Below are 232,652 nucleotides of genomic sequence, written 5' to 3'. Positions count from 1 at the left end.
TCATATCAATTAAAGCAGAAAAAGCATCTGACAAAATCCAACACACATTCACGCTAAACACTCTTAGAAAACAAGGACAAGAGGGGAATTTCCTCAACTTAGTAAGAAACAGGAACAAAAAACCCACAGTTAAGACAATTCGTAATGATTTCCCCCTAAGACTGGGCAGAAGGTAAGGACGTCCTCTCTCACCACAGCTGTTCAACATCACAGTGGAAGTCCTGGTCAGTGCAATAAGACAAGACAAAGAAATAAAAGGCATGTGTTGGGAAGGAAGAAACAAAGTTGCCTTTGCAGATGGCATGCATGTCTATGTAGAAAATCCCAAAGATGCAAAAACAAATCAAAACTCTTAGAACAAATAAACAAGAATAGCAAGGTAGAAAGCTGCCAGATCAATATGGTAAAGTCGAGTCTGTCACATAAACAAGCAAAAGGCACCTGGAAGTCACAACACTAAAACACCGTTTATAACAGCACCAAAAAATCACTCAGGTGCCAATCAAGGTCCACATTGGCAGTGATAGGTCGTGTAGATAGGATCTGATGAGAAGGGAACTTTGCTCTGCTGGTCTTCCTCCCAAAACCCACAACCCCAGTCTAATCACGAGGAAGAACATAAGACAAACTCAAATTGAGGGATATACTACACAATGCTTGACCACTGTTCTCAAAACTGTCAAGGTCACCAAAAATAAGGACATTCTGAGAAAACGTCACCGCCTCAAGGAGCCTAAGGAAACATGATAACTGAATATATTGTGATGTCCTGGATGGGATCCTGGAACTGAAAAGGGACACTAGGTAAAAACTGAGGAAATGTGACTAAAGCATGGACTTTAGTTAATGACCATGTACCGATATTGCCTCATTTGTTGTTACACTAACATATAACACTACCAATAGGGGAAACACGTGCGGCGTATATGGGAACTCTATGAACTACCTTCACATACCCTTTTTTCCATAAATCTAAAATTATTCTAAAACTAAAGTTTACTCAGAAATATTATTGAGACTTCTCTGTGGAAAGCACTGAAATGGGCAGTCAGAAAAATATGTAAAGAGAGGTTTATGGATGAGGGAAGATTTGAGATTTTTCTGCTCCGTTAGTTGCTTTTTTATTAAAAGATAAAATGTAAAAGCAATTTTCATGATAAAACTTCATACTTTCCTCATTTAAGTAAATACCACTTTTTATATATTTTAGCTAAAGGGCAATAATTATGCTTGGAAACTGCAAATTTCTTACTAGCCTAATATTTAGGTTTTAGAAATTATTAAGGTGACATAAAAGACACAAATTTAACTCAAAGTAAACTTCAGTTTAGACTAATGCACAAAGTCAGGAACAACCTCAGGCAAACATATTCAAATTACCTTTAATTTCTGTTCAAAAATAATAAATATTAAAATGCACACTTGAATATTAGAACTTTTCCTGCAAAATTTCTGGTCTTGGGTACTTAGGATAGAGCAGTGTCTGTGCTTACAGATTTGGTCTTTTCTTATTGAGAAACTCTCTGACAAAAGAAAGTAGAAGTTCTATTCTTTTCTTTGTTCTATTAACAGTGTTTTAAGTGTGCAATGTTGTGAAAGGTCGAGAAAATACAATTTGAGAGCAGGTTGTGGTTATTCTCCAGAAATGTCATCCCTGTAAATTCTTTTGAATAAATAAAATGTATCTTATATAAGCTACTCCACCTTATCTATGAGATGTAATTAAAATGTATAATTGTCTTGGTATAAACTGTTCCTTTCTAAATTATTAGTATTTAAGTGGGGCCCTGTTTTGCACTGTTCCCATCATATTGAAAAAGAATGAGTTCAGGTGAGTTCCTGCTGTTAAGAATGCAACTGGACATAACAGGGACTAATTACTTGCATTTTCTCTCTTTAAAAGAAAGGCAAAGGGACAGTTTCAGAGAAGAAATCAAAGGGTTTTTATTGTGTCGTATTGAGCATGGAGCGTTGCATCCTTCTATGGACCGAAACGGTGCCCCTGGGCCCTGAGTCTGTCGGGTTTCCAGGCCCCGGACAGCTGCTGCATGTGTGGAAAGGAAGGCTTCAGAACGCTTGCCAGGGAGCGGACACCTGAGTCACCAAACAAGTGGGGATCAGATCTTCTCTCGTTCACTGTGACAGCACAGACGGCACGTCCTCTGAGTTCTATTCTAGAACAGCAGGAGGACACTGGGAGAAAACTTCTAGTTGCTTCTGCCAGGTGCTTTCTGTTTCATGCCTGTGATGATTCCAGAAGGATGTATTTTCACGTCACCAAACAGGAGACGTGCAGCCCTTCAGAGGGTGGGGATTGGGTCCCTTTGCTTCCAGGAGAGAAGGGCCCCGATTCCCACGGCAGCAGACGCTCACAAGCATCTTCCCACGCAGAGATGAGAATTTAGCAAAATTATCCTTGACGGCATCGTGCCCCCATCCTCAGCGTGGCCGGTGCTCTGTCTCTAAGCTGACGTCCAGCTCTGTGACCCAGAGGGACCGACTAACCCAGCCGATGGGCTGCGCGGATCCGTGTCTCTCCCTCCCGCCCCGGCAGCGACCGCAGAATCTCCTCCTTCCCGGCCCACGTGCTCCAGGCTCCGCGGGGCCGGCCTCAGCCGGGGGCCGGGGGCCGAGGGCGGGCCGGGCCAGCTGAGGGCGCGGTCGGGCCCCGCGAGGAGGCGCCTGTGTCAGAAGCGGCAAGAGGCGGAAACAGGCGGGACCGACCAAGACGATCATCCAGAACGTTCCAGCGTGACCGCGACGCCACTTACTCTCCTCCCTGGAGAAACGGACTTTTGCAGTCAGTCCCTTAGAATTTTACTGCAATTACGACTTTATTTTCTGATATATTGTCGGGACCGTGGCGCATTTTTTATGTGAGTGAACATTGAAAAGCGTCAAACTGACAGGAGAAAACGAAACCCCTTAGCAACAGGATGGCAATTAAGAAATGTACATTTATTGACAGGCACATTGAATATGCATTTTCTATTTATTTATTTGGATATCTTATTTTTCATTTTCCTTTCATTTTTCATCTCCCTCAACTAAAAGCAAAAGCCCTGCTCCTCTCACTGACAAGCTTAGTGTGTAATTTTTCAACACATGAATGTGTATCTGAAGGGCATAGGGCGTATTCCCAGTCATTTTTCTTCCTTTTTCTTTGTTTTTCAAAAAATTTTTCTATGATGAATATAGAGTAATTGTACTGAAAATAACTTACGTTAAGGATAATTAGTAAGTGGAAATTTCAACGTGAAACAGCAGAAAGGATAAGCAGAATCTAGACAACGAAAGAACACATGAACCCTGGACTCTGGCTGAGATTTTCACTTGTTTTTTTTTTTTCACTATGATAAAGATCATTCAAATATTTTCTTAAACTTTAAAAAACCAAGTGAGGCAACTGTTTTGACGTGATAACTCAGCAGCTCCCATTTCCTGTGTATTTTTCTGGGAAAACGTTGCTTTATTTCTCCATGGCACCTTACCAGATATGCTGGATGCTGGGCGGTGGGTGCCCTGGGCCCCTGTCTCCTCACATCCGCAAAGCCCCCATACCCCCGCCCCTGCTGCCGGCCCCTCCCTCCCTGACTTCCCCCTGTGTCCAGGAGCCCCTGGGCTTACACTCTAACCCCAGCACACACCCTGCTGCCAGGGAAAATGGACTTGTTTTCACTTCCTTTTTGGATTCTCATGTTAATGTACAGAAATACAGATAATTTTGGTACATTGATCTTGTATCTGGCAACCTTGCTGAACCGTTTACTAGCTTTTATAGTTTTTGTGGATTCCTTAGGTTTTTCCATGTGCAAGAGGATGTCATCTGCAAATGGACATAGTTTACGTCTTTTTTCCCCAGTCCAGATGCCTTTTAGCTCCCTTGCAAGCTACCTGGCCTGGCCAGAACCCCAGCACGACGGAGAGAGATGCCCTTGCATTGTACCCGTTCTTCGTGGGAAAGCTTTCAGTCTCCCACCCACTGAGGTGTTTCCAGATGCCCTTTATCGGGTCGAGGGCTCCTCTTGCAGTTAATGAGGATTTTATCAAGAATGAGCTATGGATTTGTTAGGTGGTCCCGGAGCTGTGATTAGTATACAGGTAATGCTTCCCTGCATCTGAGGAAGACCCTTCTCAGAAGCCGAACTGAGGCCCCGATCTGTGACCTCTGCCAGCCCCGTGGGAGGTGTGACGTCACTCCTCAAACCCTCTCAGGTGGCTCTGTCTCCAGCCCCAGGGATCTCCAAGTGCACACGCTGATGCTGACGACCGCTGAGCTGACTACTCGTGGTCCTCTGGCCCTCGGAGAGCACCCTCGAGGGAGACCTCAGCTCCACCTGCAGCTCCAGCTCCTGTCTGGCTAGATGCCCAGCGCTGCCTCTTCCATCCAGGGTGACCACAGGGCCGTGCCTGGGTGTCCCCTCCCCGGGCAGTGGCTCCGAGACTTCCTCCAGGCAATAGACTGGGGTATCCCAGCGCCCACGTCTTTCATCTCCCATCTTTAAAGAATCACTGTCTTTGTTGCATGTCATCCAATGTCTTCAGTACCATTTTTTTCCACATATTTTGTCATTTTTTTTAGTTGTTTCAGCAAGAGGGAAAACCGGGTCCCTGGTATTCCATCTTGAATTTATTTATTTTTCAGGTAGAAAAGATGTGTTCATGTTTAATTGTTGGTGGGGGGGCTGGGGGAAAATCCAGCAGAAAGGAAGAAATAAAGATAAAGGCAGAGAGAGGGGATGAGCTCCTGCGGAGATGGAGGGACTGGGTCGGGCTCAGACAGGAGCTCCTCTCCCAGAGGATGCAGGGGAGGACGGAGGGGAGGGTTGAGGGGAAGATGGAGGGGAGGGTGGGGGGGAATGCAGGGTAGGATTCAGGGGAGAATGCAGGGGAGGATGGAGGGTGCAGGGTGGGTGGAGGAGAGGGTGGAGGGGAGGGTGGAGGGGGGATCAGGGGGCATGCAGGGGAGGATGGAGGGGAGGGGGGAGGGGGGATGCGGGGGGGATGCAGGGGAAGATGGAGGGGGGCACTGGGGCAGACGGAGTTCCTCAGTGCCGTGGGTTTGTGCCTCTGGAAGTTGGGTCCTTTCTGTCCTCTGTGTGAGGAGAGGTTGTGTCTGCACAGGTGACAATCGACCAGGCAGGCTCAGGTGTGAGGAGTGGGGTAAAGAGTGAAAGGTGGGAGGGAAGTGACTGGAGAAACATGGGAAGATTCCGGGTCACTTCCAGGCCCCACTGAGCCGGGCAGCTGTGAACCCATCCTCAGTGTAGTTAACACGATGCTCCCGGAGGCTCCTGCGTAGGCGTGGAGCAGGTAGACGAGTTGATCCGGGGGTGAGTCTTGTCGAGAGCTGCACCGTGGCAGGACTGGTCTGAGTGCTGCAATCTTGGTGCGGTTTGAAGGGGACTGAAGGCCACAGAGACAAAAACTTAAGGAGAAAGTAAAGGAATCTGGGAAATAGAGGCCCAGGAAAGTTGAAGAACAAGTGAGTGGGAGGAGTGATAGTAATACTCGCTGTTATTTATTAAAGACTTACCATATTCATATCTATTATCTGTGCTGTAAGTACCTTAGAGACATGGCCTGGTGTGTCCTTCACAACTGATTAGATAACGACTACTACTGTCCCTAGTTTACAGTTGAAGAAACGAGTCAGAGAATATTAACAAGACAGCTGAAGGTCAAATCATTAGTCAATAGAACGGTCAAGATGCAAACCCAGCTCTCTCACCCTCCAGTGTGTCAGGACCTGGACTCTCAGACCAGACACTTGGTCGTCAAGTTCTAACTCTGCACCTCCTGCCCCAGATCCCGTTTCTCATTTACTCTCAGGCAGCTTGCTGTCTCTAGCACCTAGTACACTGCCTGGAAAAATAGAACTCGATGTGTACTTTTTTTAAAAAAGGATGGATTTCGATGCGCTACTGTATACCGCTAGGCACCAAGATCTAAGGCTGCATCGTGTGGGCTAGGAAGCAAGGCGGCAGAACATTCCTAATAGATGCACCACTGGACTTTCTGAGTCAACTTCCATAAATGGAAGAAGAAATCGTTAGGAGCATATTCTCTCAAAAGGGAGGTTTTGCAGTTCTCGGAAATGCTGATCTGTACATTATTACGCTATTCCCCAGAGCGGGACGTGAGGGTTGCCCCTCTGTCCCAGATCTGGTTCCCACCAGATTAAGAGCAAAACGCTTTCCTTTCGTGGCCTTGCAGGGTGACCATGTAAAGCGTTACCTCCGTCATGACATTTTTGAGAGTGAATGGGGTTCTATTAGTAGTTGCACCAGAACAGCAGGTGTAAGGCTGGGCTCTGGGCGAGCAGGACATGAGATCCCCCTATTCACAGGTGTCCCGGCCATACTTCCAGGACTAGAAGGACTTGCAAGGGTCTCAGGCTATGGGACACTGGTGTCAGGGGTCGACAGGGGCTGAACTGGCACTGGGTTACTAGGAGCTGGAGGCGCTCAACATAACCATATCTGTGGTCCCATGCCCACCTGCTCTCTTCTCTAAAAAACAGCATCATTTCTTTGATGTGCAGGAGAGGAAACATTCTCCGTGGATATACGTCCAATTTGCTCTTCTTACACTTGGACCATGGCCCTTGATCTGGAGAACCAAGTGTCCAGGCCTTTTTCTGGTTCTACAGGGGCTGGTCTATGTCTTCCTGTCTGGGTGGGAGGGAGTAGACTCTCAGGGAGGGGGGACATTCTCTAGGCAGTAAAATAATTCAGTTTAATACTTCAAAACAGCACCATCTATCTAAAAGTACACCTTTATACAATTATACGATACCGACAACTTCATTATATTTGGATGATTCTTTAGAACTAGACCAACCCCATCCTCAGGATGAAAATAAATGTACGAGTCACATGACAGACAAATGAATAACATATTTAGGCATCATCTGTAAGCACGTAGGAGCACACGGGTCACCAAACACTCTGGTCCCCAACACCACTTTAATATCCAAGTGAACTTGGCCGGCGCCCCGTCTGATGTGCTCCAGCTTCTGGGAGGCTGGGCCCCAAGCAAATCCCTCTTCACATCCCATTCGTCCCCATCTCCATTCCAATACTTCTCCATCGATCCCTCATCTAAGCATCTCTGCCGCCCCACCTGTGTCCACGCCCTGCTGTCTCTCCACACCGACACGTCTCTGATTAATCTTCTACCTTCCAAGCTTGCCCCTCTTCAACCCAACTTCCCAAGAGACTCTGGCATAATTTTGACTTACATATAAATCTGGGCTTGTCGCTCTGAAGCTTTAAACCTTTCAAGGGTTCCCTGACCAGTTAAACCCCTCACTGTGACCACAAAGCCTTCGTGACCCTTTTCCCCAAACACCGCAGGCCACTATCCCGCCACACCCGGGGCCAGCCACCTCCTTGCCCTTCAGGTCTTTCTACCTGAGGCGCCTACACCACTTCCTGAACCCGTGGTCCCCCTGCTGGTCCTTCCCATCCTCCAAGTCTCCGAGAACATCCATCTGAAGTATTATTCTTCCTTATAAACGCTGGCTTGTAGAGCTCGTATCACAATTCATGGTTCCACATTCATGTGCCTGGTATGTGGTACCTGCATCCCCACAAGACAGCAAACTCTATGAGGGCAGGGAAGTGTCTGTTCTGTGCCCGACTGTATCTGACATCCTGCAGGGTCCCCGAACCTGCCTAGGCTGAGACCCCTGTAGACTTACATGCAGCTGTAATAACAGCACAGAGATTCTGAATATACTTTACACAGCTTCCCCTGTGGCGACTCCTTACAAAACCACAGACCAAATTCCCAAACAGCATGCAGACACGGTCCAGACACAGAGCATCCTTCCCACTCAGGGCTCCCTGGCCCCTCTCCATCCCTCCCCGGCCCACCCCCTGACCTGACCCAGCCACCGCTGGTCAGTCTCCGTCTCGGTACCCCTGTCATCCCAAGGACGGTGTGTAGACGGAATCACTCCCATGCATGTAACCTTTGGGAGATGCCTCTTCCACGCATCAGGTTCCCTGGGATCCGCCCAGGCTGACGCTGTGTCTGCCCCTCTTTACCGCCACGTAGTTTCGTGGTGAGGATGCCCCGAGGTCTGCCTAACTGTTCACCTGCAGGAGATAACCTAACCTCTCTGTCAGACTAGCAGGGCTGTTCATTACAGGCCCTGGGTGTGCTGGGTGACTTTTGATTGAACCCTGACAGATTTACAGTATTTGCAAATACTGGACCCTTACTGAGCCTGTGTTTCCAGCTGCCTCCCGGCCCGACTCAGCCTTCACATGGAGGGACCACATCAAGCCACGTGCAGGTCAAGCCCGGCCCCAGCCCCCCTGAAGAGCCCCCCTCTTCAGTAACAGAGCAACATACACAGGATAATCCGTGGCATCACAGCACATGAGTCATTAGGCCCTGCTCAGATCCATTGTGCGACAGATCACGTGTGCCCTGAATTTTAGGGTGTTATTATCTCTGTTGTGAAAATTCAAACCATACAGAGCAAAATACTTCTCCCTGTTTTCAAATTGGCTTCAGACACTCACAATGGTTTGTTCTGTAAAACCCGCACTCCAAAGGGATGCGAACCTAAACCCTGCGGGGGGCATTCTATCGCGACTCTTCCTAGATGTGTTTGCCCAACATGATGCAACCACACGTCTTGTCTAGTGAAATAGTCGCTGGACCCTCTTATAAGCCTCCATCCTTTCTGGATATGAGTCACTTCAGGTGGATTTTGCTTCCTATCATTGAGGGTGCATTTAAATTCCCATCATTTGTTTGTTTTCCAGTTTTGGCGAAAGGAACGGGAAACAGAAATAGAAGAGCTGCATGTGAATGCCATCCGATGACCTCTGAGAATGTTCCCCTTAGGTGCCAATGACCCAGACGTTCTTTGTAGTTAGAGAGACGGACACACGGAGACACGGAGACACAGAGATGCAGCCAGCGAGGGAGAAGCTCTGGGACCCCGCTCCCCTCCCCCACCCCCACCCCGCCCCCGCTCCTCTGCAGCCGCAGCGGTCGGGTGGCCAGCTTCTCCCTCCCAGCCGCGCGTGCGTGCACCAAGAAGCTGTGAAGGTTTTGGCTGCCCTTTCACGGCTTCTGTTGTTTTCTTGGGGGCTCAGTGGGGTAGATAGGCTGTGCTGGGGCAAGACATGCCAACAAATTGCATCACTTCTGCCTCGGTGACCGAGGACAATGGCATGCCATATGCCAGCGGCAGGAAATGAACGGGGCTCATTTCCACTGGCACCGGCCCGCCAGCACCGGTCTTCAGAGGCTGCCCTGGCAAACGGGGAGGTGGCAGAGACGGGGGACCCTCCAGACCGCCGGCACCACAGCGGCCAGGGCTCTGGGCAGGTGAGGGGACACGGAGGAGGGCACCCCTCCCAGCTGTGCTGTCAGCCTGGCAAGGTCAGAAAAGGAACCTGGAAGCATCACCATCCTCCGCTCCCCCTGCACCACACGGAGAGAGGAAGGAAAAATTGTGCACTGCGTTCCAGCTGCAAGGAGAAAACAAAAACCCAGTAGGTGTCACGCTGGTGCATTGAGAGCAGTTCGTGCACGAGCGGCGGCCACAAAGGCCTGGCCCCGTGGTGACCCCGGCGCATCCACCCACCCGCAGCCACACGGCTCATGTTTGACCTCCGACCTCGCTGGCAGCACCGAGACAGATGAGAAGGTGGACGCAAAGATGGCGGAGCCACGTCCCGCTGACCGGGGATGGAGCGAGTCAGGGTGCCCACGTGGCGCACGGGCCCCTGGTCCCTGCGATTGTGTGAGGACCCGTGCGGACAGGGAGGCAGCACACGCCCCTCTTCTTCAGAATCGCTGTGATTGGCACCCTAGTCAGAGCGGGGCGAGCTTGGGGCACCTTCTTGGCAGAAAGGCTCACTTTTTAAACAATAACGATAACGACTGGCATCTGAAGGGTCTTTTATCTGATTTTAGAGCACCCCAGGGAGAGTAATTAACTCAGTAATGCGACACACTGGACACGGCACCATGAGAGCCTCCGAGGAGAGGTGGCCAGGCGTCTGGTACAAGGTGACCTGTCCCAGGTCCTAGGGAGATGCATGGCTAGCTGTCCAGGGCAGCTTGACTCCAATTTAGTGAGCCCATGGCAAGCTGCGTGTCATCGACTGAGACCCAAAATATGATACAAGCGGTCCTGAAAAAAGATGGAGGTGTGCTCGTGGTCCCCAGATGTCTGGACAGCTCCTTGGCTGTCCACCTCCACCCTCAGTCCCTCCAGCCAATCAGCTGACGCCTCTTGGTCCAGGACCCCGACTTGGAAAGAAACAGAAACTTAAAAGAAGGATGGTCGCTGTCCGGGACCCAGGCTCCACTTCTCCTTTCCAATTGGTTTTATAATGATGATAAGTAACGATTTCCCTGGTTTTGCCCCCATAATAAATGCATTTTGAGCAAAATCACGTAATTTTCCTTCTAAGCCAACATCTGTACTCACTTAGAGGTGGGAGGAAACACATCCAAGGCCCCAAAGAGAGGTTGCACCCCGACAAGCTCGCATCTGGATTTAACATGATGAATTGCTTTCCCATCTCTTTCTCGAGCAGCTAGAATTGTCTCACCCTCAGGCTCTTGCTGGCCCAGAGGCCACGTGGCTTCCTCTCTGCTCCTCGGGAAGCATCGTCGCTGTTTCTGCTGCTTCCACGCTGTGGGGTTGACTCAGGGAAGAGCTGTTCCGCTCTTTGTTGGGAACACTTTGTCCTCATCCAAATCTCAGAAGAAGCCTGCTTCCTCGAGGAGCGGGGACCAGGGGAGACTGGACGCATAATGCGATCCCTGAATGGATGCCCAGAGGTCCAGGCATGTGTGCACTGCGTGAGTAACCCTCCCAGCCCCTCATTAAGCCCTGAACCGCAGGCTGTACTCCATGACTCATGGCCCTGAGCAGTCGTGCACACCTGTGTGCATGTGTACACAGGGCTGCACATGTACTAATGCATGTGTGTTCAGGAGGACTCGTTTATTTGCAGCAGAATGAGTTTCTGGATATAAATGGATTTTCCGGATAGCTTAAATTTATTCCTTTAAGGGTTTATTTCCCCAAAGGTGCTTTGTGGAAGAATATCTAAAATGAGGTGTGTGCTTTCCTGCCTTCCGAAATAGATGCTCCCAAACGTAATTTAATTGTGCTGTTACGAAGTGATAACGCCAGTAAGCCTAGCCTTTGCAATTTACAGTTTTTGTCTGCCAGCTTTCATTTTTCTTTTTTTTGGTGGGGGAGTGGGAGTGGTGTGGTGGAACAGGGGTTGGGGAGGCTATTGGTAATAACTAGTTCTCTAACACTAATACTTGCTGCTGTGCTCGTTCACTGCTTCCCCATCTCCTCTAGGCTGGTAAACAAGGTAACTAACCTGTTAAAAGACCACGAGAATTAACCTGCTTCTCCCAATGCGAGTCCTCCCTGTCTGTTGCCAGAAGGGTTTTTGTTTCATCTTCTTTCTGCATGATTTGCTGTGTCCTGGAGTTTTGCAAATGGAGGTGATGCACTGGTGTGAACGCCCCTCTCCTCTCCTGCTTGGTCGCACTGTCCTCACCTGCTCTGCAGCCTCCCTGGTCCTGCTTCCAGCCCTAGGACACCGACTATAAACCAATATATCTCATGAATATGGACATAAAAATCCTCATCATAATATTAGCAAATGGATTCAAATAATGCTTTAAAGAATTATTCACCATGATCTAATGGATATTATTGCAGATATTCCTGGCTTGTTTGAAATTTTAAAATCCACCATTTACGTTAGACACACTTACCCTCCTAGGGAATAGAGGGGAACTTCCCCAAGCTGATAAAGATCACCTAGAAAAACACCTACTGCTAACATCACACTGACAGTGACAGACTAAATTCTTCCCCTCAGACTGGGAACAAGACATGGATGTCCTGTGTCACCACTCCTAGTCAACATTGTATGATAAGTCCTGGCCAATGCAATAACACAAGAAAAAGGAAAAAGACATACGAATGGGAAAGAAAGAATTACACCTGTCTTCATTTTCAGGGACATGATTGTTTACACACAGAAAAAGTCTCAAAGACACTGCAAGAAAATTCTGAGAACTAGCATGTGAGTTCAGCAAGCTCACAGGACATAGAAACAAGGTGAGCACTCAAAAGTCAATTGTACATTTGTAAACCAAAAGTTAGAACACAGACACTGCAATTCAAATACAATTGCTCCAAAGAAAAGGAAATACTTAGGCTTAAATCTAACACAACAGCACAGTATTGATATCCTAATATTTACAAAATGTTGATGAAGTAAACCAGAGACCTACATAAAAAGACAGATGCTTTGTGTCCATGGGCTGAAAAAGTTAACACAGCAAAGATGTCAACTGCCCTAAGATTGATCTATATATTTAATGTCATCCCTTTAAAAATCCCTGTGAGGTATTCTTATAGATAAGACATAGACAAGTATATTCTAAAATTTATATGGAAAGGGATAGAACCTAGATAGACCAAACAATTTTTTAAAAAAGAAGCAAAGAGTGGGAAGAACACATTACCCATGTTCATCCTTGCTTTACGCTGAAGCAGAAGCAGAGACACATTGATTAGTGGAACAGAACAGAGAACCCAGATACTCCTGCATAAATAGGCCAAGTGATTTTTGACAAAGGTGCAAAATGGCTTGAAGCAATTGAACAGTATGGACAAAAGCAAGTGAACCCCAATCTAAACCTCACACGTTATACAAAAATTAACTCAAAGTTTATTGCAGACTTACATGTAAGATGTAAAACTATAAAACTTTTAGGAAAAAAATAGAAGAAAATATTCTGGATCTGTGGCTCGGCAAAGAGTTCTTTGACCCAACATCAAACACCATCTATCGAAGAGAAATTGAAGAATTGTGCATCATCAAAATGCGGAACCTAAAAAATGTCGAACTTGTAGAAACAGGAGAATGGTGGTTGTCAGGGCTGGGGGGTGGGAGAAACAGTTATTGGTCAAAGAATACAAACTTCCAGTTATAGGATAAATAAGTTCTGGGGACCTAATATACAACATGGAGATTACAGTTAACAATACTCTTTTATATACTTGAAAGTTGCTAAGAAAATACATCTTAAATGTTCTCACCACACACGCACACACAAAAGTAATTACATGAGGTGATTGAAGTGTTAACTAACCCTATTATGGTAATCATTTCACATTATATGCATGTATCAAATCATCACACTGTACACCTTAAACTTACAAAATATTTTATCAATTATATCTCAATAAAGCTGGAAAAAATTAATTCTATCAGGATGTAAAAATTGTAAACTTTTGCTCTTTGAAAGATCTTGTGAATAGGATGAAGACCAGCAGCAGACTGAGAGGAAATATTTGCAAACACTTGTCCGACAAATGTCCATACCTAGACTATTTTAAACTTCTCAAAGTGCAATAGTAAAAAATCAAACAACCCGATTAGAAAATGGGCAAAAGACATGAATAGCCATTTCACTGAAGAGGATATTCAGAGAGCAAATAAGCACGCGAAAAGATGTGCAATGTTGCTACCCATTAGGGAAACACAAATTAAAGCCACAATGCGACGTCCCTACAGACATGTTAAGAAAAAATAAAATAAAATCAATGACAGCATCAAATGCTGGTGGGATGTGAAAAAAACAGGATCACTATACATTGCTGGTGGGAATGTGAAATAGTGCAGCTACTCTTGAAAGCAATCTGGAAGTTCCTTAAAAATATGAAGCTGGACTTCCTCTATGCCCAGGAATTGCACTAACAGGTATTTACCACTGAGATATGAAAACTTATATTCACACAAAGTCTGTACGCGGGGCTTCCCTGGTGGTGTAGAGGTTAAGAATCCTCCTGCCAATGCAGGGGACACGGGTTTGATCCCTGGTCCGGGAAGATCCCACATGCCGTGGAGCAGCTAAGCCCATGCACGGCAACTTCTTAGCCTGTGCTCTACAGCCCATGAGTCACAACTACTGAAGCCCGAGTGCCTACAGCCCGTGCTCTGCAACAAGAGAAGCCACCACAGTGAGAACCCTACGCACCACAACAAAGATCCAATGCAGCCAAAAATAAATAAATAAATGAAATATATTTTTTTAAATCTGTACACGAATATTCATAGCAGCTTCATTTGTAATAAGCAACAACTGGAAACTACCTAGATGTCCTTCAAAGGGTGGATAGTTAAACAAATGGGGGTCCATCCATACCACGGAACACTACTGACTGTTGATACGCATGGCAACCTGGATGGCTCTCAAGGGAATCATGCTACACGGAAAAAGCCAATCTCAAGATAAGCATACGGTATAAGTCCACATATTCATCATTTTGAAATGACAAGATCATAAAGATGTGTGAAAGATCAGTGGTCAGCAGTGTGGAGTGAGCTGTGCTGTGAAAGGGGACAAGCAAGGACCCCTGTGCTGGAAACTTTCTGTCTGTCCATTGCAGCAGTGGTCACACACGTCCGCACATGTGACAAAATTGCATGGAACTCAATAAACACATGGTGTGTGTAAAAGTGGTGGAATCTAAGGTTGGTGGATTGCATCCACGACCGTTTCCTGGCTGTTACACTGCTCTGTAATCATGCAAGATGTGACCATGGGGGTAACTGGAGTGCAGGGTACACCGGGCCTCTCTGTAGTATTTCTTACAACTGCACAATTATCTCAAAATAACAAGTTTGCAAAGTAGTGCATTTTCTGTAAGTTGTGAATTAAAACCATCTTTAAGCTATAATTGATTAAATAATTATGTGTTATAGGCTTTTATTATAAAATTCCATTTGCTGGATGAATCACAAGGATTTTAACATAATGAAACCGAACAACTGTGTATTTCTATAAAACACAAAACAGAGTTTTGACTGGGTGAATTATTTGCTGGGATTGAAGAAAGAAATGTCACCATTAAAGATGAAAAGGTTGAAATATATGATTAAGTCTTTTTGTACAATGGACCCAGATTTTACATAGATATTTACCTTTTAATATATGAGTATAAAGAATTACTACCTTCTGCTTAAGGTTTGATATAATTTTGATAGGCATACAATTTCTATTTTTTGTTGAAAATAGAAGTTAGATAAGGTAATCGTTTTACCACGTCCAAAGACAGTCCTTCCTTGTTTGCAGGTTAAAGACTGGACACCCGTTCCCCTCTGGGGACAACACCTCAAGGCATGGTAGGACTAGAGAGGGCTGAAAGAAAGGAAAAAACTCTAAAAAAGTCAAAGGTGGGTTTTGAAGTTCTGAAATATAATTATAAAGTGATTATAAAAACTAAAAATTATAAAAATATCATTATAAAGTGAGGTCCAATTTCAATAATAATGTCATACCATAAAGCCTGGATTTTATTTCATGTTAGAAAACTCAAGAACTAGAACATAACCAGAAACTTTCAACCCCGCCTCATTGCCACTTCCTGCTCACTTCTCAGAATGTGGTGAATCACAGGGCGTTAGCAAGGTACCAAGCTTGAGAGAGTGACTTCTGTTTCTCCATGAAATATCTGTGGTGACGTGACCCTGGTCTAATCATTACCCAGCCTGAAAGCCTCCAGCAGCTTCAGTAGCTCTGACAGCTTCAACTATCATCATCAACATTTATCCCAGACAGAGATAATTCCAGGGACTCCAAGCTCAGTATTTGGTGACAAAGACAATACACCTCATTCAGATTTTTCAAAGCGCATCTGCCCGTGCAGGTACAACTTCTGAGTAACAGCAAAGTCCCTCCCGTAACCTGAGGCTAAGACTTTATCAGTACAGTGATATTCGGGACAAGACAGTCAGTGCAGGATGCAGCATATTCTAAGAAATCATCTTGAAATGGGTGAATAACTTTGGGAATTCCCAGATTCCCTGACCGGGGTAAGGTGTCTGGACAGCAGGCTGCATGTGCCTGTCAAAAGCAATTGATAGGTTTGCGATCTAATTGGTTTGCGATCAGTGCCCTGCTAAAGAAATGATGTGCTGACCACAGGCTCTCCCAAAACAAGATTTAGCTCCTTTTTGCTGTGTGTCCCTGACAGCCACGTGAGCCGTGCTGACTTTTATCAACAAATATGCATATGCAAACCCCTCAGAGATTACTCTTCTCCGTGCCTAGCTTCTCACGGCGGAAACGGTCCAGTAATGCTCCCACACTCAAAGTGTGGGATCGTCAGAGACACCTGTTCCACACAACACACTGCAGAGGAAGTGGCAGCTTAACTTGGACAACCAGGAACAGATAAACGTCAGAAGCACATAAAGCAAGTAACTGGCTTCTTTTCCGTGGCATAAGTCAACCCAATCCGCAAAGACCAGGTTCTGCAAGATATCGCATTCACATCTTTCCATCCAACCAGCGGCAAGGCCAGTAGTTAGTAAACCATGACAACCAAACAGAAAATTAAAGGGAGTTTGTGTTTCGTTCCACTCAAAACAGTAAGTAGTATCTGTTGAGAATGAACAGACTTTCCTTAAATGCTCCTGCCACTCAGTGAGGACTTTTTTCCTAATAAATGACTGATTTGCATCATGAAATCAGCTTGGAAGCAATGTTCCAGGGGACAGTGACTGGGGAACAGAGTCTGTCTTGGACTGTTGGTGCATATATGAGTCACCCGAGCAGGGCCAGCATGCTGGCCCAGCACAAAGTCGGGTGGTCTGTCTCCTTTGTGGGTGGCCTCGGAGAACATAACTTGTAGGTAGGTATCTAATGCAATACAAGTTCAACAAACCCCAATACTTTTTGCAATTAACTCAAATTGTGCATCTGAAATTAATGCTTCCGCTCTCTTTTTTTCTCCAGCCAGCACATAAAAAGTCAAGACCTACAACTTAATACATGCTTTAAAAAAAACTGTAACATCATTAAAATCAATTACTAGAAGAATCTATACACCATTTGAAAAACTGTTATTAACTTACAATTCTATTTTCACTTCAAAATGGTTTAATATGTAGTAAAACAATAATAGAAGTCATGACAATAATATGCGAAATAGAAATGTAATGAACTGAATGTTAGCTGTTGGGGAACACATGTATTATTTGTTAATTACCTACCCCCATACCTCCTTCCTGCTGCCCTTGATCTGTGGCCACCGTGAGGCCATGCTCGACCACAATGCTGTACATGAATGTGGACAGAGCACGGGGTGTAGAAGAAGCCCAAGTCCCCCCTGGCTGTGACCTGGGAGGTTGTGTGACGGAGAAGGTTGTAACTGTGGCAGAAAGGACATCTGCTGAACTCTTGAGATTTTCATTCCCAAGGTCTCCGTAACCATAACTAGCCTAGGTTACTAACGCGTGATGTTTATCTACCATAGATGAGAGCTCCATCATTTTCATGAGAACTTCTCCCAAAACTGAGCTGCAGCAGCTACTGGCAAGCATGCATTTTTTAGAACAAAGGATGCGTTTTCGGGTTGGGAAGAGATCACATGTATGTGCCGTAGGCTTCCTTGATAAGCAGTCCAGCAAGGGCATGCACCTGTTCAGGTGGTGCACCGCCAGGAAAATCCCCCAGCAAGTAACCGGCAGAGGCCCCACAAATGGGAGCCTGGTTCCAGGAACATCCCCTCCGCGGTCACTGACCGGCTCGGGCGGGTCACTCATCTCCCTGAGGCCAGTTCCCTCACCTGCAGGGAGGGGCTCACGCCCTTCCTTCCGGACTTTCAGGGGGCATTTAATGAGTTCCTGCATGTAGAGCACCCAGCAGACACCTGGTCTCAGTAATGTTAGCTGGGATTAGCCTTAAAATAATTTCCAACTAGATTTTTAATGACAGCCTCTAGGAAATGGGAAGGGAATTGGTAGTGAGAGCTGAGTGGTGGATCTCAACTGTTCCTTTCAACCCATAGATGCTGTGACTCCAAGCAGATCAGAGAAGGACCAGCCTCCACCCGGAAGTTATCACCAACGCCCCATCATCAAAGAAAGATTCATCTACTCTGCTCACTTCACAGTTTTAATTCCTGGTGAAATGTCGATGTTTCTTCAATGGGTATTGTGCAAAGTACAGGATTTGGGGTCAGAAACAGCTCTGCGTGGGTCCAGCTTCTTACCAGTCCTAACTGGGAGAGCACCAGCCAGTTGCTTAATCTCTACAAGCTACTTTCTTCCATTCCGAAATTTATAAAATGATGTACCTGAGTGTGAGTATCCTGGAATAACATACGCAAGGTACCAAGATTTAAGTGATAATTAGGTGCTCTATAAATGCACGATTCTTCACCCCCTGCTACAGCGCCCAGAAGGAGGAGAGAACTGGGAATGAATGAGCCACGCCCATCACACCACGGAAAGCCTGTCTGCTTTGAGCAAAGTTGCAGAATATTGGTCCCAAAGATGTCCATGTCTGAATCTGTGGAACCTGTGAATAGGTTAGGTTGCAGAACAAGGGGATTAAGGCTGCAGATGGAATTAAGCATCTCACCAGATGACCTTAAAATAGGGAGACAGCCTGGATTACCTGGGTGGCCCAACGTAATGGCAAAGGTCCCCCCTAATGTGGGAGGAGAGGAGAGAGAGTCATGGTCAGAGAGACGCCGGGTAACAAAGAGCCCCCCACCCACTGCTGGCTTCGCAGATGGAGGAGGGGCCACGCAGCAAGGAACGTGGGCGCCCACCAGGGCTGGAAAGGGGAAGAAGATGGGTTCTCCTCCAGAGAAACCAGCCTGCAGACACCTTGACCACAGGCTAGCAAATCTCACCGGACGCTAATAAATCTGTGCTGTTTTAAAGCCACAAAACGTGTGATATTGTTACAGTAGCACAGGGAACAGTCAACAAGTCAGGAGCCTGGGGAAAGACCCTTCCAGGCAGTGCTTTTGCTTTGGGGCAGCAGAGGAAACCTAAGCAGAGGAAAGAAGCCGGGACCAAAGCAAAACCGAGAGGGACAACAGCTGAACCCAGGAGAAGAAGGAAGGCGATGCATGGAGAAGCTGGGGGGAGGGGCACAGGGCGGAGCCTGGGCGGGGCCCCGCGACACCGTCTCCACGGCGACGACACCGCCAGGCTCCCTTCTTACCCTCCAAACCCACCAAGCTGCGTCCGGAAACTTGACGCTGGTCGTGAATCACTACCTCCGAAGTTGGAAACTTTACTTTGGAGGAAATTGTCCGCTGCCGTAGAAATGTGTATGTGCGTTATATCTTAGGCAGAAATGACACATTTCTAAATCACAACATTGCATGAAATTCTGCCGTGTTCATAGAAAGTTAAGCACTGGAAATGTAGGCATGCCCCTCTTTCCCTTGTGACGTTCTATGTGGCGATTCTACTTGTTGCAGAGCAGTTTTCAGCTTTCCACCACCACCTGCCCCTGCCCCCAGAACAGGCCTATGTGTGTTTATATGGTCTCTAAACTCTTTTCTTTTCTGCCTTTATGAACTGAGCAGGGGAAGAGGATGGGGGCTGTTAGAACAGGATACGGGCAGAGATACGGGCTCCTCTGTGGACCCCAGATCCGTGAGGGGCCAGGGAAGCAGACCGGTTCACCCCCAGCCGCCCGGCCCCTCCTCCTGGGGGCTCAGAGCTGGTGGGCTCAGCGTGGGCTTCAGGTGGGCAGTGGCCACCCGGCCTCGCACGGCTGTCTTACCAGCTCCTGGCCAGACGGTCAGTCCTCAGAGCTCCAGGAGCAAAAGGCCTTGGAGCACTTCACGGCATCTTCAGGCCTGAACCTGGCCAGGCTGGGCGTCCAAGGGAGGAGCCCTAATGGTGCGGAGCACGAAGATGACTCCATAGACGTCGGACCCGGCCTTCTGGCTAAGTGTCGATGACGGCCTCGTGATTCCCGTGGACACCAATGCTTCTAGTGGTGACCCAGCTGTGTCTGTGAGGCCTGGTCCAGTCAGTCAAGTAAGCAATCTGGTTGACTTTCTAGCTGCTCGTCACTGAATCACTTTTCAGAATGGCGCATGCGTAGCCACAGCCCCCACGGTCAGAAAGAACAGAGACAGTTCGAATAGGCGGTTCAGAAAGGGGAAGTGGGGAGTAGGGTCTGTGACTATCGCTGTCTCTGTTTGCTGAGACAGGCGCCGCCTCAGTAAAGTAAAATCAAGTGCTTTAAACACGTAAAGGCTTCTGTCTGACCATTTGAAAGCAGTACATCAAAGATCAAAGCAAGAAGCTGCACGTTCGGAAGCACCTGTATTACCAGTGGTAAAGGGGCGAGGACGCTGTGAGCCCTGCCTGGGGAGGATGCCGCGTCTCCGTACAGCGCTTCCTGGATGCCCTGAATTTTCTGTGCGTCACATTCAAAAACACGGCAGGAAGTGGGTGATCTTCTGTGATTGAAGGCGACAACCGCCGAGTGAAGCTATGCCGGTCTGCACAGCAGAGGGACCTTGTAAACACCGAGACCTCCACCCCGTCCTCCCCCGTGAGCCCAGGACCCAGGTCCCTTCCCAGGAAGACCAGTCCCCTGGTGACAGTTCAGGAGGAGACTTAACTCTGACCCCAGTTCTGCATGTGGGAAGTTTGCACGTTTCCAGTCACAGGCTTCAGACCCCAGCAGCCCCTGTAAACCGGCAGCATGGCCGAGGCGCGTTATAACAAGTCTGCGATGTACACGGCTGATTTTGGAGCCTTTGGAAGCAGTTCCGCTGGCTGGTGGTGGGTCAGAATCGGCGGCCTGGGTGAGTTTACGCTCCTCTGCAGCTTGAGGGTGGCTGGTTTGTAGTGAAAGCGCCCCGCGGAGAGGGGTGCCCCACGTGGCTGCCCCCCACCTCTAGCCAACCCGGCTGGCCATCCCGGGCTCTTCACAAGCCTGCCCTGTGCTGTCTACTTGCAAAGTTACAAAGAGAAGGGCTTCCTGGCTGTCAGGACCTGGGAGCATCAACTTCATCCCCGGGCGTGGACTCTGTCCCCACCTGGCAGAGAGTAACCAACACGCGATGCCCCGGGTACCTCCTCAGCGTTCCTTTCATCAGAACCAACCGTCATGCGTCCGGCGGGACAACTCCATCCTTTCCAGCAGGCTGATTTGTACAGACAGGAAATATTGTTAAAGAAGCTCTGAGAGACCAAACTTCCCTTTCCCTCAGTTGAAGCTGGGGTTGCCCTCCTGCGGAGTCTGGTCCAAATAGTATGTACAGAACCTTTGGTCCCGGGCACCCAGCTAGTGTTCAGTGTGGGTTGAATGAATAATTATGCACCCTCTGCACCTTTGTCAAATCAGACTTTTACTTATTTTCATTGCTGGGATATTACCCAGTGTCAGGAATATCATCTCTCCCTCCTTCTATTTCTCCAAGACTTTCAATGAACTTCTAAATCCCCATTATTTGCTGCAAGGGGATCTCTGTTTTGAAGTTTAAATAGCATATTGACTGAGATTCCAAATTGAGCTTAATCATGAGACAATGAAAAAGCATATTATCTTCAACCTAAGGAATCAACGTGGGCGCTCAGTCCTGTTTGGTATTGTTCCATAATACACACCATCTTAGTGTAAAACTTTCAAACGTCATCATCCACAAAACATCCGTTCCGTGTCACGGACTCGGGACGGTGCCAGGACGGGGTTGGCTCTGCCTGGCGTTGGTCTGCCGGGCACCTGCCTCTGCCCTGGCTCAGTGGCAAGAACCAGCCTGGGTGGAGAGAAATCATGCACCAGCTCTGGTCACTCGGAATCTCAGGTGCAGAGGAATATGGGAGCAGTGATCAGGCGATAATGTGACTGCAAAATATGGATTTGCTCTCTGTCCACAAACCCCCGTCCCTCTAACACGCAGTGTCCTCATCGGGGTGGAGTTCCTTGATGTTGACAGACGAGGGCTATAACTCTCAATTCATAAAGAAAAGAAAGGAGCAAAAATAATTAACTGGACTCCCATGTGAAATCAATAGTGTGGTGGCTCAGATGTCAACTTTGTTCCCTCAGAAACGCTCCTCCCATCAGGTCACCCATCACACACGGGAAATAGGCAAGAATAACGTGTGGGTCCTGAATCCTCCTCTTACTTACGGTGTGAACTCGGGGAAATCATCCCACCTTCCAGAGTCTTCTTCCTACTGTACAAATGGGGATAATGACCCCCAGATTGAAGTACTCCATGAAAGCCTGCTTTGTGAGTTCCAGGGAAGGCCCACCGAAGCCAGGGGGCCCTATGCATAGCTGCTGCTCAATAAACACCCCCGCCCCTCCTGGAATAGCCGCGGTGCAGAGTGACACTGCTGGGCTGGGCTGAGGGGGTGTGCATCGGGACTTACCCCCGCGTGATGAGCCAGGGCACCCACTCTTGCGCAACGCGCAGGAGACCGATTTAAAGGGAGCCCGTCCCCGCTGCCCGCCTGTGTGAGCATCTCTGGCCGCGCTGGTCATTTACCACCAGCTTAGCTCCCCACGGCCCGAGAGGCCCTGAGCGGCGCTGCCCTGGGAGAGAGGAGGGTGGAGGCGGCGAGGGTGGCTGGTCAAGGGGCCGCAGGGGGGGAGCTCGGTAGGGGGGCGCACAGAAGGGGGGCGCGCGGTAGGGGAGCACCCACGTTGGGCCCCAGGGGTGGCCGCTTATCTCCCAAGACCCTTTCTATTAAAGTCAGAGAGCTTTTCTAGGACAGTAGGCCCGTGATCCGGGTGTGGGCTCAGGTCCCAGCAAGGCGGGGGATGGGTGAGCCAAGGACGCTGGACTGAGAGGCCAGCCGAGGACACTGGGGATCTGGGGGTCTCAGCTGCTCAGCTGCAGGCAGAGAGTGCGTAGGAACAGGGGTGTACCCCTGAGGGAGGCCGGGAGGCAGAGGTAGGGGGTACCAGGCTGCTGAGAGAGATGGCCTCCTGCTATCTGCCCTCTTAAGTCAGGGTGCCAGCCAGTCGCTGGCGACAGAGACCAAGATTCAGTCCTGGGACGGGTGTTAATGAGGGCGCGCGGGCATGGAGTCTGGGTGCAGGTTGCGCTGCAGAAACCAGTGCGTCCGGGAGAACAGACCGGGCAGTGTGGAGACCACATGGATGCCCGAGGCTTCCGGAGCCAATCTCAGTCCCAGCCCAACTGATGGGGGGCGAGGGGGGCGGTGCCCAGGCCTTTGCAGGCCACGCCCACCACAGCTGGGAACCCACAGCTGAAGTCATCCTCAGACACTTGGTAACTATTCAGATACTCGTTCTAGCCCGGACCTACGATGACCTTTTCTCCCTGGTGTCTACCTAAGAATTGACACTTGGAACAAGACGCCGATGATCTCAGGCCCTCGGAGATGAAGACAAAGCCAGCGTGCAGTCTCCGTCTGGTTAGAGGAGGAGTCCCTGATGCTCCCTTCACACCCACACCCCCTTCCGAAGGGATCAGTGACATCGTAGCTGTGTGTCACTAAAGAGGAATTTAAAGGTGGCTCTTCAGGAACAAGGAGCAGTCTTCCCAGCTGCCTGACCTTTTCCTTCCCACAGTGGGGCCCCCAGCTCTCCTCTGCACGCTGGTAGGCTCAGCCCGATCCCGGTTTCTGGGTCATGCTCGGTCTTAAGGAGAATAAGTGCACTTGGTCAAGTGCAGTTCTGCGTCCCCTCAGGCGGGTCCAGTCTTCCACCCAGCTCTGATTGTTGGATGTTGCATCGGGCATGCGACACTGGAATTCTATTTCTCAAGGACTGTCCGTGTTGATAGACTCGTTTCTTGGTGGTTGAGAGTTCCAGCACTCTGGGAGGCCTGGTCGATGCGTCTCTGAAATCCCTCCCCGAAAGTAGCAAGTCCCCTCCTCTGTCTACACCTGTGTTCCCACCTGTAAAATGGAGACTGTGCCTGAGTGACGGTCTTGTGAGTAGAGAAGAATCAACAGGCAGAAGGGATGGGCGTCGTGCCCAGCAGACGGTTGCTGGTCCAGGGCATCCAGGTCAGAGAAGTCCTCATGTCTCGGTGGACCTGGAGCAGGGCCCAAACGGCTCAAATCCTAGGGTGACTCTGAAGGCTGGGAAACCTGTGGCACTTTTTCCTGTGCACTGTCCTTTCTAACGCGGCTTCTGAGCACAGTTTTACTGTAGCCTTAGCAATCTTCCAAATCAGACCCCAAAATAGCTATTTTGACTAAATACAGAGTTTTCAAATAAATGCTTAAAATGTAGGGTGCTTTATAAAGCTGTGCTTACAGTCACATAATTCTTGGTGAAAACTAATCCAAAACCTTTCCTAAGCCTATAATTTAAAAACTCACAATGAACTAAACTTCTACCCAAATGCCACGCGTCAAACAATAGACGACTGGGAACATGGAACATTCATACTCCGAGTATTCATGCAAGGCTCAGAGCTGTTTTGACAAATTGCACACACATTCAGAAAGTTGTTGGCGACAGTTCAAATCAGCTACAGCATAGCTTTATGTTAGTAAACCCAGTGTGTTCTAGTTACCTGCCCCTACGTGAGATGCATGATTGCATTGGAGACACTTGTGGCCTGGTTCAAAATTTCACCCTTCATAATTTTGTAAGCACACATTGCTTTGACCATAAAAGAACCAATGAGTGTCTACATCTAAAAAACAAAGATTTCAAGAGCAAGTTGACACTAATTTTTTCCCCATTAAAAAGACGGCCGTTCTGAAATGCTTCAAGACCTATCTAAAAATCCACAAATTCCACTTGGATTACTGTTCTTACAGTAGACAAAAGTACAATTTTAAAAAACGTAGTGAGTTCAGTCGCTGACAGGGCTTTTGAGGTGTCCGTCAATTCTTCTGCCAGCGTTTACAGCTGTAGTGAACAGTTTGCTGCAGCTCTAATTTCTAATTATGACTTCCTGGGAATGGAGGAGATTGTCAGTTTTACTCGGCCCGTGGTGAGAAACAAAATGATTCTATTTTCTCCTGCCAGCCAAGTCGTCCTATTCTTCAGCAAAGCTAAGAATAATCATCAAAATAACAAAAATCAACAGGAGGAATTAATGTTTTAGGACCGGCTGCTACTGACTTTTTCAAAGAGAGGCAGTCATGGAACTCGCATTCAGAGAAGGTTTTCAGAAAAGTCTTCTGAACTTCCCGTGGCAGGACTTTCCCTCAAGCTCTGAAATACACGCGGCCCAGAGAGGAAGCCAGTTACCCTCATATACACGCCCTAATCCAACAGCACACAGACGCTAAAAGGCTTCTCGCCCCTTCTCCCCCCAGGATGGCTGAAATAAGGAAACCTGAACAAATTAGACCCTCGTTGAGTTATCTTTATTTTAAGGCTGGAGATTCTTCTAGTGTGGTGAGCAGGTGACACGTGGGGCCGAAAGGCTGCAGCAGATTTGTAGAGAGCAGGACCAGGAAATGCTATTGGGACCAGCAAGGGCTTCTCATTCCTTCAAAGCAGAAGAAAGAAAGGCCGCAATGCAGAAAGAACACCCCCGAGGTAGACCAGCTGTCCGCCTCTGGAGCCAGCAGTTCTGGCTTCTTTCCTCATCTGTGCTGCCCTTAGCACTTGACTGGTGAGCTGGTTGGGTGCAAAGACCACCTGAGAGGTCTGGGACTATAGCAGCCTGGTCAGCTAACAATTGATCCCAGACACCAGGGATCAAATATCAGAGTGATATGCATTTCAATAACTCTGGGTTGATGCTTTAAAGAGGAAAGACATGTTCGCAGGAGGGTGACCAAAGCAGATTAAATATTTATGCTGAGAGCACCTGTGAGGGACTCTCCGTGACCTCGGTCACCAGCCTCTCGGGCAATTTCCCTTAGCCTAGCCTCTCACCTTTTTATCTCAGAAGGTTAAATACATATATTCTTCTCAAGAAGAGCGGTGGGAAGTCCTTTGTAGTAGCTGTGGAAGGATTTTCAGCCAGCATCTCTGAGGCCAGTGGGTACTGCTCACCACAGTCTGGTCCCACTGGGCTCCCATGGACTCTCCCCAGCCGGACACAGGACACAGAGCTCCCTGTGCCAGTGAATGAAGCAAACAATGACATTCCTGTGCTCCAATCAGACACACAAGCCAACACACTCCATTTCTTCTTTAAAGTGAAAAAAATCCAACATTTATGCGTGTTCTCAAATTAGCGACGTCCTATAAGAAAGATTTGGAAAGAATCTATAAGAATCTCATGAGAGAGATATGTAAAGATTTATTATGGTGCACATACGCCCGTTCTTTAGATGAAGATGCTTTGGGGTGATGTCTCTCCTATAACATTCCCTGAGTATGAATACGCAGAGTCGCTGTACCTATAAATACCTTTACCTTATTTTCACTGTCATAAGCGTTTACGAAGACCCCCGTGGTAAATTTGCAACGAGATCTAAAACATACGCTTCCTATTCATTAGTCACTTGTGTGCACCCTCGTCATGCCCAAGAAACCATTTGAAAATGGATTCCTTGCTTAGCTTTCAGGAATTTGTTAATTTGGGCGTTTTAACACAAGAGGATCAGGTTACGCTGAAGCATGACCTTACTTGGCAGGAAGCATCATAAAAGTTATACAAAAGGGCCCCATTCACAAGGATGCTGGTGGTGTCGCCAACCCGGATAATCAGAGTTTACTGAAAAGTAAGTGAACACAGAGCCAGTTCTTCTAGCCATTCATTCTAAAATTAGAGTCTTTCAACTGCTTTCTACGAGAGGCCACACAGTGTGGTCAGGTAATAAAAATAACAACCCAACATGGAAATAAACAAATAAAAGACGCATTAGGGAGGGAAGATTAATAGGATAATCTAAACAGTTACGTGGCTGTGGTGGCGTGTTATGAGAAATTATTTAAGTCATGATTTTCACCCGGGCTATGTTCCACCACAGTAAAAATTCTACATATGGTTAGAGCACAGGGATGCAGGTCTGTTATTCCTGCTATAAAGTTTACTTTCTTGTAAGAATGTAGTGACTCGCATTGGGGCTAGACCTCATGTGTGTAGACATCTGAAGTTAAGAAAAGCATTTCCCTTTCAGGTAATAAGATTCCAAAGTCCCAAACCATATGAAGATTAGTAAATGAAAGTACTAATATTTTTGTCATTTGTAATGGAAGCGATAAATGACCACTGCAGACTTTGATACGACGACATACAATCATTCTCACCAAATCCCTGTAGCATAAACCTGGGAGCACAGGAAGTGAAATGAGAAAGTGGACCCACTCGGGTTGAACTTGCTGGTTTGAATGGGAGCCAGACCAGCTCCAAAGGCTGTAAGGATGGTCCAGACCATCTCTCCCTTGTGGGTGGGGTCCCATGAAAGCAGACAGGAGTGCAAACTTCAAGCTTGTAGAAGTAAGTCGCAGGGAGCCGGACCTGCCACTCATCTCAGAAGAATTACGGTGCAGCTGTGGGTTCAGGCAGGAGATGGAAGCACAGGCACCGCTGGACCACGGCTCATGTCCTCAGGAGCTCCTCCTTCCACAAGCCTGGTCTCAGCCTTCTCTATGCTGCCTTCCTCCCAGACGGCATCTGCCCATTCCCTGTAAGCTTACATTTTTATCAGCTTAATGACTTAAGCAGAAAGAGCGTCTGTTTCCCAGGGGTTTTAACAAAGCCCGGGGCTAACTTGCTCCTTTAGGTTAAGTCGTGCTGTGTGGCCTCTTACTTCCTCTGAATGCATCGCTGTTAACCTGTGCCGTCTATGCCGGGTTCTGTGCTCCTTCCTGGAACTGGGGCGGCGGGGTCAGCCACACAAAAGCCACAAGGACCGGTGACATCAGGGAGGCTGGCAGATAAGGGCCCTTGAATCGCATTACAAAAGTGCTCGATCTCTTAGTCATCATTTTCTTATCCACAAGTGAAAACACTAATCACATCTTATGATATTCATGTGTATTAAATCAGACAACACAATGCACAGGCTTCTAGTAAATTCTCAATAAATGTTAGTTCTTCCGTGACCTCTGAAATAATAAAAGAGTGTTCAGTTAAGAAATGCAATGCAAACTATTATATACAGGATGGATAAACAACAAAGTCCTCCTGTATAGCACAGGGAACTATATTCAATACCCTGTGATAATGGAAAAGAATCTGAAAAAGAATGTATACCTATGTATAACTGAGTCACTTTGCTGTACAGCAGAAACTCACACAACATTGTAAATCAACTATACTTGAATTTTTGAAAATTTTTAAAAAGAAATGCAAACTAGAGGGCAGGTGTGGGGGCTAATGGGACAGCGCTTCTAACACACCATGTCTGCGTTTTGATATCAAATGAAAGTGTATAGATAGATGTGATCGGGAAAAATGTGACTAAAAAATGACAAATGTTTATTGAGTTACGTACTGAGTACTTTAGCTTATCTCTTTTCCTTCCACAACCCTAGGAGGTAGATTCTATTAATAGCCCCGATTTTCAGATGAGGGCATTGATGCTCAAAGGAGCAAGTTCCATTTGTAGGATGAGCTGGTAAGTGAGCCCAGAGCTCTGGCACGGAACATTCCCTCAACTAAAAGATTAGAAAACAAACATTGAACTAGACGTGTGCCTTAAACCAACATCTCACCGCGTATCCTGAATGCATTGCGCCAGGCACGGGGTGGAGACGCCCGAGCCACCACTCCTGCGGCAGGGGACCGTCAGTCACCCGCGGACCCGCTCAGACAGAGCCCGGAGAAAGGCGCCTTCTCGCGGGGGGGCGGGGGGGGGCATCTAAACAGCACATGTTGCTTCCTTGAGAATCCGGAAGGACACAAATTGAGGTCACCGCTGTTCGTTAGGAAGGGCGCTGGGAGGCATGCGCTGAGTCCTGACCCCTAATAAACACTCGGAAATCGTGGTCTGTGCCAAGTGACGACGGCCAAGGGATGACTTTCCGCGAATCTACACGTCATGGGCTTCCTTTAGCAATTGACTCCTAAGGGTCGCTATGCAAGTCCCCTCCACTACCTAGAAGACTCTTCACCTGTAAGGGATGGGAGTCTAAGGTTTTACCTCCAATGGAATTCCCATAATACTTTCAAAAATCCAGTCATCAGGGCTTCCCTGGTGGCGCAGTGGTTGAGAGTCTGCCTGCCAATGCAGGGGACACGGGTTCGAGCCCTGGTCTGGGAAGGTCCCACATGCCGCGGAGCAACTGGCCCCGTGAGCCACAATTACTGAGCCTGCGCATCTGGAGCCTGTGCTCCGCAACAGGAGAGGCCGCGATAGTGAGAGGCCAGCGCACCGTGATGAAGAGTGGACCCCGCTCGCCGCAACTAGAGAAAGCCCTCGCACAGAAACGAAGACCCAACACAGCCATAAATTAATTAATTAATTAATTAATAACAAAAAAAAAAAAATCCAGTCATCAGCTTCTTGCTGACCAGTGACGGCAGTCCGCATGGCGTGTGTTTCCGGTGGCCGAGCATCACGGCCACAGCCTGGATGAGTCCTACGGATCAGCTCAGCTGAGACCCGCTCCTGAGGAGCGCAGGCCGTCCCGTGCACGGCTCCACTGTGGAGCTGAGCTGGATTCCCAGGATGGGAGCGTGGCACCTGTCCATTCTCCCAAGGGTGTTGACCAGGGAGAGTGTCCCCTGGTTATGCGCACGTGGCAGGTGTTTCCACAGAGCTGATGAGGGGAACAAAGGAGAAAAGAGTGGCGTGGAAGAATGCTACTGTATATAGTCACTATCCCTCTTTCTTTAGACAAAGACAAAAAGACTTTGTATCGTTTCTAATGGGGACACACTCTCTAGTTAACCAAGCCGGAGGAGTTAGTGGTGATAAGCACCTGTACTGGTTGCCAGCTGTCGGTTAAGTGACTTAATCTCTCCAAACCTGTTTCCTCCTCTGGAAAATGGGCATTGAATGTCTGGCACTCACAGTGATTCTAGGAGCTAAAATTCAAAGCAATAAATATTTTTTATCTTCCAGTGGAGCTCATTTCATCATAATAAGTTGCATAATCAGATCTCTTGTTCAGACTGTGTCTCAGTTTTCAAATTTAGAAACATGGAGATAATGTCTTCCTACCCTGGTTTCACTGCAGAAGTTGACACTTTCCACAACGAAACTTTTTTTTAAACAGAAGCACCGTATAAATGCACAGAGTAACGATAACTCATCACTGTAGCTCTACGTATTTTTTCCATGAAATGTTTTAAGTTTTTATATTTATCGTTAGCTTTTTTCAAGGATAAATATAAAGACATCATGGCAAGTGCTATATTTAAAGAGCTCCATGAAACAAAATTAGGAGGTGTTCCATGAGAGGAGAGCGCGAGAGAAGAAAAAACGAGAGAGAGAAGGAACTTCCGGTGTCTGTCAGGATTGAAGCTACGGAATTTGACAAAGCCACTGAGAAGTGAGTCAGAATCTTGGCATTTCTGCAAGATGCTTTTGTGAACAGGAGTGTTTAAATAGTTTATGATGTGATCACAGTGAACGCAGAGAATCTTCTGGTCTCAAAAAGAGAAAGGAAATTAAAAACGCAAATACTGAGAAAGTGTCCATATGTGCAGAGCCCGTGATTTAGTGATGCTCTTTTTACATTAAATGAGCCAGGAGATCACAGACTTGAAACACTTAAATATGATTTTTCACTTAATTATGCTTCACTCATAATAGTATTTAAATTGCATTTAAATTGCTTATTCATTCATTGGATTTGTCAGATAGAAAATGTACTTTTACCCCGGGTTGTGCTGAGCCTGGCCGTGAAAGAGCTCAGTGCGATCTCTGGGTTCCAAGATGAGTTTGCAAAGATATGCAGGAGGAGACTTAAGTGTGCAGGGCAGCCTCCGTCATTGGCGTTCTGGGGTGCGTTTTGATTTTTTAAACAATCTTGCTAAAAGTAATCGCACCATCACTCTCTCACCTTTGTATTTTGCTAAATAAATATATTGTAAACCTTAAGGTATTAAAAAATGTTAGGATAAAACAACTTTAAATAGAATTAGAAAATAGAGTTCAATCTCAACTGCAAGTCATAACCACTAGACAATCTACAGAAAATGTTCCCAAAGTTTAAGTAGAAGTTCAGACCTAAGAATTTTTTTCTGTATACGTTTAAGGGAAAAATTATGAAAACTACTGAAAAGGAAAGAAAATGTCATGTTGATTTGATGAAACGCCTTAAATGTGGACCCATATGGGGGAGTCGTTTATGAAGAGCTGGGAAAAGCCCTTCACCTGCTGCCCTCAGCCAGGAGAAGATGAATATGGCCCAGATAAACTTGCTCATTGAGAAGGGTCCTTATGCCGATAGAAGCTGGTGGTGGGTCACATTCCTTCCCACATCCTTACAGGTGGGAGGGTGTGGCTGAGGTTCCCATGAACCTTGTGCCTTAAGGACAACCAGCCTGAGACTATGTCTTTCCAAGGCTTCGATCTACGTTGCTCCTGAGATGATAGGACTCCGTCACTCCGAGGACATCAGCGAGCCACCCCTTTTCTGAAGGTTTTCTTGTGGCCAAGGCCCTCCTTTTCCACTTCTGGAGTCCAGATCCCACGGGTGGGTCACACCTGCAGCGGTGGGGAAGTCAGAGAAGTCTCAGCTTCCCAGACACATGAAATGTCCCCAAATCCATACCAGCGCAGGTATGCGTCCACTGGAGGTATGCTGCCACCTGTAAACCATTTGTTATCTGCACAGCTACACACACACACACACACACACACACACACACACACACACACACACCCCTACCTGCCCTAGAAACCTCCCCTCTTATTAATGCAGATCGTAGCATCTTCGTCACTGGGTTTCTTCTTCGAGGAGACGGAGCCCGCTTGGAGAGTAAGGACCATGTTCTCTTTATTTAAATTCACAAGGCCTAGAACACAGCCTTGCTGACAGTTGGAATGTTGCAAATATTTACTAAACAAACCAATGAACTGGAAACCAGAGTCCCATCCCTCTGCTTCATTCCAACCCCCGGGTCCATCACCAGAGCAACACAGAAAACGGAAGCAATGATGTTCATCTTTAAAGCTGCTGACAACAAAATCAGGTGAGGAGCAAAGTCTCCAGCTGCATCACCAGCGACAAAGAGCAGGATATGGGGCGGGGCGGGGCCGAGACAGGATTCTCCCGAAACTCGGGGACCAGGCGCACGGCCCAGCGTTCATCTGTACTGTACGCATCTTCTGGGATAAGAGGATCATTTCTAACTCTAAACTTTGTGAGGAGGGGAAGAAAAGCATCAGCAAGTTGGACTGTGACCCCCTCAAGCTATGGTAGGACCACGTCTTCAGGGCAGGGGAAACACTGGAAAAGAACGTCTATCCAGGGAAGAGGGGAGACCAGAGAGGTTTCCTGCTCCCAGATCAGCCTGTGTTCTCCCCAGCATTTCCCCTTGGCCGCTTCTCCTCCCGACCTTCATCTGAAGTTAATTCCCCACGAGGAAGATGCTTTCCCGTGTCCTGGACCAGGGCACATGGGGGCTGCGTAAGGGTTTAATCACGCTGATCATAGCACAATAGCCGTGTCTGCGGTGGAGATGAAGTTACTATGCTTAAGTGTTTGAACAGCTTATATGAACCGCTCACCAAGAAATACAGGTCTCGGTACACTCAGTACAGGTTAAAATAACTTTCTTTTCCTTTGCCTTTTTTTTTCCAACCAGATTTGGGGCTTTAAGGTCTCATGATGTAACCTGAATATTTACAGAGCAGAAACTGAGAAAATGAGGAGGTGTATTCTTTCAAAACTCAGACTCCCGCCAACAGGAGGGAGCAGAGTGGAGAATGTCAAGGCAGCACAAACACTAGGAACATGGCTTTGTTCCCTTCTTTCTCTGGGTTGGATTCTTCACTTTTTGATTCACGGGCTCCAACAAATGGAAGCGGAGACTAACGGAGGCCCTCTGAATACTTCTGTGACTGAGAGAGTGAGAAAGTGAAAATAAAGCTTGAATCAAAATCTCCTCCCCTAAAACTCCAAGAAACCACTCATTGAGTATATTATCCTCAGCTTGGGATACTCACCCAGCAAACCTCGCCTCCTGAAGGGAGAACTCCGCTGGAGCTGTGTCAGTGCGTCTGTCCAGAGTGTCACCTCTGTGGACACGGGAACACCGATGCTGACACTTGCTAGGGATACCGCCTCCATCCAGCATCTCATCAGACCCCTGCCAGCTGAACCTCGGGCCAAAGCAGGGTCATAGATGCAAACATGTCTAATTCCAGACACCACGTGTCCCAGACTCACAGGAAGACTCCAAACATGGATTTCCCAGAGCCTGCAGAGCCCGCCTCTCCATCCTGGGCCCACCCCTGTGACCACCCGGTGAGCGGAACACAGATGCGTTACCTCCAGCTGGGGCTGCTCTTAGTGAGCCCACGTGAAACCTGCTGATAAATCTCACATCTGGTATTTAGGCGACTGGAACTGTTAGAGAAAACTCAGACCATCAGCACAGTTCATGCAGATGATGGCAGAGCCTGTGAGAGACCAGGGGTAGGTGTCGATCTCCTGGTCCATGCTGAGACAGTCTATCTCCAAAGTGCTTTGAGGCAATAATATTGATGAAGGTGGTGATGATGATGAAGATGGTGGAGATGATGACGATGGTGCTGATGGGTCATGACAGTCGTGGTGACGGTGATGCTGATGGTGATGAAGAAGATGGTGAAGGAGAAGGTCTCCCACAAGTCTGCTCAGAGCCTGCATCCCAGAGAGGGGTCAGTCTGCGAGTGAGAAGCACGGGGACTGAAGGAAGAGAACAGCTGTGTTCAGCTCTCCAGAGGCCCGGAAGAAAGAAGGGGAACCCTGCCTTCAACCCCGAGCGCTCGGGGACCCTGTTAAAGAGCAGACAGGTCATTCTGGTTCCCAACGTGGACCTGCCGCTCACAGTCACATGGCTGGACGTCACAGCTGCTGACCGTCCCATTAGCTGAAACCCCAACTCACCCAGAGGCTGAGCAGGACAAATGCAGCTCTGTGCCTAACAGGCTACAGAGAACCGAGCAGCTGGGCTCAGCAAAGGCCGGCTGACGACTCCGCCCACCCATGAGGCCGTGTCACGGTGGGATCCTCCAGACGCCACGTTCCCTCTTCCTGGTCACCCTGAGCCGTGGGCCCAGGCAATTGGAGCTGCCACGAGCATCTGTCAAGCAGGCCCTCGCTGTGCCGTCACTCTGGGTCCCCGGGCACTGGGCGCCTCTGCTCCCTCCTTTTCCCTGCTGGGGGGCCCCGGGCACTGGGCCCCTCTGCTCCCTCCTTTTCCCTGCTGGGACGGAGGACGGCTGCCCTGAGCTCCTCGGGCCCCTGATGCGCTTCCCCACGTTGGTGAGGGTGTACCCGCAGGAGGGACGTCTGAGCCACATGTCTGCCCAAGCTGCCCAGGCTCTGGGTCCCCTGTGCTCGCCCTGGCCCTCAGAGCCGGCACTCAGCTGCAGCACAGCTCTGCTGGGGCCGTTGCTTACAGAGGCCCCATCAGACGCAGGGAGCTGGCAAGGCTGCCGTCCTTGGCGGACAGAGAAACTCCCACTGCAAATCCCTGCTCAGGCGAATTCACGCCAGGACACTCCAACTAAAGCTCTGTCCGCCAAGTCAATCAGCCTCCTCCAAACACGAGGCCTGCCCCACTGGACACTTAAATCTTCCAGGCTCGTCGCTGAGGCCTGGGGTGAGGACAACGTGCATGCAGTCATGCACAGACACGCCACCACGCGTGCACAGAAATGCACCACAAGTGCGCACACCCACGTGCGCACACACACACACACACACATTCATAGCCATTCGGGCACACAGGCAGGGAATGATCCTGGATGTCCTCTAGTACCACCACTGTTTACACGTCCCTCTCGAACAATCACAGTAAATATTCGTGTTTCCTTTGGCTGGTGAACTGGGCAGACAGCAAAGTGACAAACGTCCCCCACACTGGGCGGCCTCACACTGCGCGCTCCCTTCTTCACACGCTCCCTTTGACACCTGCAAGGAGTCCTTACTGTCTTCCACAACCCAACCCTCGAGGCCAAATTTTAGGGCGCAAGCCCCTGGGGCTCCAGAGAACCCTTAGATCCGCGGGGATCGCTGTCCCTGTGGCCCGCGTGGTGTCGGGGAGTTCCTACAGCCTCCCAGGTCTTCCCAATGGAGAAAAACGCTCTCTGGGGACCCTGCTCTCTTTCTGAAGCTGGCTAATAAATTTCTTTACGGAAACAAAGCCTATTTCTTAATGAAAATAAATTTCTTTGGCACAAGATTCTGTTACGATTTCCTCTTTTCAGGCTTCCTCTGCTCCCCACGCCAACTTGTACCCTGGTCGGTCCTCACTCTCTGGTGAAAGGCATCTTCACCCACCACTGGTCGTTTCTTTCCTGCTTCCACTACTCTAAGACGCTTGAAAAGTCTATTCTTAAATTTTCTTTTTCCAGTTTCACTTAACACACTCTTACATGTATGAATGTAAACAGACCATGTTCTCATGACGTTGGTGTCACTGAATATTATTGTTTTCATTCTTTTCTTATTTCTCTTTCCTTTGCTTTTAATGACCTTCATCTGTCACTACACTTAGCATGTTCTGACTGACACACAAAAGGCAAGGTTTACACACACACACTCACAGGTACATGACATTACAGGCTTCTTTGTGAGGATTTGTCTCACATAATCATGACGTCTGCCATCACCGTTGACCTTCATAAAAATTTTATGTCAATATTGGACTCTATAGTCCCATATAGGAAGGACTCACATTACCAATCAATCCACAGGTATTTGAGGACAGTCCACTCTACCCCTTGAATTCTACAAGGCATTGTAAGTTTCCTGGACTCAAAGAATTCTCTAGCATAGTGGAGAATCCCAACCTAACGTTTGACCTAACAAACGAGTGACAGCAAACTGCATGATCTCTTCTATAGAAATTCTAAGGAGGGATATATACACAGGGCGGGGAGGGCAGCCTTCACGGAAGAAACAACTTCGGAGTTAGACCAGGAAGGATGAGAGGATGAGATTAATTTGGAGAGACGGACCCAGGCATCATGAGATTGAAGCAGGGCCAGGGGGTGGGGGAACAACCAGAGAAAAAGAGGAGATGGTGCTGGTTTGTACTGGGGGAAGAAAGGATGCAAGGACAGCAGCCGGACTCCAGCGATGGGGATGTGTTAGGATGGGGACCACTTGGTGTGAAGTTTCATCTTACCCAGATGTTTTCCCCGAGCCTTCGTGTAAAGCAAATTTCAGTTCGTACAGAGCCGACTGAACCTACAGGGATCGCAAAATACTTCCCTGCCACGACCCTTCCCGCCCAAACACACCAAAGCTGCTCTCCAGGAATGTCAGTGTTGACCATGATGAGATCAGACTCTGATTGCCCCACAGAGGGACTGAGTCCTGAAACCTACCGGCTTCTCTGACCGCACGTTGCCCCGTGGTCCTTCCCGCCGACATTTGCACACAGGAAGCTCATGCCCATGCTAATTGTGATTGATTTCTGAGCTCCGTGTCCATCACCCCAGCCCCAGCGAGCCCTGATGACCTTGCAAAGACCACTGCTCTGAGGACAGCCGTCTCCACGGCTCCGGAGGGCCGAACAGGGAAGAAGCAATTCTAGTCATCGTCACAGAAGTGTAAAGATGGCCAAGAAACCGATGAAAAGCGTAAAACCGCCTCCTAATTAAGTCACTTCCTAGAAGACTAGGCTTTACTCGCTGCAACCGTTCCTAAGGAGTGTTTCCGCGCTGAGAGGAACCAGGTGTGCCCATTTCCCAGGACATAGGGGAGGTCAGAGTTGCGGGAGGTTTGTGCTCCCCAACCTATCGAGAGCGCTGAAAGCACTTAGAGCGCTAATCAGTAAGTCGCATTACCCGGATCTAGAGTGTTACCGCCCCACAGGAAAAGCAAACGTTGTGCTGCAAGGGGGCTGCTTGGCAGACTGCGTTGAGGTTTTTCTCTGATGTTAAGCATGATGGTTCTATCTGGGGCTCTTTTAATTAGAAACAAGCTCTGCAGAGCAACATTCTAGCTCCGCCTGCCCCTGATTACACAACAAGATGCACAAGTATCTGTATTTGTTTGAGCTTGATGCTAATTTATGTTTTATGTTATACTGATGGCCCGATCTGACCAGTTAAACAAAACATACCATTACATCCTAAAGGATATTCAATGATGAGGTTGGCTACTATTCTTTTCGGTGTCGTCATTTATAAGGGGTATAATTTAAGGCATATAATTCATTCCACGATCTTTTATTTATAGCACACAGCGTGTCATGCTGGATGTTAAGATATACACAGAAGGAAATTGAAAATACATTTTGAGCACAACCAGTTTGCTGTGGATGTATCCAGTTCCTCATAACGTTCTCCTAGTGGTCGTAGCTTGTTCACCACGCTGCTGACATCCACCAGGAGGAAATATAAAAAGCCAGATACTGGTAACATGACCAATATTTCCAAAGTGTAGATGGATACGTAAGTATTCGTTACTGTCTACATATTTTAAAAGAAAGTTGAAATTAGATAAGCCCGAATGGAAAATTCAAAACATCCTGTTTTCATGGTTTTTGACTTAAAAAGGCCTTGCATATTGTACTTTGTATCTTCCGCACAGGGAAGCCACAAAGCACATCCCTGTGTGTTTCCTCTGGTCCACTAGGACCTCAGGCCAGTTAGTTACTCAACGAGGCTGGCTCTTCACGGACCACCTTTTTTTTTGGCGGTACGCGGGCCTCTCACTGCCGTGGCCTCTCCCGTTGCGGAGCACAGGCTCCGGATGCGCAGGCTCAGCGGCCATGGCTCACGGAAACACCCAGACAAACTAAAAACGATATTAAAAACTACACTCGGATGCGTTTGCTGCCGCTGCTGGGTGAATGGCTGCCATTCAATACCTAATAATTTAATTCATTTACAGCGACGGTAAATCCTACCACATGAGTCGGGTGGGGACTAGTTGTTTTTCCCTATACTGTTTGTTTGGTCTTAATAGGCAGGCCCTCTCTTGCATTAATAAGGAGATTGTACTCCAGTCCGAATCTCAAGGGAGAGCCGGGGCTGTGTTCAGTGACAGTGACGTTCTCCGCCACGTCCCCGTGCGTCCTCACGGTGTGTCCTCTTCTGTCCACACACACGTGGACACACACATGTGCACACACACATGGACACACACGGACACGCATCATGTGGACACACACAGGCACGCACATGTGGGCACACACACACACAATGGACACACACATGCGGACACACACACACCCGTCATGACTGCCTAGGTTGGACAGTGGTTCAAAGCTGAAACAGACCCCGTAAAGCTACCTGGAAATGTGAAGCGTTCACTGATCTGCTTTAAGATCACTGCTTCTCACAGTTCAGGGGTCCCAACCCCACCAGCAAGTCCCCGTCAGAATTTTGTTCCACGAAGCATCTGGGGGTGTCTCCATATCACTTAATCCCCTCTTTCCCGAGGACGAACAGTCAGGGAGCTTTGAAGGACGTCCTAATCTGTGTGTTTATCTGAGCTGCGTCTTAGACGAGTCTCAAGACATCCGACTTGCAGGTACAGCTTTTAGAAAACGTAACAGACAGAAGTGTCCCCATGGGCATAAGAGTTAGTGAAATATCATGGAGATGAGAGTTCACAGCTTTTGTAATTCAGTGACCCCTCTCCTCTCAGGCACAACTTCTATCAACTTTGGTACCAGGAAGAGCAGCACATCCTCCTAACTGGACAATTAATGTGGTTCAGGCTGTGAAAGATGATCCCATAGTTCCAGATGCTTACATGTGGTCATTATGTTTAGATCTTACCTCCTAGGGAGCTAAAAACTTAAACTTATCTTGGAATAACTGAGCATAACAAAAAAAAAGGAAATTAAAATGCATTTGACAGAATGAGCTTGAAGTATCTTCTATGCACATGTTTGCTCATTAAATTTTTAATTGTTAGGGGCTTAGGAGTGATTTTTCCTTTGTAATGAGCTATGTAAGGAAGAGTCAGTCTCCCAGGTCGGGAAGGGGGCTGAAGGGTGACTCCAGATACAGCCAAGTTCCTGGCATTTAATCTAGAGCTAATCTAATTTGCATTAGAGACTTCCTTTGTTCAGCCTGGGAGGGGGTAGTTTGTTTAAGCAGCACTTTTATACTCTCACTTCATAATAGAAGATTTACAGGTATTAATCCAAACTGCAGTCAGTTTGATGCAAAAGAAGGGGTGAATTCCTAGGAAGGAGGAATTCACCTTCCCTCTGAACGCTGACAGGTCCCCCAGCTAGAGGGAGTGTTTCTGAGATGAGGAAAAGCTAACCCAGCCCTACTCCTCCTGGACAAAGTTATTAAAGCAGATGAAAATCATGAACAGTAGCTTAGCACCACGGAGGGAACTGACCAGGAGGTGGGTGAGGCTCAGATCAGGGCTTTGCCCCAAGAGGTGCCCTCTCTCCACTGTCCAGAGGAGGGACAGAGAAACGGTGTGTTCTCCCGAAACCCGTTCAGAAACAGATGCTTAAGTTAATTTGTCTTTTTCACATTTTGTCCTGTCTGTAGTCTTACTTCATAACCTAGTTGGGAGAACAACTTTTCTCAAAATCCAAATTCAATGGTAGGTACGCCAAACTACTCAGCTCCGGGTTGCAGAATCATTTTGTATTTGCGGCACCAAATTTACCCTTTATATGGGGCGACATTTGCTGTTCAAGTGAAATTCTTCTCTGTCCATCGCAGTGTAAGCTTCCTATGGGAAGGGCCCCATTTTACATTTCTGAGCCCTAAAACAGGAGAGCAGTTTGCAACACATTAACTCCAATCGGCGTTTTTATAGGCATGTAGGTCCAATATTCATTCAGTCTCTCAGAAACAACTGTGACATGACCAGCAAAGGAATTACTACAGATCTTTTCTGTTGCAATAATATGTATTATTTCATTAAACCTTAGATTTAGAAATACCTTTAAGAAGGCATTCAACTCATTTCTCTACTTCTAAGTTGATATTGGAAAACATAAAATAATAGCTTCCGTATCTAGTAAGTCCTCTGTGCAGGCGTGGGCTAAGTGCCTTAGACTTTATTTCTAATCCCTAGACTAGCCCTACGGGTGGCTATTATAACCCCCACGTTACAGATCAGAAGACTGAGGCTGCGGAAGAAGTGAGAACACATAACCACACAGCTGGTGGACGCAGACGTGGATTTGAACTCGGTCAGTCAATCTATGCTGACGTCTACACTTTTAAAGCAAAATAACTTAACCTGTGACTTCACTGTTGGGCACACATAAAACCAAACATAGATGGTTCCCATTGCAGGAGTGTGTCACTTAAAATATATATAAGATGCATATTTATGTATACGTCATGCACGGACGCATGCGCACATATATTATATAAAATCATAGCTCTTGAAAACAGGCAAGCTTTCGAAGAGAATTCAGGATTTCTGCATGTAAGCAGTTTGCGCTGGATTTAGTCAAATATGATGAAGACGCGCAGAAGGCTGAATGACTTTCAGGGAAGCTGCGTCACATCTGAACGGTGCATAGTGAGCTTCTAATAAAAATGACTCATGTCACCTAAGCAGCAGTGAGCCTTGCACCAGACTTTCTACAGAGAAAAAGTCTCAACTAATACAGTCATTTTCTTGACGATAACATATCCTGTAAGTAAGAAGCTGCAGTATTTTCTGGTTGACATTCTCCCGTTCCAATAACTGGAAACAGGTCTGAGGACATCGGCAGAGGACACCCCCTCACACTCTCATGAATCCGAACCCCATGCCATGCAGGGCACGTCCCACCCGGGAAAGGTGCCCCTTCACTTGGTTTTCCGGATTCATCTGAACGTAGCCGGGTGTGTGGAGCCTTACTGTACACACTGTTTACGTATATGAACTGGACAGTCTATCCAGGCTCTGTATCTGCTGTGTAAAATGTGTTTTCCATAAAAACTCATTTCAGCCCTCATCAGGGCCCGTCCGCTGCCTCGGCCACCAGACGTGAGGATGCCTGCCTGTACCTGGTGAGGCCTGAGCAGGGTCGTGACCAGCTCCGTGGCCACAGGACTCGGGCATGCAGCCCCTCCCCCTCGGTCCACCGTCCCCTGCCCGTGGCCGCCGCTCGGCAGGGCCGGGCGCACGCTTGTGCTCCTGGCTTCAAGTCTGGCACCCTGTGCCGTGGCCTCCCCATCCTCTGTCCTAAACTCACCCTCCCCCCACCTCCCCACCCTTTCGGGACAGGCCAGTCAGAGCCCTCTGGGGACACAAGCCTCGAGCCCTGTGGGCTTCTGCCTGACCTCCAGAGGCGGCTGGGGTTTGATTTTCTTTTTCTGGCTCTCAGACCAAACGAATAGCAAGCCCTCCTATAACTTTCACAGCAGATCCTTCCTCTCCGAAATGCTCCTGTTTTCCTCCTGCTCTGTAGATGAGGAAACCGAAGCGGAATGATTTGCTCAAAACTTTCCAGCCCCTGAGGCGTAGACCCCAGGCATGTCCAGCTCCAGAGCTCACCCCCCAGAGCTCCCGTGGCCACAGCTGCACGTAAGGGCCTGAAGATGCATAACCCTGCCTCCCTCCCTGCCTCCCTCCCTCCCCAAAGCCTGTGCTTCTGACACATAAAGGGTGAAGACACTTATCACAGACAGAGGCGGTGCACGGGCAGCCCCTGCACAAGAGTCACCACCACTTTCCCTCATCCTCGAGTCCCCCAGACAAGAACAAAGAGGGAGGGGACTGCTGGTCACGTGAACGGGAAGGGGCAGGGGCACCCTGGAAACCAGCACGAGGACGCGGCCGCCTGCTCCCATGCCAAGCGTCAAGGCTCATTTCCACGGCATCATCTCTCACCGGAACTTTTATAGAAGTCTGAGAAACTCCCTTTAAGCATGTATGTAATGTATGCCTTTATGGGACTGTCTCAGTGAAATTGTATCTCAGCCACAAATCTCTGCATCTGTAAATGTCAGACAGCATCAGTCCCCCGATACTCGGTAATGCCGGCATCCCAGCTCCATCCCAGCTCCTCGAGGAGGACCGGCACCCGGAGCTTCCTGCTCCAAGCAAAAGCACGGACTTCCCAGGAACGGGCAGAGCTGCAACCATGGGGGCCGACCACCGCTGGGCCCCTGCACCCCCTCTCCAGAACCTTCCGTCTGCACGTGTGAGCTTATGCATCCCTATCCAGCTGGGTTTTGAAACGGCCGTGCTGCACCCATTCCGCCAGGGAGACCACACGGCGGGAGCCCTGCCAGGAAGCGGAGCTCACGCACCGCTGGCTGGAGAACGTCCTGGCTTCCAGTGAACCGCTTGTCCAACGAGACCCAGGACACAGAACTCGGGGAAAGGGAGCGGTCCCGAGAGGGGTTTTAGGGTGTCAAGGTTACCCTGCGGCCCCTCTAGGCCCTGCTCACTGCAGAGGCGCCCAGACTCTGGGCAGATGGCTTGTCCATCCCTGGAGGAATTTTCCAGAAGTCCTGCACAGCCTCCCACACTTGCTGCAGAATATTTCAAGTGGATGAAAGAGCCCAACAGACATCTTTTCTGGATACATAAATAGGCCCCCACCTCATATTACGGGCCTGAATTTAATTTGTTCACTATACCCAACACTAACGATGCCCATTTAAGACATCCTGTTAAAAGCTGATAACATTAATTTAATGGAAAAATGCCAATATCACTCCGAGAACTCTATTAGATTTTCTCCCTGCTAAATTAATGTTACTAACTTTTAATGGACGCTGTAATTAGATGTTATTATTAACGGGAATATTACCCAAATTAAAATCAGACCGTGCGAGAGACACAACGTACTTTTCTAAGGGCGTGAAGTGCGCTGTCTGGACGTCACACATGCCCCTGTGGGTCCCACGGCCCGGGCCCTGCTCCTCGGACCCACGGCAGGACCAGGCCCGGGGCTGGGCGCACAGGGCCTGAGTGGGGTCCGAGCCACTACCCTAGTTCCCACTTTGGAGAGGCAGCGATGGCCCGCACCCCCTGAGGGGGCCGGGGGGCCCTCCCCCAACTTCACACGCAATTTAAAGGGTCGCTCTCCATCCGGCCTGATTGGGTTCGGCAGTTTGAAATTGATTGTTTGGGTTGTAAAGCTCGCCTGCCTTCCCAGCCAATTTAAAAGAGGCAGCTAAGCTGCTGGCTTATTACGAGCTGGACGGCAGAGCCAGGAGTGCCGTGAATTCAGAGTTGCGGGGTCTGACCCCGCCAGGCCCTATTACTCTTCAGAGGTGTCTCCTCAGGACCACCACCCAGCCCGGGATACAGAGGAAAACCTCCCTCGACACCCCCTACTGGTAGAGGCCACCAAGGGGCAGCTAAAGCTAGGACGCGGGGCGGGCGGAGGGGGACAGAAAACCCACGTCTGCCAAAGCTTCTCTCCTATCAGCTCACCGTGAGGACCCGGGATCCCCCTGCAGAGCCAACCTGCGTCTGACAAAGCAGCCCTTGCCGCTCAAGGGCTTTGTCTCAGAGACCAAATAAGCACAGTTATCTGGGATACTGGCTCTCTGTCCCGCAGGTAATGTGAGGTCCCAGCGGAAAGCAAGGTCAAGACGAGGCTTGGGGTCCCTGGACGGAGACCACAGACCAATCAAGGCCACAGATTTTCTGAAAGCATCCAGCCAGCATTTTTTTTTTTTTTAGCGGTACGCTGGCCTCTCACTGCTGTGGCCTCTCCCGTTGCGGAGCACAGGCTCCGGACGCGCAGGCTCAGCGGCCATGTCTCACGGGCCCAGCCGCTCCGCGGCATGTGGGATCTTCCCGGACCGGGGCACGAACCTGTGTCCCCTGCATCGGCAGGCGGACTCGCAACCACTGTTCCACCAGGGAAGCCCCCGGCCAGCATTTTGACTCAGCGTCCAAGTGCTTCATTTGTATTTCAGCTTCTTGCATGCTTTCAGCCTATGTCTAGTAGGAATTTAATCATCAGGAAATAGAGAGCAGAGTAGGAGAATCAAAAGGATTTTAAAATCTGCAGATCGGGTGATGAGCCCAGAACAACTGCCCAGCTTTTCTCTCCTGGGAGACCTTTCCTCACCCCGGCTCTTCACCCAGAACTCCAGGCTGAGAAATCATCTTTACGTTTACATCACACTGTACCTGACGTTCGTGTATCTCCATTTCCCAGGTTAATTATTTTTCAGCAACGATGTGAGTGTACGCCCATCCACCGGCTAGGACAGAAGCTATCCATATCTTATTGAATTTTCCCATGCCTGGCATAATCCCTGGCATAGCGTGTGCATCTGATCACTTGAATACATGAACTTATACAAAATGAGTAAGAAAAGTTGATTTTTACTGTAATGACAAAGGAGAGCAAAGGAAGTTTCTCATATCGTCGTAAATCTGAAGAGGGTCGTTAGGAAATGGATGGCCGGATTGTGATACTTTAGGACGAGAGCGTGCATCTTCTAAATTAGAATTCACCTAGCTATCCAAGGACTTGAGCACACTGCCCGAAAAGAGCAATGGCAGCGTGAAGAGGACGCCACACCCCGCAGGCCTGATCCTGGCTGCTTTCGAGAGTAGGGATCGTGAGAGAGTCCTGCAGAGGTGGTGTGGTCGTCGGGGGTCTTCTTGCACTGACACGCCCCAGAGCACTGCACTTCCCTCCACTTGGATGTTCCAGCTCGGGGGGCTTCTGTTGAGGCCATTATGGGTTTGAGTGGGATCGACTTCATCGCATTCCCAGAGCTGGCCCTTAGCTGGGCCATCCCAGCCCCTTTGTCTCAGTGAGGGGTCAGTGACTCGGAAGGCCCGCCTGGGGAAGAAGCAAACATACACTGGGGGGGTTGAGAAAAGAGTGGTCAAGAGAGGCTGTTGGAGCCGTAAGAAACCACGTGTTAGACTGAGCACCACTGCGCTCAACACGTCCCACAAGCCAAGGACTTCCCTGCGTGTTTTGAACCAGTTAGAGCTGGGTTTTTCTATAACTTGCCATTAAAAACATTCTAATCATTCAGTCATATAAAATGAATAATGGGAAAATCATAAAATTCCCTATACGTTCTTTGGGGAAAAAGTCAAATCAACATTAAAATCATGATCTCAAAGTGACTGATTTCTTTAATGAATTAAAAACTTCCATAAATGTTTGAATGTTATTTTTTAAATTGCATTTTCATTCCTAATTCCATTTTGTGCAACCAGGAAGAATTTGCTTCTAAATCAGAAGGAGACTCTGGCTGACGTGAAATTTTTAATTAACCACGAGCAACTGAAATTCATAACCCATGTGGTAAATAGTAAGCCAAGAGTAAATTTTAATATAAATACTATCTTGTTATGGTAAAGTTTCTCAGACTTAGTTTCCTGGTCTGTAATGTGGGATGGTTAATAATAATGACTAACCCATCGGGTTTGATGAGAACAAATGAAGCTAAAGTACGTGTCCAATAAATACTGGCTATTACTATTGTCATTACCATTATTAATGTCCCTCAATTATTTTGTATGTACATTTGTGAACAAAGAATTAGTTAATGAAAACAAAAACAGAACCAGAACCTCAGTGGGAAGTTAGTATACTTCTCACGTACCTGCTTCCCGAGCTAGTATTAATCTATCCATGGGTAGTTTTCTCTGTTTTACTGACTGCATTTGACTAGTGTGTTAAATGGCGTGGGAGAGAGGGAGCTTACGACGGCAATGTCATAATATACTTACTGAAAAAGGACCCGTCCAGAATAGTGTTAGCAATGCAAGGATGGTTCAACATTCAAAAACTAATCAATGAATTATCAGGTTGACCAAAAAGTTCATTCGGGTTTTTCCATAAGATGTTATGGAAAACGCAAATGAACTTTTTGGCCAACCCAATATACCATATTTGTAGAATAAAAGTCAAAAAACACATGATCATCTTTTTTTTTTTTTTTCTTTTTCTTTTTTTTTCATGATCATCTTAATAGGCACAAAAAAGCATTTGACAAAATCTAACACCCTTTCATGATTTAAAAAAAAAATGCAACAAACTAGAGATTGAAGGGAATTTTCTCAATGTAATAAAGGCATCTGGAACAAACCCACAGATAACACTATCCTTAACAGTGAAAGAGTTTGTAACAAGACAAGGATGCCCACACTCACCACTTCTAATCAATATTGTACTAGTGGTTCTGGCCAGGGAAATAAGGCAGGAAAAAGAAATAAAAGCCATCCAGACTGGAAAGAAAAATAACTGTGAGAGTTAATAAGCAAGTTCAGCAAATTTCCAAGAAGCAATGGCAAAGTTTAGGTCTAGAAGTGGGGAGTGACAGCTAATGGAGCAGGGCTTCCTCGCGGGGTGATGAAAATATTCTGCCGTTAAACAGTGGCAATGGTTGCAAAACTCCGTAAATTCACTCAGATGTGTACCTTAAATGTGTGAATTTTATGTGTGTGAATTATATCTCAATCAAGAAAAATGTGCTAATAATATTCAGCATCTATGGAAGCGTGTCCATTTCCAGGCAGCAAACAACCAAGACAAAAAGCAAGGAAGACAGAAGGGGATTCACTCTGGGAGCCAACGTGTAACTTCTTCCCACAGACAAAATCTGATTCAAAACAAACCCTAGAAGCTCACCCTGGGCTAATGAGACCAAAAACTAACCCGCAAATTTTAACGAGTATTATTTGAATTTTCTTAATCAATCTCTGTCAAAGTAAGCTTTATAGAGGAGCATCCTCTTTTCCACCTTCTGTAACACGTGATTTTACAGAATAATAGTTATTTCTCACTCTTCAAACATTCTGATCAGTCCGTGCAAGACTTTCCACTCAGGAAAAATACGTTTCATCCTTAACAATCATTTCTCGTTACTATTTTAATCACAGAAACTAAACAAGCCCTCGGAAAATGCAAATCAAATAGTGCACTTGAACCGGCCCCAGGCAACAACAGACCTTACTCTGCATGTGCGTTTTTCTATTCCCTTTCAAGTGCAAACTCCCAACAGTAAAAGATGCCTTCTTTTAAGTATTCGAGTTTGAAATGCTAAGTAAGAGAGTTTATCAAACTTACCTTCCACGTTTACTGTTGTGGACTTCTGAGTTTTTCCAAAATCAAGGTTTAGTCTGCAAAAAAAGAAAAAGAGGTGAGTTAAAAAATAATATAAACGTGAGCGTGGTCTATGGGCTGTTTTCCTAATTCTTTTGCTCTTATCTAATTCCGTACAAACGCATTGGTTCGCTCTTTCACTCAGTCATGCTTCTCTGAGTGCACACAGTGACTGCAGGATCCATAGCCCTGCATTAAATAACTCTTGAATGAATGCAGGAAGGTACCCAAGCTCAGGATATGGGGACCCCTGAGGGGCATTTTAGGGGAGAAATAGGGGCCCCAATTTGGGCCCTCCATTCTGGTGCCCGTCACACAAGCTCTGGGGTGGCCAGGACAGGGGCTGGTCCTTCGGTCCACGTGTTGCTTAGAGCCCGTGGTGTGGGCGAGGCTTTCTGGTAGATGCTGACATGTGATACACACGTGTGCTGCACACAAGCTGACCCAGCTGTGTGCAGCGACACAGGCATCAGTTCCCTGCCCATGGAGCTCCCAGAGCCCCGCAGTCCTGTTCAATCCCATCCCATCTTGTGATGGGTTGCTGGACTGTCCAGGCCTTCCCTGCTGGTGGTGGGCAGTGTGGCGACCACCCCTCACCCCCAGGGCTCCCCAGCGCCCAGGGCTGGCACTCAGGCGGCAGGTAATCCTCTGCTGCAGGTCCCTACTCGAGCCCTGCCACCCCAGCACAGAGTCTGGCCCCAGCAGCAGGGACCTTCCCCCCCTTCCTTCCACACGTCCCAGAGCTGATACGTGGCGCAGGTCTGGACTTTCTGTTGGGTGGCCACACTCGGCCCCAACTCCTCCTGTTTACCTCTCACTGAGCACGCCAGCAGGACGCCTCACCCCCAGGCCACCCACCTCTTTGCTCCTGGGCCGTCATGTTCCATCATCTCCCGGCAGGCAGACCCCTTGGCTGCCCCGACTTTCTCGAAGGTCATGGAAACCTGGACCCCTGGCTGGTAGCTCAGCACCGTCTGCTCTTAAGGCAGCCAGCACCCCAAGCTCTTCATCGCCCGGCTCTGGCGCCAGCCCCGGCTGCAAGGACAGCGTCCATTGGCCACTCCGGCCGTGCGGGCTCCGTCCCCAGCTGTGCACGCTTGTGACTCAGGCTCGGCCTCGGGGAACGGGGGTCTCCGGCCCACCTATAGAGCGCAGTCCGGGGGGTCTTCTGAGACCCGCTTCTGAGCACGCCCACTTCGCGAGCATTATCCCTCCTCCCCCCTCTGCAGGAGCCCAGGGCTCTCCCTTTCTCAGCCTGGTGCCCCCGGCTCCAGGCTTCTCCGAGCGGGCCGGCTCCAGCCCAGGTTCTGCGCTACGTGTCACACCCGGGAGTGTTGAGAAACGCCTCGGGTCCCCCAACCCTCACTCATGCAGCCTGACATTCTCCCCGAGGCCGAGATTCCTACCTTTGTCTTATAGCCCATGTCTTCCCTGGTCACACGTGACCCTTTGTGCAAGTCCAAGTCCTCTCACTGCCTGAGGTATTTCTACCGCCCCTGCCCCAGGCTCAGGGCCGCCTGAGCCCCTGGTGCAGGTGTCCTCCGTGAGGGCCCGCGGCGCCCCTCCTCCCCCGACACGCATTCCAGCGGCCGCCTCGTCTGTCTGCCCGAAGCGAGCCATCTCAGTGGGTCGCTGCGGGAGTGGACAGCATCACTCAGGACTAGGTGACCAGGTGGGTCGGACGGGACAGCAGGGCCCAGGCAGGTGCTCGTCCCCTCCCAGCCTTGACCCCTGCTCGACCTTGGACCCGGTGCCGCTCCAGGGCCGGGACAGGAGCCGCGAGTCCTCTGGTATTTCGCTTGCGCCATCGGTGAAAGAGAAGAGCCTTCTTCAAACACTCACACCCTCCCCACAGAACAGCAAGCAGCCCAGGCTCGCCTGTCCTGCTTTTCTGTGACGGTGAACGAGGTGCCAGCCCTGCCCTCAGGGGCGTCACCTGCGGGTCACCGCGTCACCCCAAGCACGTGCTGTGCGTTCTTAGCGGGTGATTGATGGGCATGTCCGTGTTCGGTCATTGTATGTTCTTAAGTGAGTCTTCAGGAATTGCGTCCTCATCACCTCCGATAGCACGAATCAAAGGTCCGGATCCTCATACAAGTCTTGATGAAGGAAAGGAAGGAGAGGGGACTCTTGCCCGGAGGTCTCAGCTCCCAGGGGACCCATTCGAGGAGGTGTCAGGCAGCAGGGTCTGGAGGACAGGAAGAGGGACTCGGTTTCCACCTCGGGGTCACTTTCCCAAGCAGCTTGGGGTGGGAACACGCAGCCCTCCATCACAGCCTCTGACGCCCAAGGCCAACAGCCACAGGGCTTGAGAGAAAGACCTAAACAGAAGCCTGCTTCTCACCCTGGGAACCAGTCTCCAGGGACAGCGACGCGGACCAAAGCCGACGTTTAACCAGGAAGGAAGGAGCAGCTCAGTTCGACTCAGCCCCTTCTTTATTTTTTAATTTTTACTTTATATTGGAGTATATTGGAATAAAAACGTTGTGTTAGTTTCAGGGGCACAGCACAGCGATTCAGTTATACATACACACGTATCTATTCTTTTTCAAATTCTTTTCCCATTCAGGTTATTACAGAACATTGAGCAGCGTTCCCCGTGCTGTGCAGCAGGTCCTTGTTGGTTAGCTGTTTTATATATAGTAGTGTGTACATGTCACTGCAGGACGTTTGCAAAATACTAAAATCCAGCCTCAGAGAGAGAAACACGTGGCCCCTTGTTAGGGGCCAAAGCAATGACAACACGGTAACTCAGGGGCATTTCCTGTCCCCCCGCGCGTCGCGGTGCCCACGCCAATTAACACCTCCCCCCCCCCCCCCCCGCCACCGACGGGGCTTGTTTAGCCCAGGATGCGGCCATCACCTCTGAAGGAAGCCCTGGCCGGCAGTCAGCACCACGTCACGGGCCATTGGGCTGCCTGCTGACCCGCAGCACCTCGGCCTGCGCTCTGACGGCCACCAGGAGCCTCCCACCCTCAGCAACATCCCGTCCTCAGCAACATTTACAAGAGTACGACCCTTACCTAACGGGTCCTGGGAAAGGACCCAGCATGTGGACCGTGGGCCGGGAGGGACAGGCCTGGAGGCGGGGTCTGCAGCTGCCATGGCTGTCGTCTTTTTCTCAGACGCTGGACTTCTGTGGTCGCCTTTCAGGTGCTAAAGAAGGATTTACGTGGAGTTTGGAGTAAACCTCGAAAATCCACTTAAACACGTTGAAGGACTCGGTTAGTCAGGCCTCTGAGAGCTCTGTGACCCCCGTGAGCAGCTAAAGCGAGCTGCGAGCCCTGGGGCCGGTCGCCTGGAGAAGGACCCGCAGGAAGCAGTGGCCGCTCGGGCTGCCCCCCAGGGAGGAGGCGACCCTCGACTGGCTCCACGGCCAGCACCCTGGTCCTGGGCAAACAGGGCCCCTCGAGTGGCAGAGACGTGATTCTGAGGAACTGCAGGTAAACAGAGCTCGGGAAGCAGCCCATCCCCAGCTGCGGTTAAACGCCAGACACAGGGCCCCGGGGGGAGGGACACAGGATCTGTCAGCCAAACAGTGAAAACTCAGAGGATCCAAGTCTATTCCACGGGAGAGAAGGATGAGCGCAGGGCGTATCGTGGTGAGCAACGTTCCAGCAGCGAGACACGACCTCAGGGGTCAACGCTCTCATCAAATCTAAGGCACCTGGTGGACGCCCGGTGCTGGGACCACGACTTGAAAAGACTGGAGGACAGTGAGCCCCACCCCACACCCTGCTGCTTTAGAGACAATGAATTCCACAAGCCGCCCTGGGGATTCGGGGATCCACCCGCCCGACTCTTTCTGCTTTGATTTGCTCTCTTTTCTTGCAGTCTTTGCTAGGATTTCTTTCAGTTTCTTTGCTGGCTTCACTCTGGGATTCGTCCGTGTCACTGCCCCTGCGGGGCCGTCCCTGGAAACAGGGGACACGCGTGGACACAGATGACAGGATGACATGTGGGCGCAGGGGGTGTGACCTTCAGCCATTCCGCTCACTACAGGCCGCACCCACCGTGGCAACGGAGCAGGGTGTGCCCAGGACAGCCCGTACCCGGCCCAGGGGGAGAGGCAGTGTGGCCAAGTGAGGAAGGGCCGCCAAAGTGGCCTTTGGGGTGTGACCTTCGAGCTCAGGGTCCTCACGCCCATCGTGGTGACCTCTGTTTCCCTTGTGCCGCAATGAAACAGCTAAATTACCACCCCCGACTGCAGGAGGATTAGGCCAACCAGCTGAGGAGACGGGCTTCACGCAGAGGGTGCCCACTGCCCCGGATGGGGTGAGAAGGAAAGCAGAGCTCCCAGACTAAGCCCCTGGGAGCCATTCTTCACAGAGGGCCCCCCCGCAGAGGTCACCCGGGCTGACCTCACAGGAAAGAACTTTTGAGCGTGACTGTGTGTATTGGAAAAACATGCACTTGACAATATTGGTTCTTCCGATTACACAAGTATCTGGGCCCCCAGCGGGATGCGCAGCGAGGCACGCGAGAAGCAGGCCTTAGCTCTGCAGCTGGACGGAAACAAGCATGTGGGGAGAGCCCTGGAGGGGCCCGAGACCCCGCACCACGTGTGCCGAGCATATGTCTGGAAACCTATTAAACGAGAGTGCGGGCAACTTGTCAGAAAGTTTCAGATCAGCCGCTCACTCTTCCCGAATATTTTTTAATTGGTCGATTAGTTCTGTAAGTGTTTGGGGAAGGCATTTCTTCAAAGGGGCAGAGTGTATGGGTCTGTCTGAAATTATCTAAATTCTGAATGCCAATCCTGCCGGCTGGAGTCGGGCTGTGTCTACACACTCCGACTGATTCCACCGTTTGGACTAATTGGCTTGTCACCAGCCAGGTGTCTGACCAAAAAGGCCATCGATTCTGAGGAGGGCGTGGGTGGGGTCCGCCTGATCGTTAAACGACTAGCTAGTGATTGGTCCACGGGTTGAGAAATGGGAACCACAGCAAGTACGGTGAACCGCAATACGGATCTAGGCTAATACTTTTATTTGACTCTGTCCAGGGACACATTTTAAGCAGCTGTTTCTGTGATGAGGCCATGGCCACCCAGGCTGAGGACGGCCATTGAGACACCGGTGGTACAGATGCTTCTGGAAATTCTTCACCCAACAACGTCTGCATCTTTATGCTCATTATTCGTGAGCAGATACTCTATCTGAACCATTGCAAACTGCTTCCCCTCATCTTTAATTGGATTTTATTAACTCGCATCTATTGTTAAACTGAGACAATAGCGTGGAAGGAGCGGAAGGGATCAGTGTGAATGGCAACCCCATTGTGGGGAGTAATTTGAACAGGTGGGCAAATTGAAATATTTAGTGAGTTGCTTTGTTTTAGCTCGCATTGAAAAGTTTATAACGATCCAACACTTGTTCAAAAATACACCCGTAAATGGAGTTTATCTGTAGATTTTGCACAGCCAGGCCCAATGAAATAAGTAAACGCTACCGTCAGACAGAAGGCATTGAAGTGGCCGTATGTCTGTGGGCGAGGGAAGCAGAACTCCTGTTTCTGAAATGAGTGGGTGGGCAGCCCCGGCGGAGAGTCTGCTCTGACTGCTGATGTGTCCCTGGAGGTGAATGCGTCAGTGCAGGTGGAGTGGAAGGGCCAGGATGCGTGCGACTAACACTCCCAGTGTTACAGGAAGAAGGGCCGGTCAGTGTTAAAATCCTCCCCAAGGCCCGTCTGGAAGGTCCACGAGCTGTGTCCCAGGGATGGGGACTCCCTCGGTTGGCATTCGAGGCCGCACTCTGCGCGCTGCCAGCTGGGAGAATCCCCGCCTGGTTCCCGCCCTGGGCGGCCACGTGACAAGGGGCCTCGGGAGAGGAGAGGACCGTCTGATGGAAGATGCCCAGGGAAGCATTGCAGATAAAGGGTCCAGGCAGGGCTTAAGGAAAGTGTCCCAGCTCTCGGAACAGACCGTGGGGAGGGCGTCCATCAGGACAGGGAGCCTCCTGAGCTTCACGGTCGCTTCTGGTGAAAAGTGATCGTGATAATCACCCGCACCTGTGTCCACACCTGCAGCCAGACTGACGGCAAAGCTAGTATGGTGCTTCGTGTTTAACAGAGATTGGATCCAGCTGGGGACGCATCCTCGAGGACATGTGTCCTATTCCAGAACCATTGTGAACACCTACGTGCTATAAACACATTGGTTCGTGTGACTATCCACAAATTCTCCCCAAAGCTGCCACTCGCTCAAAGCTTACTTCTCCACTTTCTATTACCAAAAAAAAAAACCAAAAAGAAACAAAAAGCAACAGCTTTTCCTAAAAAAGCTTACTTTTCTTTAGAGGAGTTGCTCCAGTTTCACCCATAAAAATTTCTGAAACTTTCCTCATCCCTATTTTCCACTCTTCTGTCCACTACATGTCGATTCATCCTTCCCTTCTGCAGTGAACTTAGCCTCATCGTGGGACTGGTGTGTTTCCTCCTTCATCTAACTCAGTTTGGTCTACACGTTTGCAGCTCCACCACATAAACTTTCAGAGTTTTGTGCGTTACAGTCTGGTTAAATCCCAAGCGCCTAACACAGACCTTATGAAAGAGATGACAAGGGAGATGGTGACAAAGTGCTAGCACCCTCCTCTCCTCTGCAGGGTTCCCTAGGCCCTGAATTCCAGAGCGGCAAAGGTCACCTAAGCTGGTGAGAAACCCAACACAAGTGTAAACTACACTGTCAGGGTGCTCAGAGCATCTCTGCATACCCAGCAGATGCCCACAGTCCACACCAGACATTATTTTATTTTTATTTCTCCCTGAGATTATCAGGGTGCTCTGAGTTAGGAGCACGCTGACTTCCTCTTTTCAATCCTAGAAAGAATGCTTTGCATCTTGATCAATTACACATTAATTTAAGATACTGTTCAATAACAATTATTTTCTGCTGTTAAGACTATATAATTGCTTTGAATCTCCCCCAAAGATACAGGTTAATGAAAACCAAATGACAAGCAGGGAAAGAAATGAAATGAAATGATAATTTTGTAATTCGAAGTTTTAAAAGCTCTTAGAAGAAACTTGATCAGGGAAAATCACATGTATACACACAAATGATATTGTGTCAGAAATATATATATATTTTGGAACTTGTGTTTTATATATATTTATACATATGCAATAAAATAATACAACATATTATTATAGGTTATATAACATAGGTTATAAAACCAAAGACGCTACTACCCTGAATTTTTCTTAGAGCACACTAAATATATGTATTTTTTAATTTCCAAATTGCTCACCTCCTACATAAACAAATAATGTAAATCACTGTGAATTAAATGTGAACATTTTCAATGAAACCATAACGCTTCATGTTTAACAGTCACTGTCAACGATGCTAATTTTTATAATGAATTTTCCCCTCTGAAGATAAATCCACTTATCTTTAAGAAAAATAAAGACATCACATTCTCAAGTAACTGTTTGGAACAGAAGAAAAACCACACGGAAGCTTCAGGTCAATCCCTCACACCCGGATGGACCGCCACATGCAGTACATTTTCATTCTCACCATAAATCAATTGGATAGTTTGCACTGTAAGTGCAATATATGATTTTCCCTCTTTTTAAAAGAAGCAGTTTAAAATGCCATATTTCTATGTATCCCGAGCAGTTTGAGCGACTTGATTTCAAAGTTACAGAAACTGCTGTTCTCATGCTGTAATTTGAAAAAATGATTTTGACAAAAATAGCCATTGAAATGAGTCAATTTAGCAGCGACAAAGAACGCTTTCGACTATAAATGCAGTGTTTAAGCAGTTATTTTAACAGTAGACTTGTCAAGTTGACAGAGCTGGGCATCATAAAAACTGTTTAAAACTGTAAATTTAACTGTTAAAATTAGCAGTTACACGGTTGGCTGCTAAACATGGTGAAACTAAAGCAAAAATGAATCCAAGCAACAGCAAAAAGTGTTTTTTTCTAATGTCATTTTCTGGTCGTTTATTGTTACTTTTCTGAGGTTTGATATAGGATAATATTTTGAAAGGGGAAGGAAATATTCTGGGAAATTTGCTAGCAACAGATGCTCAGTTAGCACAGAGGAAGGAAAGCAGATGGGGGGTTAGCTCCCGGAGGGGGCGTCCTCCAGCCATGGCCCCTGGGACACGTGTGCCCTGGTCCATCAGGCCACTGAATCTTCAACGCCCCGTGGGCAGCTTCCCATCTGAGAGATGAGCTGGTCACCTTCCACCTTCCGCGTGAGGACTGTCCTTCATGAGTAACAAAGGCTCATATTCGCGTCAACGGCTCAACTCTGCAGCTGGGAAAACACACTTGGCGAGAAACGATATTCCAAGGAAACAGCAGAGTGTGACGCTGGAATTTGTACTGCTGGGGGTGGACACCCCGGAGGGTCTCCGGGAGCCTGGGATGAGGGGGGGAAAACTCAGTCACCCAGAGGTTCCCTCACCGGAACTTCTCCACATGCCTTCACCAGAGCTGGGACATCGTCAGTCAGGACCCTCTGACAGTGTCAAGCCCTGGTGTGCTGGTAACTGGTTAGAAACGAGTCCTCCACCTAGCGTGCCAGACTAGTTAGGACCTAATCCCCCAGAGTCACACGTGCACAGACAAACTTATGTGTACTGTTTGCTGGTTCCCATGGTGGGACTATTCCCACGGTGGCCGATTTGGGTACAAATATGATGTCAGGTAGGATGGAGGTGGGAGTTGCCTCCAGTCCCCCAGGGATCATGGCTGAGGCAGCAAGAAAAACATCACCAGTCCCGAGCTTCCCTCGGTGACGGTCCTTGAAGGGGTCCGACGGCCATCAAGAAACCGCGTCCTTCATGCTGCAGCTGCCAGGCGTCCCAGGCCGGGTCCCAGCGGCGTCCCAGGCCGGCTGCCAGCGTGGGTCCGCTCCACCTGGGGGCCCAGGAGCCCCTCTTGCTCACCTAGACCTGCCCTCATCCGAGGATCACGTGAGGCCGTCGCCGTGGACACCACGTCCTCTGGAAGCCCCCACCTCACACTCTCACACGGGGATGCGCACCCTGGCACGTGTCCCACTGTTAGCCCTTCTGCTACAGACTTCAGCTGTCCTCACGCCTCCTTCCGAGCTGGAAGCTCGGGGAACAGTAAGGCCAGCCCCATTACACAAACTAGTTTAATTGGAGAATAATGGGAGATCCGTGCTGGTGAGCACTGAGGCCGGCTGTGGACGTCCTCAGACACCAGGCCCACTTTTTGTAGCAGTAGGGAGCCACGGAAGGTTCTCGAGCTGGAGCCTGACATGATTCAAGGGTGTTTCGGGGAAGCCGTGACCACAGTGTACAGTCTAGAGTAGAAAACAAGCAGGTGGAAAGAAACTGAACTTTGGAGACGCCTAGACGAGGGGTGATGGGGACCAGGGCCGTGTCCTGAAGGTAAGAGGGAGGCGCCCACGCTGGACAGTTTGGAATTGACAAGGCAGCGGTGACGCTGGATTTTAACGCGGTCGTGGACCCAAGCCGGCACAGAGCTTCTGGGTTGTTGATTGAAGCTCTCGGACGGGAACAAGAGCCACAGCTGTCAAAGGGGAGCTGAGGACGGATGAGTCCAAGGGCATCCCAGGAAGCCTTCCGGAGACCCCAGACACTCTTAACAAGGAAGCAGTGAGAGGCAGCTCAAGGTCAGCAGGGTGTGAAGGGATCCTTCCATCGAGGACCGTGGTCCCTCAGGGGGCTGGAGCGCCTCTTGAGAAGATGTCCGGTGGGAGGGGTGCAGGGCACCAGCGCCAGGCATGAAGAGCCTCCAGGAGCTTGGGGACAGACATTGGGGGCACGCCGCGGCCACAGCACACGCCCCAAGGCAGGTGGAGCGGGCAGCCTGAGGCAGGGAGACCAGCTGTCCAGACTCGCAGTCATGCGGGTGGGCAGTGCCAGAGGTCGGGGCTCAGGCGAGAGCAGGCAGCAGACAGAGCAGGGGACAGAGGTGAAGCCGCACCGCGCAACGGAGGCGGCCCGGGGGCCAGGCTGCCCCACGGAAGGCCCGCCCGGGCTCCCGCCCACGCCCCTGGGATCCTGTGGAGGGGGGCATGGTCCGTATAGTTGTCTATAGTGTTAAAAAAAAACAGGCTCTCAGACTGATCCTGGGGGTTCCTGAAACAATAAGTAAAAATTGAAATCCTGTCTCCCTGGCGGAGGAAGACACTGACGGACACTGAGACGCAGACGCCACGTCGGCAGTTACAGGACTGATGACGCCCATTAGACGCTGATGAAGCTCGGGAAGTGTCGTGTCCGCCTGAACATTAGGAGCTGTTCCTGGCTCCACCCGTCACAGGACAGCCTCTTACGACAGCACTTCGTCCCCGCGGGCTCGGCCACAGGGCCCGCCTCTGAGCAGGAATCAACACTGGTCTAACAGGAGCTTGAAAAATCACATCTTTCTGGAAATAATGATACCACCACCTTGCCTCACATACCTCTTTGCTGTCAAAGACCTTACAGCATTTTCATGGGTATTTTTCCCCACATACACAAAAGTTTGTACCAAGGAGTCTGGCAAAGGGCATTTTTGCTATTTATTCGTAATCACAGCACGTCCATTTCCATAGTAACTAAAAGGAAAATGAAGAAGCTGGGCTCAGAAAGACCAGGAGGCTTCTCGAAGGCCACAGGCGTTTGGAGGAACCTAAGCCAGTTCACAGCACTGACCACCAGCTCACAGCCGCCAGCACTGCGGTCGTCACCAAATACACGGACGTCTACATTCTGCACCTTCCAGTAAAACAGAAATGCTGAGAAGTACAGGTATTTGCCGGTTTAATCGGGAGCCCATCAGATTAGGAAGCGGGAGGCCTGGAGGCCCGGTCCAAGCCTGTGTTTCCTGGGTCTGCGGGCCATCGGGGCCGCCCGTGAGATGGAGATCCAGGTCCACACCCCCAGGGACGGTGAGGGTCAAATCTGACCATGAATATTAAAGCCAGCAGCACTTTAAACAAACGTGTGTTATTAATCATCATCATATAGGAAACTATCGCATATGTTGGACTAAAATCAATGCAGGAAAAATGACCCTCCCTGGAAACGTCATTTGTCCTAATTCTTCCCTAAATATCAATGTGGCTATATATACATGCACAAGTGCGTTGACCATTTTGAACCCAATGAGTAATTACTAACCAATTATTAAGTAGTAAACATGTGGCCGCAGCTTGGAGATTCTTTCTAATAAGATGGATGGAAATTGAATCCGTTCCCTGTGAACGTTTTCGATTATTTTTGCTATAATTCTAAAGCATTAAATATGCCGTTTTATGTGCTGTGGAAATGCCAGTAAGTCAGACCTGCATGTCCTGGAAGTATTTCTGGTTTTAGCACTGGGCCATGAATAGAATGGAATAGAAGAGAACAGAATAGAACAGAATTATTTAGTTTAAAGGAACTAGGACGCTGATTTAGTGTCCAACTCCTTCTTGCTATACTTTAGGCAACTGAAGTCCACATAGCCTAACAGATTTTTCACAAATCATCCCATTATTTTATTCAAATGTATTGACCCAAACGTGTAATTTCTCTGTTGATGTGACGGAGTTTCTAGCAGCTCAAATTTGACATTTGCAACCATGATCAAACAGACTTACCTTTTTAGTGGTTATGCGAACCCTGGCCCCTCCTCAACCCAGGGGCAGGGCAGTGAAGTGGGAGCAGTAGGTGCCCACCCAGGTGAGGCTTAGGGGGTCTAGAGCCCCTCTTCCGGGGAAAGTCTGTATATGTACGTTTCTCCAGGGGCTGGAAGAGCTGTCCTCTCATCCCACCCTTCTTAACTCTCTCCCCAAAATCGACTTAAAATGCCAATAATAACATAAATGTCATTATTAAAATGCCCTAACTAAATGAGTGCATCCTTAAGTAAACCCTGGGACCTCGGAAGCACTGTTTTATTCTCTGGTCAGGTTAGGGAGTAAATTTCCACAGTTCAGTTTCTTGCCCTCACAAGTTCAGGCCGCGTCCCAGAATGTTTGTCGTGTTCCTTCCCCGCCCCTGAAGGGCGAGACACCGGCCTTATCAGATTGTAAGACAGCAGATGAACGTTTTGTACATTTTACTGTTATATAAAAAGGAGCATTAGCCCTTTCATAAAAGGCTGACGGGAATGCTTGTAAATAAATGTTGGTAAAATAAAAAGTATTTTCCTTCATGTTTCTGCATCATCATATTCTGTGATTCAGGCTCCGTCATCCCTTCAAACGCCCAGTCAGTGAACATTTGTGGGCACGGCCCGCACATCAGAGAGCTGGCTGGGAACGTGCGTCCCTCTCTGCAAAGGTCCCCACGGCAGGGACACGGGCGGCTCACAGGGAACCCGAGACGCAAACCAACCTTGGAGCGTCCAGTCAACACATAGCACTTACGGACGGGGGTCCGCACACTCCCCAGAGCCTCGAAAACCTGCCAACGAACCACACGGGGGTCCAGGAAGCCCCGAATCCGGGGTCTCGGTCTGCAGCTCTGGCTCTGGTGCCCCAGGCGCAGGAGGGCAAGGTTTGCTGAGTGAAGCAGAAACGTCTCAGCTGCTGAAGGACTCCTCCACGCACAGCTATGACCCAACCCGCAGAACCCAGGGCTGCCACGACTCACTGTCCCAAACGCAGTGGACGGGGCTGGCGTGGGGCTCTGATAAAGTCGACACCCGTGTCTGACCAAGCCGACCACGTGTGCCTTCCACACTGTTACTGATTAAATCCTAGGACTTATTTTGTGTCGCAGCGTCCTGAAGTGGCCCTTAATTTGAAATAAGAAGCTGCTTTGTCCACAGGGAGCAGAGCCCTCGGTGCCCTGTCCGGGGTGGACCATGCCCACGTCTTCCTCCCTCGGGCCCGGAGCTGACCCACTGCAGCAGTGCCTGCGTGGACCCCAGAGCCCCGTGGAGGCCACATCCGCCCATATCCACGGAATCCCCGGACATCCATAAAGGAAGGAATGGCAGTTCAATTATTTTTACAAACGTCATCTTTTTCCTGAACCGGAAGTGATGACTCTGTCCCTCCCGACGGTTTATCGACGTTCCAGGGAAGGTGAGGGCTTCCCTCCAAGCAGCAGCCTGTCCTTCCCAGTGATGGAGGCAACACTCCCAGCGGCGAGGGGGGGTGGGGGAACGGGAGGGGAGCTCTGTCCTCCCCGCTCCGCCCCGTCCACACCCGGCAAAGGCCAAGTGGCGGCAGAAAAATGCGCCCACCGCCCCCAGGCCCTGTGGTCCCCGGTGCCAGAGAAGCACTAAATCCTACGGGAATCCTGCGGCACTGACAGTCGGGGCCTCAGCACGGGGTGGAGTGGCCTCGCTCACTGGAAACCACAGAGCTGGCAGGCTTTGACACCTAAGGGAAACCCAGCTTAGGGTTAAGTACTTGGAACATTTTAAGGAAAAGCTGTCTATAAAAGAAGAAAGATTTTTTGAGGTCATAGCTTCTTTCTTGACATCACGATGCATCCTGGCTCTTTCCTCTGCATTCAGGGTTTCCTCCCTTTCACAGCTCAGACATCTCTGCTTGAGGCCCCCTAAGAAAGAGCCTGCTGGGCCGTGCTGAATGGACCAGGGGCTGAGCGCGGCCTCCGGAAACCCTCACTAAGGAGCATCCCCACCGGCTCAGCGCCTGCGCACCTGCCCTTGGAGCAGCCCGTCTGGAGCACGGGCTACCCCAGCTCGGCGTCATGTCAGCAAGGCCTGAAACTCACAGCTCCCAGCGTAAGTGACCTTGCCCTCTGACCTCGTTGCGTCAGAGGTTAGCCCTGAAGGGACATGGACGCTGCGGATTTTTGTGTGAGGAAGGAGGAAGCCTGGAAAGTCGAGGTTATAATTGCATCACTACTTTCAGGTCATCGTACAGTTCCTTGGTCCCAAAGCAGACAATAAAGACTTGCGTGGCTTTTGTTTTTCCTTAATCTCTGAATCAACACAGTTTCCCTCCCTCTTGCAGACCCCTGTTTCAGTTGTGGAATTTATGATTTCCTTCAAAACAACGACTTCTGCTGTTGGGTAAGCAAACCTCCTTCTGCTGGTTAAAGGTTCTGCTTAGGGCGACAGCTCACACCCCACCTTGCTTGGCGCTTTGCTCCATTTCTGGTGGTGTTGAAGCTTCGGCTCCTGGCAGGGAGCTCGTCCTGCAAGGGCCAGCCCGGGAGCTCCAGGGGCCAGGGGGTCCCTGCCGGCCCCTCTCGCCGGCCAGCTGCCCTACTGCCTGGACGGGCAAACTGAACAAGTAAGAGGGAACATTGGAGCTACCTGGACAGCGGAGAGAGCAGGCGATGGGGTAAGATGGGTGACTGGAATTTCCCACCAATCACCAGGCAGCGTGTTGGCCGCGGCAGGGATTGATGAAGTGTTTGGTTGCCCATCTCACATCACGGCCTTGCTGCAAACGCCCACAGAGGGGCTGACACAGCCACCATGTCAACAGAAACTGGTCTGGCTCCAAAACGTAAGGAGAGACCTCGAGTCCACAATTTGCCATCTTGCAAGGTGTTCAGTAATCACCCCGGATGGCCACTTTGCCCGCAAATGTTCCACGTCAAGTGTCAGTGCGCTTCTCCCCGACTTTGGGCCAGAGCTAAACCTACACGTCTTCACTGGGGGAAGTTTACCCTTTCCTTTAGGTTCAGTTGGTTTTTCCTAACTACCCTCAAATAGGAACTGCTACTTCAAGGGCTTTAAGAAAAGTCCCGTTGGGGTTCCTTTAAATGTATTTTAAGTGTCTACCGAGTGTCAGAAACGCGCTGTCTGTTAAAACATCACCTTTGGGCTTCCCTGGTGGCGCAGTGGTTGAGAGTCCGCCTGCCGATGCAGGGGACGCGGGTTCGTGCCCCGGTCCGGGAGGATCCCACATGCCGCGGAGCGGCTGGGCCCGTGGGCCATGGCCGCTGAGCCTGCGCGTCCGGAGCCTGTGCTCCACAACGGGAGAGGCCACAACAGTGAGAGGCCCGCGTACCGCAAAAAAAAAAAAAAAAAAAAAAAACACAAAAACATCACCTTAGGAGGACAGTTAGAGAGAGCGCGGTCAGGGCCCCGGAATCGGGAACACGCTACGTGCCAAGGAAGAGGCGGCACGTTCCCCGCGTGTGGCCTCACGGACGACAGCCGAGAGGGCACCTGAAGTGAGAGAGGTCTGGGATGAGGATGAAAGGAACGTTCCTGTTCACCTGTGATTTCTCCCGTCCCAACACCACGTGGGCACCAGACAAATAGCTGCTGAAAGAGCAGAGCGAAAGTGAACAAACTCATCTGCTCTGGAGGAGGCTGGACCCGAGGTGCTCGCGGGGGTCCCTCAACCGAGCGGGGGCTACAGGAAGGCCTCTGGGAATCCCGTCCGAGTATGAGACGCAAGATCTCGGCGTCCCCAGACACGCGCCCACTTCGCCCTGCGGGCGGATGGAAGCTCCCGGTGTCTGAGTCTCCGTCAGGAAACTGAAGGGCTTACTGAGCAGGAGAATTTTCCGAATCTGAGATGACGCCCAGCTACATTCTCTGCCCATCCTCTGCGGGGCGGGTCCCCTAGCTGAGTAACAGACCAGCTCTGGGCCCTCCGCCCCCGAGCACACGCGGCCAGCCCACTCTGAAATCTGAAAGCAGATCTCACAGCAAACACCGGCCCAGCCAGGCCCGAGCTTGCAAGGGTATTTTGATTTCGCATTTCCTTTCTGAATCCATTAATATTTTATGAGACCACACAGAGGGCTCTGGCACTGCACGTTCCTCCTCTCTTTTTAATCATGTGACGTGCTGTAAGGCATGAGATATTGACAGAAGGAGGGGGACGGAAGGTGGTTTGGCTCTGGGAGGGGGAGCAGACGTGTTCTGAAGGGCTAGAGGGCCGTGTCCCTGGCGCTGAGCTGGAGGGCCCTCCCTCCAGTCACTGGGCTGGTCTTGACCAATGAGCCGCTTCTCCTCCGGTTCAAGTCTTGGAGTCGTGGACAAGCTCCTAGCTAGGGACACAGGCCACTTTCCAGGACACACGGGTCCAAGCAGCAGCCCCCACAAGCCGCCAGGAATGCTTTCCCTGACCCCTGCGTTCTCTCCGCCCTCATTCCCACCAGTCACCCCCTCCTCCCTCCCCCGCTTCCGGCAGGCTTCCCAGGTTTGCTATGCAGACGCCCCTACAACTGTCACAGTCCACACTCCCTGCTTCAGTCCCCACTTTGCTGTGTCCGGAGGAAAATGGGAGGGATTACCTGCATGGTTCCAGAGAGTTCGACCCCCCCGGGAGCTAGTTTACAGGAACATCCCTGCCGTTGTCCTAGGTACCACCTCACCTGTGCGTCGGGGTGCATGGCTGCTGGGTAGTAAGGCAAGTCCTGCAGTGTAGACAGCTGACAAGGGTAATAGGGTGAGCCCTGCAGTGTAGACAGTTGACAAGAGTAATAGGGTGAGCTCTGCAGTGTAGACAGTTGAGAACATTCAGACTCTATTTAAAAGACAGACCAAATCTCACTTAAGCATTTTTATTTTAAAATGAAAAAATGCAGTAGTCTCGCAGCGTTCATGGGTAAAACTTGATGGTTTCCACTAGTCTTGAGTGATCCAAGCTTCTGGGTCGTGTAATTGTGGGTCACCCTGCGCATCAAATCTGGGGTGAGGTTGGCCTGTGAGAGGAAAGGCAGGCCGGGGCCACAGCAACTCAGCCTAAGAGGACTTCTCTTCTCTGCTCTTTGTCGCGGGATGTTTTCCCAGTGAATTTATAAGCTACGGTGACGGTCGCAAAGGAGAGAATTCCAAAATGCTAAGGATCAAAAGCAAGATGATAGGAAGAATCGTGCACACATGGTAACGGCAGAGCTCCAGGGCACAGGGACGGTGCGGGTCAGTTCCGACCTCCTCGAGGCCCGCAACAAGCTGACGTTCACGACGTTCTCATGTCGTCTTCAGCGGAAGTGAGTTGCGCTGAATTAGGCGCACCTCTCCTGGTCTTCGGAGGAGAGGAAGCCCTCTGATCTTCCAGGAGACGCGAGGGCCTCCTTTCACAGGGTCCTTTGTGATGGTCTCAATAAACTCACTTTGAAGAACCACACCAGCTCCTGCTCTGCGTAGGATGCCTCCCCCAGTCGTTACAAGCATTTGCAAATCCATTTGGTTGATGTGTCTGTCCTGGCAGAAAATGCTCCCAATATCCATCTCCCCTTTCTCGCCAGATTTCATGTGGAGTGGCAACATGCCCAGCCTTATATTTTATTTCCAGCCTCTCTTGCACCCAGGGAGGAATTTTCAATATGTAATTTGTGGTCATTGGGTAGAATTTCCAGAAAGGGAAACGACTCATGCCTCTTTTGCTTTTCTATACATCGTTCTTCTGAGCTAGGATATAAAAATAATGCCTAGAAATCAGCAGCCGTCTTGTGAGCATGAGGCAACTTGGAGAATGGAGGCACGCATGTGCTAAGAACAGCAGAACAGAAAGATAGATGGAGCATGGGACATCATGGACCTACCACGCCAGCCTCGAGCTGCTTATCCCCAGAAAAACAAACCCCTAATTTCTCTAAGCCGTGGTTATTAGGGTCTCTACTGCTCTGCTGTAGCCAAACACAGTTTCTAAATGACACACTGTAGTTTTTAATCTCAAGGAAGCAATGGATATAAACTTTCATATTCTGTCATCATCATCATAAAACTATAGCAGAACCTAAGCTGCAAAGTCTCATGATCTCGGGGCTGTTTCATGCTAATGTAATGATGGATACCAGCCGATTAATCTATCGCTTCTACTAATTAGTTGTTATGTTTTTCAATAGGGTCTTCAGGAGTAACGGCTTTACCTACAGCAGTGAAAGTTGATAACTTGGCAACCAATGAGAGAGTTGTGGGTCTGTAAATGATTAGGCCTCGTCCAACCACGGCGTGCAGGTGCCACCTTTGTTTTCTCTATGTTGTTCCAGCCTCCAAAGGGACAACCTTGCCCCAAAATGATATACCCTGATTGAGCCGGACACCCAGATGTGACCTGAAGCAGGGCGACTGGCAGAAGTGTGGACGAGGCGGATATCACTGGAATTTGAGGAACTATATCATTTCTCATATTACCACCCTCTGTCCGAGAGCTTTGACCACAAATAGAGTTTCGTTTTCTCTTTCTGTTGTGATTAACAAGCACCGGACAGATAGACAGTTAGTCTATCTGTAGATAATGTGTCCATTTCCATCAGGAAGACGGTACAGATGTGGAGGGGCTGGATTATAACAGGGTGACTAGTTGAGGAAGATGAACGCTAGAACAGAAGAGTAATTTTCTGCCATGCATGAAAAATGCATCTGGCGGAGACTCACGGGGACTTGCCAAACCTACTTTCAGAGTTTGGACCGACCCTAAGTGTCACACAGATCTGACATTCACATCAGCCACAGCAAGTGTTCCCAGTTCAGAATCCCTGAGAACCCTTCAAGTATCTGGCATCCATGTGTTAAACAAAATATGTCTCGTAGCTGAATTTGTTTATAAATTATGAGTGAGACATTAACAAAGTTTTCTGTTGACCACACAGCATTCATTAACCAATCACAAAGCTTTCAAAGGCGGTTTATGACCTTAGGAGCCATTGAAAAGTTGAAAGGGAAAACAGCGCTGATCTAAATGCTCAGCTTTCTTGCCCTTTGCAGAAACAGGTACTCTATCTCCTCTTAATCTGAATGTGATGCTGGTATAAACAACGTAGCATCACAATCAACGGAGCAAGGAAGCCCCCTGGGGGGGGCTGCCTTTGAGGAGCTGGTCTTCCCACCTGAAGAAATGCAGGTTATGGACATGGAGTGACCACCAGGCTACCACACAGCAACCTCTGCATCCACTGGACACCTTGGAAAGAAACAGCAGGTACACTTCCCATATCAAGAATCTGGCTCCCACCGCACTTGGCCACCTTCTTTCCATTAAATGACAAGATAACCAGTTTCATAAATCACTGGTTAAAAGAAAAGCTACCTTTCAGAGGTGTGTGAGCTGCAGAAATCATACTGGGTGTTCTAATGGAATTTGGAAATACCAGGGAAGTTAGAATAAGAGAAAGTAGACATTCCACTAGTGAGTTTCTAGTTTTCTACTTGTCTGAAAGCAGGGATGATAACGACGGTAAAAAAGCATTTGACCTTTTAGGACTGACAAAACAAGTGTGATGTTTGACAGTAATAGCTATTACATAATTCACTTTCCACTTAAGTTTTTAATAGCGCTCACAAGGTTAGTGCGAACTCGACGGCGTTGTGTATACACACGAAAGGAATGGAGGAAAGCAAACCCGCTTCTCAAATAGTTTACAGTGTTTTGATCGTTTAAGAAGACTTCAAGCATTATTTTCCTAGAAATTCTGACAAAATGATTCTATCAAATTAACTACTTGCTCCAAATTACATATTGTGTCATTAATCCCGAATACAGGTTATATTTACAGGCAATCACCTTAGCCATCCTGTCATGTCGGAATCTTCTATTTCCAAAATTCTCGGGTAAGACATCTTGCAGAGGATCAATATTATCTCTGCTTCTAAATTTCTATTATCTTCATCCAATAAGTGTGAATGAATTAGATGCCTAGTGCCACATGAATCTCACAAAATGAAAAATAATATCACCCTTTGTGTCCTAATTCAAGCTTCAAGTGTAAGAACTCATTGTTCCTCAAGGCAGTGCAGGCAAGGAAGAGCCAGGGGCAGGTGCCAGGACATGTGATGTCCCATCTCGGATGGGACAGATGCTGGGAAGTGGAGGGAGAGCCAAGGCTGATGATTAAGGAGAGATGGGCGGCGGGGACGCATCAGCTGGGGAGCACTGGGCTCTGGGAGGGCTCTAGCCAGAGCAGCACATCATCATCATCTCTGTCACACATGATGCCGTGGACGTGGCTGCAGCCCTGTGGGCCCCCGTCTGTACCTGTCGAAGGGATGATGGAACATCGAATGGAGAGAGACAGGTGCTGCCCATCCAGGCACCCAGGGGCGGAGGCCAGAGGACAGGACACGGGCATCCGGAGCCAGGAGCGCCGGCACCCTGACCCAGGCCTCGCAGGCTCGGCACGAAGCCTGCTGGACAGGGGATTCGGGCTGAAATAAGTATTGAGTCTTCGTAGACTTTGGCCGCAGTCGCGCAGGCTGGGGGTCTGGGAGAAGAAGCAAAGATACGGGGGAAGTCCAACTCCGGAGTCTGTACATGCGCTGGAAATATGCCTGGCTTCAAACACTTTATATCTTCCTTGATAGCTGCCCTCTTTCCTGACTTGTCTCCATGGGCAGCATCAGAAAAACAAGGAGAGTTTTTCCCATAACAACTCGCCAATTAGATGTGAAATCATAAAAACACAAAATACTTTCTGATCCAATCTAGAGACCCACACTCTGGTTTGAAAATAAGGATTCCCAGAATGGTCTTAGGTCTGGGTGGGTCCAGGCGGAGTCCGGTTTCCTTTCCTCAAACAGAGCCAAATCCCAGTGCCCGGAGGCCCTGGGGACGCTGAGTGCCCCTCCAGCCCCTGCCGCCACTCTGACCCCTCCTGAGGTCGGTCCAAGGCACGAGTTCTCCCCCTTCCTGCTCCCTCCTGAAGCCCCAACGCTCAGCCCCGCTTCCTGAACCTCCACTGAGAAAGCTGAATTCCTCGATCTATGTGCCGTCTTTCCCCACGTGCAAATTGAAACTTTGATCATAACTAGGAATGTTCTTTTGAAAGCTGTATGTTACATAACCCAGGAAAAACTCAGTCCAGAAGGAACTACTGTAAGTGAAGGTCAACGTCAACCTCAGTGGAAATAACTCATTTCAGCACCTGCAGCTGTGGAGTCATCAGGGAGTTGTCTGGCTACATGGTTTCTTCACATCTGTCAGTTAATTTAAAGAAATGAACGTACACTCTTTCATTAAAGCGAATCATGGAGATTTGCACCCCTCCCTTGAGTGCCTGGAGTCTATACATGATAATAATATGTTACGTGGGGTCTGGAATATCATATTTTCAACTCTAAACAATAGACTTTACATACGATATAATCTGCGTTACGTAAGAGTGTAGATGATTTTTCAAATCAACAGTCTGACATTTAGGGACATTCTGGATGAATGAATTTAAATCCATACCCAAATTAAGATAATTAGCTTCTTTTATTTTGAGGAATGATGTTACTGTACAGGTAATATTCTTCTATATCATGAGTTTTGGACCAATAGCCAGCAATGGAAGTTGCCCAATAAAATGTGACCTTGCAGCATTTTGTAAGGCAAGGCAATTTTGAAGGATGACCCTAAACATCTTTGCTGAAATATATTTTGAGTCACCGATTTGAATTTGCTGAAGAGAATGACTTAGCTCATTCATTTTTGCCATGTTTTTTCTGCCCAGCACTTTCTCCTCCCAAATGGCTCTAGAGTTTAAAAGACTGAGCAGATCCAGCTAAGAAGATAAGGAACATTGCAAGTATTAACCAGTTTCAGTAGCTACTGAGCGTCACGCACTCGAAACATGGCTGGAAGCCGGTGGTTCCCATCCCCGCAAAGCCTCAAGCTCCTTTCCGCTTGACATGTTGTTCTAATCAACCACTCCGACACCTGGAGGCTCAACAGGCTGGAACCCAGGACACGGACCCCAATTGCAGGGACCACCTCTGTCCTTCTAAGTTTCATATATGGGTTAGCAAGGGTCCCCATCCTTCCCCGCAGCCCCTGCACGGGCGGCAGCTCAGGCTGCTCTGTCGTCCTCCATCACCTTGGCAGACTCTCTGGTGTGGCCTTGACCCTGACTCATCCCGGGATCCCCCCCCCAGAACAAGGGGGACTGAAGATGCCAGCTCGGCACCCCGAGAACTTCCCGGCATCATCTGGAGAAACAGATGCACAGGACAGATAGTTTTCTTTTTAAAAATTTTTATTGGGGAAGGACACTTTTTATTTGCTTGATTGTTTGTTTCAAGAATGCTGAAATAAAAGAGCAGAGAATTCGACACCGGACGCCCAGCACTATGTCTCCATCTGTCCAGCCTGAACCAGGTTGGGGTCCCCAGGTGGAGGCAGAAGAGCTGGGGTCCAGGAGCTGTCACTCTGGAAAGGCTGAGAGCCCCGGCACATGGAACATTTCTGTGCCAACGGTGCTGAGCAGCTAACATCATCTCATGACGCCCCAGAGCTTGTTTCTCCCTTTAACCCCATCAGAGATAAGAAACACTTGAGGAAGGGGGTCGGCTAAGTTGCCAAAGCCAGACACGTGTGTCAGCAGAGCCAAGAGTTGAGGCCAAGCTGTTCAACTTCAAAGCAGGAGCCCTTAGTCGCCACGGAGCCACCTAGGCTGAGTCTAAGGCACCTGGATCTTCAGTCGTCTGATCCGAGGTCGGGTGTGTATTTACTGTGCTGTTGGGGGCCCAGGGACAGTGTGAGGTACACTGTTAAGGAAGGAGCCTTCTCTATTTAGGGGCTCAGCCACCACCCCGTTAGTTCCCTACAGATTGGCGGCTGGGGAGTTACTGGCCAACAGTACTTCTGGCGGGGGTGGGGAAAACAGTGGAAGGAAATATGTCTACACGAAGAAGGAAGAGGAGAATGTGGCTTCCTGGAGACCACAGCCACGGAGACCACAGTCCTGGAGACCACAGTCCCGAGGACCACAGCCCTGGAGACCACAGTCCCGAGGACCACAGCCCTGGAGAGCACAGCCCTGGAGACCATAGCCATGGAGAACACAGCCCTAGAGACCACAGCCCTGGAGAGCACAGCCCTGGAGACCACAGCCATGAAGACCACAGTCCTGGAGACCACAGCCCTGGAGAACACAGCCCTAGAGACAACAGCCCTGGAGAACACAGCCCTGGAGACCACAGCCCTGGAGAACACAGCCCTGAAGACCACAGCCATGGAGACCACAGCCATGAAGACCACAGTCCTGGAGACCACAGCCATGGAGACCACAGTCCTGGAGACCACAGCCATGGAGACCACAGTCCCGAGGACCACAGCCCTGGAGACCACAGTCCCGAGGACCACAGCCCTGGAGACCACAGTCCCGAGGACCACAGCCCTGGAAAACACAGCCCCTGAGGACCACAGTCCTGGAGAACACAGCCCTGGAGAACACAGCCCCTGAGGACCACAGTCCCGAGGACCACAGTCCCGAGGACCACAGCCCTGGAGACCACAGTCCCGAGGACCACAGTCCCTGAGGACCACAGTCCTGGAGAACACAGTCCTGAGGACCACAGCCCTGGAGACCACAGTCTCGAGGACCACAGCCCGGGAGACCACAGTCCCGAGGACCACAGCCCTGGAGACCACAGTCCCGAGGACCACAGCCCCTGAGGACCACAGTCCCGAGGACCACAGCCATGGGGACCACAAGTGTGGAGACGTCCCTTGGAAGCCCCAGTAGTAACTGGGAGAGAGACCTGGGGGTGGGGACTGAAGTCCTGGAATCACCAGGGATGTCTCAGGTGCCCCCCAAGCATTGTGCTCTTGTGACCACATTTATTCATGGACAGCAGGTAAGAGACACTTTTCACACCTGTCCTGTGTCACCTGGGCAATGAGGAAATTAAAAGACCCCATTGCTGGGCTTCCCTGGTGGCACAGTGGTTGAGAGTCCGCCTGCCGATGCAGGGGACACGGGTTCGTGCCCTGGTCTGGGAAGATCCCACATGCCGCGGAGCGGCTGGGGCGGGGGGCATGGCCGCTGAGCCTGCGCGTCCGGAGCCTGTGCTCCGCAACGGGAGAGGCCACAGCGGTGAGAGGCCCGCGCACCGCAAAAAAAAAAAAAAAAAAAAAAAAAAAAACCATTTCTGAGGTTAGGGAGAAAAAGGGACTTTCATTCCTTGCTGATGGGAATATCAAAGAGTACAACTTCTTTGGAAAAGAGCTTGGCAGTATCCTCAGAAGTTAAAGGTGCAGCTGCCACATGCCCCGTCCTCTGCACCTTAGGTATTCACCCGAGAGCAGTGGAAGCACGTACAGACGAAGACGTGTACACAAATGTTCTTTTCAGTTTTATCAGTAACAGCCAGCAAGTCCATCAGAAGGTGGAAAGATAAACTGGTGCATCCGCACGGTGGAAAGCCACTCCCAATGAAAGGCGTAAGTCTGGGTGCAGGTTACAGCACGACCAACCTAAATAACTCGCCAAATAAAGGGATCCAGGGCCAAAATGAAAAGTGCATACTTCCTGACTCCATTGATAGAAAATTCAAGGAAGTTAAAACTAGATTAGCAGCTGCCTGGGGACAGGAGTCGGGAACGTGGGGGGAGGTTCAGGGAAAAGGGATCGCAAAGAGACACAAGGAAACTCTGGGATGAATGAACACCTTCCCTGTCTTCACTGTGGTGATGACTTCACAGACAGATGATTAGATCAAATTGACTCAGTTGCACATTTAAAATATGTGTAGTTGATTAATGTCAGTTACACCCCAGTAAAGCTGTTTTGCAAAGTTGCTCATCTGGTAGGAAAAAGGGCTTCACGGGTAAAAGAGGAGATACCAGGAGACAGTGGACTCTGCCCAGCTCAGAGCCGTTTCATCAATAAGAGTGGAGTCTGTGCTCTGCATGCGGGTCCCCCTTCCGACGGCCCCCGGCCTGGCCACGCTGCTGCGGACTCCGGCCTCTTACGGCGACCGTTAACCCTGAGTGACATCTAGTTATTTTCTGCACCAGCCCCTGACCTGTGCTTCGTGACGACAGCACCAGCTCCCTGGTAACAGACGGAAGAGCCGCGGCATTTCCCCTGGTTTCCTTGTGCTGCTGGGAGAACGAGGTTCGAATGGCCGGCGTACACGGAACACCCTCCTCGCCCACAGCTTATATTCACAGAGCTGGCCTTCCTGAGCGGCTGAATATGTGGGAAATGCCAGCTTCCTTTGCAGAGGGTGGCAGCTGGGGGCGAGAAAGCAGGAGGAGGAAAGAGAAGAGGGAAGGGGCCAGGCAACCTGTGCGAAGCTGCGGCCTCGGGGGGGCAGGGGGCACCCGCCACACGCCCCGGGCACACCCAGGACCCCACTGTGCTCAGCGTCGCGGAAGCAGACGACCAGCAGGTGGGAAAAGCGAGGGGCCCTTATGCAGGCACGGCCTGGCCCCAGGGCACCAGCGCCGCAGCAAGAGCGTTTCCATCTGGGCCAGGGCCGGGCCGGGCAGACACACCCCAGGGAAGGGACTCGCAACGTCACACGTCGCCTAAGGGAGGCTGGACAGCAGGCTGAACGTTGAGGCTCAGCAGCTCGCCGTTCCTCAGCCTCAGAGCAAGCGTGTCCTCGTCCCACGCAGGCAGAGAGCATCGCCCGGCTCTGTAGAAACGGTACCAAAACCAACCGTGCCCGTCTGCTCAGTCACTGAGAGAACAGGAAGTGAGGGCCACGCTGTACTCTTCACCCACAGACAGCAAGTCCTGAAGCCTGAGCTCTCAGCGTGCGAAGGGAGGGGCTCCGGGCAGGGGGCAGCGCCCGGCGTTACAAGCATGGGGCCTGGCGGGCTCCTCTGGACGTCATGGGGAGGTCACTCTGTCCCTGTGGGTCTGTTGGCCTGGCTTCTCCAGCTCCCCCAGGCTGGAGGTTGGCCTGTGGACAGCTCATCATGTGTCCTGAGCCCGTTAGACTTTCTGAAGGGCATCGCCAGGACACCTGCACTCAGACTGCCCAGGGTGGACCACCCCCTCCCTCAGTGACCCTGGCAGACAGCCGCGGGCTCCCCTGCCCAAGAGCCTGCCCACTGCCGCCGTCTAGCACAGTCCTCACGTGTGCCACCCTCCCCGGGAGTGGGACTGGTCCCTGGTCACCTGACGCCCGCAGGACTGGTCTGAACAGCAGTGGTCAGTGGCTGGAGAATGGGCTTCCCTCCCCAAGGGGGCACGAGTGCCGGGTCCTCCTGGGGCCAGGTGGTGGCACTGCTGCCTTTAGGCATCTACGGCCACGTCCTCGGGCCTCCTCTCAGGGCCGCTCCAGAAGCCCGTCCTCGGAGCCCACCAGGCCATACACACCGTGGGGATGGAGCACCCGGAACCCACAGGACCTCTAGAGGTGAGGCTGTCTCCTGACTCCACAGGGCTCCCCGTTTTGAAAATCAAACAGAGTGACTGGCGGTGGCCCAGGGGCACCTCTCTCAGCCTTAGCCCTCCCTACTCAGCGCAGGACAAAAGTAACCTCTGCATCTCATCCACGTCCTGGGGAAATTTTGTGGCAATTTAAAATGGTGCCTATGCAATTTATTTTTCCACTTCTCTTATGAGGAAAGTTTCCAAAAACCGTAACAGTGCCAGAGCTGATTGGAGGTCGGCAGAAAGTTTCCAAAAACCGTAACAGTGCCAGAGCTGACTGGAGGCCAGCAGAAGGTTTCTCTGTATTCTTGTCCTGCTTGCCTTTATTTACAATGCACTCCGTTCACTTGCCTGTCTCACATCAGGAGCGCATCTGCTCACTTCTCTCTGTGAACGCCCACCCCGCTCCCAGAGAGGAGTCCCTTGGACCCAAGTCTTTCCCGTAGGTTTCCTTCTGCCCAGAGCAGCTCCGTCACCCTCCTTCACAGCCCCCAGCAGACACGTCTTCTGGAGCCAAATGAGTTTTCACCACGACCAAGAAGGACCCATGAGGGTCCTTTTTAAAATGTCCTGTGCTTCTGTCAGCGTCACATATCTAAGCAATAATCATTTCCATTTGATTCTCTAATGTTATTTCTCATCAATTAAGTACACTGTGAGGTCATGTTGATCTATTATCTGTAAATTTAGAGGCTGGGACCACTGACAAAGAAGACACAGAGAAGTACACTTTAGACAAGATTTTATCTTAGGAGATGCAGAGGACGGTGAGGGAAGTCAGCACGGGCACTTCCACCAACGCTGAGCTGAGAGCTCACAGCATCCACGTCATGGGTCTGTGTGGATAATGTCCAGGATGCTGGTCCATTCCGAGCACACGCTGAGTTCACCAGAGAAAACGGGAATGGCATATCCCTGCGAAAAATGCCCCACAGTCACAGCAAATGGTACAAACAGCCCCGAACGCCACATCACGCAAGTCAGGGAACATAGAGCCCAGAGAAAGAGGAACGAGGTCACAGCACCCTGTCCTCCAGCTCGAGACGGAAGATGCAGGCAGAGGCCTTCAGGGCTGCCCCTCCGCCTAAGCCCTGCCCAGCAGGGCCACAAGCAGAAGCTGCAGCATCCTTGCACAGAGAATATCAAAGTCAGGGACCATGGATGTTCAACTAGGGGGCGGTGCAGCCCATCCCGTTCCAGCGGGAGCTGATAAAGGCTCAGGATTCCACAGAACTGGCCCTGAGCTCCCACCCCTGACTCGCCAAACCGACCCTGAGGCTGTAAGGTAGGTCCCCGGGGCCAAGGTCTCCGGGAAGACACGCACCCTTGTCCCACCTAGGAGACCATGAAGCCCAGGCCCCGAGTGCCAGGTGTGTTGGCCCCCTGTCTGTTCTCTCCTGCCCCCAGTTCAAGTCCCATCTGAGAAGCTCGCGAGGGGGACAGAGGCTGAGGCAGGAGTCAGGGGTCCTGGGTTCCCGGCCAGCCTCTCGCTGACCTGTGATGTGGCCTCGGAAAACTCACAGCGCTTCTGGGCCTTGCTTCTGCATCTTCAGGGCCAGAGAAATTATGTGCACGCGCACGCACGCTCGTGCACACACAGCGCTTAGAGCCAAGGGGTTGATATGTGATGCTCCGGTTGGTGAGGACGGCCGAGGAGTGGGCGGGGCCTGCTGGGGTGGGCGGGGCCTGGAGAGGGGACGCGAGGGAAAACCAGGAGGAAAGTGTTTCAGGAAGGGCAGCAATCACCGCCTCTAGAGCTGCTGAAACACCAAGAGCATGAGGACAGACCTGGTGATGGCCCGGCAAGATGGGAACCTAGGGTTACGAACATCCAGAGCGAAAGGAATGTCACCTACCGTCGGGCGGAGGGGACGGCAGGTCCTTACCCGGCATCCGCAGTGAAGACCACACAGACAAGCCCCCGCACAGTGTCACTGGGCCACAGAGGCCGCCCAGCGGGAGAGAGAGAAAGGCCCTTCCAGGCAGGACGCACTTGCGGGGAGATGGGCTGGAGATGCCTTTCACCCAAAAAGTCAGAGATGTGATGAAGCTCCAATGGAGAGCCACTCGGGGCTGGGGAGGACTGAACCCCACCCCTCCACGAAAGCACCCCACTCCCACCCACCCCTCCACAAAGACCCCCTCCACGAAAGACCCCTCCCACCCTAGACTTCTCTGAGCAACCCACTGATTCATTTGCTCCCACAGTCTTTGCTGAGACTTTATTCCTACATTATTCTGCAAAAGCCACTGCAAGACTCAGATCACGGGAAAAACCCTACCTGAAAATAGCTTTCCCGAGGCGTGATTTTCTATCAGGAGGGTCTGGGGCACGTCCAGGGTTCCAGACACGAAACCGCTCCTGCGGTTCAGAGCCTCCTGACGCGCGACGGTGGAAGACCTTTTGTCCAAGTTTCCAAGACTCACTTTGCACATCTTGCCCCTTGTTCACCGAAGCCATATTTCTGGTGTCATTTTAAAAGATTCTGTGTGCATTTTCAATATCTGTTCAATTCACAGTTTGATTAAAGGTATAACGAATCGTTTTTCTGTCACATTCAAAAAGAAATGCATCCATGAACTCGCACACAATCTGACTTCCCATAAATTCTCTTCTTAGACATGCGTTTGGTCAGATTCACGAAAGCTTAATGTCAGATTATTATTTCTGGCACTCACTCATCGGTACCTCCCCAAAAATCCACCTCGGGATGTGAGTCCCGGATCCTGCACCAGAAGTAATTGATCCTGTGACGTTCCCTGGTTAATGGAGACTTTCCTGTTCTTTCAGCAGCACGTTCAGTCAGATCCGGGTACCAACTGTGTGATGACACGGCTGTGAGTGTTTCCACTGAGCTGGAAGTGTGTTCTCACCGAACAGGGGGAAGGAATTCTCACTTAAAGATATGAAGCTGACACCATCTTTTCCGCCTTCCAGTCTGTGCTCCGTAGATGCTTTTCCCAGTGTGCCACCCCCCCCGCCCCAATTCCAAACTGGTGCCTGTCCTCCTCACAGGGTCTATGCTGACCCCACCTGGAACGGCATCAGATTAAAGGGTCACGCACGACACAGCCCAGCATCCAGCACTTTTTCTCTCTGGGTTGTGTACTTTCCTGCAAGGCAGGAGTCGCCGTGCTCTGCAGGAAGGGCTATGACAACTTCCACATTAATCTCCTGGTTTTAAAGAATGCAGGCTTTTCAGACTCTGTATCTTTTCCACTTTTCGTTTGAATTTAAACGATTTGTGATCGTTTGATCACATAAATCATTGATTTATGGTCATCCGAATGCAAAGCAGATATAAAAGAGGAGGCTTCACCTTGCCTCCTGGTGACCTCATCCCAGCCACACGCCCATCCCACCTCCATATAAAATGAAGACACAGAGCAGAGCAAAACACCAACTTGTCCTGTGTTTTCCCTTAAAATGCAAACTTTTCTTCACGTGTAAATTCCAGGAAGCTCTAAGCTAAGTGTAAAATAAAGGTGAGAGTCCTTTGGTTCAAAACCGCAGCCATCCTTCCCACCCAAGCAGCAGGCTCTGGGGCCCAGGCAGAATTGAAAGCAGCAATGACAGTGCCATTTCCTGGAGGGGTCAGGAGCCCCCCAGGAGGCAGGGAGTTCCAAGATCCTCCCTGAGGGTGAAACGCAAACTCCGAAGGTTTTGTCAGCAGCCACCGGAGACCCCACCCCTCCTTCCCGCCCTTAATCCCCGGAAACAGGGAGCTTCTAATTCACAAAATCCACTGCAGCCTGGACACACACTTGCCCTGCCTCTGACTGTGGTCCGTTTATCAGCGCGGGACTTGGACATTAATTAGGGCTTTATTTGCTGCTGGGCCCCTTTTTCTACAAATATTTCCTCTGGGCCATGACAGCCATTTCCTGTCCTTTGATCTCGCCCCACAAGTAATTGAACCATTAGCCTCGTACCTGCAAGAAGCTGAATAGGGGCCCGTTCTGGGCAGGGCAGGACGGCTTCACACCAACACACATCCTGCTGGTTGGACGGAGCTCACGCCAGGAATCAAGGGTTGGACCCAGGTGAACATCGCTGAAAATAAAAGGAATAAAATATTAGAAAGTGTAAAAAATTAATTTTGTGTGCTGCCTGTTAGGGAAGCTTCAGGGTTTTCAGTTTGGAAGACCTGAGTACTTGTAGTTAAGTAATAATAGTAAATTAAAGCAATAAGTAACACTAATGAAGTGTTTACTGGGTACCAGACACCATTCTACACTCCGATCCAAGACTCTCTGGCTGGGCCGTCCCCTGAGGGGACAGGAGTAGGGCCCCCAAAGCCACGCTGCCCTCAGAGGGAAGCAGGACACACAAGCAACACACGGAAAACCTGCAGACCACGTGAATCGAACGTGCATCCAACAGGATGGAGTCAAGTGTACAGCGTGTGGGCAGCCACACCCAACACCGGGGACAGGCTCCATCCACACGGGCAAAACGCGGAAGGGCCCCTGTTCCACTGTGGACCTTAGGGCCCCAGTACAGACTCTGGAAAACTGAAGGAAAAGAAAAAAGGGGTTTCTAACTTTTAAGTTTAAAATTTAGTTTCTCAAGCTGTCAGTACTCTAGATGTTTCCAAGAACATTGGCCCAGGTTTCAGCCTCAACTCACACAAGTAAAGTCCATTTCAGATCAGATCAGATGTTCATTTCAGGTCAGTTAATTTATTAAACCGACCTTAAGAAGTGGAATAAAACTGGTGTCTCTAATTCTGAAGGCGCCCCACCCAGATGCAAGAAGAACGACTGAAATAGAGCAAGACGCACACCGTTTCTGTCTCTCGTTGTTCTTACCCTGCTGCCAAAAGGTGGAGGAATTTGAAGAGGAGATTGCTGATAATCGCTTTGCTCAAATGTTTGGGGTTGCAAAGACCGTCGCCTACCAAGAAAGAGCATGTTCTCACTCAATTATATTAACAATTATTATTTCAGTGTGGAAACTTCCACAGGAAAACATACAGAATTTATTCCATGTTTGAGGAGGTGAACCGTCTCTGTCTCCTCGGGTATGAGAATCTGTTTCTTTTCATCTTAGGAAGTAAAATCAGCCACATGTAGAGTCATGACGTTCAAGAACTTTCTTTCTGATACAATTCTGCCTGAGAAGCTGAATTTGTATATTTTTATTTTAAAAGCTCTTTTTAGTGCAAAAGGAGACGTAATCTGAACTCTTTTTCTTTCTCTATGTCCCATTTTTCCAGAAGCTGCTTTAAGTTGTAATGAACCAGACAGGCAGCAGTTCTTCGAAACCAAAGAAAGAGGGGAGCAGAGGATGCAACTGGGGCGAGGGGGTAGACACGATGTCCCCCAGCTGCAGCGCCCCTTGGAAGAGCCCACAGGTGCTCGGTGACAGGGAGGCTCATGACCCCGTCCCTGGCGCAGGCCCTGCTGTCTGCGCACCAGCCCTCAGTCTGCAAGAGAGGAGTGAGGACCCTTGCACAGAGGGCTGCCTGCCCCACCCTGCCTCCCCCTCCTTGGGGTCCCTGGCAGGTGGAGGAACAGGCTGGCAGAGGGCTGAGAGAAGAGTTCCTTTCCCTCCCTGATCCAGACACGGGCACCGTGGTCAGAAGGTAGGAGACGGCCGCTGAGGGGAGGCAGCAGCCCAGGGAGGATGGGGAAGCCCTGGGCCGAGCTGTCCTGCCGGGCTGGTCTCCAGCTGCGGTCAGAGCTCCCACCCGCCCCGTCCGGGGTCAGAAGCCAGGAAGGCCAAGGGGCAGGCTGACCGCTACGGGGTTGGCACTGCCACTCCCCGGAGGCAACCAACACGGCCAGAGAGGCCACGGGACGCCACTCGAAATAGCCCATGGCCCTTTTGCTCAGGTATCTTCAGACCAAAGTCTGCAGCCCGTGGACAGGCCAGCTGTGTGTCTCGTCCACCCTCAGCCCAGGCAGTGGCCTCACCTGGGCCGAGGCTGACCCAGGTGAGGCTCCCCGTCCCTCTCCGCAGGTGTGCAAGGAGCTCGGACGAGCCCAGGCCCCTCGTCTCAGTGTCTGAGGTCACCTTCCTGCGAGATGGGCTGACCTTCCCTGTCTCCTGTTGGTCTCCCAGGGCAACCTGACTAATTATCACAAACCTGGCAGCTCAGAGCAGCAGAATTTATCCTCTCTCAGCTCTGGAGACGGGAAGTCTGGGATCAAGGTGCTAGCAGGGCCGCACTCCCTCCAGAGCCTCCAGGGGAGGAACCTTCCTGCCTCTTCCAGCTGCTGTGGCCCTGGGCGCCCCATGGCTGTGGCCACATGCCTCCGGCCACACGGCCTTCTCCCTGTGTGTCTTCTTGTAAGACACCAGCCAGGAGAGTTATGGCCACGCTGCACACAGGACGACTGCGTCTCGGGATCCTTAACTTAACTAAATCTGCAAAGCCCTTAAATAAGGCCATATCCTGAAGTTCCAGGGGGACACAACTCGGGAGGGCTCGGCCCGCGGCAGGACACAAGGCAGGTTCTGTCCCCAGAGGAGAAGGAGCTGCGGGCCGTGTTCTCTCCACCCTCCAACGCCTGCAGCTACTGATGGCAGCTCCCGCAGCAGGAACGGTGGTAAACCCTCTAGATTTATCATTTCATTCAATCCTCATGATAACCCCAAAAGGAGACACATCAGTCTTGTTTCAGGAGCAAAAACCTGAGCTTTGGAGAAGTTAAGAAGAATAAGTAGCAGGCAGGGCTCCGACCAGGTCTTAAGCTTCCACTGCCCACAGCCCGCCTTGCATAGCAAGGAAGGTCCCCATCGGGGCCCCGTCCTGGCCCCTTGTGGGTCTCTGCGGGGACGCCAGTCACGGGGCGGAGCGGGACGGGCCCTGACGGGGGCCGAGGACGACACGGGGACCCCAGCCTGAAACTGTCCTGCCAGCAGCGAGTCTGGGCCTCCCGCTGCCTGGCGTGGCCGGTGAGGCTTGCAGTCAGAGGGAGGCGCACGTGAATTAGCTGTAGCAGATGTTTTTTCTCTGGGAACTACCAGACCTTTCTGGCCGCTCATTTATCCTTCAAGGGGATAAGACTCTAGCCTTCTATTATGCGCTGTCATTGGAGCATTGCACAACTTTATCAAACTTTTTATTCTGGAAACTGAATTAATTTTCTGCAAGGGTTTTTTTGTGCAGCTCTTTAATCACATTTACTGGAGAACATGTGTACTGTACAGCTGGGGAGCCGATTACGGCTTCCAGAAAGGCCACTTTCAAAGGAGATTGCCCTCGCTGCCGAGCCCTCCATCTGAAGGTCCCCGGGTTTTGTGAAGAGGAAAAAATTAATTACTATTTTAATAACGAAGCCAAGCCGGCTGAAAATCCTCTTAGAGGGCGGCGGATGATGTAAGGGCCGGCGGGGGGGATATTGAAAGCTCTGATCACACGTCCTCCCTCCTCGCTGCTCCTCACCCTCTGTAAGATGATACGGGCTGCTAGGTCACACATTAGGGAATTAGACATATAATAATAACACTGTTTTTTCTTGGGAAGGGGAAAGCTGTGACGCTGAGGAACAGGCTGCTGGGAACTCCCGTCAGCCTGGCCCCGGGCCGCGCTCCCTCCCCGCTCCCAGCCTCAGGCTCCAGCCGGCCCGGAGTCGCCCGGCGGTCATGGGGGCCTCGGGGTGAGGCGGGTGGTCGGGGGGCTGGCCGGGGGCTCACGTGAGCATCTCCAGCTCTCCCCAAGCCTTTCCCCTCTGGCTTCCAGAGGAAAAGGTTGAGCTGGGGTCTTTCATCTGCTGGCATTTCTCCTGGAAAGTGCAAGTTTTGCACCAGAATGCTGACGTGATGAGGCAACGGCCGAGTGAGCAGAGGGGGTCCCAGTGATGAGGGACCCAGAGCACTACGGGCACCGTGGCCAGCCACATGCAGATGGAAGGGTCCCGGGAAATACACAGCAAACTGCGTGCAGGACGCATGGAAGGCATGGTCCAGCCAAGGGCTCCCTGATTTCAGATCCATCCTGTTTAAGAAAGAAGGACACCACCAAAAGTTAGTAGAGAGAAAGAGACAGAGAGAGAGAGAGAGAGAGAGACTGTGTGTGCATGTGTGGCGGCGTGGGGACCTATAAAAGAGATGCAGGCTTAATCAAAGAATCAGGAAAGAATTCTCAGACCTGCAGTAGACGGCATATTGATGACGATTCTGCACCAATCACATGAGCGTATATTAAATAAATAAGAGTTAGCCCTCACCAGAAATATTTTATAAGAAGTCCCAAAAGAAGGCATCGCCCAGTAAGAGAGAATTATTAATAATTGAGAAGACATGTGAAGGGGTTAAGAAATCGCAGAGGCTGCTGTGGTAAGCAAACCAGTTATGTTTAAAGCGAACGTGCCCGAGAAGCTTCAGAGCCGAGTGCAGGCAGGGCCAGCGCGCGTCTGTGGGACCGCGGTCCACCCAAGGATGCCCCTGCACCCTCGCTGCCCCCACGCTGCCGGCTGGCCCTGGGCAAGACCGAGCTGACGGGACGTGCACGCGGTGGAGGGACAGCAGCTGCGGGGGGAGGTGGCATCGCGGAGGCAAACGCTGCGGCGCATTCAGAGCTAAGGAGAAGAAGGAAGGAAAGTCGAGGCGCGTCCCCTGCAGCCTGGGGCTGCGGAAGGTGGTCAGGTCCCGGGTGAGGGGCAGAGTCGAGAGAAACATTTCAACCCGCGGGAACAGCCTCAAGCATGATCTCCTCCACGAATTAAACAATAACCTTCCTGAGTGTCTGGGGGTCTCTGAGCTTTACCCCGAAAGGGTAGAGACAGTTCTATCTCCCTTATGACTCTAAGGGGTGTAAGGACCCTTCTCCCTCCTGGGAGGTATCAGCTGACCCGAACTATTTATGCAAATTTTTAACCCACCCCGAGAGAATTCAACTACGTTTCACATCACCTAAACTGAGCTGGGATCAGTGCCTCAGTGACAATGTACACACAAAATGGCATTTGAAGAAATACGACTGTTCACATGTTCCTCACTGGCCATGATAGCATGACTATCCTGTGGTCCATGCTCCTTTTTGTTTTAAAAAAAGATAGAATATATGTATATGTATAGCTGATTCACTTCGTTATAAAGCAGAAACTAACGCACCATTGTAAAGCAATTATACTCCAATAAAGATGTTTTTAAAATTAATTAATTAATTTTTTAGAATAGAATAAAGTGATGGTCGTGTCTTTAGTTGAAAGAATTCCATACATGACCTGGCTCCTGCTGTGGATGGAAGTGGGACCCTCTCAGTCCCGGTCTCTGCTTTCTCTTCACCCACGAGGCAGCATCACCTGGTGAGAACAGGTGAGGCAGCCACGCCCCACTCACCCGTCATGCCTCCTCTCCACTTTCTTTCTCACGGTGTTTCCTTCCAAGTCAGGTGATCTGTCTCAGCCACAGGCCAGGCTGCCAGGGTGCATTAGGAGAAAAGTGGACAGGATGGAGAGAGACAGAGAGACAACAAAACGAGAAGTTTCTACCTGTGGGGCAGTAACACCATCCAAATGTCTGAGCGCTGCCGGCTGAATTCCCACCAGTGGGCCCCAAACGTGGCCCCGTCCACGCAGCCACACCGCACTAAATGAAGCAGGCGCCCCAGCAGCACACGGCACAGGCTCTCCTGCTTCCAGGCCCTCCCAGCGCTGAACACCCTGCCTCAGTCACGGGGTGATGCCATCACGCTGCCGAGCTGTGCAACGTTGGGCGCCCACCCGGATGGGCCTCAGAGACAGCGGGACCCAGCCGCACACCCACCGGGAGCCCCTAGTGCAGGGCGGGCCCCGCACCCCGTGCAGGCTGGAGCAAGGTTGTGAAAGAGGAAAGGACAACCACCGTCCCTGCCTGGATCCTCCACCCGTTCCAGCTGAGGGCCCAGCAGCCACCGTGTTTAGACCCCCAGGTAAGTGAGGGGCGTCCGGAACCCAGCCCTGCAGAGCAGTTCTGGGGGCACGTGTCTGCAGGGCATCTGCGCTCATGGCCTCTGTGGTTCCCTGAGCCGCCCTGGAAGGAAGGGCAGGAGCCCCACTGTACAAAGAACCCATGACATCCAAGCAGGTCGTTTCAGCGCAGCTCGGCCAGTGGAGCACAGAAGCGGGTCAAAACCCAGCAGCCTGCTGCGGAGCCTGCCCTCTGTCCAGGGGTCAGCACACGGTGGCCCACACGCCAAATCCCGCTTTTGTGCCTCCCATGAACTAGAATGATTTTTAAGTGGTTGAAAAAATGAAAAGAATCATCACATGTCAGGACACGCAGCATCGTATGAAATTCATCGTTCGGGCACATAATAAAAGGTGTTTGGGGGACAGACCGAGGCTGACGGCTGCTTCAGCACTGAGAGTAGCTGAGTTGATGCAACAGATGCCACGTGACCAGAAAAGCCTAAGCAGTTGGTACCAGTCCCTTCACAGCCCGTTCACTGACCGCTTTTGTCACCCACACAGGGCCACGCAGCACAGTCAAGCTTGGAGTGGACTTCAGCCTTCAGCCCAAAGCCTACAGGCTGAAAACCCAAACGCCGACAAACCCGCCCGACTGAAACCCACAGGCGGACGTGCAGGTGACTCTTGAGCTTGTGCTACAAGCCCTTCCCCTTCCTGCAAACTAGGATTTCTCCAAAGCCAGCAGGAGCCCACGACTCCATCGAATGGAAAAGAATGTATCAGGCAAACAAATGGCGAAGTTTTATTAGCTGTTTATAACCTGTACTTTTTTCTAAATTGCTAGAGTTAGCATAAAAGAGACATGTCATATTGATGTGAAGTCTCCCAGTTAGGATTATGAATTCTGTGACAGCATGATTGCCTTGATATCAATATGTTTTTTCATGAATTGCAAAGAAAAGCAGGTGTATAAAAATAAAACTCACATAAAATATAAATTATCATCGTGTGAGTTAATTCTATACCCTCAGGACACAATCGCTCATGCACTTTATATTTGCAAAACTGTTTGTGAGTTACTTTTTCCAATTTATTTATTTATTTCTATTTATTTTACATGTTTTCCCTTTGCTGAGAGAACTCTGTGAGATAAACATCTTATTTCCATAACCGTCCCAGGAAGACAACAGTCATAAAATGTTTCTACATTAACCTTGATATCCCAGATAAAGTGACACAGAGTGTCATGCAAAATGCATGCAATGCTGGAGTCGTCGGATCTTCTCCTTAGAGGGGGTAGGAGAGGAGATAAAGAAAACAAATGTTTCTCCTTATCAGAGCTGGTGCTGTAGCAATGGAATAAATGCGTGATGTCGGGGGAGAAGCCTTGCTTAGCTGCTAATGACACTGACTGATCTAGGAGGTAGTGTAACCCAATGGCTAGGGCACTGTTTGTATCTGTTGTACAAATGTCTTAACGTTTTGCATTTGGGGCGGGGGGGAAAGGGATACAAATTTCTTTCTTTTTTTTCTCCCAGGTTGAGATAAAATTGACACACAGCACTGTATAAGTTTAAGGTATACCGCATAAGGATTTGACTTACACGCATCATGAAATAATTACCACAATAAGTTTAGTGAACATACATCATCTCATACAGATACAACATTAAAGAAATAGAAAAAATGCACTTCTTCCCTTGTGATGAGAACTCTGAGGGTTTACCCTCTAACAACTTTCATACATAACACGCACGTGTTCATTCCATTCATCATGTTGTACCTTGCACCCCTGGTACTTATTCATCATGTGACTCAAGTTTGTACTTTTTGATCACCTTCATCTGCTTCCCCTCCCCCTACTCCCACCTCTAGGAACCACATATCTGATCTCTATTTCCCTGGCTTTGTCTGATTGTGTCTGAAGTGTAATTGACCTGCAACCCTACGTCAGTTCCTGGTTCACAACGTGGTGATTCCACAATTCCATACATTTCAAAATGATCACCACGACCAGTCTAGTTACCCTCTGTCACCACACAAAGGTATTAGGTATTCCTAATTCAAACAATATTCCCCTCACTGTACATTTCATACTCATGACTCATTTATCTTGCACCTGGAAGTTTGTACCCCTTAATCTCTCTCACCTATTTCTCTCATGCCCCCCACCACCCTCCCCTCTGGCAAGCACCTGTTTGTTCTCTGTACCTATGACTCTCTCTTTTGTTATGCTTGTTCATTTGTTTTTTTAGATTTCACATATAAGTGAAATCGTAGGGTAATTGTCTTTTTCCATCTGACTTATTTTACTTAGCATAAGTGGTCCATCCATGTTATTGCAAATGCCAACATTTCATTCTTTTTTATGGCTGAGTAATATTCCATTGTTTATATATACCACATCTTCTTTATCCATTCATCTGTTGATGTACACTTAGATTGCCTCCAAATCTTAGCTATTGTAAATAATGCTGCAATGAACACAGGAGTGCATATATCTTTTCAAATTAGTCTTTTTGTTTCCTTTGGGTAAATATCCAGGAGTGGAATTGCTGGATCATACGGTAGTTTTATTTTTAATTTTTTGAGGAAACTCCATGTTGTTTTCCATAGTGGCTGCACCAGCTTACTTTCCCACCAACAGTGCAAATGTTCCCTTTTCTCCACAACCTCGCCAACTCTTATTATTTGTTGTCTTTTTGATAATAGCTATTCTGACAGGTGTGAGGATTGTGGATTTACTCTCTAACGACTCTCGTTGTGGATTTGATTTTCATTTCCCTGATGATTAGATGCTGAGCATCTTTTCATGTGCCTGTCGGCCATCTGTGTGTCTTCTTTAGAAAAATGCCTATTCAGGTCCTCTGCCTATTTTTTAATGGATTTTTTGTTTTTGATGTTGAGAGTTGTGTGAGTTTTTTGTGTATTTTGGATTTAACCCCTTATCAGATACATCATTTGCAAATATTGTCTCCCATTCAGGAGGTGGCCTTTTTGCTTTGTTGATAGTTTCCTTCGTTGTGCAAAAGCTTTTTAGTTTGATGTAGTCCCATTTCTTTATTTTGGCTTTTGTTTCCTTTGCCTGAGGAGATAGATCCAAAAACATACTGCTAAGACTGATGTCAAAGAACATACTGCCTATGTTCTCTTCTAGAAGTTTTGTGGTCTCAGGCCTTACATTTAAGTTTTTAATCCATTTTGAGTTTAATTTTGTATACATTATAAGAAAATAGTCCAGTTTGATTCTTTGACATCTGGCTATTCAGTTTTCCCAGTACCATTTATTGAAGAGGCTGTCTTCCCCCAGCATAGTCTTGCCTCCTTTGTCATACATTAATTGCCAGTATAAGTGTGGGTTTATTTTGGGACTCTATATTCTGTTCCATTGCTTTATGTGTCTGTTCCTGTTCCAGTACCATACTGTTTCAATTACTGTAGATTTGTAGTATAGTCTGAAATCAGGGAGCATGATAATTCTGGCTTTGTTCTCCTTTCCCAAGATTGTTTTGGCTATTCAGGTTCTGTTGTATTTCTGTACAGATTTTAGGATTATTTGTTCTAGTTTGTGAAAAAAGCCATTGGTATTTTGATGGGGATGGGGACTGCATTGAACATGTAGGTGTCGGTTGTAACTTCTTTTTCATTTCTGATTCTATTTATTTGGGCCCTCTCTCTTTTTTTCTTGATGAGTCTAGCTAAATGCCTATCAATTTTGTTTCTCTTTTCAAAGAACTAGCTGTTAGTTTCTTTGATGTTTTCTATTATTTTAAGTCCTGTTTCATTTATTTCTGCTCTGATCTGTATCATTTCTTTCCTTCTTCTAACTTTGGATTTTGTTTGTTCTTCTTTTCCTCATTCCTTCAGCTGTAAGGTTAAGTTATTTGAGATTTTTCTTGTTTTCCTGAGGTAGGCTTGTATCAGTATAAATTACCCTTTTAGACCTGTATTGCTGCATCCCACAGATTTTGGATCATTGTGTTTTTGTTTTCATTCACCTCCAGGTATTTTTTAATTTCTTCTCTGATTTCTTCAGTGATTCATTGGTTGTTTAGTAGCATATTATTTAGCCTCCATGTGTTTATGGGTTTTTGCAGTTTTTTTCTTGTAGTTGATTTCTAGGCTCATAGTGTTGTGGCTGGAAAAGGTGCTTGATATGATTTCAATCTTAAATTTACTGAGACTTGTTTTGTGGCCTAGCATGTGATCTATCCTGTAGAATGTTCCATATACACTGAAAAGAATGTGGATTCTGCTGCTTTCAGATGGAATGTTCTATATATGTCTATTAAGTCCATCTGATTTAATATGTCATTTAAGACTTGTGTTTCCTTATCAATTTTCTGTCTGGATGATCTGTCCATTGATGTAAGTGGGGTGTTAGAGTCCTCTACTATTATTGTGTTATGCTCAATTTCTCCTTTTATGTCTGTTAATATTTGCTTTATGTATTTAGATGCTTCTATGCCAGGTGCATATATATTTATAATTGTTACATCTTCTTCTTGGATTGATCCCTTTATAATTATGTAATGTGCTTCTTTGTTTCCTGTTACAGCCTTTGTTTTAAAGTCTATTTTGTCTGATATAAGTATTGTTACCCCAGCTTTCTTTTTATTTCCATTTGCATGGGATAACTTTTTCCATTCCCTCACTTTCAATCTTTGTGTGTCTTTACGTCTGAAGTGAGTCTCTTGTAGGCAACATAAATATGGGTCTTATTTTGTATCCATTCAGCCACTCTCTGTCTTTTGAATGGAGCATTTACTCCATTTACGTTTAAAGTAGTTGTTGTTAGGTATGTACTTACTAACATTTTGGTAATTTTTTTCTGTTTTTTTAAAAGTTCTTTTTGTTCCTTTCTTCTTCTTTTGTTGCCTTCCCTTGTGATTTGATGACTATCTTTAGTATTATGTTTGGATTCCTTTCTCTTTGTTGTGTGTGTATTTATCATAGATTTTTGATTTGTGGTTACCATGAGGTTTATATATAGCCTTATATATATAAAGATATACATAGCTAGACAGACAGGTATGGTTCTTTCAAGCTGATGATCCCTTTCTCCCCTGCTGTCCACCCTGCCTTAGCCCATGAGACACTTGCGAAGAGGCGGCAGCTTTTAATCTTTTGCACAAAGGGAGTCACTGGACTAAAGTCCTGCTGGGTGAATGGACGTGAGTCTGGAAGCAACGGTGCAGAGCAGGCACAGCCTGCACACCCGTGCCCTCCCCCACGGCTGATTCCCACAGGTGTTACATCCTCCCTCCTGCAAAGTGTTCACACCATGCCAGACGGCTTTCACAGCCAAGGCTGAGGTGGGAACTCGCGCGACTCTCACCAGAAAGTCTGCCTCCTTTGCATCAGGTTGGGGCCGTGGGAATGCGTTTACTCAAGGAGAGGGGGGCAAGGTTGTGTTTGTTGTGCTGTGGCTTGATTCTAAGAGTCTTGTGTGATCAGCTGCCTAAAGAAAAGGATCTGGGGGGCTTTGAAGATGCCCCATGTTGAAGACAGTGGCCCCCAGGAGGAGGAGCCCAGACCTCTGAACCCACAGTCCCAGGAGGTGCTGCACATCAGTCAGTTGTCCCCGAGATGTGGTGCTGCTCTTACAGCCGCTGACACAACTGTCCTGACTCACACAGGACAGATTCTCCCCATCAGCCTCCCATTTACAAAAACCATGTCGTGTGCTTTCCAAAAATCTAATTGACTTCCTGCTTTCATTTCCACTTCCAGATCAAGACAGTGAAAGGGCATTTCCCCCCTTTCTGAGTAACCCAAACAGTTTTGCTCCCAAAGAGGACAGAATCTATATTTGTGAGCACAGAAGCAAATCTATAAGGGAATATGACTGATACTTTAATTAAATAAATTTTCTCTGAATATTTCAGACTGAGCACTCAGGGCAGAAATGCTGATACATGGAAAACCTCATCTGAATGTCCAAGCTCATCTTCCTGCCCCTTTGGCCACACCGATCACATCCTCCCTCTATTATGCATGATCAGACTATTATGTTCGAGTTCCTTAGTAACGGAAATATATTTTGTATACCCCATAACATCTAGCACTGTGCTTTGGCCACTGCTGACACCTGATAAATATTTAATTAGCCCACTTATACAATATCAATCCTGCTGGAATATGCTGTTTGCCAGCCTTTTTATGGGGAGTTCATTTCTTAATTATATTGATCACTCATATCATGTGAAGCATAATTGGTTCTTTTCTTCCGACAATATATTTTTAATGAAGTGCTTTGACCTCTTTGTATCTGTAAAGTATGTCTCCTAGATAAAGTGGATCACTTACACAGGAATGTTTGCTGTAGATTCAAACTGAAAGTTTCAGGGGATATTTGCCTGTTTTTCCATCAGGAAAACTGTCCCGGCAACCTGGTGCCCTGCTACCTGGTGACAGTGTGGTGATGTGACAACAATTATTGGGATCTTCAGATAAGGGAACTGAGGCCCAGGGGATCACACAGCTGCTGGGGGCAGACACCCCCAATGGCCTGCTCTTAACCGCATGTGATGCTCACCTCAAACCCAGATCTGACAGAAAGGCAGAGCTACAGCCTCAGGAAGATACTTTTTATCTTTATGTCTTTAACTGTCTTCACAAAAGTGACCACAATCAAAATGTTCCTTTGTGGTTCTTCTTGGGCCTTAACTTTACTGGACTCTAACCTGCTTGAGACTGTCCGGTGTCTGGATTGGCGTGGTGACCTTATTTCTCCCCTCACCCCACCCACCCATCTCCTGTCCTCACACAGCACATCCTGGGCCTCTCCCCCAACCCACAGCAACACACCAGCCACTCAGAACCTTCAACTTTCCTAAAACACTTGGGGAGCAAGTGATGTTGGCCCCACCGGCGTTCCTTGTCCTGCGGCTCGAGCTAAACCCATGCTTGTCTACCGCCCAACCCCCCCCAACTTCCTTCACCATCAGCTGAGGATATTCCTTGTTAATCACATGAAGTAGATGCTCTCCTCCCTAAGAGAGTTGGAAGCTGACTCCGGTGTGGGGGTCTTGCCAGCTGGACAAGGTTGGTATTCCCTCCTGCAGTCGCTGGTCAGGGATGCAGGCGGGGCAGGTGTGAGAGCTGGTGCAGTATCTCCATGTTTCAGACGGACGGAAACCAGGAGGCAAGAGGACGCAGAGCTGGGGGAGGCAGCTGAGGGCCAACAATACGTCGAAGAGACAACATGACAGACCTACTGACCGACAGTTCAAATCAAAGGATAGAGGATCACATACCCCGCCCTTGCAGCAGGCAAAAAGTCTCTCATCCAGGCATCTGGAGGTCAGACACAGGACGATGCGGCCCAGAGATGTCAACATACCTGGCGATGGCTTATGGGCAAAGTAGCCCCACATGAGCCCTGCAGCATGGGCACCTGCTCACCACGGCCGGTCAGCCATCATCCCTGCAGGAAGCCACCCTGCCAGACACAGAGGCCAGCGCGGAGCCCCAGCAAAGAACGCCTTTGAGCGAGTCCAGCTAGCCGTGTGTCTGCAAGCCAATTCCATGGGACCCCTCCATTCTGGGAGAGGCAGTGTCCCACTCTGACCTGGATGGACACAGATTCTGGATGTGAGCTTGCTTTTATCACATGCACCATGGCCACTGTCTGAGGGCTTACAGAGGCTTTGACCCTCTGTCCCGGAATCAGGATGAGACCCATGGACCACAAGAGCATCCTCACAGAAGAGGAGCTGCAGTGGTGGGCGTGGCCTGGAGTCCCTGCCCCTTCATCTCCCCATACACGCACATGCACACACATGCATGCACACGTTCACACATGTGAGCGCAGACACACACATACACACATGCACGAATTGTACCAAACTGGTCCACAGCTGAATGGACGACATGCAGAGGGAAAAGCTTCTTTGTTCCTTTCCCAGATGTCTACACAATCAGACTTACCTCACCTCTGAATACATGGGTCTACTCCGGGATTGCAAGCCTTGGGGTCTCTGCAAACACTGCAGAGGAGATGGTAATGGTCAGGTTCTCGAGAAGCCCGCCAGAGGCTCTGCTCTCAGCACGATGCCACATAATGGCCAGGAGAGATGGACCAGTAGCTATGACACAGAGCTAATGTTCTGTGCCTGCCACAACGCAGGGGTTGCAGGAATTGTGGGTCAAGTAGGAGAGTGGCTCTCTTTAGAAGATCAACAAAAATAAGACACAATCTCTAAGATAGACGGTGTTACCATCCCGAGACTCAGGGAGGACAAGGGCTACGTGAAAGCTAGTCACTTACGTGGCCTGGACTCAAACCCAGACGTCCTCCGCCTTCAGGCCTGTGACCACTAAGGAAAACAGGCTCACACACAGCCTGGAGTCTGCATGTTGTCATCATGTCGTCATCAGGGGATCTAAGTCAAATGAAGGCTTCTTCTGAAAGCTACACTAAGGCATGAAACGACACCATCATCCACTCACTCAGGCACCCGTCCAACAACAACAGTTTCCAAGCTCTGTACAGCTTGCCTGGGATGCAAATGTGTAAAGCACATTCTCTGTGCTCAGGGAAAGTAGAGTCCCACCATCTCTATTTAATGAAAAAGCCAGAAATGTAACTAAAGGAGATCCAGTGTAAAACGCGGTCTGATCCAGGTCGAGCCAGGGCATCCCCTAGGCGTGGAGGGGCGGTCACGGCAGCAGCGGAGCCTCCTGGGGAACACAGAGCAGGAAGAGAGGACGGTCGGAGGCTCTGCGTCCCTGAAGAACTGATAGTGTCCTCGGGGGGCGAGGCCACGCGGATCACCGCGGGCCGGGAAGGGACTACAGATGACACGGGTTTGTGCCGCAGAGCAGTCACAACACTAATTTAATTTGCTCTTCAAGACAATTATAGGAACAGCTATTATGTCTGTGCGGCTCATTTTCCAAAACAAAACTTGGCCACAGAGATTGGGATCTGACAGACGGGGCCGTTTCTGGGAAGGAAGGGCGTTTGAAAGACGGTCTTTCGGAATCTCCCATGATGGCCAAGTGTGCCTCCCGTGCCTGCAGAGCTCATTTTTAGGAACCAAGATATAACACACAGCTACAAATCAACAATTACAACTGTGAGGAGAGTCTGTTCCTTGAGTGCCCGTGGTCTGGGACCATGTGCGCTGAGCCCACTGCCCGAGGGCTGGACACAGTAGGTGCTTAATAACAGCGTGTGAGATTGAAATGAAATCACCAGGTGAAATGAACAAATGACGTCAAACTTGGAGCCGGCAATGCCTTTGTTTAGAGCAGAGACATCCAGACATTACTCGAGACGTCTTATCTGGGGCTCATCAAAGCCAGGGATGCATTTATTTCTTCAATAAACGTAATTTGTTGTTTACTTTCTGTAAGTCAGGGGGCTTGGCATGGGGGCAGGATGGGGAGGAAACTCCAGCACAGCTGGCTCCTTCTGTCCATGAGAAGGAGGCTAACCTTGGTGCCATGCTTCTGTCTTCCCCTGGATAAACTGCAGAAAAATTGTGATGTGGAGGAAAACCGAAAACAGAATCTCAAAATATGCCTTGATTCCCTTTTCTATGAAATTTGAGTTTCCTGAGCAAACGTTCTCTTAAAAGAATTGGAACTCCTCTTTAGGGGCAATTTTAAGGGTCAGGATTCCCTACCAGGTGCCTCACATGCTATTAACAGGGAAATAAGACAAAAATATTTCAGTGGAAATATTGGCTAACTTTTCCATAACGATTACTCTAGAGGAAGAAAAGTACAAATTTTTTTAAGAATTTGCTTTACTTCTATAAAAATTTCATCATTAAAAGTATAATGAAGTGAGAAAGAAAAGAATTGAGGTAACCATTTGAACTACTTTTAGAAGAATAATAGGAGCTGATGATTTGATTTTGAAAAATTATTGGTCTGATCAACCCAAATCTACTAAATAATGGTTTACTTCATTCTTCCCTCTACTCATAGCAACTCCACCCACAAAGGATATCGCTGGGCTTCATTCTTTGCAATACGTTGTTCTATCATTTTATGATGCTGTTTAATCTTTCATTTAGCTTTTAAAATAATTCACATATAGCAACTTCAAAAGGAACAAAGCCACGCAGCAGAGTTTCTCCCACCTGTCTGCCAGTCCCTCTTCTCCCTCCCCAGGGGAAGCCAGTGGTGACCGTTTCTCCCAGAGCTACTCCAGAGCTACTCCAGAAAATGTGTGTGTTAGTCCTCTTAGTTTTCCTCTTGCCCTTGGCTCCAGACGCCAATTAGCCTTAGAGTAAAAAATTTCCTGTTCTATTGTAGAGAGAGTTACAGAACTATTCTCCATAACGCATGAGTGTTTATCATTTGTACATTATTTAGCTTTCTCTTCTCCAGGGTGAATAACCCCAATTACTTTATTTCTACTCACTGGCCAAATCCATGGGGAGGACTTTATCTTCTCAGTGTTGTCTTCATCCCAACTATCTGATAGGTCACAAAACTGGCAAGAAGGTTGAAAATATGACAATGGTTGAGCTGATCATAACTACCTTAGAGCCCTAATGCTGGCTGTTATCTTCCATCGGGGGTGTAACATCTTCGGGGGCAGGGTGAGACTGATCTCAAGATGAGTTTCTTTGGAGACTTTACTGCCCACTCTGTGGAGACCAGTCTGACTTGTACTGAGTCTCTCACGATCACTGGCACACAGACACCTGGGAAGTGAGTGTTTGCTAAAGGGACAGAGCTTGAGAAGAGTCCCCCAGTAACCTACCAAGACAGTCCTGACTGGTGTCAGGTGGACATGTCCCAGTTCTTTGGGAACGGTGGTGGGCATCCTGACCCATACACTCTCTTCTATTGGCCCCCGCACTGGTGACTGGCAAGGTCTGTCTAGAGGGTGAGCAGGTTCCCAAGCCCCATTCCTTCCACTTACCCAAATTTCTGAAACTCCAGCTTATGAGACTAAAAAGCAAAACAACAGTAACTCATTGCTGCAGAAAGTCACAAGATTTTGATTCAGCCCTTCAGAGACATTTCCATCGGGAAAAGTGGATAAACACTGATCTTCAATTTAATTCTGTCCCCAAAGAAAAATTACGGCTTTGGGTTTGGTTTTGAATTCACTGAGTCTTTCTCTACAATACTCTTCCAGAAGGGTCTGTATTCAGCAATGTTTTTCTGTCTTGACTAGTTCTTGTATCTGTGTGTGTGTGACCTTTTGCTTTCCTTGGCGCTCTGTCCTTGAACTTGCCTAGAATGTTTCCTTAGTTAAGGGAGACTCTTTGATCTCAACGCCACCTCATCCAGCGAGGGTCCACGGGGCACATTTATAGGCACAGTGGCAAGCTGGAACTCTCCAACACCTCATGAGATTTTTGTTTTTGACGAAAATTAGATTTTTGTTCTTGCTGTTTCTTTTCATTCAGTCACCAGGATGTTGATTTTGATTAAGTAACTTTCATTTGGGGAAAACAAACCTTCCAAACTCTGAGGAGACTGGAGATGGGTGAAGAGAAAAAACGGAGGCAGAAGAAAGTTAAGGAGGCTTAATGGAAAACTGAAAGCCAGGAAGAAAAGCTTTTTAAAACGGAGGAAATTGTTTCTGTTGTATTTCCAGAATCCACGTGGCGTGTGCAAAGATGTATCTAGAAAAGAGACAACACAGCCTCCAGAGCACGTTTGCTCTGTGATCAGAACCCAAAAATGAGAGTCAACACAGATATTACGCTCCACTGCCCTGAGTGCAGTCTCCATTAGGTAAACAGCACGCACACAGACACCCGCCGTGTGTTTCGATCCACAGACTATGGGGCACATTCTTCTTTCCATGTCTGGTCCATCCTCAGCACTTACGCAGCTATTTGAATGGGCCTCGGTGGGCCTGTCCTGAGGGCGCATCCGTTCTGGACCACCTGTGCCTGCAGGACAGTCCAGGTGATCTGCTAACGGGCCCCGGCCTGAACTAAGGACACAGAAGCAGCAGGGGGTCTGAGTCTCTGTGCTAGAAAATTAATGGTAAAGCAAGAATTCACTCGCAGTCCCAAGGACCTTCCAAGGACGAGCGCTTCTCCAACTTTAACAGATACAAAAATCACCTAAACGGCTACTGAAAACTGAGACTCCTGCGCCTACCCTGAATGCCTGATTCTGTAGATCTGGTGAAGGGGCCAAGCGATGGCGTTTAAACAGATTTTGTGGGGGGTTCATGTGCAGCCTGTGCTCAGGGCTCTGAGAAACCAGGGCTAGTCAGCGCCCTACCCCACCGTTCCCATCTCCCCAGGACCCAGCACGGCCCACCGCGGGAGACACCCCGTGTGCTTGCTTCCAAAGAGTGGATGCTAAGAACACGATGGGCCAAAGACCAAGTAGAGGGTACGCGGGCAGAGAGCCCCGTGAGGAAGGGTAGCGGGGCCCAGCTCTGAAGAGGGACCCCCTGCACCCAGGCCTCCCACACGTCCTGCCCCACAGAGGCAGTGAGGGCGGGCCCTGCATATGACCGCTCTTTACAGACAGGGGGAGGGGCTCGGGGAAGCGGACCTCTTGCCCACGAGGCACAGAAGTGGCTGGAGCTGGAGAGGTGAGATGCAGACCCGGGTCTACACCTCACAACACGCGGTATGTTCCGCCTGCAGACGGCAAGACCCCAAAAGGCGACCGGGCTGCGAGCTACGTGGTGGGCATCTTGAAGCTGGCGGATGAAATATGCCCGGAGTCAGCGCCCCGGCAGGCCTGCGTAAACAACATCTTTGCCGTATTCCGGACCATTCTGGGGGGATGCTGTAAGGTCTTCTCTAGCCGCCTTTCCTAAGAGTACATTTGATTCGGGTGGAAGCCAAAACAAGAGATGATCTATGACTCAAGCTCCTGGCGTGGTGCAGGAAGGCAGAAAGGAGCGGCAGATGACGACGCACCTGAGCAGGATAGTAGGTGGTCGGCCACTGCTGACGCCTGGTGCCACTTTGGCAGAGAACGCTCGCGTCCCCGGCACTAAATTGCAGCCTCTGAGAAGAACGGCTGGAGCCGCAGTCAAGGCCCTGGATTAATGGAGCTCGAACAACTTCAAATACCGCTGAACAAGTTCCAACCACCTCTTGTAAAGTTTCTCCTCTGCGGGCTAGGTAAACAGAACACTGTCTCTTTAACTGATTTTATTTTTTTTTCCCTTTCCTTTCCTTTTTTTTTTTTTTTAGTTTAAAGATTACATTTAATATCTATTTCCCAGCAGTGTACAAACTGACATCATCTACTCATAAAAGCGGAATGCTTTGCTTTTTTAAGCTTCAAGCTGAATAACAAATTACCACGGATGACAGCATAAAAGAATAACAGAATGGAATCAGAAGAAAATTCATCGCCAACAGAAACCCCCCGCTGAGGAATTTCAATTTCATATAGCTAATTATCCCTGTCAGTTGGAAGAGCTGACAAAAAGCAGCCTTTGTTCTCGTTCTGCCTCCTGCTTTCCGCTCTCAATGAATCCCGGCATACAAATATGACTAATTGTCTTTGCAGCGCTCGAGAGCGCTGTGTATAAATGTTCACGAACTGAAAATGATTTGGAGGGTATTCACGCACTGATTTATGATATTTGAACACAACAGACATGCATAATTCAGGTGACCAACGTTAGCACCCTCACACGCCCGTATTACAGAGATTAAGCAAGATTCTCTTTTCACGTCCCTTTTTCGTATCTGCTTTGTGACAGTAACTCACTTTGCACCTATTAAAAGAGGAAGCATAATATGTCTGCCGTGGCTCATTGAAATTAGCATGAACAAGATTATCAGCATTTAAATAACATACGGGCAGTGAAGTGACTTGGGAGTGGGGCGTTTGGTGGGAGCAGAAAAATATTAGGGACTTTTGAAAAGCATGACAAGATCTCTCTGTGAAGGTTAAAGTTTGAGGGTTTTTTGCTTTGTTTTGTTTCTTTTTTTTTTTTTTTTTTTTTTTTGCCCCTCGGTCTTGATCAGTGTCGTCAAAATGCTTTTCCGTTCATGTAGCTAATGCTTTCATTGTCTTCTTTTAGTCAATGAAGGTAGAGTTTTCTCTCACTTTTTTTAACTTCAGCAACTTAAACTTTACGCTCTTTGTGGCAACAGCTGAACAAAATGTAAATGGGATTCAAAATATAATAAAGAGGAAATAACATTCAGGAGGACAAAGGTTTTTGTCACTAGTAAACGAACGTTTCTCAAAATTACGTCTTCTCTGTTTTTTAATAAAATCATTTTTGTAATTATAATTTAAAGTTAACTCTAATTCAGAAAATGAAAGTTAGAGTTCTGTCCTAATTATGGCAGCCAAAAAGTCTGTTCAAACAAACCTATAAAACTACAACATTTATTAACTGTTACCAGATATGTGTAATTGCATGCTTGATCTAAACATATATTTTATTATCATCTGTGCCTTTTTGTTGCAAAAAATTAAAAAATGAAGCATGCTTTGGTCAGAGCTGAGTAGCCTCTTTAAAGTTTAGAGAATGAAAGCTATTCACTAACAAGTAGACATTTTTTGGAGTCTAATCATACTGTCAAGGTTACTAATAAAGGACCAATATGACATTCTAAAGGGCTTAGTATAAATTACTCCCCCAAAAAAGTGCTTTTGAGCAGTGAAAGAGATTTTTTTGTAAATTGCTTCTCCTGAATTTTTTTAGTGTGGGAACTTTAAAAAGTGTGCTTCCGGGGTAATTTTTATAGGAAAAGCAGCAATTCGAGATACATGCTTTTTACTCAGACAAACACTGCCAGCAGCTGCTTACCTGTTAGAAACAGCTAAACGACCACCAAGCTCACATGCTCTCCTGTTGTCCAAATATGCGTTAACTAGAATCCCGCCCAGATGCAGAAAATGCCTCCTGGACCGTCCCCCCAGTTACCCCACCCTCTGAACGTCCGTCTGGCTCTGAGGTGCTGGCACCTTCTGTGCTTCTGTTCACATCAGCCTCATGGTCCACAGAAGGGCCTCAGCACTGACTACAGAATTCTCTGTTCAGGGAATGAGTAGTTTAACGAGAATTTTTAAAAATACGAGCACCAGGGTCTCATCAAGATCTGACTTTGGACGTGAAGTTGTACGCGCTGGCCCGCTGCCGATACTGCAGAGGGAGAATCTCGTCATGTTGGTTCAGAATCTCTATCTCTGTGCTTCTGTGTTTCTGCAAGGAAAAAAATACACATGTGTGTGTGTCTGTGTGTGTATGTGCATCTCAGTACAAAAGATGTTTTGAGATAAAACGTAACTACATCCCTGAATTCACTACTAAATCCAAAAAGACAACCCCCTTGAAAAAGAAAGAATATCATGAATCCAAGTGGCTCCTAAGTAGGGATGAAGGTGCAGGACCGACAATCATTACAGGTCTGAGAGGAAGCGCCCACCGGCAGTTGAACACACACTAGTTTGAGTGTGACATTTGACAAAGTGTTCTCAGGGTAGACTTAAAGGAAGAGGGCATCCTTCTCCGAATTTCCAAAAAGCAACTACCATCCTAAGTGTCACTGTCAAGTCATTCATCTCTTTGATAGAACAACAACTATTCATGAACTTTGGGGAAACTTTCCGAGAGCTCGAGTTATGAATTCCCAGAACGACACATTAAAACAATACAGTGGATTAAAGCTCAATCAAGAGAAAACAGGTTGGTTTGTTCTCAAAAGATATTTCAAGTTACCAGACGGAGTGGCGAGTTTGAGAGAGAAGAGTCTGCTGTCAGAGGGAGACTCAGGGCAGCCATGGAAGCAGAGGCGCCCGGACCATTCTCAGCTCCTGTCTTCCACCCTGAACACAGCACCATCCCCCACCTCCACAGCCTGAGCCTGGCCATGGTGACGCACCAGCAATGTGAACTGGAGGCCAGCAGTGGCCAAAGGACTAGGACCCTGGACCGTCCAGGGGGCCGAGAACGGAAGCCCCAGACAAGCGGGAAAACTGTGGGGAAAAGCACAGGGTGGTGCCTTCAGCAATGGTAGGCAGCCAGAGCAGGCGTGGGGAGGGGCAGGGGGACAGTGGACAGCATCCTCCCTGAGTACCCCAGGACACAGCTCATGCCGTGGGGAGCTGGGGGCGGCCAGCAAAGTGAACGAGGAGGCGATGCTCCGTCTCCCTTGGTCTTCCTGCGCGTGATATTTCATACATGGGCTACATGGAATTTTCTGTTAGTTAAGCTTTTTGTATAAACATATAATAAATACACTCCAATTTGCCTAGTCCCAGATTTGCTGGGAGGGGGAGCACGGCAGCTGCTTCTGACCGCTGGGAAACATCAAGTAAAACAATGCTTGATTAAAAGGTGCCTTATAAAGTTACACGTTTTCAACTCTAAGCATCTAGAAGGAAGGCGAGCCCTACAGGCGGAGCCTTCAGAGCCTCTGCGTAGACACGTGATGTGTCATGTAAAACGCCGTCACACAGCTGTTTTCACCACACACAACACATGACGACGCTGACGGTCAGTTTTACCAAAAATGATGGAACCTGGTTCTGGCCCTTTTATTTGCATGGAAACTGTGGTTACTGGAAATTGTGTTTTCTCCTGAGGCAAGAACAGTGCTTGGTAAAGATGGACTCGTGAGAGCAACGTATTCCTTGAGAAAAACCTCAAGGATTCCCAGAATCGTAGACTGTTTTTGTCAGAAGGTGATTGAAGGTTTAGCTCATTAAGTTCAACTATTTGTTTTTGCAGACTAGAAAACTGTGGTCTGGGGGGTGCTTCCCAAAAGCCACCCCGTTGGTGGCCAACTAAACTCCATCCCATGGTTCTTAACTTTTAGTGCAGTAAGAGCCCCGCAATGACGTCCTGCCTTATATTAAAGTGACAAGGACTTTAAATCAAACTGCGCTTATTTCCAAAGCTAGTGAAACTCCCATAGGTTTTGCGTTGCAAAGCTGTTTCATCACTTTCTCTGCCAAGATTTTAAAAATTTCAGGTTGTAATAGAACAAAGGATCGCTGGGCCCCTCCAGGACATATTACATTATGGCTGTTAGCCACACGAGGGCTGAGTGTCCAAATCTGGGCAAACGCAGACCACAGCTGGAGAGCAGGCTGTATTGGGGGTGTTATTAAGGTGCCAACCATTTTAATGGGACTGACTGCATTTTGGAATTTCATCTCAGGATGTATGTAGAGATGGGTGTGGCTCTCCCATGATGGGGTCGCTGAGGGTCTCGTGAGCATGAGGACGCAAGATGCCCCATTTCTGCCCCTGGGAGAAGCCGGCTGTTTGAAGGAGGGACTGACAGGGCAGCTCTGGGTCCGTGAGGACCGCGGCAGCAGGCGTTGCCCCGGCCCCAAGTCCTCCTAAGCCAGCCCCTCCCCCAGGGCAGCGCCAGAGGTCTCTGCTGTGGGAGGGGAAAGATTGATGTGGGGAGTGGGGAGAAATAGAGAGACCGCTGAAGCCTAACTCATTAACTGGCAACCTCCAGATGTTTTAACTGCAAAAATAAAAATTTGCTTTTCTTAAAATTATTTAAAATTTTACATTGTGATCATTACAGATTCATGTGCCATTGTAACACATAGTACAGAGAGATTCTGCACACCCATCCCCCAGCTTCTTCCAGGGATAACGTCTCACACACGCTAAAACAGCATCACAACCAGGAAACGGACACTGATGTAACCCATCCACCTGCTTTTAGATTCCACCAGTTTGACATGACTTAGACGAGTGCAGTTTTATCATACGAGCATGTTGCTGGGACCAGGGCTCAGTCAAGATCAGAACAGCTCCAGGACCTGAGCTTGTCACCACGGTCACCTCCCTCTGTGACCCTAAGCCCTGAAACCACTAGTCTGTTCTCCAACTCCACGGGCTTGCATTTCAAAATGCCATGTGAATGGAATCAGGCAGCTTGTAACATCTGAGATGGACTTTTCACACTCAGGACAACTCACTCGAGATCCACCAGGACGTTGCACGAATCAGCATCTTCTCTTTGTTGCTGACTCGTGTTCCATGGGCGCCACACTGGGCTTAACCTCTCACCTGTTGAAGGATACCTGGGTTGTTTCCAGTTTCTGCTGTTAAAGGGAAAGCTTTTGTGAACACTGTGTACCGGTACCAAGTGAATGCAAATCTCCTTTCTCTGGGGTAAGTGCCCAAGGGCAATTGCTGGGCTCGTGATAAGCATAGGTGTTGCAAGAAAATGACATCTTTTTACTTTCAATCTGCCTATGTCACTGTATTTGAAGTGAGCTTCTTATAGACAAATGTTAGTTTGCCTTGTTTCATTTTTTAAATCTCTTCTGCCAACCTCTGATTTTTAATTTTTGTATTTAGACTGTTTACACTTAATTATTGATCTATTAGGGCTCAAGTGAGCCATTTAGTTTGTTTTCTGTTTGTTTCTCATTTTTCTGTTTCTCTTTTCTTATTTTCCCATGGGCTACCTGAACATTTTTAGGAGTTCACCTTGATTTATTTACAGTGCTTTTTAGTATATCACTTTATATAGTTTTATTTGTTGCTCAGTATTATAATATACATGCAGAATTTATCGCAAAACTGGTATCAGTGTTTTACCACTTTAAGTATTGAAACTTTAATTCCACTAGGTCCCTTTAAATATAATTATGTTATTTTCTCTACATACATTGAGCACCACATCACATACTGTTATAATTTTGCTTCAATACCCAAGTGTGATTTAAGAGCTCGTGAAGTCAGCATATTACGTTTACCCTTATTTTTCTCTTTCTGGTTGTCTTTCCTTTCTGAAGTCCCGAGCTTTCTTCTGCTATCACTTCCTCTGTTTGGAAAACTTCCTTTAGTTGTTCTTTAAGGGTAGGTTTTCTAGCAACAAATCCTTAGTTTTCCTTCGTCTGAGCATGGCTTGATTTCTCCTTCATTTCCAGAGGATATTGTCACTAGACAGAGAATTGAAATGTGCTGTGCCTCTTCCTTCTGGCTCCATGGTTTCAGATGGGTAATCTGCTGTCCTTGGAGCTGGTGTGACCCCAGAGTAATGTCCTTTCTCTCTGGCTGCTTTCAGGATTTTTTCTTTCTCTTTAGTTTCAAAAGATTAATTAGAACGGCTTTTGGTGTAGATTTCTTTGGATTTATATAACTTAGGATTTGTTTAGCTTCTTGAATTTGTAGGTTTGTCTTTTGCTAAATTTGGGGGGTTTTCAGCAGTTATTTCTTCAAATACTTATTCAGTTCATTCTCTCCTCTCCTTCTGGGAATCCAATGATATAAATGTCAGCTCTTTTATGATTGTCCCACAGGCCCTGGAGGGTTTTTTTACAGTTTATTTTCTTTCTTTTCAGCTTAGGTAAATTCTATTGATCTGTCCTAAAGTTCACCAATTCTCTCCTCTGTCATCCCCATTCTACTATTGAGCCCATCTACCTGGTTTTTTTTTTGTTTTATTTTTTATGATTGTATTTTTTAGTTCTATTTTTCCATGTGGTTCTTCTTTATACCTTCTACTTCTTTGATGAGATTTTCTACTTTGTATTTTTATCAAGAGAACCTGTCATGATGTGTTGAAGCATTTTCTGGATGGCTGCTTTTAAGTCCTTGTTGGGTCATTTGAATATGTGATTCCTCTCAGCGTTAGTGTCTGTTGATTATCTTTTCTCATTCAAGTTATGATTTTCCCAGTACTTTGTACGATGCGTGATTTTCAGCTGCATCCTGGATATTTGGGAGACTATATTATGGCAGTCTGGTCCTGTTAAATCTTCTGTTTATAGCAGGCAGTCACATGTTGAGATGTAGTGCAAGGGCCAGGTGGCTGTGTGTGTGGTTTTCCCCTGGGCCCTGCCAACACCACCCCCGCAAAAGTAGGGAACTGACTCCTACTGTATTGCTCCTTTCAAGTGGGGGCTGGAGCCCCGGTCCGTGCTGGCCACTGGTGACACCAGGTGGGGATTGGAGGGCATTCACACTGCTGAGCAAGGTCGAGTCTCTGCTCCCTCCTGAGTCCCACCGACACGATCCCAGCAGAGCAACTGGAACACACCCTACTCCCACTGGCCGGCAATTGAAAGTTAGCAATGTGCTCATGTGCTCAGCCTCACAGACACCACCATGCAGCCTGCTTCACGGGAGTGGGTGATGGGGGTAAGGGGGGTGTAAAAGGTCCGAAGTCTCAGGCAGGAAGGAGCCTGTGTGGTTTTTCCTGGTTTGGCTGGAGTAACGTTTTCTAGTGCTGGCCATCCTTCGGCGGCCCTTTGGCTAAGGGGACCTGGCTTTTCTTGGAGGCTTTTTGTCTGTGCCCATTGGCAGTTCTGGGCTGGGGGCTCTGAAGTGTCTGCGCATCCTCTAGGATGTCAAGTAGGCAGTAAGGAATTCACTGCCACATCACCCCAAGCCTCAAGCTCTCTAGCCAGTCTCACTGGCTTTCTTCTTTCCACCCTTTACTTATTTGTTGTGTTATGGTCAGAAATTTTACTTGTAAGAGGGATAAATTAGGAGGAATGGAACCATTTCCTCTTGGCCCAAACCAGAACATTTCCTTATAATTTTTAATCCATTAAAATAAAATGCAAAGGAAATAAAGAGATGTTGCCCATGAGTTAAATTTGCTACAGATAAGCATTTCCAAATCTCAGCAATACTGACATTTGGGGATAACTGATTCTTTGCATGAAGCTGATCTGCAGCCTTGACCTCCACCCATTTGATGCCAATAGCACACACCACCCCCACTGTGACCACCAGACATGTCTGCACACATCGCCAAGTGTTACCTAGGAGGCAAATCACTCAATACTGAGAACTAGGAATTCTGCTCAATTGGAAATGTTTTATACACATACAGACATCTATATCTAGGGTATTTTATTGATGCTCCTGGAAAAAATAACAAATTATGGCAATTTTCTCAATATTTTTAAAATGTATGATAAATCGTTATCTTGCCAAGTTATCTGAGAAATGTTGTACGATGCAAGAGCTCTCTGCTGGCTGGCTCTGAGGCTGTGAGCCCCCCATCAGGGACCCTAAACCATGTGCAACATTAGGTAACACACGCAACTAAGGGCCGTAAGTTTCCTTGCATGTCTAAGCGAATGGTGAGTTCAGCTCTCCTCTTGACATGAACCATACCAGCAGTTATAACTTGTCTTTAGAGCCCAGCTAGCCCACCACCTGCCCCTTCCCTCTGTCCCCAGGGCACCCGGGTTTATCTTCACTTGCACCATCTGTGCAAATGGGACCTTCCCTACTAAACAAATCTGAGATGTTGCCCCAGAGGTTTTCACACCAACTCCTGCAGAAGAGATTTCCACACCGTCGTTAATTTAAAGCTGCCAGTTTCCAGAGAAACTCTGGTCTAAACATGTTACATTCACAGAAAAAAAAAAAAAATACACTCACAACCCCTATCAAATTATCAATCCCCTCAGCTCTGTCATATCAGAAGAGCCAGAACCTGAGGAAACACACCCAAAGGTAAACAAGAGCCACCCTGATGAAGCAGAACGGACCCTGCATTTGGGATCAGAAGGCCTGGTTTTGTGTCTTTACCCCTGACAGTACGACATTTTTTTCCATGAGCCTCACTTTCTTCATGTGTAAAAGAGCATAGTAATACCACCTCCACAGCTACAGTGACGTTTAGATTAAACAGCAAAGGAGACACGATGGTCTAATCCACAGACAATTGTTCGAGGTGGGTTATTCTCCCCCACTCTTCTCAAAGCCCCTACACAATTACATTGCAGTGTATTGGTGGCTAAGATATATTATTCTATTTAGCTGACCAACGCATTAATTAATTAATGAGTGATGTCACCAAAACAACATTTTTAATGTTTCAAATGCAGAGAGTTGTGTTAAGATATCTGCTAGGCTTGGAGATATAAATTTACATAAGTCACGGTCACCGCCTCAAGGAAGTCATAGCCGCTCATTCATTTGTCCAAACTAATTATCATTCAGCACTATTGTTTACGCCTATGAGCACTGTCCTGGTGCTGGGAACGGATAGAACAATGGTCAAGACAGAGCCCTCTCCGCAGAGAGCTTACAGCACAGGAGAGGAGAAAGGCAGCCTGGTGAGCGTGACAAGAGCGGGACTTCATGGTAAGTACTATAGGAACACCAGGCAAAGGGACAGGCCCCAGCCCAGGGAGTCAGGGAGGGCTTCCTGTAGGAAGGGAGACTCCAAATACAAACAGGGTTTAGGCAGGTGACTATAGGGGGACAGGTCATCTGGATAGATGAAAACCAAATAAAATGTGTAAACACAGAAGATACCCAATCAATGTGAGACGAATGACTGAGTTGACTGACTGATTGGCTAACAATCAGATAAACTTTCTTTCCAGGAACTGGAGGAGAGTAGGGTGGGGAGGGAAAGAAAACGGCCTAGGGTCTCAGCAGCTACTGACAACAGAAGAGCCTAGATTAAAGACCAACAGCATGAAGGGTCACAGGGACGAGTACCTAGAAAAAACAAACCAAAAATATACAGAAAACCAACGGGTCCTAATCTCCCCCATCTTCTCCCCCCAAAAGTCAAGAAGCAGTATCTGCCTGGAGAAGATGCTGTCCAGGTCGCTGGCGGTGGGAGTTCTTACTGAAGAAAACACACGGCAAGAAACCCAGAGGCAGAAAAATCATGTTCTTAGATGTCTAAGACTGAAATACGCAAACATAAATGCAGGAGTCAGGGCAGGAAATTAGAGGACAGCCGGCCGGGAAGGCTGGCACCAGCGCTTGAGCAGGTGAAGAATCATTGAGAAGAAAAGGGATCTCGCCCACCTCGGTGGCTGGGCAAGTGTGTCCGCGCGTCTGAGAGAGCCCGGGCTCTGTGTCCCCCACAGAGCCAGGGCCACTGAAATCCCCCTGGACAGAGACCCGCTGCACCAGCTCAGAGCATGTGCCAGACGGGAGCAGGATGGTAGCAGCTTAGGTTCACCGAGCCCTCACCGTACATCAGGCACTTGTCAAGGTGCTTTCCTAACTTATCTCATTTAATTCTCACAACATACTCATAGAATAGTTTTACTCTCACTTTACAGATGAGGAAACTAAGAAAAATGTTAAGTAATTTGCCCAAAGTCACACAGAGGTAGGCGGCAGAGCAGGGACTTCTGTCCAAAGAGATTGACGTCTCTACACATATTCAGACACCCACAACATTTGTACATACACACCAGGCACATTTAAAAAGGAAAGAGAAAACCAGAGAATCCCAGCAGCCAATAACCAGGGGTGTGTGGAACAGGAACAGGGCACAGGTGGAAGAGGCATAACTCCAGAAGGGCGCCCCCTGCCCCCGACCCAGCTGTGCTGCTGTCCATGGTCCTGGAGAGTCTGGCGTCACGGGGCAGAGCTGTGCTTGCTAATCCTGCATCACTAGGGGTCCTGCCCACAGGAATGCAGAACCAGATGAGGGAAGAGCCGCTGCGGAGAGAAACCTGGGAGCAGGGAGGGAGGGTCCTGACGGCCCGGCCACTGTCACCGCACACGGAGGGACAGCTCGTTCTCACATACCCACGTGCAATATTTATTGCTGGAAAAATTGGCAAGAGTGCGCCTTTGCTTTTCCGTTTCACTGTCGAAAAATAAAAATTAGAAAGGTGACTCTGAGCCGCATACCGTGAGATCCATGTCTGTGTGCGTTTTCTAGTTTCTCACCATAGCCCTTGTCTCTCCTCCACGTATTGCCTCTGACACAGCATCGTCCTAGTAACTAAAAAGCCAGGATAACACCTCGTTGGATGTATCCAAATGGCTGATTGCAGCCGCTTTGCCTGCGTTGCCGTTCCCAGCCCATCTTCAGCTCCTTGAGAGGTAAACTTTCCTTGTGTCTGTCCTTGAAACAGAGGTTCCGTCCAGGCAGCTCGCTGAGCGAAGAAGCCCAAGGAGGAGGCTCAGGAAAGACAGCGGAGCCTTGCGGACAGCCCACTGCTCGCGCCCTGGACACCGGGCAGATGTACGGATGAAACGGTTGGCAGTGGAAACACAAAGAGAAAGAGCGCTCTTTCTATTATCCACAGTCTTCCCAGGAGCTGTTTGCCTCGTTGCCATGGCACGGGCGGTGAGATTTCATAACTGTCCTCCTGCCTGCCATGTGCTTCCCCGCAACAATGCGAATTTAATCAGCCCAGACAGTCGGTCGGGTTTTGTCCATGTGAGTGGAATAAAACTTTTCTCACCAGCTAAACCCACAAAGTATCTAAAAGCCATAAATAATCGGTAGCCCTCCTAACTTGCACCTGCCTGCTCTGTTTGATCAGGGCTGCGAGGGGCAGAGAACAACCACGGTTCCCATGCACTGCCTGCTTCTCCCGGCTGTGCTACCAATGTGTTTGCAGTGCAAAACATCCATTTTGGGTAGAGAAGTATTATTTCTGAACGGCAGAAATAATTCTGCTCCAAGCGACGATTTTAACTGGAAAAAGCTTCACAAATATTCCTTACACAGGGCAAAGAGAGCGCCCAAAGAACAGAGAGATGAGAGGAAAATACATCAGAAAGAGCATCTGAAAGGTTAGAGATGGCAGGAGTGAATTTCACTTGCATCATTAGAAATGGAAAGAGGACACTGAAATTCCACCCTTTCCTTTAATGGTAAAAGATGCCAGGACCGCTGGTCAGAAGAGCTGGTGACAGAGGGCCCAGAACTGAATTTATTCGTCACACCTGGAGACGTTACTGGAACAATTTGAAATTTTTTGCGTCTTTTCAGAAAATAATCTGCCCTATTTTGAAACGATACCATTACAATGCGATCAAGAGAAACTTCTTCTGTAAACAGTAACCTGATATTTGCATATCTTAAAAGTATGGTGTTAGATTTAAATTTACAGTAGTGGATATTTGGATGTGTTTGTTTTTATCTCTGTATTCTGAGACAAGATGACTAAGTTTCCAAGACCCTGTTGAAAATACATTCGCTTTATGGTCAAGTGACCATGAAATTCTTTACTGTTTTTAGTGTATTAAAGGGCTGAAAAGTTATAAGATATGAAAAACGCTTCTTTGACACAAAACTAGGAGATGGGATTATAATCAATTTATCTGATGATCCATTTTTCAAATTAATAAGTGTATTTCCATTATAGATTACCAAAAGGCATTTCGCTTCTCAGTGAAAGAGCTGAAGGAGAGAGAATTATTTAAGCTATTCCTCAGTTCAGCTACAATTAAAGAATAAGAAACAAATAATGGGATATTTGAAAAATCGTTTCTCTAAGGTGGGAGACTACTAATCTAGAGCTCCACTCTGACAAAAGTCTTTGAAGGAGTGAAAGCCGTTATCAGAAGTTGGGACCCAGTCACAGCTGTCCATGCTGCTGTCTTGTTACTTTACCCAGAGCTGCCCCGCCTCCCCCGAGGCGCAAGCCACGGTTTCCACCCACCTCTTCTGACCTTCGATGTGGCTGCAACTGGTTCCCCATGGGAGACATTAACAAAAAGTATCCTCGTTTTTGAGCTGAGATCCTGCCCAGGGAATGTCTGTAAAGTGAGGGAAACCCCTAAGCCACCTGTGCATCCCACCTGGAGCCTGGGCGCAGCATGGGGTGACCCTGTCAGACCCACATGGGCTCGAATCCTGGTCATACCTGAGCAAGCATCTTCCAGACGGAATGCGGTAATGAGCAGCTTCCCACAAAGCTACAGGGATTCTGTGAAATGAACCCACTGATTAAAGCCAAGTGAAGTCAGGGACGGTATGCTGAGCGCACCTCTCAAAAGACACTGAACAGTGTTGAGTGACCTTGAATGAACAGCGGTCTCAGGGGGAACATTGAGACTCGATACTTAATATCTGGCCCATAGTACATACCCATTCTGCTGTCCCCGTAGAGTTTACATGCAAGTGAAAGGAGATAATTTCACCGGCAAGCGAGCTCTCAACTCCCATTTTGTCTGTGTTTAATAACCAGGAATCTGGTGAACTGTATCGCTGGGGGGGAGAGATATACATATTTAACATGACTTCCGTTGGAGTGCACCAGCTTTAACTTGTGGATTTTTGAGCAACGAGAATAAAAAGGAGATTGGCCTTCATCTTTCATTGTCACCTTGGCCAAAGTCTCCCTTGAGCAGGAAGGCAGAGAGGGAAGGAGGGGAGAGAAAAGAGGGGGGGGTCTCGCAGGATGGGGGCAGGCGCCCACTGACGGTCCTGTCAGCTTTAGGAGGCATCAGTATTCCCACCTGCGAAGGACGGAGCTGAGACCCCAAACAGTTAAATAGCGACACTTGGGGCCACGAGTCACATTTAACCAACATGTCTGAGAGCACATTGATCTTCAGTTCAGACGTGCTCCGTACCCCTGTGGGCTGTGTCTCCAGCCGTCCCCTGGGCAGACCTGCTTCATCCGTTCTAGCAAACGCTGCCTGTCCAGGTGACGGTCTGGCTTGGTTCTTGGGATGCACAACGTGCTGCCTTTGATCAGCGTCTTGGAGGATCAGGAAACACTGAGACAGTCGGGAGGGGAGGGGAGTGATGGCTCCGCCCAGATTTAGGTAGACACGGAGCCAGGCCCTTCCAAGGCAGGTCCCACGCCTTCTGCTTGCACCTCCTCCAGTCAAGGTAAAACTCTTCCAACTCTGTCCCCCGAAAGGCGGCAGCCGCAGGGCCTCGCCGCTGGCCTCACGCCGGCACTGGGCAGCCAGAGCTGCAGCCTCCAGGGGCTCTGGTCCCGTCAGGCCGGCCAGGCAGTGAGTCCCCAGGCCCACCGGTGGCCCACTTTCCTCCTACCTTGTCATGGGTGCCCAGAAGGGGGGCAACAGAGACACAGACCTGCACTTCTGGGGAACGTGTCAGAGAAGGGGGGGAGATGAGCTCAAGACAGGCCAGTGGAGGCTGAGAAGACCACCAATGAGAAGCACAGATGTCCATCTCCCTACACCACATGCCATCATAGGGAATAATTCAGAGAGATGCAGTTAACAGGGGAAGGAGTGGGGAAAATTCTGTCCTGAGGAAGCGCAGTCCTGTCAGCACAGGTGCTGCCCCTTTGGCCAGCTGGACAGGTCAGCCCGCAGGCCGGTCCTGCCCCAAAACTCCACCAGGACGCACCCTCCAAGTGGTCTGCAGGAGAGTAATTAGAGCCCCAGCTTCCCACCAGGGACATCGGCTGCCTGGAATGGCCCAAGGGTGGCACCCTGTCCCTTTTGTGCTTTGCTCTAGCACCTGATGAAAACAGCCCCCCGGGCACGGTCTCCACGAGCACAGATGCTCTGGCTGGGTGGAGGGGCAGCAGCTCTAACTCCCAAGCCGCCCGTCATTAAAAGCAAGAGGAAACACCCCTACACAACTAGCTGCTAGTCTGGTCTCACCCATCCTCTTGCTGGGCACGAAATCCAAAGAGCCCCATTTCCCGGCGGCCTAAGGAGACCCCACATCTGGATGCATGGCCCTGGTCTCCCTGAGGCTTAAATGGGTGAATGGAGGCTCTCAGAGAAGCGCTGCTGTCTGTGTTGGGAGCTCAACCCTCAGCCACAGAACGCTCCTGTACAGAAAGGCTGCTGTTGCCTGTACCACAGGGTGCTCCGTGTACCGCAAGGATGCCCCCTGCAGGGACTACCCTGGCTGTTGTTGCCTGTACCACAGGGTGCTCCGTGTACCGCAAGGACGCCCCCTGCAGGGACCACCCTGGCTGTCCAGTGGTTAAAGACTTCACCTTCCAATGCAGAGGGTGCAGGTTCGATCCCTGGTCGGGGAGCTAAGATCCCACATGCCTCAGGGCCAAAAAACCAAAACAGAAGCAACATTGTAACAAATTCAATAAAGACTTTAAAAATGGTCCACATTTTTTTTTAATCTTTAAAAAAAAGAGAGAGAGAGAGAGCGAATGCTCCCTGTAGAGCAAGGATCCTCCCTGTAGAGCAAGGATATTCCCGTGCAAGGATATTCCCATGCAAGGATGATCCCATAAGTCGAGCTTCGCTTTGGCAGTGCCTGGATGTCAGCTGCTGGGGTTCTTTTGCAGGAACTTCCTTGAGCTGGGATTTCTGACAATGTTATGTCTATGTTTTCGTTGCTAGGGCTGCAGTAACAAACTATTTCAAACTGTGAAATGTATTCTCTCACGGTTTGGAGGCCAGAGTCTGAGATCAAGGTGCTGGCGGGGTTGGTTCCTCCTGGGACTGAAAGAGAGAACGTGTCCCAGGCCCCTCCGCTCTCTGCTGGTTGGCTGCTGGCTGCGTCACCCCCGTCTCAGCCCTCACGGTCATGCAGCGTGCTGACGTTGTGCGCACGTGTGCCTCTGGGAGCAAATATCTCCTTTTTACAAGGACACAGTCATGCCGGTTTAGGGCCTACCCTAATGACCTCATCTTGAGCATCTGCAAACACCCCATTCCAAGTAGGGTCACACTCACAGGTACGAGGGGCAGGGCTTTTGACACATAAATTTGGGGGACACGCCTGCACCCACAGCTGGAGGTAGGAAAGACCCCTGAAGTAAGAGAACAGAGACGCGTGTGAGGGATTTCCACTTCAGAGATACCTGGGGGGTGTTGAAGGGTCCCCTGGGTCTGGGAAGGGCATCCTGTCTGCCTTTCAGGCCCCAGCACTTTGAGGGGCTGCAGCCCCGCACCCTGAGTCGGCCCACTGGTAACACAGCACCTTAGTGACAGCAGCCTGGCGAGGGCAGGACACCCAAAGGAATACGAGAAAGCCCAAACCAGCTTCAGACGCTCGGAGCGCAGCAACAAGGTGGGTCCCAGATTCCAGAAGGATGGCATTCCCATCTTGACACCGCTTTGCTATTTATGAGATTCTAGTGTAAAAAGTCAAAAGAACCTGTGAAAAAAGGAAGGGACCCTTTCCTGTGGAACTGTTCCTTTTTCACTCTTTTTACCCCACCTGCTCCTCCAGATTTCACACCACCCCGAACCATTCATCACCAGGGAGGGTCTGGGGGCAGCTCTGTGGCTTCTAGCGTGACAGGCACAGGAGGGGAGCAGGCTTCCGAGGGCGCGGCGCGGTGGCCAGCGGTCAGCGCTGCTGCAGCGCCCACCACAGGGTCCCACGGGCCCCCGCAGCTGCCCTCCTGCAGACGCACACAGTCACAGGATGGGCACCCCACAGGAGACTCTGAACGGATGAGGAGAGGGGAAGAGGGTCTCCTAGGTGGGCTCTGAGTGGGCCCAGCCCCCGCGAACCACGAAGTGAGATTAAGGAACGGTCTCGGGGACAGCAGCAAAGACCTAGAGAAAGAAATCTGGGGCCCTGGCAGGTCCGACTGTGAAAATGCGAGGCCTCCTATCTCGGCCCACTTCACGCAGCCTCCGGGCCAGCCAGGAAGACTTACCAGCCACAGTCAGGAGGCTATTCCCGTATTAGCAATTCACTGTCAAACGGTAAAGAGTTTGCCAAAGAATAATAGATGCTTTACATTTTATGCATAACTAGTTCTGAGACCAGGGCTATAAAAGTTTTCTATTAACATGTAAGCACCAAGACAAGTTTTTTTTTAACTTGATAAATATACATAACTCCTCTACAATGGGGCTCTTGTGTTGCTAATGGCGACCCTTAATGGGGAGTTATATTTCCAGGATTATATCTTTATTCAGTTGCAAATGATTTTTTTGGGGGGGGGAAGTTTTAATACTCTGCTCCCTCTATGAATAATAGTATCATTTGAATGCAGGGGACACCTGGTCCTGGGAGGAGGACAGAGGGGGCCTACACGGACCTGGCAGCGCTGCCAACTTTGCATTTTCCCAGCCTTCCCTATCCGCTCCATTCAGCATCTAATTTCATTCTCCCTCAGCAAAATGCTAGACACTTGTAACTTTATTCTCCCTCTGCAAAAACTTGCTCTCTTGTAAGGAAAAAATCCTGGAAAAAAAAAAATTCTCTTATCAATCTCTTCTTATATAGAGTCTAGTAATTTGAAGGCTGGCTAAAGTTTCAGGAAAAACCTTCCAATTAAATACTGTAAAAAGATAAAATAACAGTGGCCTTGCCTCTGCCCAATAGCTTTATTGAAGCGCTCTTTTGTTGATTTATTGTACATTAGCCACTGGGCCGTGCAAAGAACATTACGTTTCAGAAAGAGCTATTCGTATGCGGCCTGCGTCCACTCCAAAAACAATCAGGCCTGTATTGCGTTTTGCAAATTTATACCAGGATGTTGGTTTAGAGTGTTTCCCTGAAAAGTTTTTCAAGTAAGTGTCTGCTTTCATGGGCGAGAGAGATTGAGGCACACAAACAAACCTTTGTTTCAAAACTCACAGATGTATGGCCGGGGCTGGGCTTTGTTTTCTCTTTAAGAAGTATTCTCAGATTTTTGTTTTGAGCACAACACAGGATTGTACGAAAAAAAAAAAAAAAAAAATCAGCTTGAGGATGAATGTCTTGTATAATCTTCGGCTTTCCCAGATTTTCCCAGGGTTAATTTTTCTGCTCCAAACTTCGTGTGTTGGGTTGGTTTGGGTGCTTTTGGGTTTGTTTGTTTGTTTTGTTTTTTAAACTCAGGCCCACAGTGAAAAAGGAATTCTAGCTACTTCAGCTTCTCATGGCTTCGGGAAACTTCGTTCCAAAGCCATTCGGGGGTTTGCAAGCTCCACAAATATACTTCCGTCGGTGCTGTGATCTGCCTGTTGCTCTCCCCCCACGCGGAGCCCTGCCCGGGACATCTGTGGGCACCAGGTTGGGTGTCCTGGGGGCAAAGGAAAGCGGAGGTGACAAAATGTTTACACTCCAAGCCAGGCATCCTTGGGGGCAGGAAAACAACTCTCCCTCCCGAAGAGCACATGAGGTGTTTTTATGTTCCACATGGTCACATGTTCAACTAAAAAATTCTTGTGCATAAGTGGTCGGGGGTGAGCAGTTAGGAGAAGAATCTCAAGGAGGCAAAGCCAGGCAGCGGGAGATCGTCCGCGGAGCAGGGAGCTGTCTGATGGGCCAGGAGCTGGCACAGACGGCGGCCACCCCAGGCGGCCAAGGTTCAAGTCTGCATCCAAACACAGGTCAGGCACCCTTCCTCCTTCAGGTCAGGTCTACAGGACAAGCCTGCAAAGGAACAAGATTCTTGGGTGTCCAACCCACGGAGCCTGGGAGCCTGCAAATCCTGGCTGTGCTCACCTCCAGCTGACTGGGGGGGGGTGTCTCCCTTTGAAAGCATCCAGGTGTGAAAGGATGCCCCCTCGTGTCAGGGTGGTTGGAGGGGGAGGGCAGGTGTGGGCGAGACGCAGACACCAGACAGCCGGCGAGGGTGTGTGAGTTTAGGGGCAGCCTACTGAGCTGGGTTACAGCTGAGTCAAGGTTGGGTACTGTTCAGTTGCATTACACGTTAGTGACCACTGCTCATGTCTGTTTCATACTCCTATTTTATTTATTTTTATTTTATCTGATGCTCACAGCAACCCTACAAGGCTCAGATTATCAATCCCATTTTCAAGATGAGGAAGTTGAGACCCGAGGGCACTTAAGTAATTGGCCCAAGGTCACCCAGCTGGTATTCAGCAGGGCTGGCTTTCAAACCCAGGTCCTTCTAAGTCCCAATTCAACTCCTGTCCACGATGTGAACTCCCTCTGAGCTTTCCAAGTCCAAGGCAGGTGGGCAGTCATTCTCATTCCTCGGACTATGGACGTGTTGGCTTTCATTTGTGTAGGCTTTTCCTTTTCTTCCTCATCCCTCACCCCCGAAAATGATTTACTCAGCTCCTAGCTCTTATGGGCACGGCTAATTCTGGCTCTCCGTCAGCCTGAGCCTCTGCTTTTATTGTTTAAAGACCATGACTAAGTCGGGCTGTGCAAAATTGTACTGTGGTGTGAAAATTTAGTGTTGCGTTGTGACTCCAAAACTTCATCTCCATCGACTAGCAGAAGAGTTCTGTTCTCTTGGGATGGTCAGAGACATTGGTAATCGTCTTTGAAGTGTTACCTGGGACAGAACGTTACGTCTAGAAGTGGGGTGTTGGGTTAGTCTCTCAGGAGAAGAGACAGGGACCTGGCAGGTGGCAGGTGGACCACCAGGTGAATGTACGTGGTCAAAACCCGGAGGGGGTGAGCCCCAGGCTCTCGAGCTGACGGGGCCCAAGGACGCAGAGTTGTCTCAAAGGAGAGTATTTCCACGCGTGTCAGATGTGGTAGCACCCGCCCCTCGCACCTGCAGGCTTCGCTAAAAACCACACAGGGGCATTCCCTTCTCAGTTACTGATGGCAGCGCCATGAAGTCAGTGAGTCTGAAAACAAATATCTGAAATTATGAATAAAATTTCAGAAGAGTCAAGGGCCCCTGGAAGCATTTGCAAAGTTAAAGCCAGCCCCCCCCCCCATAAAGGGCTTGTCCAGGAGTCGTGAGCGGGGCTCACATTCCTAGAATCACCTTCAGAACTGCTGGACACTGCACGTGGCCGCCCTGTGATCACATCACCTGCCCTTCAAGTCCTGCCAGCTTCGCTGAAACACCTGCTCTCCTGACCTTCACTCTGACAATTTGGGGCCTGACACATCAAGTGATCCTTGTCATTTAAGTCACTTATTGTCTCAAACCTGAGACTCATGTCCTTCAATCTTTCTCTTCAGGAAACTCACACTCTTTCTGTGGAAGGTTAAAAAAATAATTTTGTACTTCTACATTTTATAATATGTTGTTTTCGAAACCCCAAATCTCACCACCCACGTCAGAGTCTCAGAACCCCCACAGCACTTCCAGCATCTTCCAAGGATCAGAAGGACACAAGGCAGCCCGAGACAGTGGAGACGTCACAGAATGCAAATCTGACCCCTCCCTCAAGTTCATACTCAGAATTCCAGGATTGCACTTGGGAAATACCTCACCTGACATAATTTTCTGAGTTAACTTGCACTATTTCCAACACGAAAGCAAGGAGTTTCTTATCAGCTAAAAGTCAATTTTCCAACCATGAGCCATGTAATGAAAACCCCTTTTGAGCGCCGGGTAAGAATAAGGACGGATATCGGAAGCACAGAAATCCATACTTTTTTATTTGTCCCTTTCAAGGAAGAAACCAGGGTTCACTCTCAAAATCATCCTCATCCTCTTTGGTGGCAGCCCCCCTCAAAGCCAAGGGGTCACGCAGAATGGGCTGGCTCACAAGCCCCCGGTCACACCTGGCCGGACTCAGGCGCCAGGGCAGCCCATGTGACTGTCACACCCACACACGTCCTCCGTCAGCTTCTGGGTCTGGGGCCTCAGCGGCCACCGCCTGGCTCTCCCCTGGGCACCCGAGCCCCTGCCACCCGCCACCAACTACTTCTGCTGCCTCCCGCCCCCCGCCCCTGGAACACTATGACCCTATGTCACAGCCCCTGTGGCTTTCCAAGGTAACACTTAGCCAATCCAGCAAACCGATCTCTGAGAATGGAAAAGGCCGAGGAAGCCCCCAGGTGACACCTGTGCAGTGTGTGCTGTTCCCTCAGACCTGGTTTCAAACCACACGCCCAGTCATATCACCCAGCGGTCGCCTCCCCCTGTCATCCTCACCCCTGGCTGCTTTCAGTTCTCACCACATTATCAAGTGGATTCATTCATCCAGTGGGTCCTAAGAAAAGCCAGGATGGGAAGAACCGGGGTCATGGGGGGAAGCCTGGAGCAAAGCAGGCATCCTCACCTGCTGGAGGGGGGCGGGGATTCCCAACTTTTGGGGGGCCTCCCCAAGGCTGCGTGCCAGTGAAAGAGCGGGCCGTGTCATGTGCTGAAGCCTGGGGCCCTGCAGCAGTGTCTCGAGGCTGTGACCCTCTGGGGCCTCATGTTAACACGGGAGGGTGTTTTCTTCTGCCGAGGGTCCCTCGTTCCCCAGCCGAGTGCCATGACGCTCACCTGTTCTTTGCCCTTATTCCCTCCCTGCTGTACTGGAAGGCCAGAGCTGGGGGCTTATATAAAACAGACATTCCTTTCTCCCAGTTCTGGAGGCTGGGAGTCTGAGATCGGGGTGCCAGCAGATTCCGTGTCTGGTGGGGACCCTTCCTGCACCCTGGGTGGCATCTCCTTTCTGTGTCCTCGTGTGGAAAAGGGCAGGTGCTCTCTGGGGTCTCTGTTATCAGGGCACAAATCCCATTTGTGAGGGCCCCACCCTCATGATCCATCACCTCCCAAAGGGCCCACCTCCTGACACCATCACCTCAGGGGTAGGATTTCAGCACAGGGATCTGGGGGAACACAGATGTTCATTCCGTAACAATCCTCACTGCCCTGACTGCCTCACGCCATCCACCCCCTCTCAGAGAGGAGGGAACGGAAATTTATCAGTATTATGCCTACGATTTTCAGTTCTGATAAACACAGATGTCCCAAATGATCCCGTGACCCTGTGGCATCACAGGGTCCCCCGTGCTGGGTGACAGGTGACTGGTGGGCGCCCAGCCGAGCGGGGCTTCTTCTCAGGACGGAGAGCGTCATGTGGGGCTATCAGCATCTTACACTGAATCATTGGCTTCTGTCTTGACACCTGTATTTTAGCCAACTTGAGTCCTGGAAAATCATTTTTATTCAGGTGACATCAGTGATAAAGAGCCCATCGATAAATATTTTCCGCCTGAGAAGAGTGCTCAGTCCGCTCACTGGAACAAGAAACCACGCGTGGTGCAGCGGCCTGGAAGGTTCAGGGGAGGGAGCCTCGTGGGAACACGGGAACTGGCCTGGTCCTCACCCGGGGCCACTGGCCATGAGGCGGTGGCTGTGTGGCAGCACAGGTGGCAAGCCACAGTTCCTCATCTGCTGAGGACAGGCCGAAAGAAAGTGGGGTCTTCGGTCATCATGTTGAACCTCATGGGGCCATCATCCTTGACCCAGCCTCCTGGGTCCCTGGGACCTGTGAGGTCCCAGCACTGACCCCATATCCCTGGGTATGAGCTCCCAGCAGCACTGGGACTGGCCTGGGTCAGTCTGGGCCCCGGTGAGCGCTGCCCCCTCCAGACGGGGTGAACAGCAGGTGGCTTCCAGGGTCCCTCCAAGCCTAGAGACTGAGGTTCTTTAAAGAAGCAGGGACGGGTCTATCTCGCTCCCAGGACTGCGGAGCCTTAGCACTCACCCGCACCCGTCCCCGGCCCACCTCCTCACAGCAACAGGAGCCCCACTCGGCTTTGCAATGGCTGTCAGGGGCCTGAGTCCACGCTTCACAAACCTCACAGGCTGTGCTTGTCCTTCGACGGGTTCCCTGACAGCCCGGCCGCCTCCAGACCGCCCACCCCCACTTCCGTGCTTCCCAAGTGGCCTCACCTGCGCCTGTGGTCGTAACTGTCCCAAGATCATGTCTCCAGCCCCCATCTCTCACCTACACTCCAGCCTCACCTGCCCCATCAGGTCTGACACTCCCCACCCCACCCCCCGCCGATCCCCTTCTCCCCGGCCACGCCCAGCTCATCAGCAGCAAATCCCCTCTTCCTGTTCTGACCCAAAACCTGACGATGCGCCTCAGTTCTCCTCTCAGGCTGCACGGCAGATCCCGTGCTGTTTGTCTCCAGATCACATCAGGCTAGGACCACCCCTCACCCACCCCTCCAGTACCGCCTGGCCGCAGCCACCCCCTCTCTCCTAAATATTCCAGACGCTGCTTGACCTTGCTCCACACGGCGTCTCGACTATCAGATCTCCCTGCTCCGCAGCCAGACCCCCAGCTACCCCGTCTCCACCCTCCCCGACCTCAGTGCCTCCCTTCCTGCTCTGTGGTTCCCCAGACTCACCAATCACGTTCCCCCACCCCGTGTCTGCACCTGCTCCCTCCCCGCCCTGTCCAGGTGCCCCTGATTCCCCGGCGGCTCACTCCCTCCTGCCTGGAATGTCACAGAGCCCTGCTGACCACATCCCAACCCCACACATCTCTCCCGCACAGACCGCCTGTGTCTCTCACGCTCATCAACACGGTCCTGCCGTGCGTTCCTTGGTCTGGTCACGTGCAGCTTCTCTTCCCTGTGGGAACACAAGTTCCGAGAAGGTCGGGACATACTCCGTTCACTGCTAAATCCTCAACACCTAGGACCTGGCCCCTCCAAGGAGCTCGGTAAGCATCCGCCCAGTGGACAGATGGGTGGACGGAGGGCGGGAGGGCGGGTGGCGGATGGAGCTGGGGCTGCACACCCACGTCACAGGCAGCCAGCGGGCAGTGCAGTGGGAAGGAAGTTCGGGGCCTGGGTGGGAGAGGTGAGGGGAAAACACAGTGGCGATGGACGGTGCGGACTAGGGGTGGGCGCCCCTGGGGCAGGTCCACGGGGAATCTGCTCAGGGTCGAGCCCCAGATCAGGCCCGTGTGCACAGCAAGCTGTGTTCAGGGGACACTGGGGTCCGATGCTCCAGGTCAAAGTGGGGAAAGGAAGACCTCCACACCTCAAGCTACCATCTGAGAGGGTGGCTTTGGTCTCGGCCACCAGACTCACGATCTTTCCACAGTTCAGGTAGTGGCTTGCACGCAGCACCATGCTCACGCTCGCAGCACAGCCACGCTGCTCACCTGTGTCCACAGTTCAGGTAGCGGCCTGCACGCAGCACCGTGCTCACGCCCACAGCACAGCCATGCTGCTCACCTGTGTCCACAGTTCAGGTAACGGCCTGTGCCCAGCACCGTGCTCATGCTCACAGCACAGCCGCGCTGCTCACCTGTGTCCACAGTTCAGGTAGTGGCCTGCCCCCAGCACCGTGCTCACGCTCACAGCACAGCCACGCTGCTCCTCTGTGGAGCTTTAACGAAAGATGCAGAACACCTCCTGGTCAATTCAACTCTCAGAGAAGCCCACATTAACCAAGAAGCTGGGCAACCGAGAAGTCACTCCAGCTGTGGCTCTGTAGTGACCTTGCTGAGAAACACAACATCCCCAGGGCCAGGCACCAAGACCCTCTGCCCGTGTGCAAACACCTTCCTGCTGCCCTCGGGATTTAATTGGGAAAAGCACAAATATTCCAAACAGAACCACTTCTAAGAAACGAGGTTGATTCATCGAAAAACTTGTTCTTACAGCCCAACAATAAATGTCCAGAGAGAGGTTGGTCATTTCCTAGATGCTGTCCAGGAAATAGCTGCTTCTCCAGTCCCTGTTTTATATTGATTATTTCATGATTAACAACCTTAGATCTACAGGAGTGGATACTACCATTTGTTTATAATTCTTTGGGTCCAGTTTGGGGAAGAAAAAAGGAGACGCGTATGAGAGAAAAACAATTCAGACATCGCCCTCCACAGGCCCACCCTGTTCTGGGAAAGAGGAAGAAGCAGCCTGGTCACAGCATTTCCATATAGTTAGGTTGAAAATGTGCATATGTAACACCCAGCAATTCTACTTTTAACTGTTGACCCTGGAGAATGTCTCACACAGGCGCATGGGGAGTCATGTAAAGAGTATTCTGTGCACAACTGTTACAGAGAATGAAAAACTAGAAACCGTCCAATGTCCTTTGGTAGAGGGACAGATCACAGTTTTCCAGGAGGTGAACTATGCAGTCATCAAAATGAATAAGAAACGGGGCAGCGGAGGGGGGAAGCGAGAGGGAGTGAGAGATCTACAGAGACGACCCTTCAGAACCTAGTGTGGGTTTATAAAAGTAAAGCATCTGAGAGCTTCCCTGGTGGCGCAGTGGTTGAGAATCCGCCTGCCAATGCAGGGGACACAGGTTCAATCTCTGGTGCGGGAAGATCCCACATGCCACGGAGCAACTAAGGCCGCAAGCCACAACTACTGAGCCCACGCGCCTAGAGCCCGTGCTCCGCAACAAGAGAAGCCACTGCAACAAGAAGCCCACGCACCGCAAAAAGAGTAGCCCCCGCTCGCCGCAGCTAGAGAAAGCCTGCGCGCAGCAAGGAAGACCCAGTGCAGCTAAAAATAAATAAATAAAGTAAATAAATTTATTTTTTAAAAAAGTAAAGCGTCTGAGAACAGCACGCTGTCTGCAGGCTCACAGCTTTACGGGTAGTTTATCTTATGCCTCTTGTGAAGTAATAGGACTTCAAGGCAGAGTGTAGTGAGTTAAATACGTATGTCATAAACCCAAAAGCTAATACTAAAATAAGCAAAAATAAAGTTATAGCTGATTAGCTAAAAGGAGATAAAGTAGAATGATTAAAAATTACCTGTTTGGTCCAAAGGAAACTAGAAAAAGAAGAGAGAGGAACCAACTAGAGCTGGGCATTGAATCATACACTTCAAATGGGTGAATCGTGTGGCATGTGAATTACGTCTCTGAAGCTGTTCTTAAAAAAAGGAGCAGGACAAAAGTTGCTAACAGGTCTCACGACACTCCTCGGGGACGGGGGGAAAAACGTGTGCTCCAGCCTCTCCAGCCAGAGGGGAGGAAAGTAAGCCTCGGGCTGGGTGGGTGAAGCCGCAGACACACCGAAGGTCCAGGCAGCGCAGGGGTGAAGGCTGCTGGGCCGCTGGCTCCAGGCCGAGGAGAGGGCCCGGAGGGGTTTCATGCCCTCTGCAGCTGCTTCACGCTGCTTCAATGTGGTCTTTGCTAAAGTTTGTTTAACGAGCACAGCTCCTGTGTTTAGCTGGCACGGCGAGCACGTGACCAAGGTAAGAACAGGAAAGCATTTTTTTTTTATTTAATCAGCTTTAGCATCACAATGATGCCCCGCCCCCCATCTCCCCCCGCCAAGAAGGACCTCTAGCTCTTGATTATTTTACTCTCTGCAAGCGCGCTGTGGGGCTACAAATCCAAGGGCAGGCCCTCGGCTCCTCCAGGACCAGGCAGGTGCCTTCTCAGGAAGGGGATGCGGGAGCACGGGCATCCACCCTCCCCCCAAGACGGCAACGCCGCTTTCCCCACGCCCCCTTCTGCTTTCTCCATCCAGACTAATTCTTGCTTGGGGTGCCTTTGAGCTGCACCGGCCTGTGGAATTATATTTCTAACACTAGACCGAATTTGCAATGAGCCCCCAGCCCCCAGGGTGGGAAGTTCCTAGGAAACCAGCCGCACGTTCCCTGACGATCAGTGCCCAATCCAGCTTCTCCGGTACTTTGTCCTGGCCGATGGTTTGACCTACTGCCATTGTGGTTATCAAATTACAGCGTGATAAGTCATCCCGGGAAAGGAATCTGTTTCTTCATTGATGAGGTCTTTGCACGGCGAGATGGCTAGCTTAGGACACGCATAATGCAACTGTGGTTTCCCTGAGAATCACCAGAAAACCGAGCTTTTTTAAAAATGAAAATTCCTAAGACGGCCCTGCAGAAAAGCACACGACCCCTACGCGTGGCCGCGTAGGCTGTTGTCTCTCTTGCATTCCACCCACACCCCATTCATAAGGCAGCTCTGGCCGGTTGAGGGACACTGTGGAGACATTCTGCAGAGGCCACAAAACAGGCACCTTGAGAGCAGTCCTACCCTGAGGCCACGGCGATCAACTCCTCATTCTGCCACATCCACCGCAGCGCCCTCTCCTCGCCCCATAAATCCAGCAAAGACTTGGACCTTTTTTACACGCTGTCACCATGCTTCCTGAAATTGTCCATTCTAGCAAAACACCTACAAGAGGTCTTTAAGTGCAGCTTTTTTTTTTTCTTTTTGGCAAATGGTGAAGGCCAGTTAGAGCTGGTCCAGGAAAACTCTGGTCTCATCAGCCAGGCTGCACATCCCAGTACAGACGGCAGAAAACGGACCGTGAGTTCAGTGCGTGTAGACCACCGGCCGGGACACCTCCACACCCCAAATTCTGTAGTTATAAGGATCTGCCATTAAATACTATTTACAATTCAATTATTTTAGGAGGGCAGCCCAGGATGTGGTTTCTGTTTGTTGCTTTTTCCCTTTATTTTTAATCATAGAAAAATATACATGACAAAATTTACCATTTTAACCATTTTTAAGCATACAGTTCAGCCTTGTCGTGCAGCCGTCACCACCTTCCATCCCCAAAACTTTTTTTTTTTTTTTTTTGTGGTACGCGGACCTCTCACTATTGTGGCCTCTCCCGTTGCGGAGCACAGGCTCTGGACGTGCAGGCTTCAGCGGCCATGGCTCATGGGCCCAGCCGCTCCGCGGCATGTGGGATCCTCCCGGACCGGGGCACGAACCCGTGTCCCCTGCATCAGCAGGCGGACTCTCAACCACTGCGCCACTAGGGAAGCCCAGAGCCTTTTTTTTTCTTAGATGCAATACTCTTGATGAAATTTTTCAAAAGATCTAAGGTGTTCTGAGCTCTTTTCATCGATGCTATTGCTAAAGGAGGAACACCAAGGTCCGGGGCTAAGCCAGAAGGTCCAGTCCACGTGCTGTGGTGTCAGGGCTGAGAGAGACGCCTGCTCTAACCGCTTCCATCGGAGCAGGGACGGCACTTCGGTGGTACGCAGAACTGGGCATTTTTATGGGCTTTATACACAGGGAGTTAAATATGCAACACGCTGTGCTCCGCGTAGGGTCTGACCAGGAACGCTTGGTGTGCAGGATACTGAATATCGTGCCCCCGGAAATGGGAGTTTTTGCCTCAATCTCCTAACTGCCCCCCTGCATCCACTCCACCCCCTTCACACTCCATCCCAGTGGTCCAGCCTTAACTCACAAGCAGGCTGCCGGTTCCCTCAGGGATGCAAATGTGTTCCCAGCCCCACACGTCCCCTCCCTCGGGAGACCCTTCCTGCCCACCCCTCGCTCCGCTCGACCTCTCTGGGCCTCAGTCCTCACCTTCACAATGGGGAAAGGCCTCCTGTCTCTCTTAGGACTCCGTGATGCTACATAAAATTACGGCTTAGCGAGGGCTCGAGACCTTAGCCCTGGGCTCCCTGCAGCCCACGGCCTGACCGGCTCCACAGCGTCTGATTCAGGTGCCGGCCCACAGCGCGTGAGCCGCACACTGAGACGGACCAGCAGCGTGGTGTGTCGCTGTTACTGAGCGTGTCCATCCAGGAGACACATTCTTAGCCATCAGATCGGGAGACTGTGCTCCCAGTCCAGGGCACACACAGCATCCCAGGCTCAGGACCAAACCTCACAGCCCGACCTCCCCTTGGCGAGTGACAGGTAAGGAAACCCGGCTCCCTGAGGGCCAGGCCCCTTCCAAGGTCAGGGCGGTGAATCCCACGCAGGGTCCCTGATAGCAGGTGGGGGTCTTCCCTCCACACCTAAGTGGGACCCGCCTCTAACCTGGACGCACAGCGAGACCTTGCCCAAAGGAGTCTGGTTCACTCAGACCCACTCGAGTTCATGCCGCCCTGAATCCCAGCTCCCTGATCCCATTCACCAGGCCAGCCTCAGCTAGAAATTGTCATACAAAGACCTCAGACCCTTTATTCCCCAAATAAAAGTCTTTCTGAGGACACAACCAAGAAGGGCAGCCAAGCTCCACCCCTGGGAGCAGGGGGCAGGTGATCACCCGATTCTCACAGGCCCTGCCCTGGAGCATTTCCTTACAGCCTCAGGATATTTTCATCAGCCAAACTGAGAGGAAGACTCCAGTTCACCTCCTTCACTGGCAGGTAACACCAGCTGGACGCAGAGAAGGCAGGACCGCGCCGCGCCCAGGGTCCGATCACCCGAACGTAAAGCCTCGCTGCCTTATTTGAGGCTCGAGCGTGGGGGCAACTCTGCATCAAAGACTGACAGCGTCTTCGAGCTGAAGCTCTCTTGCAGGGGAGAGTGGAGACGCTCAGGCTGGTGTAGCTCCCGGGGCCGCAGGAGAGAGACCAGCCCAGGACCAGCCTCCCCAGGTGCGAGCCATTTACAGTGCCCCTGTCACAGGGGAGTCCTTAGGGGCAAAAATACATGTGTGTTTAAAATTGCATGTAACTGGGGGGTGGCATGAATTGGGAGATTGGGAGTAACACATACACACGACTATATACAATAGATAACCAACAAGGACCTACTGTAGAGCACAGGGAACTGACCTAAATGGGAAGGAGATCTAAAACAGACTGGATACATGTGTATGTATAGCTGATTCACCTTGCTGTACAGCAGAAACCAACACAACATTGTAAAGCAACTGTACTCCAATACAACTTAATTAAAAATTACACATAACTGCAGTATCACACAGTGTGTGCGTGAACAACCACATATTATACATTTACAGACTTCGGGGGCACCTGCCGTCACACGCGACCTGTTCCTCAGCCACCCAGAGGAGCCTACGTCCTCTGTGCCTCTGGTCCCAGGGTGCCTACCTTGCTCGCCGGGGTCTCAGTCTGAAACTTTACGGTGAGCTCTCAGGAGCCCATGAAGCCCTTGGCCCCAGCACACCACCGCCACAGGACGGCTTGTCCGGGGTCACAGGGTAGTACTTTGTGGGTCTGGGCTGTCGGCTCAGTTCTGCATCTGTCCCTGAACTGCAGCACCTACAGGGTCGTTGAAAACACAGAATCTCAGCTCTGGTGAGAATACTGACGATACTCTTGTCAAAACTCATGTCACAAATGAGAACTCAAGTGCTTTGCCAGCGGTCACAGCGTGAGCTCAGAACAGAGCTGGATGGGCTGATCTCTGCCTCCCAGACCAGGAGAAGAAAGTCCAAGTGAACATCACGACAGGCCTAGGTGTGATGCCACGTTACACGAGTGAATCATGTCAAAGGACTCGGACAAAATAATTGCAGTGACAACCACAGCAGTGATAATAACAATACTTTGCAATTTGGCAAAGAGCAGGTCATGGCTCACAAACCCCCGTCTCACTGACCCCTCTTCCACACTCTGAAAGGCCCCCATCCACCCGTCGGACCTGGACCAGAGAGCCTGGCCGAGGTCTCCAAAGGGGTAGATTTGGGGTTTGACCTCAAGGTCTTCCAAGCTTGTCACCACGTACTTCGGCGATTCGGTCCCCCTGGGGTCACCCAGAAGAGGCCCGTCTCCACACCTCCCACAAGCCACTGTCCCGTAGTGAGGAGACGTGCCAGTCAGATAAAGCGGGGCACAACGTGGGGCGCTTTGTGGGCTTGTATTAAAGGCGCCGGAGCCTCCCCAGAAAATGGCCAGCTCTGGACTCAGCGGGATGTTGCCCTGGAAGCCGTCCAGACGTCTCCCGTTACCACCCCAGAAAGGCAGATACAATACCTGGGATCCACACAGGGGTCTCTGGGGATGGTCCCGAAGACGGCATGACAAAGCGGCTCCCCTCACACAGACGACGGAAAGGAAAACCACTGTCCCATCTGGGACTGCGGTGAGGGGAAGCTTACACGCCTGAAGGTAAAATTGTCTGCTGTGAAGGAGCAAAGGGCTTGGCCAGAGTCACCGTAAAGGATGTGACAATGCGTCTTGTGCTGGTTTAATGCACGCGTGGCATGAACACCTCCAAAACAGAGGCCAAGGTCACTGTCCTCTGGGAATGTCAGTGAGAAACTAAGAAGGTAAAATCAGCGGTGCCTGCCGGGCGTCTCCTCCTGGAGGTGGGGCTTTGGGGTGTGGGCGGGGCTGCTATTTGCACCGTATTCAAGTCCACGTGCTCCTGAGTCTCATACGAACCAGCCCTGAGCAGGCGAACCCCTCCCTCACCTTCATCTGAGTCCACAGAACAGCCCCGCAGAAGCCCAGGTGGCCTCCAGCTGCGTGGAGGGCTGAAAGGCCAGAAAGAAGAGGGGATAACCGTACCGCAAATGCTGCGAAGGTCTGAGATGTCAACCCACAAAATCCATTTTTCTGTTCCATAGATCGGATTCTGTAGGAAAAGCTTAACGAGGGAAAGAAGTTCAAATCCACTTTCAAGAACCATTTCTCCTCCTTCCTAGCCTCTAGCAAAACACTTGGTGCCCCAAGTGGCCTTTCTGTCCACACTGAGGAATCTGATGCCCTTAGCTTCAGTCCCGGGCATCTGCTGCTCACGTTTCTGTGGGTCTCAGAAGCGCACATGGGAGCCAGGAGCACGGACCCTCCCCGTGACAAGGCCACTCACCGCCCGCGTCACCCAAGCGTCACCGACATCACGCCGCCCCTCGGGCATCAGCACCTCGCAGACGGAGGACCCTCACCCTCACCCCTCACACGGACCGCAGTGTGGTAGTCAGAGGGTCCCCGCCATGGGTGCCAGGCAGGGTCCCTCACCTGGGGAAGAGCATCTCTGTCCTTGAGGAGAGAGAGGTGCTGCCGCGGGCGCGGGCCCTGGTGCGGACGGTCAGCAGGACGCGGGAAACTGGCTGCCCGCCGCCTGAAGGCCACCCACCACCTCAGGCAAGCAGAGGACAGCAAAGTCAAAGGCTGTATCACATTCCGAGGACTCAGCCCTGGCGCGGACGCAGCAGCGTGTCTCTCCTTCCCGCGAGCGCTCCGAGCGAGTCGATGATCAGCAGGCAACCTGGCAGCGGTCTGAGGCCTCTTCACCAAAGCTTCTGAGCATCACAGTCGGGACAGAAATGGGCAGCCGCAGCCCTGCGCTCCCCGACCCCCCAAGCCCCGGGATCCCGCCTGAAGGGCGTCAGCGTGCACCCTGGGGGGACGGGTCGCACCCCAGAACCAAGGGTCGGGTTCGGCCCTGAGGCGTTGGTTACTTTCCCACTCCTGCTGCAATAACTGACCCAGCAAAAGGCTGAGAACCACACACACATCCTCTTAGAGGCCCGGAGGCCGAGTCCAAGCCAGGCCCACTGGGCCGGATCCAAGGCGGCCGCGGGACAGCGCCTTGCAGAGGCTCTGCTCCCTTCCCGGCTTCCAGGGCCGGTTCCGTGGCTCCTGGGCCTGCACCCCGGCGACCCTGCTCCTTCCCCACCGTGATGACCCTTGTGATGACACTGCTCCTGCCTGGACTGCCCAGGGTCATCCTCCATCTCCAACACGTGCGGTGACACAGCCACGGCCGCAGGGATTGGAATGTGGGCATCTCCATCCGCCACGAGCGATGCGGCGATGCCTCCGCTGCAGCGCCCCGAGAGAGGCAGGGCTGCTCCAGCCACAGCTCCTCTGCAGCGTGGCAGGCCCCCGTCCCACCCACCTCCACGCCCCCCGTCCCCGGCTCCGGGCCTCAGCGGGGAGCCTCGTCCCTTCGACCCGCCGACCACAGCATGCCCCTCGACATCACTTGCCACCAGCTTTCCCGAGCCTTTGACCAGGACCCGGGGAGCCTGCTGTGAAAACCCGTCTCTCTAACGCAGTGGGTCCCAAAATTACTTTGGAACTTTGGCTAAAAAGAACATTTTTTTCCTAAAGAAAAGTTGAACACAGCTCTAATACATAAAATAGCTCCAGTGCCACTGACCTGGCTGAAATGGGGGAAGACGTGGGGTCTTCCTTGCTCTGCCCCCCGCCGCTCACCTGCCCCACCTCGGAGCCATCCGTGGGCACTGCCGACAAACCCAGGGCTCTGGAACGAACCTGGAGGACCCTGTTCCAAAGGAATAGGCGGTGCTGCTCTGTCGCGACGTGACCACCGCACAGGTCCCCCTGGCAGCCAGACGCGGACTGCCCAGCAGAGAAGCAGCATCTCATCAAAGGCGTCTCTGAACAGTTACATCTTGTGGTGGGGGGGGGGCATCTCTGGAGCATGGGTGCCAATCCTGACACTTAGGTAAGGCCGTGGACACCACACCTGTCCTCCGAGGGCAGAGACCATACCCCTATTGGGCATTTGACCCACGTGTGAGGGGCGTGAAAGACACTCACCCGGCTGGAGGCCGAGGCCCCGGCAGTTAGGACTGTAGCTCCGGGTTTGAATCCAGCTCTGACTCATGTTAACCTGAGTCTGCACATACTGCCAACCCTCTAGGCCTCGGCGTCTTCATCGGTAAAACGTGACTTGTTGTGAAAGCTGAATGAGACAAACTGCTTAGACGCTGTGTGCCACATAGGATGAACTCAGTAAGTATCAACCATCGTTTCTTTTTCTCGCTTTTCGCTCAATACAAATGGCTCCTCCTCTTGGCGCCAACAACACGCAGTGCCCGTGGCTGAGCCCTGCCTCTAAGGGACCCAGTGTCGTCAGCTCCACCAGAGGTCTGGGTGTGAGCGCATCCAGCCACGTTGCAAAACTGATCAAAGTCTATGACCAGCATCACAGACCTCCAGGTGGACCTGCTTCTCAACCACACCAACAGCAAGACATCAAGAGAATCTGCCTCTGAAAGTTGTCTTTATGGGGAAATCACTCCTCACTTTCAGGGAGACGTCATGAGAATATCCAGACCCCACGACGTGCAGCTCCCCTACGGCTGAAGGTGTGGAGGTGATGGTGAGAGCTGATGGGCTGTGGCCTGCAAGGGACCGCCACCCAGAACGTGCCAAGTGACAAGCGACCCTACGCGTTTCTTTACAAAAGGAAGTAACAGAACCCTGAGCTGAAAGTCCGTTGTTTCTAAGACCACTTGGGAAAACCCTTTGTGATAGTGGCAGGTTACTCAAGGAGCTCACAGCCAGGACGCAGACCTCCCTAGGATGGCGACAGCTATGAATCAGCTATTAGCAACCTGTGCATTGTCGGAAACTATTATGCCTGACAGACGTCCACATTCTTCTCAGCTGGCTTAAGGAACTTTCAAAGAGGGCTCTTATAAATAAATTAATTAAATAAAACAAAATATTTCTAACTAAAAAAATAAAGAGGGCTCTTGTGTGAGCCTTCATCCTCAAATATCATCACCTTCAAGCAAATATTCACAGAGAAAGCACAGCAGGAACCAATAAGTACCCCCGAAGTGAGCAGAATTGTCCACTGAGCTCCACACAGCAACCCAAAGTTATTACTTATGTTTATTGCCCGGGACTGACAAGCTCACAGTATCAAATGATACCACCAGGTCTGTACAGAAAGTAAATTTTCTCCCCACCCAGCCCCCTCGCTGGAAGAAGCCACCGCGGCCAGTTTATGGAGAATAATACTCCCAAGAATACGCGTAAAAGGGTTTTTCTCCTAAAATAGTTAACACAGCGCGCCATGTGTATTTTGGCTCTTTTGTTTTCTTGGCGATCTTCCCCTGCGAGGGCATGTAGAGCTGATTGAGATTTTTTTAGCACCTGGAGAGGGTATTCCAAAAAATGGATGTACTATGAATTATTTCTCAAGCCTCCTCTTCATGGACATTTTTACTGTTTTCTTCTTTTTCTATTAAAAATGACACAATGAATATCCATATACACCATTTCACACATGTTTAAATGATGTAGTCAATGGGTCAAAGTATATGCAACGTACATGCAAATTTGTAATTTCATTAGACATTACCAAATCGCTACTGATAGACAGTGGACCAGTTTATATTATTACCAACAATGAATTAACCCACCTGTTTCTCTACACTCTTTTGCCAAACCATTATGTTACCATTATTTTTGGTCTTTGCATATCTAATAGGTGAAAAAAATCTCTGTAGTTTTAATGCATTTCTCTAGTTATGAGTGAGGTTGAGTCTAAGATCCATTTGTATTTCCTTATATATAAACCTTTCATATACATATTTCTACTGGATTGTTCTTTTTTTTTTTTTAGTTTATTTGTAGGTGAACTTCACCAACTAGGAAAATGAGCCTTGTGTCTGTGATATGAATTACAAGTATTTTCCCTAATTTGTCATTTGTCTTGTGATTTTGTTGTGTGTTATATTTGTCATTAAAAATGTTTGATTTTAATGTAGTCGAATTACTAAATCTATTTTTTTATATCTTCCAGGTTTGGTTTCATACTTAGAAAGACCCTCCCCATCCCAAGATTCAGGGAGAAAACTACAAAGTTTATGTTAAATATTTTTACAGTTCTATATTTATAATTTAAATCTTTGGTTCATTTGATATTTATTCTGGTGGGAGGTATGAAGTATGAGTCCCATTTTATTAATTTATTTTTAAAGGAGTGCTATCCAGTGTCCCAATATCTCTTATTGAGTTCTCTGTCTTTATCATGTAATAAATTGCAGTGTGGACTTGAGACTATTTCTGGACGCTCTCTTCTATACCACTGACAACACCTAACTATCCAGTATCATTCAAGCACCACCTAACAGTAAAATTGAAAACCCAGCAGTGCTAGACTGCACTTATTTTTTCATGTATCCCTGCTAATTTTTCAATATAATTTTGGAATTGCCCAGTGTGTTCTGTTGGGATTGTTACTAAGATTGCATTAAATTTGTAGGATAGTTCAGGAAGAAGTAATTCCTTACGATGACTCTTCCCAAGTAGAGATGCTTTTCCATTGTTCAATTCTTCTTTTGTATTCCACACTATGTTTTAAAGTTTTAAACATATAGACTTTGAGGGTTTTTTTAAAGTTTATTTTTAAAGTTTATCTCTTGGTATTTTTATGTTAATGGTTGCAACTTCAAATGGGCTCTTTCCTCCAATAATTCTAACTGGGCGTTTTTGGTATATACGAGCGGCATTAATTTCTATATATTTTATTCCTAACCACCTCACAAAATTCTCTTATTTGCAGTAATCTTTCAATCTATTTTCTTGGATTTATCAAGTAAACAATCGTATTTGTGAAAATGCTGATAATTTTAACTCTTTGAGATTTTCAGAACTCGTCTCCTCGTCTCATTTAATTGTATTAGCTGACGCCTCCAGCAGAGTATTAAATAATAGTGATGATAATTGCTTTCCCAGGCTCACTTTGTTCCTGCCTTAATGGGAAAGCTTCCCGTGTTTCCCCATTACACACAGAGCCACATACTTAAAACCTATGTTCCCACACTAACGAAATATGTACCCGATCCCACAATAAAAGAGATATAGAATCATCTGCTTTAAATCATGTATGGAAGTTGGTATGTATTATGTAGATGTTATATATATTATAAAGATGTATTAACAAGTGCTTTTTTAACACCTACGGAGATTTTTATTAATGTAGTGAATAATGTTAAAAATATGTTAATATTGAGCCCCTCATGTTGAATTTTTGGATTCCTGAAATAAATCTCCATTGGTTAAGTTACATTATTTAATATGCTACTAGACTCTGTTTTCTAATATTTCGTTGAGAATATTTGTTGCTTTTTATAAGTGAGACTTGATCTGGTTTCTTTTATTCTGCTATTTTTGTTTGATTTGGCTATCAATTTCTTTTTAATTTATTTATTTTATTTATTTATTTTGGCTGTGTTAGGTCCTGATTGCTGGGCCCAGGCTTTCTCTAGTTGCGGTGAGCGGGGGCTACTCTTCATTGCAGTGCGCGGGCTTCTCACTGCAGTGGCTTCTCTTGTTGCGGAGCACGGGCTCTAGGCACACGTAGTTGTGACACACGGGCTTAGTTGCTCCGCGGCATATGGGATCTTCCTGAAATAGGGCTCGAACCCGTGTCCCCTGCATTGGCAGGCGGATTCTTAACCACTGCACCACCAGGGAAGCCCCTTGCTATCAATTTTTAATCCATGAAAAGAATCTGAGAGTATACCTTGTGTTCCCACACTATGACACAACGAAGTAGTGTTGCCAACATCTATTCATTAAAGGTTTAAGAGAATTTCCTGTGAAACCAGGTCTGGCATATTTGTTCTGTTTCTCTCTGTTTTCTCTATCAATTGGTCCATTTATATTTTCTATACCTTCTAGACTCAGTGTTGGTAATTCATATTTCTAGAAAGTTCATACATTTCATTCAAGCTGTCAAACTGATTTGCGTGGAGTTGAGCAGTTGAATTCTGAGTCTTTGCGTCTTTTCTCTATGAGCCATATGGCCATCTTCTCCTGGAGCAGCGCTGGTGAGGGTGATGGGAAGAGATTATAAGTCATTTTTACCATTTTTACTTTTTCTCCAAAAGAGCAACCTTTTAAAATATTTACTGATTTTCTGGTTTAAAATTTATTGATCACTACCGTTATCTTTAATTTATTCCTTTTGCTTTCCTAAAATTTACATAAGTGCTAATTTTTCTAAATTTTATGTTGAGTACTTAATTTACTTTAATCTTATTTATTTGTATGGTATAATTATTTAAGATTATGAATTTTCCTCTGAGCACTGCTGTAGCTATATCCCATCCATTCTAACATATCATTTTTATAATCATTATTTCTGATTCTGAGATTTCAGTTTTTATTCCCTTTTTTACCTGAGTTGTTTTTAATTATTTTTAATTGTTTTTTAATCTTAATTTTCTTGGTAGTGAGATTTTTGTCTATCTTATGATTTTTGTGGATAATATGTGTTATGATTTTGTGATTAATTTCTAGCTTTATTGCATTATGACCAGAGTATATAATCTGAACTGTTTCTTTATATATATATATTCTAATGGGTGTGAGGTAGTATCTCTTTGTGGTTTTGATTTGCATTTCCTCGATGATCAGAGATGTTAAGTCCCTTTCCATGTACCTATTGGCCATTTGTATATCTTCTCTGGAGAAAGTTTATTAAGGTCTTTTGTCTGTTTCTCAGTTGGGTTATTTGGTTATGTTTGGAGAGGTTGTTTGTTTGTTTGTTGTTATTGAGTTGTATGAGTTCCTTATATATTTCCAATATTAACCCCTTATCAGATATATGGTTTGCAAATACTTTCTCCCATTCCAGTGGTTGTTTCTTTTGCTGTGCAGAGCTTGTTAGTTTGATGCAATCCTTCTTGTTTATTTTTGCCTTTGTTGTCTGTGCTTTTGGTGTCATACCCAAAAAATCATTGCCAAGACCAATTATGAAACTATTTTCTGATGAATATTCTTCAGTTGCCATTTTTTCTATTTTTTCCTTTTTATAGTCTTTTTAAAATATAACCAGTGCTACCTCTTTCTTTTTATACCAAATATTTTCAGAAAATTTATGCAGAGGAAAGACAAGGGCTGTGTTGCAGAGTAACAGAAATTCTTATGCAATAAGGCTATGTGTCTGTGAGTGTGTTATTTTGGCTCTCACTTCTCACAGATAGGCAGCTAAAGAGCTACTCAGGATACAGAGCAGCCCCCTTAAACTACTCCGTCAGCAGACAGTTACAGCCAGTGTGGTTTGCATGAGTCCTGTCCCCCCCACCTTCCAGACCTCATCCAGCCCATCTTAGTCCAGAGAAGGTCAGCAGCAGCCCCTACACCTATTTCTTATTGTTCCAAACTCAACACCTTGCCAGGTGGGTTCAACTCTGCTGGGCTTGCCTGAGACCTGCCGCCATGCACGGACCCAGTTTTATCTTCATGACACTTGGCAGCCCTTCCTCACCCGTCATTCCTCGGGCTGTAGGTGTCTTCTGATCTCACAGAAGATGCCATTTGTATTTGTTTCTCAACATCCTGTGTGATTTCTGAGAGGAAAGAGGAATAGGCTGTCCATATATGCCATCCTGTCTCAATGTTCAGTAGTTACAGCCAATCCCCCTGAATTACGGGGGCTAACGGTCTGCCTCATCTGGCACAAAACAGATGAGCTCTGAGTAAGAGTCCTTTCCAGATGCTACCCTGCCTGATTCCAGAAAAGAGAGACCTAGGAGGTAGAGGTAAGCAGGAAAAGCCTGGCAAACACCTTGGAAAAGATAAAGATACTGCATGTTTGTTCATAAGGGAGGACACCCTGGCAAAACACAGGCTTCTGGGGAAGGGAAAGAGCTCAAGGGGCAGCCCAGAGCTTGTGAGGCTTTCTTGCTATCCACATTGACCTAAGGTTGTTTGCAAGGTTGATGCAATATTTTCCCCATTGAATACCTGCATCTGCATCTATCTGCAACCACATGACATCAAGAGGGGTCAACATCTACCATCTAAGCTACCCTTTAAAGCAGCAGAACCCCGCACGACAGCTGGGCTCACGGGGCTTTTACTGCCAAGCTCTGCGTCTAGAAGGTGCTCTTCCCATCGCTGAGCTGATCCAGGCCTCCCTTCCGCAGAGTCTGCTCTGGAAACGTCCGGCATCATTTCTCCACCAGCCCTGCTCCAGGAAGCCTACATCTGACTGTTTGCACCTGCTGAGTTCCAGCTCCCGACCGTTTGCACCCAGAGGGCAGAATCCAATGGCGCAGCCCGCAAGGTCGAGGTCACAGGCGAAGGGTGGGGGCTGGCTTGGCTGAGATCCTGCTGGCTCCATGGCGTTTGGGGACAGGGCTGCTGCTTTTCCTGCTCCTTGACACCACGTTCACAAGCAGGTGACACCTAATTGGCTTGTTTAAAGCCCTGGTCAGAAGAGTCTGCTGGTCTGCTCGGCGCCCAGGCATGAGACGCGGGCTGTGCTAACTACTCCAGACAAGAGATTAAAATCCGGGCTCGGGAAGGCTGAGACTTCATCAGGTCACATATAGTCTGGCTTGAGATCAAATTGAAAAATCAATTTAAACAGAACAAAAAAGCATGTCTATAATGCAGGAAAAAACCAGGGAAACAAATTACGGCTTCTCTTTGTAAGCCATCTCTGCCTGGCAAGCCCCCTTCCTCCTGCGGGGTCCCCCACTCCCATCTTGGCAACCTGGTTGTGAAGTTTGGCGGTAACAGATTTTCGTTTTCTTTTTTGCTGTTATTAATCTTTCATCGTGTAGCATTAGTGCACAATATGTCTGACACCCTAACTGTGTTCTACAATTAGTTTCCGAGTGACCATGTCAATAACACTGACATTAGCGTGTTCATCTGAGGATTATGCTGCAGTAACCTCCTGGCTCAATCTGGTGTTTGTAATTAAAGGGTCTGGATCTCTGTGATGCGGGACATGGTACCCCAAGGTAAGGATGCAAAGATGTATTTCTTATCCCCAAGACCCCCACTGCCTTTGAAAGTCAGTTAAACAGAATTTTACTGTTTTGAATACTATTGAATAGAATATTATATTTTTCTCCTCTGTGAGAAATTTGCAAAACCTAGTTGAGTCATTGATATACAGGATATGAACCTAATAAACATTACCTGAAATTGATTATACTATGAATCCACTGGGAGGAACAAGAGAGTAATTGTTAATGCATTATTAGCTACTGGCAAAATACTGTATTTTACATTTTACTACACAGATTATCTATCCTGGCACACGTGGTTCTATTGCATTTGTTTTGTTTTGTTTTTGTTTTTGTTTTGCGGTACGCGGGCCTCTCACTGTTGTGGCCTCTCCCGTTGCGGAGCACAGGCTCCGGACGCGCAGGCTCAGCGGCCATGGCTCACGGGCCCAGCCGCTCCGCGGCATGTGGGATCCTCCCGGACCGGGGCACGAACCCGTGTCCCCTGCATCGGCAGGTGGACTCTCAACCACTGCGCCACCAGGGAAGCCCTATTGCATTGTTTATTCGCCAGCTTGGTAGTTACTTCCGCGGGTTTTCCATTGGTATGACCCTGGATTGCAAAGCTCAATTAATACAATTTCTAAAATAAGGGTTCTAGAATGATGCTCTCTAGACAGGCAAAGATGGTCACTGTGTAATATACTCCAACCAGTGTTCACTAATTACTGCTTCAAAGCATATTTCGTCTTCAAATAGTTCTTTTCTCAGAAGATAGTCATTTTAAATATGATTTCTAGCATTTTCTAATCTTTCACAGATATTCCTGTGCAGGGAATTTAATTTTCTAAGTACAATCCACAAAGAATAGAAGGAAAGTATGCAATTCCTGCTCCAGGTGGCTCCAATAAACAGGGGATGCAATGGGTTCCCGACTCAGATTCATGGACCGGGCAGCATACAGATGGACTCACATTGAAGGAAAAGGAATTCAGCTGAAGGAAAATGAGTTCGGCACACAGCTTGTGGTGTCAGGGCCGCCTGGGTCCCCAGCCTCTGCGCCCTCTGAGTTCCCAGCTGAAGCCCTGGACCCTCAGCTGCAGACCCTGTGACCACAAGCAAAAGGCACCACGGCTGCTATGGCCTCTTCTTCAGGGCCATCCTCACCTGGTGCCAACCTGCAGTCATCACCTGGGACCCAGCGGTCATCGCCTGGGACCCAGTGGTCATCACCTGGGACCCAGCGGTCATCACCTGGGACCCAGCAGTCATCAGTGTCCCAGGAACCAAAGGCCCCACAGCCCTGGCAGCTTTCTCCCAGGAATATTCTCGAGGATGAAATTTTGTCAGCATATACTAAGAATTTTTAAAACAAAAACCCAGCTTACTGTGAGCACCTCTGTGAACATTCTGTTGAACAGAGTCCAAATATATTTTAAAACCCCAATTCCATGCACTTTACAAATGACTTTTTGTTGTTGTTGATGTGTGTGCTTTTTTTATTTTTGGTAATGCTTAAGCATGTGGTTCCCTCTATAGGGTTTTTCTAAATCTTAGTCCCTTCAGCTGCCAGAAATTAAAACAAAAAGACTGTATGACTCTCTTGTTCTGATTCCTGAGGTTTCAGAAAGGAAACTATGGTTAACGGCAAATTACATTGAATAACTCACTTGGTATGGGTTTTTCACTCAATTCTAATTATTAATAATTACCTTAAAGTTTTGAGCTGGGTGTAAAAAGGAATAGCCTTGTTCCTGCACAGCCAAAGAGCAGGCCACCTTCCCTTCCCGCCCCCAGTGGATCCTCCCGACAGAAAGGCAGGGGAGGGAGTGGTCACATGCCTTGTTTTATGAAATGAATACAGTCGTGGGCTATGGCACCAACTGTGCCCTATTTTTTATGAACCGGAAGAATGAACAGGACCCCAGCAGTAAATCCTTTGATGCAGGAAACACTCTTTGCACATAATCATCCTTTAACTCATCTGGAGGGTTTTAATCATATTTTTGTGTGTTGGGTTTTAGTAAAGTAGGACAACTCCATAATGAAGCATGAATATTAGGCAGGAGGATCCGAGGAACCTGCCTCGTGGGCCTGGAGGCAGCCTCGGCCTCGAACTGTGGTATCCAGAGCGCCCTGACACAGCTGGCCACCCCATGGCCCGCTGCAGCGTCTGGAGCATCACGCTGGCCAGCACAAACTGAGGTCCGAGAACTGTCCCAATACCCGGACCCCTTCTAGCTTCCAACAGCCACATCCATTAAGAACACGGACTCATCTTGGTTCAGATTTGGAATCTACAAAAATGTAAAACAAGGTGGAAGTTACTCTAGATGCAGAATGTTCAGTTCTTTAAACTGTTTTCCCAAAAGAGAGGTTTCCGTTGATAGTGCATAGATGAAGTTTCACAGATTTCGGATTTTTGCTTTACTTTGGTTTCTTTCTTCTTCCTTTTTCTTTTTCTTTTTTTTTTTTTTTTTGAGTCTATCGATTTGAACCAGACAATGGAGGTGAGAACTCACATGGTCACCTCACAGCTCAGCAAGCCGTGAGCCAGAAAAGAAACGGCTGCGAGCAGTGATGTGTTATCGTGACAATGACAGCACCACACCCGCGTCCTGCGCTGAGACCCTAGTGGGGCAGTTGGCAAAAATGTCACCTTTGAAGGCCCGAGCCTTTGGCGGGAAGCTGCCAGCCAGGATACGCCGCCTCCGGGCAGCATTTCAGGGAGATATGATGAAACTCAGTTGCTGGCTCTGATCGGCAGAATCGGAATTTATGAGATGAGTGGTGGAGCGAAACTGGCAGAGTTGTTCTGCTACAAACCCAGTCAGAATGAAAGGGGAAGCTGAGATTTCTCCTCGTTTTCCCTCCCACTGCTGCAGCACTGTATTTAATTGACTTACAATTTTTCCCTCATATCATTCTTTATGAAACCTGCCTTGAGCAATGGATCCGTGATTGTTCAGCGAGGGTCGGGCCTCATTTGTTCCTGTAGATTGTGCCTAATTAACGTTAACTTGTCTGTACATAAAAAGTACAATAGGCTGTCCTTTCCAATTTAATTCCGACAGTTTAATCGAATCTGTATTCTTTCAAAAATAATTAGATCATTTACACTTCATTAACATGTAATGTAATGTTGAGACATTCATCATAATGATTTCTTATTTTTCTTGTGCAATATTATCTCCTCTAATGAAACTGTTAATGCCATGCATGCCTTAATTAGCTGTATCATATCACTGGTGATTTCTGAAGAAAGCCACGTTTTTACAGATGAAATTGAATTATCTCGGTAGGTACATTTTTGGCAGAATCTGTTCTTTTCTTGTTGAGAAACACCTTCCGGCCTCCCAGCCTCGGTGCTGCAGGCGCCCTCACGGTGGCTTCACCCAGGCCTGGAAAGGAAGAAGGGTGTGTGCTTCTCCACTGGGTCGCGGCCGAGCAGACCCCGCACCCAGGACACTCCCTCGCAGGCTGCCACGTGCACTGTGGCCTGGAGAGCATGGCTGTCAGGTAGCAGGCCTGCCGGGGCTTAGAGAATGGAGAGGTCAACCCAGTGGAGATGTGCGTGGCCTCAAGCAAAAAGATGAAGCCGCAGGTTCCCCTGGCTCAGGAGTGAAGTCGCTTAGCAGGCTGTGGCCACCCTTCACCGCGTGCCTCCTTACACCGCGTACCGTGTAGAGTGTCTTCAGACACCAGGACAAGTAGCCGTGGGAAAGGCCCCACCTGACCCGGAGCGGAGCGCTCACCTGGGGCTGGTCCCACAGGACAGGTGAGTGGGTGGGAAGGGCCCCCAGGTGTTCAGCCATAGATCAGTTTGTTTAGGAGGAGGGGGTGGGGTGAATAAGCTGCCCCTCCCAGAAGGAATAGCTGCTGGAGAAACGGGGTCTCCACTCCTCAGACACCCAAGCACACCCGCAGCCCTCTCCTCCCTAGCCCCCAGCGGCCCCTGTGGGAGCAGAGAAGCTTCTGGGCACAGGTGGATGAGGAGATGGGCCTGAGCTGGGCAGTGAAGGGGCCCAGGTCTCACTTCAGAGACGAGGGTCCTGGGGTTGACAGCATGACCTCTTACAGCTCAGTGACCTGGAGAGCGACCAGGACGAGTGCCAGGCAGCTCAGGCCACAGTCAGGCTCCTCATTCTGGAGAGTTCCTTGGCTACTGGCTAGAGGCCAGCCCCACTTCTCCCAGGACAGGCGGACGGACGCCCCGGAGCGGGGTCCACCCAGCGCTTCAGCTCAGTGCTGCCGCATGAGAATGCAGTCCGGGTGGACCCTGGATTGCACACCCGGGGAACACGAGCCCCTGTTACCTGAGAGCCGCTGAGTCTGGAGGCTGATTAAGAGGAAAAGCATCCTATGAAATCGCATCTGAGCACAAGCGGAATGCAGGCGACGCCCGCGGAGAGGTCCGGCCCTCTCGGTCCCTCGGGCTGAGGACGGACGGGGGAGGCCTGGCTGCATCGGTGCAGGACCCCGTGTCCTGCTCAGGCAGACACCCCCTCCCCAGGCGGCAGACGTGCGCTTCTTCAGTCAGTTTAGGTTCAGCCTCTGGGCACCGACGCCCCACGAGCGTCTGGCCTGTTCTGAGGACCTCAGCCGCCCCGGGCCTGCTCCGTCTCCCATATCCTCGTCCCTCCTGACTTTCCCTCCGCTCTCAGACACACCTGATCTCTCCAGTTAGACAGGCAGCCTCCCCCGACGCCCCGACCCCCCTCCCCGCCCGGCTCCTACCCGGAGCCGCCCTCCAGCCCCACCGTCAAATTCAGCCTTGCTTTTCCATCCTCACCCCCTTGCCTCTTCTCCTCCGTTACACCAGGGAGCCAGCCTCCTTGTTCTAACCCTGCTCCGTCACTTCCCCGTGCTACCCCTCCCGACTCCCCACCTCCCAGCATAGGCCACACCCTCCAGCACAGGCCACACCCTCCAGCATAGGCCACACCCTTCAGCACAGGCCACACCCTCCAGCACAGGCCACACCCCCGTCTGCCCTGGGGCATCAGTGCTGCTCTGCGTCCCAAATTCCATGCTCTCCCCCAGGAGACACGGTCCAGATCCAGAGCTTTAACTACTTCTGTGCGATCGGCCCCCAAACACACTTTCCAAGGCCCCCAGCAGACCCTGCATGCTCTCTCACCGGCCGGATGCCCCACGCCCACCCACGCCTGGTCTCCTGGTGAACAGCAAGGGCACCCCAGGGTCCCGTCCCGGCCAGGAACCCAGGGTCACTGTGACTTCCCCCCCACACACTCCCCCTCAACCAGACTCCAGGCTCCGCAGGCCGCCCCCCCTCCCCAATAACCCTGCCATGTTTTACACCTGCCTGTGCCTAACTGAGTGACTGCACCCCTGCGCTCCGATCCTTCTTCTATCGAAAGTGCAACTTCATGAAATCGATCCTCTGCCAGCGGCCCCTCAGCGGCTCCCCATACCCCTCAGGACAAAATGTCACCCCCGACTCAACCCCCAGAAAGCCCCCTGCTCGGACCACTGCCCACCTCTAGCTCAGCCACATAAAGCCTTTCCTCCTCGCCTCAAGGCCTTCACAGTGCTGCTCCCTCTGCCTCAGAGGCCTGGCCCCGGATTATTACCCAACACCTTCTCCTCCTTCAAAGCACAGCTCAAATGGCGCCTCCCCCACAAAGGTTTTCCAGGCGTCAAGGCGAATTCGGATGGTGCTTTCTCCAAACGAGCTGTTCAGAGGAAACAGCTGTTCAGAGGAAGTCGCTTTTCTTACGTCATCGTTTAGCTCCTGCATCTCTAGATACGAATCGGTAAACTCTTAATATGAAATGTGCTCTGGACTCAAATGGATTTTCCACACCAACTAGTAAGAAGGGAGCACAGACAGCCCGAAGACGTGGATTTAAGTCCCAGTTCTGCCCAGTACTACCTGCTGTGTGCCTCCCTTAACCCTTCTGAGTCTCAGCTTTTTCATGTGTAAAGGGGCATTACAGTATCTACTCAGGACGGGTGAAGACGGGCCACATCCCCCATGTCGGGAGGTCGTGTAGTCGTGTGATCTCACACCTGCATCGTATTCTGGTCAAAGGGCGTGAAACCCGGGGGCCTGCCGTGGTGCCGCCCACTCGGCACGAGGCGGGAAGCAGAAAAATCATGGCCAGGAAAAATCTGTTCTTTAACCTAAAGATGGTCTATGCACACGCTGTCTTTACTGTTCTGAAACTGGCATGAAAAGAGCAAGGCACGTTCATGCCATCCTGGGTCTGCGGCTGCCCTGGTGTCTGCAGACACGGCTCTCGTCCTAAGACGGGACCTCTCCATCCCCATCAAGCTGGTTACGTGCACGTGATCTAAAAGCACAAAAGCGGGGAAGCAAAGCCAACGTGGAATAAAGCAGGAACCCCCGGGACAATGTGCTAACCCTAAACCCGTCTTCTTTGTCCAGAGAAACGCATGGTCTCGGTGGGGTGAACACGTAACCACGCCGTCACCCCACGGGTCCCTTGAATTTGTCGCTGGAGCTCTTGGCTCTGGGGGTGGGACCACCGGACACGCTGACGAATGACAAGCGCTCAGACCCGGCCCGCATGTCGCGCCTTTGCCGCGGTGTCTGCTGCTTCCAGATCTCCTTCAACTCACTCCATCTTTTGCCCACCACTAAATAAACAAAAACCATAAATAGAGTTTTATTTGGGCAAAGGCAACAGAGGACAGTGTGGAGTATGACAACTGCAAGGTTATTTAGGTGCTTTGTTTACCTTCTCTGCCTTAGCTGGGCGCCAGGAGGAAAGCAGGGTGACCAGAGGATGGCTCGCAGAGGTATAGCCAAATATCTCCCCCAAACACGGAGCCCTTCGAAAGCGGCACAGCATAATTGTCCTTCACAGCGTTTGGAGAACCCAGGCTACTAATTAACGGCTAGCGCATCAATTAGTTATAATAGCTGTAATAATACACAAGCAATGCTCTGAAGTTACGCACCGCTGTGCCGCGCTCTCCATTGGTGAGCTTTTCTTCTTCTAAGCTTTGGCTTTGAAGATTTAAGTTAATAATTTATCCCTAATGAATTTAGCCTTTCTGTTTCTCCAGGACGCAGAGTATTTAAACGACTGAAAGAAACCATGCTATTAACAGAAGTTTGCTTTAAAGAAAACTTTCGCCATTAAGAACAATATTTTCATATGGATGTTTGCATGTTCAGTTTCCAGAGGTGTGTGGATGAGGTTAGCTAGTTGGGCAAAGACATCGGAAAGGGGTCGGGGTGGCATGAAAATATACAAACTTCATTTGTCTTTGGTCGGTGATTTGACATTTCATGCAAATTTAGTTCATCTCCTATAAGATCTACAAACTTATGCAACACATACATAATCTGTGAATAAAAGTAACTCACAATAAAGCAGAATTGTTCATAAGCGTAATTTTTTTTTTTTTTTTTTGGATGGGAGAAAATGATCAGAGAAGTAAGTATATTGACTGAAACAAATTCCAAATAATAAAAAAAACCTTCCAAGACGCATCGCCAGCCGTCCACGCGCCAGACAGACTTCCTCATAAACGGGAGCCCGGAGCCGGCTCTCTCTCCTCTGCATCTTCCTTTCCTCCCCACTCCCGGCGCCCCCAGGCCCGTTCTGATGTGCACCTGTCCCTTCTCTCTTTGATGAGCCGGCGCATGAAGTCAGGACCTTCCGACTGAAACACAGCCCACGCACCTGTGTTCTCGACGAAGAGAGAAGCACAAAATCCCGCACATGAGGAGGCCAGACCGGGACTCAGTGGGCAGGCCGGGGCAGCCACGTTCAGAGAAAATGCGACTCGGTAGCCTTCAAATACTTACATCACCAAATTCCTACGCTTGAGAAGTGTGTTTAGAACAGCGTGAAAGTGCTCCAGTGTGAAGCTGGGGGAGGCCTGGTCTGAGTGAGGCCCCCGAACTTCAGCCCCCATGACCGTCCCCACCCTGAGGTCCCGCTTCATATGCAGACCTGAGTAAGCAAAATAAACACAAACCAGGTGGGAGAGGATTTAGTTTCTTTAAAACATTTTATGTGGAAATAACTATGGATTCCAGGAAATGGCAAAGACAGTACAGAATGTCCTGCTTACTGGTTTTCCCTTTTTTACTGAAGTGTAGTTGACATAATACTGTATTATTTTCGGGTACACAACATAGCAATTCAACATTTCTGTGCGTTACCAAGCAATCACCACGGTTAAGCCCGGTTACCACGTCACTATGCAAAGTTATGACAATGTTCCTGACTATGTTCCCTAAGCTGTGACCTACTACATCCCTGGGACTTGTTTATTTCATAGCTGGAAGTTTGTGTCTCTTAATCCCCTTCCCTTATTTCATCCAACCCCCACCCCCTTCCCTCCGACAACAACCTGTTTGCTCTCTGTATCTATGAACCTGTTTCTGTTTTGTTTGTTCATTTGTTTTGTTTTTTAGATTCCACGTGTAAGTGAAATCACACAGTGTCTTACTCTGACTCATTCACTTAGCATAACGCCCTCTAGTTTCATCCGCGGTGTTGCAAATGGCAAGATTTCATTGTTTACGGCAGAGTAATATTCCATGGTGTATAAAAGCCTCTTCTTTATCCATTCACCCATCAATGGCTTTAGCTCTGAAGTGAGTCCCTTGCAGGCAACATAGATTTGGGTCTTGTTTTGTAACCATTCAGCCACTCTCTGTCTTTTGATTTGAGCATGTGGTCCATTGACATTTAAAGTAATTATTGATAGGTATGTACTTATTGCCATCTTGTTGATTGTTTTCTGGTTGTTTTTCTAGTTCTCTCATTCTGTCTTCCTCTCTTGTTCTCTTCCCTTATGATTTGATGACTCTCTTTAGTATTATGTTTGTATCCCTTTCTCTTCATTTTTTGTCTATATAATGGAGGTTTGTGGTTACCATGAAGTTCACATATAACAACCTGTGTATGTAGCAATGTGCTTTAAGCTGATGGTCACTTACGTTCAAGCACATTCTAAAAGCACTAACGTTTCTGCTCTCCCCACGTTTTATGTTTTGGACGTCATATTTTACCTCTTTCCGTTGTGTGTATTGCTTAACTAATTATTTTAAATGTAGGTGATTTTCCTACTTTTGTCTTTTAACTTTTATACTTTTACAGGTGGTTGATCCACTATCTTTACTATATGTTTGCCTTTACCAGTGAGACTTTTTTCTTTCAGAATTTTTTTTTGTTTCTAGTTATGACCTTTTCTTTTCTGTTTAAAGAAGTTCCCTTAACATTTCTTGTAAGGGCAACTTAGAGGTGATGAACTCCTTTAGCTTTTGCTTGTCTGGGAAACCCTTTATCTCTCCTCCAGCTCTAATTGACAACCTTGCTGGGTAGAGTATTCTTGGTTGTAGGTTTTTTCCTTTCATCCCTTTGTGCTTGTTTCTTCTGACCTGCAGAGCTTCTGCTGAAATATCAGCTGATAATCTAATGGGGGTTCCCCTGTGCAATATATAGCTAGTGGTTTTTCTAATGGGGGTTCCCCTGTGCAATACATAGCTAGTGGTTTTTCTCTTGCTGCGTTTAAGATTCTGTTTTTATCTTTAACTTTTGACATTTTAATTATGATGTGTCTTAGTATGGACCTTTTTAGTTAATTTTGTTTGGGACTCTCTGTGCTTCCTGGACTTGGACATCTGTTTTCTTCCCCAGGTTAGGGAATTTTTCAGCCGTTATTTCTTCAAATAGGTTTTCTGTCCCTTTCTCTCTTTCCTCTCCTCCGCGACCCCTTTAATATCAGTGTTAGTGCCCTCCATGTTGTCCCAGAGGCCCCTTAAACTATCCTCATTTTAACAAATCTTTTTTTTGTTTTTGCTGTTCCAACTGGGTGATTTTCACCGCCTTGTCCTAGGGGCCAGTGGTGGAGATGGGGGTCCTCGGAGGGTGAAGCCTTCCAGGGCATCACGCAGGGTCCTCCTGAAGCCTCACGTCTTGGGCGTCGGGTGAGGCTGCTCCGGACATTTTATCTGCGAACAGGCTTTTGCGGATGTGAGTCCCCACACACGTCACTTTGTCTCTACTTCAAAGTGTGGCTCCCAGTGGCACCTCAGGCCCATTGGTGTCACAGGGTAGAAGCTGAGTCATCACTTTTAATCCAAACGAAGAGATTTCAGTGTAAGAACAAAGTATTTGTCCACAACCGCAGTGCAAGGGAAATAACATTAGCATCTGTCTGTTGGGGTCACACAGCGTTGAGAACTTATTATATTCACCTTTGCAGTTTTCTGTATTTTTTTCTGCTTTTCAAGATAACATCACTTATATGTGTATAAGCAATTTATATAGAACGGGCCTGGGCCTCAGGAAGGAGAAGAAATAGCAACGCACAGGCACGGACGCATCGGGACGCACTCGGTCTCGTACACTTGGCCGTTTGCCTGGGGCCTTCCTGTGTTTTTCAAACAGAGAAGAAATTCCTCGTCCACCAGAGGGTTTGCCAGGCCTGCTCTGCCGAAGGAGCTTGACCACAGCAGAAAAAGTGGAAAGAGAATCAGAAGGCCCGAGGCTCAGTGGGCCCGGCCCCATCTGGCCGTTTCCCAGGAAAGGCGGGCCACGCCTGCAGGGACTCACACGGTTCACCTTTGCTCCAGCTGAGGCCCTGGGGAAGGAAGAGCAGACGGTCTTCGTTCTCCTTTTCCCTTTTGTGTCTTTGCCCTGGTAACCCACACAGGTGAGGCCTCTGTGCGGAGCTTCCTGGGCAGGTGTCCCCAGGACAGCTGGAGGGGGGACAGGAGCCCAGGGACTGGGGGCGCCCTCTCCCACCTGCTGCTCCGTGTGCCACGGGCGGCCCCGCAGACGCGGCTTTCTCTGTGGGCCGGAGGGGAAAGCATCAGCAGAGACACCCCAGCATCAGAAGTGACGGTCTCTGGTCCTGAGCCGGGGCTGGAGCTGGGCCACCACCCGTCCTGAGGCAGACGAAGCAGACGTGTCCCTGAGCATCAGCTCCTCCACGAGAGCTGCTGGCCTTGCCTCTGCTTGTAACTCTACTTTCCAAAAGCGCGTTGTCGATTTTACCTACAGTGTTCACACTCCTCTTGGAAAGGACGGTGGAGGTCAAGACAAGGAGGGGTAGTTCAGCCCCTGTGGGCATTGCGCGGGGCCCAGGTGGGGACGGCACCCTGAGCGCCGCAGCCGCTGACCAGGACCCGCTCTCACCCAGGAGACCCCCGTCCTCCCACTGAGGCTGTCCACCCCCAAACAGCCTGCAGTCACCACAGTCCTCAAAGAATCGTTCCCGGAGTGTGAAGATGGGGGAGAAGGTAAGACTTAGAGAAAATAATTTAAAACAGGTGAGAAAGAGAAGGAATATTTTGGAATGTAATGAACATTATGAGATGAAAGACCTGTGACCTGTGAGCCTGTGACCTGTGACTGATGAGCCTGTGACCTGGCGACCTGCGCCCCACGGCCCCAGGGCCTCCCTGCCTGCTCTGCAGGTGACCCCAGCCCCTGTCCATCAAGCTCCCGGCCCTGCTCTCTGGGTCCTGACGCCTGGCTCAGTTGGGGTGAAGGCTGGACACGCCCCTAGACGGGGTCTCTCAGCCCCCTGTGTGTGCCTCTGTGCTGGAGACCAGGGGGAGCACGGTCCGCCCGTCCCCACCCATGTCACCAGGCGCTGGCCCAGCCCTGCTCCCCCTACCCCCCAGCTCTAGGTTCTGTGCACACAGCCACGTTGCCAGCGTGCCCTCCAGGAAGGGCCCGGCCACGTGACCGGCCTCGCCTGCGGCGGGAGCATCCTGTGTACTGAGGTGTAGGCCCTGCTCCCCTCGCTCCGTCCTCGCTGGAGCTCGGGGACCTCCTGAACCACTGTGGAGCCACCAGAGCCCGGGAGCCTCCCACGCAGTGCAGGTGCTCCCACGGTGACCCCAGCCACCCTGTGGCGACCAGACTGCAGCCACCTGGAGCTGACGGCAGCTCCGCAGTGGCAGCCAGAGAACGTCAGGGGGGCCTGAGCTCTGCGGCCCCAGCACGGGAGGAGGGGCCCGAGGGTGCTCACCGGCCCTGAGGAGGTGGCTTCACGCCCATTTCCACCCATACTTGAATTGGGAACACCAATTCTGCATTGGATGTGACCAGAACCAAAGGCCCAGGTCTCACCAGATAAAGCAGCCACGGTAAGACCACAGGGCCACGTCCCTTCCATGTGACACCCAGCAACCTCGCAGGCAGCTCCTTGCACGCAATTGATTTCCCACAGAGTTTTGTCTGAAAGATGCTTCTAGATTATGGCAAGAAAGCATCCTCTAATCCTCCTGCCAATGGCATTATGTTAGCAGACAGGCCTCTCACGCTGATTGATAACATTTAACTCCCAGCATATTTCAGCTCCAGGCGCAGCCACCGGCCTCGGAGTGAAGCTGACCCTGCGGTCCGCGTGTTTGCCGAGCACACCGTGTTTGCGGGGGAATTTGTAAGGTGGGGATGCGGGAGGCTCTTATGGATTTGCTATCTTAGCCTGAAGTGTGGGCTGCTGATTATGTGATTAAATCGATCATCATCTCTGCCCGGATCCCGTGCTTCCTGACCCATCTCCTGGCCACGGCGGAACCGTGAGCTCCAGCACTGGGCCTGAAGCGCTTCGTTGCAGAGAAAATGCCGAAGTCTTGGCAGGCGGCTTCCGAATCTCTTTAGAAAGAAAATATTACAACAGGCCTTCGGGTAACTAAGCAAGCGGCCTTTGTCGTCAGGAGGGAACGTGGCGGGTGGGGGGAGGGGCCGTCTGGTCGATGGGACTGTTGACCCCGGCCTTACCTGGGGCCATGCAGAACCTCCGGTCTGTATTCAGGAGGTAGAGACCCTCTCGTCCTACGGACGGGATTTATGTTGCACGACACGGGGCTCACTTCTGCACCCAGTGGGTTTGCAGGAGGGCACGTCATGGCTCACAGCGCCTCCCCTTCTTCTTCTCCGGTCTTAGACCCCAGGGGAGGGAACCCCAGCCAACCCAGGAGGGGAGTGCGAGCCCCGCCCCAGGGGACACAGACATTCCCCCCTCTCGACTTTTTGGCTCTGGACCATCTCAGGCAGGCTCGACCATTTGACCACAAATGGCATCAGAAATGCCATCCATCATCTTTCACGTGTCAGTCTGTGCTCAGCTCAGCTCTGGAGACTTTTTCCTCCCTCCCGCCCCTCCCAGGCTCCCAGGTAACGGAACAACTGCACTTTGCCAGCAAGTTGGACCTCTCGGCTCTCAGCAGGAAAATCTGGGACAATTCAATCTCCCAGCAGAAATTGCTGTGACCCCAACAGATCTTCTAAAAATCAGAACATCTGGTCAGTCACCTTCTCCCACATGGGTGAACAGAGCTGAGTTACTAAGGCCACATCAGGAAACTGGGGAAGCAGGTAGATTTAACGCTTACAGGATGGCGCTGGGCTAGTGTGTCAGCCCCGGGAAGGCACGTGGGGCGGGAACAACTGTGCTCATCAGTCCTTTTAAACAGCAAATCGCTCGTAGGCATGAAAATATTACTTAAAAAAAAGTAAGACAGCTGCCGGGGCTGTGCTCCTTGCTTTGGAAAAGGCAAGCTCCCTGAGCTTCCTGCACTGAAAATCAGTTCAGCTTCTATTAGGCTTATGCAATCAGCATTGTAATTACTATTTATCTATTGGAAATTGGGCTTTTTTTTTTTTTTTAAGTATTATTTTGCTGCAAGAGGGGACCAGGGGAGGGGAAGCTTCTGTGGTTCATGACCCAGAGGCCACCCCCAGGATCCTCGAGTTGGGAGTCAGAGGTCCCCTCTGCCCTTCCCAACAGGAGGTAGCTGCTGGGTGTAACAAACAGGACCGCCTTCCCAGTGCCCACAGGAGGCTGGGCTCTTCCACTCCAAGCTGGTGGTGCGTTTCCATAAAACAGAAGCGTTTCCGGGCGGCTGACCACTCCAGCACTCTGGTCAAGCTGTTTCTCTCGGCAGCGTCAGGTCACTGCAGGGCCCCAGCCGCTGCCTTCCCACTGTCCTCCCAGGCCCCTGTCCCCCCGCCCGCTCCCCGGGGTCGAGGGCTCTGCCCCGCCCCGTCCCGCCGCGTGCGGCGCACAGGTTTGAAACATGTCTAAGGACATCCCCAGACAGGGGCCGTCTTCCCCCAGTGTGTGTTTGGGGGGGAGGAGGGATGGCTCTTTGTCACTTGTTTTATCAAACTCTACGGTGAGTTAGTTGACACTCCAAGAGGTCACCTACCCTTTAAGATCGTCCACGGTCTTGGTAAGCAGCCGTGAGGGACCAAACTGCAGAGCAAGTACCTACACCAGCAACAAATAATCTAAAACGAAGAAGGAATCCTGTCGCTGGAAACTCAACCGATAATCTAGAACTTTTTCTCCGCAGAGATGGCATCTGGGCCCGAGTGACCCCCAGTGTGAGAGGCACGGGGCCTAAGAGAACCCAACCCGTGGGTCCCGCTAGGGTTTCTCTCCTCCTCTCTCTCCTTTCAGACACTCCCCAGCGACAAGTTTACAGCAGCACTTGTCTCAGATTTCCGGAGTCGGCCTCAGCACCTGTCGTCGGGCCGGGCATCCCCATCCGTCACCCAGACGTCCCCAAACCGGCGCCCGTAGGAAGTGGCCCGAAGGGTCACCTGGGTCTTTCAGGAGCCCCACCTGGACCCAGAGCTTGAGGCCCGCCCAGAATGAAGGCGGAGGGAGAGGAGACCCCCTTGCTGGGCCCCCTCTCCCCCCGTGACCCCTTCTGTCTGCCAGCCACCCTGACGGTCGTGGCACCCAGAGTCCGTGGGGGGACAGAGCCAGCGTGAGGAACCCCGTCCACAGAGGTTAACGCCAGGCAGCCGCACTGCCGCTCCAAACAGTGAAGAAGCTCAACCCGACTCAGCCTTCTAGCGTCTTTCCTTTTCTCCATTTCTCTCTGACGAAAGCTCACGTTGTCCAAACTCTAAATCGGGAGTGAAACTAACTTGGAAACTCTGCACCTCTGGGCTGTATACACACACACAAGTGTAACGCAGATACAGCTTCCTGATGAGTCCCGACCAGCCAGAGCTAACAAGGGCTGTGCCTACGCTGACCCTTTTCAGGAACTGTGAAAACAAGACACAGGATTACAGATGACCGGTGCTGGGCACAGTGACAGCAGGATCCTGAGGAAACAGACGACCCCAGCCTTGCCCAGCCTAGCAGCCCGCCCTGCTTCCGGGACCCCGCGCTTCCCAGTGCACGTGACCCCCGAGGGACCCCGCCCCTCCCAGCACGTCTCTAAGGAGGGGTCTGCTGGCCTTTGACTGTGTGGGTGGCAAACCAATGATAAGATCTGCATTCGAATAGCTAAAATAAATAAGGCGCATCTACAAAAACCACCGCCTTTCACTCTTGGAGACCGATTTGGTCCATGTCATGCTCACCACTGTTTTAGATTTCCTCCAGTGCACAGGTTCTGGCACTGGGATTTATTTTAGGAGCCAAATAGCACATTATTTGGCAATTGTATCACTCCAGGTATAAAAAAAAAAATCTTCCATTATTGTGTGTCATCTGGTTAAGTCTCCATCAAACCTTTTTCAAATTCAGAGAGCCAGCTCCACAATAAGTAACTACAGCCCAGAATTAGTGATCACGTTTTTTTCCTCAGAGTTAATTGAAACTGATGTGTTTTGAAATCATAGTGGGGGTCTCTCGAGAAAAGGGCTGTGTGTTATTCAGTCGGGGGCATAAAGCAACCGGAGTCAGCACGACTCCGCCACCAGGACCGGTCCCGTTGGCACCGGTGGGCCCCGCACTGCAGCCTCTCCCAGTGGATAAATATTTAAATTATATGTGTGTCAACGTACAGAGCAACTTGAAAGGAGCCTGTTCTTCCTCCTGTCATCGGGCTGTGAGCCCTGAATAAATCTCCAGGTCAGCGGAGACGCCCTTTCCAAACCACAGAGTAGCTGACCTCTTGGGGCAGACCTTCCCTTCTTCGCCCTGAGACTAATTTCTCCAGGCTTAGAGGGGCATTTCCAATTAACAGCAACGTCATTTTTGATCACAGCTTTGCACAGTTTCAACGCTAAGGTGTAAACATTGGAGCACTCAGCGGCAGTGATTCACAAGCGCAGGAAGGGAAGTGCACGCGTCTCATTGGCTGCTTCCAGCCAGGTCCACTTGCTAGAATTCCAGGCCAGCTGCACTCCATACATTTTTCACAATGGTCATGAAGCTCCTTTTATTTTATTCTTATTCCTCAGCCCCTTTGGTTGCTTCTGGCATTTCTTCATGACACGTGAAGTACATCCGTGCTGCAAAATCCGTTAGGAAACGCTTCCAGACCCATCACAGCACTTTTGAATTTGAACTGAATTCATTTTGAATGAATGGAACGATACCCCAGCCAGTTAATGTGAGGATAGTTGAGTCTGTTAAGCACCACAATGGCCAGGTCCCATTTCTAGCACTGCACAGGTAAACGGATTACCTGGCGAGCGGCTCCATCTTAACGGGGTGTGGTCCTTCTGGTGCCGAGCCCCTCTGTGGGTACCACAGTGCGCCTTTGGGGAGAAGAGATTTGGTTCTTAGCGCAACCAAAAATACCCAGAGAGCTGGGGAGGTTGGGAGGCTGGGGAGGTGCCCATGTCTGGGGCACTTCTGAGAGATGTGATTGGCTCCACGAGCAGATAGAGAGCTGGGGAGGTTGGGAGGCTGGGAGGTGCCCATGTCTGGGGCACTTCTGAGAGATGTGATTGGCTCCACGGCAGATTTCAGGTATTCGATGAAGAGGGACCCGCTTTCGCCTCAAGTTACCAACGGTCCGGGATTTAGCTGACGTGACCTGCAATGTGCTCAGGAGATGCTTCTGGGACTCAGGGCCAGAACCCCCAAAACTTCCTCCCTACCCAGAAACCAAATAGAATTCTCAAAACCTTGTCACCACCTTGTAAAAAAATCTTTACTTGTTCAGGTTGCAGGGTTCATCCTCCTGTCTTTGTGGATGAGGTCAAAGTTAGAGTGAGTACGAAGCCGGTGGACGGGGCCACAGGCAGAGCAGGGATCTCAGTCGGGAGGGGCTGACGGGGGCCCCCATGGTCCCTACTTACCTTCCTCAGCCACCACCCTCCGTGCAGGTGCAACGAGAAACTCACACTGCGTTTTGTTTCACAAAAGGATGCGATCAGGTTCTCACGTGGCCTGTGACACAGGAGAGCAGGCCCTGGGGAGGGTCCCCGTCATCCGCCCACCCACAGGATCTAGGGGCCTGAAGCGCTTCCGAGATGCTCAGGGCCCGTCCGCGGTGACTCTGCCTCCTGGAAACCTGGTTACTGCAGTCAGCTGAGAAAGGGCGCCTCCCAGCGCTGGTTATTTCCGGGCAAAACTACAGCTTCATGGTTTTTAAACGTAAATAAACTTTATAGTTTAGTTTTTAATTTAATTTAACCCTCAATCCTCACCTTCCAATGAATGTCAACCAAGAATGCAGTGGTTTCTATTTTGGACAAGAGCAGAAGTCCAGTCCGGGTCTTTGCTACAAAATGCATGTTCAGCCAGAAGTTGTTTCTGGGACTCTCTCCCCTCCCCACCCCGTCTCCCATCCTCACCAGGAAGGTCGATGAGACGGAAAGTGCGCAGTGGATACAGAAGCTGGTGACGTTGTTAAGATGTAAATTCTCCATCGGCAAGACTGTGTCTCCGGGACGTCCCAGACTATCCTGTCCCTGCTCAGATAGCGCAGCTGTGAGACAGCGGAGCCGGTGGCCAGCCCCCGGGCGCCGCACGAGGCCAGCGTCAGGTGAACGCGTGGTGGCAGGAAGGGGGTCATTGTCTTTGGCCCTGGCGTCACTGATTTTCAAAAAGCTGAGGATCTCCTGGATCAGAAAGCAGTTGTCAAGAAACCGCTCTCTCGTGGAGATATTCTTTTAAGAGACAAACAGGCACGCGCACACACACACCGACAACAAGTAGAAATTAGACACGTGAGTGTGAAGGTAAAACTACGCAGACGCACGGAAGGCAAGCATGATGGCAGATAAACGTCCAGAGAGTAATGGCGGGGGGTGGTGGTGGTGAGGAAGGTGAAGGACGCAGAGGTCACGGGTGTGACAGTCGCCTCCCCTGCCGTCCTGGGGGAGCCAGCGTCTCACCCCCGCCCATCCTGGGGGTGCTGTCGGCTGAGAGAGGCCTTTCCGCACACGAGCCATCAAGATAGGCTGGGAAGAGAAATCTCCCATGGCCTAAAATCCGGACTGGCCCATGATCTGAACAGGTAAATGGCATCCATCTTACAGACCCCACACCGCTCGGTGTGCGTTCAGCACTGAGCACGGCAAACCAGCAAACCCCACACCACTCGGTGTGCGCTTAGCACTAAGCACGGCGAACCAGCAAAACCCCACACCACTCGGTGTGCGTTCAGCACTGAGCACGGCGAACCAGCATTCCCGAGCTTCCGTCCTACTTGTCAGCAGTCACAGAAACCACCGCTCATTTAGGAGGGTTTTCTTGGGGGCGAGGATGGAGGTATTTGCGTTTAGCAATTTGAACGCACGCGTGAATTGTGATGAGCGACTTCCTCACTTTAGGGGAATTCAGACAAGTGCTTCTAGGGGGTTATATTTATGACAAAACCATTTAATATAACTCGTACCTTCATTGACGAACGAAAAGTTATCGTTTCTTCTCAGCATAAATATTTAACAAATTAGTGAGCTACTGTGTGGTCCATGTGATCTCTTGTTCACGATGGTCTCGCTGACCTGGCAAATTTTATCTGTAAATTATCAGCATGGCCTTTCAGTCTCCAATGTATTCTTTCGGTCTGGTTTGGGTTTGGATTTTTAGTTATAACACCAGACTGGCTTGCATGGAAGAATTTGGCCCATTTTCACTGTTTTAATTTGATTGTTGTTGATGGACTTATACATAATTGAACCTATTCCAATTTTTATCATCTCAAAGTTTACCAAAATCCCACCCCCGAGCATTTCAAGAGTCAAATATCTCCACCAAGAAAACCGCGGAGGTTCACGACCCAGAGTCAATCCCGCAGCAAAATGGGTGTGGACATGCCCCCAGCTGTGCCAAAGCTCCCAAGAGGCAGGCGTCCCTCCTGGCAATTCCCATCCGAGGATTCGTCCCTGTAGAGCACATAGCACTTAGTCAGGAGCCGGCCTTTTTATTGTTAAAAAGAAGAAGATGCTCGGTGAGGGCGCTGCTGAACCCCAGCACGGCTCATCACGGCGTTCGGAAGACCTGCTGGAGGGGCAGCACCTTCTGTGTTGTTGGTCTGGGATACGGGCCCCCGCCCCCAGGACTCCTTCCCAACGTTACTCCTTCCAAGGGGCAGCGACGCCCTGCGCAGCCTTCTCCGGGCAGGTGACCCGTCTCTCTCGGAAAGTGTCCCTCGCTCTCAAACACCTCTCATGTGTCCTAGCCCAGCGCTGACTGATGAAACAGCTGATCAGCTGAGCCTGAGCACCTGAGGGGAGGGAGCCTGGCGGCCAGGGGATCAGATGCAGGGGCTGCACGTGGCCACCGTCCCAGGCCAGACGCGGTGTCCGGTGGCACTGGCACAGCCGCAGCTTCCTGGGCCGCCTTCCTGTGGTAGTGTGGGTGTGGACAGAGGGCAGGGCTGGAGCCTCCCTGGTCCTTGGTGGGTTCACCTCATCCCTGCAGCCCCTGGCACTCGGCTCTCCCAGACCCCGCTGCACCGTGGTCCCTAGAGCAGCTCGGGGTGGGGGAGAGGGTCACCACTCCCAGACGCTTGGACCTGGGTCCCCCCATCCCCACCCCGTCCTTCAATCGAGGGTCTCAGATGTCCTCTGCCTACAGCCCTCGGTACGCAGTGAATCTTTACGGCACCCTTAGGCCCCCCAAAACAGCAAATCGTTCCCTTTATCAAGAGGCCAGGTCCAAACAACTTGCCGTGTGTTCACGTCCTAACAAGTAGTAGCCGTTTGGGAAAACCACACACGCAGTCGTAAAGAACAGCTGTTCCTTCCTTCTTAACCACAGCCGCCTACGACGGGGCGTGTGCCCTTGCTGGCTCCCTGGCAGCTTCTCGGTCCTCGGACCCACAGGGCACCCACCTCAAGCCCCGCCCCCGCTGACCGTCCGGCACCAGCTCTCTATCCAGCGTCTCCACGTGCTTCCAGCACAAAGGCGCTGGCTGAGGGCCGTGTCCGGAGTGCGGGCTTTCCGTGCAGCCGGGGAGGGCGGGAAGGTGGCCTCGGTACCGGATCCTGAGACAAAACTGAGCCAGGGGCAGGGCAGGAGGACGGGCGTGGCCGACGGGGTGCAGGGCTGGGAGGGCAAGGAGCCAGGCGGCTCACACCTGGGGGAAGGCGGCTCCTGAGAGGACCCCAGGGGCAGGGCAGGGAGGACTGGCGTGGCCGACGGGGTGCAGGGCTGGGAGGGCAAGGAGCCAGGCGGCTCACACCTGGGGGAAGGCGGCTCCTGAGAGGACAGGCACCCCAGGGTCAGAGGCGGGACAGGCAAGACCCTTAGACTGTCCTCAGGCAGCTTCCACGCATCCTCCCTGGCCCTGAGAGGCTGGGGACTGGAAGGCCCCATCCACTCACATCACACAAGGGGGCTGAGGTCGGACGGGGGTGCTCTGTGCCCGAAGGTGCCACTTGGATTATTTCGAACCTGCTTAAGGCTACGCCTAGATGAACAGTGCCTGGGAAGGCAGGGCCGCGTTTCCTTTCGTACAACCTTAACAACAAAAGCTGCTGTGCACACGACGACCTCCCAACCCTGAGCCTCCGCCCTCTGGCCTCGGGCGCCTGGCGCCAGCGCCGCCCTGACCTTTTCAAAGCACAGGCCTGATACTGCCGTCCCTTGCCGTGACCTCGCGGCGGCTCCCCAGCGTCCTGACAGTAACGCTCCCCTTGTGGCTCTGACGTCCCCTTGGGCCCCAGACTCCTCTTCTTCCAGCCAACGACTACAACGAGACGCAGAAGACCGCGTGCTTGTTCCCACCTGAGCCGGCGCAGACAGCATGGCATCGTTCACTCTCAAATCCCAATGGCAAGAACCAGAAGCATGGACATGTCTAGGTAGCGGACGGGGCAGGACACGCAGCCCCCGGCTGGCAGCCACGTCTGAGGACACGGTAACACGTGGACGGGGACACACAGGCATGGGGACAACTGCTCATTTCTGCCACAGCCTCTGGCCCTGGACCACACATACGACCCTAACTTCATCACCCAAGTCCCAGCTCACTGCGTCCAGCTCAGGCCCCAGGCTCTCGTGCAACACGATGCCCCATCAGGGCCCAGCTGCGCCTCCCACTGCCCAGAGGCCTGTGAACCCCAGACGGGTGTGGTCGGCCCCTGCCTCCACCTCAGGGACCCTGCTGGGCCCATCACCTCCACGGCCACATCTGAAGTCGTGCTGGGGAAAGGAGCCCTACTTGTGTAGGTTTGGGGTCCGATGGGGACGCTAGGCTTGGGCTCTCCGGGACCGCTTAGTCCGGGTGTCCTGGCCCTCCCTGAGCAAAGCCCACGGAGGATCGCCGACGTGGGCCTTCCGGGTCCCAGAAAGAAGCGGCGGGGGTCTTACGCACTCCGCGGGCCCGCTGTGTTCCCTGCTTGTCTGCGCCTCCCCCCACCCGCCAGCCTCCACCTTGAGACCCTGTGAGCCACGGGCAGGAGAGCGCTCAGCCCGGACTGGCACAGAGCGACTCATTCTGTTCAACAGAGAAGTCTTCGTCACCCAAACTACTTCTCAGTCTTCTCTCTTACCTTTTAGGATCCAGAAGCAATTTCTCCCAACCCCGTAAAGCTCTGATGCCTCACCTGGGTTTTTCTTCCGTTTCTACTTGAAACCCACCAGCTACCGTCCGAGCTCACCTTCTGCTTGTGACGCCTCCCTGGCGACGGCCGTGGCAGCCAGCGAACGCTAGCGTCTTGGGCCTCCCCGAAGACTCCCCTGCGCAGAGGCTCCGTGACAAGGAGGCCTGCCTTCCAAGACATTGCGGGCGACAGTTCTGCCAAACGTTCTGCCAGGGCCTAATGGGCCTCACCAGTCCTCTGGCCTGCAGCGCCAACCTCACCATCCGTCAACATACCGCCAGAACGAGGCCGTGGTTTTAGGTTTTCATCACACCTGCACCCACTTCCAAATGTCCGTGGCTTAACCCATCTGCCTCCCATTCACTTAGCAATCCTGTAGGCGAGTTCCGTCGGCTGCTGGCCGCCCTCCACACGGCCATTCTGGGAGCCAGGCTCCCTCCGCCTGTGGTGTAACCCTCCTCCCCGGCTTCAGACGCCCTTCACAGCCACGGTGGGCAAAGACCACCACCTTCTTATCACGTTGGCCTGGAAGGGACAGACGCCACGTCCCCTCCACTCCGTCAGTGAGAACTAGTTACTGGGCTCCACCGAGATGCAGGGGGTGGGGTGCAGAGCTGCAAACGAACCCCCCGTGGACGCTGTCCCGGCAACAGCTCCCGCTACACCGTGGACGAAGAAACCCAAATCTCTGAAGCCATCTCTGCAGAGAGTAGCATAAAAAAATTCAAAAGAACGGCTGCTTGTGCTTCTCAAATTTTTCTGTGCATAAGAATCAACATAGAGTGGAAATAAAAATGCAGACCCCTGACTCCATACCCAGGGGTTTGGATCCAGCAGGTCTGAACCTGGGGCCTGGGCTTCTGCACTTTTGACTAGCACCCACAGGAGGGTCTGCTGAGGGTACTTCGAGAACGCAACAATAGGGAGTCTAGAACAATTAATAAAAGATCGATAAATCGCATTGATCCACAGAGAAGAGGACTCACTCGCTGCGGCTCCGAGAGCGTTAGTTTCTGGAGGGCCCAGCACGGTCTCAAGGGTCTCTCCTGCTCTGTGCCTTGTGACCTTGGGAAAGAAAGGGTCGTTCCTGGCCACTTCGGGGGTAAAGCCTGGAGACCACAAGGCCACCTCCTCACTGGGAGGATCCGAAGGGTGCATATGTAACTGCGTGGCCGCACTTCCTGCTCAAGCTTTGCGCAACACTTTCTAAAGAAACGCACCTTCCTAAGAACAGCTCCTCCCCAGCGTGGAACATTGTGCCTGCAGACTTCAAAGCACCTCCAGTCTCTTCGTGGCACACGATGAACACCTGCCAAATGCTCGGCCTTGCGTTAAACACAGGAGCCAGACAGAGGAAAACCACATTCGCCCTCGGAAACCAAGTCTTCCAGGCAGGGCGGACCGCAGGAACCGGACGGTGACACGACAGGTGCCAGGGGAGAAGCACGAATTACGTTTGGGGAGACCGGCAAGGAAAGCGGTGTGTGCGGTGGCTTAGGAGTTCGTGGGATGTTCATTAAGCCTCACTCCACGTGGAAAGGGCACGTTTACCTGTTTAATGACAGTCCGTACCCAAGAGCGAAGGAAGGTATCAGACAACATAAAATGACAAGTGTACAGTGTCAACCAGGCAGAGAAATGGGAAATGTTGAGAAAGGGATTTGCATTTTTCATTATTTCTAGGCAGGATGGTATCGCAGTGGCAACATGACACCTAAAAATAAGACAACAGAGAAGAAATTCCTTGCAGCGCCCCCGTCAGCAACCTGCCGTCTTTGGACGACTCACAGCTGTGGACAACTCGTCTCGTGCGTCCCTGTCTGCTGAGCAGAGGTGCTAACTTCTTTCTCCCGTGAAGATGCTGGGGGGGCGGGGGAACGATGGTTGCTAAGGTAACAGCTGGATTCAGACTCTCTTTCCATCCCCGGTCCTCAGTTTGCCCTCCCTTCAAGGTCTTCAGACCCTTTTTCTAGCCCTGGAGCTGTCCGTGGTCCTCACGTTCTCTGGGCACATCCTCTGAAGTATTGACTTAACACTTCAGCTAAACTTTTCTTTGCATAAAATGTAATTACCCGTTCCCCTAACACAAGAGTGCAGAAAACATTAGTAGGACTTCCATGCGGGTCGAATCGCAGCAGAGGTAACTGCTGGTGAGCCTGCAGGATTGGTCCTCTGGAAACTTTATTTGCTATTAATCATCCAAGCAGCAGGAAAATAGGATAGGAAGTTTTAAGTATCCTGACAGCCAGGGTTTCAAAGTGTGGAGACATTTGAGGCTGTCTGACAAGAGCATCAGATGAGCTAAAGTCACCAAGGAGAACGAGCGCGTAAGTGCAAGAAAGGATGTTCTCTTTTTTAAAAAAGATGGACCTTGATGTTTCTCCCCCATGATTTCGGGCAAAATGCACCATTACAGCCTGTTTACGATATACTGAGAATGTAAGCGAGTGGAGACTGGTTCTTTACGGGGCATCTTGGGATATTCAAAAAATTAAATCCTTTCTATGTCTATCACGCAGAAACGCGGCTCTGAGATGCGGAAGCAGAGGGTTTACGTGGCAGTGCTCCTGAGAGGGGGTGAACAGGGACAGCAGAACTCCAACCACAGTGCAACAGCCCCAGAGACCCCCGTGTGGGAGGAGCTCTGCAGAGAAGACGGCCCTGAGCATTGCCCCAGTAAAGCGAGCGGGCACTTGTAGGCTGCGCCGGGCACCTCCATCACCCGGTCTCTGGATGGGGCTGCCCCAGGGCGGGTCCCTGCGCGTGTCTACCCTCTGACTTCTTACCGCTGTTAGCTGTCATCTGTTTCTCCTGCTGTTAAAATGACCTTTCAGTGCACTTGCCAAAACTTCCCCCAGTGACTGAGGAGTCTGGTCACTGGAGACCTCCCTCTGCCACCCATCTGGACCTCAAATCCTCCTGACTGGTTAGAGTTCTTTGCAATTGTTCTCAGTCAAATAAATGGAGAATGGAAGTATCTTCTTCTTCTAATGTGATATTTTATGTACAGAATTATATTATAATAAAATATTCTCCGTGCTCAATAAAACAGCTGATTTAAAGCTTAGCAGGAAATATCTTGGCTTCCTGGCTAAGACCAGCTGCTAAAGGACAGTAAAACATTTATATGCAGGAGAACACACACCCAACTCACCCCATCTTGCAAAAATATTCTTTAATATCCATGTGTCATTTTTTTTGAAAGACTGAGGGTAATGAGATATGGTGCCTGTAAAGATGTTTTTTCCAATAGTTTCTTTTTTCCCCATTATTTCTAAATTAGCTGATTCCACTGACAATTTTTTAGCTTTCTACATCTAGAGATTTACCATGTCTCTATTTAAATATATGAACTTATAATGACGCGCTGTAAGATTATTTCAAAAAATTTATATTAATATTTGGTTTCTGAATCACAAGACGGTGTTCTAAATGGACAAAAATCTTAGAATAGTCCTTTTAAGTGGACACCAGTCAATCACATTATTGAGTTCCAAAGGCACAAAGAAGTGCGTGAACTTGAAGAGAAAATAAAATGACGCCGGACATGTGAATATTCCCTGGATGAATCCTGGTAACAAGATTTAATTTCAACAAACATTTTCAGCCAAGCTTTATACAGGAACTGTGCTGATACATATTAGGACCAGTATAAAGGTTCCTAACTGCCACCATGAATGATGGGAGGAAGGGGTGTCACTTCCTTAAGGAAAAAAATCCAATTAATAAATATAGAAAAAGTGAGAGAAACAGGAAATCACCGTTCCAACACCTCATTAATGATGGTCACAGGCAAGCTCCATCATGAGATGTGAAATTGGTGAGAAAAGTTTCAGAAGAAACTGAGTATTTGTATAATTTCAAGTTTCACCCCCTCCCCAAGGTATTTATTCTTACGAAGGGAAAGATAGTAACTTTGCTGTGGAGAAATCTGGCAGACGCCACCTTAACCGAGAGATCAAGGTTACCTCACCCGCAGCGAGACACAGAGACACCACGTGCCTTCCCATACGACGCCCTGAGAATCAGACGCCACACCCTGGGCACTCCTGCCCAAAATGCATGACTTCAATCTAATCAGGACGAAGCGTCAGACAAACCCCAACTGAGGGACCTTCTGCAAAGCAGCTGCCGGGATTCGTCACAAGTGCCGAGGGCGCGAAAGACAAGGACTTTCTCCCGTGCCACAGACGGGAGCCTGGGAGCTGTGACCCCAAATGCAGCAGGGGACCCAGGCCTGATCCCAGCCAGGAAAAGGGTGTCCTTAGGAAAGCCAGTGAAGTGGGGCAGGGTCTGCAGGTTAGTGACGGCCCTGCATCAAAGTTAAGGTCTTCACTTCACTACTGCCCCCTTGTAGCGCTCAGCAGCAACATCGCGAGGAGCACGCGGGAACTCCGCAAGATTTTTGCAACTTTTCTCTAAGTCTTAAATGATTTCAAAATTAAGAAACTAAACGAGCCAAACGCCTCGTGCTGCAGTCACGCTGATTTCCGGGGAGGCTCTTCAACGTCACCGTAGGGTACGTCGCCACAGCGTACTTTATCCGGGAAGGAAAGTGGTTCACACCACGGCAGGGAGAGGAAAGGGCCGCTGAGGACCCCAGATAACGTCTGACTGCTGACACCCCGAACCACAGCGGGAGCTGCTTCCCCTCCACTCCGCACCCTGCAGCAGAATTTCTTCCGCTCCCACCTTCAAGGGGCGCGGCCGTTTTGACTGCAAGATGGGGACAAACACACCAGTGGGTAAAAGGGAAAATGGGAGCGGAACCATGACTGATGGAAACAGGACATTCACGGGGAGCCAGGACACAGCCAGACCGCAGGTGGTCCTGACTCGGGCCCTCGCGCACCCTGGGTCCCTCACTCGCCTCACAGACGGCAAATGCCGGCAGGAGCTTCCAGTTAAAAGGGGAGACGTTAAACACGGCACCAAGCACATCGTGGCGCATGTTCAGAAGCACTGGAGAGACAAAGTGCCTTTTTATCCCATTGAGAAGGGTCAAAACAGTATTGCTTCCGAAACGGGGGCCAGAGGGCCACACGCCTGGGGTTGAAGGCGTGTAGAAGGCTGGACGCTGGACAGCAGGAGGAGAGAGAGGCCATCGCTGACGCCCTCACCCCGGCCCCCCAGACCCCTGCAGGCGCATTTCAAACAGGCACCACCCAGTGACCTCCCATGATGCTGACGACGGTGACCCCACCCGGTGGGGCCCGGGACGTGGCTCGGCGTGGCAACGCCCACCCCGAAGCGGCTCGCGTTTCTAGCACTGGGCACAGTGACCCGCAGACGAACACTCCGAAATGCTGTTTCCAGGTGATTCAAATTCCACCCGCAAGAAAGGTGACGGAAATGCGAGCTCCGTACCACCCCAAGCTACGGCCAGCAGCTGGACCAGACAGAGGTGCTCATGGGTGCATCTCTACAGGCACCGGCTGAACAGAGACGAAGCCTTTCCTGCATTATTCGAAACAAAAGGAAAATGACATTTTCAAAGTAAAATGCCTACAAGTCTGTCCAGTAAAGGAAAACTAGCTCCATGGAGACCACACAGTTTATTGGAGGATGTTAAAGAGATGCTGCTGGTCTCTGGGCCTCTAACATCATATGTGGCAAAAGGGAGAAACGCTGAAATATTTATATGAATATAAGATGAAACTTAACCAACGGGGCCTACTTCGATTACAGGTATTTTCATGTTACTGCTAAGCTGAAGTCCTCTGTCAATATTTTATAGGCTGCAAGTCCGGCCTGGGCACCGTTACGCCCCTGGCTTCTACCACAAATGCTGCCTGTCATTCACGATGTGATAGATGTGCCGTTGGAAGTTATACAGAAAAGAAAAAAAACCACTTTCACATTTTACGCCGGGATATTTTTTGCAGTGCATTAGTGATGTGAAGATAATACTAGATTTGTTGATAAGTTTCAGAAAATATTTTTCTTCCAAAATATTTCCATAATTATAAATAATCAAAGCATAGAAATTGTAGCTACACTGACTCTTTTTTAAAATTTTTATTGGAGTACAGCTGAGTTACAATGTTGTATTAGTTTCAGGTGTACAGCAAAGTGACTCTGTCATTCATATAGGCCATTACAGAGTATTGAGTGGAGTTCCCTGTGCTATACGGTAGGTCCTTATTAGTTATCTATTTTATATATAGTAACGTGTGTATGTCAATCCCAATCTCCCAGTTGATCCCTCCCCTCCCGTATCCCCTACGCTGACTCTTTAATTCCATACCGTGTCATTACAGGTTGATTTTCACCGCGACTCTTGATATGGTTTCAATGCTAAACACACCCCTTGGTCCTTTTCAAAGACAGAGAGAGAACCTTTTTGAAGGAAAAGGAGCCCAACCCTCCCACAGAACATCAGGTCGGTCTTTGCGCCGAGGGAGGGTGCAGGGGACAGTCTGCTCTCGATGTCTCCACCTCTCCCTAGTTAGCGTTACCGAGAGTCACACATGCGTATCCCAAAACAGGTCCTGTAATGTTTCAGTTAATGTGGGGTAAATTACAGTACAGGAAATATCAATGCCTCTTAAAATGAATTCAACAAGCTGCGAGGCTCTATCACCAACACAAGTATTAGAAACCCAGCTCGTGCCCAAGGCCGTCGCTGCCCCGCCAACCCCTCCATGGCCACGAGGTCCGCTCACCCGGCACCTGCTGGGGTCAGAGGTCAGCACTGGCATCACGACCCCAGCGGGCACCCCGAGAAGTGAGCTCGTGGCCCGGAGCCCCTCGACATGCGGGGCCCCCGCACACCCCGGGCCTGGCCTCCTGCACCTCACAGCCTCCCTGCCAGGCTCAGACAAGGCGCCTGACTTCAGGGTCACTGCTCAGAGCTGGAGTTTTGTCCTACCCTCCCTAGGATAACGGTGCCTCAATCCAACACACCCAAACCAAAGCCGTGGTCTTCCTAACAGCACCCAGAGCTCTGCCCCGTGCATGGTACCCAACCCGAGATGCGATGCAGAGGAACGCCAGGACCACACATCTCACCGACTTCTCCTGCCCTCCCCCACCCACCCCCAGCCAGTCTACACAAGTGCGCTTGGCTTTACAGCCTAAATTCTACTGAGACCGGTTTGGATGGAAATCACCGTCAGGTGCAGCCCATGGCCCCTGCCTCTCGGCTCAGAACTGAGGCCAGGAAAGTGGGTCTGCTGGGCCCACCCGCAGTGATACAGCCTCAGGCCCTGATACAGCCTCAGGCCCTGTGCTCTGCGTCATTCGGGACAGTCCGCCATGTCGTCCAGCCTCACTGTAAACGACAGAAATGCACCCTGGGCTACGGGCAGGCCACGAGGCTCAGAGAAGCCCCCAGGGTGGCCTGCTGGCCGGGGTGGAGCAGGGCTCGGAGCCCTGGGGACTTGCCAGATCCCACCTTGTTTCTCTACTTCCTTCAAGAGAAGTTACCAAGGAAGATGCACCCAGGCCACTGGGTCAGGACCATGTGTTGGGAGAGCAAGTGCAGAAGGAAGAAACGTGCTCACCTGAGGAGCCGCCAAGGGCAGGCGGGCGCACGCCAAGCCTCCGCCCAGCCCACCCTCAGGACAAGAGCACAAGCGCCGCCCCATCCTGAGGAAACGGGTAAGCAGCTCACCTTGATCGTGACCTCATCCCCCTCATGTCCTATCACCCAGCAACCGCCTCCCCTGAGAAGTCATAGGAACTTGTTCATTCATCCGACAGATTCTCACAGAGCTGCTCTTCGCTGCCAGCCCCATCCTAGGTGCTGGGAAACCACAGAAGTAACTCGAATGTTCTCACAGAGACGGACAAGACCAGGAGCAAGTTGGTCTCGGTGGTGACGTGGTGCCGGGGGCTATAAGGAGGTGGAACGGGAGCCCCGAGAGCCAGCGAGTGGAAACGTGGGGCGCGAGCCTAACCCCAGGCACGGGGCCAGGTGGCAGGAGGGAGCGGCCCAAGGCCCCAGTCACCAGGAAGCCATCAGGGCTGGGCTGGGGACAAGAAGAAGGAAACACACAGACCCCACAGCCTTCTCATGGACGCCAAGACAGCTCCCTGCCCTCGGAGATGCCCCAGGCCTCAGGGCATGGGCGCTTCGGGGAGCAGCGGGTGAGTCCTCTCGCTGCCTGTTCTTATGTGAACGAACCCACATTGTGAAGCCCTCAGGCCTGAAGAGCTTTTCCATACCCGCACACGCCTGAGGTCAGAAGGCATGTCTGTTTTGACACCAGGGAACCGGAGCTCAGAGGGGCCACACTCTCCAGGGAGCCACAGAGCCGGGCTTCCAGGCCCGCATCCGGGTTCTGACCCTGTGCTCGTGCCGGCATCTCCCCGCGTCTCCCTAGTGACTGCCCAGTACATCCAACTCCAGGACCCCGTGGACCTGTCTACAGTGGTCATCCCACCAGGATGAGTCCGCCCATATCACCCAGACCTCCAGGGTGAGGAGGGTCCGCCCTTCCTCTTCTCAGCTCACCTGGCCCACAGGTGCCAGGAAGCCCTGCAGAGCACAGATGAACTGATCTGAGGACAGTCACAAGAGGAGCAGTGGCACCAGCGGGGCAGGGCGCATCCCCAGTGTGAAATGCAAAGCAGACTGAAGGCCAAGGGCTGGATCTGGAAGGTCAGTGTCTAGAAGGCAAGCTCAGGGCGGAGCTGGGAGGAGGGCGGAGTGGACAGAGGGCCACGGTCCTCAGGGAGAGGCTGCTCAGTAAAGCCTCCAAGGCCAACGCTGATGGGTCCCCACCCTGACACGGGCTCCACCCAGATCCCGAAATCCCGTGGTCTCTGTGCCACCCTCACCTGTTTCCTGCACACGTCCAGGGTCCTAGAAGGTGTGCACTTCCCCCAACCAAAGAGCTTTAGAGTTTGCCAAGTACCAGCTGCAGGAGGGGGACGGTCATGTATGAAACAAACAGACACATTTGCTGTGACTCCAAAACTGAGTACATTCCACACTTGGGAAGGAACTAGGTTTGGGGAAAATCAACTTAATGCATTTTCCAAAGTCTCCAAAAAGGTCCTTGGGTAGAAGAGTTACAGTGAGACTTGCCCGTGGTCTCTCCCTCCCTCCCTTCTTTCTCTGTGGTCTCCCTCATTGCTGGGAACCTGGAACAAAATGTGGGACCAGCACCTGCAACCTGGTGAGGCTGTCGGGGGCAGCCTCTGCCCGGGGTCCCGGGGCAGGTGGCAGCTTGCTCTCAGGCGGTCCCCACGTGTCCCGTCACGGAGGAATTGGACACCATGTGAGCCTCAGAGGAGACAGCTGCCCCCGTGGCCCGGGCTGGCGCCGAGGAAGGGGAGTGAGGTCGCCACCAACGGGGCTGCCACTCAGGAGCAGACAGGACACAAACATCGCAAGACAAGGAGCTCCCGCTCGCCAGGACGCGCCGTCTGGCTGACGCGCTTTTTTTTTTTAACGCTATCGATTCTATCTGCCAAAGGTCACGAATTACAGGAGGAATTATTCTTAAGGTATTTGCTGAGCCCGACCTCTTCTAATGATTTTCCTACCTCTGGCCGGTGGGTCCAGGAGGATTTTTGCTGCTCGACTGTTGTTAAAAGCCCCTGCTCTCTGTAGTCACCCAGCTTCTCGGGGAAGATGCAGATAAGTCCACTGGGTGGGGGGCAGGTTAGCCGGATAAACCGTGTTCTGTCCACAGCCTGGGCTCAGACGCTCCCCTCCTGGGACACAGGAGGCCTCTCTCAGCGGGCATGGGTCTCCTGAGTGTGGACCCTCTGCACAAAAGGAGCACACGCACTTGAGACACTGCAGAGCCTGACACTGTGGTTTCACTGCAAACACAAGTACAAAAGGCCTCAAATGTCCCCAGAAGGCCCAAGTTAAAGCACGTTGCATAGAATAAGGCCAGTTTCAGGCAGGTCACCCAATGGAGAACAGATGGCAGCTCAGAAGTAATGCTGAGTCACTCACTGGTGTCCGGGGGGCTTTCACTCCCCCAAGCTGTTTAAAACCAACAAGTAGAGCTCCAGTGGAAGCAGCTGAGGGAGGCACAGTCCACGCGCCCACACAGACACTGTCCTAACTTGCCCCCTGGGCGAATTGCGGAATTTGTTATCTTTATTGTAAGAGGCTTATTATGTTTCTTTTTGTGATCACTTGAAGTTTGGTAAATGATACAATACAATTTATTATTTATACAGCGCCCTTCACAGAGAGTATCACAGAATGTTTTGCAGGAGGGGTGAGACAGAGAAGCAGACAGCTCTGCAGAGCTGGCAAGACCCTCCAGCGATGGGGGGGGAGGCCACGGGGCGGCCCGAGGGGCTGCGCTCTGTCCTGTGTCCCGGTTTCCATCTGGGCGCGCCCGTCCTTAAAGGGCCCAAAAGACACACCTGGGGACGCCTGTGGGGACGCAAGCGTGGACACACCCACGGTGTGTCCACCGCCTTCGGGACTCAGCCAAGAATGGCGTCCCTGAGATTCATCCACTAAAACAAGCACCGAGGTAGGGCTTCGAAGCTGTGAGAGCGCCACTCGACTCTGCGGGGTCTTTGATTTCGTCGTCGTGGTGGTGTTTATCCTCAGAGGCAGATCAGATTAATTTTACTGCAGCTGAAAATCATGCATATATCGTTGAGAAAGACGCGCTTATTCTTTACTGCTCTTGCACACGACACAAGCAGCACCCCTCCAGGACGAGCGCTGGCAGGCATTTTCAGTGTTACTCCATGATACAGTACATCATGATGTTAATTTTCCACATTACTTTATTCCTGCTCCAGACCATATTTTACAACAGAGAAAACAAACTGCTTGTAATTACACCGCATGCCAGGACAAATTAAGTAAACACGCATTTTTTAATGCTTCAGGCTGTTAGGGTAGAAAACAAAGGATTTCGGTTAAGGTCAATATTAGAGTTATGCAACTGCCCAGGGATACAGAAGACAAGCCCTGATTGAACGTGGGCGAAGAGGAAATGGTTCCATTCAACGCCACAGAGCTAGATCCTCGAAAAATAATATACTGCCAATGAGGCCAGGGTGTTTCTCCTATTTTATATTCATTTTCTGGGAGATTAATGCTAATGCCAATAATTAAAAAATAATAACAAACTAACAGGAAAATCCATTGTGTCATTAACAAGGACATAAGTCAACTAGAAGTAAGCCCACTGTCCTCTACACCTGCCTCTGGAACTTACATCTAAACAAATACATGCCATCAGTGGAGCCCACAGACCTGAGCAGCTATGTTTTTCTTTCCTGTTCCTTCCTGCAAAATACTGACAATCACACCGAATGTTCGGAGTTGAGGAAATGCGGAGTTAAGAAAGGATCCAGGGGGCACGGATGATTTTAACAAGCCAGCGCAACGAAAAAGAACACTGTAAATGCCCGGCAAGATTGGGGAAGGTCAGAAATAAGTGTTTCTGCTTCTACGCATCCCACGTCCCGCCATAGCAGCCAGGACAGAAGGAGCAAGCGGCATCGCCAGGAAGGTGCGGAGACAGACACGAAGGCTCTGGTGTCACCAGACTGCTGATGAGCTCACACGCAGGCCATGCGCCTTCAGTGGCCGTGGCCGCGCTCTCATCCTCACTCCAGCTTCGCCAAGACACGTGCTTTGGTTTTCCCTAGAAGACAGAAATATTTGACTTCTCCTCCTTCGCAGGAGCTTCCTAGACATCAGACACAGCCCATCCTCTTGGATCATGGATTCCGTATTTGCAATTCACTCACGCCCTAAAACATGCCGTCACCTCAAATCAACGCTCAGGGCCTCGCGGTCCTTCGCAGACGCACAGAGACGCCGGGGTGCCCGTCCCAGCTGACAGCGAACAGGTGATGCCTGCCTCCTGCACCAGCTCTTACATGGGAAACACACGTCCTCTTCAGGGTCCATTCAGGGCCACGTTTCTCAAATTTTCAAGCTTCTTCTTGATGATTTCACTGCTTACAAGTGTCCCGTGTGTGATGCTGGTGGGTGTTCTGAGCACAGGAAGGCCGTGACGTCCCTCCTGCTGAGAACACGTGTGTTAGATGAGCCTCCCTCAGGGCGAGTTGCAGTGATGCCGGCCATGAGCTCCGCGGGCGTGGATCCACGGTACGTGCTAAATAAGGCGCCCCGGGGCCCTGGACCCTGGCTGTGCAGCCCTGAGCACCGTCACCCAGCTCTCCTTCCCAACAGACGCAAAGAGCAGCAAAAAGCACTGCAAACTGTCTGCACTGGACTCATAATCATCACTTAACATACATCGTATATACATAACATTACCTATTGTGTCCATTATATATACATACACACAGAGAGAACCTGCAGTCCACATCCAATTTCAAAGCAAGCTCAAGCAAACTCAAACTAATACTTCCCCTTTGCCTGTATTTCATTACAGCCTTAAAATTCACTAAAACCCCAGGTCAACGTTGCTCAGCTAACTTCTAGGCCCAGGATTTTCAGGTGTTTTATAATCCCATAATTGGCGATTAAATTTGTTTTTGCAAACCGACATGCAGGTCCCCGCATGGGTCCCCGGCAGTCACACAGGTGGATGCACGGCCTCTTCTTAATTTGACCGCCCACTTGATTCTTTAGTTTCACAAGGCAAAAATGAGGGTGTCTTATCTTCAGTAATGAGGACAAAGCTGGGGTCCACAATGAGGAATTCCAGCTAAGGTGGGTTTCCTTTTAGCCGTTTACACCAGACCCTTCCTCTGTCGAACAAGGACCTTGTTGGTTTCGCCCCATCCTTCCCTAGAGAGTCATCTGATTCATTCAGGGCAAGGAAGACTTGAACTTTAAAAAAAAAAAAAAAACTCCACTGGCCATTTCTCAAATCTGCAAACTCCAATGGAAAGGCTATTTAAAGAATTGAGCCTCTGGAAGGATCCACCCAGAAGGCTCAGCACGGTGCCAGGATTTAAAGTGGTTTGTCTCAGCTCCAAGTGTTTTCTGCCGTCCCCAGTATTTTCCAGCCTGAGAATGTGGGCATGAAAAATGGTCATTGTGGGAAGACCAACTCCCTCCAAATCACTCCAGCAGGCAGTAGCCATAACAGCATCACTGTCACGTTGGCCAGGGTCCTGCACTGCTCTACAAACGGTAGGTCAGGATGTGCACGGCGCCCCCCAGAGCATCACGACAGCTCCCAGGACCTGCGGCACCGCCTGCCTGCTGCAGGAGCTGTTGTCTTTGTGAGATGTCACCCTCAGTTATTTAAATTCTTACCTCTGAGATAACAGTATTTTGGTAATGGATATGACACAACGCCAGATAATATGCAGTAGAATCAACCCCGCCCAATGGCACGTACACACTCATATATTCACACACATGCACGTACACACACGTTCACATACATGCACGTACACACATGCACACACGTAAACACACGCAATGCACATGAATGCATATACACATGCGCATGTGCGTGCACACACAAACACATGCATACATGCACGTGCACGCACACGTGCACATGCAGACACACATGTACACGCAAACACACGCACATGCACGTGTGCATGCACACATTCACGTATGCACACGCAAACACACATGCGCGCAGACGCACACATGCACACGCTCACCTACATGTATGTACACATGCATGCATACACGCACACACATGCACACATTCACATGCATGTCCATACACACATACACACATGCACACACATATACAAACACACACGCACATACACACACATACATGCCCATACACACAAACACACATGCACATACACACGCTCACACATTCACATACATGCCCATACACACATGCACATTCACACACATGCATGCACACATGCATGCACACACACACATTCATCTGTCAGAGGCGAGTCAGCTGTCTTAAAACAGCCGAGGGATGGCGCTGATCTGAGAAATGTTCTGTGCACATTTGAACCCTTGCAGGTGGGGCGGGGACCAGGCAGCACCGCTCGGGGCTGCGTTTAACCCCTCTGCGTTGTTATTATTACCGCACAGGCCACTCCTAAAGCGCGCCCTGCGCTGGCACGGCGCCGGAGGGTCCTCGCACTTTTCCCACGCCTCGCACCGTGTCGCAGGGCCTGGAGTGACTGTGGCTGCTTCGTGGACGAAAGCCCCGTGACCCAGAGATGGGCAGGGAACCGGGAGCCAATCTCCCCTTGGCAGGCTCAGACCACAGCGGCCCCTTCCAGCGTCGCCCGCGGCGTCTGTGACTCACACCCATCCCCCGGGGAAGGCGAGCGGTCCGTCAGAGCCCTAAGATCTCGGAGAGCTCATATCAGTCTGGTTCTGCTCCCTGACACGCCTAGTATGCACAAAAATACTTTACCTGGAGAATCGTCTCAGAATTCTATCCATCAAAGAATTTGCCAAAGATTCGCGTGCACAGAAATGCACCAGACGCACACCCGATATGATCGCAGGGCTACAGGTGAGCGCAGCCCCTGGGGACCTGCCGCTCCGGCAGCCTCATCTTACAGACGAGGTGAATGAGAACCAAGATAGCGCCATCAAATACCCCCTGCCCAGATCTTCTTCTTTCCTGGAGGTGTCTGCTGGGAAAATGTCACTTTGGCCATGCGATAAAATCAGAGTTTCCTGGGCCCAGCACGACAGCAGCCTCAGATCATCCACGCAGACAGGACAGAATTTGAGACCGAGACCTGGGGAGCTCCTCCAGCCCCACACGGTTATCCAGAGACGTGCTCACAGATACTGGCAAGTCCTGTTCCCATCTGCTCCCCGACTCGGGTAAACAGAAACCTGAGGACTCGTCCCAAGGAAAACTCTAGAACGGACCTGAGTCCTGTTTCACTGACCTCGTGAGAAACCCAGGCAAATTTCAGGATCAGAAGGGGATTTGGAGCCACAGATACTCGGGAAGATGAAGAGCCGGTGTTCTCCTGTCCAGAACCCGCTGGCACACGGACTCCCCTTCTAAACCTGACCCTGCGGGTTTGCACAGTACCCTCCCCCGTTCCCCCTTCCCCCCCGATCCTGAACCGCATGGAGCCCCAGGCACCTCACACCCGTGTCTCTGCGAAGCTGCCTCAACTGTCACAGCCGCTTCTAATCCTGGGACACAGGCCAGCTGGTACCCGCTGGAGACCCAGGGCGGGTCTCTACCCCTCCGGGCCCCCGAAACCCCAGCCAGGGTTTCACCTGTGCTTTCTGCACCCGTCAATCATCTTTAGTGCTGGGTGGGCCAGGCTTTTCTGCAACTTTCTGCTTCCCTCTCTCTTTTAAACATCCACTCCTTGAGACTAGGGATGTACCTTATTTATTCTTCTCTTTCCAAGGCCAAGACACATGGTGGTCTCCGCAAATGGTCACGAAGAGTCAGGGTGTGGATTAGCCAGGCCCTCTGCTCCACGTTGGGGCGTACGGCAGGTCCTGGAAACCAGGAGGCCGGGTGATGGCTCGAGTCAGGCGTTAATTCAGCTGCATTCATTACAGTTCTCCGTGGAACGCCGCCAGCTAGACATTCAGAAGATTAAGGTCAGGATAAGATTAAAAGAGGAAAGAGTGAAAAAGGAAGGAAGGAGGAGGGCGGGATCTGCCGATCTGTTGCTCAGAGACTTAACGTCTATCAGTGAAAAATGTTTACAACATGTACAGAGAGAGAGAGAACTTAAAATATTTACCGCACACCTTCTGAAATATGCATCCGATATTACACAGAAAAACTACGAAAGGAAACAAATACAAGAGTAACAATTTACACTGCAATAAGATTCTATTCTTTAAAACGACATTACCTCAAATTTCTCTCAAGGGAGAGAAAAGTGCGTCCCCTAGTAAATACGAGATGCAAAGCGCGGTTTGTTTAAATTCGATTTACACACAGCTTTTCTGGGGACGATCAGTGAGGGACAGGGCAAGGCCCACGCACCAGACATGCAGCAGTAAGGGTCCTGGCCTGAGCTGGGGGGCGGGGGGGCATGGCCACTGGAGGGGCCTCTGCTGGACTCCGAGCCCAGGGTGTGGACGAATCCTGCGGGACGGCCCGGGACTCCAGGCTGTTGGAACCCAGAGCCCCTGCTGGGAAGCACTGGTCGCTCACTCACCAGCCCTGCCCCTCACCTTCCAAGGGGCTGGGGTCTTGGCCGGCCCAGGTGGCCTGGATATCACAGTCCCTTTAGTGCTTCAGATGGGCCGGCGAGCGTGGGCCCCGTCCAGCCAAGGACACGGCGAGGTCTGCGCTCCTGCCCGGGCTCACGTCCACTCAACCCACTTCCTCCTCCACGTGGGAACACTGGCTGAGGTTCTCCTGTGGGACGGGCATGTTATGCACGGCCAGCAAGCCCTGCAGGAAAGGGGCTTGGTGAAGTAGCAGCACCCAGAGAGTCGCATCGTGACAAAGCGCCACAGTGACACTGAACGGCAGGGTCGCAGGAACGGCCGAGGTCCAACCTGGTCCCTGCAGGTGACACTCAATGTACAAAAAAGCAGAAGCTTTCTGAAGAACCCGGTGCTCCGACACCTGTTTCATCCTCGTCCGTTGCTTTTTATTTTGTTTCTATGTAAATGCTGGTTGCCTGCACCACTGGGTCATGAGCCCAGTAGTTTGAAAATCACGGGCCGGGGTGACCTGGGAAGTTTTCCTGGGGAGTCACTGCTCTGGGACGGTGCCCAGGGTTGGGGTTGTGTGAGGAGAGCCCCCGGGGGCTCCAGCGCCCCCCGCCCCCGTCCTTCGCGCTCCTGAGGATGTTCCGGCACGTTGGCTCGGGGGGGGCCTCTCCCCGTGGGGTCGGCTGCCTGCCTGAGCCGGGGGTCCCACACAGTCCTGGATCTGCTGGCCTCCCAGCGCTCACAGACAGGCGGCCCGACCTCGGCCTGCTCGGTGGAAGTGGGCTGAGGTCATTGCACAAGCTCCCGCCTCGGAGGTTTGGGGATGGAAGAGATGACCGGCGTCGCCAGCGAGGCCAGAACCCACTGCAGGTGCTGGGTGGCGGTTATTTAAGGACGGGATCGTAGGTGATTTGCCCACATTTCCAGGACCAGCCAAGGGGCAAGGCCAAGAGCGGAGGCTGCTCTTTCGGCCTCTGGACGGCGTGTTTGCTGCCCCCTCGGCTGGTTGAGCTCCTGTTGCCGCTATAACCGACCTCCGCGTGGACTCTCTATCCTCACACGGTAGCATCGTCACGGTTCCCGTCACCCTACCGTCTCCCCACCACCCTGCTCCCCCCCGGAGCCCAGGGAGATCACCGCCAGCTGGAATGGCATACTTTGGAAATCAAAGTCTTCTTTCATCTGTCATTGGACAGCTAGTAAGTTTTCGAAGTCAAAGATATGGCTCAAATTTTAGCAACTAAATACACGTGAAGAAGAAAGTTATTACTCATCCAACTAATTGAATTTTGGAAGACTTGGCTTTCCCACTGAGTTGCATGGCCTGATGTTGATTTTGTCATAGATCCTGTCAAATAACACACAATACCATGTGTCCCATTATGGTAACGTATTTTAACACAATCGGTCAACCTCCTGGAGGTTAAAAAGCACTAAACTGAAATATCCAGAGCTATTGGGTCTTAAGATGGTATGGATGACATGAAGTTTTGAAATTTTTGTCCTCTAGAGCATTGCTGATTTTCAGAATGGACGTGTCCTGTTTACAAGAAACTCCCAAGATTCACGCAGCCTTGTGACGGTGACGGAAGAGGCCCCTGCTCGGCCCCCTCGACGGCTCCTGGAGGGGACGGCACCACCGGTCACTACGTCCCGTCCAAGAGGTCGTCCGAGTCGCCATGTTAACGAGAAGCTGCATGGCCCCTACTGCCCGGCAGGTCCTCACTGAGGCAATCACTGCCCCAGGACCTCGAAAGACAAGAATTCCATTTTTTAAAAATCTAGTTAACATATCAAAGAGCAGTAAATGTGCAAATTGCTGTTCCAAGGGCTGCTTTATTGCCTTTCCTTTTCAGATGTCCTCCGGCCCCTGCACCGGCCCCTCTGACACGGTTACTCACTGGCGGGAAGAGTCAGCTATTTATACTCCTCAGATGTTTACCTTCGTAAAGACACTTCAAAGAGTGCTTGCGGGGCTCTCCCTGGCCCAGCAAACACTTAAAACCTATTGCTGTGATGGATGGAGCCTCTCCCCAGATTTAATAAATAGACACCGCGGCCCCTGCTTCTCTCTCAGGGCAGCTGTTTTCCTAATGGGCTCACGGGTGGCCTGGCTGGCCCGGCTTGAGAATTAGGCGAGGCTGCAATGACGATCCAGGGCCTCCTTTTTATTCCTTCCCCCCGAGTCTCGCGTCTCAGAGCCGATGGTTTGTTAATGTTTCCCGCCAAGCATTCCACAATATTGACTTCATCTTTCTACAGGGGATGATTCCCATAAAGATTACTCGTTCTTCTTTTAATATCGAGCTGCCCAAATGGGTCAGATGAGCAGCCTTGATCGAGTAGAGAACGTAAATACATCTAAACTTCGCCTCACCAAACACGTAAGTTGCTCCGAAGGCTTGATGCCATCAGTAGCTCCCAGGAGGATACACGAGGGGCAGAGTCCGTCTGAACAACACAGATTTAAACGCTAACTAACACCAGCCAGGCTTCCCTTCTGCGGCCGCAGAGGGTTTGGAGAGGCACACGAGCAGGGGGCTTTGTTCAGGCAGTAACAGCATCGTTTCTCGATGTCCGTCATAACCGAAGGGCCCGAGTCACACTGTACCCAGGACCCTTTGGGACACTCACTCAGCTTCCTAATCTTTATATTATTAGCCCCTTTTAAAAATAAAGAAACTGAGGCTGGGCGAGGTTAAACGTCTTCTCCAGGATCACTCAGCAGCCTGACATCCCAACAAATTTCTGAACTTGGAATCATGCTCTCTGATCACCTGACGCCACGTCCTCCACGCGAGGATGACTGAGAAGAGGGGGCGTACCCTCCAACCACGCTCAGCTCCAAGACGCTAGTTCAATGCTAACAGAGCCCCGTGAGACGGAGGTGTGTTCCCTGCGAGGACAGGCGCCCCTAAGATGCTTCAGAACAGCCAGGGCTGCGCACTGCAACAACACAAAAGAATTTTGAATGGAGTCTATCATTTCCAAAGTTTGTTAGTTTCCTGGACTGAAAATCAACACCCAGCTGCAGCCACGTTGAGTCAGATTCTGTGGAGGGTTTTCTGCTTGACGCCAGCTGCCTGGTGCTTCGGACTGTGTTTCTGTTCCGGCTGCAGAGCCAGGGTTCCAGGAAGAAGCGTGAAGCCCGGTTACTCTAAATAGTTCCACCAACAGGAACCCCACCAGCGGGAGGACGGGACAGCACACGGCCAGGGCCACAGCAGACACCCCAGGAGGGGTGACTCGGGCAGTTAAATCCTCCAATGCCTGTGCATTGAGGGCAACAGAAGAAATTAATTCAGGAAATAAATGATGCTTTTGTGTCGTTTCTACGTACTAGCTAGTTCTAAGTTACTTAGAAATGTAACCACAGATGAGAAAAACTACAACTTGATCTTCCAAGAGAAAAAAGAAATGTTTGGCCAACCGGTGGTGGGTCAAACCCTGAAACCTTGATCGAGAGACCTGGCAAATTCCTCCGCAGATCCCTCCAGCCCCGGCCTGGCCCGGCCTCCAGCAGTGCTCGGGCAGAGCCTGAGCCCCTTCCCAGGGACCGAGTCACATCCAAGATGAGTCCCCAGGTTTTATTCAGAGGTTTTCCCGTGACTTTCCGTCTTGGAGTCACATGTGCGTGAGGATTGGGAAACGGATGGAACGGGGACTGCGTGTTCTCGACTCTGATGTCCCCTCTTGGGGTCACCAGGGCGGAGCAGCCCTTGGTACTTATCATCCCGTGACCCCAGCCATTGCAGCAGACGCACCTTCTAGAATAAAACCAGGGGCCAAGGCCACTGCTCTCGGTGTGTCTGGCACTGTCCTAGATTCCAAGAATAGGAACCCCACAGACCTCACAGGGGCCTGTGCAGTGGGCCCTGTGCTGTGCCCCTTTACACGTGGGGAAACTGAGGCACGGAGGTTAAGCCATCTGCCCGGGGCCATGTATCTCGTGGCAAAGCCAGCACTTGAAGCCAGAAGTCTGGCTCCTAGGTCGGTTCACTTAATTGCTGTGCTAGGCTCGTAAGTGATCTACTGGCCTAAGTGTCTGTGTCCAGAACCTCCATCCACTGGGAGCTCACGTGCAGACTAATCCAGAGCGTCCCGACCCACAGAGGTGAGTGGGTTTCCCCGGGCTGCTGTCACGCAGGGGACATTCCAGAAGCTTCCTTCCCTTACCTCGAGGCTCCAGGGTGCACTGCGGGGCTGCAAGCACGCCAGCCATCCCCCCTCATTTCACCACGGCCCCTCCTCACATCCAGGCTGCACCTCAAGGTCAAGCTGCCGTCTCCAGTCCCCTCTGTCCTCACATGGCTGTGTCCCTGGAAAGAGGCCTCATCTCTGTGGCTCCAGGACCCCCCATGCTGGTCCCCCCCCTTCTATGGTCTGTCCTCCGTCCGCTCAGCCCACATACCCCACTGGGCACCAACTGTGTGCCCGACACCTTACGGGCAGGAGAGCAGAGCCCCACTTGGGAGGGGCCCTCAGGGCCCCCCACAGAGGCAGGCGTGCGTGTCCTCTACCCTGTCAATGGCAGGGTAACACTGGGGACATGGGAACAGAAACCAGGGACCTGTCTCTGTGTCCAAACACAGGCCATTAACTCAAATCTTCAAATTAGTTCCGCCAAGTGGTGGTACGTTGTATTTGACTACTATCATCCTAAAAGAGAGAGATGGTTAAGATATTGTATGCTGGAATAAAATCCAAGTCCTACAATAGCAATTTTAAGACACTGTGATGATTATGTGGTTAATCCTATTGTCATTCAATAAACAGTATTTCTTTTTCTTTAAGAGGAAAGCTTGGGAGAAAAGGATATGATAAATTCAGTGTTAGGACAACGCTCTTTAAATAGACACCAAAACCGTAGAAAAAGTCAAATCCCGAAGGCTGAACAGAAGCAGCATCATCAAGGGTCAAATAACAATTGCTACGCACAGTAAATGTACGCTGACGTGTGCAGAAAGGGGTGTGTGTGTGTCTCTGTGTGTCTGTGTGTGTCTGTACTCCATAGCACGTTCATTTTGCAATCCTAAAATATAAGCGCAAGGGTAATAAATGAACTTAGCTTACCATGACATGAGTTCACTGGAAAAGACTGAACTTTCCGAAGCCCAAAGACAGCCAGTGGATGAAAGCGGGAGCCCGAGTCGGGGGCAGCTGCTCTCGCAGGCTGCACATTCTGCTTCAGGTGCGTCTGATGAAGGCATAAGTTGTAGTATCGTAGCTAAATGACAAAGTGTTTGTCGGGAACATCAGTTTGCAATTGAAATTCAAATTTAATGAAAAAGAGAAAAATCCTCATCACATCGCTAATGAAATGAGGGCTGTTGTGTGCATTCGGCTGAGAACCAGCCCTGAAGTCTCTAGGAAAATGCGGGTGTTGCTCCCCAAAGATGTGCTTCTTCTGATTTTACAGAAAAAGGAGGGGCTCCTGCTGGCCGTGTCCTTTAGGTCAAGTTGGACGAGAAGGGGCAGAGCGCTGCAGCGGCGTCTACACGGCCCACACAGCCTGCCCAGGCCTGCCCAGGCTCTTCCCTCCACCACGCAGACCCACGCTGCTCGCGCTTCCAAAACACTTCCCAGGCCGCTGCCCGAGGGCCACACCGCAGCCGGGCCAGGGCCACGCCCAGCGACCTCCCTCCACGAGACCTGCCGCCCGCTCCCGTAATGCTCACTGTCTGTGCTTTTTCCTGGGCGTTTGCGGCCTTCCCTGTCGTCTGTGGGCAGAGGACCTGGAGGGGGCGCTCACCAGGTGGCCAGGGACAGGCAACGCAGAAGCTGGCACTGAGGTTTGCTGTCACCTGAGGCGCAGGTGCGAGATCAATCTCGTGAAACCCCAGCAGGACCTCTGCCTGGAAACGCAGGTGACCAGCATCACTCCTCGGGTCCTGCACCTTTGAAAACCCAAAGCCAGAAGCCTCCTTTCACGACGACCCGAGGACAAGGACCCTGGGTGTCACGTGGAGCTCTATGCAGGGCGGGCGGGCCAGCTGGGGGGGACACTGGGGGGGCGGGGCCTGGAAGGCCGCCAGCGGGGCACCAGCTCTGCCCCACACTTGGGCCATAAGGAAGGTGCAGGAGGGCAGGCATCTCCAGAGGGGCCGGCCATCACAGGCTTGTCCCCTGGACGTAGCCCAGTCCCACCATCCTCCACAGAACCTCGTCCTGGAAGCGGAAGGTGCCGTCCCCGGCAAAGCAGAAGCTAACGAGAAGGGCCTGGCCGGTGCCTCGGGGGACATCAAGGTCCCAGGTTCCACTCCCCAGCCAGGCCCACCCCTGGGTCTGGTAAGGATCCAGAGGGCCTTGCAGGAGGGTCTGCGGAGTCAGAGGGACGTCCGGGACACCGGCGCCCTGCCCCGCGGAACATCTGCATCACAGTGCCATAAAAGGTCAGTGGCATGAGCGCAGCCCGGCCGACGCGGGCCAGGGCCTGTTCCTGACCGGAGGCTCCTTCAGGACCTCGGGCTCATGAGCGCGGGCCCCGCCAAGGGACCCCCTCAGACACCGCACAGGCTCAGGGGATGGTGTGCAGACACCCCCAGGGATGAATTCTGCACGGGAGAAAATAGAGGTCATTTCTGTTTCAACTGAACTGATCGGTTGGAATGCAGGTACAGCCGTCAAAATCCAAGACGCGCCATTTTTTTTAATTTTTAAATATATGAGAATTTGCTCATCTGCACCAGAGGTGCCACGGCCCGGCCTCAGGCCCCTCCCCTCTAGCCCCGACGCTGCCCCACACACCCTCAGCTCCAGGCAGCCGGGGGCCAGGCCTCGGCCCGCGTGACAGGCCTGGCCCGTGGCTGCGGTCGGAGCACTTGCTTCCCCACCTTCCTAGGGCGACACTTGAACAATTCAGATTTGGACACACGAACAGCTGCCGTTTCCGCGTCCCCTCCCTGTGGCCTCCGCCAAGGCGCCTCCCTCACTGCCCCCTCCTGTGGGCTTCTTCCTGCTTCTCCGGCCCCTCATCTTTCTCTTTTTCACTGTAACACGATATACTGCCTTTTTTTTAAGGGCCATATAATCTTATTTCTTCTCTTTTGTGACTATTTCAGAAAGAACCTAATAACCATCTATGACCTAACAGCTCAGGGTAATCAGATAATAGACACAATCTCGTGGGATTTTTTTTGATTTCTGGGAAGAGGAAATGTGTGGTGCTTTGGGGGCTTGGTTCCAGGATCTGGACCCTGCCCCAAAGCTCCCGGAGCGCAAGCCTGATGCTCAGAAAACTGCAGAATCCAGCTGTCTGGAGCCCTCGTGTGGGTCCCTAGAGGTGAAGTGACCTGGTGTCCTCACGCACACGACAGCTGCTGACGCACGAGCCGCGGGGCAGGCGGGCGGCCAGCCACAGGGGCACGGGGAGAGGGTGGGCAGCCCACCGCAGCCTGGCCTGAACTGGCAAAGCAGCGTCAGCACAAAGTCAGGAGGGCCCTTTCGTTTGAGGGGAGCGATGCTGTCTGGGTGAAGCGGCCTCCAGTGCGATCATCCCCAGGGGTGTGTCCGAGAAAGCGTGGGGAGCACATCCTCTGCCCCGCGGCTTCTCCAAGCTCCACCGGTAACTGGCTGTTTGTACCTGGGCTGGGATCTTCGAATGCAGGGCTGAGCTGTCAGGGCCTCAGAGTGCAGGGCTGAGCTGTCGGGAGCTCGGGGTGCAGGGCTGAGCTGTCCGGATCTCGGGGTGCAGGGCTGAGCTGTCCGGATCTCGGGGTGCAGGGCTAAGCTGTCCGGATCTCGGGGTGCAGGGCTGAGCTGTCGGGAGCTCAGGCTGCAGGGCTGAGATGTCGGGATCTTGGGGTGCAGGGCTGAGCTCTGTCGGGAGCTCAGGGTGCAGGGCTGAGTTGTCGGGATCTCAGGGTGCAGGGCTGAGCTGTCCGGATCTTGGGGTGCAAGGCTGAGCTCTGTCGGGAGCTCGGGGTGCAAGGCTGAGCTGTCCAGATCTCGGGGTGCAGGACTGAGCTGTCCGGATCTCAGGGTGCAAGGCTGAGCTGTCCAGATCTCAGGGTGCAAGGCTGAGCTGTCAGGAGCTCGGGGTGCAGGGCTGGGCTGTTGGGAGCTCGGGGTGCAGGGCTGAGCTGTCGGGAGCTCGGGGTGCAGGGCTGGCCTGGTGCTGTCGGGCTCCTGTGCTCTTCAGCGGTCAGGCCCCACCTTTTCCGTGTGTGTGAGCCGAGGGACCCTCCTAGTCCTTGGAGGCAGCTCACGTCTAAACCACCTGTTCTGTCATGGGAACCTCCCCGCAGGGTCCTCCTGGCTGCCCGCAAGGTGGTCGCTGACTGACGGGGATCAACACATCCATCTCAAGTTCAGGACACACATAGCAGCAAGTAGCATGGCAAGCAGAGCTCCGAGGGCCAGTGTGAAACCACACAGCCCTGGAGACCAGGGGTCCCTGTGTCCGAGCTGTGTGCTGGTCTCTGCTGCTGCTCCGTCCACGAAGTGATCATCGCCCTCGTGTGGGAAACAGCACTTGCATCCAGTCACTCAGTGGAAATCCATGAGCTCGCTGTTCCCGCACACGCACAGAGCACACATCCTCTCTAGTCAAAACGAATCCCATTCTATGTCCCGAAGGTCGCTTCTCATTAATGGAACCATTGTAATTAAGAATAGAAAAAATAAATGCAAGAAATGTAAAATTCAAAAGTCCAATTGCCGCTGCAAGATGACTATTAGCCTCCTGATTACATCCACTTCTCACCTATGTTCCTGGTCGCCTTGTCATTAGCGTGGCCCCTTCCCATCATCACCGGAGTCTGAGATTTACGAACCATGAACTTCCTGAAAGTGAGAGCCATTATCCGAGCTGCGTCCACTTGACCACGAGTGAGCCCAGGAGTGAGCCCAGGAGTGACCCCACTTGCCAAAAAGGAGTCATGAAAACGGGGCTGGCGTCGGGGAGGGCGAGCGGGCTGTCCCCACTCACCTGGGAGGCCGTGCACCTGGGCATCAGCGTGGAGGCGGGTCACTCACATTCTGTACCTTTGGGAAAAGTTGGGCTTCTTTCAGGTGGTTTACTAAATGCTCATTCTCTTTAAAAACTCAACTTGGTTCCCACTCTATGCCCACTGTTGGGCGGACGAGGGCTCCCAGTTTGTGACTCAGAGACGCCACCCCCGCAGAGCTGCCAGGTGTCAGGGCACCACGGTCCTGCTGGCGTGGCCGCCGTCAGCTCACTCGAGCGCACAGGGCCCTCGGAGCCCCTCCGCCGCCCCCCGCCACCCCTGCAGCCCACGACAATTAAATCTGCGGGTGGAGGGAAGTCACTGCATGCCTCTCCACTGTAATTGTAACTTGTTGCCGATGTCGAGCTCCGACAGGCTCCGTCTCGTCTGCCCCTCGGCACCGTGGCATTTATTTATAACCTCAAGAACATCTCAAACCCAGCAGCTGGCACGGATGCCAGGGTGGGTGATGGATACACCGTGGGAAGTTAGCCAGGCAAAGAGCAGAACAGCGGACGGTCGTGTAAATTTCCCAGAAACGTCACAGGTGGCCTCGGCAGAGACGCGCACGAGGGTGCTGCTTCCCCGCCTCAGCCCACGTCCACGGGGTCTGCAGCTCAGCCGCCTGCCACCCAGGCCCCCGTCCCTGCAAGCGCGGAGCTCTCCCCCGGCTTTGAGTCACCTGCCCATCCTCACCCCACCTTTTCTCTCCTTTTTCTCATGGGCCCCTCTGCTCGTGACTTGCAGCGCCAACCTGCAATATTTTATATTCCCTCTACCCGCCAAGGTGACGCTTCACAGACCTGCCACGTGGGAAAATGGTCAAAGACGCCACAGCCTTATGCAGAAAAGAGCCTGGCACGGGGCAGGTCTCAGACGCTCACAATGAAGATCAAAGCAAGTGAGTCCCGCCACGTCCACCTTGACGGCGAACACAGACCGAAGATTCTATCCAGTCCTGCTTCGTCTTAAATAAAGCCTGAGCCATGTAGTACCCCTGAGGAAATTATGAGAAGTGAGGCTAGACGCCAGGTATTTGAAAGATGAATCACTCAGATTACAAGAAAATTTGCATTTTACGTATAATATGCCACTTTCAGTAACTTATTATTGAGCTTTGCAAAATCACACTTTATCATATAATTTAATGCACAAATTGCTACTATGCTTCCCGCGATTGCATGGGCATCTTTGGAGTGTGAGAAAGGGAGCATAGTCTTCGGGGCAAATGATTCCTATTCCTGCCGATATGCGGGTTAGTGTGTTCATCTGAGAAACGGGTTCATTGCCCCCAGCCTCAGCAGCACATTGCAGTGGCCTCTGCTGCTCCGAGAAGGGCCGTCCGTCCGTTCTGAGGCCCCTGTGTGTCCGTATGTACTTTATCAGGGCCTCGGCTCTGAGGGGTAGTCAGCCAGCTTCTGACAGAAGCTGCTTCCTTCTGCTGGAGCGTGGTCCTTCACTGCGTCTCCAGGCAAACCACACTGTAGGAGAGCGTGTAATGGTGGGAAAGGCTTACAACATGGTAAATGGTTAGAGCGGGAGCCACGTTCCCAATGTCACAAAAACACGAAAGATACAAATGCACACGTATAAGAAGCCCTGGAGGAGACACAGCACATCCTCAGGTCGGTATCTCTGCCCGTTCCTCCTCCTTTGTGCTTCCCGACCTCTCGAGACCTCTTTCTTGCCGCATGCAGTACATTCAACCAGAGAGAAACAGTGAACGTCGCTGGGTGTGTTTTCCAAGGACCACACCTCCTCCTGTCCCCATCCCATCCCCCGGTTTGAGTAGAACCCCGCGGATTTCTGCATCACTGAGAAATACTCTTATTAGAGCTCGATTGCTGAAAGAACCAAGAACATCATCCTTCCTTCTGCCGTAAGAACAAGCAGAGCCCACTTCCTAGCAGAGCCAGAGACCACAGGAACTTTGTCCGCCGGGGGCGGGTGCCGGTCCGGAGGAAGCAGGCATCGGAAGTGGAGAAATAGGCCAGGGAGGAGGTTCCCGGTGGGACCAGGAGAGAACATCAGGGAGGAACATTCCGGCGCCTCGGGGGGCCTGGTCCGCACTCCCTGCCACACTGGCTCGTCGTCCCTGTCAAAGCCGGGCCGCAGGTGTCAGACGAGCTGGTGATGGGGGTCAGCTTGCACAAAGCCAGCCACCAGGCGTTCACAGCCTTGGTTCCAGCTTGAGCACAAAGGGCCAGACACGGACAGCCCAGCACCCCATCCAGCCTGGGTCCCCAGACGCCCCGCCTGGCCCACAGAAGGGATGAAGGTGAAGTCGGGCAGGTGGACGAGAGGCCCGGCGCAGGGGTGCGTCTCGTGCTGCGACCACAGTCTGTGCATATCCTGGTCAGGCTGAGAAACCGATTCAGGGCGAAACAGACCTCGACTGGTTCCCTGGAAAGTGGCAGGGCCTGTGATGACACAGTCCCAGTCTTAGGGAAATGGGTGTTAATTGCCGTCTAGACGTTTTATTACACAGAGAGGCACTGGTCACTGACCATCTCTCTCTTTACAGAGAAACCCTGGGTCAGCTGAATCGTCTGTCCCAAGGATAAGAGCCCAGGCCCGGAGCGTGTGGACTGAGAACTCAGAGCCCCACTCACCAAATTCCAGGAGAAAAGCAGGGGCAGGTTGCCTTGGGGCTGGGGACCAAGTCCATCCGTGGGTAGAGACTTCCCTGACTGTGAAACGCAGACTAACCCACTGTGGCTTCCAACAGGTCCCAACACGCGTGTGGCTTCTTCTCAGCTTCCGTACTATTTTCTTCTCATCCTTCGTGCACTCGTTTTTTTTAATCACTTTTCAACCACCCAGTCCAGAGGCACGGGCCTTGTTTGGAGTTTGAGATGTAACGGTGAAAACCGTGGCAAGGGGCTTTTCTTCCTTCTCAGACGGGGTCGGGGCCGGCCTGCCCGCTCCCGGACACTTACCCTCCACACCGCCCTGCTCTGGGCCCAAATCACGGGAGGGACCACACCAGGCTTCCCGTGGGTTCTTCCTCCTTCAAGCATAACTGCAAAAGAAGAGGCAGGAGGGAGGCCGGCGGCGGGATCTCCGGCGAAACAGCACGCGAGACTTTCCTGCTCCTGCGGGGTCTCCTCAAGACCCTCGCCCATGAGGGCCGCCAACCACACCCGGGGACCTGAAGCGAACTGGAGCCTTTCCTCCACCTTAAATGAAGGCCCTGTGGCCACTCTCCAGGCCTGCCCCCCCGCGGCCAAGCCTCTGGCCGTGGCCCACAGGACACTTCCGAAGCTCTGCAAGGCCTCTGAGCAGCCCGGTGCTCCCAGAGCCTCACCCCTGAGGCGGCCCCAGGCCCCTACGTGCACGTGGAGGGTCCCCGCCGGCCTGAGGGGTCCCCCCGGGCCACCGCCGGTGCAGACCTCACAACCGGTCAGGTTGCTCTGCACCCACAGACTTGGGAACCCGTTCCCTTGGCTCCTTGGCGATTCGCAAGTGCCAGTCAGCAGGGGGTGCTGGCATCGATGCGGTGGAATCAGATTGCATTCCGGGGTGCTCTCGGGAAGGGCAAAGGGCGAGTCACAGAGGTCTGCAAAGCCATCTCAAGACTGAACATCTGTAAAACGCTGTAGGCCCCCCAAAAGGGGGATTGAGATCAAGGAAAGGGCCCCGGGGCCCCGGTGGTACCACGTGACACCCAAGTACTTCTCCCCGACTTTGCAACTGGCAACCCCGAGTCAGGGTCCACAGGCTCCCCGTGACCTCAGCCACATCCACTCTAAAAACAGTGCAGGTTCTTTGTCCCAAGCACCAGAGTTCTGAGTCTAGTCCTGTGTCTTGCTAATTAGGGAACGTCGCCTCTTGCGTACTGCGGCTCCAGGGCACGAGCGACCTCGTCACCCTTCGGTGTGAGGCCGGGCATCTGTCCATTTCATGGAGAACCCCGTCAAAGGCTGTGCACGTGTTCCGGCTGGAAAATGCCAAAGGCGGTGGGAGAGGGACGTGTCTCTCAGATTATCCGCAGAATGAGCGTGTCTCCTCAGTTGTGTGAAGGGCAGAAGAGGCCAGTTCTGAGGGTCCTGCCGGGAGCAGGGACCCTCCTGCAGCATGCCCAGGTCCTGTCCAGAGCCCCGCCTTCGGGAAACCCACCTCAGGTGTGTGTTTACTGCCTGAAAGCACTGAAGAAAGCAGAGAATTTTTTTACTCAAAGAAAAATGCTCTTGATTTGATTTTTTTCTTGTTTTTAACAACTTTGTAATAATATAACTTACAGTCAGCCCTCTGTATCAATGGGTTCCCCATCCATGGGTTCAACCAACCTCAGATGGAAAATATTCAGAAAAAAAGATTCCAGGAAGTTCCAAAAACCAAATTTGAATTTTCCGTGTGCCGGCAACTATTTACAGAGCATCGACATGGTATTAGGTATTATAAGTAACCTGGAGATGACTGGATGTCTGTGGGAGGACGCGTGTAGGTTAGATGCATACACTGGGCCATTTGATCTAAGGGACCTGAGCATCTTCGGATTTGGGTACTCAAGGGGATACTGGAACCGATGTCCCACAGATACCAAGGGACGACTATACATCCCATAGTCTAGCTTCATGTGCACGTTCAATGTTTCCAGTATATTCTTGGAATTATGCAACCGTCATCACATGCTAATTTTAGAATATTTTCATCACTCCAAAAAGAAAGTTTATACCCATATGAGCAGTCACCCCCATTCCCCCACCCACCCTCTGGGCAACGACTAATCTACCTTCTGTCTGGACATTTTAGAGAAATGCTGTCACACAATAGATGGTCTCTCCTGGCTGGTTTCTTCCCCTGAGAATGTTTTCAAGGTTCATTCCTTTTTATGGCCAAACAATACACCATCGTATGGACGGAGCCCGTGTCGTTGATCCTTGATCAGCTGATGGACACGACATCTGGGTTGTCTCGACTTCGGGGCTCTGGTGAGTAAAGCTGCTGTGAACGTTCTCCTGCAAGCTTTGTGTGGACACACGTGTTCGTTTCTCTCAGGGTTCTCTCCTAGGAGTGGAATCTCTGGGTTGTGCGGTAACTCCACATTTCACATTTTGGGGAAACTTCTGTTGACTTTTATAGCTGTTGAACTCCAGGACTGCCGAGAACACCTTTCCTTTTGCGAGCTCTCTCTGCCTCTCTCTGTTTGTCTATCTGTCTCTGTCTCTCGCTGTCTCTGTCTCTGTCTCTGTTTCTCTGTGTCTCTCTGTCTTTCTGTAACTCTCTTCTGTCGCTCTGTCTCTGTCTCTGTCTGTGTCTCTCATTCTCTGAGAGATCAGCCCCTGCTGGTCTGCAGCTCTGGTTCTCGTCTGCACATCACAAAACTACAGCAAGACCCTCCAGTTCTGCAGCACGAAGTCTCTGGACGCCCAGGGGCACAAGTCTCAATTAACCCGAGTTAACCCAAGTGTGGCCACAATGGCCCAGGACAATGGGTGTTGTTTTATTTCTTAATCCTCCGAGGGTCCTGAGAATGGGCCCCAGCTTGAAATGACCTGAGAGGCACTTGCCCCAGACCCAACTTGAAGCGTCTCAGTGACGCAAGGGCTTTTATCCCTAAGCTCTGTACATTCCTTCTACGCATAATCTGTTCCTAACAAGGTACCTGCTTTTGCTAATTCTTTTCTTCTGAAAAAAGCAGTGGAAAAGGAGTTGATGTTTTACAATTCACGTTTGCAGGAAGAAAAATTACTTTTCAACAAGCAAAGACGACGAGAAAGGGGGTGACTTGTGCTCAGTCTGAGATGCAGCGATTTTGTAAAATCCTTCTTTTCACTCGCAGCTTTGCAGAAACAGCCCCTCCCGGCTTGAGTCCTGCAAATGCCCTGCTTGCTGAGCCGCTGTCCTGAGCCAGCAAGCCCCTTCCCAGCTACCGAATGTCAGAGTTTTTAACCAAGTCATCAAATGAGTAAACGAAGTCACTGTGCAAATAGGGCCACCAGCCGCGGGATGGTTTCTGTCGCTGGACAAGGAATCTTCCCAGAGCAGCAGTCACCGTGTGTGGGGGTGGAGCCCACCTCTGTCCCCACGGGGCCCGCAGCTCCCTGGAGAGGCAGGGTCCTCAGGAGCTGCCCGTCCACTGGGCGTCCTGTCCACTCCTCTCTGGACCCCAGGTCTCCAGGGAACCAGTGTGAAGCCCTCCCCGGCTGTTCCCAGGGGAAGGCCCAGCATGCGACCCCACAGAGGCCACCACAGCCAGAGGCCCCAGCCTCACCTGGGTGCAGAGAGGGTCCCCACCCTGGCCGGGCCGCACCAGGGCCAGGCCCAGCACGTGCGGGCTCCTGGGATCCATCCCGGACCAAGCAGCGTCCTGCCCTCGCGCAGCGTGTGTTTTACAGGCTTCACTGAGGTCGAATCCTCTACAGCCTAAGTCAGTAACGTACCATCAGGTGACAGTACCCGCAACAGTAACACCCTTGGTTCATGTTAATTGAGCATCTGCTGTGCACGAGACCTTCCATCTCAGTTCTGACAGCAGGCCGTGGAGTGGTCATTCTGTCCATCAGTGGGCCTTTCGTGCTTCCAGGCTCCCCTCCACACCAGGGGAAAGAGAGGGACAGGACCGCAGCCTCTGTGGACAGACTCATCAACAGAGTAACGCAGGAGTGTCTGAGCTGCCATCCTGTCCTCAGGTTCTCCACAAACGCTCCCACCCCCATGACATAATCACCTCCCAAAGGCCCCACCTCCCAACGCCATCACCTTGGGAGTTGAGATTCCAGCCTATAAATTTGGAGAAGGGGCCACAAACACTCAATCTATGAGAGCCATACCCAGATATTTGGTCACACGCTATTCTAGATGATCTGGGAAGGTATTTTTTTGGATGAGATTAACATTTAAGTCTCTACTTTGAGTAAAGCAGGTTGGTCTCCATAATGTGAGTGGGCCTTGCCCCGTCAGTTGAAGGCTAATCCCCCAGAGAGCAGGGACTGTCCCAGCAGACAGCGGTCAGACTCGAGATCTGACCTTCCCTGGTCTCCAGCCGGTCCTACCGATGTTGGACCTGCAGCCAGAGCTACCCAGGCGCTCAGTCCCTCTCTCCCTCTCTCCCTCTTTATATACGTCGTTCTCTCTCTATATAGGCTCTGTTTCTCTGGAGAACCGTTGCTAATATCTTCATATGTACAAGATTTTCCTTAAACCATCATGCTTATAAAATCTAAACCAAAAGAAAGCAGATCAAAGGTAAAGGAAATAATTTGAAATCAAGATGTAAAAATGGACTACATATTCCACTGTCTCAATGTTTCTTCTTTAATATTTTCAAAGAAGAATGTAAAATATAGATAGGTAATTTCTGATTTCTCTTAGCTTAAATCATGTGTGAGATCACAATTTCTGGACCAGAAACTTTTAAGTTTCCTTTCCAAATTAAGGTTCTCAGTTTTATGACTAATTGGGTTTAGGTATTAGGTAGTATTGATCATTAGAACCTTTTTAAGTGAGTTCTTTGGAGCAGCAATCATCTTGTAACATAGAGAAATATCAAATCACTATGTTCCCCACCAGGAACTAACATAGCGTTGTAGGTAAATTATACTTCAACAAACCAACCAACCCATAAAGAAAGAGATCAAACCTGTGGTCACCAGAGGTGGGGAGTTTTGGAGGGGAAACTGGGAAAAGGTGGTCAAAAGGTACAAACTATCAGTTATAAGATAAATAAGTACTAGGGATGTAATGTACAGCATGATAAATATAGTAACACTGCTGAATGTTACACATGAAAGCTGTTAAGGAAATAAACCCTAAAAGGAAGAAGTAGTTTTTCTCCTTTTATTTTGTATCCGTATGAGATGATGGATGTTCACTAAACATACCGTGGCCATCATTTCCTGATGTCTGTAAGTCAAGCCGTTATGCTGCACACCTTAAACTTGCAAACTGCTCTGTGTCAATTTTATCTCAATAAAACTGGAAGAAAAAAAGTGAGTTCTTTGGAGGATGTTTCTTTCCCTTTCCCAAACGTGAATCCAGAAACTTAAGAGTGTAAACAGCTGGACTACTGCATATCTCATAGTTTATATCTACCTATATATTATCTTTTCCCCAAAAAAGATTTAAGGCAACTAGCAAAGATGCACACAACAGACCAAAACGTTATAAAATACTAAAAATGAGGAAAATGAAATTGAGAGGAAATAACGTGGAAACACACAGCAGAGCGAGGAGGGAAGGGGTTCCACTTGTCTGGGACCCAGCTCCTGTCCTACAACCGTGTCGGGGCCACGCGTGTGGGTAACGGGATGCCCAGGGGGCACCGAGAGGGAAGAACCCGCCAGGCAGAGCCGGCGTGGAGAGAGCCCGGTGTCCCCACATCACGCCAGACACGGCCCTGCTGGGAGATAGCCCCCAGGGAGACGCGTCGCATGTGAGCGATTCCATCTCCCCGTCACCTCTCATTGGTTTGGGGGGGGCTCCTGACCCAGTCGAGAGTATCAAAGCCTGACCACCGACCTACGACAGAGATGCGCGCCTGCACACTCCTTGGCTACATCATCTGAGTGCAGAAGTTCCAAGAAAAGGAGGCAGTTGACAGTTGGAGCTGGAAACCTAAGGCATCGGGTGGTGGCCAAGCTGTGAGGCGTCGTGTGGGTGAGGTGGGCTTCGCAGAGACAGGAGAGAGGGCGAGACGGAGACAGGGAGAGAGACACAGAGCGAGACAGCGAGGGCCAGCGGAGACGAGGAAGCACAGAGCGAGACAGCGAGGGCCAGCGGAGACGAGGAAGCAGGGGACAGCCTCTCAGGATGCCCTCGGCTCTGGTGCTGGCGTCAGGTCCTCACTGCCCCAGGGAGAAATGAACTGAGGCCATCCTCCCCCGACGGCTGTGCGGCTCTGCTCGCGCCTTCGAACGGCCCGATGAACGTGTTAACTATAGGAAAGCACATCCTGGGAAGATACAGACCACAATGGCAGGAATTTCTCGCTGGTGGAAAATGTGATTTTCATTCTTTTTGTCTCTCTCCTGCCCCTGTACTTTATAGGTTGTCAGTACCTTTGTCATTAGAAGCATCAAGTTCTCTGAGCACGAGCTGTTTTTCACCCTCGGGACTGACATCAGATGTGCAGTCGTGCAATCAGGGCAAAACCCAGGTGGATTCGGCAGCGGCTGCGAGCAGCACCCCCGGGGCACCGGGCGGGGGCGTGGAGACGGGCGCTACCCGGGGAAGCCAGAGCCCCGGGGTCACTGTCAGGAATGACCACAGTCAGAGCTGGGGACATGGGTGTGGATGGACACTGGGGGCAGGAGAGGCCGTGACCACACGCAGGGCAGGAGGGGGGCCACCGCGGGGCCAGAGCACAGGCTCGGGACACCGCCTGCGGATGCCCACATGGGAGGGGGAGGGGCCGGGGGTCCCGGGGGCCTCCACGCCCCCGCACGGGGGGCCCGTCACCCGTGGGATCGTAACCGCAGGGGAGGCAAGTCCACAAGGCCTGTGTGAAGAAAAGTGAGCCTGAGGCTACAAGTGCCGACCACACCCACCATGGGCCCGGAAAGGAGATGACAGCATCCCTGCCACGGTGAGCCATCACACCCGGAACAAGTGCCTGAACGGGGACAGCAGGCTGGGACCCCCACCCAGCAGGCAGGTGCACACGGGCTCTCACGGCAAGGCCACGGCTGACCAGGCGACAGGCCCCGTTATGACCCGCAGATCACAGATGAGGGAACCGACGTGCAGTGCGTGCCCAGGGCCACCCGACCGACGGCCCGTGGGGCCAGAGTTGAGGACAACTGAGAGGAACTCAAAGGGGGTGCGGGGCTCTAGATATGAGCAGCAGTCGTTCTCACAGAGCCCTTCCTCAGGTTCAGAGATCAGCCACCTGCCTGACGGCTGGCTCATGACATTCAGATAAGGACAAACATGCCTGCGAGATCGGGACCCACATCTTCCAAACCCGCTTGGCCTTGAAAGTCCTTTTCTCTGCAGCGACCAACACCCGTGTTCTGAGCAACAGTCACCCGAAACCACCGTTCCCCCGGGACCCCTCCCAGGGCCCCTCACAGCCGCCGGTCCAGGAAACCACCGCTCCCCCGGGACCCCTCCCAGGGCCCCGCACAGCCGCCGGTCCAGGCTTTTGCTGAGCAGCGGCCTTCCATCCCCGGCACGTTTGTCAGTAGATCAGGCTCCCAGGAGAGCTCTGTCCTTGAAGACAATCACTTCTGATTGATTAGCCTGAGCTCTGATATTGGCTAGTAACAGAAATCACGTAATAACGTCGGAAATCTTACAGACAGCTTGTCAGCATCCTACAGGAAATCCTCTTTCCATCACAAAAACCAAAACAAAATTCTGCTTCCATGCCCCACATTTACCTTAAAAGGCTGTGAATCAAATCATCTCAGAGTGTCAGCATGAGATCGTTGACAAAAACAGGTGCTTTAGAATCGGGGACCCCAGGCCTCGTCATGCCTTGGACAAGGCCCAGAACTTCCATGAGCCTCAGATTCTTCAGCTGTGAAATGGACACCTTCCCTAAATGGAAAGGTTGTCATGAGGACTAGAAATTATATATATAGTGTGGGAGAACTTCTATATTTTATTTTTATTATGTGCATCAAAACTTGTAAGAGTCAAACTGCATGAGTCTGAGGTACTCTTCATGACAATCGGGGATAATTTCATAATTGGCCACATTTACATATTCTCACGCATTTAAAGTAAAAGGAAGCACACCGTTGCCTCACTGAACATCAGTGATCAGAGCAGTTGAACACTTGATGTATTCACGAATACTTCCCAAGTTATGTATTTGTATGCATGTAAAAACAGATGCAAAACATATTTGGAAGTTCTCTGTCGAAGGAAATTTCCTTCAACTGTACTGAAAATGTTCCAATATGTGATTAAAATGTTTTTGCCATGTATATTGTCAAGCTCATCACTTTACGGTCTGTGGGCATGTTAAGGGTGTCACAGAATGGAATCCCCTGTCATTATAACTTATGATGGATTACAGATAAACAATATGATGTAGGTCTGCTCAGAGCATTCTCTGTAAGCAGCCAGACTGTAAATCATCCTGATTTATGGGTCGAACACCCCGGTCGCAGCTATTCGACTCAGCTCTTGTACAAACGACACATCCATGAATGTGTGGCTGTGTGCCAATAAAACTTTATCTGTGGACACTGACATGTGAACGTCACATAATCAGGAAATTTCACATGTCAGGAAATTTCATTCTTCTTTGGATTTTTTTCACCCATTAAAAAAAATTTCAAAAAAATCCTTTTTAGTCTGTGGGACGTACAGAACCCAGCAGCTGGCTGCAATGGCCACCCACCAACCCAGAATATCGTTTATTATATGATCAGATTCTCTGTAATGTTCCTCTTTCATATTTGCATGAGCAGAAAAATGTCAACTTATACATGGATTTCTTCAAGGTGAAAATGTAAAATGTCTTACCATAAACTCAAGTTATCCTCTACAACCCGACAAAGCAAACCCCTGGTGCTGGCAGAACGCGTTCTGATTTGGACCCTCAGGGTCGGGACTGGAGATACTCCGGTGGGTCCTGAGCTGAGAGGGGAGGGACTGCGGGAGGCGGCACAGCGGCCTTCACAGGATGGAGAGCTGAGGAGAGGCCGGCCCCTCCTGCCTGCAGCTCTGCCTCCGCGTCTGACGGCCTCACCCTCCTGCCCTGCCCAGACTCCAGCCATACAGTCCCGGCCGGTGCAGCCCACCCATCCCCACGCCAAGCCCCCCTCCAGGAGCACAGCCCACGAGGCCCAGGGACCATCCCCCCTGTCACCCCTGTGCTGCCACAGTCCTGACCCAGCTGGGGCGTCAGGGCTCCGGGGGCTCACGTCTAACAGGTCAGAGCGAGGTCGACACCTCTTGTGGCAGCTCCCTCCTGGGTGCATCCTCACATCGCCAACTAGAAGGCTTTGCAAAGGCCTCAGTTAAAATCGGAAAATGTTGCGAAAGCTTTGCTAAAACGCGTTGCTTTCCTGGATAATTTAGTAACTGGGATGTGAAAGAGAAAAGAGAAAGAACAGTAATCAGAAAAATACAAAAAGAATTACACTGAAATTTAAATTGTGTGGAACAAGTTCAGGCCTTTTGAGAATTAATAAAGAGCAACGAGCAAGGACATCTCCTCAGGGAGTGTGTGTGCGTGCGCACGTGTGCGTATAAGAGAGTCCAGGCCCCCCTCCCCCCCCCCCGCAGACCCCCGCCCTCCTGGTCCCCTTACGGCCCCACCCAGCAGAGGAGAGCCTGCTGGGCCCCACGCCGTTGGAAACAGAGTCACAGAGCCTGGGCTCTCGCTCCTGGGCCGTCCAGGGCATAAAGGGGAAGGTCGGTGAATAAATGTGCGGGGAGGTGACAAGTGACCTGAAGACTTGAAGAAGTAGCAGGTGACTTCAGAGGACATACGGGCTGCAGTCGAGAAGGTCGGGAACGTTCCTACAGGAGAGGGGTCCCTAATGGACCTGCTGGACGGGGACAAGTGGACACTGTGCACAGGGTGGAGCCAAGGGGCTCACGGTCCCCTGTCCTCAGACAAGGGGGGATGAAGGGACCTGAGCGTCCTCGGGGGGCGGCCCCGCCAGGACAGTCTCAGCGCCTTCCGGCTCCCTGGCCAGCTGTGACGTGTGACAGGAGGGTCATAGCTCAGGTGTGATGAGCGAGACCCGCCAGGTGGCCACGCGCCTGTGGAGTCACAGGGCCTGTGACTCTGGCCGCGTCCGCGCACCCACACCAGCCTCTGGGGTCAGAGGCGGAAGGTCCCCCCGCGTCGCGGTGGGGACACAGGACGAATCCATCACCAACATGGTCCCCGAGCAGCGGGCGCCATCCGAGGGGATCCGTCTCCCGGCGCCTGCCCGGCCTCCCGTGGGCTCCGGGCCCGGCCCTGCGCCCTTCGAGCCGGCCAGTGCATCTCTTGCAGGACTGCTCAAGGCCGGCGCCTTTATTCCCGTGCAGGGCGTCTGTATCCCCGTCCCAATTGTTCCCTGTCTCCCCGGTGACACGGAGTCACTCGGCTTCAGCTGGAGACGCAGCGGAGAAACGCAAAGCGGCTTAGCATCCCTCAGCCTGCAGATTAAGTGTCTCTTCAAAGATGCCAGCCCAGATGTGGCGCAGCGCGCCTGCTCCCCCCGCAGCAGCTGGGAGCCACATCCGCCCCCAGGGCAGGTTCCCTGCGCGTTGAGCAGGAATGAAAGCTGCCTTCTTAGGGGCGGGCGTTTGTGCGGACGCATAATTTTCTGTTTACATTACAAAAGGGCAAGCTTGCGGGTTTTCATTACGGACACACAGAGAGAGAGACAAGGTGTTCTCCCGTCAGCAACTCCTGCCATTCACAGGCGGCAATGGTGTTTGCATTGGTCGGAGTCACCCTCCGCACGCCCCACCACACACACACGCGCGCGCGCACGCACACACACCCACACCCGCACACCATGCACACCCACGCACACCCCTCCCACTCCCCCACATCCCCCGACAAGTCACTCCACCGCAAGGACAGTGAAATCAGCCGTCAGCATCCAACGTCACATCCGAGCAGGGCGCACTGCTCTGTGAAGCTCAAAAAGCGAAAAAGAAATACTGTTCTCAACTCTTTCCTGCCGGCGGATTCCAACAGATAGAAATTCAAGCGTCAGAAAGACGCTGCTGGAGGCCCGGGCGGTGAGTCAGATTTTGAAAGGGTTCAGAACTACTCGCTCCCATTTAGATCAGTGGCAACCGAAGTGCACGGTCTCTGACAACCGCCCGTGTTGGGAGAATTTCTTTGAAGTCTGAGTCACAAAAGCCACATCCATTTGTAAGCTTTGGTCTTGTTGCCAATATGAGCTGAGACATCTCCAATCACTGGCTTTGGCTTATGGCGAAGTTGACTTTTTTGTCTGTAATCCAGATGTGATCCTTAGAAACGAAGTTATTAGCTACACTCCTGAGGAAAAGCTCAGAAAATGCCTGTTCAGCCAGCAGGAAACGTCTCTTTAGGCTGTTTCGAATGTGCCACATTTTTCCAAGGGCGCCTCTTTCTGTCCCCAGAACCAGGTATGTGGTCCATGTGACCAGGAGTCTAACTCTGCTGCTGCCCGCTCTTTCCCTGGTGGGTGAAACGACGCTAACAACGCGATTCCCATTAAAGATGATCGTGTGCGACACAGTTCTCGGGAGAACATGGTGTCTGGTACCCGCAGGACGTCTATTCAGGGAAAGTCGTCTGGACAAAAATGCCTCCCAAAGAAAGACACACGTTTCATCTATTCCTGGAATCAAAGTGGTCTCGACTGCACATCAGAGGAGATTCAAGGGGTCCAGTGATGACCGAGTGAAACCACTGGGGAGAACTTAGTGCCGTCACACCCTCCACCCTGTGCGCGCGCGCACACGCACGCGCGCACACACACACACACACACACACACGATGAGACGAGAGGATTTAAATTTGCTCTGATTTACATCTCCAGAGCAAAGAGGAGGCACTCAGGCCGGTCCTGTCCTCTGCTCCCTGTGCCAGGCGCGGCTGCCACGCAGCCAGTGACCCTGCACTGGGGCATCGCGGCCGGCAGGGCTGCTGCAGAAAGGGGGCTGCGAAACAGTCCAAGGATCACGCGGAGGCCAGCAGCACGGTGGGACAGGACCTGAAGCCCTCCCGGAACATTTCCGCAAAAGCCACACAACAGGCACTAAGTATAAGAGACGGTATAACTGAGTTCGATGAAGCAAAAGCCCAAGGACGGAAGCGTGGTGTCTGCGCCGCTCCTCCACGGACGGACGGGGAAGCGTCAGGAGCTCGGACGCCCTCCCGTGGAATCGACGCCCCAGGGCACCAAGCGCTGGCAGGACACGGGCCTCTCCGGCGCCGTCTGCCTCTTTCCCACGAGACCCCGTGAGGCCCTGGGAAGAAACACTGGGTCAGGCCCCCCAGGCTTGGGGTACTTGGAAGAAAGTGCCCCTCAGAGCCCTTTCTGTTGTAGAAAGTGACTTTCGACTGAAAGCTGTTCTGGGGATGGGTCTGGTTTCCAAACAAATCCAGTTTCATGGAGTTAAAGGTTTCCATGTGGATGAAAATCAGTACTTTTGAACAATTTCTCCCCAACGAGCCATTGATATCAATTCCCTCGCAACTTCTGCAGATACACATTTCCCAAAGTGGATGCTCTGGGTGGCCCGGGACATACAGGGGCGGCTCAAAAACTCCTCCTCTGGACAAACGAGGCTGAGAACTAACCAACTTAGTCCAACCAAGTTAACCCGGCCGCGTTCACACGTCCAGTGTTGCCACAGCTCGGACGTAGAAGAACCAGCTGTCTCTCTGGACCCCATGGGCACGGCCACTGCCAAGGGCGGGCACAGAAAACGAGGAGGGACAGCCAGACACCCCGGGCACGCGAGGCAGAGAGGGGATGTGTTTGGGCTCCACGCGCCACTCCTGGGGCTGATGCACTTCATGGTGACGGCGGCTTTTCCCTGAAACCTCACCAAGATGCACTGGTGCTTACTTTCTGGTTTCACGTCACTGTTTTAGTAAGATCATAAAGAACAGAGCACAGGGCAGAAAAACCTGGATCCAAACAAGGAAACACGATTCCCTCTCCATCTGGCCAGCGAGTTTCTGCGTGGCCCTAAAATCACTTCTCTCTCACCACATCAACATCTCTATTATTTCATCAGAAAAAAAAGAAAACATCTTTATGTCTCTCTCTCTCCCTCACGTGACCCTTAAGGACAAAAAAGTCCACGAGGAAGGAGATCTGGCTCCAGCCCAGCCTGGAGCCCGGGCCTCGGGAACCCCTGAATGTCACGAGCCTGCTTCCTTGTCTATAACCCGGGACTCACCGCGCTGGCTCCAGAGACCTCACATCACAGGAGATGCCAGAGACGGGCCCGGGAAACAGCGCAGTGCCGTACAGAATGCGTCTGCTGTGATTAAAGGTGACAAGAACCAACAACGTCTCAAAGCGTTCTCTCGTCCCTACTGGGAAGGCTGTGCACACGCGTGTCTGTGCGCATCCTTGTGTGTATACATGTGCGTATGCCTGTGTGCATGTTTGCACGTGTACATGTGTGTTGTGGTTCATTAATGTTTGTGCACACATGTGTGTCTGTGTATATACACGTGACTTGTGGATGGTGTGTACATACATGCCCGTGTATATACATGTGTGTCTGTGTGTAGATTAGCATGTGAGCATGCACGTCTTGTGTGTATGCGTGCCTGTGTGTGCATGTGTGTACACATGTGCACGTGTGCGTACCCGTGTCGGTCCCCACGGCAAGCGCAGGGGCTTGTGGTCCTGAAGACCGGCGCTCCGGCTGCCCGGCTTCGGTGTCGTACCCAGCTTTGGACTTGCCCTCAGTTTCCACGTGTCCACCGTTTGGGGGATGCTTCCACCAATGGTCTGGACCCCGGGAACTCCCTCTGGCAACTAGTAAGTCATGATAAATCATACGGCGACATTTTAAATCACCACGAAGTCCAGTCTTTAGTAAGAATGCCTATCACGACATTCAGTGAAAAAGCATGAGACGAGAGTAACGCATGGTCTCTGCTGTGCGTGAAACAGAAAAAGTAACAGAGAGAACACAAGAAAACAGGTTTGCTGGGAGATGAACAATCCCTTTCATTTTCTTCTGCCTCTGAGAATGTTGTAGTTTTTATGCAATGATCACACAGTAACGTGTTACAAAAGGAGAAAGCAGAAGGCCACTTTTGACGTAGGGGCCGGGGAGCATGTGCGGAATGGAAATTGGGTTGGAAGAGCCAGGCAGCAGGGCACCCTCCCTGGGGACCGTGCTGGGGCAAGTTCACGTTGAGTGAGAGGCAGAGGGCCAGCTGCGCAGGGGCAGGGAGCCGTGGGGCCCGGGTCTGTCCTCTGCACCTGCCCGTGGGCCCAGCAAAGAGATTTCATGTTATTATTTTTTGCCCCCAAGATCACTCTGACACCCATTCTACCACGTTGTGTGCGAATGTGAGTCGGACTCTGGCCCCTCCCATCACTGTCCCTGGGGAGTGAGGCCTGCTGCTGGGCTCCCGCCGGGGCCACACTGGGGCCACACTGGGCCCGCCAGCGCTACAGTGGAAGCAGCAGGTGCCAGGCGGGCGCTGAGGGGGCGGCAGCAGATCTGAGGCCTCGGGGCCCCCAGCCAGCGGGGATTCTAACACACGACAGGGCCCTCGCCCCACCACAGAGGTCCTCACACTGCTACCCGACGAGCCCTCCCTGGGGTCACCGTGGACACAGGAAAAGGAATTACTGCGGCCATAAGCGGACAATCTGTGTCCCTCCCAGAGGCCAATCTGCAGCTGAAAGAGGACAGGACAATACTCCCTGTCCCCAGGGCGCTCGCTTCCTTCCCAGGTCCCCCTGCCACGGCACCCTCTGTCCGCCATAAACCCCGGTGCCCACCTAAACGGCCCCGAGGGTTTTCATGCCAACTGTCTGAAGGGCTGTTTATTTGCCTCAAGTACAACAAGCCATGTTGACGACACTCCCAGTTTGGAACAAACATGCGAAACAAACAGAAAGTTACCCAGGAGAAGAGCATGTTTTTTATTGCAGGAATGGCACACGTAGGGCGGCATTCAGAAAGCTGTATTTGCCACTAGTTCAATCAAGCCTTTAGTGAGCACCTACTGCGTCCCACCATCATACTGGGTACTGGGCATGAGAAGATGAAAAAGACACGGCAGCCCATCCAGAGGCCGAAACACACACACACACACACTCACACACACACACGAATTGCTGCGGCTCATAAATGCCACAAGGAGGGAGTGTGGAGGCCGAGCCAGGGCCTGGCGTCCACACGAGGAGCCCGGGCTCCCGAGAGCGTTGCCCGGCTTTTTCTGAGTCAAACTTAAGTACAGAAAAAGCAGATTGCTTCAAAGAGGATTTAACTTTTTAACACTGACCATTTCTGAAACCAGCCCTTCCCACCTCGTGGAAATGCCATCTGGGTGCCCCGGGGTGGACACGCCTGGCTTGGCCAAGAACGAGGCTGCGTCTCGAGGCTCGAAGCTTCATCAGACACACGCAGCATCACCTCAGCACCTGCGGGATGCCGGGATCCCACGGCAAACCCGATTACTAAGTGACAGAGCGCCCTTGGCCTCTGCAAACGCATAATATCATAACCCGTGCTGGGAGGCGGGGAGGCACGTTTACTACCTAATGCTCTAGTGGTTCCCCATCTCAAAGATTTCAAGAGACAATCAGGGAAAACAAAAGCAGAATGGACGGTTACGAAAAGCAAATTGGAGGGTATAGACAAATTGAATTATTCTAATAAGATGTCTCTTTGAGAGTTTTCTTCATCAGGCCCAAACCTGACTGCTAATTAAGTTATTCCACTGGAAAGGAGAACGTGTATCACTTTTTTCTTTTAAAGAACCACTTTATAACCTTTAGTCCCATTCCTGCTTTGGGCCACAGGGGTGTAAACCTGTAATTAACAACTTCTTTATTACTTCCGCAGTAGTGATTGCCATGTATAGCCCTAAGGCAGTGAGAATAAAATCCTTCCTAATCCTCCTCCGCTCTCCTCCCCACGTTCAACCGGGCACCCTGGTTGTTATTCGATCTCGCCAAGATTTCACCTTTCACGAAACCTCGTGCTCACCGGGCAGTTCCCGCACCATGACCTCCCCTCAAGGCGATCAATACGGCCTCTGTAATAATTCCCTCCTTGCAGAGAAGCCTGGAAAGAAAAGGGGGAAAAGAAAAAACATACAGGCCGGGCTGAGATTAGATTATCAATTATCAGGAAACTGTCTGCAACTTCAAAGGGCCGGGAGCTGGGGAAAGCTCAGTTTATCGTGACTGTAAGAGTCCTCAATTATTTCCAACCGCCCAGATGTGGAGCAGCGTGGGGCCAGCAACTCTGGTCGGGGGTAGGGGGGGCTCGATGGGGAAGTGGGGAAGCGGCACTTCCTCTGGAATGTGAGTTGTCCATTCTGGGTCAAAAGTGACAACATGGGGACACTGGGTGTGCTGGCAGCCAGCACCTCAGCCCAGCCACTCATGTCCACTCGGGGCCAGCACTGCTTCAAGGACACTAGGACGCTCTCATCCCCTCCCTGAAACTCCAGCTTTCACGCTGGTCAACAGATGGCGAAAAGTATGTCAAAGGATGATGCCTCCACGGTCCGCAAAGCTGCAGGACCTACGGCCTGGAGGACACAGGCGGCGGGGACACACCTCCAGGGTCCGCAAAGCTGCAGGACCTACGGCCTGGACGACGCAGGCGACTGGGGACACACCAGCCTGGGAGCAGAGCATCAGTGACTGACATCACTTTCTGATTAGAATTCGGCGGAGTTTTTTGGGTTTTGCTTATTTTGGGCTTTTTCCAGTGGGATTATTGAGACCTTGATTTGACCCACGGTATCTTAGAACTAACCAGAACAATGGAAAATTAATGTAATGTTTATCAATACAGAGAAAAGTCCTCTGGCTAAAAAGATACCAAATAAAAAACAATTAAATTCTCCTGCGGTCACGGGGCTGGTTAATGAACAGCCCTTGCTGTGTGCAGAGCACCAGAGTGGAATTCCTTCCACAGCTGCTGCCAGCCGGCCCGGCCTCTGCTTCTCCAAACCCACCTGCTCTGGAGGGCGAGCCGTCCACACTCAGCAGAGCCTGTCCCTGCCGCCCAGTAGGAACCCTGTCTGAGCAGCCTCGTCGTCTTTTGTGTGTCTGGGGCGGGGCAGGGGGTCCTTTCAGAGGGAGAGCACATTCCCTCCCAACAGAGAAGAGCCAGCTTTCAGTTGCCCTCCCCCAGTTTAATTTTCACGGACTCGAATTCCCAAATTACTATTTTTTAGAGCACAGCCTCTCAGAGAGAGCACCCTGCTTGTTCTGATTTCATCATTTGTTTCCAACTTTTAAATTCACTGTGTGTGTCAGTGTAGCTTGAATAAATGAAATATATAGAACCTTCCGTTCTCATTTTATTTTTGAGTTGGGGGAAGGATCTCTACCTATGGGGGAAAAAAACACAATTATTTCTAAAAACTGAGAAAGGATAAAGCGAAATTCTTTTTAAGACCAGCCATAATCCCAACATCCAGGGGCAATCCATGTAATACTCTGTCGTATTTCAATCTTCTTTCCAGTTATTTTTACATTTTGACATCATATGGTTCTTATCATTTTAACTCTACTTTTTTCAAAAAACTTTCTTAAAGTTTTCCATGTCCTTGAAAGCTCTACAGATAACTTCAAAGACTATGCAACAGTCTGTCATATAGGAAGCAGTGGTTAGAGCCACTCAGTGCTACCTCGCATCAGTTACCCCAGGAGGTGGCCGCTTTCCTGGGCCTTTCTGTGATCTGATCACAGGTCTTCGCGAGGACCCGATGGTCCCCGTGTAATAGATGAGAGACTGTGGAGCAAAGATGTCTCGTCCAAGATCTCACGGTAAGTAACCAAGATGCCTGCAGGGGCTTGCGGTTCCCAAGCCAGCTCTCACCCTCCACCCTCAGCCCGGAGTCAGCTCCACCCTTTCACTCTGTTTGAACATCCAAATTGTTTCCAGTTTTTCACTGCGCAGATCTCATTTTCATGTATCCAGCTTCTTCCCCACTACCCAAAATGTGTCCAGAACCACAGAGATGTAGCCAGGCTGATTTGTTTTACTTCCTTTCTTGTTCCCCCTTGCAACAGTGAACTGGCAGTGCAGTGGGTGGGGCCCAGGTGGAAGAGCGAAACAGAAGCAAAGAACCTAGATGGTCTATAAAACAAAGAACCACAAAAACAAACAAAACAGAGTCCTTGAACTGACCAAGGCTGTGACCTGGGCATCAGGGAGAGACCCGTCTGGCCTCCTGCAAGTTGTAAATTAACTGCTACGCGGTCGCCGGACACCAGGCCCGTGAGGGGACAGAACCACCTGTGACTTCGGGGCAGAAAGGGCCACTCAGACCTCTTGCCTCTGCCTGCCTGGGGGCTGCCGGGTCTGTGCCGTCAGAACAACATGCTGGCAGATGTGGTTTCAGATGCTGCTGCCTCACTTTAGAATATCTACAACTCGGATCTTCAGAAGGGCCAACCGACCCAGAGGAAAATGAAGAGCAGACGTTACTCTGGAAACCAACCCTTCAGCCGTGTGTCAAGAGGCCACCGTCGCCAGGAAGTCCCTCACAGGTGGGCGTCCACATCACCAGAGCTGCAATGTAATGGCTACCAATCGACATCCTTGTTAGCATTTCAAGAAAAAGTATTCAAGCGAATGGATTTCCCTTCACACTTTAAAAATAATGACAAGGCAGCACAGAGATGTGCCTGTGTCTTCTGAACAGATGCGGTGAGCATCCTTCTCTGGCCTGGCAGCTGTCTGACATCTTCATAATCCAAACCACTAAAAATTCTTACAAGACCAAAGCTCAGTTCCCTCTTTTGCAACGACTTTTTTTTGCTACCTTTTAATGAGCCAAATTGCTAGTCCAGACATGCTAGGGAAGGAGCGAGTGCCAAGTGGAGAGACCCTTGCTTTTATGTGCGCCTCTCTGAGATAAAATAAAATGATACGTAATCTTGAGTTACGTCATGATGCAAAATGCTGTGGTTTCCTGGAAAATGTGGAGCTAATCAGTTATTCATTAGGAATTAACTAGAGCATCAGTTGTCAGATTAAACTCCTTTAAAATTCCCAGTTTCCCTTTCAGGGTGTTAACACTCTAAGTATACTGAGTCCTTTGTGTATATTTAAGCAGGAAAGAGGAGAAGGCTTTCTCATGCGCAAACGGAAAAAGAAAACAAAAGTATCCTTTGCTGCTGTTGTCCAGCCAGCACTTGGTGATTTGCCGCAGTGGCTCAGACTCAAAGCCGCAGACACACACTCGGCCACATGTGTGTCCGACAGGCAGAACCGTCAACTGCCCCAAACGGCCAGAGGCGGATGTCAGTGGGGGATTATGCCCTCCTCGGCGTCATTCTTCCCTGTGTCCGCCCCCAAAGCCAGTTAATCGCCGCGTCCGGCTCTCCAACTCCCCACTCCACTTTCTCCGCAAACTGTAAACTGTAAACACGCTTCCTTGATGAGCTTCGTTGCTTCAAAACAGCCAATCTTAGCCCAGTACTGTCTTGAAAGACATAATCTAGAAACTGTAAAACATCACACTACTTACTTTTGGCAAAGATGTTACACGATTTTCTGTCGCTACCCATGCAATAGCTATGTCTACACAGGTATTTTATGTGGCTTCAAATGCATTTGCATCAGGTGAGAACCACGGATTTTCCTTTTCTGTGTCCATTTACTTGGTTTGGCCGTGTGTCCTGAGTGTCTTCTAGAGGCCACGTGTGCAGGAGAGGGGAGGACCCTGACTGGCGGCTGCGAGCTGCCTGAGTGGAACCAGGGGACCAGGCATAGGTTTTGATTCCATGATTTAGTGTACACTCAAGAACTGTGGACAAAGATTTCAACTTAAAAAAAAAAAAGTGTTTCAAGCGGCTGGAAACATTTTAGAAATTTCTGTACTTTTTCTTCTTCCCCCCACATATTTAGTTGGGTATTTTTAAAACTTTGTAGTATCTCCCATGTTTTGTCTAGATGCTTTTAAAGAAAGAATTTCTTCCGAAGTTTGTGAGCCTTTTGAGGGAAGCCTGGCTGTGTCTCTCCTTGTGTGGGTGGCACCATAAAAGTCCCTTTTTTATTCAAATCTCCCCAGGATCGAGTAAAGCTCTGAAGCCACCGGCAGAGAAGCAGTAACAGATGTGACGGGCGTAAGGCGTCAACATGAGAAACAGGAGTCTGACCTAAGGCTTTTTAATATAAATAATAATTCGCACTTGCTGAGAGCAACTGGGTTAAAACAGTCCTTATATATGACACACAAAGGTAAAAACCTGGCATGAAGGCTTCGTTTGTAAATCATCCTAGAAAGTTCCAGCACACAGAACAAGACACGTACAAAGTTTATCCATCTAAGTATATGGTGAATATTCATATGTTTTTGCCAGCGTGTCACTGATGACCAAATACTGGTAGTTCTTTTTCCAATCAGTGGTCGCTGTCATCACAGGGACACTTACGTGCACAGGAGATCTGGGCCCAACAAAGTGGTAAACGTTCTCTCTGTGGATATCATTTTCCTTCCTGGAGCTAACAGCTCACTTCATTTTGATGTGGTAAGCATTCCTAATAATGAAAGTTAAATCAGAACCCATTGGGCTGGGAACCAGAGTGTCACAGACAGAAATCAATTTTCTCAGTGTTAAAAGACCGCCACTGCTTAATGTATGTTAACCGAGCGTGCCTCACGTCTACCACAAAAATACCACATTTCATATTACTTATAAGATATGATTGTATTCACAGTAACCAAGACATGGAGACAACCTAAATGTCATCGACAGATGAATGGATAAAGAAGACGTGGTACATATATACAATGGCATACTACTCAGCCATAAAAAGAATGAAATAATGCCACTCGGGGCAACATGGGTGGACCCAGAGATTATCATACTAAGTGAAGGAAGTCAGACAGAGCAAGACAAATACCGTATGATATCACTTATGTGTGGAATCTAAAATATGACACTAATGAACACATCTAAGAAATAGAAACAGACTCACAGAGGTAGAGAACAGACGGGTGAAGGGAGGGTAGAAGAGGGATGGACTGGGAGTTTGGGGCCAGCAGATGCAAACCAGTCTATAAAGGGAGGATAAACAACAAGGTCCTACTGTGCAGCACGGGGCACTGTATACAATTTCCTGTGATAAACCATCATGGAAAAGAATATAAAAAAGAATGCCTGTGTGTGTATAACTGAGTCACTTGGCCGTACAGCAGAAATGAACACAACATTGTAAATCAACTATACTTCAATATAAAAATAAATTAATAAAAAAAGATATGATTCTGAAGCAACGAGACTAACAGGTTTAAACAAATGCACTGATTTCAATATGCAAACACACAGTTATCCGGGAAGCCGGGTGGTCTTTCTGTTTCTCTCCTCTAACCAAAGCCTCTCCAGGGAGCCTGTTTCCCAGTCGTCTTCAGAGCCACCGGAAGCCAGCCTCCTCTCTCACGGCCGCCCTGGAGCTGGCCCAAGTGGTCCCGCAGCCTCAAGGCGCCCTGCTCATCACAGCTGGTCCTGGGTGCCTCTGCCCTCACACAGTGTGACACTCGGCCCACAGGGCTCTGCCCGCAGCCATGGGCAGCGGGGCAGCTCTGCATTCAGATCGTATCCTTGGGCAACGGAAGTTTCTTTTGACCAAATGTACAACCAGGCTCAGAAGTGATTGTTCTGAAGAAGGCTCTATTTGGATGCATAAATTCTATGTTTGTTAAGTAAACCTGTCTCTTTGTCGTCATACCTTCCATGCCTTCAGAAAGCCTGTACGGCGGAGTATTTCATCCTAATTTCAAGATTTAAATTAATACTGTTATGAATACATTATTGGTTTTATTATTAATGATGAAAACAGCAGCTAATATTGAATAACACACTAAAGCACTGTCCACACGTGCCCTCACTCTGTCCTCACAACGACCCCGTGAGACAGGAATCCCAACTCCCCCCACTTTTCACAGCAGAAAACTGAGCACAGAGGCCCCTGGACGCCCCACTCTGACGTGGGCAGGGGGCGCAGGCGGGGGAGCAGGGAGGCCGTCTGGGACACAGACCCACCCAGAGGCTCAGAACCACCCACGGGAAAAAGGAGCAGCCCACGGTGGGCAGGCCCTCCAGGGCCACACCAGCTCCCGGCCACGGCCTCGCGGGCCAGCAGACGGGACAGGTGGTGGAGCAGCCCGCGGTGGGCAGGCCCTCCAGGGCCACAGCAGCTCCCGGCCACGGCCTCGTGGGCCAGCAGACGGGACAGGTGGTGGAGCAGCCCGCGGTGGGCAGGCCCTCCAGGGCCACAGCAGCTCCCGGCCACGGCCTCGCGGGCCAGCAGACGGGACAGGTGGTGGAGCAGCCCGCGGTGGGCAGGCCCTCCAGGGCCACAGCAGCTCCCGGCCACGGCCTCGCGGGCCAGCAGACGGGACAGGTGGTGGAGCAGCCCGCGGTGGGCAGGCCCTCCAGGGCCACAGCAGCTCCCGGCCACGGCCTCGTGGGCCAGCAGACGGGACAGGTGGTGGAGCAGCCCGTGGTGGGCAGGCCCTCCGGGGCCACACCAGCTCCCGGCCACGGCCTCGCGGGCCAGCAGACGGGACAGGTGGTGGTGGGCTCTCCTGGACCCCGGCCGAGCTGCAGGAGGCCTCTGGTCCCCAGAGAATGAGACACTCGGGGGGCACAGGGGCCGAAGCCTCTGTCTACACCCAAGTTCTGCAAGCTCAGCTCAGCCGATGCAGCCAGCCAGCCCCCAAGGACCCCCGGGTGTCCGTGGAGACCAGATGCCCTGGGACTCTGTGCTAGTCTGGGAAGCAGCATCACGGCCACAGCAGCCAAGACACAGGGCTCAGGGCCTCCCGGCACCTGTGCGCTGACGACCGGCCTTAGAGCCAGAGAGCCGGTTCCTGTCCCACCCCTTCACCAGCTGTGTGAGGTCCAGGCAGCAACACCCCGAGCCCCAGAGTCCTAGCGGTTGGATGAGGTTGACGAGGACCGCCCACCTCCCGGCGCTGCCGGGTCAGGGGAGAAGTGATGCACGTATGGGAGCCCACGGAGCCTGTCACTTTGCGGGTCCTCCGAAGACGGCCGGCCCCGGACCGCAGTCCTTTAGCGGTTGTCCGGATCACGCTACGCTGAACTCGGACAGTTATGGGGTAGGAGAGCGCGACTTTTATTCATTCAACAAACAACTGTAATACAAAAAGTGCGTTTGACACCGGAACAGTCCCCGAATCAGCACTCTCCTCAAAGAGATTCAGATGCTCGGCCCCAGGAGACCCGACTTCTTACAATGAAACACTTCAGTCTTCAGGCAACTCAGCCAGATCCCTTTAAAACAAACCCTACGCAGGACCGCTCTACAGAAGGAAAGGGTAACCCATACCCAGCAGAGGCCGCGCTGGCTTCGAACAGCACTCGATGCGGCTACGTTTCACAGGCACCCAGGACGCCGAGCCCTTGGGGTTTTGCCAGGGGGTGACGGTTATTTGTTTGGTTTTTGAAAGATCTTAACCTACATAAGGCTTGGGAAATCGAGAGCCTAAGAAACTAGAGAAACCTGTGGACCCACAGTAACGGCATCAGCTCCATTAACAAGTCTATTAACTGGTGACATAAACAGCGAGGCAGCCCAAGGGTGGCTGCCACCCCCAGAGCACGTGTGTTTAGGCCGAGCCGGGACCTCGGGGGGGGCGGAGGTCCCTGCCTGAGCCCTGCCGGCGGGGGGGGCTCGGGGAGAGGCTGCTCCGAAGAGACTCACAAACGTGAGTCAGGCCCCCCTTTATTTAGTGCCAAGTGATAAGCAAAAGCAGCCCGCTTCTCGCTCGTGGGAGAAAGGGCTCCAGGCTCTCATTCAGAAGACCGGGCTCCGGGTCCTCTACCAGAAGCGATCCCCCCACCCGTGGCACGTCCACCTACCAGGTGGCAGTTACCTTATCTGTGAAATGAAAATAACCACGTGAAGTGGAAAGCCCAAGGCAGACCTAGGCCCTCGTGGCCAGCGGGTCCGGGGCTGCCCAGATCCTGCTGGGCTCCTTCCTGGGCCTCCGTCCCAGGACACTTCCTGCGGCCTTGCTTTCAGTCAGAGGTCAGTTCTCACTTAGCTGCAGCTGAGAACACACCCAAAGCTTTTCTTCCCAGAGTTTACACACTTTTCCAGAGGCTCTTGTTTTTGTTTTTAAGGCTACAAAGCCTTTAGGTTTCAAATAAACTAATACCTGAAGAAATGATTCCAATAATAAGCAGGGCATACTTTCAGTTCAATTTAACAAATTTCAAGGAGCGCTGTTTATACAGGGATGTACATATTTCAGGACATGATAAGAAAGGGCAACGCTTTCTGCCTGCAGTGAGTTTGCGATTTAGGGAAAAGCAGTCAGGGGTGGGGAAGCCAAGATAACACACAGGCGAGAGGCAGAGGGAGATAAACGCCCTGAAAGGAGGAGGAAGAGGACACCCGGAGAATTCGGAGGCTCACGAGTCGCCTCCAGCCAGAAACGCAGCAAGTGTGGACAGGGGTCCGCACGTGCCGAGGGGCCCGAAAGCGGGAGACGCTTCCTAAGTAGAGGAGGGAGGAGACCAAGGCCCCCGCAGGCAGGCGAGAGGAGGCTCCCCAGCTCCACCCACCCTGCTGGCCACACGGGTCATGCCAGGAATGCTCCTAGCGACAGCAACTCAGGTAGGAAAACAGGTGACGGCAGCAAAGGCAAGAAGTCTCTGAAATCAAAGGTGAATGAAAAGTGCAGACAGCAAAACTCTGTTAAGACGCTCTCCTCATCAAACGGGCCCCCCCAAAGCACTGACTTAGAAACTGACGTGCTTCCATACGACCAGTCTTCTCAAAGAAGTTCCAAGGAAGCCCCTGATTTCGTTCCACTTTCTTAGTTATTTCACGCAGAAGGGCAGGGGCTCCAGGGCGCCACCCCAGGCACTCATGACCTGCAGTGAAATCCTCGGTTCTCTATTTTACGTCCACCTCAGCAGAACATAAGAAGTTATTCACGCTGCACCTGTGAATGCTGAGTGGTACACAATTTGCAAATGTCTGGGAATTGTGCAGATATTTGGCCTCACTGTGAGCAATCCTGAAAGGTGCTCCATTAATCCCCAGGCCCTGATCAGGACGATCCCAGGAGCGATGCCACCGTTTGCAACAGGAATGGTGGAGCTTTGTCATAAGAGGTGTCTGGTTTAGAATTCAGCTTAACTCGGAAACACGCACCTACATGGAGTAACAAAGGCAAGCAAAGAAAACGAATGGCAAGCATGCAAAATGATAAGGGAGCTTGTTCCTCTAGAGTGGAAAAGGTTCTAAAGCATTTTCGCTGCAATTTGCATTGTAGTTTATAAGATTTATCAGTTCTCATTCAGGTCACCAAAACTACAATGGAGAATTTGATATTAATTGGAACATTAATAATGCATTTCTAAGCTAAATGATGTCCCTGGGATTTCAAAGGAAATTTCAGAAATGCGTGGCTGAAACGCTCCACGTAACCAGACATGCCGAGCCCTGCATCAGGTATTCATTTGAATGGATTTTTCCTTCAGCACGTCCACGGGCACTCCGTAAATTGGTGGATAAAGCAAATGCGTTCGTGTAAACTGGTTTGATTAGCACCTCTTGCCCTTCCAAATGAGGGAATAACATTCTGTAATTCTCTAACAGAAGCTATCTCAATCAGGTCTATTCAATATGCACTGCATCCCTTAAAGATTCCAGTTTTATTAAAAGCCAAACAATTACCTAACCCAGGACATTCCACAAATGAGAAGGAATCGTTAGGGTTTCCTTCTTCGCAGAGGCTGTGAATCAGTGGAAATGTATCCCCCAATGCGATGAAATATCAACAGCGTCCAATTCTGGGCGTTATCTCACCCGAGTGCAGAGTCCTCAAGGCACTGAGCCCCAGCCTGCCCTCTCTCGCTTTTACCTTCTGCTGGGTTACATTCAGCCTCAAGCTTTCACGAGTTCTCTGAGAAGACGGACCTTGTTTGAAGCTTCCCTGGAGCGGCCCCAACAGGACCACAGCACGAAGGGTCAGGTCGGGACTGCGGCTCACCTGGTTGCCATGGCAGCAGCACCTCCAGCTCAGGTTGGAGCTCCTCCTTTGCCCTCTGCGCCCACAGCCAGGGAGGTGTGGGCCCGGGACAAGGGGCCCCCTTCTCCCACGGCCACCGAACGTCAAAGTCTGAGGCTTGGGGATGAGAAAGCTCTTGGGTCTGAGTTCAGCCCAGATGATTCATCCAGGTTCCTTGCCACATGCCCCATCTGTCTGTCCTTCCCAAATGCCTGGTGTGGCCGACTTCAGGCCCTGACACCAGGTGCAGGAGGAACGGCCCTTTTTGACGGCGTCTTACCAGCTCCACAAGTGCTGACGGCCAAGCCCCGTAAAACAGCCCCTTATTATAGATCCCTCGCAGCGGTTCTCACTCTCTGCTTGGACCCTGACACACGTATTGCTGAGGGGCAAAACCTGGGAGTGAACCAAATGTCCTTCAGCTAGGAGAAGGACTGAGTACTTCCTGCTGTATCTACGTTAGGAAGAACACAGAACCTCGAGAGGAAACGAACTGCAGCGAATCACCACAATGGGGTGAACTGTGTCATCACAACGTTGACCCAAGAAGCCAGACCAAAAAAATGCACACTCCGTGAGGCACCACGTTTGGTCCCAAAACCACAAAACTGAGGCAGACCATCAGAGGCTGGGACAGCGCTTACCCTTCAAGGTAAAGACAAGGACCCAGCTCTGCTGAGGGCTCTGTGGTCCCCTCCGTCTCGGCCGTCGTTAAACGGACCTTAACCTTTGGACAGTTTACTGAACTGTGCTTTTATGTTTTGCTCACTTCTCTCTATGCATGTTATTCTTCAACTGAAAAACATTAGCGCAAATAGAAAACAAAAACAAAAGCCTGTGAGGTGGTGGACCCCGTAAGGACAGGAGCTCTGCCCCCCGCAGAGTAGAGGTGTGGAGGGAAGGGAGAGGAGACTCCTTCCCACTGTCCCCGTCCGGGTGTGATCTGGGTTATCTTCCCTGAACTTAATCCTGCTCTGTCATCCTCCTTCTCAGTTTTCTTCAGCGTCGGATACACTATGAATTTGTCAAAACAAGCATTCATCTTACTGTTTTATATAATCCAAATAGCAGTTTTATATATTATATAAAATATATTATTTTATATAATCCAAATGAAATACACGAGGAGCGAGAGAATAAATACCAACATTTCTCATATTTGGAATGGAGCTTCCGGCTTCGTTCAGATTCATGCTGCCTGAATTACCATCTCTTGGAGTGTTAGAAAACTGTGTAACAGACCCTACACAGAGCACTCAGGAAGCGTGTGTGAACACAGCTGTGGTATCAGAGCTCTGGTGGTGGACGGCGCCCAGCGAGCCTGCTCTGGGGGACAGACAGACAGTGGCCTGTGCGCTAGGACACCTCCCCCCAAGGCTCGCTTTCTTTCCAATGTATTCTATCGCTAATTATACTAATATAGCTAAGGAGAAACATCATATAAACACGTCCAGAAGTGCTAAAGGCCTTTGACAAAATTCAACCATCATTCTTAATGGAAACACTCAATGAAATACACATAGGTGGGTATCTCCCCAACATAATTAAATATATCCTAACCCAAATGCCAACATCATGCTTTTTTAATAAAAATGGTATGTATTTAAGGTATACCACGTGATGTTTTGATAATATACATTGTGAAATGACTACTACAGTCAAGCTAATTAACACGCATCATCTCACATAATTACCATTGTGTGCGCGCACGCGTGTGTGTGTGTGTGTGTGTGTGTGTGTGTGTGGTGAAAACACTTAAGATCTACGCTCTTAGCAAATTTCAAATACGGTATTGTGCCACCATGCTATACGTTAGACTCTAGAACGCATCCATCCCATGTAACTGAAACACTGTGCCCTTTCACCAGCATCTCCCCACTTGCCCTCCCCCGACCCCTGGTAACCGCTGTTCTCTGCTTCTATGAGTCTGACTTTCTCAGGCTCCACTTTAAGTGAGATCACCCAGTATTTTTCTTCTGTGTCTGGCTTACTTCACTGAGCATATTCACAATAGCCAAGATATGGAAACCACCTAAATGTCCATCAACGGATGAATGGATAAAGAAACTGTGATAGATCGATAGATACACAGATAGAGAGATAGAGAGCTAGACAGGTGGAATAGAATATTATTCATCCTAAACGCAGAAGGCAACCCTGCCATTTTCGACCACAGGGATGAAGCCGGAGGACGTTCTACTAGGGAAGCACTTTTGGAGTCTAGCTTCGTCACGGGGGTAGATGCGTGGTGACTGCAGAAAGCGCTACTGAGGACCGAGCAGGGGAATGACAGCACAAGCACCTTAGAAAGTGCCTTCTGAATGCAAGGGGTCACTGTTGGTAAAACTCAGCCCCCAGCCCGTAACCCACCGGCTCCCAGCTAAGTGGGGAAAAGGACGGGTTTCCCCCGGCCCTGTCCAGCTGTGACCTAATTCCCCGTGTGCTTTTTTTTAAACATCTTTATTGGAGTATAATTGCTTTACAATGGTGTGTTAGTATCTGCTGTATAACAAAGTGAATCAGCTATATATATACATACGTCCCCATATCCCCTACCTCTTGAGTCTCCCTCCCTCCCACCCTCCCTATCCCCCCCCCACGCCCCACATGTGCTTCTGATCAAACTTCCCGTATACACACGACTTCTCAGGTGCAGTTTTGACCTGGGGCTCTGGCCCTTCTCAAAAGGTGTCGTTACTTTAGGAAAATCAAAAAGTCACAAGAAAGAAAGATAACAGAGACAGGAAGATCAGGGGCTGCTAGAACAGGGAGCTGGCAAATCACTGCAATGTCATTAACACAGACGGTTACTCCAACTGCAAGATTTTATAATGTCGTCTTGATCCATAGTCACCTTTTTATACTTAAAAAAAACTAGAATAAAAACCCAATAGTAGCATCATTCATAATAGCCTAAATGTGGAAACAACCCGAATGTCCACCAGCTCACGAACGGGTGACAGTGCATCCCTACGATGGAGCGTTCCTCAGCAAATAACAAGAAGGAACGAAGTGCTGATAAATGCTACCAAGTGGATGAACTTTGAAAACACTGTGCTGAGCAGAAATCGGCCACAAAAGGTCCCATAGGATACGATTCCGTTTATGTGAACTGCCTGCAATGGGCCAGTCTACAGATACAGTTGTTCGTCACCAGGGGCTGGAAGGTCGGGGGTCATGGGAAGTGACCGTGAAAGGGCACGAGGTCTCTTTTGAAGTGACGAGAATGTTCTAAATTCAACTGTGGTGACAGTTGCACAAACCCGAGGAGTGAGCTAAAACCCCGGAAGTGTACACTCTCAGGGGTCGAACCCCACGCCGTGTGGATTACATCTCAATAAAGCTGTTACTGAAATAAAGACAAACCTGACTCTTTGATTCCGGCCTCTGTGGGGTGACTGTTATCAATTGATCTACAGCGTCTGGAATGTTTGACAAACAGATTTTTCTCATACATTATACATATAACTTAACACAGTACTAACGGGCACCTGGAAAGCACGCAGGTCCCTCCGTCACCAGGGGTGAGAGCTCTGCAAATTAACCACAGGACGGTTCAGTGAAGCAGGTAATGGGCCGTCTACAGCACCAGAACCTCTGGGGAGCGCGTGTGGCTACCCATATGGGCTGGCTCATTACGGCTGCCAGGAGCAGTGGCGTAGGTGCCTGAGAACCGGAAGGCAAGGCTCCGCACCGGACACAGAGGCTCCGCTGCCACACACGTCTCCACCGCACGCGCCGCGAACCTCCGTGGCCGTGGCCTCCACGTGCGCCCGGCGTGCCCAGCTGTGAGCACAGTGTACACGCTGTCTAGGGTGGGGGGCGGCGAGCGGTCAGGACATCCTCTGTCCCCTCCCACGGTCTACCCTCTCCGACCACAGCATTTAAGCAGGTGCACACGGTCTACGGGGCCTGACGGTTCGTGGGTTTGTTTCCATGGCCCCAACCTTGGCCAGAAGTTGGTGCGGGCCTCTCAGGACCTTCCATGCAGGAATATTTTCTTGGAAGAGCTCCTCAGGGGATTTCTGGCAGCAGCCCCTCCCCGGCAGACAGCAGACCGGGCCTCTCAGGGCTGGGAGTTCCCTGCACTCGTAGAGGAAACGTGCCAGCACCTCTGGAGATGGGACAGAAGGACCTGCCCGCGAGCTTCTGAAATAACTTGGACTCAGGATCGTGGCCACTGTTGGCCGTCGGCTTTGCTGCCACCAACACAGGCTGCCAGGACAGGTGCCCTGGGCCATCCCAAACCCAGGCTTTCTCTCTCTCCTTCCATGATTCCCGGGCTCTGGTCTGACCCCAAGTGAGCCTAGAGCTCTGAGAAACCAAATCCCCGCTTGTAAACCAAAAGGGACCTGTGACAAACTCGAAGTGCAGCGAGCTGGCCCATACCCCCAGCCTTCAGGCCTCGTTAAGACAAACAAGCCCCCTCTGCAGCTGTGCGTCCATTAGGGTTCCAGCCACTTCCCAATAGCACTCAGGTCTGTGGGCTGTATGGGCTCTAAAACTCAGGAGGCAAGTCTCCCCCCCCATCCCCCCCCCACCCCGCTCTCCTTTGTCACACGTGCCAACCATCCGCCATCAGCCACCCCTTGCATTTGGAGAACTCACTTTAGCTCATGCACCTTTGGTCCATACAAAGAAGGATACAATTAGCAACGTGAGGTTTCAAAGCAATGGACCCACCATCATCTTCTGCAAACAGTGGTCTGACCTCCCCCAGGCGGCCACCCCCAGGCGGGAGCAGAGAGCCAAGCAGAGGCCCAAGCCCCAGGCCCAAGGGGGCGCCCGGCTGGCTTCTTGGCCTGCAGGCCCGGGGGCCTGGTCCAGGCTCCTTGCCACTGGAGGGAGAGGAGAGCGAAGAGGCAGAGGCCTTGGCCTCCTGGACGCGCGTCTGGATCCCAGCTCGGCCATCACTGTGGGCACGATGCTAACTGTTGGGTCGAGTCCACAGGCTTCTTCTCCGTAACCAGGAATGGGAAGAATAAAAGCGCAGCCTCGAGGACCCAAGTGAGGGCAGCACACACGACGGTTCTGTCCTTCCCTGGGAGAGAACGACTTCTAGAAAGGACCCCAGAGCCACCGCTTCTACCCCAGGCAATGGCGGGCGAGTGGAGGGGAGGCCGCGCTCCTGGTCCCATGTGGCCTGACGGGCTGCCCGTCCCCGTGCGGCTGGCAGGAGGCTCTGGTCCTCACCCTCCCTCCGTCTACAGCAGCAGCAATTCGATGCCTGGAGCAGAGGCGACGTGTGAAGGAGTCACAGGACGTGGGGAGAGGATACACAGCACCAAGGGCGGTGCTGGGAGACACGGCCGCCCCGATACAAGGGTCAACCAGCAAACGTCGGTCCAGAGACGTGGGAGGCCCTGGTGTGAGGCAAAGTCGGCGGACCCTCGGGAATTCAGAGCTCAGCAGAGGCAGCACCACAAAAGAGCCACCGAAACGGTCACGACCCAGACGCTGGCGCCAAACTGCCCCCTGCTCTGATCCGCTCGTCCGGCAGCTTCTCCAACCCCCCAACCACCCGGAAAGGGGGGCACCCGCTCTGCAGGGAGCAGAACAGTCCCTGCTGGCCGACCACCCAGGACGGTGACCGTAGGGGCTGGCTGACCACCCAGGATGCTGACCACCCGGGACGGGTGACCGTCGGGGCTGGTCGGCCATCCAGGATGCTGACCACCTGGGACGGGTGACCGTCGGGGCAGCACCTGCGCAAGGACAGCTGCAGGTGTTGAGGCTTCTCAGCACTCTCCCAAGTCAGGCGCTCTCCCTGATGCCCAAATGCCCCTCCGCTCACCTCTGAGGACTCAGCCCCACAGACGTCGGCATCGCAGGAGCTGCTGTCCGTCTACTCACGTTGCTTAGACTGGCTATGAAGCGGTCACCTCTCTGGTTCTGAAAACCTCATTCTAAAGAAGCTGGTTTATTTCAGGATTTCAAACGTTTCATAGAGTCTTTCCCCTACTCTTTTGTACCCTAATATATCGGCAAGCATAGAAATAAAGTTACTACAGGCAGCTGGCCTAAATTCTTCTTCCAGCCTCTCCGTGAGCACTTTCTGTGGGTTGCAGAATGTGCATATTTTCTGCGCTCCGCATTTGGCTGATAGACGCTGCTGTGGGCACTGGGCGGTTAAAAATGTTTCTCTTTCATTTCTGAGTCTTTAATTTTATGTTTGAGCTCGGCATAAAAATAGCTTATAATTGCTTTTTGACAGTAATAAGCCTAAGATTGTGACTCAAAATTTTGAGATATTATGTTCTTTTGTAATTGTATTCAATGAAAACATAGTTCAATATGGAACTTAAAAAAAATTCCAGCTTGTGCAGTTCCTATATTCCACTGACACCATTATAGTTACAGCGAGAGTTGGCACATCAAGAGGATGGAGCAGGGTCCACGCTTACTCTCTAACAGAGCCCATTTCCACCAAGAGAAAGGCCTTCCTTGCAGAAGCTGCAATGGATAAAGGAGAACATTTAGAACCTTCCACCACCCTTCCTGACACCCAGCCTGTGTTGCACCTGCGGCATCACAGAGCCAGCAGCAGCAAGGACTCTAAGTCTTATTTCCTCTAAAGGACAAACTGACTGGAAAGTTCACATATTGCATAAAAGTGTACAATGCAAATAAAATAAGGTCAGAAAGTAAAAGCCAAAAGTATGCAGTGCTTTCCACGCATGAATTAGACTGATATGGCTCTAAGCAGCAAAGACATTACCCAGAGACAGTGTGAAGTACAGAAATCAAACAGAACAGTCTAGGAATACGAGAGCAAAATCTATCGTGACGTCCCATAGACATCAATTCTGCACAGACTTGTCATTTCTTCTTTGTCAAGTTTCTTCCATAAAACACAGGTGCACAAGTGTCCCCCCTTACATTTCAATGAACAGCCTTGGTGGGAGGGGCTGGGGAATGGAACCTAGGAAGCCACCAGAATTTAGAAGCTGCCACTCTCATATTTATTACATTCACATCATGGCCACTGTTCTCAGTAGCAAGATATAACATGGAACAGTTTTCAGATACATAGACTATCATCTGAAAGTTAGGAGAGAGAGGTGGTATTAATAGCTAAAGTCCAGGAGAATAAAGCCTTTAATGAATAATGTTTTTCAAGGCCAGCATCTCTGTTGTAATGGGCAGGTTCTCTGCAGACAGACAGCTCAGAGCCTCAGGATCTGTGTCCCCGTTTCAGACCAAACAAGCAGGGCTCTGCCACTATCGGCCACTTGCATCACAAACTGAACAGAGCAACCAAAATTCTCCTTTCTAAGCTTCAAAAAGCAATGGAGTGATTGTTTTCATGCTCAACATAGGGAACAGTTAATGAGAAACAATTCATTTCCAATAAATTACACATTTTTAAACACTGGGAGTACATAAAATGAGACAATACTGGCAAAGAACAGAACACACATGAGGTGGCACCCGGTGGCATCTGTGGTCAGGATGGTGGTGACAACGATACCCATCTCAGGGCTGGCGGAGCCCCCAGGACGCGGTCAAGCCTGGTGTCTCTGTCTGGGGTCTCTGTTCATAGGCAGATGCCCTGAATTTGGGCAGTTCTGCACTTCTTACACCACTGATGTCAGCAGCAGTGGAATTTGAGGTTCCAGCTACTCTCCCGGCTTTTTTTTTTTTTTTTGGCCATGCTGCATGGCTTACGGGATCTTAGTTCCCCAACCAGGGATCAAACCTGCAGTGGAAGCACAGAGTCCTAACCAGTGGACCACCAGGGAATTCCCTCTCCTGGTTTCTTCTTAAAAAGTTTGTTTGGTTTTTTTTACTCAAAAAATTTTTGAGTTTTAAGGACTCAAAAATGAGTCCTTACTCATTTTTACTTTATATTAGGTAATGCTAGTTGCCGTTTAAAAACTAACCCATCTTCATAAATATAACTTTCTCTAACGTGCCAAATACCATCAACCTCTTTAGGTATTCAGAGTTTGCCCAGAATTTTTTTCAATAACAAGAAAACGCTTTTTTTTTTACTAAAATGAACAATATTGAGTTGTAATAACTGTCTGCCCTGAAGAGTTTTGTCTGTCTCACCGGCACGCATGTCCCCCCTCCCAGGGCCGCGTCACCCGCACTCTGTCTGGGGTGCAGCTGTTCTGGACTCAAACGCACAGCAGAGAGATGAGGCTAATTATCTAACAAGGGAATCACTCAAAATTTTATAAACATTAATATAGACACAACTTCCATTTCTTTGAAAGTTGAGCAGGAAATGACAATTCTGTTCATACCAGTACCAAGTGTTCACTGTTACACAGGGGTTTTACAGTGTAGGGGACTGCAAATCTAATGCCATATTCGTGCTGCAAATTACTCTCCTGGGCACTGAAATATCACCGCAATGAAACCTGCCGCAAAGTGTTACACAAAAGCCCTGTTTCCAGCAGAAGCCTGAGGCTCTCAGGACACCAGGCACTGAAGGCCGAGTCATCAATTCTATCATCACTTTTATTACCGGCTCAACTGCAGCATGGGTTTGCATTCCCCAGGGCCGGGTCCACTGTAGAGAACCCAGGTATTCCCCGCCCCCAGCCCGATTTCCATGATCCATTAGGTATACACACCTCTTCCAGCATCTACACACCAGGCCAGGTACATTTCACCACTTTCCAACTCTAGGAAGCAGGTGATTTCAGGTCTTAGAACTATGTTCCCAATTCCTTTACCGTCAGATCAGGAAGCAAGTCACCTGGCACCTCCTGAGTGCTCTGCGTTTGGGACACGAACATAAGAAAGACAGACGCAGCCTCTGGTCTCGGGAAACGTACCTTCTAGTGAGGATGAGTGACGTCAACCCAAAGAGCAAGTGTGCTGAGTCCCCTGTGGGCAAAGAGTGGAGGGAAGCGTCGGAGGGCGCAGACGGGTCAGCAAGCGCGCACACCACGTGGGCAGAGCTGGGACAGGCCGCGGTGTCGGCTCTCGGAAAACTCGCTCGTCTGCTCACAGAGGGTCTGGCGCCCTGGGAGATCCGGCTGAGAAAGGACCCTTTCAGCAAATACTGGGTCCTGCCTGCTTTGTTCCACCCCGGTGCCCAATCCAGGACCCTGACGGGCAACCTGGCTTCTGTCCTTCCTCTGGGTTCCACCTCCAGTCAGCCTCACCCCTCCATCCTCTCCCAGGATAGCCTCCACCTGCACGCTCTCCCCGTCTGAGCACTGTCGCCTGGACAGCTGCCTCGGTCTGAAGCTGCCCTTTCCCCACCATTCTTGCCCTCTGATCTACCTTCCAGCCATATGGACTATTCTAGAACACGAATATCCCGTCACCCTCCCCGCTCAAAACCTTCCCGTGGCTCAAGATGACTCCAAACGGAAGGCACACCTGCCTCTCCGGCTCCTGACTCACCTGGCAAGTGCGTCTCACGCCCACGTAAAGTGACTCTCGCCCAGGGTCTCCCTGGTCCCTGTGCCTGTCGCCCCACTGCTCTGTTATTAGAGGTGAGCATGTCCAGGTGCGTTGGTCAGAGAGCAGCTCCAAACTCAGACTGCCTGTGTTCACAGGCTCCAGCCTGGCGAGTGAGTGACCGTGGACAGGCACACGGCCTCGAGTGCCTGGGCACCTCCATCCTGGACCAACTGGGCAACGATCGATGTGTGTGACCATCACTGATGCATAAGGTAATGTCCGTGTGCGGCTGTCAAACCCAACGACCCTGAGGGAGGGAGCAGGTAGAGCTACGGTTCCCACAGGAGGGTAAGCACGGTGGGCATCCCGCATAGGGCACCTGGGGCCTAACGCACCCAAGAAACTGGGCCACTTCAAACCCAAATGCCCCATTATCCCAGGACCTGTAGCCTACCAAGCCCCAAGACCTGAACCCCAGCCCTGCTGCCCCTCCCCTCACACCTGCCTAAGCCCCAGCAGGGCAGACACTGAGAGGCACAGCCCTGGAGAAGCCGACCGTGGGCATCGCTGGGCCGTGAGGGCTTCTGCGCGTGCGTGTGAGGGTGTGTCCTTTCTCTTCTTCATTTCTCTTTTTTGTTTTCGAGAGAGAGAGAGCAATAAAGAGAAACTTCTCCAAAATGGCAATAACTTGTTGCCCTCCTGTATCTATCAGATGCTGAATTCCCACAATAGCTTATGAGATTTAAATCCAGGTCCAAACACTAGGTTTGCATCTGTGCCAGAGGGAAGTTCGAGGCCAGGTGGTAACCAGAGCTTGAGAATCCTGTACTTCGTTCCTGAACTTGCAAATATATAATATGGTATAAGAAGGAAGGAACAGAGAGATAACGAATCTTCTGAGATTCTCAGCAGCAAATTCAAACTCAAACCAGAAGCCACAAACTCAGCCCCAGGACTGAGCCGGAAGGACACGCACAGAAGGACCCTTCGAGAGCCTTCCCAGAGGCCCCAACGTCATTTCCAATGGCTCAGTAAGAAGCAGGTGTGGCCTGCGAAAGGGACTGAGAGTCATGAGGGATCGTGGCTCCAGCAGCCCAGTGGGGGCCCCGAGTGCCCTGTCCACTGGAACACCATTTCACCTCACGTTCTGCACTTACGGACGGGGGGTAAAAATTAAAAGGATCCTTTTAAATTCTCGAGACTCTACAATTTAAACCCTGGGAAAAATAAAGGGACATGAAAAGGGTTCCTAAGGGTGAGGACGACACAGCAAACTCGGAACAAACCCCTTCACTGACCCACGTCTTGAGCTGGGGGCAGGCTCACCCATGTCACCGTGAGCCGTGTGTTCTGGAAAGAAAGGGCAAGCGTGGGGATGAACAGCACACGCCGCGAAATTTCAGGATGACACACGAGTGAGTCGTAAAACAGATTCGGAAGGCTTAGCCGGAAGTCGGGAAAGCATAGTGCAAACCAATACACTGGGCAGAAACGATTTAAAGTATAAAAACGGGGGCGGGCTTCCCTGGTTGCGCAGTGGTTGAGAGTCCGCCTGCCGATGCAGGGGGCATGGGTTCAAGCCCTGGTCCGGGAAGATCCCACATGCCGCAGAGCAACTAAGCCCGTGCGCCACAACTATGGAGCCTGCGCTCTAGAGCCCGCGAGCCACAACTACTGAAGCCCGGGCACCTACAGCCCGTGCTCTGCAACAAGAGAAGCCACCGCAATGAGAAGCCCGCGCACCACAACGAAGAGTAGCCCCTGCTCGCCACAACTAGAGAAAGCCAGCACACAGCAACGAAGACCCAACGCAGCCAAAGATAAATAAATAAATTTTAAAAATAAAATAAAATATATAAACGGAAAGAATACAGCTAAGAAAACGGGACGAATGCTGCTAAGGGAACACAGGCGTTGGGAGGCCGTGCAGCCCAGACGTCGCTCGGCGTCAGTCGCCATGAGGAGGGGAGGGATGTCCTGTCTGTTGCAACCTGTCTCACCGACGTCTGGATATCATCGTTCAATTTGGGAACAAATCAAAGGAAGGAAAACTAAACTTTAGCAGGTTTGACATATTGATGTCAATTTGGTTTTAAAAAAACAAGAGAGAACAGGAATGGCTTAGTAAGTAATAACTAGAAAAGTTGTATTATCACAATATCAATGAATCTCTAAAGCAAAAACCCCAACCAAATAAAGAGGCTCAGAGGCTGTCACCAGAGGTTAACAGCACGGCTAGGATGAAATGGAACCCCAAGTCGGCACCAAATAGCAGAAACGTTTCCTCGAGAAAGACTATTAGTCTGTTTAATTGTCTTCGGCAGGAAAAGAAAGAAGTCCCATAATCTGCAGGAGTTTTCAAAGTGGGTCAAATAAAACCCCGGAATAGGCTCTGGAAGAGTCCAGCATGGGAGCCTGAGGGACGGAGCCCACGACCTACAGTCCATTCCCACTGTTGCCGGCTCTGCTCCTGCAGCTTCAGGGTGCCCACGCTTAGGTACCAAGGATGGAAAATTGTGCTTAAGGATACAACACAGTGGATCTGGGAGGGTATCCTACTTAAAGGAGAGATTTTTTTCTTCCATCTCTTTGTTTTTTGTACCTGATGTGTGCTTTCAAGGTGCTTCTATCTGAGATGGTAATAAAATATTTGATGAGTGTATCTGTAGTTGGTCTACAATTAGACATGCAGATAACATGGAATTCCAAAACAAATACAGATTCTAATCATTTTCTAAAATTTAAATTTCCCTTAATTCCTGCAACAATTTTGAACCTTTTTCCACAGACTACTGGGCTTTTATGATGCGACTCTGAGTTTAAAAGATAGCTTCCTTACTAAAAAGTACAAGAAATATATTTTGGTAACGTGCACAAACATTTCATAGTCTCAGCATCACTCAGCTGCATGTGATAAAGCTGAAAGTGTATTGATGTTTCAGATATAATGTAAAACACATATGAAAATAGATCTAGAACATACATAATAAATCTGGTTTTTAAAGTTATGGTGTTTTTTTTAAATCGTTGTTAGACTGCTTTCCAGGAATTTGAATCTTTTCCACTTCAGCAGAAGTTACTCGTCAGGAAATCCAGCTGAACCTACGACCCCCTGGATGGACAGGCTTCTGAGACGCTGATGCTTCGCACCAGCTCTTTGTGTGCCCACATCCTTACGCTGGATTTTAAATCCGTTTAAAAAAAAATGAGTAGATAACTAAGCAGTTGGATTTAGTTGGGGGTCATATTAAAAATTTGCATGTACTGAAACAAAAAGATGTCTTTGGTTAAAAAAAAATTTTAAGGAAACAAACGAATAGTATTATATGACATAACCCTATTTTTTTAAAGTGTGAATGTTGAATGCATAGGGTAAAAAGTCCAGAAGGAAACACATCAAAATGTTAGCAGTGTTATCTTTAGATTGCAGTATTTATCTGTGTGTCTTTATAGCTTTACAACTAGGAAGTCTGAAACCTTTAGGTTCACATGCGAGGCCCTGGATAAAGCCCTCCTTTGCAGCGTCTCACCTACCCTTGTCCCCCTGGAATCCTCCACGGAGCTCTTTCCCTCTTAGAAGCGCCTATCAGCCATTCACCTTCCTGCAGAAAATCCCAGACCTCATGGGAGAATCTAGGGGGCAGCAAAAATAGCAGCTCTGTGCTTTTGCCCCTATAAAAAAAAGCCCATCCTTCCTAAGGCTCTGCTCACCTGAGACCACAGGAGAAGGTGCCGGGGTCATCAGGGCCCCAGGCACAGGCGTGGCAGCTGCATCCCGGTTGGTCGGACAACGGCTGGAAGGAGAGCACGGGTCCCAGCCTGTGTCTGCCGCCACCTCGCGTTCTCACTCCTTCTTTTAACCCTCCACCCTCACCCCGCAGAGCTTCATCACGTGCAGGCGCCTGACGGATCGAGTGAGTGTACTGAAGCACCCCTCGTGTTGGAAAACCCGTGGAGTATCTGGACGGGAGGGCAACCAGCGCCCACCATGGGCTGCCGGCCACCCCTCGCTCCACCCAGACACACAACGGGGGCGCAGGGGGCAATGAGACTCAGTAGGGAGTGCAAATCTGTGATGATGCGAGGCGACAGGAAGCCCCGTGAGGGATGGTGGCTTGGAGCAGGACAGGGCGGGACCCGCAACCCCAGAGTGGCCCAGAGGCGGCTCCCACCCGGCCCTTGCTTCCCCGACTCCAACCCCGGACCGTCAGTGGCCGGGATGCTGCGCTGCGGTGCGCACAGCTGCGGGGGGGGCAGGAACACCCCTCCCCGAGGACCCCCTCCTGCCACATGCACTGGGCAGTCACATCAGAGAGTGACTGTCCCTGGGTAGGAGCGTGTGGGCAGAGGGTCTAGGAAGACCTGGTGTCCCCCCACCCCGGGATCCCCTCACCTCAAGTCACCGGGGGAAGGTCTGCCTTGTTTCCCACCCAGAGCGTGTCCACTCCCAAGAGACCAGAAGGTGAGTTAACCAGACGTCGGAGGTGCTCCAGGACTAAGGAAGACAGACAACGAAGAACAAAAAGGAAAAATACACGAGCAATAGAAGGAGTGAAACCGGCAAGAAGAGCTCAGAAGAAGCACAGTCGTTCCCTTCGAAGAACAAGGGAGAGGTTAGGAGGAGAGACAGAGTCAACATCAAGACCGCGACCCCAGAGAGAGCGGGCAGGCGGCACGTCCCTGTCAAAGGAGAGAGCTCACTGAAGGGGCGACCAAGGGGCGTCCCCGGGGGCCCCGGCCGTGCACCTCCCAGCAGAGGCATCCAAGGGGCCCAGCCTCGGGGGGCGGAGGGGAGAGGCAATGACCAAGACAGCCCAGAGTCGGGATAGAAGTCCTCCAACTAAAAGGGTGTGTGAAGCACAAATGGGAAAGATGAGGGGAAACCTGCCCTCACCTCCACCGTGAACCAGGACCGTTTGCAGAGAGACCCCAGGACCACAGGCGGGGAGGCCAAGCCCCCTTCCCACCCCAGTCCCGCAGCCGGTGACCGTCTGTCTGACGACCCTGCAGGCAGGCAGGACTGGCCTCGGGACCAAGAGACCCTGTGTCGGAAAGTGCTTGGAGTTTTGGAGATAAAATGAGAGGCAAATGCAAAACAAAGTGTTTGCTAAATCACAGCCATTTCGGAAAAATGTTCACTGCTGGTGTATCAGCCGTATTTCAGCATCTGCCCAGAGTATGTGTTTCCAATGGAAACAAAATTCTACGTTACCATCACCTTTGAAATTAAAGTTTCCAGAGCCTTACAATGAAATTTATGTCAAATTAATTTCTGGGACTCAATGAAGCTTAAAATGAATTCATAATGAGGTGCATTTAAGAGGTGTATATAGGGGTTTGGAAGGGCTGATCAAAGAGGTCCCCTTCCTGCCATTAACTCTAATTTCATGATTATGACACATTTTACCCAGCACACATCATCTAAGAAATGATATGCGTTTACAATCACTGTACATGCAGAATGTGTGACCAAATGGAAGGTGAATATTGCTACATTATTATTGTCATTATTAGTTAATTGAGTATCGACAACGTGCACACTTACAGGAGATACAATGAAGAGATAGCTCCTGTGCTGGAGATTTATATTTTAATTTAGACATACTTATAATTCCAATATAACATGTACAACCTGAGAAAACGATTGTCTCAAAAGTGCAAGATTTCCTGAAATATGTGCTTACAATCGTCACGCTTCCAACTATGTCGACAGAGAGTTATATTTAAGAAACTCTGCTTTCAAATAAAATAAGGTATTTTCTAATCTTCATATGTAAATATTGAAAACTTTAAAAGCATATCTTAAATAAATTCAGCATCTTCAGAAAATGAAATGTGGGGCGCTATAAAGAGAGTGGAAAACGTGCACAATTTCCGAATCCACTTCTCATGCATTGGATACTCTGATTTCATGATTACTACCTTTAAGCTGAGAAGCTAAAAATGGAATATATTGTTTAATTTAGTTCAGACACAGGATCCTAATGATATATACAAGATTTATATCACTGTGCATTCCACCTTCCTAAACAACACACATTCAAGCAGAAACAGACAAATGATAGCACTTGTGGCCTGAGCATAGTCACATAGACCATTTCATTCCATCACGACCTGGAGAAAATACCCAGTGATGACAGTTCCCAGCTATTCCAGGACACAGACGGCAGGAACCACCCGGCTCCAAGCTGCTCCCTGAAACAAACCCTCCCCAACCGGAACTGACTGGGCAGCCCCTCGGGTTGCCAGGTGGCACCCCTGCCTTGGGCCCCCAGAAACAGGGTGTAGGAAACAAGGAGCCCATGCATCGCTCTTTCAAGGACTTGTGGGTAAGAACCACATATTCCACAAGAAACACAACATCCTCTCTGCCAGGAATGACGTACTTTTCCCTCCAACATCGGGACTGTGCTTTCACAGAACGATTGTTATTTTGTCAATCATATAACAGTGGGATGTGGTTCACATTCATATATTTATACATACAGATCCAATGTTGCTCATATAAATAAGAAAGAGAATTAGATAATCATCTAATCATACAGAAAATTCACAAGATAGATGTGAGTCTTGAAAGTGACCACCTATCACCTGTGTTGAGCACCGGGAAGTCACAGCCGGCTGCCCAGGGCCCTGGGCACGTGGGCACTCCCTGGCCTCCCTGCAGGGATGCCCCTCCCCACCTCCCCACACCCTCCCGCCCCGCCTCCTCTTCCCCTCGGACTGACACTGTCTTTCTCTAACATTTTGTTCTTTTAGCGAAAACCTGGAACAAGTCATGATATAAATACGTGTAAAATTAGCTAAATAAAACCTTAAACGCTCGTTTCATCTCTACCATGAACATTAAACCTGCTGAATTTTTTGATTAACTAGGAGTCATATCTTCACTTCCATCCTTCAAAATTTGCAAAATCTAAATTAATAAATATTTTATAGAAGTCTATAAAACATCACATCAACTCACTTCATTAACTGTTCAACTGGGTATTCATAAAACTTCATTGCTTCTGAGAACAATTTATACATTGGTTGGATATCCTCACCTCCCAAAATTCCTGAATATGCACCAGCATTGCCAAGAAACCAGGCCAATTATCATTTAACCAGGTACCACATTTTGAAAAGTGATTGGCCCTTACATATTTACAAATTAAAACATCATTGTTTCTGGGCATCAGAACATGACACTGGAAAAAAAAAAAAGCCATGGTTCACTGAGATATAACACCCATGAAATCGGCAAATCAGGGCATAAAATATTTACATGCCTACCAGTGGCCATGAAATAACTCTCTGGACAGTTCCTCCTGAATCTCCCCTGCTGCCCCAGGTCATCCTGGTACTAACCCAGGACTCCTGTTCTGCCCCGGGTCTGCACGATATGGAACCGAGGCTTGGAATTGGTGGCAAAGGAAAGCCTCATTTTGAACAATTCTTTTCTGCTGCAACAAGACATATTTGCCCCAAACGTTCTTAAAACAAAAGCCAGTAAAAATATGCTTCCAAAAAAATCCTGCAACCATAATAGATAACAACAAAAATTGGCTGGAAAAATGTTTTCTGATACATCCAAATCTTCAGAGTTTGGGTTTTTTTTTTTTTTTCATCCAGCAATGGAAACTGCTGAAACTACTCTTCATCTCCAGAAGCATTCATCCTTTCTACCCGCTCCATGTGAAGAGAACAGAAGTAAAGAGCTGTGAAAGGGACATTTCCAGGTACAAAGCAAGACTGCAGACATGGACTGTGAGACAGGCTGGGACCTGGGACCAGGGACCCTTTGCTGCAGTGCTGGCACCTGCACAAACATGAGGCGCTACAAATAACCGCATGGACAATAAGACACAAAAGGGCCAAAACCCAACCGCCGCTTCTGAGGTGCTGGGCGCAAACGCAGGGCACTGCGTACGATCGCTGCACACAGCGCCATCAGGGGGGTGGGCAGACCCCCCTAAGCCAGCCCTCCAGCCCCACCCTCACGCCATTTAAGGGAGCAGCCCGCCCCCCCTCGGGGGGCAGCAAGGGCACCTGTTACGTGGTCTCGCTGCTCCCGGCTGCAGCAGGAGCCCCAGTAAAGCCTTGCCTGAATCCCTCATCTGGCCTCTTATCAATTTCTATTGATTAAAGAGTCCAAGGACCCAGGTGGGTAACAAAGCCCCCTCCTGCCACCCCACACCTCTGCCCTCATGGGAATATAGCAGGTCAGCCCTGTACACACCACAGAGAAGTGGTCGGCCAGCAGCTCACACCAAGAACTGCTCCCAGGGGCACGCTGATTCCCTAATTTAGTGTGTGGTTTCCCATGAAGGCTCCTGTGGTCTCAGTGCTGTGTCCCCCCAGAATTCAGCTGCTGAAGCCCTAACCCCCAGCGGTGGTGCTGATGGGAGGCGGGCCTTGGGGAGGATGGAGCCTCACAGTGGGATCAGTGCTCTTCCCAGAGAGACCCTCACTCACCCCCTCTCCATGTGCGGGAAGGACGGGGAGTCTGAGCCCCGGAAGAGGGTCCTCGCAGACTGGGTGGGTGTCCTTATCTCAGACTCCGGCCTCCAGAGCTAGGAGCAGGACACGTCTGCCGTTGCTAAGCCCCCATCTGCACTGTTGCGTCACCACAGCCTGAACTGACTGAGACTAACAGTGGCCAAAGCTCTTCCATCCAAGATCCCAAACTTGTGTTTTCATTTCATGTTAAAATTTGAAAACCTGCGGGACAGTTGGACCGAAATCTGCTGTTGACATCTCAGCAAAATGTCCACACCACCTTCCAACGGGAAGCCCAAGAGGACAGCCCACCCCCAAAGGACAAACGCGGATCGGGGAGGGGTTTGATACCGGAAGATGAGGAGAAGCACGTGGGGCCCGGGAGACGGCCCCCCAGGGAATCTGCGGCCCCTGCGCAGCCCGCCCGTGGCCCTTTCCCTCCTGCCGCCAGGCAGCCCCAGGCTCGGGGTCACAGCTGTCAGGTGCCTCCGGGAGTGACTTCGGCCTTTCCCAGAGCCAGGAGCTCCGAGCCCGGCCCAGGGTGAGGGCTGTACGGCGCAGCCCTCCCGCCGGCAGCCTGGGCCACCCCGCAGCACCTCTGCCGGCTCTGCTCCCGGCCAGTGGGCGGGCACAGAGGGTTCTGGAACCTACGGCCCAGCGCAGGAGCCTCCCACAGGGCCCCCTTCTGCAAGCAGACCTCAAAGCCCCACCTGTCTCCTCTCCCTGTCACAGGTGTGTCCCCCCAAGCTTTTGGTGTCTTTTTCCCAGGTGACCCGGAGGACACAGATGGCGGAAGGCCCTCTTCACATTCACTAACCTCCACGGAGATTCCAAAGGACCCTCGGTTTGGGGAGCAGATGGCGAGGAAATGCAGTGGCACCATCAGGGCCCATGTCTGCGTCCGAGCTGGAAAGCACGGCCCCTTCCTGTCACTGGTTCCTATCCCCTCGATAACCTGTAACTGGAATCCTGATGCTGGTCGGTATGGGAAGCTGTGGTGACCGCGGCCCTGGCTGCAGGTCTTGCTGTGCGATTACTGGTTAGAAGCGCATATACAGTACTCTTATAGATATACTGTATGTAACACCTTGATTCTCACATCTTAATAACTTGGACTTCAGTGTAATTTGCTTCCCTTGAACTCGTACGTATTTTACTTTGCGCATTTTAAAGCATTCTTCTGATGGGACCCACGGCTTCACCAAAGGCACAGGTGGTGGTCTCAGACTCTGCCCTGAAGCCGCCACGTTCACCTCCCTGCCGCCCAAAGGATGGGGAGGGGGGAAGAGATGCTCAGGACGGCTGCACAGGACAGCGTCTGCAGGAAGGCGAGGGAGCTTACGCTCCCGATTCCTCGCGAGTCGGCCCCAAGTGCAAAGGCAGCACAGAGCTCCCGCCAAGGCCCATTCTCTGAGCTGGACGGGGAGCTACGGGAGCCCCCCAGGCGCTGCACCACCTCGCCTGACATCCGCGGGCCCCCGGGCCCCCACCAGGTGGGGCCCGCACTCGCGGGGCCCCTCACGCACCCGCCCGTCCACCCGCCCTCGGGGCCTCTCTCGGGCGACCAAACCGCCACGTCCCCGAAGGGCATCCCTGTTCAACCCCAGGACCTGCTTTCCTGCTTCAGGGTGCCCACGCTGGCCCCGGGAGCAGCAGCGCCCCCAGTTCCCCCTGGCTCCCCCTCCTGAGGGCTTGTCCAGCGGCTCTGAGCACGTCCTGGGCTCCGGCCGGAGCCACCCACAGAGGCGGCAGCTTCCAAGCCGCTCCCAGCAGGCCCCCGTGCTCTCCGGGCTGCAGCAGGCGTGCCAAGGGCACCGCCCCCCCACGTCCCCTCCACCCAGCCCGGGCCTCGCCTCGTCCTCCTTTGCCCGGGCTCGCTCACCTGCCTCTGCCCCGCACCTGCTGTGCGAAGCACCCGCGGCGCCTGGTGGGCCGGGCCCGCGCATCAGGACGGCGCCCCAGGTAAGCAGCTCATCCGTACATCCGTGTGGTGCCCACGCACCCGACAGCCCATCTGCGCGTCCTTCCTGAGTGTCGACACCACACAGCAGAGAGCAGCCCACCGCAGGCTTGATCCCGCAGTTCGACAATCAGCGCCCGTGCTCGTTCATGGAGATCTCCAAACGAGCCTGCGAACTTGGTCATCTCTGCAGGACTGCTGCACAGACCCAACCCCTCCAGTTCAGAGCGAAGGCGCAGAACCTCTCAGGGAGCACCAGCCACTCCCCAGCCTCCACGCCCACCACTGAGCGCGGGCTGTGATGGACCCGATGCCCCGTTCCGACTGTGTGGCAACTAGGTGAGGCCTTGCAGAAGGAGGCGGGTAGTTAGCAGAGCTGTGCGATGGCAGCCCCGTCACACCGCAACGTCGGCATTTCCACACGTGCTGGAGCCAAAAGGCATCAGCTGAGATAGAGAGTGCATCCTCCAGTCATCGCGGAGGCCTCTCGAACCTCCCCTCCTGTGTCTCTACCGCTGGCCCGTCAGGACCAAACGGACTTGACCCCCGTGGCTCAGGCAGGGCCCCCGACACCTGTCCGTCTGTGTGGCGTCCACACAGCAGCAAGAATCGGCTGTGAACACACAGATCATCGCGGGGCGGCCGGCCTCCCGCTCGAGGTGCGCGCGGGCCTGAACTTCATTCACCCTGGGCGTGCGAGCCCCAGCGGCAGGGCTGCTCCAGACGAATTCAAACCTGGGCCCCTGTCCCGAATCTGACCTCTGTTGCCTGGTTTCATCCCCAGCCTAGCAGAGGTGTTGCAAGGCTGGGAGAGAGCCCTGCAGGGTCCAATGCACGTGGGCACCCAGCAGGACACAGCTCCGTACAGCATCGGCCCCGGAGCCCAGGGCCCCTGAGCCCCTTCCCTCCAAACTGACGCGTGTTTCTGCTCTCCTCTGTCTTCCCTGAACCTGAGAGCTACGAACGCAGGTCCCTCACTCTTACGCAGTGAGGAAGTGGGGCACACGGAAAGGGAACCAGGAGTCCAGGCACACCTGCATGGAGGGCTAGCGTTCATGCTGCCCCGACCCGCAGCGGTACCTGCAGTACCGACCTGCACCCCAACCCGGTGTCCAAGACACCCCCAGTCCTCGGCACCTGCACCCAAGCAGAGGCCAGGCGGGGGGCGAGGGGTGGGCAGCCTTGTGGGACTGAGCCCTTAACCTGTGGCTCTGACTCCGGGTAGACAGTGTCAGAACCGAGTTAAAATATAAACTGTACAATGGGTGTTTCATCGGATCCCTGACAAGTAACTGACATTTTCTCTAACAAAATAATGTTTCGGCTTGCACTGCAGGTGATGAGAGGGAAACTGAACTATAAATGAACAGATTCTATTTCTTTTATCTCAGAGCAATTACGCCTCAAGTGCATCAAGCCAACCACCTAACGAATCCCATGGAACCTCGACGTAGTCCTTAAGTCAGGTACCTCCCATCCCCCCGGATTGGCGGAGAAATTAAAGGAGAATAGGGGGTACCTTTTATTTCTCCACACTTCCCTCCAAACCCTCCCCCCAGTTAGATTTCCCATCAATGGAGAGAACTATAAATGCGTTCACCTGGTCAGACACCTATTAGGTAATCTCTAAACTGAGATACACCTGGTTCTATTGGCATCTCATCCTCCCCAATCCAGAGACGAGAGACCTATGCCTTCCAAACCCGCTCCGATGACGCCACACAGCCCGAACGGCGCTTGCTCGGGAAAACCTGACACCCTTCTGAGGGGCGATTCTGACGCCCATTACAAAGATTCGTTCTCAGTACGACACGTTATTGAGTCGCTGGTCCCCGTCTGCCTCAGGAGGAGGGGGCCCACAGGAGCCACATCGAAGTTAGGCCAAGGGATTCTCAAGTTAATTTAGTTTAATTATGAGAGTTGAAAACTACTACAGGTTCTGCCCTGTCAACAGACGCTCCCGGTTAATGAATGCTTCTCGTTAAATTGTAGCTCTCTCACCAGTCGCTTTCTTTACTGCAAACTTCTCCAAAAAACTGCTGAGGCACAACCCGCGTCCGCACCCGAATCATGAACTCTGCTCACACGCGCTCACGGGGAAGCAACTGCGGGGCACTGGTTAGGGTGGGGGGGGGGTGGTGGAGGATTTTTATACACAAGAAAATTTAGATTTCACCCCCTCCTTGTTCATGAATTTGGACCACTCTCCCCACATCAAATACCGTAGACACGTGGACGAGGCCCAGACTCTGCCGCCCGCCCCCGGATTTCTTTTACCTTGGGAGCAGCACAGGTGCCGTCAGACTCACCTGAGTTAGAATGTTCCTGTCCCTTCCACATCGCAGGCCTGGAATCCTCAGGGTTCACCTCCAAGTCGGAGATTCCTGGCTGCATTCCTGCTGAGTCACATCCGGCAGATGCCACGCCCCTTCCCGAGACCACGCCCCTTCCGGAGACCACGCCCAGCTTGTCTGTGTGGACCACGTACACGTGCTTCGGGCATCCTCCTCTTCAAAGAATAAAACCCACAAACGTCAAAGCCTCGCCCCGGGGCCCACCCTCCTCACACCCCTTCACCGTCCGCCCTGGGGGCAGCCC

The 232,652-nt window shown here is 50.7% G+C and overlaps 1 long non-coding RNA gene across 2 annotated transcripts; it reads right to left on the bottom strand.

Moving 5' to 3' along the window:
• Positions 1-33,479: 33,479 nt before the first annotated feature.
• LOC117196671 (uncharacterized) lies at positions 33,480-232,425 on the bottom strand. 2 transcript variants are annotated; one of them, XR_007471912.1, is made up of 6 exons: positions 232,364-232,425; positions 171,880-172,081; positions 166,162-166,386; positions 76,720-76,840; positions 46,793-46,845; positions 33,480-33,537 (listed from the first exon to the last, which is right to left on the bottom strand). It is a non-coding gene; the product is annotated as an uncharacterized LOC117196671 (long non-coding RNA). The 2 variants fall into 2 exon arrangements; XR_004476955.2 differs by lacking the exons at positions 33,480-33,537; positions 232,364-232,425 and adding exons at positions 44,108-44,548; positions 200,218-200,298.
• Positions 232,426-232,652: the final 227 nt, after the last annotated feature.

The sequence above is a fragment of the Orcinus orca genome, chromosome 15, assembly GCF_937001465.1.
Source record: "Orcinus orca chromosome 15, mOrcOrc1.1, whole genome shotgun sequence".
Classification (NCBI taxonomy): Eukaryota; Metazoa; Chordata; class Mammalia; order Artiodactyla; family Delphinidae; genus Orcinus; species Orcinus orca.
This window is presented reverse-complemented; position numbering and strand designations above follow the sequence as displayed.